The sequence below is a fragment of the Labrus mixtus genome, chromosome 4 (genome assembly GCF_963584025.1).
Source record: "Labrus mixtus chromosome 4, fLabMix1.1, whole genome shotgun sequence".
In the NCBI taxonomy this organism is placed as follows: domain Eukaryota; kingdom Metazoa; phylum Chordata; class Actinopteri; order Labriformes; family Labridae; genus Labrus; species Labrus mixtus.
Window position 1 is genome coordinate 9274000 of NC_083615.1, and position 253497 is coordinate 9527496.

At 41.5% G+C, this 253497-nt stretch overlaps 14 protein-coding genes and 1 non-coding gene across 28 annotated transcripts; 4 read left to right on the forward strand and 11 right to left on the reverse strand.

The window, feature by feature from the left end:
- Positions 1-21725: 21725 nt before the first annotated feature.
- Positions 21726-43680, reverse strand: LOC132972687 (filamin-C-like). 2 transcript variants are annotated; one of them, XM_061035702.1, is made up of 47 exons: positions 42963-43680; positions 40523-40771; positions 38838-38935; positions 37620-37770; positions 37404-37522; positions 37210-37287; positions 36957-37119; positions 36664-36864; positions 36380-36496; positions 35618-35755; positions 35323-35449; positions 35097-35233; positions 34814-35007; positions 34594-34707; positions 34349-34492; positions 34072-34195; positions 33667-33827; positions 33477-33567; positions 33144-33313; positions 32915-33032; positions 32560-32822; positions 31841-32438; positions 31274-31447; positions 30329-30491; positions 29910-30238; positions 29693-29816; positions 29361-29517; positions 29086-29275; positions 28974-28997; positions 28626-28867; positions 28429-28528; positions 28193-28333; positions 27943-28071; positions 27634-27807; positions 27360-27524; positions 27017-27220; positions 26764-26916; positions 26549-26671; positions 26185-26433; positions 25798-26067; positions 25549-25686; positions 25296-25411; positions 24395-24527; positions 24109-24285; positions 23751-23969; positions 23052-23273; positions 21726-22431 (listed from the first exon to the last, which is right to left on the reverse strand). In XM_061035702.1, exons 1-47 carry the CDS (start codon positions 43336-43338, stop codon positions 22244-22246), a joined length of 8235 nt encoding a protein of 2744 aa, XP_060891685.1. In that variant the 5' UTR covers positions 43339-43680; the 3' UTR covers positions 21726-22243. The 2 variants fall into 2 exon arrangements, with proteins under 2 accessions (XP_060891685.1, XP_060891686.1); XM_061035703.1 differs by lacking the exon at positions 36380-36496.
- Positions 43681-46523: 2843 nt separating this feature from the next.
- Positions 46524-68575, reverse strand: LOC132972689 (coiled-coil domain-containing protein 136-like). Of its 6 annotated transcripts, none has more exons than XM_061035704.1 (10): positions 68368-68575; positions 68052-68116; positions 60513-60830; positions 57466-57540; positions 56144-56446; positions 54541-54658; positions 52638-52914; positions 52363-52494; positions 50410-50522; positions 46524-49214 (listed from the first exon to the last, which is right to left on the reverse strand). In XM_061035704.1, the coding sequence occupies exons 1-10, from the start codon at positions 68508-68510 to the stop codon at positions 49202-49204; spliced, it is 1557 nt and encodes a 518-aa protein (XP_060891687.1). In that variant the 5' UTR covers positions 68511-68575; the 3' UTR covers positions 46524-49201. The 6 variants fall into 6 exon arrangements, 5 of the variants coding, with proteins under 5 accessions (XP_060891687.1, XP_060891689.1, XP_060891688.1 ...); XM_061035706.1 differs by having other exon boundaries at positions 68052-68190; positions 68368-68495; XR_009672930.1 differs by having other exon boundaries at positions 49140-49214; positions 50410-50473; positions 68368-68574.
- Positions 68576-75328: 6753 nt separating this feature from the next.
- LOC132972690 (transmembrane and coiled-coil domain protein 3-like) lies at positions 75329-88383 on the reverse strand. Of its 3 annotated transcripts, none has more exons than XM_061035710.1 (4): positions 88144-88383; positions 78386-79389; positions 78009-78144; positions 75329-77247 (listed from the first exon to the last, which is right to left on the reverse strand). In XM_061035710.1, the coding sequence occupies exons 1-4, from the start codon at positions 88207-88209 to the stop codon at positions 76942-76944; spliced, it is 1512 nt and encodes a 503-aa protein (XP_060891693.1). In that variant the 5' UTR covers positions 88210-88383; the 3' UTR covers positions 75329-76941. The 3 variants fall into 3 exon arrangements, with proteins under 3 accessions (XP_060891693.1, XP_060891694.1, XP_060891692.1); XM_061035711.1 differs by lacking the exon at positions 88144-88383 and adding an exon at positions 86373-86588; XM_061035709.1 differs by lacking the exon at positions 88144-88383 and adding an exon at positions 82176-82325.
- A 2609-nt stretch (positions 88384-90992) lies between these two features.
- On the reverse strand, positions 90993-99247 carry nr2c1 (nuclear receptor subfamily 2, group C, member 1). Of its 4 annotated transcripts, none has more exons than XM_061035715.1 (14): positions 99106-99247; positions 96963-97083; positions 96349-96582; positions 96121-96199; positions 95844-96023; positions 95601-95751; positions 95101-95197; positions 94679-94866; positions 94183-94336; positions 93922-94043; positions 92614-92756; positions 92304-92441; positions 92031-92136; positions 90993-91880 (listed from the first exon to the last, which is right to left on the reverse strand). In XM_061035715.1, the coding sequence occupies exons 2-14, from the start codon at positions 97032-97034 to the stop codon at positions 91709-91711; spliced, it is 1836 nt and encodes a 611-aa protein (XP_060891698.1). In that variant the 5' UTR covers positions 97035-97083; positions 99106-99247; the 3' UTR covers positions 90993-91708. The 4 variants fall into 4 exon arrangements, with proteins under 4 accessions (XP_060891698.1, XP_060891699.1, XP_060891697.1 ...); XM_061035716.1 differs by having other exon boundaries at positions 94679-94863; positions 98908-99238; XM_061035714.1 differs by having other exon boundaries at positions 98908-99236.
- A 450-nt stretch (positions 99248-99697) lies between these two features.
- On the reverse strand, positions 99698-117308 carry LOC132972691 (FYVE, RhoGEF and PH domain-containing protein 6-like). Of its 2 annotated transcripts, none has more exons than XM_061035713.1 (21): positions 116931-117308; positions 114144-116025; positions 112010-112151; positions 111753-111814; positions 110682-110712; positions 107055-107206; positions 105464-105620; positions 105261-105348; positions 104676-104726; positions 104507-104565; positions 104340-104411; positions 103048-103116; positions 102666-102749; positions 102482-102561; positions 102255-102357; positions 101986-102132; positions 101755-101860; positions 101098-101192; positions 100878-101006; positions 100624-100763; positions 99698-100531 (listed from the first exon to the last, which is right to left on the reverse strand). In XM_061035713.1, the coding sequence occupies exons 1-21, from the start codon at positions 116938-116940 to the stop codon at positions 100495-100497; spliced, it is 3696 nt and encodes a 1231-aa protein (XP_060891696.1). In that variant the 5' UTR covers positions 116941-117308; the 3' UTR covers positions 99698-100494. The 2 variants fall into 2 exon arrangements, with proteins under 2 accessions (XP_060891696.1, XP_060891695.1); XM_061035712.1 differs by having other exon boundaries at positions 112010-112154; positions 116931-117307.
- A 531-nt stretch (positions 117309-117839) lies between these two features.
- Positions 117840-124445, reverse strand: LOC132973483 (uncharacterized protein C3orf20-like). The gene is made up of 11 exons (XM_061036974.1): positions 123968-124445; positions 123573-123693; positions 122942-123067; positions 122745-122858; positions 122065-122245; positions 121608-121827; positions 120062-120422; positions 119338-119454; positions 118644-118786; positions 118267-118383; positions 117840-118160 (listed from the first exon to the last, which is right to left on the reverse strand). The coding sequence occupies exons 1-11, from the start codon at positions 124099-124101 to the stop codon at positions 118055-118057; spliced, it is 1740 nt and encodes a 579-aa protein (XP_060892957.1). The 5' UTR covers positions 124102-124445; the 3' UTR covers positions 117840-118054.
- A 3857-nt stretch (positions 124446-128302) lies between these two features.
- On the forward strand, positions 128303-135730 carry LOC132972696 (methionine aminopeptidase 2-like). Its single transcript, XM_061035721.1, has 11 exons — positions 128303-128597; positions 129394-129507; positions 129742-129804; positions 131220-131322; positions 131628-131789; positions 132017-132198; positions 132560-132654; positions 133303-133399; positions 133497-133600; positions 134693-134808; positions 134988-135730. The coding sequence occupies exons 1-11, from the start codon at positions 128423-128425 to the stop codon at positions 135238-135240; spliced, it is 1464 nt and encodes a 487-aa protein (XP_060891704.1). The 5' UTR covers positions 128303-128422; the 3' UTR covers positions 135241-135730.
- On the reverse strand, positions 135686-146644 carry LOC132972695 (netrin-4-like). The gene is made up of 10 exons (XM_061035720.1): positions 145755-146644; positions 145032-145588; positions 142310-142582; positions 140935-141061; positions 140476-140664; positions 139509-139716; positions 139278-139390; positions 139065-139133; positions 137887-138060; positions 135686-137506 (listed from the first exon to the last, which is right to left on the reverse strand). Exons 1-10 carry the CDS (start codon positions 145816-145818, stop codon positions 137364-137366), a joined length of 1917 nt encoding a protein of 638 aa, XP_060891703.1. The 5' UTR covers positions 145819-146644; the 3' UTR covers positions 135686-137363.
- A 6416-nt stretch (positions 146645-153060) lies between these two features.
- Positions 153061-153148, forward strand: trnay-gua (transfer RNA tyrosine (anticodon GUA)). The gene is given in 2 exon segments: positions 153061-153097; positions 153113-153148. It is a non-coding gene; the product is annotated as a tRNA-Tyr (tRNA).
- A 1710-nt stretch (positions 153149-154858) lies between these two features.
- Positions 154859-160480, reverse strand: hal (histidine ammonia-lyase). The gene is made up of 20 exons (XM_061035718.1): positions 160202-160480; positions 159984-160044; positions 159748-159775; positions 159596-159670; positions 159443-159515; positions 159253-159319; positions 159102-159139; positions 158849-158974; positions 158564-158703; positions 158365-158412; positions 157984-158131; positions 157767-157862; positions 157568-157626; positions 157337-157417; positions 157131-157196; positions 156870-157035; positions 156592-156726; positions 155743-155851; positions 155548-155617; positions 154859-155424 (listed from the first exon to the last, which is right to left on the reverse strand). The coding sequence occupies exons 1-20, from the start codon at positions 160446-160448 to the stop codon at positions 155293-155295; spliced, it is 1965 nt and encodes a 654-aa protein (XP_060891701.1). The 5' UTR covers positions 160449-160480; the 3' UTR covers positions 154859-155292.
- Positions 160481-163054: 2574 nt separating this feature from the next.
- Positions 163055-170766, forward strand: LOC132972714 (ETS domain-containing protein Elk-3-like). Its single transcript, XM_061035748.1, has 5 exons — positions 163055-163388; positions 166010-166218; positions 166522-167316; positions 169037-169159; positions 169970-170766. The coding sequence occupies exons 2-5, from the start codon at positions 166012-166014 to the stop codon at positions 170066-170068; spliced, it is 1224 nt and encodes a 407-aa protein (XP_060891731.1). The 5' UTR covers positions 163055-163388; positions 166010-166011; the 3' UTR covers positions 170069-170766.
- An 81-nt stretch (positions 170767-170847) lies between these two features.
- Positions 170848-202508, reverse strand: LOC132972711 (cyclin-dependent kinase 17-like). Its single transcript, XM_061035746.1, has 17 exons — positions 202137-202508; positions 191619-191767; positions 187196-187360; positions 186333-186466; positions 180606-180731; positions 177865-177921; positions 177594-177708; positions 176641-176735; positions 176325-176387; positions 175270-175393; positions 174875-174995; positions 174323-174420; positions 174054-174159; positions 173600-173642; positions 173311-173401; positions 173046-173123; positions 170848-172406 (listed from the first exon to the last, which is right to left on the reverse strand). The coding sequence occupies exons 2-17, from the start codon at positions 191743-191745 to the stop codon at positions 172369-172371; spliced, it is 1581 nt and encodes a 526-aa protein (XP_060891729.1). The 5' UTR covers positions 191746-191767; positions 202137-202508; the 3' UTR covers positions 170848-172368.
- Positions 202509-205646: 3138 nt separating this feature from the next.
- On the forward strand, positions 205647-212165 carry ucmab (upper zone of growth plate and cartilage matrix associated b). Its single transcript, XM_061035736.1, has 5 exons — positions 205647-205789; positions 205926-205988; positions 206070-206165; positions 210936-211034; positions 211192-212165. The coding sequence occupies exons 1-5, from the start codon at positions 205732-205734 to the stop codon at positions 211287-211289; spliced, it is 414 nt and encodes a 137-aa protein (XP_060891719.1). The 5' UTR covers positions 205647-205731; the 3' UTR covers positions 211290-212165.
- A 658-nt stretch (positions 212166-212823) lies between these two features.
- Positions 212824-238230, reverse strand: camk1db (calcium/calmodulin-dependent protein kinase 1Db). 2 transcript variants are annotated; one of them, XM_061035733.1, is made up of 11 exons: positions 237712-238230; positions 225246-225377; positions 223254-223328; positions 220297-220435; positions 219101-219227; positions 218755-218830; positions 217255-217367; positions 216239-216317; positions 215468-215555; positions 215153-215315; positions 212824-213977 (listed from the first exon to the last, which is right to left on the reverse strand). In XM_061035733.1, exons 1-11 carry the CDS (start codon positions 237795-237797, stop codon positions 213826-213828), a joined length of 1230 nt encoding a protein of 409 aa, XP_060891716.1. In that variant the 5' UTR covers positions 237798-238230; the 3' UTR covers positions 212824-213825. The 2 variants fall into 2 exon arrangements, with proteins under 2 accessions (XP_060891716.1, XP_060891717.1); XM_061035734.1 differs by lacking the exon at positions 237712-238230 and adding an exon at positions 227074-227149.
- A 1903-nt stretch (positions 238231-240133) lies between these two features.
- Positions 240134-251517, reverse strand: dhtkd1 (dehydrogenase E1 and transketolase domain containing 1). Its single transcript, XM_061035722.1, has 17 exons — positions 251268-251517; positions 250890-251042; positions 250053-250264; positions 249756-249950; positions 249332-249601; positions 248332-248503; positions 247965-248163; positions 246619-246931; positions 246438-246522; positions 246212-246351; positions 245952-246102; positions 245737-245843; positions 244042-244206; positions 243385-243467; positions 242956-243122; positions 241313-241398; positions 240134-241216 (listed from the first exon to the last, which is right to left on the reverse strand). Exons 1-17 carry the CDS (start codon positions 251437-251439, stop codon positions 241115-241117), a joined length of 2772 nt encoding a protein of 923 aa, XP_060891705.1. The 5' UTR covers positions 251440-251517; the 3' UTR covers positions 240134-241114.
- Between the last annotated feature and the right edge of the window lie 1980 nt (positions 251518-253497).

Consider the following 253497-nt stretch of genomic DNA (forward strand, 5'->3'; position numbering starts at 1 on the left):
GTTTCCAGGCGACAACATCTATTGATCGTAATATTTAGGCTTAAATGGGTTTCATGAGAAGCAAATATGAGATTTGAGATCCGCAACAAATCGGGATCAATAATGTTTCCTGGATTGCGTCGCCCTGTGATGCCGTTCAGCGAAGTTACACAGCTTAAAAGGTCAACATCATTGAGCTTCACGGCCGTACTGACATTTTCCAAAATAACCATAATCAATGAAATGTCTCTTGTGCTCTAACACAACACTGACATCTCAGAGGGGGACTGAGGCAGCTGCGTCCACTGTGAGGCATGTGATACAGCGTGGACCATATTTGGCTTTAGTTTTACGCAATAGGACATACAGAGCACATTCCCACTTAGCCTCGAGCATGCTTCACCCCCGTTTTCACGTCCTTGTTTCGTTTTTTTGTTTTTTTTTTTTGTTTCCAGCACCATGGACAGCACCAGAGCTTTCAACATGCCTGCAGACGTCACTAACTTGTGCCTCTGTGTGTGCGTGTCTGTTACCGGTTCCCTCCTTGTTTTACACTGTTGCCAGTCTACTGTAAACATCTCCCAGCTTCAGTTAAGCAAACAGGAGGTTCAGAGTCACGCTGAAGTTCACTCAGCTGCTGAGCTTCGAGGAAATTGACCGTCTCTTTGACCTTTAACGTAGAGTCATCTGTCTGTTTTGACATATCACCCCAGCTGTTGCTCTCATTTCCAACACTTTACTGTGATTAAAACAATTTAGAGGAAATTGTTTCTTAAGCAAAGTTCGAGGTTAGAAGCTAAAGTTATACTGATGCCAATACCAGAGTCAGAATCAGCCACCAGTAGAGTCTAAAATGCAGCACAACAGCTGCTATGCCAGTCAATGCACCATCATTAACAACTAAGATATTTTCCTACCAATATTATGTATATATTTGTATTGTACTAGCAGCACTCTGTAACATCTGATACTCATGTCTTAATATTTGGAAGGAAAATAGTGTTGAACATCTCTAGTAAAAATGGCAGCTGCTGTACACATTCAAAGAGACACCAGTCAGACCTGTTGTGCCTTTTTGCACTCCTGATCTTCAGCCAGTGCTCTTCATCCACACCCTCCCCCTGGTCCCCTCTGGCACGATGCAGAGCTTTTGTAAGATGAATGTACGGGACTGTCAGAAGTCCCATTAGTGTATGCTGAGCATGTCAGAAGCACACTCAGTTTGAGCAGTCAGGCCCAGGGGCTATGTATTCATCGGGGCATTTAAATATTCCAGCGGTTGCCAAATGGCACCAAACGCAGGCCTCCCAGCTGAGCGGGATGCCAGTCTTGCTGCAAAGCTTGTCACAGCACAGATAGCCACTGTGTTTTCACTTTAAAGGTAGTCAAAGTGGTTATTTAGCATTCACATTTCCTGTAATTTAGGCGAAGCACAGCAATTTGTCAAAAAAAATAAAATAAATGCATTCCTAACAAAACATGGTGATATTAGCTTTAGAAAAGGAGATTGGGTGCGTGAAAGAACATGGCACTTTTTTTCTTTCATTCCCTCATATATCAATTAGCCTTTGGTTTGCAAATTGTTGAAGTTTTTCCAACAAGTAAAAAAAACTGTTTTATCTTGAGCTATCCTCAAAAAAGCAGCAGAAAAACGACAAAAGGAACGACGCTTTTACACTGTGGTGGTTTGTGTTGTATAAGTGAGGTCAGGATGACATCATGCAAGGTGCTGACATACTTAATGAACACGCTCTATTTCAAGAAGTTCCAAGGTCATTCAGATGATTGATGTTGACACAAGGCCGTGGAGATGATTTAATTGCGTCGTCTGTGTGTTTATGGATTTACTCTTTGGATCCAGTAATTAGCATGCGTCCTTAACAAGGTTGAACGACTCATCCGGTGATTTTGTGATATTTGGCATGGACATCAGTTCGAAAAAAAATGGAAACAATTAGTGCATGAGCATTTAAAACAAAGGAAAATTATGATGTTTCTCCTGGCTTCTGGAGATTCACATTCAGATTCACATTCAGGCTCCTGTCCTGTCCAGGGTGCTGGCTGACTTTTGAACTTGTACCACTCAAGTGATGCTGTAGCATTTGGGATTAGGTTGTGTAACAGGATACATTTTGTAAACAGGTCCTTAAGTATGCTTAGTGTACCAACGCAAAGACATGCACCCAAAACAAATACACACACACAAACCCACACACACACACACACACACACAGACTGTCCTTCACTAATGAAGGATCAAAAACACACAAACACAGACAGCCTGTTTTTTTGTTCTCTCTAGATCCATTAACAGTTACAGTCTCTCACTGTAGTACGCTGCTGTGGCCCACACACATCTGTTTCCTGTTTTCTATATTTAGTCAGGTCCAGCTGACTGATTAAACAGATGAGTCCCCTTCAATGGAGACGTGCCAGGGTTTGTTAAAGAAGAAGCAAAGGGACAGACACCATTTGATCCGGGTCATCAATGCAGAATCTGAAACTATGTGAAATTACTGAAGCGAGTTTGTAAGTTCAAGCCAGAGATATTATGAGCAGAATGAATCAACTACTTTGCCAATGTTTGCTTCAATGCCTTTACAGAAAACCATATAGGCCAATGCTCTTGTCTGTTTGCACTGGGATGGTAGTGGGACGGAGTTTAACCCTGTAATAAACTAGATTTTTATGGAGCATTTCGATGAGATGCAAAGTTCATGACAAGCAATAAAAGGGTAATAAATTAAAAGCCAAGCTGTAAAAATCCTAGAAAGGGGAAGAAAAAAAAAAGGTTAGAGACAAATTAAACAGGCAAATTACACGTGGTAGCCTATTTCAGGACTGGAAACACCCTGGTATGTTTTATGACATGCCGCTAATGAAGTCATGAATCGTCTTCATGACCTCTGGGCACAATGACAAGCTGATATCCTCAGGTGAACAGCCACACCGCAACACAGCACCAGCCACGTCATCCGCCTCAGCTGCCTCCGGCTCTCCTCCCCTCTAATGAGTTATTGACCCCCCGCGGATGTGTAAAATAGAGTAGGTCTTCTTGTTTCTTTATAGCACATAGCAGCTGGTGTGTTTGTGTCTGCATATCTCTGTGTCTGTGTGTGTAAGCGTGCTTGCGCTCATGTGTGAAGCTATTTATATGCGTGTGTTCAGGGAAAGGGAGTCGCCCGGAGAGGGATTCTGATGTTTGTGCTCGAGGACTGTATGACTCGTTTTATCCCTGTCAGGATTGCTGGGATAATCTGTAATTTAACAACTGTCGGTTGTCAAAAAAGCTACAAATAGGCTGTATTGGTATGAGTGGTTCACAGCACTTATAATGCTACCTTTTTTTTTAAGCATTAAAAGTATATTATGTTTTTTTCCACTCTGACAATCTAGTAATTTACGCCATTAGAGGCTGCCAAAAGCTACTGTTAATGCATGTTCTGTAGTTTATATACGGTACATTCTGTACATGAAAAGATGAAATGTCGTTCCACCCACCGGCGCGGTTTTAATTGTTTTTCACCTCGCTCCTTCACACTGTGTCTATAGGGAAAGTAGCTCTTGTCGTGTGGTGGAGAGGTGCAGAAGGGATTAGAAGAGAACGGGAGGTGTCTGTCACTGTGAGTGTCTGTGCCTATAGCTACAGCACACACACTTCAGCATGTGTGTGGGGCTTCGAGAACTCCTCAAGTACAGTACATCACTGCATGATCAGCCGCTAGTGCCTTAACTTCCACTGCACGCCGTCATGTGGGCTGGGGAATGTTAAGTTTGGCCGTGAAGTTAAACTGAACCACACATTGCCTCTCCTTGGCTTGTCAGTTAAACCTTGGAGTATTTCTTTTTTTTCTTTTTGTTGCACTGTAGAGAAAGTGCAGATCTGCGTGCATCTCATTCGGTGTAATTAAAACTAAAAGACAGCATGGCGCCCCACTTTCAAACCCTCATTGAAATAGTGATTCTTTTTTTTTTTTTTTTTTCCAAGGACATCGCATTGTTTAGCTGCCTCATCTGTTGAACACAAGCGCAGAGGTGTTGAGCAGATGCTCTGTGAACATCGAAGCTTTTAACAGGCTCACGCTGTGTGTGCAGCAACAGCCCAAATTGAAATTAAACTGCAGCAAGTGTTTGAAAGCGTTTCATTCCAGATGCTTCTGTGCACTGAGGTGATGGCTAAAAGAGCCAGAAACTAGCTGCGAAGTTCAGCTTTGGATGAAATCAGACATTAACCAGCACATTCAGAGTTCATTGTCTATCATTGATGCTCATAAATTTGTCTGACGGTTATGTAGGAGCTCATGGGATTGCATCCAGGATAGAACAAAATAATTACCTGATCTACTCCTGCATTGAAGGGGTACATGTTTGGCAGATGTGAGGTACTGTTTTGTTGGATTGTGTTCAGACTTTCATTGCCATTTCAGCTGATTGATACTCGACTGTTGCAGGCTTTAATAGTTTGGCTCAGACGTTAATGTTCAATCTATTTTCCTGGATCTGCTTCCTGTTGTCTTCTTAGACGAGGGTGACAGTCTATAAATATCAACTTGCTTTTCCTCCACACTCTCTAAACTCCTCTCTAATCCCTTAAGATACATTAAACTTGTTTTAGACATTCAGCTTTTTTTTTTTTTTCCACCAGACCGTCTGGGATAAGCTTTAATTCCTAGATCCCCCTCACCTTCATCAGATGCCCGACAGAGAGTTAAAGGGTCAGGAGGGGAAGCGACTTGGTGGCAGGATTGTTTGTTTAGGCGCCGACGGTGTGGGCTTCTCCTGACGTCATTTGTCCGTACTTGGCATAGGCCGGCCTGGCCAGTGACATTTGCTTTCCCACCATGTGGCCCCTGTTCTTTGAGGCCAGATGGCAGATGATGCCTCCAAAGCAGACGACACACAAACACTCATGCTAGTGTATCCGTAAACGCACACACACTTTCACAGACACATTTACATAAGCACACACACACACACACACACACACACACACACATCCTGCTCACAATCAAGTTTCCCTTCACTCAGCAAAGAGAGGGGCAAAGCAACAGATCGATTTGTCACCCAAAATAATTTATAAAGTCCTGATGGAATGCCAGAAAGTAAACTTGGGGAAAAGTGGATGTATTATGATTGGAGGCTGGGAGATCGATGCTCTCCTCTCTCTGTGAGGCTCAGCTTGTTTGTTCAGGGTGAAATATCATCATGAAGGCACAGCACAAAGCTCCTCCACCTCCTTTTTATCCTGACTGCAAAATTTGTTTTTCTTCTGCTCTTTGTCTCATGTCCCCTCCTTTTTGTTTTCTGCTTGTATCCATGCCCGAGACCCATCGGAAGGAGTCATCAGTCATCCATGAAAAGTAGTGGGAAAACAAGTGAGCTTAGATTTGTCATTGGGCCAGATATCTTGTGATGTTGTCCACTGGCCAGGGGAGAAAAGGGTTGACAAGCAACAAAAAAAAAACTCTTTGTGGGGTAAATGTAAGTGTGAACTATTAACCCTGCTGGGAGGAGGCAAATCAATTTCCTCCCTTTGAAGCTTTTATCAATCATAAGCATCGCAGCTTGAAGGAAGAGTAAATGAGGGAGGGCTTTCTCTAAATACATCATATCGGTAAACTCTGATAAGCATCCACACTTTAATCTAAAGCTTCTATCTGCCGCTGTTGTAAAATCATCTCTGCTGTTCTAAGAGGCACACAGACCACAGAGACACAGGATATTATTATATGGACAAAGAGAGTCACGATGACAGGGAATGCACATGGTGATCAATCCATTAGAGAGCCCAGTGCAAGCTGCTTCTCTGAGCATATTTCATTATTTCCACATTCGCTTCCCACTGATTTTGTTGTGTAACTCACCAGACTATAAATGAACAATTATTTTCTATGGGGAATTGTGCCCGAGCAATTCCAAATTTGACCAAATGCGTGCACGCTGCATCACATATGGGGCTTGTCTTTAACAACAGTTAAAGGGAAGAGGTGTATTTTGATGAATGTGTTTGCCTCTTAAAAAGTGCATTTTATGAGAATATTCATCTCTATTTACAGATTCTACATAGAAATAGAATCTGTACACAGGGGGTCATGATTTTCAGAAAGCAAACTGTTCTGTTTCTGTTTGCACACCAAGCTGCAGTGACCAATTACGTATCAGCTGGCCTTGGCGTATACGTATACAGGTAGAACAGTCCATGTGGATAACAATAAACAGGCAATAGTCAACGCACTTATGACATACCAGATCCCATGGCAGTTTTCTCGTAATGCTTTATCTCTCTCTGTAAACCGAATACCTGCATACAATTTAGGCAAACATTAAAGATCAAGCATTTAAATTTGAGCTACATATCTGTATGTGGAAATGCAGTCAACGTTTAAATTCCCAGAGTACCTGAAACGCTGATTAGAAACGGTTAAACCGGCGACCATTCAACAAGCAAACATTTTAAAAGTTGTTTTCTTCTCCTTCCTCTCCCGGACCAACTTGAGGTAGCTGGACTTTTTACTTTTTACAAATCCTCATCATGATGTTGTTATTTCGGCAAACCTTTCCCCCCCTGAATGGTAAGTAAATCACGTTGAAATGGGTTTCTTTTTCAGGCTCCGACCGCTTAAGTGAGCCAGAGTGAAGCCCCAGCATAGCTTACATTCTACCGTTGAACTGAGACTCCACAGGTAAACGGGCACTACTCCAGGATGCTATGGTGACAGCGTTTGCATTGCAGATCTGCTGTACAGAAAAGGAAGTCTTGCCTGGAAGTCATGCCACGCTAACCTCTGGATTCATTAAATTTTTGAGAAATTAATATCTGACTAGCTTAGCTTAGCATAAAGATTGAAAAGGGAAATAAACCGTAAGAAGGGCTAAGCAGCTGAAGAGTGAAACAACGTTTTTATAGTAGTTCTGTACTCTACAAAGGAAGATTAGTTCCTGGCTCAGATTAATAACTTCCCATAGTCTCCTGGTTGCCAAGAATTCACAAAAAATCTGCTTGCAGGCTGATTTCGTTACCATTTTAAAAAGCCATATTATCGTTGTCCTCTGTTTTTAGTCTTTGTGCTAAAATAAGCTAAGCTAGCAGGCTGCTGGCCGTAGCTTCACATTTCAAGAAAAGCTATTAATATGGTTTTAATCTTGATTTAAGACTCTCAGGGATTTCAAAAGATGTCAAAGGATTCCTATAAGGTTTAGATGAGAAAAATCTGCCGCTATTTTCGAAGTCCTATATTAATATAGAACTGGTATAATCAGCATTGATGGTGTTGAGCAGTGAATATGAAAAAACCAGTATAGATAGGATTTGTGTCATGAACTCAATAGAAATTCCATTGAGCACACGATTGTGTAACCCTTTAAAGAAAATCTTTACATGGAACAGCTTGATACAAAGATAATGATGTATTTCAGTGTTGCAGAGAGAGCAATAAAGCAAATGTATGGCTGAGCTGCAATGACGAACGAGATAACCTGCCTATTAAAGATAAAGGGGAGGTGTCGAGGTCATCGGCTCCAGAGCAGCTGCTATTGGATGGCCCTTACAATTTAAGCGCGTCCTTTGAGGGTTTTGTAATTAATCAAAGTCCCTCATTTTAAACTCAACTATTCCACGTTCAATTTTATCCGCTGGTCTCCCACGTGCAAGGCCCTTGTGTGATGTGAGCCCATATCTTAATTACTCTCAGATCACTGATACCCCCCGCACACACGCGCGCTCTCCCAGTATCTCTTAAGGAGACAGAAAATCATTTTACAGCTGAGCGGCTAAGTCCCCGTGCTCCCTTTAACAGCCCTAAAGCCAAAGCACGTCTGACAGACAACATTGTAATGACAGACAGACAGCGAAGTGGCCTTGTTCAGATAATTCCTCAGCTACATACTCGTAATGAGACCCCCACACCAATGATGGATTTCAGATTGAGCCTCTGCAAAAATATTATAATTCCAAAGCAGACATACATCGTTAATATGTTATTAATGGCAAAGGCTGCTGGAGCTGGTCTGCTGGTGTATAACTTTTTCACTTTGAGTGAAGGATCATTATCGAGTGTGTTTGGGCATTGGTATGCGCTTTTGTGAGCATTTACTGAAGATGTTTTCTGCTTTATTACTGACCTATACTAAAGCTACTCATCACAGAGTCTAATCTCTTTTCCACTTAATGCACCGTTTGATCATATTCGGATGCCTGCAACCCGACAAAACAATCCAGTGGTTCCCTCGTTGTTGAGTTCAGATCAGTCACCCGAGGCGTTCAAGATGTCATGTCGCCGATTTTCTCGTCCTCTTTTCTCTTTTGGTTCTGCTGCAGTAATGAACTCAACTCCCTTTTAAAATGATCAGAGGAGTGCTGTTAAAAGTTAATCCATCAAAGTTTTAATGTATGTTTGATGGCTAATTAAAGATTTGTGCACCCACAGGAGCCGCTGCAGTAGCTGTAAAAGTGATTGCAAAGGTATAGTGTTTAAACTCATGAATATCTAAATGGGGCAAAAAAAAAAAAAGAAGTTTGGACAGGGATTATAATTGAAATCCCACGAAAACACTGACAGAATTGGACTCGCACTCTACACTCACAGAGAAGCGCCTGGAGCTGCTTGTCAGATTTTATGATGGTGAGTGGAATATACAAGCTGTAAAATGACACAATCCAGCTTGTCTTTTGATGCTATAAATAATTGTTAATGCTACTTTCTATAAATAAACCTGCCATATTAAAGTACAATATTTTGATATGCTAAGCCAGGGGTTTCTTTATCTCGGAGGGGAAAAAAACACCAGAGGGCAATACTGGGGCTTTGAGCATAGTTCAGGGCCCACACTGACAACACAAGCCTGTGGTTAAATTAAACAAGAGACTGAAATAAACACAAGGTGAATGACCCAGACTGAACTGCTGATAGTCAATAGATTTCGACTTTCTGAGCTGCCACAGCAGGCACTGCAGCATTTCCATTTCCCCTTGCCTTGGTGTGCCTTCTGTCTAAATGAGAGTAGTAAAAACCACATTTTATTACAATGTAAGGTTCTCATTATGGTTGAGCTTACCACAATGAGTTTAAACATCGTTAAAGCAAATATTACTGCATAAAGCAACACATATATTCACCTGCAGTGGATTGTTTTGTTTTTTTCCCCCACTGGCGAATGAATCGGCACGCAGTTGTCTAATCACCTCCTTTCACTCTTTCAGCTTGTTACCGGCTAATCATGCTCATTTAAATGGCTCACATGTAATTACTGCCGGCAAGCAGTCCCAGGCCTAACAGGTCAGCTAGCTTAGAGGGCCAAGCCCATTACAGGGATGTTAAGTTATGATCACAGCTGTAGGCCAGCTGTAGTAATACAACCCCAGGGAACAAACGCCAGCCCTTCTCGTCGGGAAAATAAAGTGTTTGTTTAACATAGAACGAGGTATGTGGAGAGTGTAGCTTCGATTACCATAAATGACCATAAGTCATTTAAGGCTCATCAGTGGCTGCTGTTTCCCAATGAGACCATTTCAGTGAGACTCTGCAGGACCTAATGATGAACGCAGTGACTTATGTTTTTCTACAAACAACATAAAAAGCCTAATAGTGATGGTGAAAGCTAATGATGGTCTTGATGAACGAAAGCTCAATGCAGTTGATTGTTAATGTTTTTTATCGTTTTTTTTTTGTTCAAGGTTCCATGAGCAACAGACGAGGGGGATTGTGGGGGACAGGGAGAGGCAGTCACATCTTTGGAAGAGTCTGTACTTACCGCAAAAAAAACAGGTTCTTATTTAGGATGCGGAGAGTGAAGTGACACTCAGAGGATTAGCCGCAGCGTTTTCCATAAAGCGAAAGCGCTCTCAGGACACCTTCAAGTCTTTCTCACTTTCCCTTTAACTCCCCGTTTCTTCCTCTTGCTTTTATTTTACTTCATCGCCCTGCACACTCCCAGGAGGTGAGAGAAATACGCCCAGAACTGTTGGAAAAAGAGAGAAAGAAGAGGAAGTGTGAACAGGGTGAACATTAATTCACTAGGTGTTTCGCTACGATGTGTGTGTGCTTGCTGCATCAGTTTGGGAATACACAGACAGACATCTGGGGATGTCATGGTTCCTGCAGGCTATAAAGCAATGGTAAAAAAAAAAAAAAAGAAAAAGCAGTGCAGATCCGCAGCTGGGTTGAACCAGTGTTATGGCTGCTTTATGGACTGTGCCCATCCAATCAGCGCTCCAATTAACAAGAGCAGTGTGGGAATGTAAGAGCATCGCACCTCACAGCCCTGCAGAGATTATTTTCTTGTTTACTGAAGCCAAAAGCTTCTGCACTGTGTGACTGCAGCAGCGCCATGTTGACACGGCTGTTTTATTATGAGCAAATACAGTTTTTTCCGGCGCCTTCTCTGCTTAAAAGAGGCTCAGCAAGGCGGGCCCAGGAGGCTGTAGATTCTATTTCATTTCCATTTGAAAAACAGTGCAGTGGAAATGACAAATGTGTGTGGCCCATTGAGGAGCCTTCAGGGCAGTAATGTAAATAACAGAAATTAATCATCTTCTCCAAACAGGGAGAAACACGCCTCACAGTCACAACAAAGGTCACAAATACGGCCCACGCCTTCACATCTTCCAAACAAGAGATGACAGACTTCTGACACGCCACTAATGTTTGACTGTGTGTGTTTTGCCGTGCGCGTGTGTGTGTGTCTTTTGCGTACGAGTGTGTGCAAGCGTCTCACAGTGAGTGCTTTCTGTGTGTATTTCTGAACCTGCCTTTGAATTTCTGTTTATGAGCGCGAGATTGTGCATGTGCATTTGCATGCTCGTGCACACGCCCCTCTATTGTCTGTGTGAGTGAGTGTTTGGTCGCAGATTCACAGGATACCTTTTTCTCTGAGGCTGAACCATCTACTTTTAGCTGACAGCAAATAGTTGAGCAGAACCAATTTAATCTTGTTTTGCAGCCCAGGATGACATACGGAAGAATAAAGCAGTGAAGCTTGCCCTAACTCTCCTGGTGGAGGCAGCCACCATGGGCAGCTGTACACTAAGGAATAGATGGTAATTGCAATGTGTTGATTTGAACTTTAAAGGCATCATGGGAAGCTAAGGTAACACAATGTGGTATTAAAATACACCAGGCAGAGACATACTGCAACCCTCTTGTAGCTAAGTCTAACAGCTTCCAGGGAAACTAATTTGCAGCTCGGGAAAATACTACCTGACAGATCGATTCACCAGTTGTAGCCACAATTAATGGACGATTCACTTTCATGGGAAAAAAAGAATCCTCGGGGTAGCTTTGGCACAGGAGAAAGGGAGCACAAATGTTGCTCTCCCACATCTCATAAATGTCACAATTAAAACCAACCACAAGCTCTGTGAACATTACAATGCCTCTTGGGGGACAGCTTGACATTTGGACAATCATGTTGAGTTTCTCATCACGAAAGAAGTTGGATTTTATGTACCCTGAAGAGCTTGCGCATTGCAGCATTATTGGACTCATTTAGAGAGAAAAGAGGTAATTGCACTGGAAATAAAGCACAGCAGAATGTTGCACATATATTCATAGCAGCAAGAGGCACTGAAATAGACCTTTCAATGATGGTGATCTATACATAGAGCTGGTCTAAGCTGAAGTGTTGCTGGTGGAGAGCACACACCAGCTGTCAGTGTGGGGAGAGAGAAGAAAATAGCTTTCATCACTGAGGGGAGAGGACTGTCGGCCACAGGGAGCCGGAGACTGAATCAGTCATACATTTTCAAATAAATTCACATGGGTAAACTAGAATTTGACTGCAGGAATCCAGAGTGGTGCGTAATGTAACCGAACTGCTCATCCTCCCCAGAGAAATCCTCAGATGAACAGAGTAAAGCTACAAACAACAAATCCTTTCAGCTCCCAGAATTCTGCAGAGTCCAAACCAGATTAACTTAGCTTTGCACCAAGAAGTCGATTAAAATTTAAAGGAAAGGCCTCCCGATTGTTTTACATAACACCAGGGTTGATGTTAAACTAGTGCTGACTCTGTCTACACTTCCTCCATGTTGAACGGCTGAAACTGGGTAGCTTAATCGTTGCCCTGTTGCTTATGTTTTTGTTGATGGACAAAATTATGGGATTTGACTAAGAGGATTAAAATGACAGCAGTTAATGAGACACAGCTGGGACTGGATCACAACAGGCAAAATTGTATTCCCCCCCTCGCCTCATTCAAGCAACAAATCCATAAACACATAAACAGATAACACACGCACACATGGGCATACACATCAGCACACAAGCACATATGTTCCCCCTCTCCATCTCTCTTGCTTTTTCTCTCCAACACACACCTGGGCCAAGAGACAAGCTGCCACTCACTACTATGTAATGCTTATTACACAAGGTTTATTTTCCCATTCAAGTAAACCTGATTAATTCATGTCTTTTCGGCAGGATTTTAAGTATTTAGTCCAGAGGGACACACTGGCAATAAAAGCATAATTGTAAGCTCTCCCTGCCCCTCCTCTTTTGAGTATTATTTACAAGGAGAGGGTCAAAAATATGCACATGATAATGAGGCTTCTGATGTACTGAAATTTAAGGATGATCCACATCTTAAACAACTTGATGCATGATATTAAAAGTCTTATAAAGTCGTGAAATGTTGCAGGATAAATAGAAGTAGCTGGGAAGACAAAATATGACAACACATCTTAGTGACTAAAAGGATTTAAAAAATATATAAATATATTGTTTTTTCATACAAGTAGCGGAACAAGGTGTAATCAAACACAATCACAATATTTTTTATAAATTACCATGCCTTGGAAGATTTGTGTTTATTTCACCAGAAGGCAAAAGTCCGCCAGGCCAGCAGTTAGTCATACTATACGGTGCACGCGCTCCCGGGTCATTGTTTACAGTCCGCAACATGAGAAGCGAGAATCGAACACAAGTTGAGAATTGACGTCTATGATGACTGCTAGCTACACTTTTCAGATGTGTGTTTATAGAGATTGTTAATCGTTCAATCGTCGTTAGATGAGGTAACAAGTGGCAACAGGAAGTGGCCGAGAAGTAGCAAACAATCAGGTGAATGGGCGGCCTGACCTGCGCACCTGTAGGCCCAAACAAACCCAGAAATGACAAAAAAATGTATTATTTTTTACAAAAACAGAAGATTCTCCGAAGGCTACTTGAGGCCTGCTCATGGATGCAATATAGAAGGCCTTGCTAAGACAATTAACACTAGAAATACATAGGCCTACAGGTGGCCCATGTCACCTCTTAAGGCACCATCTCATACCACACCTTAGCTTCGCCTATTTAGGTCACAAAACACTAATTATTGGCGTGCAGAAGGCCTATTCAGTGTTTGAGTTGGAGAAATTGCATGACTTTCGTGCAGTTCAGTGTGCTAACAAACTATCCAAGAAGGCTGTGCTCGTGTTGCTCGGGTGAGTTCAATTCTACTATTTTTAAACGTAAACTTTATAATCGCAGTAATTTGAAGTTAGGCCTATCTGTTTTTGTCCAAATCTTACTAGCTTGTTAGTTTGACTTGTTAGTTTGACTAATTTTCCAGTGAATAAATCTGCCTCGGGAATCCTTTAGCCTACTGTATAAGAGAGAGACATTGCATTTGTTAAATGACCAAAAGATTGATTTCCTGTGATGATGTCACCATCCTTTTATATCACCATTTTGTCATTCAGCCTTCACATTAAGTCAAACTTTCCATCCTTCCACCTTTATCTTTCAAATCTTGAGTAATGGCATGCTTCCCGTATGTATCTAATGGTGATCTGGGATGTATGATGTCCATTAAATGTTAATGACATTCCAGGACATCATGTCCTCATGCAACAACCCCCACACACACTAAAGATAACATGCTTGATGAAATTCATGGGGGCCAAGATGGGCCTACATGACACTAATGTGGCCTGAGCCTACATGATAATGTAATATGCATGTTAATAAAGAAGCATCAAGTTTAAAGATTCTAAATAATGTAAGCAACACATTATTAATCATGACTTCGAGCGCGTCTGGAAGACAGAGTGCCTGCAACGCATGCACTCTGGAGCAACCCTGATGATGTGTGTGTGTGTATGTGGGTTTGTCCATTTGTGTGGGCGTTTTAATATATGTACACCTTGCGACATGGTGATGATGCATTACATTACACTTTCTCATACACTAGTCAAAAATGACATTCCCAGCATCAATTTGCTGCGGCACATTTATTGTGATTTGTCTCATTTTTCAATGCTACAGACAGAAAGGTATTCAGTTGCTACATTCAGAAAGGACTGACTGAAAAATAATCAAAAACTTTGATAAAACTAGCAGCGGCTCTCTCAGGGACGCATGCATTAAATGGAGCACTGCTAGTCAGTCGGACACAAAGGAGAAAAAAATGCAGAGAAGGATTGAGAAAAAGAGGGAGATTGCAGCAACAAGGCTGTGGCTGTGAATTTCACCAGAACATGGTGCGCTGTGGGCTGAGAAGAAAACTAGCAAGATCAGAGAGATAACCCATCTGTCTGCAGCTTTCCCATGGTCAAACTGCATAACAGACATGTCATCCCAGCATGCAGGGCTGTCTGCTTGTATTAAGATTCAACAATTAAGTCCAGCACTTGTTTAGGCTGTAAACAGTCAGTCTGCTCTAATATTTGGAAACACGTCCCTCTTTGAAAGCTCAAAGGGCCATAGTATTATTTAGCCTGGCCTGATGCTGTGATGAATTAGTGAATTCTGTGTGTGTGCTCTGAATTCCATTATGCTAATAATAACAGACGGCCCATCTGCAAAGGAGCATCAAATAGGATGTATTTCTGTTCAACCAAGCTTTTTCTACCCAGTGGAACATAAATTTAACCACCTGTGCATATTCTAATACAAGATGATTTTCCTTGAAGCACCGTGGCCATGACTGAGGAAATATTCTGTAACAGGAATTGGCATACTCACTGAAATGTGAAAAGCAGTGCAGGTGGTGCCCAATGACCCACAGGCACCCGTCATCTCTGGGTTAAAAGCTGATAGAGACCAATGACTTTGACTCTTACAGTAAGAGGGAACAAAAAGTTATGCCTCCATTTCAAATCAGCCTGAGTTTCAGCCCACACAGGACATGCTTCATTGATCTGAGAAATTACAGGATACCACCCCTTCCAATTTCACCATCACTGGACCAGACTGTTGCAGGCTTTTGAAACAATTACCCCAAGGGGACCAGAGTAACCTTGTTTATAGCTCATTGAGCATCCACAGTTCCAATTTAGCCCGGTAATTACAACATCGTTATCTTCTCCTAAATCTTCACCAAAGGTGTTATCCCCAAAAGCTACCTCTGACTCAGTCGCTTGGCTTTTGGACATTGATCGAAACAAACACAGCGTCAGTTTGCCCAAGCATTTCTTGGACAGGCTTATGTTGGTTCTCCAGGTGTTGTTGACCCAGTGCAGCCCGCTCACCCAGAACACATCAGTCACACTAACACACATCTGTCGCACCGGTCTAACCCACTCCGTCACTGCCGTGGCCCCTCTCTCTCCTTGAATGTCCCACCCTGCTCAAAGAGGACAAACAAATCTTGTGATTTGCCTCTAATCTGCAGTCTACCCTTCAGCGTAGGCTACCGTACTCCCAGCACATCAAGGACAAGCACTCTGCAGGGGGGGCCATCCATTAGCACAGCATCCTGCTTCCACCGTAGTGTGAGAGAGACAGGGCAGAGGGATATGCTCCAATTAGAGATGGAGACATGGGGACTTTGCCCCTGACATGTCCCTGCTGCTCCACAAAAGAAGCGTGAGCACACCTTTCTCATACAGGAATAAGGCTTTTCTTCCTGTCATTTCTCCTGCCTCAGGTAGTTGCTGTTCAATCTTCTCCCGGAGTCAAACCAGTTTGCTTCATGCTGTTTCTTTTCTGAGTGTGGTACTGCCTTGTGTGTAGTACAAATGGTTGGTCAAGCTTCTGAGCATGTACATGTACCAAAGAAGGAAATGTGTGTGATCTTGTGTATGTGTGCTTGGGGCGGTCTTTAGCATGCGTCTCTCGTTCAAGGCCTGCATCAACACAAATCCATCCCACTTTATAGTGCAGCATGTTGAGCTTTCCTCTACTTGGTTACATAGGTTGGAGCAGCTTCCTGCTCTATGCATTTGCATGCTGTGTGAACACAATCTGCTGATGCCCAATGGGAACTTCTTCCATCCATTTGCATTGTTTTTTATCCCGCCATGTGAAGGGAACCAATCTGCGACCATAGTCCATTCGATTTTTAATCAGGATTTGTGTACATGAGCGGTAGGGAACACAGGAGCAAGCATAGCAACAACTCTGTTATGAATATTTCATCTTTGTTCTATATGAATAAAACACAACATGGTCCTGATTGAACCATAGGACAGCATACCTTTCACTGCTCCCGTGTGTTTCTGTCCATTCAAAAGGAGAGAGATGAGCACTCAGATATGAATTAGCTTTCCTATTATAAGATGCCTCCCATTGAATCTAAAATTCACCAATAGCCTGCAAACGCAATAGCAGCCTTCCCCATAAACAAAGAAAAATCTAGTATATTTGCTTGATTATGCAGTGTATCAACTATGCATGAAGCAATTACATAGCAGGGCCTTGGGGCTCGGATGGAAACCAAATGGATGAATTCCTACAACGATCCCTCCCTCCTCTCTTTTCTTCATGTCCATTCATTAATCCAACCTGGCTGTCATTTGTCAAACATTCGTTTAGCTGTGGGTTTGCCTCTCTGCTCAGCCATAGAAGTTGTTTTTATCTGCTTCAAGAAACGCTAGTGTCTCGTGACCCAATCTATTGGGATTTCCATCAGAGCTGAGGAGATAGGCTGCATTGATAAAGAAAAGGTCAGAGATAGAAGAAGTAGGCCCGGGGACAAAGCTTGTGGCGAGAGTAGAAGTGAAACGAGAAATAAAGCAGTGGATCTGCAGAGGCTTAGACTGATTGGAATTTAGAAAGAGGGAGGAAAAATTAAATGTGGGGGAAAGGAAGGGAGGGGGAGGCTGGATGAGAGTAGATTGGGAGGGAGAGAGAGAGAGAGAGAGAGAGAGAGAAAAAAGAGAGCAGAAGTCAGCATGACAGGGGCCAGGCAGAGAATGAGATTTTTGCCCTGAGAGCACCAACTTCAAAAGCCTTTACACAATTTTTACTCTTAGCATAATCCAGATTTCTGAGAGAGAGAGTGTGCAAGTAAGAGGGAGGATGGGGATGAGGAAGATTTAAGAAAGACAGAAGATCACCCTGTCACACCCTCTCCCCATTGATCCCCCCTGAGAAGGATATTAATAAGCCATCACCCATTTCCCTAAGTCCAACATGTCTGATGGCTTTTAGTAGAGGAACTTGGCCCCCTAAAAGTTGAGATACCCCTACCCGAGGTAGAACAAAGCACAACCATATTTTTTCATAACTTGAACATGTCTAGTTTATGAAATGGATGGTTGTATAAAAATATTTTACTGCAAAATAACTTTTTTTGGATGTTTCATGCATCTTACCAAAAAACGAAAATAGGTCAAATTAGGGCTTCTCCAAAAGGGACAGCTCTAGCCTTATCACATTTATCTCTGGGAATCAGAATCAGAATTTCACCAAATTTGGACAGGATGTTCACAGATAGTTATTAGTTACAATTATGCAAAGTTTTTATCAATACCATTTTCATTTTTTGAATTTTTCACACTTAAACACACATGTAGTTTAGGCGGAAATTGAAAAATGACTGTGAACCTGAGAGCTTAACACCTTGCAACTAAAAACCTTTGTGTCACACTAACCACCCCCTGGGGACAAAGTTTGACCTCTTACCTCACAGGAGCTTTAAGAAAACAATTGCTGTAGAAAATAACCATCAACAAAGTCAACAAACCAAACATCACAAACAAATCAAGGCATCACAACCAAATCAAGACACAACAACTAAATCAAGACACAATCACTAAATCAAGTCATAACAACCAAATCAAGACACCACAACCAAATCAAGACACCACAACCAAATCAAGACACCACAACCAAATCAAGACACCACAACCAAATCAAGACACCATAACTAAATCATCAATAGAAAAGATTGCAGATGGCAAAACCTTATGCAGGCATCAAAATCAATTGTACACCCACTGGCTTTAGTCTGATGAGCATTTAGCGTCTGATCAACATTGCCCTGCCTCCAAAGAAATTAGCCCCCTTCGGATTCTCCATTCATATAATCTATTCTAAGACAAATGACAACATATAACCAAACACACAACTTTTTTGTTTAAATATACATTTAGCTATGTTCTGTTGTCTGTGGCTGGATTGCCTGTAGATGATAATGCCTTTTCCTTGCATTTTGTTGTATTGGCTGCATGTGGTTATTGTGTCAGTATTGTCTACTTTTTGGTTGTGTTGTCTTGATTTGGTTGTGTTGTCTTGATTTGGTTATGTTGTCTTTGGTTGTGTTGTCTTTGGTTGTGTTGTCTTGATTTGGTTATGTTGTCTTTGGTTATGTTGTCTTTGGTTGTGTTGTCTTGATTTGGTTATGTTGTCTTTGGTTGTGTTGTCTTGATTTGGTTATGTTGTCTTTGGTTATGTTGTCTTTGGTTGTGTTGTCTTGATTTGGTTGTGTTGTCTTTGGTTGTGGTGTCTTGATTTGGTTATGTTGTCTTGATTTGGTTATGTTGTCTTGATTTGGTTATGTTGTCTTGATTTGGTTATGTTGTCTTGATTTGGTTATGTTGTCTTGATTTGGTTATGTTGTCTTGATTTGGTTGTGTTGTCTTTGGTTGTGTTGTCTTTGGTTGTGGTGTCTTGATTTGGTTGTGTTGTCTTGATTTGGTTATGTTGTCTTGATTTGGTTATGTTGTCTTTGGTTATGGTGTCTTGATTTGGTTATGTTGTCTTGATTTGGTTGTGGTGTCTTAATTTAGTTATGGTGTCTTGATTTAGTTATGTTGTCTTAATTTAGTTATGGTGTGTTGATTTGGTTATGTTGTATTGATTTGGTTGTGTTATCTTTGTTTGGTTGGTTGACCTTGTTGATGGTTTTTTTCTGCAGCAGTTGTTTTCTTAAAGCTCTTGGGAGGATTGTTTTGGTTGGTTATGGAGCTCACTTAAACTTATACTGATATCGTGAAATGGTTTACAAAAGCAAACAAGACCTTAAGATAGAAGATATTTTCTTCTGTGAAGTTCTTCTTATGCGTTACTGCTTTCAGCAGGTTGGTGTCATTTTCTACAGCCAAGATTCAGAGTTAGGGATACATTTGACGGTTCAAACTTGGCAGAAGGAGATTTTTCATCAGTAAACACAACTTACACAAGCACAGGACAAGATCAGCGAAGAGATAAGAGGTCAAACTTTGTCCCCAGGGGATGCTTAGTGTGACACAAAGGTTTTTAGTTGTACGGTGTTAAGCTCTCAGGTTCACAGCCATATTGTCTTAAGTGGAAATCATCCTTTGTAATTAGCATTTAAAATCAAATGTCATTATATATAATGAGGTAAAATAAGTGTATAAAGAAGTTTCTTATAAACATGTTTGCATGATTGTTATCCTAATTCACCTCACACACATTTACGCCATCATAAGAATTGTTTTGTATCCCAGCTCCATTGGTTGCCTGATAAATCATTCAACAAAAATAGCTATTGTAGCTTTTTTTAACACTTTATCATACTTATGGTATTATAAAAACTATCCCTTCATCCAGTGTATCCTCTGGAGTAACTAGGGTTCTTCTTAAAAGCAAGAGATATGGTGACTACACACCATCTTTATATGACTGAAATACATTTAAAAAAAAATACAACAGGCTGTATAGCTGATATACAAATAGACTTTAATGTTTGGTGTCCTTACTTAAAAAATGACAGACTTTGATATACATACCTTTTGAATTTTTGTTTCAATTTTCAATTTCCGCCTAAACTACATGTGTGTTTAAGTGTGAAAAAATCAAAAATTGAAAATGGTATTAATAAAATTTGCATTTTTTTTTTTTTGCATAATTGTAACTAATAACTATCTGTGAACATCCTGTCCAAATTTGGTGAAATTCTGATTCTGATTCCCAGAGATAAATGTGATAAGGCTAGAGCTGTCCCTTTTGGAGAAGCCCTAATTTGACCTATTTTAGTTTTTTGGTAAGATGCATGAAACATCCCAAAAAAGTTATTTTGCAGTAAAATATTTTTATTCAACTATCCGTTTCATAAACTAGACATGTTCAAGTTATGAAAAAATATGGTTGTGCTTTGTTCTACCTCGGGTAGGGGTATCTTCTTCTACTATTTGGGGGTTAAGCTGTGTGAATCTGGAGCACTGATTGACTCTTGTTTTTTTTCATTGTTTTAAATGCACTTTTGCTTGTTTGCCTTCTTTGTGAGTGTCTGTGTGCTCGTCTTCCTCCCATTCTTCCTTCTGTATTCTTTTAATCCCATTCTCTTCCTCTAATCCATCTTTCTCCCTCTCTTCCTCCCACAATCTCTTACCCACTCTACCCTATCCTCCTCCCTCTTTTTCCTATGTTCCCCTCTCTCTCTGTGGTTCTTGCTTGATCGCTGGTGTCTGCAAAGCAAGGAACTGCATCTTTCACACGGCTGTGATTCACTTGGCAGTCGCTCCAGATAAACATGTTGTGGTGGACAGACGACTGGGTCCCGGTCCAGAGGACCAGGACGGGGGAGGACAGACTGACGTGGGTGGGCCCCAGCCCTGGTCCCAGCGTCATCACGGGCAACAGTGGGCAGCGCCAGCCACTTGGCCAGATGGTCCTGTAGTTGAGCTCTTGCCACTGTTCATCAAACACACCCGCTCGCTCTGTCTTGCCTCACCATGGCCCCCAGCATCATGTCACCGTGGAACCAGAGAAAATTAGCACCTAATTATAGGCCCCTCTCTGTGAAGGATGGTGCTGGTGCAGTGTGTCAGCTTGCGGAGGCTGGGTGTTTGACTCACTGTGGGGACCCAGGCCTACAGACCACGCAGAGGACATACCGAACACACACGCAGGCCATGGAGGTGGCACAAGTGGTTACACACACATATGCAGAGGAGCACACAACAGTGAAAGGCTAAGGCTCCCTTCTTTCTGGATGATTTGTGCCTCAGTTGGGTCTGACCCCTCCCCCGCCTGTGAGGATGCCACAACAGAAACCACTTGTGTTCCATTGCTGATCCAACAGGATTAATTACACGCACAATGGAAGCTGATGCCTTTGGTTTCTTTGCTCCACGGGCTCCCTTGTGTAAAGGATGTGTAGTTAATCTTCACTGGGAACAATGGAGATTTGGTTTTGGTGTGTTTGGTTAAGTTGTAGATACAGTGGAGCTTGACTTTGCTGCCATCTTGTGATTGCATCTGGACAAGTACAGGATGTAAATGGGAGTACTAAAGGAACAACCAGGGCTGTTGCTTTGTCTGTACAATACTCAACAGTAATGTTGGATCATTGTTTCCCTTAAATAAAGGACTATAGAGGATTCATCATTGGACCAATCATAAGTATCCTTTATGCAAAATAAAAGCCATTTGATCTATTAAGTACCGGTCAGATACCCAACTGAGAGCCTGGAAGAAAATATCCTGACCACAGCTCAGTTAAGAAAGCAGCGGTGATCTGAAAATATCTGGAAATGAAACTATGATAATCTGAAGAACAGGAAATGTTCTGTTGAACTACCGATGAGTCTACAAACACTGTGAGAAGTCAAATAAATTCAATCATTTTTGTCTGAAAAGTTAGCAATTAAATCTTTATTAGGGCTGCAAAGACTTAACAAAAATAGGTTAATATAACAAAAAAAAAGTCAATTTATCATCCTTAAACCATACAAAAACCACATTGCATCACACTTTAACACTGCTGATGTCTCCAGAAACTTTCAACATTCATATATTATGCCATTCCTTTACAAAACCAGAACAGATATAGGAAGTTTTATGGACCGGGCAAAACATTAAATCAACGTTACTCAAAGGCGTGTAGACCACACTTTTGCCTTAACAACAATCTGAATGTGGATGCAATCTTGCAAAATGTAATTTCTGGAGTTAATACAAAACTTTGGCACATCAGGTATTCTGTCATCTAGAAAACTGTAAGCAGATGTCCTTGCAGGTTTTAGTGCGTGTTGAGTATACTATGATTCGCTGAAGAGCAGCGCCTGAAGAGAACTAGTGGGCAGTTTGATTGACATGATGAGACAAGGGTGACGGGTCAGTGTTGGAGAAGGGCTGGCACATTGGTCGAGTTTATTTTAAGGAGCAACCACTTTGTAAGGGCTCCCGGGGATGTTGTCGTCACCCCATTTGACGATGACGGTGTAGCTGCCCTTGTCCTTGATGGTGTAGGTGACGTTGTAGAGCTTGTTGCCCATGTGCTTGACATACACATCCTCACAGGGAGCATGGGGTCCATGCACCCCAACCATCAGCATATTGGTACCTGGACAGAATAGTAACAGAGGGGATTTAATGATGGAAATGTACAAAAGTTTTATAGATGTGTTTATGTTGGCTTAAAGCTGCACTTATCAAAAAGTTTTATACAGCCAACAGATTGAAGGAGTGCTGATAATAAAATAAATATCAGTCAAAGTTAAAAACCCACAGAGCATTATCTCCCAATTCCACAGTGCACTCAGCTCTAACTCTTTGTTTTGGTGTATTTTTATCTTTCATTTACTCCTGCTTGTTTACTCTGTTTTCAGCATCAGTAGGCAGCTCTTTTCAGTAAAACCAGTTTGATAAAATATATTCAACCTGCCAAGCACTAAAAGTTAGCCAAACAAAGTTAGCCATCACCTCAAAAGCCAGTTATTTCTCTCAGAGTTTGGTGGAGACAAACAATAACTAATATAAAAGTGAATGCGGGTCTTCAAATGACTAGAATGCTTTTTAAAATGTTCAGCTCTACTAGGCTTTAATGTTCTTCTGTTTAGCGCTTGTTAAGCTTCAGGCAAGAGTCCAAAAATCCATATTACTTTAATCTGTTGTGGCTGTATTTTGTTTCACTATGTAGATCTCATTTCTATTGGTGTCTGTCTGGTATGGTAATAATCTCACCTGCTTTGCTGCAGTCAACTGTAAAGTTGTTTTTTTGTCCGACCAAAGCCTTAGAAAGTCCTGCTCCACGACAAACCACTTTGCTGGCATCAGATGCCAGTATTGATGAGGTGGTTGAAGATGAGGAGCTGTAGGCTCCGCCCACTTTGGAGGTCTTGGTAACGGTTTCAACCAGAACAGAGGAGGTCTCGTGGAGGCTGTGTCCCCCTGATAGGCGGGCACCTGTCCGTCACAGAGAAAGAGAGAGGGAGAGAGCCAGAGGTTATCTAATGTCATCATTGCTCAGTCCAGACTTTATATAACACATCGAAAAGGATAAGAGGGAAGCAATCATGCCGCTGCCTTTGGGAGGGTTCTGCATTGCAGAACATTTCAAAGAAGCAAACTAGTGCCTGAGAAACAGTTCACACCAGTTATAGATAAAGTGAACTTCCAAGATTACCTTTTTCTTCAAAGTAATTTCATGTCACATTTATTTAAAAAAGCTACATTTGTATGCACCAAGTAGTGAAAGACAGTATCTGTGTAGTGCCAAAGAAACACAGCTTTTATGTAAGATGTGCTCTAAGTAGAAGGAAGAATGATGACATAACGTTTCCCTGACTTCACCCTGTTTTCAGAGGAATCACTTGTTTCATAATCAAGGCACTTGTCGTCTGAGAACGACAGATCAGATGGGAGAATGACTGTTAAGCAGACCTGTGATTTTAGCTTTGAAAGGGCTGCCCACGATGTGCTGTGGCCCTCCATATTTAATCGTGATGAGATAGTTGCCAGGTGCCATCGGTGTGTAGGTGATCTTGTAACCTTCGGGACACTCGCGGCAGTCCATCTTGACTTTAGATGGCCCGTCTATGTTTACAGACAGGGTGCCAGAGCCTGCATTACAGGTGTTGACCACAAACTCTAAGGATACACCTGTGGGGGAAAAAGAGGGGGTGAATGAAAGGACAGCTTATTAACTACTTGTTTAATGAATTAGCTGAACATGATACTCAAGGAAACCATGCAAAATGATAATGCGGTACATGTTCATAGCAGTGGCGGCTATTTCTACCTGTGGTTCCTCCCTGCAGTCCAGGGCCATGTGCTGTCACCATGCCCGGGTCTGCAATCAGACCTGGGTCTCCCACTCGCACATTAAAGGGACTTCCAGGAATGTGGCATCCATTGAACTTGACGTCTATGGAGTGAACGCCGTTCTCCCGTGGAATGAAGCGGATGGCATTCTTGTCTGAACACAACACAAGCAGGGGTGTTAATGATGTGCTCCTCATATATGATGTTTGTATGATCTTTCCTCTAAAGGCAACTTTGTCCAACATAGAAAGGTTTATGTTTACCACTGTCAAGGTCAGTGACATAGCATTCCTCAGAAGAGCCAGACGGTGTGTGGACTTTGGCGTCAACCACACCTCGAGCCCCGTTGCGCTGGACCATGAAGGATGCCTCTTGGTTTACCTTCAAGTCCTTTTCCTATAAAATGCAGGGCAGAATATGTTTAGAATATATATTTGTTCAGTGTGTGTGCCCGAGGGACAGAGTGTGTCTGGCAAGTGTGTGACTCACGTCTGAACAGAAATAGATTGAGCACTCTGGTGTGAGAGGCACAGAGGTCAGAGGTTACGACGAGGCGTTTAGTGTTTTTGCCCCACAGGTGGACAAGCGGTCCTACCAGACATAAGAGCTAGCGTGACATTTTGAGCGTTTGTCTGATATTAGCACTTGAGCCGGCTTTTCACAGTGGGAAAGCACTCTGAAGTGGCATTTAAGTTGGCTAAAAATAAACGTTTTTAGCATTGTTGACAGCTGTAATGGAAACTGTGAAAGCAAATGAAACAAGCGTCCATGAAGTAAGGAGCTGTCACAGGTTTCTTTAAAGGAGTTTTCAACTCCAGCTCACTCCTTTCTCCTTTTCTTTCCTCTCAGACAGAAACACAATCTGACTGCTCACACATAGCACAGCTTGTGTTGCCCCACATACGCGAGGGACAGTTAATCCAGCCCTTCATCACTGGCCAGTATCACAGTATTATAGTTGTGGATACTGCTCCAACACTGGCATTCAATTACACGTCAAGGGCAAAGTGCTTTGAGACAGAAATATCTACCATCATTCATACATTATGTTGCATGCAATCTGTTATTCATCTCTGCTATATTCTGTGCATGGCTTGTGTCTTTGATTCTTTTCAGCGACAAACGAGTGTGGATTTTTCTCCTACTCTGTATGTGTGATCTTACCTGAAGGCTTGTGACCGTGAGCCTGCGGGCCTCGTCTGACAGTGTCGCAATCGGAACAATGAAGGGGCTGTCAGGGATTTGCTCATTGTTGAACTTGATTGACACTTCGTAGTCACCTGGGGAGCAGATGGGTTATTCTCTTTAATTGAACTGGTGGCTGTGATGGAAAACTACTTGAAAGTTCAGCAGTTAAGGGACAAAAATACTCGTACATCATAAAAAAAGAATATTCTACACTTGGGAAATATTCTACCTGGTTCTTTGACTATGTAGGAGACTCCACAGGAACCATCTTTCCTGTCTTCAAAGGAGATTTCAGCCTTGCTGGGGCCCTCTACAGCAATAGACAAACCACCAGCACCGGCTTCTCTGGTCCAGATACTAAACTCAGCTGGAGAGGATGAAACAAAGCTTATTAAGATGAATGTATCTTAAGTATCCAAATAACATGAAACATTTAAAACCATGTATTGAATCGCATTTCACAGCACAGCAAACTCACAGGGTGCTCCAGCCACGCCTCTCTCGAGTCCAGGTCCTCCTGCGCGGACCTTGTGTGATCCTCCCTCCCCCATAGGTCCTACAGTAAACTGGAAGGGGCTCCCTGGGACGTGTTGGCCTCCATACTTGACGTTGACAGTGTGGGGTCCAGTTTCCTGGGGGATAAAGCGCACGCTGTAGGTGCTGCTCCCTCCGTCCACAATGTCAGCGTCCGCTGTTTTCCCACTGGGGCTAGTCACTTGAGCTGTCATAGCCTGAGAGCCCCTATCAACTGGATAGCACAGAGCAGCACAACATTTATTTAGATACAATCAAGACTTGGCGAAATGATTTGTCGTCTTCCTTTTTTGTCATGTTTTGAAAATTGGATTGCATAACGGACTCTTACCCTCAGGTCTGGCGGTGATGCCCGCGAAGCTGCTGAGGCTCTCTCTGCCCAGAAAATCTCCAAACACATCTCTGAAGGGGCTTCCTCCTCCGCCCACCTGGGTGCTCTCCTCCATTCGTACCTCCCTCTTGGTCTCCCCGCCACGTATTTTGCTGATCTCCGTGCGCTCAGTGCGGGTGTAGGTGTGGCTGCTGCGGGTGAACGTCCTCGTCAGCCTCTCCTGAGCGGAAACCATCTGGAACCAATTTCCTACAGTGTGGAGAAAGCAGTGGTATCATAAATGTGAGTGTTCAGCAGGTTCATTTATTTGAGGATGGTTGAACACTGCCCTTTAAGTACTTCTGTCTCTGGCTTACGGACTTACCGGGGATCTTGAGGTTAAGGCCACATGTGCTGCCCACTGAGGCAATAGAAGAGGCTTGTCTCTTTCTGGTAATACTCTCCTTCATTCTTCCTTCTCCGCTCACCTTCACTGTGAAAGGACTTCCTGGAGGGCAGCAACACAAAATACGTATATATATATATTTTGTTTTTCAACAGTTACTTATTTATATATTTAAGTATGTAGAAGATTTTAACCTGGGATGTGCTTTTCAGCAAACTTGATGTTGACAGTGTAACTCCCAGGTTCTGTTGGACAGTAGGTCACTCTGCATGTCCCGTCCTCCATGTCTTCACAGTTGATATCCACTTTGCTTGGACCCTCAACTGACAATGCTAGACCTCCATAACCTAAAGAAAAAAAAAAAAGAAGAATGAAACAACTGCTGCCTTTTTATGTTTTCTGACTGTGCTTGCCCTAACAAGTGAATAGTGTGTCTCTAAGACTTACCGGCATTCCTTGTATCCACAAAGAACTCAGCCATCTCAAAGGTGTGTGCCTCCACCAGGCCTTTGCCGAAAGCCTTTACTCTGCTGGCCTCCCCGATCTCTGACTGACCGACCATGATTTTAAAAGGGCTGTTGGCCACGTGCATACCATTCTTCCTTACGCTTACTTCATGCTCACCGACCTCTTTAGGGGTGAAAGAGATACCTAGGAATTTAAGAAAGACAAGAAGAAAAAAATAAGGTATAAAACTGAAAATTGAAATGTAATATATATTGCATCCGACAGCATCTTATCTGTTTTGCTCTTCCTGTTTTTTTGTGTGTCTGGGAAGTAAATATCTCACCGAGGTGTCTGTTGGGCAGTCTCTTGAGCAGGCAGGGCTCCTCATTGCCTGATGGAGCTCTGATACTGGCAGAGAGGGAGCTCAGATCAGTCTCTGTGATCTTTAGGGATACGTCAGCCGCTGTGCCAACATTCAGCTGGGATGTTCTCGTTATGGCGTCATCCCCTATACAAATAAAAAATGCAATTCAGATATTTGTCAACCCCTAAAAATTGGTTTAATATAGATAACCCCTATAAATACCAACAAAGACAGAATTTATTTATTTCCTAACCTGTGATCTTAGCAGTAAAGGGACTGCCAGAAATGTGCTTGTTGTCAAACTTGACAATGATGTTGTAGTCTCCAGGAGCCCTGGGCAGGTAGGACACAGTGCAGGTACCATCTTTGTTATCCTTACAGGTGATCTCAGCCTTAGAGGGACCTTCAACTGCCAGGGACAGACCACCTGGGGGGGGTGGGAGCGGCACAGAATATCAGTTTTCTGCAGTTTTGTGTACACAGCAGCTTTGCGTCGAATAACTGTATTATCACATATCCACTATGTGACGGAAAATGTTGCTATAAAAGTCAGGCTCGCTACCTTCCCCTGCATTCTTGGTGACCACGGTGAAAATGGCAGCTCGGTTGACCATTCCATAACTCAGACCTGGACCAAAAGCAGTCACCACTCCTGCGTTTACAGCATCCACAAAGAACTGCAGAGGGCTTCCTATGGGGACAAAGGAAAAAAAAGTGTAAGGACTCAGAACTTAGATAAATAATATAGAAAACAACTCCTGTGATATACTTAGAGAAAATAATCCCATCCTTCTACACTGTTTGTTTCTGACCTGGAATGTGGTTGCTGTCATATTTGATGTCCATCTCGTGCAGGCCTCTCTCTGTGGGCTGGTACTTGATTGTGATGGTGCCGTCCTTATTGTCTGTGATATGTGGACGAGCTGTCTTGCCTGAAGGCATCCTCACCTCACCTGGAAATGACAGGGGTTCAGTGAAACGTAAGTGACATGAAGAAGATATTTGTGGGTGTGAGTGTTTTTTTCTGTTTGAGCAGTGTTTGTAACACCTGTGATTTCCCCTTGCTGTGGCGTGAAGGGGACAAGGAAGTTAACAGGACGGAAGAGAGGATCCACAGTATCGCTGGGGACAACCGGCTCATTTGTGGCCTGTCAATACAGAGAGAAATTGTTGGTTTCATGTGACTAAATGTCAGAACAAGAGTGCACCTAACACTGACTGCAGAACTCTTCCTCCGTTACTCACCACCACATGGAAGGGGCTTTTAGGGATGTTCTGTCCCCCAAAGCGGATGGTGATGACATATTTCCCAGGTTCAGGGGCGGTGTAGTAAATGTCAAAGGTCCCATCATGATTCTCCACCACATCCATGTCGACCTCCATCCCCTGAGGGGTGAGCACCTTACAGGTCACCTTGCCTTTCCCAGCAGCCTTTGCATCCACCGTGATGACTGTGTCCTCTGAGGTCTGCAGCTTCTGAAGACTCGCTGTCAAGAAATGAGAATAAGGTGTGATAAGTACTGCATAGATGCATGGATTTAAGATTTGTTTTTAGAAAAGTATAACAAGTCAAACAAAGCCTTGATTACTTACACACGCCATGTCCTCCAATAGACACTGGAAAAGAAAAATGAGAATTTTTATATAACTATGATAAATGATTCTATTCGTCCTATCATTTATGTATCCGTACTGGTTTTCTTACCTGTGACACGACATTTGCTGGCGTCTCCTGTGGGAAGGGACTGGATGCGGTATGGAGAGTAAGGGATCTCATCTCCCCCATATTTAATGGTGATGGTATAGGGGCCAGTAGAGTCAGGCACATAGGAGACGGTGTAGGTCCCATCCCTGTTGTCTTGGATTGTCGCATTCTTTGGCTTCCCCTCAGGGTCCTGTCAACAAACAACATGTTATTTTACAATTAGTTATTTCTCGATGGTAGTGTAAGCGTCAGAAATGATTGAAAGCTGAGCCCACCAGAATCTGCACAGTGAGCAGTCCCTCTCCAGCATCGCGAGCGTCGATGGTGAACTCGACTGGCAGGCTTGCAGGCACACCTTTTTTGTCTAGACCAGGGCCACTTGCGCGTACTTTACTGGCGTCATGCCCGGGCTGAGACATTACCTTGAAAGGACTGTTGAAGAAGGAGAGAATGTCAAGTATAATTACTAAATCCAGTCCTACAAAAGAGAGAAGTGGGAACAGTAAATTGGCTTCGGTGCGTATTTCTTTATAAATGAAGTCAGAAGGAGCAGAACTTTAATTAAGACATGTCTGCACACACTGCCTGGTTTGAATTCACACTGTACCTGTGTGGGACCTCCTGATCTGCATATTTGACAGCAACAGTGTAGGGGCCATCCTGGGCTGGGGTGTAGTGAACTGTGTGTGTGCCATCACCGTTATTCTTCACACCAACAGGCTCCACAGTACCTGAAGATTAAACAACATGGATATGATATTTTTTTTTGGTAAAAGTAGGAGAGCTGTTTAAGTTTGTTTGTAAGTTGTGTCAGCATGGTCTACCTGATGGGCCATAGAGTTTGACTTCCAGTGGAGCCTGTCCAGCCTGGGTACAGTCCACTTTGAAAGTCTGAGGAACATGGGCTCTCACTCCAGCACCCAGACCTGGACCTGAGCACTTCACCTTAGTGGGATCCACAGGGTCCTTGACAAGTACACGGAATGGACTGCCTGGGATCGCCTGACCTCCGTAATTAATGTTGACATCATAGTCGCCAGGAGTGTAGGGGATGTACTCCACACTGCAGCTGCCATCTTTGTTGTCCTTGCAGGATATTTTTGACTCTGAGGCCCCCTCGATGGTCAGGCCCAGGCCTCCTGTACCAGCACCCCTGAGATAGAAGCCAACACCTTTATTCAACTGCAAGTGTTTAAGTTCAGTCCCCCCAAGTTTCTCCTCCAAATGTGAAAAAAAACAGTACCTGGTCTCAACTGTAAAGCAGTTGGGCTTGTTGGTAATTCCTCCCTCCAGACCTGGTCCATAGGCACGGACCCTGGTTGGATCACATCCTTCCACCACATTCACTCTAAAGGGACTCTTTGGGGCAGGAGCATCGTCATACAGCACTTCAATAAGATGCATTCCTGCACACATAGAGATGCGTCAGTTTAATACATGATGCCAAACCTTTCAAAGCGAGCCAATAAATTCGAATTCATTTTTATCATGGACTAGACAAATTCCCTTTTAGGAAGATAAACACGTGTTTATTTATAAAAGAAGCGCAGAACTCTGGTGAACTTACAAGCTGTTACATCTGTTCCCTATTCATTATTCTGTAACAACATTTTTCTGACAGAGCCCTCTCAGTAGGCCTATATGCCAGATTCCCAGTCGCACTGCTGTGATATTGGAGCATGTCTGGTGGTGGAGAAGTGCTCTGTGATCTCTTTGCTTTGTGTTATAGGTCTCTATTAATATCCCCTGTCACTCCCCTGCTGTATAGCTGTGTGCAGGCAGCCTTCAGCACACATACCTGCCTGGCTAAGAGCTTCTGTTCCAGAGCACCCTATTTATAAAACAGAGCCAGTCTGCCTCCCTGCTCTCTGCCCTCCACATCATTGCTCCAATGCATCATTCTGTATTTATACCCCTCTCTCATTCTTTCTTTTCTATCTATCCTACTTTTTTCCAAATAACCCCCAACTCCATCACCTGTTAGTGAGTTCTCCTTCAGTCTTGTTAAGAAAGCCTTCCTTTGTAAAATTCCTCTTTCTATTTGAAGATAGTTAATGTTACATTTTTGTTGCACAGTAGATCTTACATGTATCATTGTCATCTAATGCCTCTTCACTGATTGACTTTTTAAAAGTATGAATTCTTATTCTCAGTGAAATGAAAGTATTAAAAAGTGCTTCTTTCCTACCGTCCTCAAACGCTGTATATTCCACTCTGTAGGTGCCGTCTCCCTTGTCGGTGACGTAGGTGTCTGTGTTGGAGCCGGAGGGGTTGATAACATGAACCTTCACATGAGTTCCTCCAACCTTGTTGAGGGTGCGGGCATCAACGATGAAGTGGGTTGTGACTTCTCTGAGGACCCCTACAAACAAAAAAAGCCCCTTCTGGTTATTTGGTTACTAAGATAAACAAGACCGAGAAGGCTCTTTTATAATATAACCTGACATATACATTTTTAAAGCAGCTGCTATGAAACCTGAAAAAATATAACTATTGACTGGCAATTCAATATTTCCAATATCAGTTCATCGATTCAGTATTTATTTTTGTGTAAACAATGAATTTTTTAGCCCATTATACCTACAAAAATACTGAAAAATATTAATTAAAACAAGACAAAGTTTACACCTCTGAGAAGCTGCAATCTGCAAAAAAAAGCAGCTCAATTGATAGATTAGTTACTTGTAAGAGAAGCAATTTAAAAATGCTAACACTTGTACATTTTTATTCAAACTTGGCTTCTTGGTCTAGTTACCTCTAGGCTCCACTCCCGGTCCATAAACGTGCACCCCGCTGGTGTCAACAGAGGGCTCCACATGCAGGACTTTGGGAAATTGGGGAATCATATGACCACCATACTTGATGGTGATGGTGTGTGTGCCATGGAAGGAGGGGATGTATGTGACGGAGAAGGTCCCCTCTGCAGTTTTCTGGATGTGCACTTCAGCCTTAACCCCGGTCTCTGACACAATCTCGATGGTGAGCTCAGCGTCTCCTGCCCTGGTGCAGTCCACAGTGAAGGTCGCTGGTTCTCCTGCCTTGGCCCGCTCCAGACCTGGCCCACTTGCCGTTACCTTGCTCGGGTCGAGAGCTGCGCGCACTGGGGCTTTGAACGGAGAGCCGGGAATGTGCTTCTCGGCAAACAAGATGTTGATGGCGTACTCCCCGGCCTCAGTGGGCAGGTAGTTCACTGAACACGTTCCGTCACCATTGTCCTGGCACTCAATCTTTGCCTCGCAGGGACCCTCCACAGTCAGGCCCAGTCCGCCTGCACCAGCTCCCTTTGTGTCAATAGTGAACGGAGCTGGTTTACCCACAATGCCTCCTTTCAGGCCTGGGCCATAGGCTCGCACCTGTGATGCAAAACCCAAGTGAGATTTTTATTCGTGATAACAACCAACTTGTGTTCAGAAACCTTAAATGTGATATGGGCTTCAAAGAGTAGAACTACATTTAGCTTGAATGAACTTTTACCTTTGAGGGATCTGCAGGCATGACTGCTTCAACCTCAAAGGGACTTCCCATCACTGGGTTGCCATCATAGCTGACATCAACCTTGTACTGTCCCTCCTCTGGGGGAATATACTTGACACTGTGAGTGCCTTTGGCTTTGTCTGATTCCAGCTTGCAAGGGATTGGTCGGCCAGAGGGCGAGGTCATCTTCACACCTACATTTCCCTGCCCACCAGCACCCTTTGTGTTAACTGTGAACTCCTGATCCTTTCCAACCTCCACTTCTGCAGGAAAGATCAACATCAAACAATTAAAAGTGTTTGCAATTTGACAAAGTGAATGTAAAACGGAAAAGCATTAGGGGTGTGAAACTTACTGTTTTCTAGTCCCTCAACTTTCACCTGTCCGATATCGAGAGGCGGGGCCACTGTGATGTTGAAAGGGCTCTTGGGAATGGGATCCCCTCCATGAGTGACGGAAATTGCCATGTTGCCCTAAAGAAGCACAAAAGGAAGGATGAATATGGATTCAGTTGGAGGTGTTTCATGAAAAATCTCTGTGTCATGTTGTGATGTTAATGGGCTTCAAACAGAGGCGTGCTGTACCTGTTGAAGAGCGGTGTACTTGACAGTGTAGGAGTAATCATGGTTATCGATGATCTCAAAGTCACGAACCGCCTCTCCTGAGCCTGATGCTGCGAAATGCACCTCAGGCTTGGCCTTGCCAGCTCCCTTTGTGTAGATAGTGAAGTGGGTTGGAGTGCCCACCTCCACACCTGAAACACATGTGTTTTGTTAGTGCTATCAATTCTAGTCAGTTCAAAGCATTTGTATGACACCAATGTACTGTTGTGGGTGTTTGTTTCAAATGCAAATGCCTAAAACTTCAGTGTGTGTAGTGATTATACTACCTCTGGTTCCTGAGTCAGTGGATCTCACCTGTTTTGTTGATTCCAGGGCCCTCTGCTCTCACCTTGCCTGCATCATGGGAGGGATCCACTTTGACTTTGAAAGGACTGACGGAAATCTCCTGATAAAGTCAATAACAAAAGACAGTCATGAAATAAACTCAAAAGTAATAAAACGTTAAAAAAATTATCATACAAAACTCTGTTAGTTGTTTTCCTACCTGCTCAGCAAAGAGCACCATGATGGTATATTTTCCGGCAGCCGGGGGAGTGTACTTGACAGTGAAGGTGTCATTGTCATTCTTGATGATGTCAAAGTCAATGTCTGCCTCAGCAGGGCCAACCACCCCTGGGGCACACTTGATTCCAATGCTGATGTCCCCTAATGGCGCATAGAAATGAGCACAGTTCACAGAGGTCAGTAAAAGCAGATGATATGAATAAATAGAAGCTGTCACTCCAATGCCTAAAGCTTTATTCCAAGTACATCTAAAAAACTTTCCTCTACTTTGGTAGCTGAACTGTACATATTAACTTTTCTCTTCATCCCCTGCTTTATATTCTTCAGCACTCGAATGATACAACAATTATTTCTTTAAAAGTCAACTAAGTCCACAAATGTTCACCTTGACCGGCCTCACTGCAGTCCACAGTGAAGTATGTCGGCTCATTAGCCTTAAGCCCAGTCTTCTCCACTCCAGGCCCATAGACTTTGACTTTGTCAGGATGAGAACCCTCTCCAACCAGCACCTAATGAATTCACAGGCAACTTGAGCAAGAAGCAATTGGTTCAAGTAGAACTACTGCAACTCCTATTACTTTTCTGGAGTATCATTATATTAAGTTGGCTTAATTTTATGTGCAGCGCAGTAATGTGTGAGTGTACATCACACTGGGTCGTACTCTGAAGGGACTGTTGGGCACGTTGACCTCCCCCCAGGTGATGATGATGGTGTGTTTGATGGGCTTGACAGGAGTGTACACGCACAGAAAGGTGCCATCTCCCTTGTCAGTGATCTTGATGTTGATGGCGCAGCCTTCGGCATCCTGAGTGGATACAAAAGCATGTCAGATCCCATCTGTAGGCCACATGCCGCATTCAATATAAATGATGGGATCCTATAAATTAACATTAAAGGTCTCCATACCTGTGCGTAGATCCTGAGCTGACCCTTCCCTGCCATGCGGACATCAATGGTGAATTCAGTTGGTTTGTTCACGATGACGCCAGTCGGCTTCAGTCCTGGACCAAAGGCTTTCACCTGCAGCGTATTCCTTTTTATTAGTCTTTCTTTACAAAAATATTTTACCATGATAATTTAATGTATGCTTATAAGAATGGTATACAATTGAGTGAAAGGAAAATACCTTCTCAGGAAAGATATCATTTTCTGCAGGGAGGATGTGGGCCATGAAGGGACTGTCCTTGATATCCTCGTCGTCACAGATGACGTGGACGGCATAGTCACCAGCTTCAGTGGGCCAATAGCGCACATCACAGGAGCCATCGCCCTTATCATCACACTCAATTTTAGCCTGTGATGGGCCTTCGATGGAGAAGCCTGAACATCACAAGAATTTTAATACTCAGGTATCACATTTAGAATACATTGAGAATTCACCCGTCTTGTATCACTTGCACATGGCTCACCCAATGTTCCAACTTCGGTTCCGATGGCCTCTACTACAAAGTCAGCCGATTTTCCCACCATGCCCGTTTTAAGACCAGGACCCCAGGCCCTCACCTTCTGAAAACCTGCCTCTGCTCCAACCTCCACCTCGAATGGACTGTAGCATAGAAGAAAACACAATATTACCCAGTGTGAGAGTGAATGTACTTTGTTCGTGATTATCTTAGGGCAGCAATAGGAGTGTACCTGCGTGGGATAGGCTGGCCTCCCCAGGTGATGCTGACTGTGTATTTACCAGGCTTAAGGGGCAAATATTCACACTCATACACACCATTTCCTGCATCTTGCACTTTCACCTTCTCCTCTGCTCCAGCTGAAGATGAAAAACACAGACAATATGTATTATTTTTAGGCAAGAGAAACCATTTTTATATTATTTTTTATCATATTTAAAGCTTCCGTAAGAATAAACCCCAAAGAGGAAATAGTTCAAAAAATGTAGGAGGAAGTGGTGCAGAGAAGAGAGGGCTGTCTGACTCACTTGGTCCTTTGACTGAGACATTCAGCGTTCCGCTGCCAGCTCCCTTGGTGAAGACTTTGAAGTCTGCAACCTCCTTTACTCTCACGCCTTTAGGCTGAAGGCCTCTGCCTGTAGCTCTGCAGGCGTTTGGGTTTATAGCTGAAACGAATGACAACAAGTGTGAAAGAGAAATATTTAGCAGAGCAGAAGGCAACTGAGTGTAGCCAGCAGTTGACAGCAATGTTAGTAGAAAAGACGAGAAAATATCCAATTCATGTGGGTTTCTTAAAGGTTGACTGGCAAAACCTGTAAATGAGAATGATGCTTTTTTGCAGCACATACAGCACAAAGTGCAGAATGTTGAAAAGGATATTGACAAATATGAGAGCACCAAGGGAGCATCTGACAACATTTCAGTCACTCTGAAATGTTGACTGCAGGCTTAAACTGAATTCTGGCTGATGCAAATTTAGACAGCGATAAAAACAAACATGTGAACAGCACAAGCTAAGATATTTAACAGAACAAAGTATGCAGAAATGCAGGGCGGGACAATACACAAAATAACTGACAACAACGCATATAAACTCTATCTGAACAAAACTAAACCATCAAGCTGCAAGATGCAAAAAGATGGAGCAGGCGACCAAGCACGGCACTCAACCGCAGCACCCTAATCTTAAAGAGCAGAGAGATTGCATCTGCAGGGTGCAGCATAAGGAAAGGTTTTGGGGGATCTGGCTGAGCATTGGGCACAGGCTCCTCCCAGCAGGCCATACTAACTTGGGCGACCAGGTTTTGTAGGGGGTACCCCCTTCCCCCCCTTCGCTCCAGGAGGGGCAACCACTGACTGAGGGACTATCTGCAGTGGAGCTCCCACAGGAGGAGCAATTTGTGGAGCTAGAAATGACACATAGGAAGGGTTATGGTCTAAACTTGGAGGCTGTTCCCAGGGAAAATAAAGATGACTTGTAACGATTGTGACGAATAGATCACTCTGACGCTAACAGCAGGCTAAGAAATCAGATTTGTCTGACAGTAATTTACAGCACAGACAGATTGCTTACCCTCTGCAATATTGACAGTAAAAGGGCTCTTGGGGATCTCCTGGCCTGCAAACAGGACATGGATCTGGTGAGGACCTTCCAGCACTGGACGATAAGTACAACGGAAAACGCTGTCGCCCTTATTCTCCAGGATGAGCTCCACTGTGTCCTTTTTGCCCTGAGGGTCGACGATGACCACACTTACATCACCATTGCCCGCACCTTAGTGTGAGGAGAACATTAGTCATTTATCACAGGTGAAAGGAGATTTTGTAGCTTTGTTCATCAGAAGTGGCTGAGTGTTCCATACATACCAGCTGTAAAGATGTCAAAGTAGATGGGCTTGTTAGCCACATTGCCTGTGGGATCCAAACCTGGTCCCCTGGCATGGACTTTGCTGGGGTCACCAATATCCTTTGCTACATTCACTGTGTAGGGGCTCTTATCAATGTCCTGACCAGCAAACAGCACTTTCACCTAAAAGGGAAATGTACAAAATGTTAAGGGCACCTTGTACTCTTATTCTATGTACAGAATAAATGTGCATCTGGAAAAAATGATGCGTACCTTGTGGACACCTTCAACTTTAGGAACATAGGTGACCGTGTAGGTTCCGTTCTTGTCTCTGCTGGGCTTAACTTTAGCCTATAGAATGAGAAGATACAGAGTTGATGATGAAATTAATATGTTAAACTTTGAAGTTGAGCACGATTATCTGAGTTAGCGCTCCATGAGCCCTCAGTCTATCAAAAGAAACATGCCTCCTCTTTGTGTCCCTCGGGATCCTCTACATAGACCAGGACCTCACCACTGCCGGCCTCCTGAGTTTCCACAGTGAACACAGCTGGTTTCAGAACCTTGTTGCCATTAGGCTCGATGCCTGTGATGTAAAGACAAAGAAACATTCATAGATTATTCATGGGATTATGATGCTTTGTGAGCTGCTGGGAATTCAAGGCTACTGTTTGGCTACGCACCAGGTCCATAGGCTTTGGCCTTGTCCGGGAAAAGTTGTTTGGGCTTGAGAGTAGCTCCAGGCTTTAGCTTTGCCTTGGGAAACTGGGACAGGTAAGTCATCACTGAGTGCTCATCCACATCTGGGTCCACAATCTCCTCAGGAGCGATCACCTACAGCACAGAAAGAAAACCAAAAGGAAAAGGATGATCAACATAAACTTCAACTTCCTGCAACAACCATGACCGCAAGCATGATAGCCCGATGAATTTCTTAAATGTAGGTATTTTCATTTCTAAGAAGTGTTTCATAAATCATAATACTAATTTCCCTTAATAAGGAGTGTGCAATGGGATTAAACGAGGAATTAACTTAAATTACTCCCCCAATCTCTGACTCCTCTCTCCCTTTCAGTACTTGTCTGCCTATCACACAGTGGCACAAAGCATTGCTCCACGCTGGTTATATTTAACCCCAGGACGGCAGGGTTAAGGATTGTTGCCTTCAATAAGCCAGGCGGGGGGGGGGGGGGGATTTATCCTGAGCCAGACCTCTCCCACATCTCCTTAACACCACCACACAAGAATCTAGCCTCCCAGCCCTGCAGAGCCATGACATAAACCCCACGGCTATCTCACCAATGCTAAGCCTCATGGAGAATAGCTAACCCTGTGTCTTAGACAAACAAGTAAACAAGCGACATAGAGTACATAACATGACGGAGACTCAGAGTCGCACAAACAGGACTGGAAATATCACACTCTGGCTCTGGCTCTGTTCACATTGTTATTCTGAGCAGCATGTGCACATTTACACCTCTGTTTCATTGGCTGGTTCCGAAGGTCTTAAGAAATTTCTCACATCCACAAATTCCCAAGTCTACCAAATACTGCTCTACAAACTCACTTACTAGAAAGCTACACTACAGTAAATGGAAATATCAGAATTAAGCTGAAAAATTAATATTTCATGGCACCCCTCCGGCATGTTTTTTGTGGAAAAACACTGGTCTACATATCATGCACAGTGCTAGCTATTTTCTGTTCAGTGTTGCCTCAAAGGCATATGTACATGTGGTGAGGCATGTTTGTATTCACAAATGCATATTGGTAATTGTGTTAAACTGCTTGGAACTGAGTTTTACGACCTCATTTGCCAATCAGAAAACAGACAGTTTTTTTGTTTTAGCTGAGCTTGAGCAGACTAACAATTTGTGACTGATTTCTCTCGTGCATCTTACCTGAGGCACGCCCAACCAGTCGTCAGCCTGCTGCATGGCCTCTCTGGCATTCTGCACAGGCTTGTTTGGGTCCCAGTCTGTCCAATCAGGACACAGACCTAACAGAACAAACAACAGGGTTATAATTCTGCAGACATAAATGCAGTCAGTGTTACGCTGAAGTTTCTATAATAAGGCCACTTGGGCTATCACTACTATCTGTCGAACACCTCCAACTACAACATTGCTTGACCTTACCCACACTGCTTTGCTCCTGTGAATTGAAGAAAATGAAGGTCACTTGCCCGTTTAAAATCAACCACCTCCAGCACGCTTACACTTACACTTTCACTGAAGCTAATGCTAACCTCCTGCAGGCTGCTAATACCTAAATTGGATTAGTGTTGGCGACAAAGTGGCCACTCACTTAAAAGACTCATACAGGCACCCCATAGAAGACTATTATCCGATTATTATAGACACAGGACAACAGTATTAACAGGGTGGAGTTTACATGCACCTCAGTGTGCAATAACATTACAGGGAAGAAAATCAGAAAACTATCAATTTGGAGGCACCAGGTTGGGCCTGCCATCGAGTTACTATGGGGGATTATTCGTTTCATTGCAAAGACAGTAGCAGATGTACGCAGTTTTTTTTAGGAACAGAAGGGATGCACTGCAGATTTTGGTGTTACAGGTTTAAACTAGAATTATTGCTAACTGATGTATCAACATGATTTTTATTTTTATTAACATGCAAAACATTGTGGCTATTTACCTGTTAAATACATTGTAATTCAAATCCATATGAAGCCACTTAGCTTGTTTTGTACAGAGCACTTGTGTTTCTGTGTTTCAGTAGTTTCGTCAGTCGACCTGCTGTTTGGTGTAAGCTGATGAAACAGCAGATCCTTGTATGGTCAGTGTTGCAGCATTGTGTTTGAAAGATGCGTCTGCTCAGATCGATGGCTCACACGAACACAGTTAAACACATTGCTCTTCCCTCCTCTTGCTTCTCCTACACCTTTTACTCTTTCAAGCTCAGCTGGGGAAAAAAACCCCACTGATGTTCATTGTGATAGCAGAAGCCAAAACTGGCAGTAACTCAAACTATGGCCTTGTGGTCCTCGGATCTGTGGCTTAGGCACCTCCCTGTGACAGATCACTCTGCATATTGATGTGAGGCCAAGCATCCCCCTTGACAGAAGAGGAGGAATGGTGCCCAAATTTGGGGGTGTTGTGTAGCAGCAGGGCTATAAACACTAAAGTCGGACTTGGGCCTTCGGGCTCCAAACAGTGAGATTGAAAGCTTCAGTCATTGTGGGACAGCTGGCAGGGACGTCCTACGGCCATCAGCAACCCCTCTGCAACCTACCAACACTACCTAGTCTCCAGAGACAGATAACTCTGACATATGAATCTGAGTCTGGGTGTGTGTTTGAACTAGTGTGTGATCAAAACTGTGTGCGACATACAGTACACCTCTCGCATTTCTAAATGAAGACCAAAGGAGACAAATTCTCCTGAGGAGGTGATAGAGTTTCTGACTAACTGACTGGCACATGCCTGACCCCTGCCTCCATAGCAACCAAGGAAAACGGCTACACACAAGAAGCCTTTTTACTTTCACTGGGTGCATTCTGACTCAGCACTCAGAACCTCCCCCTCCCATGGACTCAGCCAGACCGTGTGCAAACTTCTTACCGGGGGCACAGTTGTCTACCAGAGCTCCCAGGGCTTTTCCATCCCGCCAGTCACGGTTGAAGTTGTTGATGGGCAGCTGAGGCACCTTGTTCTGTATCCAGCCCAACAAGCGCTGTTTGGGGGTCAACTTCTTAGTCTCCTCTTCATCCTCGTCGTCCCACATGGGCATGGAGATAGAGTAGTGGAGGATAAGGGTCCAGATAAGACCCAGAATCAGCTTTAGATTTCCATCCACAATGGCTTTGCTATCTGTATTTGGACAGTAGAAATAATAGGAATCATGAGGATTTACAACTTCCAAAAGTTCACATAACATGTCGGTTAACTATCGTATCTTGAACTGTACTTTCATTTATTGTTGTTTATGTGCACTGCAAAACCATTCTGTACACTGGTTAAGCTAAACCATAAGAATTGAAAACCTAAGAATAAAAGTGTGTTACAAATGATGAATTATTCTTTCCTTGCTGTTCTGTAGAGATGACCAGGCTATTCTGAGTGGAAATATAAACAATATAATGATTGACTGCTGAGGAGACAAGAATCTAATGCTCCTCGCTGCTTCCCCAGAGCCCCCTCTCTCAGACAGCTGTCTGGCTGAGGACCCCTGACAATCTGTCATCCAGTCACAATGCAACTCTGCATACAGTGACAGCTGAGGATATGTGGAAGTGGATCCCTCTCTGCATAAATACCACTCGGATTTCAATTACCTCCCAAACTTGTAGCACTGGAGTGTGATAAATCACATAGAAGCAGATTAGATCCTTTGACAGCACGCATGCGACTCTTTTCCTGACTTTCTCCGAGGAAAAGTCGTTAAATAATCCATTATAAATCCACTTTAATTTGGACATTTTAGCCATTCAAGCCAAAGAACCTCTGAGGAGACTTTAATGTTTCATCGACTAATCTGCCGTGATACACTCTGGTAAATATAGTAAGACTTTAATAACAAAGGGACTGTGGTGCAAGTTGTTTATCACAGGCCAGTTTTATTGGGCCTGTTTCTCTTTTCATAGATCAGAGCTCCGTTTAAGAGCGTGACATGTGATGTGTCACGGTGTGACTGGCACAAGCAGGTGGGACAATGTGGCACAGTGTGGTTTTGATCCTGTGGCACATGTACAGCTAAGCCTTTGGTGATGTTTTCTTTTTTAGTGTCTCTGTAAGGAGAAATTATGTTAAGAGAGCTACATTGACCCACTTGTGCTGAATGGAGGAAAATGTGTTAGGAAGTAAAACCAGGACTTCTGTTATCACGCCCTGTTTCTGTCAAAACAGTCTGACCTAGTGTGTGTGTGTGTGTGTGTGTGTGTACATCTGGGACAACAGATCTAGACACACACAAACATTAAATCCTAAACACCCGCCCGCGGCCAAACACTTGGAGGTGATAGCTGTGGTTTTGACCTTAACGCCCCTGAGATTTGAGCTTGCCATTGAGAGGCCACATCAACACAGATTTAAACTAAAGCACACACTCTGTATCAAGGTAGACACACTTTGGCTATTCACAGTCCAGCGGCCAAAGCCTCAGCCACGCTGGGAATTTCACTCAAGTGTGTGTTAGGATCATTAGTCACCAAAACAGAAAAATACTTTGTCAAAATGTTAATAACGTGTCTCGTGTATGAGTTGTGGGGTTGTCTACAGGTGTATAATGAAGCCATAACTCATCTTACAATATGTGTGCTTTCCATAATAGGTTTCTACTTTCTCCTTGAGTATTTCTAAGAGGTGGCATTCTGGCGGAGTAAAGTGTGCCTCTGGTGACTTTGTCGATGTGACAGATATCCGCAACAATTTATTGTAACTTCAGCTTTCTGTTCCACAGTCTGAGCCCCCAAAATCCCACCGGAGTTAATCCGCACCTCGCAGGAGTTTCTGCTGGCTCTGTGAGGACAGCAATAGGCTGTCAACACAGAGCCCCATGTGAGTTGTTCAGACCTCTGACTTTAGAGGGAAGAATGTGTGTGTGTGTGCCTGTCCGCTTGTGTTTGTGTGCGTGGCAAAATGGTCTACATTTATTTATTGCCTCATTCTCATTAGCAAAGAACTTGTGAATTTCCAGCCCACGTTGCTGCAGCAGCAGGGGAAGCATAAGCACACTATGAAGCCACCAGGCATGGCCCTGGCACAAGTTAATGACATCAGTGGCACCTCTGCAGTAACTTTCCAATAAGCTGTTGACCTCGACTCAATGCAGCTTTCCAGAGGCCTGTGAAAGCCTTGTCTGACAGGCACTGCTGACTGATAACATACCAACAGAGCAGCAACAGAATGCTGTATGTGTTTGTGGAGGTATAACAGCTCTGCCTCTCATTAATCTGCCAATTATTTTATTACTACTTCCTATCTAATGATGAGTATATATCTGTGTTTGTCTGTATTTTACTGCTGTTTTGATTCCAGTTATTAGATCTCAAGTGTTACTCACCTATTGAGACTAGTTTGATGTGTTCTCTCTCCAGGAACTCCAGCGCCACAGAAACATTTTCCAGTTTCATCTGCCTAAAGTTGGGTCTGGTGTGGTGCTTTCTGTACATTTTCTTCTGACTCAAAACTTCCAAGAGCGAAATTAGCTTCAGCCCATCAGTGAACTCCCTCTGCAGGTCGCTGATGGTCTTGTTGACGCACTTCAGGTGCTCGTTGCACCACCTGGTGAAGGTGTTCTGCTGGATCTTCTTCCATGGCGCGTCCTCGGCCAGGTCCTTCTCCGTGGCTGGCATTTCGTCGTCCTCCTCTTCCCCGAACTCGGTGCCCTGGTAGTACTGTGGAGGCAGCTGGTCCTCGCCGTAGTTATTGCTCATCATGGTGGTTCTTTCCTCGTCCACTTTTATACCTCGGTGACACTCGCTCGGCAAGCGCAGAAAACTTTTAGCAGGTCGATGGCAAGCGCGCGCTCGCGGAGGAAAGTTCAAACTTGGAGGAGTTGAAGAAGCAGTCCGGAGATTTTTCGGAGGTACTTGCGAAAAAACCGCGTGTGACAGGACAATGATGGATTAAATTATCCGGTTTTACAATGAGCAGGGCTGCTGGTCGTCCGCTTTTTTTAATTGGCACCCTCTTGGCAAGTCGTTCCTTTCTTTGTGGCCTCAAGAATAAGACTTGAAGAAGTTCAGTTTTGAGCTGGAGCAGCAGTAGTGTTAGACTCTAGCGTGTGTAACTTGACTGTTGAGAGTGGAAAGAGTTTGGTTTATAAAGGAGCCAGGGCCGCGTCACGCAGCCTCTGTGATCATAGTCTATTTGCTCATCCATAAGGACAACGGGGGTCGGGTCGGTTTACGCGGAGGAGGGGGCAGGGATCGGACGGACCCCGGACAACGTATCCTTATTTTTAGGCGCTCCTATTTGGGAGTCTGGGGGCTGAACGATTATTGAGAATGTGTGTCACGCTCAGGGTCTAAGTGGCTGAACAATTGAGCTAAGAAAAGAAGGTGAGATGAGAAGGCCAGCGACTGAGCCGTTCTGTCTCAATAATGTTTTCTAATGAAGGATTATTGTCACAAAGTACAAGGTTTATTAGCACATAAAGTTCTATCAGGGGCCTTAGAGAGGGACATTTTAAGGATGAGGTCACCCTGATAGATGAAGCAACTGTATTACGTGTGTTTCACAGATATCTGCCACCCATGGGTGAAATGCAATTCTATGCAGTGCAGCAAAGGTCAAAACCAGTTGTGGAGATGTTATGGGAGGATAGTTGGCTGAAATCAGTTTTTTTTTTTTTTTTTCTGATCAACATGATGTCATATTTCTGGAAAAAACATCCCATCATGTTTGTTCAAATATTTTAAAGCTCATGTCATGAGTTTTTAGCCGCTTATGAAAAAGATGGAGATTTATAGTGATGTGAAAATTGACTCAAACCAAAAGTGTCTCACAAGAACTTTAAGAAAAGAAACTGAGGGCCTGTCAGCTAACTAAATGTCAATAATAAAGCCAAAATTACACACTCAAACTGCTCTCTTTTTAATATCAATACAACTCTTTAGTCCAGAACTCGAAAGAACAACACCTTGAAATGACTGGAAACAAGTTAGTGTCACCTCTAACTCTGTTCAGTGACAGCATGACAGCACCCGTTGATTGGAGATGAGGCTGTGTGTGGGACCGTTGTCAGTGTGTTTATAGCGAAATCAATCATCTTACTATATCCAAAAACGAGTCACTTCTGAGAAACAATGTGTTTGCTGCAGGTTCAGGGATGGAGGTGGTGTTGTGACTCAGCAGTCAGTGACATGGCAGTGACACCAGATGCCAGCGCCGTCGTCGATGAAGTAGTGGGAGTTAAGAATAACTGTGACACACGCAGCAGGCATTCTTAAAATACTCAGTCTGCTGCCAGGGGTCCCAATGTTTACCTGCCACAATATAATGAGATCCTCAAGAGGTTTTGTTCATCTAGCTAATGCTTTTACAAATCTGAAAAAAAGTACCTCACAGTTGTAGCAGAAGAATTAAGATACTTTTATTTTGTATTCATTTTATTTCTAGTTAAATCACAAGTATGAAAAGTATCTCTATAATAAAACCAGGGACTCAATGCTGGTATTTGTCAGTCATGCTTTTATTATATGATGTAGATAGCAACATGAATTCACATTTATTCCTGAATTTAAAGTAGAAATATCTCAAGTATCTCAAGTCCTGATTAACAAACTTAACGTAGACAAATGTATCAAAAAAAAGAAATGCAGAAATCAATAACAAAACAAGTTCTTTATTTCGATAATTGTGAAGATGTCAGTTGGATTGTAAAAAGTGATGAATCAATGTGTGTTCAGCATTACTTCGATATAGTTTGGCAAACTTTCTGAAAAGGTTTACTGCTTTAGAATAATCTCAAAAATAAATACACAACTGTGCATGAATTAGCGATTAAAAAAAAAGTTCATTTGCACCTAAATCTGTGAGAACTTGAGAACTACATGAAAAAAAAGTCTAGATGATAAGAGTATTTCATCCATCCATCCGTCCCCAGACTTCCCTCTCCCCAGCTACGTTTTCCAGCTCCTCCTGGGGGATTCTGAGGCCTTACGGGGCTAGACATGATATATACTGAAATCCCTCCAGCGAACCTTTTGTCTGCCCCGGGGTCTCTTCCCATTTGGTCGTGCCCAGAAAACCTCTAAAGGGAGGCGTCCAGGAGTATTTCATATTAAAACAAAAAAAAATCAAGACATGTAGCACAACCTCAACATTTTATTACGTCATTTTGATGATATTCGGATGTAGTTTTTCATTTGATATTGAAATGTGTCACAGCCCTATTAGGAAGTTTAAATATACGTACACAAATAACCAAATCCCAGTGCTACATGTGTAGACCTGGACTGTTAACCTGACTTTCTATTCCCTGGTTTGCCCTGCTCTAACAGTCAGATTTCCTCCTCATTTAATTAGCTTTCCCCTGTTCGTGTGCCAGTTGAATAGATTAAATATTTAAGAAGGGATTCGGGGTGAAGTTGGTGGACAGACCGGCCCGAGGCTGATCTGGAATGTGACAGCTTGATCGTTAAGACACTTTTCATTTCTTCTGTAATAACTCTGGTATAAAATGAGACAGAGAGTTGATTCAGAATCTGCCTGGAATATTTGCAGACTGAGGAATCGAATTTGCCTGAAATTTTCAAGTGACAGAAGGTAGCTCGCTGAATGTACCTAATGATGAGGTCAGCTCAGCTCGACCCCCCTTTTAAACAATTACACACGTTCAAACTCAGTAGCATGAGTTGTGCCAGTGTGGTAATGAGTGTAGTTTAGAGGCCTTCCTTTTGAACTTTGACACACCAGTTCCTGTAAAGAATACATGTCTGTGAGCTTATGTCACGTCTCTGGAGTGAGGGTTATTAATACCCATGGAACCCGTGTAATGTGACGCCACTCAGGACCCACTGCTGGTGATTTCATGAATGGGACTTCTCGATACCCTAAACCCGGAGACTATGATTGCCTGTGAGGCCACCTGCCAAGAAAAGAAGGCTCTTAGACGTCATGTGGTGTGAGTATATTTATTTTCTCGAGTCATTTACAGTACAAAATAGACCTCCAGGTAACAAAATAGCCACAACTATATTGAAAACGACAATGCTCTCAATATGCAAAGCAACAAGCAGAGGAACACTGCAGTATAGAAGCTTGTGAAGGTATGACACATTTAATATTCATGAAATAAGCTCAGAAATAATAGAAAAGAATGCTCTGTTCAGACAACATATGTGTACCATTGCAGTCAAAGGGAGTTTGATTTTCATATCACACTGATCATGTTTTAAAGGTGCACTATGGAGTTTTGGTCGACCAATTTGAAAGTTGGAGAAATGTACAGATTCTGTGGTATATGTCCATAACTCTATACACAAACTGTCCTCAGAGGAAAATTTGGTCCTTAGAAAACTGTTTGAAGATAAAATGCTACACGAGAAGTTATGGTGGGGGGCCCGTAACAGTGAAACAGTAACTCTCCTGGTAGCTTTTAAACTATAAAAATTGTTCCAGGGACCCATTTTTTCTTTTTGATTAAGTTTGTGTATTTAGATCAGAAATATAGCATAGAATTGTTTCACTTCTCCAACTTTCAAATTTCACTACCAAAATCTACATAGTGCACCTTTAAAGAGACAGTGACAACATTTGCAGTCAAGTGGCACCCAACTTCCTTAGTGTATGTTCATATGCAGAAATAACATTAGTCAGGCATTGCTTATCAACATTTAGTTTAATGACAAACGTTTCAGAAAAGATTTCAAGACACTTCTGAATTAAACAGACTGAAAAACACAGGAGTTGTATTGCTCTGTCAGGCAACTAAGGTCAAATGCAATCAAAGTGGCATGCAATGACTTCTCGACCTTTGAACAAAGAGGTACATAAAATGATCAACAATGCGAGCAGCAGCTCCTCTAATGAACGTCACCATAAATAAACATTTACACAGCTTATAAGTTGGCTATCAAATATACGATGCTCTTTCAAAATAGAATCAACTTTCTACAAAGCTAGTACAAATGGATTTAAGAAATCTCTCTACCATAGTACTGTATGTCACACCTATTTACATGAAATACAAAGGAACAGAACCGACATGAGTTGTCTTTTGTGCTTCTATATGTTTCTTAGCATGCTGTTTGCAGTTTTAAATTACTCGGAACACAAAAAAAAAAACATTGCACAAATTGAAACAATAATCAGTCATTTAGTACAAGTACATATCATTTGTGTATTTGATGCTTAAATAAACTACATTTTTCAAACACGTTTGTGTTTATTCTGTATGTTTGGAACCATATCCATTTGTGAAGTTCCCACACAAGAAAACTAACCTCCATTTGTGACATCAGTCTGTGGTTTATCCCGGTGTGTCAGTAGATCAAACAGCCTGTTATCACCATGAATCAAATTAACACAAAATAATCATTAAGGAAGAAGAAGCCACTTCAATCCTGCTGGAGAGAAAAAAATAAAATCAATATTGATTAGATTTTTATAAAACATGTTAGCAGAGCCCAACCATGCTCAAGTGTGCTCCCAAAGTTGCTGAGGTCTATTTACTATCACATTAAAAAACTATAGCAAACCATTTATAACCATTAAAATAAAATCATTTTAGGGATTTTCAAAGTGACTGTGAGCTCAAAAGATGAACCAGAAACACTGAGATGCCTCTCTGGCATCTTAGTTGAAGAAATAATTAAAGGGGACGCTGGGAGTTGTCTTATTTCAGAGTCAGAGACAAGACAAGAGTCGAAGTGGCAGAGCTCGGAGCAAAGCACAGAACCCCCCAAAAAAACAAAAAAAAACATTGAAGAAGAGCTGCTCGAGCCTTAAGCATCAGCTTAATACACCGAGCTTAGACTGACAGGAGATCAGTTATCCTTTCCTGTTCACCTTGTGAAGTAAGTCATTGGTGGTTAAAAGTCAATCAGATAGTTATAAATGAGTTATGTAGGGCAGGATTGTTACCATAATGTTGTTAAATTAAACAGTAGTTTGAGGGCAGGAGCAAGTATTTAAACACAGACTCTTTTTGAGTAACCTTATTCTAAAAAAAATAACATCCCTTCATGTTAATAATTTAGGAGCATTTTTCTACCATCTATTTTTCAGTGCAATAAAGACCAGACTCCTTGTTTTTCTATCAACATAAACTGTAAAACAATATTTCAACAAACAAATAAATATATAATGGTTTAATAACATGGAAACCATTTGGTGCACATTACAAATAAAACCCTTCTTTTATCACATTTAGAGCTGAAAGAAAGAAACCTATTCACAGATACAGAAGGGAATGACACAGCTAGCATACATTTAGTGGAGTGAGATTAGTCCTCATGTGGGCTCTCTGCAGGTCGACTCATCATCACAGCCGTCTTCAGTCTCAAATCCAACTGGCCGCATCATTCTCTGTCTGCGTGTGCTTGTAGTACCTTCTCGTTGGAGACAATAATTGTCCATACATTTTCTACTATGCAGTTGTCAGTCTGTCACATATAGAGTATTCCACTTCAGTCTAAGACGTGGCCGGAGACAATAAGGGCTGAGTCTGAAGCAGACGTCTGTCCCTGTGCAGTTGTTGCCCATCCAGTCAACATCGGACGAACGCTCTCAACAAGCTAGTCATCATTAGCAGCACTGCTGTGGCTGCAGTGATAGTCAAAATGGAGTTCCAACCTACCTCACTCCCCTGAGGGAAGACAGGAAAACAGTGGTGTTAAGCGCATGTAGAGGCCGTGCATCAGCCAGAGATATACAATAATGGGCTTTGTATAGAACAGTTTGACATTTTAGGAAATAGTTTATTTAACCTCTCACAAAGAGCTAGAAGAGAAGATCGTTTCACTCCCTCTTGTCTGTACACAATCCGTTTAGCCAATAGCAAGCTTGTAAATGCTCATGAAGATTCCCACATAAACTGCAAATTGCACTTTTACATTTTAGATATATTATATAAACATAATAGTGTTCATTTCTCAACTTCAAATGTTCTTGTTTAAGTATTTTTACATTTTGAACAAAACAAGGCTTTGCCGATTCCCCCATGCGTTATTTTATTCTACACTTCGCTAAGTAAGCCTTGTCCTGGCTCGAGCTTCACAGTTAATGCAAACATGGAAGGTTGCTATCAGTCTTCTCTTTTAACTATTTGTAAGAAAGCTCAAAGTACATTGACCAGAATGTTAAATTATTCCTATTAATTAGCTACTTATTCTGTGCCATTGAATGACATTTTAGTCATAATTTGCCAAACTGCCCACCCGCCCAATGTCCACCTTTTTAAAAATGCTTTATTTTGTGTTCTTCTTTCTTTTACTAAAGATTTTTCCATGCAAAATTTTGCAGTTCTTCAGTTAAGACCCTCCCATCATACCTAGAACTTTAAATACATACTGCCTATTGACTTTCATTTAAGGGTAAGTTCACCCAAATAACATGAAAAACATATTTTTCCCACTTGCCCCTTGCAGTACCGTTCCATACACAGGAAGATATTTCAGGCTAAATCCAAACACTATAACTATAAAAAAAAATAATCCTGTAACATCTTTGCAGAAACAGTGTCCTAATTGAACCTGGTAATCCACAGAATACTGTGTCTACAGTTTTTATTGAACTACGTATGAAATCCATATAAACAGTCTCTCTGAATTATCCAGAGCAAACATGAGATACATTCATTCTACAGTTGAACTGAGGTTGAATTCGCAGAAATAATTGTTCTAAAAACCTTACTTATTCAATTGTGAACTATCTACAGGGTGGGATAAGAATGGGAGAAATGGCAGAGTGTTTTTTTTTACGTCATTTGGGTGAATTGATTCTTTGATCTGTGTGTAAGAAGCGTACATCACACATCAGATAGAGATAAGCTCCTCTCATACCTTGCCCTCTGGGACGCCAGCTCCGACAACCAGCACCAGACCACAGCCACTATTACAATCATTCCTATGAAGGGGATGGAGAGAACAGGGTGCTCAGACGAATGGATGAATCTCTGAGGAGGAAATAAAAAACAAAGACAAGGACAATGGAAATGAAGGGAATGAGTGAACGGATGGATTGAGGTCTGCAAATAATAAAACCGTAGCTAAAAAAAATGACGTTATAGCAGCACGAATGAACCAGCACAACAAATCACTAAATGAAAGTGACATGGCTGTGATATAAAGGGGGGGGGGGGTCATGATGGAGTGATTTACACTTCCCATTAAACAAACAATGCATAACTTTATGGTGACATGCACATTAACTCAATGTGAGTTTGTGTGAGCAGTGCTGTGCGGCATTTACTGCCTGCATGTGATGTTACGGTGACAAGAAAAGACATACGGCATGAGTGCTGTGACAAGCACGAGCATAGGGTGGTATTTTTGTCTCTCTATCCTCACTTTATAGTTCACTTCTTTTAATGTTTGGCTAAGCTTGTTGTGTTACAGGCTGACAGGTCATGGACATTCATAGAACAAGGACAGCATCAGAGACAGGCACGGGCAGACAGTTTGACACAATGCTGTTACATCTGTTGTAGACAAAACACAGAGTTCTGACTCCATAAAACAAAGGACCAAACATAAAGCACTAAATGATACTTCAAGCAGTTTCCAAAAGGTTTTAATTTATTGTATTGCATTTAAGGTTTTTAATGAATATTCATTTTTCCTTACAGGAGGCCATTGGGATTGGCAAGTGGAAGCCACTGCAAAGTACTGAGAGGGTAAGAGTAAGCTTGTTTTTTCCTTCTTAGTTAGAATCCTCTTGAAGTCAAACTATTTTTTTTATACATGCATATCCGTTGTAGTAGTTTTATAACCTTACTTCAGTTTTTCACCTCGGTCATTTACATGGCACTTAAATAGAACTCATGTTCATTAGTGAAGATAATCTTGCTGAACAAAACCTGAAAGTGTCATAAAATCTAATTTTATGGGCCAGATTGGCTTTTGATCGAGGGAAACGGCACGAGTCTAAGTTTTGGGATGGTCTACAAAAACACATCATCCCTGCACAACATTATTCGAGACCACATCTGTCCTCGGCTACTGTTGGTGCATTTAAGTGCCACGGACATCCGATAAGCAATTATCGTCATCATTGAGGGTGAAATGAGTTTGCTACTGTAGCTTACAATCTTTCAATATCGCAGCTGAACTTTCAAATTCAAACACTGCTGGATTTTTTCTTTCCCATTCATTTAAACGGTTGTCATGATGCTTTTTATTTTTAGTCAGAACAAAATCAAAGGACAGAAAATCTTAAAGTGGGAAAAATGCACACAAAGAAAGAAAGGTCCTTGAGATACCTTTCATCTGAAATCTGCATGGATTCATTGGCAGAGTAGTTTGTTTTTTGCTTCATGCCTTTTGCAAATGTTTTGAGTCTACTTAAAGTATTAAAGCTTTTGCTCTCATCGAGCTGTTAAAACACAGACACAGAAGGGTGGGGGGGGGGAGAAAAGTTCCCCAGCCTAAAGTACACAATAGTGATATGTGCTGACAGGCCATATCAGTTCATATCCAAACATACACAGCTACAGTATGACACACATAAATAGTGGGCTCCACAGACACAGGATACAGTAGGTGTGATGTGAGGTGTTTTATGTGTTAGTCGACAGTATGTTAGCGGAGGAATAAAACACTGTAGGTCTTTAATCATGAGAAAGCATCGCTGGATACTAGAATAAGCACAGACTCATCATTAAAAAGGAAATAAATTATAATGCAGAGCTTTCTAAATTAAATTAATTATCTTTGTGTATTTTTAAGTAATTCATCAGTATTACATTTGTTTCCCTACTTATGAATACGGCCATGCTATTTATGTTTGTCCCTTACCTGAGCCCCCTCTGACAGCTTCTCCAGCTCTGCCTTGCAGCGCTGCAGCTCCTCCTCCAGCTCGGCCCTCTCCCTCTGGCTGCTGTCGTAAAGTACCTGCAGCTCCTTCAGCTCCATCTTCAGACCGTCACACTATAAAAGAAAAACGGGTCACCTTTTCAGTCTTTGCATTGAGTGTTTTATCTGAAAACCAAAGTGACTGAAACAAAAAAAAAACATATTAAGAATGCCTGACCCACATCTGTCCATCTTTTATTCATATTAATGCATCATACCTCTCTCTGAACCTGTGAGGCCTTCTCCTCAGCTTGCTTGAGCTGGTCTCTCAAGGAGAAGACCTCCCCGATGCCTCCGTTCCAGCCGGTCGGTGTCATAGGCTTCCCATCGAATGAAATATTCTTTTGGATGGAAGCGTCCACCAGGCGACAGTTCTCAGACTGGGCCATGGTCATGTAGCTCTCTGTCATGACCTCATCGGAGCCGGTCTCTGTCTCCTTGCCCTCTGTGCCATCCCCTGCATCTTCCTCCTTCAGTGACAGGTACACACTGGAGCTGGACAGAAGGAGTAACAGGCATGAGTATCACACACTTTGAGTTTCAGCTAAAATAAGCCCTGAAAGTTAAAAGATTGGTTCTGAATAGGATTGTCATTCCTGTGATCAAACGCTAGAAATGGTTTCCAGCTATTTCATGTGATAAAAGGAAAACTGGTAGCATTTTATTTTTCCTTTTTGTCTCATACAGTATGCAGAGATTTCATTATGCAAGCACAAAAAACTGACAACTCATGGAATGATTTCTTTTCTTTTCTTTATACCAATTGTAGTCCATAAAATTAGAAAAGCCTGTAGCAATTTCTCTTGCTAGTTTTCTTTTTCAAGATTTATTTTTGGGTTTTTAGCCTTAATTTAGATAGGACGGTGGATAAAGTAGGAAATCTGGGAAAAGAGTGTTTGGATTGACGCGAGGGAAAGGAGCCATAAATTGGACTTGAACCTGGGCCCCATCGTACATGATGCCCGACCCAATGCTTGTTTTTTTTCTGACAAATAATCCAATTTTAGATTCCATTAGACTAATGATTCATTTTGATTGTCAAATCCCTGGAAGAGATCCTTTTAGTAGCAGCTGATTATTTACTTCTGATCTCTGAAACTGTCTCAGAGAAGAAAAATAAGAGCAGAATCTTAAAAGCATCTTAAAACTTTCTTTGGACTTTTCTTGATTTTAAAGCTTTGAATTTGTGGATTAATTTCCTGAATTTATGAATTTATTATCTTCTCTGTCTCTTCTATTTCCATTTGTATGCCTCTGTGTCAGAAAATTTATTTGAAAAGGATGGAACATATTCAAATGTGGCCATGGTCCACTTAGACTCAAAAATGAAAGGATTAGATTTTGGTGGTTGACTTTCTAGATCATTTTGACCTCACAATAAAAAAACCTTTGGCAATATGTCGACAATACTTCACACATGTGTCATGTTAGGGAAATAATGACTGATGAGATTTTCTACCCAAAAGATCAAAGTTCCATTTCACCTAGTCATTTGTTTATTTAAATCCCCGTGAGCTACTTTGTTGTAACAGTAGCTACTCTCCTGTGGTCGTCCTGTACCTCTTCCTGGCTTCAGTTACTCCGTCACTCTGTGGGAGACACTTGAGAAATGTAAACTGTGACTAGACTAATCAGGGAGGTGGTAATTCTAGTCGTCCTTTTCTTCTTCCCATGAAGAACTGTGTAAATTCTTCTTAAAACTGTGCTATAAATAAAGTTTGTCTTGCTTCCGATGCATCACAAGATCTTCCTCAACAGATGGAGTATGCCCAGCTCCCCATCTGCTGAGGAGGAGCGTGCGGTGTGTTCAAATCAGCTCCTCAACAGATCATGTGGGAAGATTGTTTTCAAATTGAAGGGTGAAATTTCAACCCTAAAATTGTTGTCGATTAATTACTCTGTCAATCTACTCATCAATTAGGAAACTTATATTATCACCACTTATTTGTGATCCATTAGTCTGATATTAGACTTTGGCTGCAGTTGAGTGAACAGGTGGCCAGTCTGTTGTAAACGAGACATGACGTTCATGGCTATGACGAGGTGTGATACCGCTAAGGGTGTCCCCTCCAGCTGATCCAGTAAGCCCATCTGATGAGTGAGCTGTCATTGACCTCTCACCATGTCCTCTGTCTCTGCAGCAGCTGCAGCCTCTCAGAGATGCGTCTGTTGTCCTCCTTCAGGGTCTGACACTCCTCCTTTAGCATACGGCACTCCTCCTTCAGCAGGTCCACGTCACCTGGTGGAACAAAAAAAGAAAAAAACACAGTGAAGGTGTAGCTCAGGGTAGCTCCTTTTGTCTTATGGCTAACTTAGTCAGCATCATGTCAACATGCTTAGCATTTTGTGACAGTAATAATAGTAAATTATTAAAGCAAAGGTCTGACAGGTAACTACACTATGCTGGTTAATTGCAGAGTTAATTGATCCTGTTGTATCTGAAAGAAAGTTACAGCCACCAGTCAACAACATTGACTGTATATTCAAATGGAAAGCACCTCTCTGTGTCCTTCTGTTGTTCTGAATTGAAGCCAAAATATCAGCAAAGGGTGCTGACATATTACACTTGTGACATAATTTGGAGCCAAGCCGTGCACAGTAGTGATTCTAGCATCTGTAGGGGCCCTAGGAAAACATAAATTGAGGGGCCCTCCAACTAACGCTTACTCCTCTTCCTCTTTTTTTCCTGTTTCTTTTTTCTCTCCTATAGATGGATAATTCCTCTTCAATATACGGTCTATGGTTGGTAGGGTTACTCTAGCTTTAATTAGCTTAAAGGTCAACTGTAGCCTAAACATAAAAAAGAGCTAATCTGGCTGCGTCCAAGAATAACAAAGTCCAGCTTTTCAATCCATGAAAGCTAAATAAATCAAACGTATCACTTTTTTTCAATTGTTCAAAAAAACAAAGGATAAGAAAGACTGATTAGCATTTTTACTTTTGTGGCTGGTTGCCAGGCAACCAGTGGAATTAACTGGTCGACAAAAGAGCGTGTTAGCAGTTTTCCCAAATTGTCAAATTACAGTAAACACTCAAAATGAATGCAGAAGTTGCACTTCCATTTAATTTAAATTTTGTGTGATGTTGAAGAGAAAAGAAGAAGAATGATGAAGAGCACAAAGATGAGATAATTCAGCCTCCCCTCCCTCAGTCCCAGCCCAGGCTCAGCTGCAGAGCCCAGCGATGACATCATGTGATGGAAGTGCACATCCCCCCTCCTCTTCATGACCTCATCTCCTGGGTATCCTAAATTCCCACATACACACACACACACACACACACACACACACACACACCCCACTCCCCCTCTGCAAGCATATGTGTAATCTGTAATATTTATTAAACCAAACAAATGATTTATGTGCTTGACTGCGAGACGCTAACATGATGTGAGCATGGAAAAAGACATCCATAACAGCCTGCTGAGTTTTCATAACATCAGCCACAAAGACTGATCGTGGCCTTGTGTTTATAGTACGAGCATGGTCAATAGGTGTTTGTTGTTTTGTATTTCTCACTGAGGACTGTTTACAAAGGTGTGTGAATATGAGGTGTAAAACTGAGACTTGTTGTATTTGAACTTTGATGCACTGAGAGAGAAGAGACAGAAGATATGCGTGCAAGACACCAAACAACCTCCTCCCTGTCTTCTTATCTTGCACACACCAATACCTGTCTCATACATGTTCATGTATTCTCCTCTCTCCTTCTCCTCTTCCCTCACCCTCTCTCCTCTCAGCCTCCCTGCGCTGGCTCTTCATGCTGATCTCTGCCCTCAGCGTGGTGATCTCCAGCTCGTACTCCTGCGTCTCCTCGCTGAGGCGCTGCAGCTCGGCACGGCGGCGACAGAGCTCCTCCTGCAGCGAGGCGATGTCGTTCTCCCTCTCTGCAGCTGCCTCCTCCGCCGCCTGTTGCAGCAGAAGCACCTCCTCCTGCGCTATACGCAGCTCGTCCTGGGACTCGGCCAGCTCGCTCTCCTTCTCCTCTTCCAGGCTGTCCATCTCCTCCTGCACTGAGCGAAGCTGGGCTGTAGGAAGACAAAGAGGAGGAGGTTACATTTTTCTTTACGGGGTATGTGTGGGTTGGTCTGCAGCATCTGTGCTTTTGTGTGTGTGTGTGTGTGTGTGTGTGTTAATGATATACCTGAGGTGTAGCACTAGTGGGCATACATTTGTTTAGGTGTGTGGGTGATGTGCTCTTGCGTGTGTGTGTGGTACATGCTGTATGTGTGGGAACTGTTTGTAAGATGAGCTGATGTAACCGTTTGTTTATTTAGGTGCAGATCTCATTAATAGTTAAGTGTATACACAGGACTCGAGGAAACTGAATTCTTCTCACTCTTTAATAAAAGAAAAACTTAAATTGTGAGTCTAAAAGTTATAAAAGAAAAGATAAATAGCAAATGTATTCTTAAGTCTAGCACAAACAATGATGCATCAAGTGAGAGAAAAGCTTTCCTAACACTGTCCAGAAAATGTATATATGGACACCTATAACTTCAAAATCCTCAACTGTTATGTACAGAGTTTTCCTTTTCTACTTTCTTCTACTTTATTCTTCTTTCTTCTTCCTTCTTTTGAATGTATAAAAATACCTCTCGGTTCTTAAAGCCATTGTTCTTAAGAGTTTTATTCCCCCCATGACTGAGTCCATATTTGAACAGTAGTTGCATAGTATCTGTTTCTGTTTTGACAGAAATGAAAACTAAAGTCACCAGAAAGATAATGCCTCTGAATCAATACGGCAAATGATTGCATGCATTCAAATGTTGCAGTCAAATACTACCACTTCCTTATACTGTAGCGATGTCTGTGTGTGACTACTCAGGAGACAACAAGTGGAACAAAAGAAATCCTTAAAGCCATATACAAGAAAATCCTGCATGGACAAACATGCCAAAGGTAATGCGCAATATCTGATTTTTTTTTTTTTTTACAAATTTTTTTTTTTTACATTCTGTTTTATTGATCAAATTAAATAGATATTTCTTTTTTCTTCCTTTTTTTATTTTACTTATCCAAGTTTTTATTGTATTTATGCTGATACCTTGTAGATTCTGAATCTGGCGAGTGAAGGCTTCAGCCTGATGTGCACTGGCCAGACGCTCGTCCTCCAACAGTCCTGATCGAGAGGAGAGAGGAGAGGTGAGGGGCGGGGAATGGGCAGAGAGATAAGAGGGAGAAAATGTCACTTCAGCAGGCCGTTAGAAAGATGACAACCCGATAAGCTGTTCAACCTTGAGACATGACAGAATAGATAGAAGTAGTTTGTTTAATGTGTGAGCAGGATGAGCTGTTGATTTGTTAATGACATTAGTCTGCTTCATCCTTGTGCTCAGAACTTTTAATTGCACTGGAGCAAAAATAAATTGGGCCATTTTTGTTGCTGTTTTCTTTTATGTTTTTGGGGGGTGGTTCATTTATTTGGAGATAGGACAATGGATAGAGTTAAATATCTGGGTGAGAGAGAGAGTGGGGATCAGCATACGGGAAAGGAGCCACAGGTGGAGTTTAAATCAGGGCCGCCCTCCAGGCCTCTGCACATGGGGCGTGCACACTTACCACTAGGCTACCGAGGCCCTTGTTGCTATTTCAAGCATTTTGTTTAACTTTCTGTTTTTGATTTCCCTGTTGTTGTTGTTTTGATTTTTAAATGAAAGTCTAATTTATTTTTAGTGTTGGTAATGTTGGTTGGTCATTCTAATTCTTCTAGTGCCACCATCAGGTCAAAACTGAAAGTAGTCCAATACTTTATCACCAGACACCTGAAAAACTGTCAACATTCACATCAGCCTCAGCTGTATTTTGTGTTCATGCTAAATTGAACAAGGTCAAACTTGCCTATTATCTGACCGTCATTATTGTCACTGTGTATGTTCCCCAGCTAAACATCCTCTATATATGACACATTAGGAAGACCTTTCAGAAGGATTTTTATGTTCTCTGCAGAGTTGTGTCACTTGTTAAAATATCAAAATAGTTTATATAAATAACCTACAAAAAACATATCTTTAGAAAATAGAAGTCAAGTTGCAAATGAATTCCTGCACAATGTTAGGGGTTCGCGCTAAATCCCCATCAGAAAGGGCCTCCCAGTGTGGAGTTTGCGTGATCTCCCTGTGCACTCCCACACTCCAAAGACACGGCCGTTAGTTTAATTAGTGACTCTAAATTGCCCGTAGGTGTGAAAGTGAGTGTGGCTGGTTGTCTGACTCTATATGTCAGCCCTGTGATGACTGGTGAACATTAGAGGGTCTACTCCGTTTCTCTCCCATTGGCAGCTGGGATCGATTCCAGCCCCCCCCACCCACACCCAACCCTTTGATCAGCAGCAACCTCGTTCGGAATCTTCTTCAGCTGTTAATGTCCTGATCCTACTGAATATTTTTAACTTCCTGTCCCCAAAAATGTTTCAAACTTTCCCAACTGCTACAGAACAGTAAGTCACACACACCCATCATTTCCTGTGTTAACTTATTATCTGTGGTCATGGCTTTTCTAGAATTTTACTTACAACTCATCTTACGATATTCTCAGAGCATGTACACTCAGGACCCCCACCCTCCCCCCAACAGCTGCAAGCAGCCTGAACAGCTGACTCTTCCCAGGGGGAGTTTTACCAGTAGTGATTCCTAGTTGTGCTCTATAGGGCACCCGGTCTAGAAGCTTCCCTCAGCATGTGCGCAGTTGTCTGAGGAATGCCCCTGTTGCTGCCAGACAAACAACTGAGCTCACCCCGCCATGTCTGTAAGTATGACACTCAGTCATACACACACACACACACACACACACACACACACACACACACACACACACAATGAGCTCACTGAGGCCTCATACTCAAGGCCTTACTCACTGCCACCGTCCCTGAACGTTAAGCTCATCATTTCTAAGGTATGATGTGATGCTCCATTTAGCGGCTACGAGGACCTGACCGTGTCAGTGACCGCGCATAAACATTTATACTTCTACAATTTGACTAGATTGTGATGAACAGAGACGCCTCAGGTGGAGAGTTAGGCTGTAGGGCGTTTTCTCCTGTAGTTTTGTTTCAAATAAACCTACATTCCAACTTTTATTATCTTGGACTTTAAAGCTAGGGCTCAGATCTTCTTAGTTATCCATAACATGACATCTTACATAAATACAGTTAATACACCTAGAGGGTGGACTCCAGGCCAATAATCCAATTGTCTGCTTTGGGGCTATTTTAAACTTGATTTTCTCATCATACTGTAACTTCACTTTTCTTTGTCAGTCTGGATCTAAATCTCATATTTGTTTTAGTTTCTATATTGGTCAAGAAAACATTTACCCAGGGAGAGTGGTCGTTGCAGATAAATATACGGGTGAGGCTCTGCCATGCACATTCCTGGGTTTAAAAAATATTAGTTAAATATACAAATTGAAAATGAGTGAATCTCATGTTTCAAACGTTCAACTTTCATGGTGCATAACAGGCTACCCCAACTTTTTGGTTTGCAAACTAGTTTTCTTACATTTGGAGTGATGGAATGGCTCGCTTTCTATTTTGCTTATATTTTTATTCAAGGCAGCAAGCCTAAGAATACGGTCTGCACACTTGTTATTTGCTGTAAAGTACAGCTAAAAAATACAATCTACACATTGTGCAGATGGTCATGAATTCCCCTGTCTGCCGCTGTACAATCAAAGAAGATTAGAGTTATGGCTGATGCGGATGCTTCCAGTTCTCCGAAAAAGAGCTTCAGGGATTTTCCAGAGGTTCAATCATAATCAGACTCAAAAATACAGTGGAGAGTTTTATGAAAAAGTTTTGGCTTATTTAGTTCAGCGCCGTGCCCAAACTGATGTGAATTTAGACGGTGAGGGAAAAAAAACAATCAGGTTGACAAATCACTCTTTGACATGCCAGGAAGAATAGGCCGGGATGGCAGGATCCAGGGTGTTTGGAAGATGTTTGCCTTCAGTTACACAGATTATAATTTCAGGTCAGACGGCTGTGACCAAATAATGAATAAAATATTGTGATAGAGGAAGATTAATGATTCAACACATTAAATCCTGAATAATAGTGCAGTGGTGAGAGTATAATCCAGGGCTGTGGGGTTTCACCTTGCAGCTCATGAAACGCCTCCTGGTGTTTATTGGAGGTGTCTCTGGCATCGTCCAGCTCCAGCAGCAGCTGCAGCACCTGGGCCCTCAGCTCCTCCAGCTCCTGCTCCTCGGTCAGCGGCTCCTGCTCCTTCCTCCTCTTCTCCTCCCCTTCGCCTTCCTCCTCCTTAAGCTTCCTCTCCTCCCCTTCCTCCTCCTGAGCTCCCTCCTGGTCCATCTCCTCCTTCTCGTTGTTCTCCTCCAGGACGCCTCTCTCCTTTGCTGTGATCTCGTTGTCCATGGTGGGGCTGCACTCTGCTTTCAGATCGCACGGGTCATCTGATGGAGAGAGGATGGCAATGTTAGTGAAGCAAGGCCTGATGGGAGAAGTGAGTGAGAGCGAAAGAAGGATTTACAGGTAATAAACCCCCTCTCTGTCATCACCCAAACTCAGCCGTGCTTTCAATACGACACAGATGGAGTTTTCTTTTGAATCAACAGCACCATCTTGTGATTAAAGTGGCACGAAGTCCTCTGTACAAGAACTTTTATTACACTCATGTACTCCAATTCAACACTTGTTTTCAAAGTACAAATTCACTCACAACCCTCTTCATTTATTGTAATTAGAGATTTTGATAGAAAAATGACCTAGAAATATATTCCCTTTGGGTAGAACACAGCCGAATGATTTACCTAAAATGTCAAACTGTCTTTGTGTCAATGTTTTGATAGTTGGCAGGTGAGACACAACTGAAGTAAGACACTTGTGATTTTACTTAATTTTGGTTTCTAAAGAAGAAGATACATGTTTACGTTCCTCCATCTGCAACGTGAATTCAAATTTCTGACCAGTAGATGGAGTCAGTTAGCCGACATAATGCGGAAACTCATTGGAGTAGTTGGGCCGTTATGCTGAAGCCATCACAATGACTCACCACTCAGCAATGCAAGGTTCACAAAAACACAAGCTACCACTCATAGTAAGACAAGTGTGACAAACACACGCCCCTGACATTGCACACTACATGGTTTTGTTTTGGTTTTCCTAGACAGCTGCTGTTAATGTGGGCCTGTAAAGCCAAATCAGACATTGTATACAATGAATAACTACACGAATACACACTTGATTTAACATGGTTACAGTAGCTGCTTGACAGAGTGGCAAAGACAAATGCAGAGCGGGTCGAAAAACTGAAGGGAGGGTGTTATTTACAGCAAAACAAGTTAGGTTAATTGACAAGATTGTGTCAAGACATGACGATTATATCACAGTATAAGTTTGTTTCCAGGTAAAATATTCCTCATGCCCCAGTTGCTGCATGTTACCCGTTCTGCCGACATTGCTCACTCTGCCATCATTTCTCTCCTTTTTCTCAAAGAAGTCATGCCCTCCAGGGTCAAGTCAGTCTCAGAAAAAGAATTGATACATTGCATCACACATTCATGTCGGAGTGGTCTCTTGAGTGCCCGGAGATCGCTGTTTGGACTCAGAGAGCAGTTGTGAAGATGAGAGAGAGGGGGGAATAGTGTTTGCCAGAAAGAGACAGAAAACCCAAGTGATGTGACGAGAAACGAGGTGCAGCAGGGGACAGAGCCAAGCATTAACTAAAGATCTACCTAATTAAGAGTGATGCTCACCGGAGCAATCTTGGCTCTGGGGAGGCTTCCATTTCTTGTGGTAATTATTTCTCAGCCTTGTTGTTCCCATCACTGCAAGCGACTATTTCCATCACAGCCAAGCACAGCAACATATTTTTTTTTATTGAAACTGTGTGACATTAAGCATCCTTAATGCTTGTCGCGTCGCAGTAATGTAAATGTGAACAATGCAGCCCCCAAGAGGAGAGTGAGAAGTTTCATGCAGGCTATTTTGTCATAAAACTTTGACGCCGCTGTAATGAGAAAGTCATAAAGAAGAGAGATAGCACTGTGTGGCAGGGAGAGCAGGAGCTGCTTGTATAGCCGGCGGCAGCTAAAGGCCAGTTAGAGACTGAAAGACTTCCCACTGAATATCACTCACATGCAAAATTCTTCGTTCTGTCTAGCTCAGAGTGATAACTCAGAAAGCTTTGGCTCATGTGGCATGCGTGAAAATTCAGTTCTGTTGTTTTGTAGATGTAGCACTAGACTGTCCTCAGATAGATATGTGATACTCAGTATACAGTAACAAATAAAGAATGTAGTATAAAACTAATTTCTGACAAGGCATCCACAGATTTCACCTCTTCTGTCCTGCTACATTTACCTTGGCGTTGGGTATTGACCATTACAAAGAACTGATCTGACACCAGTGGTAAATGATGAGCTGCGTAAAACAGGTTAGTTCTTTGACATGAAACGCAACATGAGGCTTGACTTTAACACTGTTTACCTCGCCTTGTGAACCTAAATGTAGCAGCTGTGTAGGTACTGCAAGTAGTTGTCGAGCTTGTTTGCGTATCAGGGTCTGAGAAACCTCAGAACACCTGCCACCTGAGTTTCTCCTGCACAGACGGAAAAGCTCCCTCCTTATTTACTCAGTCATTTTCTATGTTGACATCAGGATGTTGTGTTTTACCTGCTTGTGAAGCTTCGGCTGTTTAAAGTCGACCATCCCCTCTGCAATCAAATGTCTTTATTCTCCGTAGGTTTTAAATGTCTTGGAAAACTTTCTTTTTTTTTTACCTTTCATCAATACTGATCCACTTGTAATTTTTGCCAAGACAGACCCTATTAATTTTGGATCTTATTCCATTATTTAGCCATAATGTATTATACATTTGTTGTGTGTATTCTTCTGCTGCTCTAAACAAATTGCTCCGAGTGGGATTTATCCAGTTGTTCAATTGACTGCTTAAAGAAAATGGCCACCATCTATTCTGTGAATGCAAGTTGTAAAACACAAAACATTGCGTAGAGAAAAGAGTAGATCCACCCAGAATTGGCTCCATTGACACCAATGTCAGATCACACTATTTGAGTGTATATCAGACTGGTATCAGCTAATGGTACTGTTTCTCCACTTACTGGACAGTTGCTGGGCATAGAAATAGTTATTGACAGACCTGATGAGCAATGAAACCCTTAAACTGCCTTTTGACAGCATCATTGCACTAGAGTTAGCCCCTACCTGAATATATTAACATATTTTTCTTTGCATCCGTAAATGTGCCTTGTGCCCACAGGTCTGCCTACTTAGCATTGCTTGTTAGTCATTCCATTCGGTAAAGAAGCTTTATCACCTCACCTTGGTGAGTGAATGTCAAACTCGTCTGCAGCAGAATCAGCTGCAGTGACACCTGTGATCACTCTTCTGCATACTTGGCACGGTGTGGTTTTTTTTTAGTCAAGCGGGGATTGCATTAGACATGGACACTCAGTGCATACAAGAGAAGGGACGAGCAGGAGACTCATCTCAGGAGCCGCTGTTACAGCTGCAGGGAAAGGACGCCTTTATCTAGCCCAACACATTCCCTCCTAATCATATTGCAGCAAAACACATTGAGTATGTCACTGCAAACATGGTGCCACTTGAGAAACAAGACTACAAGAAGGCTGAGTGGTTCTTTCTCAGTGTCTCGGGAAAGGCTGTCTGAGATTAAATTTAAACATTAATGTGGCGACACATAGCTCTTTGTTTCACTCCTGGATTTGATTTTGGTGCTCAGTGATGGAGGGGGGGGGGGGGGTATAATGAAATTTGCACTTTGCAAAATTGAGGAGCAGAGTGCTGATTTTTGCAAACTGCAAAACAAATTGCATGCTGAGATGTGGGACATACAGTAGAACCGCTTTAACTCGCAACACAAGAAAGCCTTCCTCTGTGAAACCATCATTGTGATTCTGCAGTTCTATATCTCGAATATGCAGCTAAAACTATAATTCAATCTTACAGTGTGATAGAGTAGATAGCAAAAACTCCAAGGTATGGCTTGCAAGAAGTACTTTTGACATCAGCACATTTTACAATAGTAAATTCAATTAATCCTTATAGTAATCTTTATTTCTGCAAGTGCTACAATTTACAGTATATTGATGTACAAAGCACTTTTTTCAGGAAAACTTCTTATTTTGGAAATGATTCCTCTCTATTCTGTCACTCTGCCTGTTGGTTGAAGTTTCACTCTTACGAGATTGAAAGGCAACATCTGGAGTTGAATAAGCTGCAAAAAGAAAAAAGAAAAAAGACGGCTCACTGAAGCAGGAGCTGGAGGCTGCCTACAGGTGTAGTGTGACGGATGCATGTGCTGACTCAAGCTTGAAAATTGGATTAAGAGGACAGGTGGGGATGCTGGTGGTGCTGGCGGTGTTAGTGGTTTGTGTGTGTAGCATTAATGTGTTTTGAATGCACAGTGCATGAACAGCTATGTGTGCTCTTGATGTTTACCTGTGTATGCCTGCAGCATGTGGGCATGCAAAGTGAAGTATCACTGTGTCATATGGCCACTTAGCTCCACTTCCACTGAGTTATGTACACATATGTGATCACAGCAGTCTGCCATGTTTAAGCTTTTAAGTGTTAGGTATCGGTATGTTTAGAAAGGATCTCTGCGGCTGTGTAGGAGGCCATGCATAATGCACACCACCCCCTCCTACCCCAGCTTTGAAGCCAGCCCAGCACTGATGTTGTAGCTTTTCCCCTGCACTGGCACACTTCCTCAGCATCACATAACACCAAGCAGAGAGGGAGGGGGGACTTGAAAAAAGCGGAGAGACTGTACGAGAGCACAGAAAGAGATGCAAGGATGGCGAGGGTTCTGATCTGGCCTGGGGCAACTCAAGCTGCTCCCCTCGTTAATTGAGCAGGAGTCAGGTGGAACTATACACTGGTTCATCTCCATGGTGACCCCTGCACACCACATGGAAAGTCACTGTGGTGATTAAGTTGTGTATTTCTCCACAGCTTACTATGGAAGTGCTCTTGTGATGCAGTTTGAGTGTGTGCATGTGTTTGTTGTGTAGCCATTACATTAAGGGATAGTGACACATAAGGCATGAAAACAGCTGATGCAGTAATAATCCATTTGATCACAAATCAGTGATTTCCACCTGAAAGCAATCTCTGTGGAAGGTTTGACATCACTTAAATGGGATACTACTGCTCAGCATGTTGCTGCCAAATTAAAAAAAAAAAAAAGGATAAAGACCTAGAGGGAGAGAGAGAGAGAGAGAGAGCTAATGATAGGTTGACAATGCCAAGCATTTTTGTGAGGGGGGAATAGTTTAAAAAGATCCATAGAATAGGCTGCAAGAAGGAGCCCCATGACTTCAATAACACACAAAATTTGAAGGATTTTTCCATTAGGCAACCAGAAGAGAATAAAAAAAAGATGTGCTACACTCAGTTTTTTGAGTGCCTTGAAAGCCTGTTTTTAAAATGAAGCACAATAAGGCTGATGGTGGGAAATGGGAAAAGGGCGACGCAAGAATACATGTTACATTTGAGGGGCTTTGAGCAGAGAGAGAAATAGCTGGAATGCCAGAGTGTGGAAAAGCATGTCGAATTTGTTTTCACTCAGCCCCATGACGGGCCATGTTAAACACTGACGTGAGATTCTCACGTTCTTGTTTTTCTCATAGCTCTCTAAAGCTCCAACATCGACAAAGTTTGTCTGAGGCAGCAACTTCGCTGTTTATTATAGTTTCAGAGAGCAGAGAGAAATCCTGTTTGTGCACCCTGTAGACGTATCACTGCTGATGTGAGTTTCACAATGTGAGGGCAAAACGCTGGAGGGGAGGGAAAGCAGGAAAGGACAGGGGAGAGAAACACTGTGTGGGCTGAGGCTCTGGCAGGTGCAAAAGGTTTGTGAGTCTATACAGGCGCATGCATATGTGCACGCGCGTGCGTTGGAGGGTGTGTGGGTGCTGAAGAGAGCAGAGGATTGGGATTCAGAGAGGGGGAAGAGATATTGAGTGGGAAAGCAGAGAGAAGGACAGAGAGAGATATGGCCTGCAACGCGTGCTAGTGGGAGGAACAATATGGTTGCGCTGATGGCTGTGAGAAACACAGACGGCTTTAAAATGTCAGATCAGCCTCTGATGCTGTTTTTCTGCTCACGTGTTTGTGTTCAAGCATCTGCATGTGGTAGATTTTGCACGAGATTTCAGCAGCATCTCTTGCAGTGAAGCGTGAAATTGAGCATTGTAAATAAAAGACTTTTCAGACAGTTCAGAACAAAGCCACTGTTTGTACCGCGGAACAAAAGGCAGCTTAGTTTGAAGAACCCAGACTGGTGTCTGACTCGAATTGACCTCAGCCAGGACAGAATAAATGCACTTTAATCCATTTAGATCCCAGAGTCTGTGTAATTCAAAGTTAATACCATCTATTGCTCCATCCACTTTTCTTTTGCTCTGTGTCAGTCCTTATTATGGTCAATCAGTCAGGATTCACGCTACATTAAACCAGCCATCACTAGACACTGAATTTCCAGCTTTAAAAGCATGCCTCAGGCTGTGATGGAAGGAAGAGGTCCCCAGAGTAAAAACAACAGGAACAAGCTTGTTATGGAAGAGGAATTTCTCCTGAGACAGCATCCATGTTGGTCAATACGCAGGCTCCAACATAATATGTGTAATAAAGGGAAATTACTCACTGATCAAAGTGGTTTAAAAATGCTGCAGTTGGCTGCAGGTCAGGGAGGAATTAAGAATTAATCCTCTGAATACATGTTATCAAAAGTTCAATTTTAGGACAGTGCTACACAGGAAAAGGAAGCCAGATTCTCGCAGCATGGCGGCCGGTCAGAAGGGCCTCTGACCTGTGTGTCTCTCTGAGCCCCTGAGCACCAATAAACATCCTCCAAGCCGAGTTCTACACAGAGCTGCTCAGTCTGCACGCCCATTCAAAACATGCTCAAAACACACGCTTCTTCTGTGACAGACACCAAAAAAACATTCCACACATTCTTCCCTCAACTGTTGCACACAGTCACACAGCACAGATTCAGTATGATAAAGTGTAATGAAGTTAAGAGTCAAGCCCGACCGCAGCTGCTCCACACAACCACTGGCCTGTATGCGAAACAGATTTTCCACAAGAATTCATTTGTGAGCTGAAAACAATCTAAGCATTAAAGATTTAGGAGGCAAGCTATAATAAAAATCCAACACTGCATGACTCCACATTGCATCAAGTGAATAACATATGCAACACATCTAACACAGCCCGCACTAATGACTGCATTACTTCCTGCCCCTTGCTGCCAGACATCCATTACCTGGCAGCTCGTAGCCTCCATCAAACGTCCACAGATGCCATAGCTGACAGTAATACCCACTCAGTCAGCCAGTCTGTCAGCTCGACCACAACTCCTAATAAAGACAGGCTTCCACAATAGTCTCACCACTTTCATACCACCTGACCAACTCTCTCTTTATCTCCTCCGCCTCTTCAGTTCACCATCCCACCCCTCACGCTGCGAGTAAACACTCTTATTTAGCAGAGATAACCATCAACCCTCCTCTACCTTGTTTTTTTTGCCTGATCACATCTGATCTGTAGTGCAGGGCTAAAAATAGCCTCACTGCATCCAACTGCATATAAACACACAGCAACAAAAGCACAGCAGCACAGACCTGTAGAGTCCAGAGCCTCCTCGATGAGTGGAGGTAAACGCAGTCCATCCATAGCCCCCCTGTAACTGCAGAAAAGAGGGAGAGACAAGAGGAAGAGAGTGGGCGAGAGAGGGTCAGAGGCTCCACACGCCCACCTCAGCTGCAGGGAGAGAGAGAGGGGGAGAGAGAGAGAGAGAGAGAGAGCGAGAGAGAGAGAAACACACGAAAGTGCTCAGCGCACTGTCAAGTACTCACTCACTCTCACACACACACACACACACACACACACACAGAGGCTTCAAATGCACATTAACAGTGGCACACAAACAAGCTCTACCTCCGGAGAGTTTGGGAGGATCCGGGGAGCTGAAGGCTGAGCTCCGGAGCGTGGGAGAGATGCCGAGAGGGAAGAGGGGAGGAGCAGAGTGGAGGGAAAGATGCTGTTTTCCAGACGAAGAAAATCCGTCTCCCTGCACACATAGACCTCTCTCTCTCTCTCTCTCTCCCTCTCTCTCTCACACACACAAACACTCTCTCTCCTTGCCTGGTATACTCTCTTATAACTATTTTTTGCACTCTTCTTTTAACTTCTTCCCTCTTGTCAGTGCCTCTTCTTCCTCTTTCCCCACCTCGTTTGGAAATAACACAGATATAGAAACAAGCACCAAGATTGCACTAATGGTCTAAGCAAGGGAACTCATTAATAGGCACAAACAAGAGCAACACACATACACCAAAATGGAGAAACAGTTTCTATTTCATGATGTGTTTGACCCCTTTACCCGATAAATAGTTTCATAAGCTCAATCCACAAGTGTGAAATTGTTGGCAAAAATATTACATCTCTAGTGGACATCGATGCAGTTAGCGGCCAAATGCTGAATCTTTTTATTTATTTATTATTCTGTCCAACTGGCTCTCTAGTTTACTCGTAAACAAAGCTGATGAATAAAATATATGTTACGAGGAATGTAAACAACGGATGAAAGTATGACAACAAACAGATTTCCAGGACGTAGGAAAACTCCATCTTTTCTCCTTACAGCGTTCACTTTTAATCCTTGATTTCCTGTACACACACGCATACACTCACACATACATTCTTCCTTAAACACTCAGCCATGGGCCCCCAAGCAAAAACGGATTTACCTATAATGAGATCCAGACAGGCTATTGCAGTGGATGCTGACAGCTACCTCTGCAGATATGTGATCATTTCCCCTCTATTGTTCATTTCCTCACCTCCTCTTAGCCTCTATCTCCTCTCTCTCTTTCTCTCTCTCTCTCTCTCTGTGTTCACTGCTAACGAACCATTGCTCTTGAGCTTTGAACATCATCTGAAACAAGCCTCCCCTCCCACCCTTACTTCATGTTCATCACTCCCTTTCATACAAACATCTCTATCTGTTTTTGTATCTGACCTTTCTTACTGTCTCTCTCTCTCTCTCTCTCTCTCTCCCTCTCTCTCTCTCTCTCTCTCTCTCTCTCTCGCTCTCTCTCGCTCTCTCAGTTTCAGCCACTATCACATCTAGCCACTTGTATGCATTACTCAAGGAGCCAGAAATGTGAGGTGTGTCGTGAAACAGGCTTAAAATATGTCAGCATACAGTGATACAGAGGAAGAAGGAGGGCCAGGCTTACCGGTTTGCTGGCCAAAGCAGGAGGATATTCATATCGCAGCGCTGTCAAAGAGCAGGAAGTTCTCTGCAGAAGTACATACTCAAAACAATATAGACACACACATTCTAATATGGTGGCTGCTGCAATCTGATAGAGGAAATGTTTAAAAAAGCAGAAGTTTGTCCGCCAGAAATAGAAACAAGCACAAGGTCTGAGTCTCCTCGTGTGCTTGTATGTACCTGTGATAAACTGCAAGTGATTTCTTACAGGCGCAAACAACAGCAGCAAGATTGAAAAAAAAAAAAGGTTTCCTGTTTATAAACACTTTATGCACTTCATTTTCACAGCTTTTCTCATGCAGCTGTTGTCCTTACACTTTAGGTCACTGAGGATGGAGGCATATGTATACTTTAAGTCTTCCCACAGTCTCCAAAATAATAACTTGCCACCACACACACAGTTACGCACACACACACACACACACACACACACACAAAAACACACACAGACACACACAGGAATTGAGAGCTGCAGAGTGGAGAAAGTTGGCTGACAAGATGCTGATAATGAGCTGACAATGTCTGGCTTCAATCCACCCGTGTCACTCCAGTGTGGCAGGGTTGCAGAGCAGAACGAGCACAGAAGGAATGCAGTCAGATACAATAACACCACAGTCAAGCATTCAAAAAAATCTAGTTGTTGGTATAAAAGTATTTACTGAACCAGATGGGTAGAATATCTGCATTTGTTTAGCTCACATGGACTCAATTCACCATATTTACATAGCAGCCATTTTCCTGACATTATGTTCAAAGTGGGAAGCTCTAATGCTGTTTATGTATAAAGCACATTTAAGCAAAGAGGCAATTCAAAGTGCTTTACTTTAGAAATCAAAAGTATCATGATGACAAAGTGAACAAAGAAACATATTGTAAGAGAGCGAGCTATAAGCTAAAGCTAAGAGTAAATTAAACAGTGCAGTGCATTAGCATTTTATTGATAAAATTGTACCTGAACATTTTTATATTCAGGTACACAGATGTAAACAGGCGAGTCTTTAGCCGCATACAACCGTGTAAATATTTAGCTAACATTAAACAGGAGCTAAAGTTAGCATTCATCCACTAACATTACCACTTGTTAATGTGGCTTCACATCAGAAGAGCTACATTGCTTCTGAATGGCAATGTTTGCAAGATTAACATAGCTCATATTAAGCTTTTGGCTCACTTACATGTTAGCATAGCCTACCTACTCAGAAGGCTAACATGCTAAAACTGTCTCATTAGCTAGGAATTAATACCTTTCATTATGTATTGGGTACTTTAGAATGGTTATGCTAGCTGCTAGCTAAGTGGTTAAATAATAACGTTAGCTCTTGTCTAATGGTATATATCCTACTGAGTCATTAAATTAGTTGTTTTAACTTGAAATATTAAAAATCAAGACCCGTCTGATTTTTAATATCCATTGACTTTCAGTTGCCATGATGGAGTGAAATGATGATAGCCTACATTGTAAGGTGTCATATTCAAATTTCAATTTTGAAACACAGCAGTGCTATATGACAGCGTTTGAGCATCCCACCCTGAGCATGACATCAGAGGAAAAGTGCTGCAGCATAAATAGCGTAAAGACTGCCAATATAGTCAAATGCTTTGCAGTTGGAAAATCCCCACCCAGTCTTAGGCTGTCTTCAATACATAACTCTAAAAAAAAAAAGTTGAAATCGAGCTACGAAAATCATTCAAGTGCAGTGGTTAGTTGTATTACAGAGAGCCGTCGCACAGAGTATGAGGTCATATGAAGGGAATCTATCTGCTTCACTCATACTGTGGCCTCTGTTTTTGTCATTCACAACGCGCCCACAGTTCAGACCTTAGGAATGTGAGCCTGTAATTGACACGTAACACAAAGGTTCAGCAGTTTCTTCAAGTATTAGCAGTGCATTTCTGTGGATTAACAGTCTCCATTCTTGTGACCATAAATGGAAAGACTTTTTTTTTTTTTTTTAAATGCTTGTTCATTATTTGGTCCGCCCCTTTGAACTGAATTGAAATATCTCAACAAATCCCATGCTGTGATATTTTGTTCTAAACAATAAGGGCCCCAAGTTGACGAATACTGCTGAAATGGGTGATCCTCTGACATTTCCTTAAGAGCCAGGAAATTCAGGGCGGATATCCATGGGGGGAAAAGGAAGAAGAACTTTGTTAACTTCTGTTTTTATCTGGCAACATCAGCTCTTGTTTAGTGTTTGGTTTATGACCAACTGATAACCAACTGACCAGCCCATCAGCCTTGACATTTTTTTTCAGTACTAAATAACTAATAGGCTTTAAGCATTTTAAAAGCAGCAATCAGCTTAAAACATTTATTAAACCTTAGTGCCTACTCACAAAGGTGCTAGCATGACTGTAAACTCTTGTGTATTTGTTTGATTGTTTGACTTTGAGTATCCCTGTGACCCTGACACATTGATGTTAACAATTAGAAGCAAAAACAACCAAGACAAATAAAATCAATGCTAACATATGTACATGTAAAGTGAAAATTGGATTGGCAAATGGGCTAAAAGTCGAACAACCTCAAACAATTCAATGACATAGACAATGTTACTAAAGATTGATTGATTAAAAAAATAATCCACTATGTCCGCTGTTGACTAACTTTGATTGTCTGCTGTTAGACATTTGTTTTATTGCAAGCTGCTTCTCCTATATGAGGCTGATGACAGCAAGTAGAAGGAACCAAAACAGTAAAATTAAAGGCAACAAAACCAGGATAATAACCAAAGCTCAACTCTCTGCAGGATGAAGTTTATGTTAAACGGTGAAATGTAATGTTGTCTTGTGCAGCCTGCAGTGTGCTTTTAATAGAATTTCTGAGGTGACGGATCACATGCACACAGGGAGAACAGATGGTCAAAAGGGCTCCAAAAGCTCATTTTGTACCACGGCAAAAAAGTGGTTTAATCTAGCTCTTTTTAAAGTATGTCTTAAACCAGTGGAACCTTTATCACATACAAATCAGACATCACAGATGGCACACAGACTTTTAAAAAGAGACGAATGGATGCAGCAAAATCGATAGATTATAATGTAAGTAGTGTTGTGAATCAAATAATAATCATTTTAAGGCTTAAGCGAAAGTGCCATATGATGTCATATCTCTCAAATTAGTTCAAATGGTTATGACAGCTAACTGCTTGCCCAGCTGCATTGGTCAAAGAGCACAATATTTGCTACAACCATTCAGCTGATATAATTTGCTTGTGGATCCTCCAGAGAGGAATAAACAGGCTGTGTAATTACTCTGCAGTGACAGTGTATCATTGTCACCGTCAGCTGGCTGTGTAATGGAACCTCAGAGCTATAAAACACACTGATTCATCCGACAGTTCACTGTACATCACTGGGCTTCCAGCCTTTAACTCCCAGCATCACTGGGGCGCTCTGCAGTTGCCTAGCAACCAACGGAAATTGGAGGTGCTTTAAATTAGGGATTTTTAAGAGGTGATTTATATGAGGGCCTTGATGATAAATGTATCCATAAATCTGGAACCTTCCACCAGACATTTCTTAGGTATGCGTCATAGGAAGTTCTAATTCTGGTCACAGACGCAGCAGCCACAGAGCTGCAGATCTTTTGCCTTCTGAGGTAAGATATTTGGCTCTTTGCTGGATGCAGGGTACATTTTAATGTTATAGTGCAAATAACAGAGGAAAGGGAGCATGGCCTGTTTCCATGACACCATAAACAGGAAATGGGAAGGGTCCAGTGCTGCCAGAGTATTCTAAATCAGCGTGGAAGTTGTCAGAAAGGTCAGGACTTTCCCATAGTATGAGTTCATGCTTTCAGAGTGACATAAACACACAATTATTTTAAAAACAATGAAACACTAAAATAACAAAATGTAAAACTGCCATCCTTAAATCTAATTCAATCTACACACTTCCCACTCCCTCCTTTGTCTCCCTGGCAATAAAAAAGAAGTGTCCCTCTCCTCCTCAAAGGCAGAGAGGAGTGAAGCTGGCAGTTCTTTTGGTGGCCTCTTCCATGCAGGTCCCATCTCCTCCATCGCAGTCACCATGCCAACCTGTGTGAGGAGGAGGCTTTTCTGCAGGGCCCAAAGAGACTTGATGAGGTCCTGGGATAATTAGCAGCTCATTATGGGGCCCAGTGAATAGGCCGACGAGCTGAAGGAGCCACGAGGGAGAGCACAATGGAAAACACACAGGATCTGAGCACACATCAAAGGGAAGTGCTCACTTTTTAGATCACATAATAAAGAGGAGAGAGGGATTGAGAAAAAAGGACATAATGCCCTCCATTCACACCTACAAATACAGCTCATAATCCCCATCTTTAAGCCTCTGTGTGTGTGTGGGTGGTTGTGTGCATGTGTGTCAGTCATCATTTCTGCGTCACCCCAATCTGAGTGTTTTTCACTCAACCAGAGGCCTTAGTTTCAGCACATGCATGAAACACACTTAGTCCTCCCCCACACAAACACACACATAGACACACAAGCACAGAGGCATATGTGCGCACAACTCGATTACGATTACAATTTTAAAAGTTAAGCTCTTGTCAAGTACGGGCACACTGTGTGAGCACCAGAGATCCCCAGTTAAGCTATCTGTCGATCATCCCCGGTTCTGTTCCTGTATCTCTGTGCGCTGTGTGCCTGTGCCTCCGTTTTGCATGCAGGCAGGCTCCAGTCATGCAGACTAAACCATGCACACCGCTGTGCCAGGTGACCCATATTGCAGTGCGGCTGAGGTTAACTGTGCACAAGCTTCATTTTGTGTGTATATGGATACTGATATGCAGCAGTAATGTGGATGCAGTTGTGTAAATGTGACACAATGTTTGTTCCCTGTATTTCACATGTAGCTTATGGTATTTCATTATTCATAGCTGTATGATGTTGTGAAAGTGCCTAAATGTAATCTGTCTCTCTCTTTTTAGCATCCTGGGCACCAAATCTGGCCTGATATGAAGCAAAGCGGTCCACAGAAAGCATTCCTGATCACAGCGTGAAAAAGAGTGTGGCCTAGATTTCAATCGTAATGGAAATACTCAGAAACATGCAGCGATGAAGCCATGCAAAAAAGGGGATAAAGAAATGTGATTTTACTCTTCATCGGCTACAACAGCAGAGGGCGCTACTCTTCCACATTGCTTGTAATAGAACTTGCCACAGAAAAGTTGTCTGTCTACTGTGACGTTTTTGTATGATCAAGAATCTGTGGTGGTGACAGAATGTAAATGAGTCATTTCAATATAAAAGGCTCTGTAAGAGCAGCTGTCCTTCAGTTGTGTTTTTAATCATGGTTTCTGTTTTTTTTTTTCTAACAGTGTAACACCTACACCCTCTAGTGGTGATAAAGGTGTAGTGTGCAGTAAGGGAAGTAACAGTGTTTGTTGTTTTCATATTTATGTAGTGTGACTGTATACTTATGAAGTTTCTCTAAGGGTTTACTGTGCCACTGGAAATATCCAGAAGGGAAACAGATTGCAGTTTAAATAAGGTTAACAGGCTTTTTTTTTAGGTAGTTTTCCACACCAATGTCACATGGTGTTTTACTACTAGACTTTAATACTGAAATATGTCAAAGAAAAAACTATCACCACATGAAAAGTATGAAAAATGTAAAGCACCAGTCACAAGCTGATTAAAAAGGGTTGTTTAATTTAACAGAAATTGTCAGACAAAGGCACATAATGCATTAAAATACATCTGATTGATCACATAGTGCACCAGAGAGAAGAAGAGAATGTAAACCAGATCTGTAGATCTGCAAGTTCCTCAAGTCCAAACGGGAACAAAAATCATACATCATACACCAGAGAGACGACATAAACATGTTATTATGGCAGACAAACATTAAAAAGTAATCTGTAGCTTCATGTGAGATCCACAAAGACAAAACAAAATAAAATATTAGTCAGTCCAAAGTAAGGCTCGTAGTTCATCACTTAGAGCCTGTGTTGTGCTCCTCTTTCATCATCGGAGCACTCAAGGCGGTTTGTTGCTCCTTTAAAAAAAGGGAATTGCATTTTTCCTTATATAAAGGCCTTTTATCACAGTATACCATCACTTCTTAATCACATTATTAGTAAAAAAAACAAACAAACATAAGACATTAAAGAGACTCTGTTTTTTTGTGTTATTCTGGGTCTGTGCGCACATGCGTCTGCACTGGAGATCTGGTGTGTGTCGATATTAGCATGCTAACCACACGCTAATGCAGTGGGAATGATTTTTGGCCCTTAAGAAGAGGAGACAGCTGGTCTTATCAGAGCCCAGCAGTGGCTTCAGTGGTTATGGATATCTCATGCCAACATTACTGACACAGCCCCCCCCCCCCCCCCCTCCCCCCGTCCTCTCCTCCAGCACCACATTGACGTACAAGGCTCACTAAACACAACTTCTTCTAAACAGTGCTCTTACAAATCAAATATATTGCACTTAAAAACATTAAGAACAGTAAACAGAAAAAAAAAATAAAGAGATGACTGACCACACTTGGAATGACAGCGCAAAAAAAAGAAAAGAGAGAATCAACACATAAAATAGCACGATGACTATTGTCTCTGTGTAGAAGGAATAGTTCAACATTCGGGGAGTTTGTCTTCTTTTGCTGAGTGTTGCACAAGAAGTTTGACACCACTTTGTGTGTGTATGCTCAATACACAGCTGCAACCAAGTTGGCTTAGCTTAACGTAAAGGCCACAAACAAAAGGAAAACAGTGAGCCTGTCTCTGTGCAAAGGTAACAATATCCACCTCCAGCACCTTTACAGCTTTAGCTTTACACAGCTGTGGCAAACAAGACACCAAGCTTGAAGTCCTGTCGGTGTGCACGTGCAGGAATACTTTTGAGAAATATAATGAGAAAGAATGTTAGTTCACCAAATGTTCGTGTGTTGAGCTCCATTTGTGCTGCATTGTAGTGATAAGGCAATCTTTGAGATCAAAATGTTGAGATGATTTCATAGCAATCAATGAAGAAGTAAGAACATTTACCGTTATATAAATATTATTCTAAAGGTTAAAGGAATTTTTTTTAGCAACTCACATTCAAGTTCTAGACAAGAAAGAAAATCAGCGAAAAGTAATTTCAGTCTGACTTTTTTTTTTTTTTTTTTAAAACAGTGACCTCTGTAAATGCATGGTGATCGTGTCTTCTGACGATTGTACAACCAATCCTCTCAGACAGTCCTATCCCGACACCTGGCAGGGCCCATGTTTCAGCCGTGGGGTTTGTGCACTCTTCACTCTATCAAGCGGGCATCAGCAGCCTGTCCAAGGCATAAAGTAAACGGTCCCAGTTCTTCCAGAACATGGTCAAAAAACACACTCCAAGGACGGTGGCGACCACGTGGTGCCGGCTCTTCATCAGCGGAGCAGCAAACTTGGCAGCGGTGGAGACGCACACCAGGATGACGGTGATAATGGCCAGCATGATGTTGATGCTCTTCCCCAGCAGGACTCGGGCGTCGCGGCTCTCGAGCTGCACCGTCTGCTGCTGCTGCTGCTGCTGGAGCTCCAGCTTGGACACTCGTGTCTGACATGACTCCAGAGCCTCCTGTGGATTAAGAAGACGAGAGAGAAAATGTGTGAGTCTGGATGTTATCCACGTAGCTAAAGAGCAAACTGAGCCATCCACTTCTATAAGATACTAAACCGGAGGGGAACCTTTTAATACATTTTTACACTTAAGAAATGCAGATACTTTTGTAAAAGATTCTAGTAAAAGCACTGATTTACTGTCTGTAATGAATTCATGAAGAAGTAAAGGCTCACAGTATTAAAGTAAGAAGTTCAGATGGATGTTTCTACGCCTGCCTAACTGAATCTCATCTCACATCAAACGTTAATCTTTTCTAACTTCTTACCAAATAAAAAAAGTGAAGTGTTAATTTACTGTAGTGTGTAAATCAGCTGGATGGGGACTGAATCTGCTTAGGCTCAAGGACTCTTCTTCATGAGTGACTCACTAATCCATTCAGGTTGAAATCAGTCTTTTTGTTAGAATGACAACAACCAATGACGCAAAGTGAAATCATCAATTACTTCCATAAAAGTGTATTAAAGCTAAAGTTACAAGCCTGCTTTGAAATGTAATAAGTACAGCATACAGATATTATTGTTAAATTAAAGGGAATAAAAGTCAAAGGTTGCCAGAAACATAAATACTCAAGTAAAGTACAAATACTTGATTCATATTTGAGTACAGTATTCAAGTAATGCTCCTTCTTTTCTACTTACCTCTGATATGTTTATTGACAATAGCTTTACATCTAAATATTTGAAATTCCTAACTTTTCCTCCTTCACTGTTAAATACCTGTATGTCCCGGGCCCTTTCTTGAGCCTGGTAGGCCACCCTCTCCTCGATGCTGGCCAGTTCCTGCTTCAAGTTAGTCATCTCATGTTGGTGGAGCTCCGTCAGGTCGTTCAGCTGGTCTTCCAAACGCTCAAACCTGTCACAAAAATTTTTAAAAAAGTAGTTAAGACTTAACCTTTTAATGCAGTTTGTCAGCTGCGTCTGCTGGTGTTAATGATGATTGACATCCACTATTTATTAAATGTTTGACTCCACATCATGCTGTGTAGGTTTTCACATGAATATTTACGTTTATTCTTAACCTGAGAGCTGACCCGTCTTTATCAGTGGGCCTGTTTTATGTAAGGTCCATGATATATGCTGGAAGACAAACATACCTGAATCTCTCCTCCTGCAATGATTGGCTCACAACGCCAAACTCTCTCTTGAACTGTGTCTTCAGCTCCTCCATGTCCTCCTCCAGCTGGCTCTGGGCCTCTTTGATCTCCCTCACCTCCTCCAGGCTCAGGGCCAGTCTGCTCTGGCTGTCTACCTCGGGCTGCTGCTGGCCCTGGCCCTGGCCCTGGTCCTGCGCCTGCGTCTGCGCCAGGGCCTGCGCCTGCCCCACCGGGTTCCCGTTACTGTCTGCCGAAATGGATGCACTCCCCGAGGAGCACTCGTCGTCGCTGGGGTACTTGGGCTTGCCCACCATGGAGGTGCTGCTGCTCAGCCCCTTTCCGGCACCCTCAGTGGGCAGCTGTGAGGCGGCATCCATGCTGGTCTTCAGGTGGGCGATGTTGTCTGCGCTACCAAACTTGTTCCTGATGAGGTTGGCGAACTCTCTCGGTTTGCTGAAGAAGAATGGAGGGGAGAGGGAAACACCCGGTCCGATGGTCTTGATCTTGTCCATGGTTGGGTGTCGGCCTGAGCCCGTCATATCCCTCAGCAGCTCTCGGGGAGACTCCCTGGGGATGGTGCTGTGTTTGACAGTGGACGTATGATGGGAGGGGCTGTGGTGGACCTCGTTGTCCTTCATTTTTCGATGATACTGCTCCAGCTTCTTCTGCATCTGTGCGATGTTTTGAGCCGACTTCTGGTTCTTCTTTTCAAACACCTGCTTGATGCGTCCCACCTGCTGCTTGTCCGCGCTGTTCACGAGCTTCAAGTACTCGGCCACGTTCTCCTCTTTCGCCGTCTGCTCGATCTTCAGCTGCTCGGTGACTTTCAGGATCTTCTGCTGGAGGCTGTCCAAGCAAGACCGACTACGCTGGACCTCGCAGCCCAGAGGAGGACCAGGACTTCTCTCTGATCCATCGTGAAGATCGAGTTCCAGATTGTTCTCTGAAGAACCTCGACGCATCGACCCAGAGAGGCTCAGAAAACTGCCCTCGGTACTCCGGTCCTGTAGGGAGCAGAAAACACAGAGATCAGATTCTGTTTCAGAAATGGAGCGTGAAGGGATGATCTTTTTTTTCGTGGAATTTTCAATTGAATTTAAGAGAAAACAAGTCATGTGGAAAAAATTTAATATGGCATACAGTTCTGTTTTTATGCATTACAAAGTAGAGCCTAAAGGAATCTTTTCATTTCAGATTGGAATCTGTTTTCCTCCTGAGTCCAAAAACTAAACATCTCCTGCTTGATACTTTTATTTGACTTTTGTGCATTTTCTAACCATATACCGAGTTGGACATAGAGAGGGGTTTTTTTTCTGCTGTGTACAGCTTTTCTGTTATTGCCGCTGTGAGACCATCTGGGTGTGTATATAATGCTCTTATTTGGCACGTCTGTTTGCGGGGTGGGAGCCAGAATGTAATCCTGTTTGTTTATAGTATAGCACATTGATGGCACAGATGACACAGATTACAAAATTCAGATAACAGCTATTAATGTGTGAGGAAGAATTGGAGCGTGCTCATCAAATGTAGGTCAGTGAAAATGTCACAAAAGGCGCAGGAAATCCCTTTTCCAGACATTGTCCTGTAATAAAACAGAGAATTACAGGTTTTTTTTCCTCGGATGGAGACGCATTAGAGTCAGTTTCTTGCCGTGGGCCAAAAGTTCACTGTCAGGTTTTCTTGAGGAAGTGACGCAGAATAAATATGGTTTATGTAAGCAAGTTTAACTTCAGCCGTTTCCTCCATAAAAGGGGAAACTGTGGACAGAATGAGGTTGCAGGGCAGCATTTTTAGAACTGAGGTGTAACTTAAAGTGTTACAGAAGAACTGTAACAGCGCCCTCACAAGAAACTGAATCTTGAAAGCTGATCACAGTACAACACCAGTGTACTGTTAGGAAGTGTAAGCTGATAATACAATCGTTATACAACAAGCAGGACGTGCTGAACAAAGCTGTACTAATCCTTCACAAATGTAACACTGCTAGTTTCAAACAAATAAACAGATCACAGCTAATGCAGGCAAACTTAAGACTCAATCCTGCTTAGCATTTCCACAAAACCCTTACATATTACAAAACAGTGTAGGAGTAACATAAAGCAGACGTTTAAAACAAAAACACATGCAACAGGATTATTCCTGTTTGAGACTGGCTTGTTTTAAGATATCCAGTCACGTGTACATTCCTTAATGCTGCTGTAACTGTGACCTCATACTTAATGAACAAGTCAAACTCGTTTTTTGAGGGCGACGGTTATCAAGCGTTTCAAACAAATGCCATTGTGTGCAACACAACAACAGATTTTCACTTGTGTTAGATAGCTCATGACATTGCATTGATCCATGTCTGATCCATCCTAAAATATCTGTAACAACTATTGTACAGACTTGAACGACCTTGGCCATGTAGGTCATGTTTTTAGTGGTTTTTTTCTGTGCCTCAGTTTTATTTATTTGTAAACACAGGATCACAGAAATCTACTGACACAATTCTCATGAAACTTGGTAGACAGGTGTAGATGGGCCGGGTAAGAACCACTTTAATTTCGGACAAAAATAGATCCAACTCACACATTAGTCACTTTTTATTTGATTCAGATCCGACACAAAAATAAAGAATAACAATGACCAAGTTGTAAAACTACCTTTGAAATAAAGGGGGTTCAAATCAAGAAAAATAAAAAAAGTCTTCCTTTTGAAATCAGTTTTTTAGAAGACTTAATTATTACTTTAGCCTCATCACTTGATAATTGCACATATTTTATGTAACTGATAAAGTTTTCTCTTATTTTAAATGTCGGTAAACTAAGTGAATATATTTAGTGAAATATTCCACAGTTGAAATGATGATGATACAGCTAGGACAGAAGTATTTTGACATCATTTTTTTGTTTAGAAAATGTATCGAAGTACACGTAATAATTCTAATTATAAAGTTGGAAGCTAACTGTCATGCTCCTGAAGAGACATTTTAGTTCTGGAGCAAAGGAAATGAATTAATGACATTTCTGTTACCCAGGGGATGAATCCTGATGATGCCATGACTTTTCATGTAACCCAAACATGGTGGTCACGTTTGCCCCCTCGACATTAACTGCTTGTGTTATACAGTGTAACACTGGCTGCAAAACAAAGTGGTGAACATGATAAAGAATAGAAGCGTTAACGATGGCATGTTAGCATGCTAGTGTAAGTATCTACCTGCAAGCTCCTGTGAGGAACTTTCAGCCAGGTTGTGTACATTTTGGCGCCCCCTGCTGACAAAGCATTTCTTCTTATCTCTTGTTCTGGACATGTGTGTATGTAAAGTTAAATGACAAAGAAATATCATCCTGCTTTCTTTTTACTGTCGATTGTATCACTGGATGTGAGTATTTGCGGTTGAACATTTTTAAAAAAAGATTCCGTTTTGCCCGACACCTACCCTGTAGGTTTCAGGCATTAAAAACGTACTGTATAGAAATGCTCAAAGTCACTGATAGTCTTTTTTTGCCTTTGTAGTTCATACAGAACCATCACTATTCATTTCAGGCTACTTAAAAACTCCTAACAGGGGCTTGAAATTGAAGTTTCATCATTACTATGCCCATTATTATACTGCACATCCGCTAATATAAACTGATTTATGTATCTTGTTTAACCAGAGAATACCACGCTTCTTTCTACCAGCATGCCTGGGGTGTTTCAGCCTCTGTCCTCATCCCAATGTCTCCCCCTCTCTGGCATCTGTCCGTCTTCCACACAGGACTCTTTGTTCGCAGAGAAAAAAGCACACTTTGTCGTGTCCTACCTCTGCTCTGTGCGGCAGTCTGATGAGCGAGCTGCTGCATATGGATTCACTGGCATGACGTAGAGCCCGAGGAGACCTGTGTCCACTCCCAAGGCTTCCAGCAATATCGCATGTCAAACTGTCAGGCTCGCACATGAGCTTTCCTTTAAGTCAAACCGGTTCCACATAAGAAAGGAAGAGAAGCCTAACATCCTCCTCCTCTCAAAAGAACTGGTAGGCAGACTTGTGTGTAGGTCGCTCGCATTACCCAGACTTTTTAGTTTTCAAACGACAAACACAAAGAGACGCCTGTTCGACCAGACAGCTTAGCCTGCGTGCTGCTGCTTACTGCTTGCACTGGAACTAAGCTAGCTCCCCCAGCACTTTCTCACCACACGCCTTCACCTCTGAAACGTTCAATAACCTCTTCTGCAGCACAAGACGCCAAAAAAACAGATCACAGAAGTGTAAGATTATTGCTTCAAGGTGCTGTGATATTACATATACAGGATGAGAGTGTGACATAGATCAAACAGAGACCTGGCAACCGCTGATGGATCACTACTGAAGGCCTGCAGGACGAGCAGGCCCTGGCAGGGAGTGGGGGATGTTTTAGAAAGAGTATTGATTCTGCTTCTATATTCACACTCGGGCACCTGGAGTAGTGAACCTCAAGCCAAAAATGTATTACACAGCTGTACTGACGGGTGGAAGATTTTTCTTTCAAAAACAAGACAGCCTTTGGCAGGACGAGGCCCGATTCATGAGAGCAGATCACGTAACCCGAATAACACGGCCCAGATGTTGCACACATGCTTGAACCCCAAAACAAGCATGACATCTGACTACTCCCTGATAAGACGTTCAATGCAGATTTCAAATTTAATCAGCCTTTTTCCACCGCTGCTGCTGCTGCTGCTGCTGCTCTAGATCTCTACCCACGCTGACTAACTACTGGAGCAATCTGAGGGTCTCTCTGGATGAGTGGCTCCGCTAAATGAATTAGCCTCATGCTGATGAAAATGTCCTCCTAAATCTGCTGAGGAGCTGGCCTACTTTTCACTCCGTCTCTCCCGAACACTTAAGCGGCCGTTCTCCAGGGGTTGTCGAGGTAGGAGGGTAAAACAGGGCGAGGATTTAAAGTATTTGAGGGGGGGGGGGGGGGGGGGGGGGGGGGGGGGGGGTCAAAGCCCAGTAACAGGGGGGGGGGGAAAGCTGCTAGAAACACAGCAGATGGCCGCAGTAGAGACTGTTAGTTAAGATCTGTGAACTGTCCTTAACCAAGAGTTCAAATTACTGTCAGACTTTTTTTTTTAAGTAGTTTATCTGCCATGGGTGCTCGTGCTTGAGTGTGTTCATCCACGGTAACATACCGTAGAATTACACCTGAACTGATGTTTTAGAAAAATCAATCCTACCATCAGCGTACCCTTTGTATCATTCATTATTTATCATTATGTACTAAAGATCGATATTAAATCCCTGCATACGTTTTACACCTATGCTGACAGATGTAATAATAACAAATGAAATGTTTAAGTTTCCTTTCATCACATATGTATTCACATGTTTATGCCAGCATCTCGCTCAACCATGGAAAAAAAAAGTCATTTTGTGTGTATTTGTATTGATATTTTGGAGAGCTGTGCAGAAGAGCTTGACTATCTCGTGTTTCAAATTTAAGCAACAGGACACCTTCTTCTCTTACAGACTGTTTTGGATTTCAAAGGCTGTGCTGTTTTTGAGTTCCATCTGTTTGTTCAATATGCTTGAAATCTGCTTCATCACTATCGGTGTAAGAAAATTGTGTCTTGAGAAATTAGCGAGCCAGGCGTACACCCACTTGTGTTTGACTCATCGTTATAAGTGTGTCAGTAGAGCAGAAGAAGAAATACAGTAACAAGAGGCGGAGAGGCCTAGAGACACAAAAACAGGAGAGATACGAGCGGGAAAAGAATGAAATGCAGTTGAACATCACTCTAATCATCACCATGGATCTACAGGACTCCTCTGTTCCTCCCTCACACCTCACGCCCTGTATGAACCCCCTGCCCCCCCCCCACCCCGCCAACGCTGTCCCACATAGCAAGCAGCGTCTGTCCAACATCATGACCCATTTAATAAGCCCTGACCTCGCTCGACAGCATAACATAAAGATCCCCCTGCATTAGCCTCAATCTTAACCAAACAAGGGAGAGCTGTGTGCAGCTCTGCAGGAGAAATCCAAATCCCAAATCTTCGAGCTGCATTTCAGGGGGAGGAGGTGGGTGCACATAGGAACTGCAGATGCTGCTTATCTTGCACTGCAGTGTGCTCTCTCTTGGATCAATGGTCCTCTAGTTAGTGATTCCATTTTTCATGCAAAAACAGACCTCATGCTCATCTGCCCACTGCAGCACCAGCAGAAGCAAGCAAGGCAGCGGATTAAGTCCAGAACTTGAGTGAGGAAAAATAGCACGCAAAATTATTTAGATGGATAACAGGAATAAATATTAGTCAGCAGATTGTGCAAATACCGACCTTATTTCTTACCAAACTCAATGTCCCTCACTGCTAGCGGAGCATTAAAATAGATATGCAAACAGGAAGGCATTGTCCTCGCGTCGAGGAAGTAATGTTTGTAAGTACTCACAACAGCAGCTGTGATCTCAGCTGAAACCAGCAGTTCACAATGCAGGGTCAGGTCATGCAGCTACATTCAGCTACAAGCACAGGTGTTAGAAGAGACGTGGAGGAGTCTGATCAGAATAAAGTGGATCTGGTGTGTGTGGTACATAGGGTGGTGCTTATTTAGCCTTCTTTCTGTCATGGCACCCCAAATAAAAACACTCTCTCACTCACACACACACACACACACACACACACACACACACACACACACACACAAACACACAGGGGGCAATCGAGCTGGCGTCCTCATTGAGATGGAACAAAACCGTCCCTTGAGCAGAGAACAGAGCCACAGAGGGGAAGAAGCCTGCGGTGCTTATTGGTATTCCCTCCAGCTGATCCTCATGGATACAGACACTCTCCCACTCAGAGCTCACACAGGGAAACGGGAAGAAAACCAGAGGGCGAGGGGTGGAAGCATGGAGGGGACATATCTTTGATTGTAGTCAGAAAGCTGACCCAACATCTCCTCCTTCTCATCTGCATCGCACAGCTGCCCCGTGGTCACATTTGAGTTGCGTAGTCATTTTTTTTAGAGTCAGAATGACTTGTCAAAGCAAAAGAGGCGTAAAAAAAAAAGTTTGAAGTCTTGAGTTTCCTGAATGACTGATCCCCAGGAGTGCAGTGGAATGAATTGCTTAAGACCATTTCTCTATTATCTCATAGACGTGACGGTCCAAGACTAAATCAATAGCCCATTAACACTCCCAGCATCTGCTCGCCCCTGTGGACTGGGACAGTATTGAATAGAATTCAGTTTAGGATAAACATGCAGCTATATTCAATGTGATGATTCAAATTGTAAAAATAATAGAGGCTAAAAGAGAGGGGGGAAAAAAGGGGAAGTAGTTGCCATTTAATGATAAACTTTGTGCAGAGCAAACATTTTAAAAGGTTGCTGATTCTTAATGTTGTGACGGCTCAGGGGTTTGACTTTTGTCTGGTGACACGAGATGCGCTACAGGTAAAAGGAAAGGTTCAAGTGAGGACAGATGTGTCACCGCGGCTCTTGACTCTCCACAGACGTCAACCGGCGAGGGTTAAAGACAGACTTTGTGGAAGTCGAGCCGCTCAAGCGGAGGTGTTGCATCATCTCTGGCCTCTAACCCACTATATCTGCTGCACAATGGCTTTTTTCAGAAACAAAACGGGCATGTCATTCACAGCCAACGACGGGAGGAGGAAAAGCACAATTACACAGCCCAGTGGTGACAACCCGGCCAAATGGTCCGATATGTGGCTCCATTTTTGTGAGTCGGCGGTTACACTAGCACAAGCGCATAATTGCTTACTTGAGAAACAGACTCAAATCTTTTGAGCTCTACTCCAGAGGAAAAACCCTTTGATTCATTACATTCATTCATAAGACTTACATTTTGATGTGAAGTATCTGTAAAACACTCATTGGGCAGAGGGGAATTTAATTAAAAGTTAAACTGGTCTTAAATGCCGGATCGTATTTATGAGTAGATCAATATCTCATGCTGACTGCAGGTGATAAGAGAGAATGGCCTGAAGGCTATTACATTCACAAGGAAGCGAACCAACCTGCTGCACCAAACCTGACAGACTTTCTGGTTGCACAAGAGTTGACGGGTGACCGGCGAGCATTCCTTTTCTCGGTGTCAATGTAGCTGAGAGCAACCTGGATTAAAGCGCGTACTGAGCTTCAATTGCAACACCACTTCGGGGATTTTTCTCAACATGAAGATGAGTAAATGGTCGGATGGTTTCCCTCGAAACTGGAACATGTAAGGTCAGAGAGTTTCTGGCGGGGGTCGACTTTCCTTGTCCTATAGTCGGCGTCTGAAGACGGAGAAATGGGTGTGTGGTGCATTGTAAACACATTCAGGCTAATTAGTCGTTCTGGATGAATAAATACAATACGGAGGCCTGTTTGACTCGGTGGTTGCCACATAGCCATCTTAAGACATCGCACAACACACACTGACAGTACTCAGGACACTTCTCTGGAGATTTAAATCCCTTCTTCGCTGCAGACTTCGTTATTACTGTTCACAAAACAGCAGCACTTGCAGATATTCAAGTGTTACATGTACGGTGTTGTAAATATCCGTTTAGTGGTGAAGGAAATCGTGTGATCAATAAGGGTAAATGACCGTGAAGCAGAAAGGAACATTTTATCACAGAGAAGCCCCATTTATACATCTGCTATTATCCGATAAAACCTGAATATCAGTGTCGCTGGTTAAACCCCGCGGTACATGCAAGTTGAGAATTTGTTGGGTGTTAACTCCTGAAAAAGCTTTCTATGACTCATTTAGTGACCACAAAAACAAAAACAAAGGCAAAACCACAACACAAAGGCTCACAGGTAAACTGCTTGGGCGCTTACTTTAGTTGTTTTTTCATATTGGCTGATTTATTCTGGTTCAGCTCTGGCTACATGTTGCTTTACTTGGATATTGGATATTACTATGGTATTGTTTTGTTTGGCTGATTGGTTGAAGGGGGAAAGACATTAGAAACTCTTGCAATCGAATACAATCTCCACAAACAATATATAAATAAATGACCATATGGATTAACTGGTTAACATCCATTAGAATCAACAGATTGGAAGCACAAAAAACAGGAATACATATTGGAAAGCGTACTGGCCAGCATTACCGTGTGAATTCAGTTTTATTTGGAGTATTTTTTTTAATCATCATTTAAAATATTCACGTTAACTCAGTCAATGTAAACCTGATAACTATTTCACTACTGCTCAGCAATGTGTTAAATACGGTTAAAGCCAAAATATTAGTCAAGAGAACAACAGAATTACTTGAGTTAAATTTTAATCTTGATCCCCCCCAAAAGACTGGATCAAAATCCGCCTGGGAATATTGTGTTTGTTTCTTCAACTTTAGATTTGGGGGGGGGTTTAACCATTTACTTTGGATCCGGGGACTTGTGATGCACAATTTGTCATTGATGTTATACACTTAACATATTAAGCAATCGATTAAAATATACATTCAGGTGTCACATGGTGAATAATTGTTAGTTCTGATACACAACGCGAGTATATGTACCGACCATGATTTGGTTTGTGGCACACAGGACTCAGTTTACAGTAACACAGTTGAAATGTATGATAAATAAAACTACAACATGCTGAGTCCACAGAGACTTGCTATTTGCCTTACAGGCTCTTTGTTAAGGAGAAATAATGCAGCTGTTTGGTTTCAAATGACGTGGACATCAACACAGCAATGTGTCGCTGGTGCAATCCGGACCTGCTGTTTTGGTTTTTTTTTGACACAGCGATGCAGCAAACGAAACACACTCAACATGAGAGCAGGCTACTCACCATCCGGCTGCCGAGGTATTTCTCTACTTCAGATAAACTTCGCACGGACACGGTGGCGCTGGGCATAATAATCCCGGGTTTAAGAGGTCTGTTAGCAGCCGGGACTTCTTCAGTGTAGGACCGGGACTTGTTTAAAACTCACGCCTAATCTCGTTTCCATGTTTCTCTCTCTCTCTCTCTCTCTCTTCCCCTCTGTCTTTGTGTCCCTCACACTCAGACGTTCACGCACTCATGCACTGTCTATCCTCTTCAACATACAAAAACTGTGTGTGAACTCAAACTCCGCCTCTTTCGCTCTGCTGAGCAGGGAGGGGTTAACTCTTTCAACACACGTGCCTGTCAGAGGAAGATAAAAAAAACAACTGTCTCTCTAATTAGTTTGGGATCCTCAATTAATCATATAACCACGGATATGTTTTCAAGTTTCATTTGTGGTGGTTGGTGGTCAAAAACAAAGACTTTAGATTATAGCTCGTAAATAATGCGTCAACCCACATGTAGCCTATTTATCAAAACAAAAATGCCAAAAACAGCCTGTTGTATGTGTTTCAGAATCAGGCCAAACAGATCACACTGTTAACTCAGCAGTGATCTAAGAAGTGATCAGATCCTTTACTGTAGCTTAAGTACGATTTGAATGGAAACATGCTCTGTTAGCTATAAATGTGTACTTTGTTTTGGAGTTCATTCGATTAATGCATGATTTATTACAACTCTTAACAACTATTTTCCATCTGTTCTGAGATGTTCTGCATAAAACCATAGGTCCTCACTGCAGGATCACTGCAGTGGAAGAAAAAGTGCAAGATTTCAGTCTGAAATGCCCCAGAGGTTATATAAATAACTGTCATAACGTAGATAAATCTTTAAAAACTATTCCATTTAAAGTTTATTTAAGTACATCTTTTAAGTGAATGTACCGGTACCTATATTTCCACAGTCACTACACATTTCTTATTTTTAGTAAGAGAGGGGAAATGCGTGTTAAACTGAAAAATATGCAAGTATTGACCACAACACAATGTATCAAGAGCAGTCAAACCCCAATCAGTAAAATAATGGATAATGTAATAAAAAAAAAAAAAAGGTAAGGAATAAATTAATTGTACTTTTTGTCACATCATCTTTATTACACATTTGTGTAAATTGTAGTAAGCTACTTTTTAGTCTGTTGATTTCCTCTACGTTGTGTTATTTGTGTGGCATATATTCAGGGTTCTTTACATGAATGTAGCCTATATATGATAACCTTCTATAATATCACTGGACACAGCTGAGCTTGTTTTTATCTGATCTCTTGAAATACATATTTTGTATTATGAAATACGTTATCATTTACAGTCTATGATCTGTAAGCATTAATGAAAGCTAGTTGAGGAGAATTCCTCATATTTGTCCAGCAGCCCCCCTTGCCATTTTCTGCTCAAGCCCTCTAAACTAAATCCAAGAGAGAGCCCATGGGAGCAGTCCAACTGGCCCTTACACTCACATTCATTCAGCTTGGAATGAGCTAATCCACCTAGCTGTGAACACAATAGCCAAGGTTGCATCACAAATCGCTTAACATTTACAGTTGCGGACAAAAAGAGAATTGTTCTGACTTGTGTGCCGTGGAGAGAGCCCTCTATTGTTCATACCGTACACTGACCGTACACTGTCAGAGCCATACATTGGCGTGACATAAACCTCTGCGGTTCAAAGAGGGCAAGTCAAGAGACGCGAGAAGCTGCTGGATTCACTGGACGACGGACTTCTAAAAACAGCAGCAAGACAATATCATTCATGTGGTCCTCAAGTTTTAATGTTCCCATCAGTGCCCCTCATTATCCGGACACACTCACTGAGTCACTACAGAGAAGGAAGCTCTCTGTCCTCTGTTCACCCATATCTGCATTTGCTTAATGAAATATTGATTGGCCAGTAAAACACTGTAAGTCTTGTCACAATATCCCCCGCCCACGTCTTCCACCTTCATTTCCCCTGAAACAAAACGCGACAGTTAAGGCACAGGAGTAGGATACAGATTTTCATCATTAATTCAGAAGTGACATGTAAACAAGGGAGGGGTTTACTTTGCCATGTTGTTCAGGTAAGTCAGAACACCTGGGCTAATCTTAAAATCCAATGTGAACACTCTACAGATTCAGTTCTCTCTTTGACAGGGGGGGGCTTCAACTGGACTAAATTCAAAGGTTGATCAGTTGCCTCAAGATTTTTAACATTTTGAATATCCCATTGTTGTCTCTGTCTGAATTACCTTGAACAGAAATGTGTGCTATATTTTCACAATTATGTCTTATTTTTCTAGTTTTTGTTTTTTTAAGAGGGGCAGTTCCCCAGACCTGAAACAAAAATGTTCACTAAACAGAAAAACTTCCCCTTTTTCTTAATGTATTGCAACATTTAAGGCTCCACAGCCTCTAATATCACAAAAAAAAAGGTTTAACTTACAGTTAAGAATGTCTGTTTGTGACGTGAAATATCAATGTCAAACAAGGGGGTCAGCTTCCCTGCTGCCGGGTTACTTCAAGTGAGTCAGCAAACACTAAAGATTGAGTTCTCTTTGTGAAGGGGAGGGGGCTTTACAGGACAAAGATCAAAGGTTGATTAGCTTGCTGTGTCTCCTGTAATTCTACTTATTCACCTCGTTTTGAAAACACAATATTGGTCTCTATTCAAAGAACTTCTCAAACAGATTATCGTGCTCACAATGAATTATTTATTTCCCCATTTTCCTTTTTTTTATCTTTCCCTGTTCTTAAACTACTTAAGTGATGTGGAGGAATCCATTACAGCTGTTCTGATAATGAATCATAATTCAAGCTTCATTGTGTAAGTAAGGGAGGATCTTTTTTTAAACAAGTTTTTTTTATTTTTAAATGACTTGACCATCATTTTTCAGCTGCATTACTTCATCCAAAACATGGAATTCATAAATTACAGAGTGCTGCCCATTGTAGCATTCCTGGTTCATTCTATATACACAATATCTATATACATGATTACTTCAGATCTGCATGTCAAATATTTAACGCGTTGATGCTGCCCGATCCTTTGGATTGGCAAACACATAAGGAATAAAGGTTAGAACCTTTTTGCAATAACATCTCACATATCATTTCACGTTGACAAGTTTTCTCATAATATTAAGAAAATAAAAAAAGGCATGACCATGTAGTAAAGCAGTGAAAACCAAATAATCCTGTTTCTTACGATCCGCAGAAAAAGGAAAGGCTTGGAGGCGATGAAGGATAAAACACTATGTACAATAGAAAGCGCAATCTACTATGCAGGCTTCAAAGGTTCATTCCTGAATGGGCATGTATTGTCCGGCTCGTTGGCCACTGGAGGAGGTTTTATTTGTCCTGTTTGTGAGTTTTTCACTGACTGGTTACTAAGGAGTCAGAAGTGGGAGCAAGAGAAGAGTGACAACAGGTTTCCCAAGGGATGCTGTATCATAAATAAAAAAGGTTATGACCACTTGGTGATCTTGCTGTGGAGCACTCGGGTTGGTTGGCTTTCGAGTTTTTCGCAGTCCAAAGTTGCGATAAGAAATAGCACAGTGTCAGACCCCGGGGACTGCCTGGCTGTTATAATCTGTCGACTCCATTTTGAGGATGTAAGGGATGATGCTGTCGATCTGCACGTTTCCAATGAGACCAGCGAAAAACAGCTCCTCTGTGACGGCTGCGCTTATAAGCCTGAGGGCGGGAAGACGCAGGAGCAGCTTGGACAACCTGAGAGCAATAAGGAGATGACAAATTTAAAATGTGTACACCACCGACATGATATCAAGACTGATCTTGATCTTGCTTAATGTGAAGCAGGTTAATGTGTACATCATTGCCTTGCTGATATTATGTAGAACTAAAATAAAGCCTACTTACCGATAAGAGTCTTCTGGGTAGGTCCTGGTTACATAGTCCTGCAGCTCCATGTAGGCCTTCTCCTGAAACCGCTCTATCTGTGGAGTATTATCTATGCCCGGGTGATCTGGTACACAAACAAAACAACAACACATGAGCAGACAGAAATTAGCAGATGCACATTTGGACCTCTGGGAAACTTTAAACTTTTCGTCTGCCCGAACGAAAAAAATAAAATAATCAGTAGCAGAAATCATAGTTCTGTTTTTGCAAAGTGGACAGTTGTCTACACACCCGGACTAAAGAGAACAACGGCTTTGAGGTAGGCATATTCATAAGAGTCTGGGGACAGCTTGATCATGCTGTTACAGAACTCCTGCATCCTCCAGATGTGCTCCATCACAAGTTTTACTCGATCCGGAGACAGCTTCTCTGTAGGGCACATAAAAAAACACATTTAGAATCAGTGACGTTAGGAGCATCAATTTAACATTACAGTTCTCAGAAATTCTTTTTTTTCCCCTTAACATCAAACTGGAAGTACTGTTTTGGTTTCTGAAATTCTATTCATGTGTTACATGATGCAGACAAAAAGCCCTCCTACCTTCCTGTAAGCTGGTCTGCAGATGGCTGATAATGGCACTTAGGATGGTACCAACATTCATTACGTTGGAGCACTGTGCAAGACCGAGGGCAAACAGTTCATTCCAGCAGGCTTTCATCAAGTTAATGTCATTGTCCTGACCACTGTAAAAAATAAAATGACATCAAAGGTTAATTTACGACATACAGAGAACCGTACACAGCTGAAACCTTATTTAACTAACTACAGGGGGAGGTTGTGCTTCACCAAAGAGGATTCTCTGTAGGGTGCTTAGCCTAAGTAGCAAAAAATGTTTTAAAAATATTAAAGCAGCACATCTCAAGTTCTAAGGGCGCACTCACACTAGGGCTGGCAATCTTAGGGTGGCTCACAATTCGATTCAACTTCGATTCTTGGGAGTCACGTTTCGATTCAGAATTTATTTTTGATTCAAAACGATTCTGGATTCATGGATCCATGGATTCAAAGTAAAAAAAATGTATTTATACATACTTCAGGATCTACTCCAGTCATCTGTGAGACTGGCTGAATTTCTTGCTGCTCCAAATCCTTTATTCTACTGAATTAAAGAGCTAGCCTTAGCACTTAGCAGGGAGTGACCGATTAGTCAAAAAATAATAATAATTGGAAGTTATGAATCTATTTGAAATCTCAGAAGATAAGACTCACACTAGGCCCAGTTGTCCCGTACCGTACTGAAGCACGATTGTTCCCCCTCTCCACTCCTGGCTGACCCGTACTCAAATTGCACAAGCCCCAACCGGGCCTGAGCATGGTTACCTCTTGCATACATCATCATCATACGTGTAATGCTGAGGGAGCGCAGCACAACACGTATGATGAAAATCCTCCAAATGAGGAAATAAAATATTTGCAGTTGAAATTCATAATCACTTTTTTAAGCACTTCAAGATCCAGTTATCATCACTGAAGTGTATATGTCATGCAAGAGAGCCGATCAAACAAATATAATGGTCAGTTATGGTTTCAGCATTTAAGATGGCTTGATTGATTTATGACATCAACTCATGCACTGAGTAGCATTCTAGAAAACATTCCACCTTAAAATGTCCAATAGCTGTGAAATAGGGATCATAGACTGATGACTGCAGCTTTACTGACTTTTTGTGGCTTATGTTGAGTCGTTTAGGTCAGATAAAGCCCTTTTGAGCCTTGAAATATGAGATGTGCTGCCTTGATATACTTTTTGGTCATTTAACTAGCATTGTACAACTGACATGACATGTTATGACACCGTCCAAAAGCCACTATTTAAAAACATGTTTTCATGAAACAACAAAATCTTACCTTAGGGTTTGAAAGGCAGGGATGGAGCGAGCCCAGTGCATAGAGAGAAAAAGGAGCCGGGAAGCTGACTCACAGATATAGTTGACATTGAGGTACTCTGGCACAGGCAAAGGCATCATTAGCTGGAGGTACATATTGTAGAGTGAGGGGAGAAAACATGAAGGCCGTGTTAATGAAATGTGTGAAAATGTGTAACTAAGTAAAACATCAGCAGCAATCTCAGTTAGATTTAGTCCTGACGCTCAGCGTTTCTGCTTTTACCTTGAAAGGGATATGGCTGTCAGAGAGCAGAGGCCCCTCTAGCTCCACCACAGGACCTGACTGGTCTCCTGACATCAGCTGCATTGTGGCCTCCAAGGAATCTACTGCTGAGCCCTCACCTGGATGAAGGACTTTGGCCAGGTTGTCAAAAGCTCTACAGATACACAAACATGAACAAAATGTTACGTTTCAACATAAACATTGTTTTAATTCCATAATTAAATATCAAGGCTTAGACAAAACAGGAAACACTGGACACAACCTAAAACCCTGCAGTGCATCCTTGTCATAGGAACAATTTTGATGTCTATGGATAAATCTAATTAAGTCCTAAAGAGACGAGTCAAAAAGCACATGGCCCGAAAGGAAATTTCATTAAAGCTTTGAGACAAACACAAAATAAGAGCCCCTGGGTCTCTGTCCAGTGCTCCTGTAAATCTCCAGCACGTGTATTAAAAAAGAAAAAACTACCGCTCAGTATCAAAGCCTCACTCACCGAGTGATATCACTTGCAGTTTGCTCGTCTCCTTGGATGTCTGCTATCGAGCCGTCCCCGTTGCTCAGAGTTTCAACTCCCATCATGTCGTTGCCACTGTCACTTGCCTCCCTGGCCTGCTTGAGGTGGCCGAGGGACGTCACCACATTGGCCAGCGTGCTAAGATCGCCTTGAGATGGGTCATCCTGCTGGATGGATCGCAGTGATAATTTAGACCGTTTTATTTACAAGGAAATTTGACTTTATTTAAACTTCCGTGTCGCAGGTTAACATATTGTTTGTGCCCATTACTGTGCGACTCCCAGAAAGAATAACAAGGACATGTCACATGTATGGATTAGGGATTTGCGCGATTTGACTTGATATGTATCGACATATCGACTCAATTGTATTTAAGAGTCGCTTCACTGCATCTGTGTTACCTTGTCAGGAGATGCTGGTATTAAGATGGTGTTTTCCAGCTTGGTGAAGGGTTGCTGGATGTTGAGCAACATGCTTGACTCGAGCAAACTGGTAGACCTGAAGGTAGAGAGTTAACATGTCAGATTATATTATGTAGTCGGCTGTCATGTAATACAACAAAGTGCTTACTCAAACTGTAATAAGCTTATGAGTTACACTTGTAAAATCTCATTTAGCTCAGTCCAATCCAATCCCTCTTAAGCTTACATCAATCAGATGAAGACGAAGTGAAAGACAGGTGCTAATTCAAGTCTACTGTCTTTTAAAGCTGTAGTGAGTAGCTGTATCTGCCATGCATAGTTTCCATTCCATTGTGAATATGTTATGTTACAGTCTAAAAGAATATTTTACATTTATTGCACAGATACTGTTTATAGTTAGGGTAATAATGGTGTTGCTGTACAGTTCTTTCTAATAAGTGAGTAAATTAGTGTATTACATTCTGTAAGGTGGCTTTTACCTAGCTGTTTCCTTGTCCGACACAAAAGTGGGCGTGGCAGCCAGAGGACTACACAGGTTCTTGCGGATGTAGATCTTTTCAGTGGAGGCTGCACAGTTGACAGATTTCTCTCTGGTGGTCACTTCAACGGGCTTCCTCTCACACTGTACAGCTGAAGATTAAACAAACACACCAGACCTTTAAAAGCGAGTCCGACATAGATTACCCACAACTGTATATAGACTACATTTTACAGCGTCTTACAATCCTGTTTCATGCCCAGAGCAATGCAGCGCTGCAGTCGACAGTATTGGCAGCGGTTTCGGTGGAGCTTGTTGATGGCACACTCCCCGGAGCCCCTGCAAGTGTACACTAGGTTCTTCCTAATGCTTCGTTTGAAGAAGCCCTTACAGCCCTCACAGCTGACGGCCCCGTAATGACGTCCTAGTAGAGAGACAGGAGAAAAAAAAGGGTTGAATTGTTTGCTCATTAGTCGTACTGAAGAATAATGATGTTACAGAAAATTATACTGAATTCCTACCTGAGGCCTTATCACCACAGACAACGCAGTACTCCACAACCTGCTTCACCATAGACTGGTCCGACCCTTCAGTCACGAACTGACAAACAACCCAAGACAATGAAGTAATTTAATACACTATAATATGAATAGACTGACTAAACATGTGCACGCTTGGGTCATAAGACCCTTGAGTTACTTGTTTTTCCAAATAGCCAGAAATGAGTCACTGACATCCTTTTATGATACCTGAATCTGCTGCCCAGCGAGTTCAGGCGAAGCAAACAACAGCTGGTTAACTCCAGAGCCGTCTGGAGTAGTGAGGATGACCTTGTTGGGAGAGCCTTCCTGCTTGGCCAGGATCACTTTTCCACCGGAGGAGTAGTCAGCGTTTGTGAGGATGAACTGCTGCTTTCCAGGCGAAGGGGGCTCAAGTGATGTGACAATCTGGATCTTCTGGCCAGTCTGCTGATCGGTTACAATCTATTTGAAACAGAAAATCCAAACGTGAGAGGGTGCTTAATGTATACAATGAAACCTGGGTGGGAGAAGTTGGTGTAATGATATGAAAAGTGAAATAAGTACAGAAACATCGCTTTTAGGGCTAAATGATATATTGTTATACCATCGCAATTTCGATTTGTGCATGCGCAGAAGTCATACTGCAGGTCATGCGAGGTGGGTCCAATGTGCCAATTTGCAGAGTCTGTGCATCGAGGCAGACGCTCAATCACAGGTTTTAAATGAGTACAAGTTATTTCTAGGTGCCAGAAGTTAAATCAAAGGCACTAAGGCTCCAATATAAGCATATCCACACACAAATAAAAAAAAAGGCTTCTATAGTGAATGCTCTGTCACATCACCTGAATTCTGTGTCCTAGCGCCATGCTGTTGTCTGCTGACACAAGTTGAATCCTTTGAGTTTGTCCATCCATTCTGATGCTGCACACCTCTTCACATCAGTGCCCCATAAGACATGCACACCTGTAACAAGAGCATGTGTTTTACTTTACAATTTTTTTTTTTAAAGCAAACGTTGGGACATGTGAGGGAGTACCTCTTAGTTTAAAATTAGGATAGGATAGTACTTTATTGATCCCCAGAGGGGAAATTTGGGCGTTACAGCAGCACAGACAAGAAAGCTCAAAAATACACATTAAACAGAATAGATAAGATAAATAAAAATAAAAATAGGGGGGTATATACAGTACAAAATGAATGATGAAGTTAACTGGGGGGAGAATTGAGACAGTATTTGCAGAGAATGACAAGATAAAGTGACAAGTGATTAAAGTGTAATTAAATTATTATTTTTTTCCACTTTCTGTCTTGTAATTAAATAAAATGTATGCTCCTTCCTATTCTTTCCCATTAAATCATTGAAACCCATTAAAAACTTTACAAACTAGCCGACCATTGTAGTTTTTAAAAACAACTTTCAGGAGACGTGTGTCCCAGTTTAGCACTTTTTTCCCCCCAGCTTTTGTAGACATACAGGCTATAAGATAAGATAATCCTTTATTTTTTCCCACAATGGGGAAATGTACATTGTTACAGCAGCTAAGAGCAAAGATTGCAGACAAAAAAGTGAACACAGTACAGTTTAAATAAAAAAAAAAGAAAATTAAGAATGTACAAAAAAATAGATACTATACTATACAGACTGTTACACAGTGTATGTGGGTTTCACTTCAGCTACCATCCCCAAGACTTTACACTGATGATTCATGTGTTTTCATGGGGATTCTAGGATATGTAAAAAAATATCATATCTCTTGATTCTGTGCTTTACTAAAATCCCATAAGACTTATCCCATACTTCTTTCAATGTCATTTTAAATTATCTTACTTTCTAAATACTGAAATGTTTGATGCTCGGGAGGCAAATGTTCCCAATATACTTGTGTTACACACTCAGAAGCTGTTGTTGACAAATAAAAGCAATTAAGTCTTAAACAATGTGAAAAAAAAAAAAGCAGATCCCTCCTGTTTAGTCCTGCAGCTGTCTCTTTAGCTACACAATATGTCTGGTCATGTTTTATCGATTTTACGAGCAAACCAAGGGAAAGCTTGTTTAAAAAATATACATAAATGGCCAACAGGTAGGATGCAAATGTCTGATTTATGACTGTGTGCGGCTCTTTCGATTACGAGCTAAAGCAAAGCGGCGTTAGCCGGCGTTAGCTCGACACAGTAACACTCGGTGGCCTTCTTATAACGTTAAAATATGATTAACAGTAAAGTGGGGACGAATGAGCCGGAAAAGCCAACAAGCGAGTGACACAAACAGGCTCTTGACAGGCAGCGCTTTAAAATCGATACGGAAGATAAAGGTATTTCTTTTCCTGTGGGTGAAAGGTCAACATTGAAGGGTTAAAGCACAGCTAGGGTTCAGGGCCCGGGACGCAGAAACGCAGAGTCAATGGCGGGACGTCGGTGCAGAAAAACAGGACATAATTCTCACATCTTCTTTTAACAGGACTTCAACGTGGTTGTGGATATTCAACGCGGCAGCTTGACGGCTCATCGCCACTTCACTGTTATATTCTGAGTTAATTGTAAGACGTGGCTGAGAAGTTTCCGGTGACTAGTTTAGCTTCGTTAGCACCAGCGGCTACCACGAGCTAACAGTGTTATGTTCGGCTAACGACGGGGGGAAGCTATGTGGCTAACTAGCGTGTCGTGTTTGCAGAATTTCTGTTTTGCCATTCTAGTGTCGACAGCTTAATTTAAATATATTACGGTTGTCGACTGACGAGTTGTGTCGCATACGCACACTCAAACAACAACAACAACATTGATGCATACCCACTTAATTGATTTCGATGTTCTGCGCTGCCGACGACTGTGCTAACCGGCTAGATTAGCTGTTTGCTAACTGGAGGCTAATGGCTGCTTCCCTGCTGTAGAGCCGCCGAACACTCCCTCTCTTCCTGTGTTACTGGCCACCTTGTGTCTGCCTTTCATTTGCAGCTCATGGGTTGCTCGATAGTAGATGTTTCTTACCTGTCAATGAGACGTATGTTTGGGATGATGTATATCCTTCAATTAATAAATATAACTGTTTGGTGCAGTAAGTGGGAGGGTCAGAGTTCGTGACCTTTTTTTTTCCATAGTACAAGACTTGTGCACATGCGCAGTTGTGTCGCGTCGATTCATAGCCACCCCGCTGTCAAAATGTAATTTACTTGGCTTGTGGTTTTTTGTGACTGGAGTTATGAATTGTTGAAATCAGAAAAGACAGAACACTTCAGTTGACACGTTTTTAAATATATGATCTGATGTACAACGCTGAGTCAACTAGTCCCATCCATAGACTGTAAATATTATATATATATATATATATATATCCCATCTCAATGATCACCACTGTGCAATTGCTGTTCTTTTACAGTTATCACATTTTACAGTTATCACATATGTCAAACTCAAAATTCTACACATAAAATCTGCTTAAAAAACTGTGAAGTTTCAGTAAAGTTAGTTAAGTATTAATGTAAATTATTCCCCCGGTTGCTGACTTAAAAACAATGTTCTTCCAGCCTTCTAATGCACAGCCAAATTACTTTCTAAAGTTGAAAAAATAAAAAATAAATAGCACAGTATAACAAACATTTATTTCAGTGACCGGAGTTAAAGAGTAAAACTGACATTCACCACATTTACTTTACAGTACTCTATATTTACAGATGTTGTTTGTATAAACTATCTACAGCAATTTGAGTTATTAAGTGCAACAACAAAAAAAAGTATGGTACAGTTTTGTCCACAAAGTGAAAATTCCCCTGAAACACCATGAGAACTGTTTTAGTCTTGCAGTCAAATAAAAGTCAGAAAATATGAGATGACAGTTGCCTAAACAAACAAACATGAGGATGCATTGTGTGGCCTACAGCATGTAATAAACAAACTGGTATATTGGTCACACCTGTTAATAAGACTCAGCCAACTTTTAAGATGAAAAAGTAGGTATTAAAAGTGCATCATATACACCGGATTTTACGGTATTCCCAAACAAGAAGAAACACCTATATGATAGCCTTTGACCTTATATATTACAAGTCTATTGACAACAGGCTTTTAACCCATCTGCTAAAAAGATTAAAGAAGGTTTCTAGTCAATTAAAATCTGACATAAATCAAAACCTAAAATGGCTACAGAGAATTCTAAAGGATTAGCAATAAATGCATATTTGAAAAGATTCATGTAAACATTCAAAACAACACAGGTTATTCTATCTCAATGAGTACTCATAGTATGAGTATACCATATACCAGTGCAACTAATATGCTGTCTCCCAATGCTTTGTACAAAATTCAGAGAGCACTGAGGTAAAACATTTTCTGGAAAGGGCAGAAGAGTGTGTAAAAAAAGCTGCACACACTATGTTGACATTAGAGCACGGTGGCTTCTTTAAATCTGTCGATCCATCTGTAAAGAAAAAGAAGAGAATTGTTAATGTGGTTAGAATTGCGATACATTTGTGTTCAAGTGCAATCAATGTCTCTCGTTAAATACCATACCTCTGAGCTGTTTGGACGTCATCAGCTTTAAAAATGTAGTGAAGCGTGTTTTTGTGGTAGAGCTTAAACTGAAACTTCTGTGATGGATCAACCTTCAACATAAATCCCAACAAGGGCTGACTTTCTAAGGCTGCAACATCCTGTATGAAGACGGAATAAAAAGACAGCTGTTGCAAGGGCATGAAATAACGTCCTTTCTGTCCCATTATGACTCAACACTAAACTTTTACACTTGTACAAACAGGAAGCCTTACCTCACTAGCAGCGTATGTGTACAGGACCTTGTCTTTGATGACAAACCACAGCCTCTTCCCCTGCTTCTTATTGCCCTTGGACCTCTGCAGATACCCACTCATCGAGGAGTTGTCGGTGTTTGCAGAAACCTGAAACAAGTAACACCCTGTCTGATTAGATAAAGATGTCATCATTACAATACCCACAGTGCATCTCTGATGAGGACAAAGCATCTGTCACCTCTTTGAGGGCCGCAGGTATCTTCTTCTGCCTTCTGTTGAAGGCAAAGGTTGCTCTGCTTCCAGGAGAAACAGCTGCCGATAGAGCTTGTTCATCTGAATGAGAGAATGTGTCACATGCATTTTAATACATAGAATACAAGATGTGTCTGTGTCAAATGCAAACTTGTTGTCAGACATCCACAATTTTGAAATTACAAGGGGGATGGGGACTTATGACCAGTTGAAAATCTGGAGAGCCACATTTCAAGTTAAAGGTGGAGATTAACCCAATAAACATAAATACCTCTAGTGCGTTTACCTCAGGCTTATATAAACGTATTCTATAGTATATGTTGTTCTTAAATGTAAAAGTTAGCAAAGAAATGGCTGAATGTGAATGTTTCCTGTTCTGATGGTAGCTAATGGGTTCTCAAATATGATTTTTAACTTCAAATGTGCCCTGAGGATTCTCTGGATTTTCACATCCTGTTGTATTTGTAGTTGCTTATCATGAGGTCATCCATTGTTCAGATTCTCTAAATTCATATGACTCACAAACTGGAACAAAGCAGTGCGACGTGATAACAGTAATTTCGCTTCCCACCCCGAGCGTGACGTCACAGAAACATTGTTGCTATGGTAATGTGGTCTAATGTAGGAGGGCAGTCAGACTTACTTTTCTGCTGTTGAAGTTCAAGGAAACATTGGTCACACACTCGTGCCAACTGGTTCTTCAGGTATTCAAGACAGTGTTTGTTGGAGGAACAGGACTGGCACACCACCTGGTGGGATAATAAAGAATTTTGTTTTAATGTTTTCCCTTTATAAGTACTTTTTTAACATATTCTTGTACAGTTTCATCAGTCATCTCATTTTTAACAGAGCGACTTTTTCTAGCAAACCTTACCTTTCCACATGCTCTGCAGTGGTGCCGCCTCCATGTTAGCGTAAACTCACAGATGCAGATCATACACATGGTGGTCCGGGGATCAGGGATCCATATGGGGGCTTTGGAACCCAAAGGAGCACCATCAGCACCATCACTCAGCTCTACCTGGAGAAAGTAAAGGAACAGGATATAACCTCTGGGGTTCCTCTATGCCCTTAAGTAAAAATGTTCTTGTACTTTTCATTACAAGCGAGGCTCATACTGCAAACAACGTGAGGTTATTTTACCTCTTCTGGAGGTTTGCCAGATATAAAACTGATCTTCTTCTTGGTGTATTCACTGATGGCGGTTGAAATAGCCTCAAGCCAATCATCTCGCTCTGTGGCCGAACTACAAAGAGAAAACAAAGCGTTACTACAGTGATCACAGACCTCTACATCACAAGGAAACAGCATGGCTTATTTGAAATAAATGATAGCAGAACTTATGTTCTCAACCATCTTTTGATTATTACCTTGCTGAGAGGATGAAGGAGCGCTCCACACTCTCGATGTTCAGCTCATTCTGATTGGCTTCCTGGTTGGGTTTGCTCACCTGTAATTATTATTGTGAGCAGTGATGCCAGGGGGTATGCACATCATGTCTTGTGATAATAGATTTTTAAGATGAGGAGTGTAAAAATAAAAAAAGTTTCTGACCTTCATCCCAGCCAGAGACAACATTTTGTTGAACTTGTACTGTCCCGACTGAACTGGAGTGGTGTACAGCAAGGTGTCGTTAAACTGGAGGGGAAATGACAAAGACACTTAATTTCTTCCCTTTACATTTTGTGTTGTCTTAGACTAAACAAAAGAGCGCAGAGTCAGATTTTCAAAAACTTGTAAAACAAAATGCTGTCCTAAAATATCAATATGCAGTCAGAATTAATAAAGAAAATAATAAAATGTAGCCAAAATGATTTCTAGGGAAGTGCCTATCATCACAAACAAACACAAAAGATATCTGGATAAAAAAAAGTTGGAGCGTGTTGTATAAGAATGAGAGTGAGATAAGAGAAGGAAGAGAGAGGTTTGTCAGTACCAGGAAGAACATCCTGGGCTGCATGACCTTCCTGGACAGTTTCTTCAAGACGCCCTCTTTCAGGAAGATCTTGAATAAAAAAAGAAAAACCATAAATCACATTAAATCATGCATGTTGTTCCACTTGTTCAATGCAACAACCCTAGTGGCAACTACTTTTTTATTTTGAAAAAAAGTATTTAAATAATACACTACTTAACAAGTGTTCACGTAAAACCACATTTGAATGTTAATGATTTCTGCCAATAAAGTTCTGCTAATTTGAATTCTTGTTTATTTTAATTACACTATGCACTATTGGATTTTATTACAATAACATTCATCCATTCATTATCTATACCGCTTTTTGGAGACGATCCCAGCTGTCATTGGCTAGAGGTGGGTTACAGCCAATCACAGGGCTTACATACTGTATAGACACAGACAACCAGCCACACTCACATTCACACCTACGGGCGATTCAGAGTCACCTATTAACCTAATGAGCATGTCTTTGGACTCCGGGTGGAAGCGCGAGTACCCGGAGAGAACCCACACATGCACTGGGAGAACATGCAAACTCCACACAGAGAGGCTCCTGTCCGACGGGGATTCGAACCAGTGAAGCAACAGCGCTAACCACTGAACCACCATGCAGCCATTATAGTACCATGTAGTTTTATTTATTAACATTATATATTATAATGTATAATTAGTCAACATTCAATGCACAACTGTCATTCATTCATAATCAATTGTATTGATCAGGGAAACAAGATCATTTTAACGTGAAAAAAGAAGCTTTAGAACCGTGGGGGAGGTTTGTTTCATTAACTACTTTAAGGTCAAGCCTGAACTCAGAAACTGAACTTTTTACACCACACTAGAAGTCATTCAAGTAGAAAGAAAATGTATTTTCTAACATCTATTTTGACATGACACGCCAGCAAAAGCTGTCTGCAGAGGAGGATAAGTTGATATAAAGGAAAGTTCAAGAGCAGCTACTAAATAAACCTTAAAGTGAGATCTTGTTCTACATTTTTTAAAATTGAGCATTATCTGAAAATCAATGTTAATTTGTATAGCGCTAATTCACATCAAATGTTATCTCAAGACACTTGACAAAAAGAGCAGGTCTAGACTGTACTCTTTATTTATTTGATTATTATTGCTTGTGGGAAACGACTTCAGTGCTCAAGGTAAAGTTAACGAATTTAACTTGATTTCATGTAGGTACACACACAATAAAGTTTCCTTTCAAAAGCATAATTGTAAAAAAAAAAAAAACACGAGCAAAATCTGTATAGCCTTACCCGCCCAGGCTGCACTATCTCATGGTGTCCATTCAGACTGCACTGCACCTGGATCAGCTTCTGGAAGTTATCCTGATACATAAAGAAGTGTGCATCAGCAACATGAAGCCCTTTATGTAAACGTCAACAGAAACCAAACCATTGACTGATTTCATGATGTCTCTCACCCCTTGTTTCATGATGTCGTTGGCATGATTGGCCACCTCTTTCACAATCCCAAGAGCAGCTGAGGGGATTAAGAAGTGAGAAGTGCATCACAAACATGACATAGTTCATGCACTGACGCCCTCAGGGGACTCAGGTGAGATTACAGCGTGCAGATGTTAAAGGGTTTACCTTGTGTGTCCTTGTAATCTGCAGAGTCTTCAGACAGATTTTTCAGATAATCTGGAACACAAAAACAAACGAGTCAGAAGCCCATGCAAACAAGTGGAGACTCCTTTGCATGCTGGGATACAAAAGCTCAGTGTTCTGCAGTGAATTCCATGAATGTAATCTAAAAATGTAAAATCCTGGATAACATGGTCTGCAGGTGCTTACATAATACAATTACACAAGCGTGACGCAAGGAACATTCTTCACATTCATGAGGGATTGACTCTGATGCATTAGACTCATGAAACACTAAGCTCCTTCATGTTAAAGCTCCAGTTATGTCACCAAATCTGATGTGGGCTGCACTTAAAAAAAAACACTTGTTATATGAAAATTGAAGAGGCAAGACAGAAAAATGATTTTCTCAAACACCAGATGGCAGCATGGTGCCTAAAATGGGACATCACAGGTCGGACCAAACAAACCAAGCTTTAGAGCCCATAATAACAAGGAAGCTTCATTTTGAATTACAGAAAATGAAATAAACGGAGTGTGACAGTGATGATGAGAATATAATGCTGAAAAAAAAAAAAGACTTTGCAGTACCTGTAAGCAGCAGCTGATACTGGGGAATCCTCTGAACAGGCTTCAGTAGGTAATGCTTCAAAGCTAAGTTAGCACAGCGTGGACTAGCCTAGGGGAGGGGAAATGACATTACAAATGACCCAATTTTAGAAACAAACATACATAAACAACCTTTTAGACCCGCCTAGGAAGACTTTGAAAACAGGTAAAGCAAGCCTTGTCACCTCAAATTCCCGCACCACCGCGCCAAACGCTTGGTTCTTCTTAGTCTGCTCGACCAGTAAAGCGACATTCTTGTCAAACTCGCGGATGTATGTGGAGTACATTTTCAGATATGGCCCCTTCTTCAGGAAAATGTCTGCCAGCTGGGCACTGTCATCCCTGTACACAGAATAAAGTAGAATGAGATACACTTGACATTAAGAGTGAGGACTGGTTCAGAATGAAAGTTTTGTTACAATTACTGGATGATTTATTTTTAAACCATCATTTTCTGTCATCATCATCGCTTTGACTGATTCGACTGATCATTCTAGTGTTTTTATTTTTTATTCAGTCTGGCTGACCCCTAATCAGTCTATCTAACATTAGTATCTCCTTTTGGTCTTATTTATATTTTAATTACTTGTGTAATCTGCTCCACACCAGTAGCCCAAACAGGGATTAATAAAGTTGTTTGAATTGAATTGAATTGAACTGAATTAACTCGTATCACTAACAACGTTACACATTTAAGTTCTTTATGATTGTTACTTATCCTCAGAGCCTCTGTCTTTTGTTTAATACAGGACAGTAGACAGTAATAGATATGATAGCACCATGTGGAGTCAGGACAGAGTGGAGGAATCCCAGTGACAGATTAGTGGTTGTGTGGAGGTGTAGTAGCTTTTACAGTTCAGACTGTGTGTTATAAGTCAGCCCTTTTACAAAGAAGTCAAACATCCACTAATAAACACATTAAGGCAGTAAAATACCAAACGTCTCCCTCTGGATTAACATTGTACTCTGGTGTGAAGTGTGCTATACGGCTTAGTCACGCAACATAAATGATTAAGGTAGACTGGTACAATATCTTCAGGAATGTGGTTTTCATCAGGTACATACTGCAGGGCTAAAAGAATGCAGACACCAGCGCGTGCTAACAGCTGGAAAGTAAATATCTGTGTGATTGTTTGACAAGTAACAGGAAATGTTGTTAGAGAGAGGGTGGTGACAGACATCAAATGTTGCTGATCGGGAGTTGCAACGGGTGCGACGAAGACTGCAGCATGTGGACACGTGCTCTACAAACAGAATTGAACCAGCGCACGAAAGCCTCAACTATTAAACGAGATTCTCCACAAGAGTGTCTCCACTTCAGCAACAAGAGTATTAGTGAAGAAGGACACTGATGTTTGGTGATAAAAGCCTGGGTCACATATTTTGGTGCAGTTTAACATCCATTTGTAACGAGGACAGTGAGTGTATAGGGGGGGGGGGGGGGGGGGGGGGATTTGAGGCCAGAGCTCTTATCAGGTTTGGCCACTTCAAGCTTGAAAGAAAACAACTTTATGGACCTTATTTTATCATGCTGGAAGCTACAGAAATTGCTACAGGATTGGAGGCACACTGTAAGCTGAACTACCTTTAATACAACTTTTAAGATTAGTTTATATGACACTAAGGCGCCTTGCAATAACCATGAAAAAGACAGCTCCGGAGAGAAAGTAGTCCAGAAAGATAATGCCGGAGGGAGTCTTAATCATAACTGGCCATCATATAGTGAAGATGCATCGCTGCTCTCTGAGTAAATACACACAAGTTTGAAAACTCTACCATTTGGCGACTCGCTCCTTGAGCTCTCTGAGCAGATCGTGGTTGAGTTCATAGAGCTGTGGGAGGTAGTACAGGATCTGGTTGAGAAGCCGCTCCTCAATCACAGCCTTCCCACTCTGATGAGACGCTCTAGATACTGCGTCACGGAAGTCCTGTGGGTCAGATATTAAAGATAAAATCAGACGGACACATACAGGAGCACAAGAAGCCGTATGTGTGTCAACTCCACTGTGATGTTTTCTCAACAGTTTTTAGTACAATAGGTTTTATTGCAGAGCAGGGTAGACTCGTATAATAACATCCCAATAGTAAGCCAGTACAGCATCTCAATGAACTCTGAGGCTTTTTAATATTTTCCACTCTGCAGAATGTGTGAAAAACTATGAATGAGAACGGCGCCGAGAGGCTTGAGGGGGGAAAAAAAGATAAGGACCAAAATACTGCTGACACATATCTGACTCACATTAGGCTTTCTTACATTTCCAGTATTCTGTGAATCACGACTAAAACAGCACATTGGAGAGCTAAACGGAGGCCGCTCTGCTTCACTTTTTTTTTGATGATGTGGATTTTTTTTGGGGTTGGTTTATTGGGACACATGGCAAATAAAAATGCTGTCAGACTCAGCACCTTGTAGAGAGCTCCCCGTGGTTAACATGTGTGATCTCCTCCTACGACAACAGCCGACTGGTGAAGGAGGAATAGGATTCAAAATGTCCTGCACACTTTAGTTTGGTCGTTTACTTTAGACAATTATTTTTATTTAACCGTGTTGGTCCCATTGCGATTAAGAACCCCTTTTCAAGGCAGACAAAATACTCTTATACAGGTGGAGAATATTCTCTGAACTCTAATAAGATGCGTTCTCCTTCTGTTTCTGGACAGTTGATATTTTGTAAACAATAGGTTTTCACCTGATAGAAACAGTGCAAAGGGGATACAAGCCTTACTAAAAATATGGCTGATCTGAAAAATCTGATGAAGACAACATGCCTGTTGTTTTATCAATGATCTCTCTGTAAAAAGCAGTCTGAAGGCCTGGGTGAAACGTAAAAACAACAAATACTAAGTAGGTCACCTTAACATTCTTCATGGTAAGACTTTTCCTCCTTATGTGACTCCTCTGAAGTCTTCAGAGACTCGAGCACTTGGTTTCTGTGCTGCACAGAGAGGAGTCATTGTTGATGACTCAGTCCTACAATAATCTTTTGTTTATGACCTTTTCTCTCTAAACATCTGCGCATATTAGCATATTTATCATTTTGTTTGTGGTAAATAAAGAATCAGAAAACTAGAGTTAATTAAAAAAAGAGCTTAACTTTGATATAAAGGACTTATCCCAGCGCTGTAAACAGAGGTTCACATAGGAGCACACGGGCTGTTATGTAAAGATAATCAGGGGAGTTATGCCCTCTATTAGCACTATAGAGAGGAGTTGTTTAGAGTCTGTGCTTGTTTTTTTGTTCGTCTCAAGCGTTTATAAGAGGACAAGTGTGTCTCTTTCAGTACACACTCCTGCCTTTGGCTACATGAATGTTTGAGAAGGAACTTTATAAATACATTTAACAGGATTGCCTCAGAGATGAAACATTTTAGTGAGTTACACTTAACAACGTTAAGAATGTAAGACTGGGTAGAGTAATCTGCAGAATTTGAATATTATATAGCGTGGTATGTTTTCACCTTACAATGAGCCATTGAGATCTAAATGGGGAGCGTGCCAGAGCCACGGAGTCCACTGTGTTTGTACAGTAGCCCTGAAGGGACAAACATAAGCCTAAGAGGGCTTTTCACATTTTTAACAAGCTATGTAGCCACTGTAGGTGCTTCCTTTACGTTGGAAAGGGTGGTTGAGCGGCGCCAGTAGAGTGGTGGTTAGTGTGTGCGTCCCATGTACGGAGGCTTTAGTCCTCCAAGCAAGCGACCAGGGTTCAAATCCGACCTATGACTCCTTTCCCTTAAGTCATTCCCCACCCTCTCTCTGGAGCTGGACCTATAGCTATGTAACTATAGCTTGTTTATTTACAAGAAATCTCCAAAGGAGGTAACTTTAACTTTCACAAACTATCGTCTGAGCACATCTCACTTCATCTAAATATCGGCACAAGTTGAGGAGGTCAGACACGAGGTTCATCTTTAGACTGTCTCGCACCAAATTTTTTTGCACTTTTCATCCATAACACCAAGTTCAACACTAAGAAAGCTCCTTATAACTGTTTTAATGTGCTGATACATCCCTATTCAAACTATTATTGCTTCTCTTCCCTTTCTAGTGATGACCAGGATTTTACTGCTTTAAGTATCAGCCGTTCAGATCAACTGGACACTCTTTTTCCTTCAATAGTTATCAAATCTTTGTCTCTCTTTGTATTAAACAGTACAAGTCCAATTACATTTCAACTTGTGAGTCCTGTTCCTCTAACAGCATTCCTCTTTTTGATATTCAGTGTTTTGTCATATATTCAATCATGAAGCTGTTTGTTGTTGTGATTGAATCCAAGTTGCTCTTAGGGCACGGTCACACTGGCCATCCGTACCGTGCCCAAGCACGCTTCAACCCTAAAATCCAGTTCGTTTGACCAGTGTGACCGCTCCGTATCGTGCTCAGGCACAGTACACTTCCTTGGCTTTGGCACACTTGGGAGAGGTGTGCTTCGGCACGGTACACTTCATGCACGAGCACAGGCACGCGGGTAAACAACGCTGACAGCCTTCATTATGGAGAAATCCAGAGTTTCATGGCTGTGTCTGACTAAAATGACACAATGTAAGTCACAAAGTAGCTGTCATGTTCTCTGTGTTTTTCTCTGATGTGCAGACGCGGACTCGACTGCGCGTCTCTCTCTCTCTCTTTCTCTCTCTCTCTCTCTAACATAAACATAAAGCGTGCATGTGTTGTATTAAGTATGTTGCATACTTTGCAGAATGACTGCGGGCCGCGCCGGCCAGCGGGGGAATGGCGCTGCGGGGGGGCAATCGTGCTAGGGTACAGCACTGTACAGATGGCCAGTGTGACCGCGCCCTTAAAGACAGTTCTTTTCTTAACGTTGTCAACTTTTACATGGGATAGAGGTCCTTTCTATTCATTTTGTGAACTTTTCATATCTTAATAAGAGAATCCAAAAGTACATAGTTTCACTTAGAAGACAATAAGGATGAAAATATATAGAACAGAGTTACACTGGTTTGATAATAGATAGAAACACATCTGTTACCCACTCAGGGTGTGTTTTCTGGTGTTATGTGTCAAACCTAATATGAGGGAAGTGCAGCACGAAAATGAAACGTGTCTCTGTGTTTCTGTTTCAGTAACAATTTAAGAGGTGAAAAAACAACACAAGGAGACAACATGACAAGTCGCTGTTGCCTTCAGCGTACTCCACTACAGTGTCGGTTCGGGGGAAACTGTGAGGAATGTGAGACTGAGGGGAGTTCAGTCTACACTCAGCGTTGTGCTGCGGTGGCTTCTGAGCATAATGAAACACATATGGAGAATGTGGGCTCAGACAGAAGACAAGCAGCAGATAAAATAAAATACACAGAATAACAACAGCTTCTGCTCCTTTCACAGCAAACATGGAGCGTGTTTTTGTGTGAAGCCAAGGAGCGGTGTGTGCGGGTACTTACAACATGAAGCAACTTCAGGACATCAACAAACCTGAAAAACAAACATGGAGTTACAAACGTTAAAGATGCTGTAATGGTTGAATAAGTTATAGAGACATTAGAAGGGTTTATTCTTAACCAAAAAGAGCCAAAAAGCAAAACCTATTTTCTCACTAGCCAGGTGAGAAACTTTACTTGTGAAGGTTTTTGGATATCTGCCTCCGACTAATGAAGTTATTGAATGAAATGTTATCTGTAAGATTTTTTACAAAAACAAAAGTAGAATTAATAAACAACAGAAGCCTAGCATTTATCCTAACTGACGCTAACTAGGCTCTTCTCCTCTGTTGCCCCCGGATGGTGGATCTGCAGAGTCCCTTTGCACCTTTAAGAAAAAGCTAAAGACACAGCTCTTACAGTAACACCTACGACCTTAATGATGATGATGATGAGGATGGTCTAAAAAATTATGGATGATGATGATGTAATGACGATGGTTTTGTTTGATAACGACGACTTATAATATGGTTTCTATACTGATTAGAGCTCTCAAGAACTGCCGTCAATGTTGTGCTTTGCCTCTGGTCACTTCCTGTCAGCACCTGTGTGTCCAATCAGACTCAAAGCTGATCGTTTGCTCTTACTGACATTGTTTCCTCTTTTCTAGATCCTCGCTTGTTTTGTACTTACTGTACTTCGCTTTGGCTAAAAGCGTCTGCTAAATGAATTGTAGAATCTATGCAGAAGCATTTCCCCTTAATGTTCAATAATGAATGTAACCTTCATTTAAAAAAAATCTTGTTAAACTTGTTGTTAGCCATGTATGGGGATTAGCCAGAGTAATAGGAAAATTTATTTTTATATATTTATAATTCTGTAGAAGGAGAAACTTCTGCTTCATTATGTAAAATATATTTTTAATACTGCGTGCATAAATAATGCCCTCCTACTAGAGCACATTGGGATGAAAGCAGTAACCTCAGCGACAGATACTGTATGTAAAAATATGAGTTTATAAAAGCAAACATTGTCTGGGGCCAGACACCTCTAGGTGTGAGCTATAAAAAAAAAAGCATGAATCAAGACTCTTACACACTCTCAGAGCTCATTATTTCTGTAGCGATGTGCTGAATCTTGCTCTTCTTCTGTCCAGTCTGTGTCGAACAAAGGTGGGGGGGAAAACAACACAGACTTAGATTTACAGTGCACCATAATAAATCACTGGGAAGGTCACAATAGAAGTACACACAGAAGATACCTGCTGTGCATCGTAATACATCCAGAGAGAACTCATAAAGGTGTCAAAAGGACACAAAGTTCGTTCAGATAACTGAGTGTTATCTCCTCACCATGCTCTCCTCCACCTGCTCTGGGTCGCCTTTACTTGAGACGGAGCTGCTGTCTCCCTCGTCCTCTTCATCTGAGGTGTTGGCCAGGATGTCATCATCTGACGGACCTTCATCCAGGGGTGCCACCTCCTCATCAACAGAGCTTCTGTCCAAAAGAAACAGATGTTAAGGGTCAGAGGAGATAGAAGGTTGCCAGAGCAAGAACACAATGTGCAGGTGTTTTGGGTGAACAGAGGCAGCTGCAGGCACATGCCACATGGTGTGTATCCAAAGTGAGAGTGTTATTTAGAAAGAACGGTTTTGAAGAGACGAGGTTAAAAACGAAAACACCTGTGTCAGCACATCATTTGAGGGAGAGTTTCTTTTTGAGAAATAAAACATCAGACCAGGAGTACTCGAACATTTCCTCTCTGATCAAGCTGGAGTCATAAAAAATCAAAACAGGAAAGGGATGACATGAAACAACCGGAAAAAAAACATTACATGATAATCATCAACACAGTCACATAACTCCTTTGGTTTTCAGGCCAGCTGCCTGCCGCAGGTCACAGAGGAGTAGTTTGGCTGAAAGCTGGCATGTCCAACAGTATCAGAACCAGTACCTGTGACACACTATGGTAGTTTAACCACGCAGCTCTAGAGTGGCTAGATATAACCAACCTTAAGGGAAATGTATCAAAGAGAAACTAACTACATCGTTCAAATGCCACAGTTCCCAGAGGGAGCTCTACATGTGAAACAACAGTCCCTCCCTGGACAAAACCGCAGAGGAAAAAAAAAAGGGCCAACATTCAGAGAGAAGCCTAATAATCCAGCGTCTGTGACTGTAACACACTGTGACATGTACCTGTTGCTTTCAACTGCGACTGGCGTCCGATTGTGAGCCGCTCAGCGTGTTTTCAACATGTGATTGTTGCACAGTTTGAAGTAAAGAAGGGTGACACACTAAGCTGAGCGGGTATGCACAACACAAACATGTAATCCCATTTGATGATTTCTGCTTCCTGGCCATTGAACACAACACAAGGTTTTAGCATGAATCAGAACCGGTAAACATTACTTGTTAGGATTAAAGGAAAAAAGGTTTAATTGAGCTAAATAGGCCGCACGCTGGCTTGTTCTGGCCAAACATTAAAGGAACTGTTCCGACACCACTGCCCCGATAAAACACGAGCTTTCAAGTTAAGTGAACCTGTTGACAGCAGGTGGGCTCCTGGATTATTCAGAGTAGAGTTCAAGGTTGTATGACTAATCAAACACTATTCATGGCAGATTTAACAAGAGAATACATTCCCTGAAGAATATGTGACATTATGATACAAAGTCAGCAAATTCTTCTGTGGAAAAAATTGCTCTGCTTCTCTGCACTCTGCTACATGTGCTGCAGACAGAGCGGAGAATATTGTTGACTTTGGAGTCTGTGATTGGTGGGCAGGACAAACTAAACTGTGTGATGGAACAATCACTGTAGGCATGGACACAATCTAACCCACATATATAGGTCTGGCTCTCATTCAGAACAAAAGAGACATGAGGCATTTTTAAACGCACACTGCTTCCTTAAAAATAGTTGTTTTTTCCCCTTGAGCAGCAAAAAAAAAAAAAAAAAATCTTTGCTCTAAACAGAACTCAAGTTTGGGAGAAAGACTTGGAGACAGGCTTCCTTAAAACCTGAGAAAAGTGAACAAAACCGTCAGTGTGGCTAATAACAACATATATCAATGAGAAAATGTGTTGTTTTTTTTTGCCATTCTGGACAAACTGATACTTTAACAGTTTTAAAGAACTGGAAGTTTCTTCAAAAACCGCCACCTGCTATCTCGCCTTCACACTCGTCTACCACACCAAAGGCTGTCTAGGGTTGTGTAATAACTTGAGTCTGTGAAGTATAGATTGATGTCAACCATCGACACCTACTTAGCAAGCATGCGAGCCACCACACTCGTCAAACTCCCCCGACAAGAGACAAAAGACACATTGTGTAGGCGTCTCTGTGATCTCAGCCACTCTCTGTAATCAACAAGATCTTTGTAAACAAGAGCAGTCTCCTGATGTGCCATATATTCTTAGATAAGTGAAGTACGAAAGAAAGAACAGGACACAGAAGCAAAAATGAAAAGTCATCATAAACTACCTCTCATCATAGTCTGTTGGTATGGGACTCTGTTGTTGTCCTGGGTTTTTCTCAAAGGACATGTACGGCTCCTGCTCCTCATAAATGCCCTCGTCATTGTACATTGAGTTCTGCCAGTCTGCTTCTGTAGCCTGTGAGAAAGAGGCCTGCGGAGATGTCTGTGCTGTTCCTACATTCATGTAGTCGGATATCTCCTCATAGTGCGGCATGTTCTCATAGTAAACGTCTTGTTCTGCTCCAGGAGAAAACTCATCTCCATCCACACTCTGCTCCAGTCCGATCAGCGGGCAGGAGAACTTGCGTTGAGCTCTGCGCTGCTGGTGGAAGCTTGGACACGCGTCCTCTTCAGTGTCTACGCTTTGTTCTTTTTCATTTGCGGCGCAGTCCGGGTTCTGGCCTCCTTTTACGATCAGCTTCTTCACAGAGAGCTTCAAGTCCAGCAGTTTCCTGAAAGAGTTCCTCTTCTGTCCGTCCGGGCGGACGAGGTCGGCAGCAGAGAATGACTTGGCTTTATGTTTTCCCAGGCTGGACCGAGAAGGTTTAATGGTTTGAGCTGCGAGGAGGTTTCTGCTCATTTTCTCATTTGGAGGGAGAGGCAGCTCCCTCTTTACCCTCTCCTTCAAAACAGAATATTGCAAAGGTGGTATCTGCCTTTTCTCCCGTTCTTTCTCCTCAGTGGATTCCTTCTTGTGCATCCATGCCATAGGGCTGCTGTGTCTTTTAGGCTTCTTTGGGGCTACTTTGGCCGTCACATCCTCTGCTGAAACACTGATGGAAGGAGGCCGGCTGAGCTCCGTGTTGTCTGCCACCTGGTCGTACATTCCTTCCCTCTCCTTCTCCACCTCGTCATCCTCCTTGTCGACAGATATCTCCATCTCCTGGACGCTGCTGTCCCAACCCAGGTCTTCCTCCTCCACATCCTCAGGCGGCGTATGAGGAGCAGGGGTCGGTGCTTTGTCGGGTGCGGAGAGAAAGGGTTTTTTCCTGGGCGGAGGAGCTGGGGCGGCGCAGGTTTGTCTCGCGGACAGAAAAATTGTCTGCTTGTTATCAACAGGTTCACCGACCGACGGTGATGACACCTTCATATCCCTCCCTTCCTGGCTCTCAATCTCTTCACTCTCCTCATCCTCCACCTTTTCCTGACCGGTCAGGACAGCCAGCCGGGGTTTCCGTGGTACAGGGACAGGGACTGGCTTCCTAGAGGCTGCTGGAATTGATTTAGACTTCTGCTCCGAGCCAAGAGCATCTTCCTCTGGTACTGACCCAGGTGGGCTCTGAGATATCACATTACCATTTGCCTCATCACTCCAGGTTCTATGAGGAAAGGACGGCCTGAGGGTCACTGCGTTAATGTGTGTGTTGTGATTTTTGTCCAAAGTAAATGTTTCTTTAAGCAGCTTATGGTTGTCCGTTCGTTCTCCTTTCTTATCTACAAAAACTCCAGGTTTAGGGAGAGGCTTCCTTTTATCTTCAGGTTGACCCTTTTGCAAAATGTTCAAGTCTTTCTCCACGTTGTTAACGGATGTTTTTTGGATGCACAAGCAGTTTCCATTGCTGCACAGACAAATAGGAATAATATAATCCCAATCTGTTTTTCTGTTCTCTAGCTGTATTCCATTTTGGGAGTTGAGAAGACCCTCAGTCCTCAGTGGGGTTTCTTTCACAGATATTTGGGGATGGCTCTTTGTCACAAGCGGCTTGGACTCCACAGCAGGGGTGAGTTTGGAGAGGCTGGGTTTGGGGGCCAGTACTGGTTTAACCCTCTTCTGGGCGCCAGGAGACGGGAGCGAGAGGCCATCTTTCCTGGGCGTTGCCGGAGAGTGGCCTGGCCTCTGGGTCGAGGTCAGCTTTGGTTTTGGGGCCAGAGGTGGCTTTATCATGCCTGAGGAGAGGAAGCGCAAAAGACACTTAAAAGTTATCCCCTTTTAATCAGAGCCTCTTGTGCAGGCTCATAATGATCTCCCAAATCTGTTACAATGGTAAAAAAAAAAAAGATGATCTTGAATATCCAGATGGTACAAATGACACTTTTTCAGTAGTGTGGCAGATGTTGCTTTAATAAGAGTTCACTCTTTAACTCACTTACTGATCCTAATGTAGCTTAGTGTAAAACTGCTGTAAAGCACTAAACCCCCTCTTTGGGGGGGAGGGGGGGGTCAATATCACTAGGCATTTGTTTTACCACTCAACAGAACAGCATCATAATCTGGCTAATGGTCCAGGTCACCAGGCAGGGGGTGGGAGAGCAGATGGGGGATGAAAAGTAGGAGACAAAAAGAGGAGGACAGGAAAAGAGTCACGCAAACTGGTACATCTGACTGAACTAAAGTCCTGAAATATTCTGTGCTGTGAAGTAAAGCATTCAATCCCTTGTTAAATAACATATTTGACTATTCAGCAAGTAACAGTTTAAAAGACAGGAGATATTCCACTTCAATGACCATAATATCATAATTATTAAGGCTAGGCCTACTATAATATACTTCTGTTATTTACCTACACATAGGCTACAGGGACACTATTTTTTTTTTTTAATCATTTTATCTAGGCTACATCTAAATGCACATCTACCTGCATATTATCTTAAACTACATCTGTTGCTTAACCCTGTGTAATATTTTGTTTTCGTTTACCCTATAGGCTACTAACAAATCATGAAATGCTGCTCTTGTATGTTCAATTGCTCTGTTTTAAACTTTATTTGGTTCGTAGTCAAGAGGCGCAGTCGCTAGAAAACTTTGAGCGAAACCAATTCAAGAGTAGGCTAGAGAGTTTTCACACACTTACCTGAGTTCATCTTCGCGTCCTCACCTCGCTCCTTTCTTGTCAGTGTTTACAATTCAGCGCAGCAGGTCATACCTCGTTTTCTGTGTCCACATACATTGCAAGGAGTCGATTCAAAAGTAGTTTAAAAATTGGACATTTTCTCCGCTTTGGTAAGAGCAGCACACTTCATTGTGAGCCTCGGTGGCTGGCTGCCAGCGATATGAACCATTCAGGTTCCTTTGCGAGTCCACAAACAGCCGCTAGGGGTCCTCGTGAGTCGTGAGCGGTGGTCGTGAGGCTCCACGTTTCTAGAATAAATTAGAAACTGACAACTTTGAAGCGTAGTAGCCTACCATATATCCAAAGTGTGTGAGAGGAAATCCAGTCTATCTACTTCAGCTCTAATCAACATTTCTACACAACTGCATTCCTGTTCAGTGATTAGTCATCATTACACTGAAATGTTCCAGATCATCATCATCACACACACACACACACACACACACACACACACACACACACACACAAACCCACACATACAGATATTTCCACGTACATCATCATTGCTAATATTAAAACCACTGCATGACTGAAACGAAATATGACTTTGAGCCAGCTGATGCTTTGTAAGCTGTATTCAATATAAAGTTGAGGAAGTGAAAACTCTAAAAACGTCATTTGTAAGTTTTCATTATGATCTGACTCAGTAACCAACTGGATAGATGAGTCTTTGTTACAGCAAACAGGCCAGGCTGTCTGGAAAGAATATCAAGATCCCAAAACATTAAAAAAAAATAAAGATACCTCAGCACTGCATAGTTTGCTGTTTTTATTAGATCTTCTAATACTGGAAAAATTGTACAATCTAGACAGCTGAAACATCAGCAGTCACAGATGATCACTGATGATAGATCTTTAGCCGAGAGAAGTTGCCAGGGTAAAACAGGATACTGCCAAAAGTTGAGAGACATTTTGTAGTTCAGTTACAGATTAGAGTAATCAGTGCTGCCAACATGCAGAGCAGGCGAAATGAGGCGTTTGCAGTTTGATTGCACATTAACCTTAAGTACACAGTTTGAAGACTTTGGTTCGATTTAAAGACTACAAATGACACACACAGATTTGAACTCATCCCTGGAGCACAATCAGTGTGTATTAACAGGAATATGAGGAAGTGTCTGAGTCTTTTTTGGTTTGATACAAAAGTCCCTTTGTTGTTGCTGTGATTCCTGAACGACTCGACTGTTTTTTCTGTTAAGGATAGAAGACAATTAGACCAGTAATTTAATTACAAGTTGTTAATCATTAAGTCAAGGACACAGTAGGAATCATTTTGAAGGTAATACTTCTCACAAACCTCTCCCTGACCTTTTCCTTTTCCACTGAAGTGGTCAGTATGACGTCTGTCCTTTCTTTTAGTGTTTCATCCTGTGAGTTGTGTTCATATTTTTCTGCAGAGGCGTTCACTGTATCACTGCAAGGACAGGACAGAAGACTAAGAACATATTCGTTGCACTAAACTTCATAAATCAACCTTTTTATGGTATAAAGTATTTAACTACATAATCTAAATTGTGTTTTAAAAATACTTGTTTTATTGACCTCATCTGTGGTTAAATAGATGACTTAACTCTGTTTTAAGTTCTGTCCCCTTACATTCACTCTATTGACAGTGAATTACACTGATGATTCTCTCAGTACATCATGTTCACACCGGGTATGGTGCAGCAGTACCTGAACTTGTAGTCTGAAGGGAGGCTCAGACTTAATCTGTAGTCTCCCCTGGTTCTGGAGATTTGATTTTCAAGGTCCCTGACAGAGCAGCTGTGATCACTGAACACGTAGCCCACAAACAGCAGCTTCCCTCTGATGTACATCTGCAACATTAACATGTATTACATTACATTTACACAAAGTTGCCCTTTAAGAATGATCTTAAAAGAATAACAGTCTGTGTGTTTTTATTAAGACAAAGAAGTGGTCTGGTGATCTTTTTTATAATAATAGTCATTTGCGTCATCTGGTTATTTTTAGATTTCACCACAGAGGAACTTATATTGTGTTTATGCAACACATCCCGTCAATTAAAACAGCTGATCTGTCATTTCATGAGATTCACCCCTTGGCCTTAAGTATTTATGTAACACAATGATGTCACCGTGATTCTATTTATTTCTGGTCGATGGTCCTTCAGAGGGATTTGTCATCTTACAGAAAAAGAGATAACTTCGGTAACAAGGAAGTTTTATCCCTCACTGAGAAGTTTTACAAAAATATCTTCTTGGAAAGTTGGAAAGGGCAGCACCTCGCTAGAGTCTTCAGCACCCCCCCACTTGATTTAATTCTCCTTCAGGAGAGCACTGCTGCTGCCCCCCAGTGGGTGCCATGAAAGCCTGCACTGAGCAGAGCATGCAGTGGGTTTACTGACCAGGACCATGCCAGGAGCTACGTTGTGTCGCTGCTGCAGCAGGAGCCTCTCCTCTTCACAGCTGGGCTTCCTTGTTGACATCTCATACCTCAGCAGGCGAAATGAATCCATCTGGCACTAGATTAAAAAAAAAAACTGGTTACTGAGTTTCTAAACATAATAGATGCGCAAAACTCTTCTGATTTTCTTACACTGACCTTTTTCCCTTTCTGTCCATTAGAACCTGTGTTCTTGTACAAGAAAACAAATTCTGGACATTAAGTGTAATTTACCACTGGCCACTTATATTAGCTATAAGGCGGCTGAATGCTAGTAGTTTTCAATTATATTTAATGGGGTATCAAATATGTGGCTTATCTAACAAATAGACCACATTTCCATACAGGTTTTCACTGTTAATAATCTTTTCAGTTGGATTAAATGATTTTGTGAGATACCCTTAATATAAATGACTTTTAATCTGAAATACTGCAGTTTGACATTATAGCAGCCCTTTAGCTTATACCCTGAAGGTGATGTCATAAGTTAATCGCCTCTGTGTGAATATGGAGTCCTGCTGATTATGCACAGTAGTTTGGACTATGTTGCAACAAAAAAAATGATTGTTAATCAGACACTGTAATTATGCTTAGCTATGTACACACACTGTATAGAAGAGGTTACCACAATAAGATGACATTGTTGTGTTCTCTTATTGTTTTTGCATGTAGGACAACATTCACACCTGAGTACATGGCATGTTTCTGTGCTTGTTCCTCGTCCTGTAAAGCTGCTCCAGCACAACCTGCTCTTGCTGTCGATGTGTGTTGACTGGTTGGCGCGGCGGAGTCACACAAACCACCAGGATCTGTTGACTGTGCAGAGGCTGGCCCATAATGAAGGCATCATACTCCAGGTCCGTCAAAGCTGGCATCAGTGTAGCGCTGCAGCAGCAGCACCGCCTGCGGCCCCCCTCCCCCAGCAGCTCATCTCTCAGCAGCATAGGGCACACTGTGAGGGGGATGGAGGGGGTGAATGGTGGTTGGGCTGGATGGAGGGGGACAGCAGAGGGCTGCAGATCTGGACTGTTTGGAATAACCACTGACCTGACAGGGAGGGGGTGACAGTGAAGCTGTCATTTTAAAAAGAGTTTGTAAAATGTTGTTCGCTACAACACCAGTCATGTAAAAAGAAATGTATGACCTTGCCTCTCTTTCATCTGTCATTGGGTTTTTCTGAAGTTTGACATTGACAAGAATTTTCAGGGGTCATATGTGTGACTAGTCCTCCTTTGTTCCCTTGTTGTCTGAGCTTCAATAAGTCAAAACAGTGAAACTTCCCTTTGTGGGGGATGTCATCATGCTATATACAGTACACCTGCTCTAGCAGGGATCGAGGCTCTTGAAAAAGATCAATAAACAGTGTGTTTCCGTTGCTAATACAAAATCAATTGGGATACTGTTTAAGGACATACCGACATACTGACTTACAGACAGACTGCTCGATCCATCGATAGACAGGAAAGCAGTTACTTTAGATGCATTGACTTTAAATATGGCTCATTTCATTTTTTACATCCATTAAAAACTTATCAACAGTGATTTTTTTTGTTGCTATGAACCTTTCTGCCTGGTTCAACTCATGAAGAGCTGATTGATTTGAGCAGAATATTTAAAATTGCAAATATTAATTTCGGAAGAGTGTTTTAAATTGCAGTTATTCATGACAACAAGCTTGCAAAAATTTAACAGCAAAAACATGCTGTGGACACAGCTTCAACTTACAATCAGCTGATCATCAAGTGCATGCTAAATGTTCCACTATATATACTAAGTGCTTACTAAGTCTGTCTGTTGTTTTGACCTATTATAGAATTTGCAGTGAGATTTAGACCTTCTTAGCAAGGGTTTGGGTTAGTTACTACAGCCTATTTATTGTATACCGTATATGTTTTATACATAAAGTAATTGCTGCTTTACATCCAAATTTCAATTAAAAAACAATATTGACTACGCAGCCTACAATAGCTTCTTTATAATTTATTCCCTAAGTTTGTCACACTTTCTTTTGGTTTTATTCTTGCCAAGCCCAAACTGAGAAAACCTAGATGACATTACATGAGTAATTTTCTCAGCCTTGCCAAAGCTCCTCCATATCCCTTGTAGACATAACACTATTTTAATAGTACCTCTTATGATATATAGATTTCATTTGACATGTAAAATATTTGGACTAGCCCACTGGACTTTGGTCAAACATTGTGGCTCTCTGTGTCGCTGTTGAGTGTGCACCTTGGCAGCTTGACGCAGGAGTCCGGAGCTCTTTCTGCTTGCGCTGACAGATGTCTTTGCAGCTTCTGTAACTCATTCCTGCCATCCTCAGGCTGCACTAGTTTAACATCTGCCCACTCGGATGGTTTCAGAGAGGGCAGAACAGCTGACTGTATCTCCCTCCTCAGCCTATTCTTCAGCGGGGCATCTGGCATCCGCTCCACGCCAGGACACCTGATCCCTGAAGGAGAGGAGGAGGTCACTTGGGAACACACACAGACACCAAGTGACACGAGTGACCGTGAACAAGATCCTGATGGAACTATTCAATAATGTTGACGTGGCAAGATTGGGTGATACTGTAACAATTTGCTTCATTGGGTCAGATTGGGTCAACTTAAGTTTGGACTTTTCGTTACTTATAATGCATAGTGCATCACTCCCACTGGTTGCAGTTTGTGTGTTCACAGTTTCATACCAATGGCTAAACGATAATAATCCAGCCAGTCTTCCACGATGTTGCATACTCTCAGCTGAAGCCTCTTCAGCTCACTGCCAACATGTCCTCCTCTTTTCCACTTTGTTGATGGCTCCTCCACCACCTCCTCTTCCTTCTCCACCCCCTCCACCTCATCCAGCTCCTCCGACTCCCTGACCATCTGGAAGGGACAGCAGAGAAACTTGCCCTATATCATTACCCATAATTACATCATTAGATCATACGATGTAAAACAACTAACAGTAATTGGCCAGCCGCTGTATACAAAGTTACTCTGTGATCTAGCATCTAAAGACTGTCATACGTTAATGTAATGCTGCCACTTAGCAAAAAAAACATCATTAATTAACAATGTTAAAAGTGTACTGTTCTGCCAAAGGGTTATTTCTGCTTTATAACATTAATCAGTTGCCTGATCTTTACAGCTGCAGCGATGAAAAAGAAGTGAGATGTCCATCATCAGATTCTTTTTTTAACGACTTTGACGATGAGTATATGTAGTACTGTCCGCATAATACTCATACTACCCAATAATTCAACTCTGCAAAACTCTCACAATTGACATTTTTACAGATCTTATTCTTAAAATTCAACTCATATGTTTATACTATAATTATCAATATCATGCTTTATCGTAGGGTGATGAAAAAGAATCTTACAGATGTTTGCAGATGTGTCAGGTTTGTCTCGCTCTCCACAATCACAAGAGGGGATTTTGTCTTTGTGGTCAGCAGGAGGTCTTGCGCAAAGTCAGACTGAAACTTGCCTTTCGTCTGTAAACACAGCTGTCAATGTCATCGTTGCTCATCATAAATCTAACATGGTTTTGTCCTCTGCTGGTTTACTCAAATCTCACCGTTTTCTTAGATTGGTTATTGCTAGGCAGGGCAGAAAGAGGAAGACGAACACTTTCACAGTCACTCCTGAAGCGGAGCATGGCAGAGGTACCACTGATCAGCCTCACAGTGATGAGAGCTGACACCTGAAGGAGATAAAAAAAGACATGAACAGGCTTCCTTGTAACGGTAACGACCCGAAAAAGTACCGTGATCACAGATGAATTTATGTACTCTGCCCGCTAAAGACCTATTGTAAAACCTCTGTTGGTCTTGTCAGAGAGGGTTAGTGTTTGTTGATCAGCAGGTCATGCGTCATACCTCCCATGACCTTGTTTCCCCTAAATGTGGCAACATCCATATGCACAAGTGTCTCAACAGTCAATTTCCTAGCACTATGGCTGAATATAACCCGATTTAATTTAATTTAATTTAATTTAATTTTGACTCTGGTAAGAAAGGGATTATTGGCCATTGTAAAAGTAAACACTAATGAGGGCTGCTGCTTGCTGCTAAGTAAAAGCTATTTATACTTGAATCAACATTTATGTCTATTTTTGTGTGTTCAACCACCTCTTATATTGGTTTGGGGATTTCACATCAATCTCACAATCATCAGTTCAAGTGTCAGACCATCTTTTTGTGCTGCACCTTTATAACAATCTTCTCCCTTGGTGTGCGGTACTCGTGCCAGCTCCACTCCTTAGTTACATTTCCATGCTGGTCAGACATGAATCCTCCATCCTGGTCCCACACGGCTGAAACAGCAGAACTTGACGAACAGAAGAGGAATAGTTATATTTCAGATATCATTAAAGGTGTTTACATAACTAATTACAGATTGCTTCAAAGCATTATACAATTCTTGGAGGAGAACATATCTTTATTTTCTTTCTTTTTTTACATTTGCATCAACCTCACGATTCCAGCCTCGAAACACAGCATCCCCGCATTTACCACAATGATGGGATTTGTGTTGTTTTGTTTTCTAACTTTTAGAGGCTTTCCATTATTCAGCCTTCCTCCTGTGTGAGTTCTCAGCTCACCTTAGAGGGTGGGTAACCGTGCCGTGACCAAACGCTGTGATGGTGGCCAGAATAACAGGACACTCACTGTCACTGAAGACATTGGTGTAGAAGCCTCCACAGGGCAGACCGGAATGGCTCTGACATACAGCCATAGCACCTGAAGGGTAGCTGAGGAGACAGGGGTCAAAGGGTCAGCTCCAGTGACACATATCCCATAAGCCTTCCGCTGCATTTGCTTCTTGGTCAGCAGAAGAGGAATTAAAATATTAATGAATAAACATGAGAAGAAGGATACTATATGAATGATGAGCTGTTGTTGATCTTGTATAGAAGCTTCTGACGAGCTGGATCCTGCTGTCTCACTTCTGGTATCTGAACCATCCCGTCGTCCAGAGTGGTGGGTTGGACTTTTCTCCTCGCCTTCCTGTCCTGACCTTTCTCATCATCATAGTGACGGAAAAACACAAGCGGGTTCAGGTCCTGTTCAGCTGTTTGCAGTTTTCTGTGTAAAGATAAAGTAACATTTTATGCTCAAATACCTGGTCTGAAAAGCCAGTGAATTTCAGTACGCATTTGAAGAGTTACAAGGCAAGGTTTTGTTTTTGTTTTTTTTAAAAAAGAAGACCAAATGTAAAACTCGGAAATAATCTTTTGCCCTCTGATGAAGGTGAACAACCATCCAGCCCATGACACAACTTAGAGATTTACTGTTAAAATGACTCAGAATGTACAGCATCACTTTAGCATAAATAGCGCAAATGTTTACAATGTTAATCACCTTAGTTCAGAGTTTTGGCATGCTAAGTTGTGTTAATTAGCCCTACATCATAAACTGTATTAAAAAATGGTGTGAGAAAAGAGGCCAAAAAAGAAGTGACTTAAACCTGCATTCTCTTCGATGGCAAATGGGGACAAACTAATGAGGTTTTTCCTCGAGAGTTTAGGATCTCAATTGTACATTTTCAAGAGTTCTGAAATGAAGTATGATGCTTTTTTTTTTTTTATTATTGTCCCATTTAGACTAAATTAGACGATAAGCAGGGTAAGCTTTGGGGAGTGTCTACCTTGTGTTTGTCAAGCTGCTATACGCATTCTTTCAATTAGGATAAAGCAAATCATTGCGTATGATCCCAAGCCCCAACCTTACTTCCAAAAATGGCCAACTTTGACGTGGTCTGCGTAAAAAGAAAAAAAGCGTAAAATGCCAAACTTATGGATTCTTGCAGTACACGAACGGGTGTCCACTTTTTCAGTATTTGCCTTAAATGTAATGTATATTAAGGGCCTTAATGTTATTTGCTCAGGAAGAATTGGAATTAGTTATATGTTATAATTGGGATAGTAACATGTATATCAAATATCATGGCAAATACAATTGATTAAAAATGCAAATCAAGCCAAATTGCGTAGGCTTGATTGGAGATGATCGACTGATATCTGTACAAAATGTTGTGCAAATCCATGTAGTAATTGTAGAGATTTGGCTTTGGGTCAGTGAAAACTTTTACTGGCTGGTGGTGATAAATGAAAAGTCAGGGGATCACCGCAGTCGTTAGGATTCACCCTCTGGGCACCATGAAAATATGACATAAAGTTCTTAACCTACCAATTAACAGAAATTTCCATCTACAGACTAAACTGCTTATCAGATAGGACACTTGAAATGTAGCACCTCATTTGACACACATTTTCTGAAGGTTAAATACAGCAGCAAATGTTAACAACCCACTCAGGATCTCTTGTCTCCTGGAGCCGCTCCGCCGTCCACTGACACAAACTGATCCGCTGAGGATCATCACAGGAGGTTTGCTTTGGCTGGATGATCCAACCTGGACACAAATAACATCCAGCTGAGGCAGCTGCAGTAGACCAGTGGCCTTCATAAATACAAAGATTCAGGTCCATGTCTTACCTGGGTATTTGCTGCTGTCTGAGGGGAAGGAGAAACTGAGGGTTGTGGAGTTGTGAACTGTTTGAGAATATAGAACGTCAACTGTACATTCACCTTTAAACTGACTCTGTATGAACAAAACAGACTTAAACATATAACTGAATGGCTCTGTCCACTGGTAAACATTCATTAAAACATCATCCCCAGCTACAAGCTGACTTGTCATATATGATAAAGCATCCTCTCACTTCCACAAGCCCACGAGACCATAGCTGTCATCAAAGTCAGTCTTTAAAGGTCATGAACATTTTTAATGACTTTTCCCTCTCATTACTCTCAAATGTATTGCTCCTATGACATCTAGATAAAAAGTGGAACTGGAAATGGATCCTTAAGGCTCTATCTATCCTGCAATATGATTTTTTTGTATACCTTTACCAAAACATGCCAATTATTTTTGAATGATGTCTATTCTATAATGGGTTTCTTGTGTCAGTAAGGCCTTTATCATTTGTTATTTATTCATTGATTAATACTTTACAAGGTAAAACCTACTTTGAATGCCAGGTTGTAAAAAAGGCATTTGGCTGACTTCAATAGTTTAATAACTTGCATTATTTTTGCATACAGCATTTTTAAAAAGTGATTTATCAAGACATTCTTGTCCTGAAGGATCACATCATAAAAAAATAAAACGTGATGACTTCCACACTAAGAGCACATGTCCATTGTCCATAATGATTCAGGGTTATTATTGGTTTTTAACAACACAAGATTACAGTATGGAGCCCCTGTAAAATTAGCAAAATCAACAAACTCTCTGAAATTCACCAGTTTCATGATCTGTAATGGTCTGTAATGGTAATCTTGTTAAAATTGCCTTTTTTGACTAAATCAAATTAATTCAAAAATCAATGATAGTGTAGAGCAAACATGTCAGAACATATTGTCCTTAATGTTATCCTGGAAAACATCATTAGGCATTCTGGCATTATTATTTTTTTTCTTATTTCTAAGATCAGACATCTTCAACAATCCGGTTGTAGAAGTTTTCTCTCAAACTCCATTCTTTCTTCTTGTGTTCTATAATTTAGGCCTACCTGTATTGGTGATTTGTTTTCGCTTTTTCTTGCGTGGATTTGAGCCAGCTTGTGGGTTTCTTGCAGAAGCAGTAATACTTCCAGCAACAGAGGTGTTTCTCATCTCGTTCCCCCCACTGTCATGGCTGGATTTAGCTCCATCCAGCTCTGGGGAACTTTTGAAATGTCCTCGCTTTTCCGTCTGCTCTGGACTATTCAAGTGCACAGCCCCTACAATCAGATCCTGCCAGGAATAATTCAGAATATTGACAATCCCGTCAGGAATCCGGCCACTCTTGGTCCAGTTACGCCGTGACAGCAGGAGAGCCAGTTCATCTAACAATTGAGGGGCTGCTCGTTTGTAAGAGTGAATCGGATCTTGATGGTCTATTATTTCAAAGGATGTCTCAAGTGTATCATCATCGTACGTTTCTGTTGACAGCATCTGAGGGATCTTATCACTTTCAAGTTTCTTTTTGTCACTTTCTTGACCACTAAGAGACAAAATAGAACATGTATTAGACAGATACGGAAAAAAAAAAGAATTTATTGCCATATTAAAATGGAATTACCTTCCTATTGCATCGTCCATTAAAGCGTCTTTATTTGTCACATTAGAATACAGAATATTGCTTCTTGATTCTTTAATCCGGCTTCGTTTTGTTGGCTGCAGAGATGTAAAAGACATTATTAGTGAACGTCTTCTTTCTTTTTTTAAACTGCAGTAAGCATGATAAATAATGAGGCCTACCTGATCAAAGAAATACAAAGGAGCGATCCTAGATCTAGAAGAGGTCATGTTTGTCTTTAAATGGAACCCACTTGCATTTCTTCTTTAGACTTCGACAAATGCAGATACAACGCAGCAGGCGTCCTTGGAAAAAATATCAACAAAAGCAAACTTGAAAAGCTTTTAAATCCACCTTTCACTTGTGTAGACATTACCTATGTCTGCCCATTGTGCTGGGCTTGTTGCTAGGTTACACAATTCTATACCGCCTGTTTATGCCTGCTGCAGATCACCGTTGCAGAGCTCCAATCTCATAATACACACAACATAAAATAACACACCAGAAGGTAGTGTTTCTGTATTGACACACAGGTGTAGTGACACACACGTTTTTTTTGTTTGTTTTTTCCAGTGAGGAGCTGCAGTCGTTCACAGGTGTGCGACAGGTAACCTGAAACTCAGTGTCTGGATGTTCAGAGAAAGTGATGATTCCAGCAGGCAGTGCAGCTTTTACAGGCCATGTGTCAGGACATGATGGTAACATAACCAAGCAGAGAGAGATTCAAGTGGGATTTTGCTGCTCTACTATTACAATGTGTCCCCAAATAGAGGGGGGAAAAAGAGATGAAAGTTTTGTGCTTCTCGGGACGAGGATCGTCTTCCTCTCCTCGGGTCAAGTCGTTGCGCACCGATCGTCTAATAGCTCATTATTGGCTCAGCTTCCTCCTCCAGCACACTTTTCTGCTGTGACCACTGGAGGCTCTCAGCAGCTTATGCGTCACTTCACCTCTCAGTCGCTGATCATGGCGGAGCTACAGCTCCAGCATGAAGTGCAGCCTCAACTTCTTAATGGGGACGTTTTAAACGAGGAGAGAGAGGGTGCAGACGCGACAGAATCAGTGAAGAAGAAGAGAAGAAAGAAGAAGAGGAATAAGACCACCGCACCAGGTAAGAAGAGGCATCACTTTGTGTTTAGAGAATCGATTAGGGGGGTGGGGGGGTGGGAGAGAGAGAGACAAATAGCGCAAAATTATCTCCTCAAGTGGCACTACGAGATAGAGCATGAGCGCCAAATATGCGGGACGGGAGACTTTTCAACCTGTCAGAGGATAGTCGTGTCCGGCTGTACCTGTCCCAACTCTTCTGTACCTGAGGGGGATTATCTGGAAACGGGACAATCTCCTTAAAAAAAAAAAAAAAAAAACAGAATGTGACTTTCAAACTGATTGAAAGCTGTCATTTGAAACCGTGAGTTGAGTGAAAATGTAGTTTTACTAAAGATTAGATATGTTCTGGTCTAGAAATCTTCCCTAAGCTGCATGGAATTATGTAATGGAAGTATCCACAGTTTTAGAGCAATAGGATGACAGGCACTGTACAAAGAACACCATGATAATTGCAGCCTTACTGCATCAAACTGTGGGAAAATAAAAGCCTGAAAAAGACTCCTTAAGTTAAGTCTTGTCCACACAGCTGTGTCTTTGAAGGGCTAAATGTCATAATGCTGCATGCTACATATGCCCTTGAGGATATCGACTCCTTAGGTATAGAAAGAAATTATGCACACACTCTGCCAAGTTGAGTCCATAGTGGATGGTGCGCTTTCTTGAAATGACTTTCTCAACCTCAGATAATTTACTCACTCTGCCTGTGTGTATGTGTGTGTCTCTGTGTGTGTGTGTGTGTGTGTGTGTGTGTGTGTGTTCACCTGCACATGCATGCACGAGGGTGTGTGACTTTGCAGCAGGGACAAATGAGGCTGAGGGGGATGGAGAACCTGGAGGTGTTGGTGATGTGACAAAACAGTTGGAGCAGCAAACCCTGGAGGACAAAGAGAGGGAGGAGGATGGAGAAGAAGGTAACTCCTCACCGGTATCATCATCATCATCATCATCATCATCAGCATCATCATCACCTGAAGTGGTTGTGGGAAAAACTTTTAAGCAAGCTGAGAAAAGTGCAACGATTAAATCCAGCTGGTCATATCTGCAATGTGATATCTGATTTTCAGTGGGACACGCTGGGAAGCCTCCCATCCTGTTGATATCTCTCACTTTGAAAACTGTATTGAAACTAACGATGCTTTCAACAGATGGTGAAGAGGGTGAGAACTCGGCTGGAAAAAAGAAGAAGAAGAAGAAAAAGAAGAAAGGATGTAAGACAACCATTTTCTTAGTGCAGTGAAACAAAATCACAAGTATTGTATTTCTCCGAGAGGAAAATTAGAACGTTACATTTGTTCAAAATAAGAACAAGAGTGACAGAACAGATGTAGAAAAAGTTATTCAGATAAATACAATAAAATACAAAAAGTATACCTCAGCTGAAGTAGTAAGAATAAAAATAGTAATAACATAATAAAGAAAAATGCTTTATGTTACGGAATAAAAATGATGTGATATGTAAGTAGCAGCGAAGAACAAATAGTTGTTGCAGATTGCAAACATATTGAATCTATTGCACATGAATGCAACATTAATGTAATTGGTAACGGTGTTGTCATTGGTGTACTACAAGTGAGAGATAAAAATCAACAAAGATTATGTGGCATTTTTATCTTGCACATGACACATATGTAGTAAACTGTAGTTATTTTCTGTTGGTCCTGTATTGCATAGCATTAGTTAGAGTTAAAGCAGTTAGAGGCATACAACAGATTTCTCTTTGCATCCATATAGGATAGGATAGGTTAATACTTTATTGATCCCCAGAGGGGAAATTTGGGCATTGCAGCAGAAAGACAGAGAAAGAAGTAATACAAAATTCACAGGATAGATAAGATAAATACAGATAGAAACAACAATAGGATGTATACAAAAAAAATATGAGTAGTTGAGCAAGACAGGACAATTACGAATTATGTGTAGTGGATGGCAAATTAAAGTGACCAGTGACGATATAAAGTGACATGTGTGATCAAAAAAAAAAATATATATATATATGTATATATATATATATATATATGTATATATATATATATATACATATATATATATATATATATATATATATATATATATATATATATATATATGTATATATAAAGATAGTATATATCAAAGCTTTGTAGATATAAGAAGTAGCAATGTGCACTGCAAAGGCTTATTTGATCTTAATCCTGAATGGAATGCATCAGAATCACTATAAATCATCTTGTTGATAGAAAAGGTGCATGAGAGGAGTTTGACTCAGTTAATTAGTGTCATGTTTGTTACAGAATGCAGCGCTGACACTGCAGGTGTAGGACAAAATGCACCAGGACCTTTTATGTCAAGTACAAAGTGAATGACATCATACTTCACATAAAGACATCAGAGTGATGCTGTGAAATACTCCGATAACTGTGCTACCTTGATAGAACTTTAGTCCACTTAATGATACTATAAGTGCTTTTATACTTTAATTCAACGGGTTTCTTTTACTCAAGGGTGTCTAACTTAATTAGCGCTGAAGTCAGGAACTGCACTGTATTCTGCAGCTAAGCTAAAACATGAATGTCATGTACATCAGGAGGATAACTTGTGTGTTCTTTCCTCTGCTTCTCCTTCTCTCCTTCTATCTGGGCCACAGTGAGGGGACAGACTGACCCTCCCTCAATCCCTATTTGCGAGCTCTATCCCAGTGGAGACTTTCCAAAGGGAGAGGAGTGTGAATATCCACCATCGAAAGACGGGTGTGTGACCTCCACATCGTCCCTCACACTCAGCAGTAGTCTTCCACTGTTTGACATGCTCAGTTTTTTTTTTTTATTCAGGTCTCTCTTTAGGCTGGACAAAGTCATCAGGTTTTTAATGTTTAGTATGGGCTTAAAATAAACCAGTTTTGTCAGATTTGGCTTCATGCTGGAGAGGATCAACAGCACTTTCACCTGTGCAGAGCTCCTACAAGAGCATGTCATATCCTCACAGCAAACATTTGCATAATGAGAAAATAATGAGAGCCTCTCTCTCTGCGGTGTGCCTGTCTACCTCCTACCAGGCGCAGTGCAGCGTGGCGGACCACCAGCGAAGAGAAGCGGGCGCTGGACAGGGCCAACGAGGAAATGTGGAGCGATTTCAGGCAGGCTGCCGAGGCACACCGGCAGGTCCGCTCCTACGTCAGGAGCTGGATCCAACCGGGGATGACCATGATTGACATCTGGTGAGAAATGCAGTGAGATGTCCTTGAGACTTCAGTCTTGGCTGCTGAAACCTACCTGGACTCATTTAAATATGAAACTGATATGGCTTTAGGGAAGAGGCTGTTTTGCAATGCATGAGAGCTGCTTTGTGGTTTCATCCTCTTTCTGGATGCAGAAATGTGCCCTGAAAACACTCTCATTGTTCCTTTCATCCATTGTCCCTGGTGCTGCTCTCTGCTTCTGGCAGTGAGAGACTGGAGGACTGCTCCAGGAGGCTCATCAAAGAAAACGGGCTAAAGGCAGGCTTGGCCTTCCCCACCGGATGCTCCATCAACCACTGTGCAGCCCACTACACCCCCAACGCAGGAGACCCCACTGTGCTGCGCTATGACGACATCTGCAAAATCGACTTTGGAACGCACATCAACGGTCAGAGCTCGCTAATAAGTATCAAAATGCTTTTGTGCCAACACTGTGCCATTTCACTTCTGGCATTTATCAAGACACAGAAAAAAAAAATGTATGATGGCATTGTAAGTCGTAAAGTCTGGGATAAACTGGTATTGAAAGCTAATGAACTTTGACTTTTTCAAGATGAATTCTTGCTGAATATTTCTGCATGATTACCTCACAGGAAGTGTGATAATGACACCAAAAAAAAAAGTGGGTGGGGGGCTTTACTCATAGCCTCCGATCTTCCCTGGAGAATACAGAAGCAAAAAAAAAAAAAAGAGTAAGCGGGTTAGTTGAGATAATGTTTTTCTTCATGAAACTTTGTTTGGTCTTTCAGGTCGAATCATAGACTGTGCCTTCACCGTCACCTTCAATCCAAAGTTTGACCGGCTGCTGGAGGCTGTGAATGATGCAACCAACACCGGCATTAAGGTGACACACATTAAGTGTCAGTTCTGTTTGGCTCTTATCTTTGAGCCAAGATAAATGTTGTGGTGAAATGTGACTTGATGTCACAAAAAATGGGAAGGCGTGGGTAAAGTATCGATGAAATCCTGCTAACAAGAAATACATTTTTATCACAAATAAATAATGACAATTATGTACATAGCAAGCAAATAATAAATAACACAAGATACGTAAAGTTTTTTTTTTCAAGCAGCAAAAGAAATACAAAAACTTGTTAAAAAATAAAGCAGCCATCAAGTGCCAAAAAGTAGAATTATGTTTTGTTTCTTATATCCAGAATCCATTATTACCTCTGGTGGACAATAAAGATTTATTCTATTCTATCCAAGTGCATTGTTAGTGTAAGTACATGTCAAGTAAACTTCCATGAGATTCATATTGTCCCTGATTCAGAGTAATTCATGAATAACTATTCATTATTTTGCCACTCGTTCCTGTTTTGTTCCTTACCTGTTCATTAGAGTTTGTGTACTTTACTTTAAAGCTCATCACCTAAACACATCACACATAAACCAAGAGGACACATATCCCTTACAGGCCAGACTGTCTCTCATGTGAGGAATGTGATCCCGTTGTCTCTGATGCCGGTTTTAAACATTTTCTCTGCCACAGTTTGCAGGGATTGATGTGCGTCTGTGCGACGTCGGTGAGACCATTCAGGAGGTCATGGAGTCGTATGAAGTCGAGATAGATGGGAAAACGTATCAAGGTAATGTCAGCTCATTTATCAGCTTTTTTTCTTCGTGCACATGCTCTGTGCCGCTCTCTGTTCACGAAACCTCTGTGTGGTACTGCTGTCTTTGCAGTGAAGCCAATCAGGAATCTCAATGGCCACTCCATTGGACAGTACAGGATACACTCAGGGAAGACGGTCCCTATCGTGAAAGGCGGAGAGGCCACGAGGATGGAGGTGTGTGAAGCTTTGTTGATGCAACTCCAAATCGTTCTTTAAACTTAATGTGGATGTGGCCATTCTCATCTTAGAGCAGAAAGCAACACTCCAGCTTCTTTTTGAACCAGAGAGTCTGAAATTAAACCTTTATTAGCTGCTCAAGCTTGCTTATAAATAAACCCTTTTTAATTCTTGAGTGTAATTGGAAGAACACGCGGCTGGTTAGGGTTACGACGGGGTGTGCAGAAGTGTTCCAATTCAGTGCTCTAACAGCATCTTAGTCACCCTCGTCAGCACTTTAATTACACCTTTTAATGGAATTACCAGCCGCATAGAGGAGCAACACGTGTTCACACTCATCAGCTCCTCATTTCCCAGAAAAAAGCACTGAATCGTGAGCATCCAGAGCTCATTAACGTGCAGATTCTTCATCAAATTGGAACATGGTTTCCTTATACAGAGAGTACAAATAGACCCATGCCTGCCTCACAGCTGCACAGCTGCAGTATATGAATGTATTTGGACAGAACTGAGCGTTTTAATTGGCAAGTTGCTGTGTCAAGCTTTTTACCTGTGTGTGTGTAGGGGGGGTGCTGCTGCTGCTGCTGATGAGGCAGATTTATGTGCTGTATTTTTAGCTGAAGTGTGTTGGTGTAACAGGCCCATTACCCTCTTTGTGATCAGAGAGCGCACGGCTGGAGTGGCAGCTGGGCGTGCGACGGGGCTGCTAGCACTTTGACTGATTATCGGTGCAGCGAGAGAGGGTGTCGCAGTGTTATCAGCTAATACCACAGGGACTCCGACAACAGCCGCGCGCTGATAGAGACACAGGAAGCCAATGAGACCCGGCCAATCAACTCGCACAAGGCGCTGCTGCAGAAAGGACCCCGCTGTCCTTAATAGACTACACACGAATGTATCAGCCGCTGGCATCTTGAGCTTTTTGTTAAATTTACTCCCAGTCCCCCTGGAGTGCTCTTGTCCTTTCAGTAACATCAAACCCGCTCGGCTTGTGTGAATGTGCATGAAAGGCTGCATCCCTTTATCTTGCCTTTAACTCCACGTTTAACTTCAAAAATAAAACCCTTGTCTTCTCTTGGTGCCTCTCAGGAAGGTGAAGCTTACGCCATTGAGACATTTGGCAGCACAGGAAGAGGTGCAGTCCACGATGACATGGAGTGCTCACATTACATGAAAAACTTCAATGTTGGACACGTACCAATAAGGTTAGCTCTTCCTTTTTTTTCATCTAATCCCTGCTCTGAAAAAAGAATAAGGAGTTTATTTAGAGGTTGATTCTTCATCTTCTGTTAGCCAATTGATAATTCTAACTTAGCGACGCATGTCTACATACTTTGAAGCATCTCTCCACTTTGTCTCACTCTCTGTTATCACTGTGCTACAGACTTCCAAGGGCTAAACATCTGCTGAATGTGATCAATGAGAACTTTGGCACTCTGGCATTCTGCCGCCGCTGGCTGGACCGGCTCGGAGAGAGCAAGTACCTGATGGCGTTGAAGAATCTGTGCGACCTCGGCATCATAGACCCGTACCCACCTCTCTGCGACATCAAGGGCAGCTACACCGCCCAGTACGAGCACACCATCCTACTCAGGCCCACCTGCAAGGAGGTGGTGAGCCGGGGGGACGACTACTGAGCATGTGCCAAAACTTGAGGCGAAACTGGGAGGAGCATGACAGCTCTGAGACAACAGACCTCTGCAGACTGACAGCAACTTATGCAATATTTCTCTGACCTATGTACATTTCCACTGCTTCTGTACCTTTAGGCCATTAAATAAGCAAGAGCAAAAGACTTGTGTCATGGCAGTAGCTTCATAGTGTGGTTTTTTTTTTAATCAAAGGATTAAGCCAATAGACAAAGGGACATTTCTTTAAATAATGTAGAGCTACCATTATAGTCAAATATTGATGTGCTGCTTTTAGGAAATATGCAAAAGGAAATATATGCAAAAAGAATCATGCAAAAAAGATTTATGGGAACTCCTTGGCTAACAATGCTGAGCTTTATTGCCTTGTTAAGATCTGATGGTGAAAAAACTGCTACGAAATATTTATATTTCTATATTCATTTGCTCTATTTTAATTTGAGGCAGTTTTATAAGAAATAAATTGTTATAAATCTTGCTTTGATTGCTGTGAATTTCTTTTTTTTTCTACAAAGGTTTCACATACTAAATTGTTAGTTAGAATACCAAAAACCGATGACGCAAAAGTGTTGTTCTCTCTTTTTGCCAATGGAGGGCGGCACTAAAACATGGGTCATACATCAGTCAGCCTCCTCGACATGCCAAGATGTTACAGTAAGACACATCGGGCTATTTATAGCCCTCCGCCTCAGCACAAAGGTACCATGGAATGTTATAGACTCTTCCCATCAGCATTAAGAGTGAGCACACTGACGTTTAGTTAAAGTGGTTTAGATTTAAAAAAAAAAGAACATACATGACTCACAGGAATGGCATTACATATCACAGAGACAGCATCATGCATCAGCTCCCTTAATCACCCACTTTGTCCTTTCAAAGATCAAATTCCAGCCCATTCTCTCTTCTTTTAGTAAAGTCTTTGGGACAAGGACATGGCCGGTGATGTCACAGTTGAGGAATGCATCATGTCTCCTCGCAGAGTTTCTCCTTGTCCTTGGAGACAGTGGACTCGGACTATTCTTAACTGGACCCGTGCTCAAAATTTGGCCTGCGGTTGCTGTATCTGATCTATGATGTCAATGAGTATCCGGGCTTTTAATACATATTTATTTCGGGGCATCAGGAGTCACTGGCCAGAGAGAGAAGCCTATGTTCAGAGTGTATGTTCTTTTCCCACAAGGGTTTCCGAGAGGCCGTGTCTTCTGAATCCTTGAAGTAGGTCAAATGAGGACGGCGGAAAATCCTCACAAAACAAGTCTGACAACGCTGACAATGATCCACTCTTGTAACTGCCCAAGCCCTAAGAGAACAGTCAATCCTGAGTGTTTAAGCTGCTCGTGTGTACTTCAGACACTCCAGAAAGTGTGTTTTACTCTCGTCAGACAGCAGGCGTTCCAGGGTCCTGGAGCAGAGCGGAGCAGCTCAGATTATTTCTCCTGATTCCTTTAATGTTTTTCTTTTTTTTTTCATCCTCTACTCTCATCCAGGGCTTTCTTGTTCTGACCTGCACAGTCCCACACTCTCTGCCAAGGACATGAAGCACACACACACACACACACACACACACTTGCCCACATTCTGACTTTGTGTCATTCATGATTTATCTTCGATATCTGTGAAACGACTAGAATGATTTGCAGGATTCCAGAGTAAACAACCTTCAGTGAAATAGATACAGTAGGCCTTGGCTGTACTCCGGCTCATCAACTCTGACGGCTAGCAAATAAAACATAATTGAGTGTTTAATATGCATTCCTTACTGTTTCATAAATAACCTGGAATCATGAGCTGCAGCAGACAGCAACAGGAATAAGATAGTTACAAGATAAAGTTTGTTTTTTGTCCTGATTAAAGTTCTGTAACTTGTTTTCATTGATCCTTAAGTTACTAGTCGTTCTTTAGAGGTTTCTGCTAACTGTTTGTGCTCATTTCTACCACATATCAACAACCACTGCTTTGCAGCGCTGTCTCTTTGGAGTGTAAAGTTCACTTTGTAGAGTTCCCGCAGCAGGCACCTGATTTATCTTTCATGTTAGCGTCCAACAATATTCAAACAGTCCCTCTGTTCGTTCTGTTTCTCTGGCTCTTCGCCTAATTTTTCTTTGCACTTCTTAGCGCTGGCCACAGTCTGCTCTGAGGATGTGGAGGATTTTGGGTCCCAGACTGGACTTCCAGGCTTTAACCAGACTCTTTGTGTTGACCATCAGCTGGCTGCTCCTCCAGTCCCCGTGACCAGCCACCAGGTACTCAGATCCTGGAGACAAAGCAGCAGAGCCTGATTCAATTTCTACTCAGAATGATACTAAGATACACAGAACTGAAAGAACACACATCTTTATATAACCAGAATAAACCAGTTAAATACTGTGCTGCTCTGAATGTTGCCAGAAATGATTATTAGGAAAGCGTTGGATGTGAAATAGTCCCATAAACCAGAGGTTGCTTTAATCTCTAAGCTGTGAATGTTCGTTTTAAATGAGTGATGCCAGGACGTTGGCACACACTCAAAGCCTCAGTGAGCGGCGACAAAGATCCTCTATTCAGCACAAAGCTGGCAGTTTGTCCACTCCAGAGCTGACTAATTATAAGCTTCTGCATCGTGAGTGATAAAAAAGTTTCTCATTTGGAGCTGACCTGGGTTGAGGATGGGGCAGGTACAGCCCTGTGCGGTCCAGGACTCTGGGTAGAGAGTGACAGTTCCTCTCTGGATCTTTAACTGTGGGTTCTGGAAAAATACTTTTTTGACCTTGACCTCCACCTCTGCATGGGAGCCTTTATCGTGAGCTGACATCACCCTCACCAGCAGCACTGCCAAGGAAAGAGAGTCAACAAACAAGAGCAAAATACAATCATCCGTCCTGCCACTCAAACAGGAAACCTTATGCACCAAAGAACCTTTTTTAAACGTGTTACTCAAAGTAGAAAGGTACATTCCTCAGATTTGATACATCCACATCCAGTTTACTGGTCATAAGGAGAAGAACAGAGTCTCTGAAAACAATGGGATAATGTCCTCTGTGACCCCAGAGAAGCTTTTTAAAGCTTAGGAAAATAACCAGTTATCTCATCAGGATTAACTCTACTTGGGATTTTGAGACTTGACCAACAGCCATCATTATAAGCTTGAACAGAGAGTTTGAAAGATGCTGACCTTGAATAAGCAGGGAGTGTCTAATAAAAGGTTGTTTTTGAATTGAAACATGGAAATTGTAGGACGCAATTCTATGTGTGCTACAGACTGACGTCAGATATCTTTTTCAGCTGCTGAATCATTAGACCACTAGAATGGCTGTGTTAGGAAAGGCTGTACTGAGTTATTTTTTGTCTTTTATTATTGTTTTTGTTTTGAAGACAAGCCACACATCAGTGCCAAAATATCCCAGCATTCAACTGATGTACATGCTGAAGTAAATATGCCAACACATGTAGTCATATGCCAGCAGATGCACATGGCTCAAGAGTTCAGGGAAAAAAGGAGACCGCAGTCAAGAAAAGAAATGGGTGTAAACGTTTCAGTGTTCAGAAGTTTACAACAATTTCCTTTGTAAATGTTTTGCAAAGGAAAACACTGGATGTAACGTGTTTGGCCTCAGTGAAACACAAACACGTGTTGTGGCTGGCAGCTTCCAAAAAAATGTAAACAGAAACATTGTTTTGGAGGGACTGCAGAAAGCACCTTTAAGGAGTCACCAGATAAGACATCTAAACAACAGTGGGAAAACCACTGGCTTTTTTTTCAACATTTAGAATTGTATTCTGAGCAAATCTGACGGATTTTTAACACGAGACAAAATGTAACTCTCAGCTCTTACCGTAGTCGTACTCTGCAGCACAGAAGAGTTTAGGGCTGCCAAGAGCAACCTCCACACACTCACATTTCTCTGGAAGATAATGAATATCGTTAATAAGATTCATTCAAATCATGATGATGTATGATTTTTTATCAGGATCAGCAAAGCAGCATTTTCATGTCAGTGGGCTGATGTGAGTGCAGTGTGTTAAGTGTGATATGACCTGTGACTCACCAGAGTGGTGCAGTGCAGAGAAAAGCTCCTCTACCCTAAAGGGTGCCGTCTCACTATTATTGCTGCTGTGTCCCATGTGGCCAATGGCTGTATAGAAGACCTCCTCAACCGAGCTGTGCCGCAGAGGTAAAAGCAGTCAGGGGCTCAGGGTTAATAACCCAGAATGCACTCTACCTCCACACCATGCATCACTTTAAGTACACATACATATGGATAAGTCCTGGCACTCACCCAGATATACAGTCGCCGGTGTAAGGGTCACACTCCCCTGTGCAGTCACATGGACGGCAGCCGTATTCATGAAGCCCCCAGTATCCCAGCATGCAGCTGTCACAACGGGGGCCTCCTACACCTGGCTTACAAGTGCACTCCCCGCTGCTGGGGTTACAGAGAGGGCGACCACCTGAGAGGACTGAGCCTACAAGGTGGCAGGAACAGGCTGCAGAGACAGACAGAATAGGAGCAGTGCATGTTAACATCTCTGTTTGTAAGTCAAAAGACGTGTAACCTTTTCTGGCAAAAGCGCTCTGAGTACATGAAGAGCCTGGACAGGACAAACACACTTGTTTTACTTTCATATTGCCATGGGATTTCAGTGTGCGAAAATATGTTTGCTTGTGCTTCTGCGTGTTTTATCATCCGCCTGTAACGAGGGACAAGCTGGGAGTGTGTACTCGACATGCTCTGAGCAGCTGCAGCAAAAACAAACAGTAAATCACTCTCTCTCGCTCTCTCTCTGCTCTGTCAGACCTGCTGCCTGATGCTACGCTGTGATGACAGATTTATTTTTTTGTTACAGACTTGTTTCCAGAAAACGGCATGTTTGGTCTTAAAAACGCTGCAGCGTGCCTGGGAGGGGGAGAATGAGAAAAATGCGCTTGCACGGTCCATGGGAAATTCCTCCATTGTTCGTAATCACAGTCACATTCCAAAATAGTGCAGTCTCCGTCATTCCTGCTAAGGAGCGATCTAAAGGCGTCTCACTTTCTCATCACTGGCAGGGCAGATGCATAGAAAGGACGCTTCGGGAAAACTTCCTTATCAAAGAGATCATTTTGAGGGTCAAATAAATCTTTCGCTCAATTGCCACCCTCTGTGTTTCAAAGGCTTCCCTTCCTTAATTGGAATTCCCTGCTGGCACTCGTCCACACAGAGTTATAGTTTCAGTCTGAAGAAAAACAGTTTTTAAGGGCCTTACATGTGCAGGAGTCAGGGGCAGTTTTGGGTCGGCTAGGGTCTCTGAAGAAGCCTTTCTCGCAGTACTGACAGTGACGGCCCTCTGTGTTGTGGCGGCAGTCATCACACACGCCTCCACTCCGCCGTCCAGATGCGAGCCACGGTCCACGACTGAAGTGGCAGCTCTTGGCGTGACCGTTACATTTGCACTCTAGGTTGAGACGGACAGACAAACAGACTGCGAGGTTATTTCTTGCCTTGAAGATCTTTCAATTTGGAAGCCCTCAGCGATAGCAGTGACAACTCATGCAGCTCGGCAGCTGACATAAAAAAAAATTTAAAAAAAGAGGAAGTGCTCTGTGATTCATCAGGCGTGAGCGTCTAAAGGTTACTTGTGATATATGAGGCTAAATTCATTCTGGAGATAAGTCTACATGCTGTGTGTCCTACTCTGCATTTGACTCTGTGCCCCATCACTCACTCTGGCACTCATGCGGCGTCCCTGTGATGCCGTTGGCAGACTGCCAGGGTCGGTCATTGTAGAAAGGAGCACAGCGCTCGCAGTGGTCACCGGCCGTGTTATGTCTGCAGACACACTTACCATGAACCTGCCAGGCAAAAGAAACAGACAGGAAAATTAGTTTGAACTTTGTGGAATCTTCATTAATCTTATCATTTTTTTCTGAATATAGTCTCTTGTAAGTTTTGGGAGTCTTTCATTTTTCTTTAAAGGGATATTATTTTGTGTATTTATTTTGTATGATTTCTCATTTAAAGATTATTTTTGAATTATTTACAACACCTACAGTCCTTACCACCTTAAAATCCTAAACCATGATTGCCTTATCAGAGGCGGGACCTATGTTCAAATAATTAGGGCTTTGTTGTGTAACAGGGTGGTATTAGCTTTTTGTTTTAACGTTTACTGTTAATACTTTAATTTTGGACCTAAACATACATCTTCTATTGAGTCCTTGAAGAATTAAGGTCTTAAGCAAGCGGCAAACTCTGGTGTTGAAAAATGAAACCAATGCAGACGTGCAAAAACCTGCAGTACCTCAAGTGTCCACTTGATAATGGCTACAGAAGCCCCGGAAGTCACATACACACCCATTCAAAAATCTCAGTTTTTACAACAGAAACATATTTACAGCCTGGTTAGAAATAATAATTCAGTCTGAATATCTCAAGGCTTTATGGGCACACACTATAAGGGGGGTAAATTGTTTTATAATTTATCCATTTTGATTTTATGAAGGATAAGAGTTATTCATAATAAGGCGCATGGCTGACCTGTCTGACTGTTTGTATTCTTGTACACATTCACTTTAACTTTAACTGATGCTGATTTTTAGCACCAAAGCCACCACATGTGGCATCTGTTATACTATGTAATTATTGCAACACACCAACATCTACATACACAATCAAACTGCCTGTGTAACAATTGGCTCTGTTCTCCATTTACAGTCAAGGCAATAACATGACCAAGACAAAGGATTTTGAAGGCATTATGCTGAATACTATAATGAAGGTTTCCACATGGTTAAATCCCTGTAATGGTAGGTAAAGCTGTTGCCTAATATCCAGCCTTCACCGCAGTGTTTAGCTTCAGCAGCACATACCAACACACAGCTAAGTAATGAGGGAGTGGTGGGAATCAAACCACAAACAGTATAGTCCCAAACTTACCAAACAGAACAAAGGCAATATGAAGCGGCTTTCAGACCTCAGATTGACACAACATCTCCGTGCAATTTCACAACAGATACAACGGCGCAAGAGCTTTTCCTCGATTGGTTAGTTGTGCACCTGGAAGCTGTATGTGTGCAATAAACCAGTCGAAAATCACTCACCATGTTGTTTGTTTTCTGTAGACCGGGTTTGTAGCCACTGGCTGGCACACAGTGCTCAGCATGTCCATTACAAAGGCAGCTGCCTTTCACAATAAAATCATATATGGCAAAATGTTGTGTGGGGAGGGCGGCAGCGTCAGGATGTTTCGCCTGGCAGGGACACGGCTGCTGCTGCAGCAGACGCACTCTCAGGTTGGTGATCATGAGCTGCTCCTGGGCTGCTGGTCCATATGGATCCACTGAGTGCCAGGGTGACAACGCTCGATAGATCACCTGGACATCAAAGAAAAGAGGACATACAAAAAAAAATCTTAGAAATGTGCTGTTTGACTTTTTAGTCTTTTAAGCGAATGATCAAATTGATATAGAGCCAATGATTAAGATGGAAACAAATGATGTACGTTTATCAAAGAAAAAAACAGGCATCAATCTTGTTTGTCTGCCATGCTCCTTTTGTAGCTGCTGTGCTAGAAAAGTCAGACGAGCTCCAATGTAAACATGGAGCTCTCATCTCTCATTAGATGTGTTACAACGTTTGTTTTTCAGATACAACATCTCTTCCCCATTTACAATTTACACAGGTTATTAATCCTCATCTTAGGTCAAGTATGAAAACTGTTCAACAGGCAATCAGGAAATACGATTAAAAATATGAAGCATTGGTGAAAGAGCAAGTGGACAAACATAAAATAATGTCCTCACAGTTAAGTCTCACTTGAATAACAACTTATCTCAAACACGTCCTTTTTTAAAGAACTGATGTTATTATTTGACTTTAACTTGTTCAGTGTTTTAAAGTCCATACCGCCATCAACCCACATGTTAAATTGTTAACTTAACGTCGTTACATTTTATAGTCCAACAATCTTTACCTCATACATTTTGCAGTGTAAACAAGAGAGGTGCTGATGAGGGACATTTTTTGTTATGTGACATAAATAGTAAATGATAGAGTTCACTTTAGCTAAGCATGTTTTATTGAATCAAATGCTAAATCTTGTTCCCTGCAAGCAGAGTTCAATTAAAAATTAAATTATGAATGTGTTATTTAATAGCCGAAACACACCAAACAACTTTTAGGGTATGTCTTGCATGTTTAGCAAAAGAGACACCATTTATGTTAAGGGTAAGGGGCTTACAAAGAGAGGGCTGACATACTGTAACAAGACACATATTTGTTGCAGATAAACTGTAATTATGAGATCAGTCAAAGCCATATATTTATTGAAACATTCAGCCAGAACCTCCCAACATGGTCTGAGCCTCTTTGTCCCTGTGAGAGTCTCTTTGACCTGATCTGTGTGAATAAAAGGTCTGCTCATGAATTAACCATAGCTGATTGTCTGGCTCAGCACCGGCCCGTGATGATGCAGCAGGTCAGAAAAGCGCTTTGAGGAAACATCAGAGGTAAGAGTGAACATTGATATTCGGCCTGTGCATGTCAAAGCAGTTTGCGGCTCAGAAAGCTGGCCTGACTAAAAAGGTCTCCCACAGCTGATCAGAGGAGATCAGTTTACAAAGCCCGGTCAACTGTTTGTTCAGTGGGTTGTGTGATATCGGCTTATAGTGCGCTCTGGTGCCAATCCACAGACAACAAGAGCAGAGCAGATGGTGAGTGTTACCGCTGTGAAGCCCCTGACGGTGTGTTTTCATGTGGTCTCCCTCGGATGTCAGAAATATTTTATTTTACTTTATTTAAATATAAAGAAACTTTTTCTTTGTCCTTTATCTTCATTAAATGTTAAATTAGGACTGCCCTGCATGTTAGGGGCGGCTGTGGTTCACTTGGTAGAGTCGTCGCCTCTTAACTGGAAGGTCAAGGGTTCGATCCCCAGCTGGGTCCGATGTGTCCTTGGGCAAGATATAACCCTGAATTGCTCCCACTGCTTCGGTGGCGGTGTATGAATGGGATTAGTTACTTCTGATGGATGATACTACATAGCGATCACTACCATCAGTGTGTGTAAGAGTGTGACATGCAGTGTAAAAGCACTTTGAGTAGTCGGAAGACTAGAAAAGCGCTATATAAGCTCAAGTCCATTTACCATGTTGCTCGAAAACCTACAATTAAATCATAGTATGACAATATGATAATGTCATTGATTTTCAGAATATATTTTTTTAAATAAAGGATTTAATTCATGTATTATGTAAACTAAACGAACACAATGTAACCCAGCTGTAAAAAAAAAAAAAAATGACAAAAGTTTAGTCTGATGTAATTCACAAAGGTGCATTGAATACTGTGCAGTTAAGATTTTTTTTAAATTTGATGGGTTATAAGGCCTGCGTTCTTTTCTTTTCTGTGTTGTATTTTTCAGCCATTTTTAGCTTTATTAGATAGGACAGCTGAAGAGAGGCATGAAATGTTGAGAGGAGAAAGAGGGGAGGGGGAGGGGGGGATGCCATGCAGCAAAGGGCCAAGATCGCATTGGAACCCTCAGCCGCTGTGATGAGGACTACAGCCTCTGTACATGTGGCTTGAAAGGTGTTACATGGAAGGAGCTAAATGAATCCCCACTGCATTACAGTCATCCACAGTTGGATCTACAAAGGGCATGAGGACCTTCTACAGGTGTTTTTGTTCTCTTTACCTCAGTTCTTGTAAAGTAAAACACCTGTAATGTTGGTTATTTACCTGCAGAGTTATGTCCCCCATTCCACACTGTCAAACACACCTCTTGTATCTTTAACACACCATGTTAACACTTTGTGCACTCACCTCTCCTCTGGTACAAGGGGAAGCTCCTGAATACTTTGAGGTGCAGGTTGCTCCACTCTCCAAAGCAGGCGAGCCCTCAGCCAGCCCAAACACCTCCACACAGTCCCTGGCGAAATACCTGAGGGTCTTCCATGTGTGCCCATAGTCCTGGGAACGCTCCAACACCATGGCAGCAGGGCGCGGGGAGCGGAACACCAGGATTAGGTGGGTGAGGAGGAACTCCGTCTCCAGGTCGAGCTGGAGCGTCTCCACCTTCACCGCCTCTGCAGACTGCCACCAAGAGTCAGGGTTTCGGAAGGGGGAGTCATTCATGGCGGAGGGAGGGTGCGCCTGGCCGGGGACAGCAGAGTTGCACTGACCACACTTTGCAGCCCGGCAGGACCCCCTGCTGCGGGGGGCGGACGTCTCTTTGTAGAAGCAGAAGGGCTCCGAGGAGTTGGATCCGCAAACCGACAGGGTGCTCAGTAGTCTACCCTGGGCCAGGTTGCCCATGCGGGGGTTACAAGCTCGTCTGGAGCAGCGGCTCATGGCAGCTGGACTTTTGTGTTTAGACATTTCTGGAAAGAAAAGATGAGTTTATCTTACAGTGAGAGAGAAAAAATGCAATAAACAACACATTTTCTTATTAAGAGAGCGTGTCTCTCGGGCACCACAGGATTTTTGTTATTATAACTCTTATAAAGTGCCCGGCTTAAACGTAAGTCACCACAGGTTCAAACTCACCGGTTGGATGAGGAAAGGGTGCGCTCACCGGGATGAAGAAAAGTAAAGTCCACAGTATCATCATGATAAGTAGTCGTGCCGCTATTTCTGCATAAAAGTCAACTGTTGTTTATTCCACGAAAGAAGAAACGCGCCCTCAACCCCTGGATCCAATAACATCGAGTCCTGAATAGTGCAACATGTTGCTTTTAGAACTACCACAAACGCTCACGACGCAGTTAAACAAAATACAACACGCAGTAACAGGAGATCATTTTGGTCCTTCATGGTGTAGAGACCTGTGGTATTAAGTCATATTATCTGACAGCGTTAAAGTCATTATCTGTCAATAAGTCCATCCCAAGCGCTTCAGGGTTCAACGTGTTGTGGTGCGTTCATTGACATTTTGGAATATGAAGACGTTAGCCCCGCCCACTCCTTGTTCCTTCGCAGACCCCTCCCACCCTGATTCCTGAAAACAGATTTTTCGGTGGAAAACCATCTTTGGCAGACATCTCAGTATATCATATATATCCATCTTTTTTTTTTTAATGCTTTTTTTCCTCATGATTTTGTTTGTATGAATGACACTTAATTTATTTTCCCAATCAATTAACATTTATTTACCTCACATATCTATATCCCTTAAACTTTTACCCACATTTACCCTCAAGCAGCATCATTTTTTCTCTACATTCCTCATTTAACACCTTAGTTAGTTGTCATGTATTTAGATCATCATTAGTCTAACACAATCAATTGATCACTTCAAACATCCGTCCAGGTGCTGTCCAATTGTGTTACATTCTGGCCACATATCTGCACTTACTTCTAAGTGCCACTCATTTACCGGGCTTTACCGGCCTCGTCAGACAGACAACAGCCCTGCACCTGAGGCGTCGCACAACCCTTGACACCAGCAAGAGAGGCATGCCTTTTTTTCCTTTACTTTAACAATGACATCACCTCATGGAGACATGTCGTTGGAGAAAAAAAAGAGTGTAATATTACAGGCAAGTTTTGCCATTGGCTAAGATATATCAAAATCACTGGGTAGCATGTGAAAAGTTTTTCAATTGTGGAAAGTCTGTGAAAAAAATGGATTAGAGGGGACAAAGACAGGAGAGGGTGTTGAGTGAAGATGAAAGAGAACAGTGTCAGTGTGAATATACATCATACCTGTGAGTACATGAGGTCAGGAGTAATCTGTTCTCACTTTGAATACGGCCTGTCGTATGAATCATCCTCTCGCATGCGTGCAAGTATATGTAAAAGAAAAGTGGGTATGGGGTATTTTCAGTCCCTTCCCTTAGGCATCTTGGCCCTGACAGATCAGGACATTCCAGGAATACTGCGATTCTCGTCACAGTGACAGCCTCCTCTGTTTGAAGAGGAATGGGTTCATGTCTGTGTGTTTTTAAATTTGCATGGGTTATTTCGGTTGTCTCCTGATGATATGCAGGGGTCAAGGGGCGATGCACCGTGAGCTGTTCCCTTTGTACATCACTTGCGTGTTCTTCGATCCTTAAATCCCAAGAGTCACCATGAAAAATGCTGCAGGAAGGATGTCTAATCTTGGCCAGTCTACGTGTATTCCCTTGGCTGGATGAAAGCAACGCTCATTACAGACAAATTCCTTTGTTCCCCTTTAACTCCAGCTGTTTGTTGTTTTTCTCAGTTCCACAACTAGATATGTACTGAGCCATATCAAAAAAGGAATAGTCTGAAATTCTGGGGGGAAAAGGCATAATTGCTCTCTTTGTAAACAGGGGGAAAATGAACTGGCTGAGTCAGAGGGAAGGAAAATCAATTTTATATCTTCAGAAAGCCCGATTGCGACTTTTTCTTGAATGGTTGAAGACATCTCCAACGGTTGTGTCCTCACCCTTAAGTTGTCAGGCAACCAGGTGAGACTCACAGGAGGTCAACCTAGAAGCCGGTGCAAATACCCAAAAGTGTAATCTTTATTGTTGCTGCATGTGTCCCATGTCAAAACAAAAGTTGCATCGAGGAATGGGGTCAACACTGATGCATGATTTTAGTCCAAAATATCTTTTATGATTCATGAATCTATTGCAAATTCTGGGTGCTTAAACGTCACCAAGTTACATCATAAAGGCACATAAACAATAATCCTGAAATGTTTGGTGTAAGAAAATGAGTTGGACAAAGTTGCATAATACGGTCTGCTTATTTCCGCAGCTTGGAATATGAAAAACTGTAGACTGAAAAAAAGGCATATGAGATCACTTTATTCAACTTTTGTCAAGTACGAAGGGATAAAAAAAATATATCAGTTTGTGTTCATAAAGTTTGTACAGTTTACTGCATGATGCTTTGTAAAACCATTAAGGCTGGCCATCTATTGATGGATTATAAAGTATTGAAATTAGACCCCCTCCCTGTCTGAGCATAACATAGTTTTATGCTTGGCCATAAGCACGTCCTCAGTAGTTGTAGTTAGCACTATGTGGTTGCATATATTGTCCTGTGTAATGTTTTGACGGCCAATTTGACAATCAGTGAAGGTTTTTTTAGAGCACATTTGAAATCTACAGCAGAGTGTAGTTGGCAGCTAAGAAGCATTAGCAGTATAAGGAGAAAAAATATAGTTAATCAATGATCACAAAAAAAAACCCTTTTCAAAAATAGTAATTTCTCTATAATATAATTTCTCTACAGGGTTTAATCTTGGTCTGTTGTAAACATTTGGTTGAAAAACAACTATTTTTGGTCTTGTTTGGATCTCAAAACTGACACGAGAGCCCATCAGGCAAACAGGAACTCTGTGGGACGCAGGACATAAGGTCCAGAACAAAAGTCAAATACTTTGATTCAAGTGAATCCCTGATGGACAGGGCCAGGCACGCTGTTTTCTCTTCTTAAGCTAATCTAATGGGCTGCTATATGAAGATTCATATTTGCAGTACAGACTTGAGAGTGGCATTGAATTTCTCATCTAACTCTGATAAAAAGCTAGAAATCCTATCAATGTATCCCAAAGTATCAAACTATAAGAGGTTAACTGTTCTTCTATACCATTAACAAGCTCAAACCTCTGAGCAGCAATGACCCAAGGTTTCTTAAACAATTCAACAATGACAGGCAAGGACAGTGGCATCTATCAGCTATGAAAGTAATGTCAAACTACTGTACAGCACTGTAAAAGGGTCAGTTTACTCTTTACCCCCTCCTCAACTGAAAGTGCTCCTGCTGTGGCCTCGTCATGTTATGACCCAATAAGATGACAGACGTGGGGCCATTCCACCGGCGCTGGCCCGCTTTATTTCCAGACTGTAAAAGGATATGGTCCCCCCCCCCCCCCCCCCCCCAATGCTGCCATGTCACCTAGTACCTTCAGCTCACTGACCCGTCTCAACCCTTGCAAGTAATCTGTCTACTCTCCTGTAAAAGCCAGACGAAAAGCCAGACATGCTCCAGGCGAGGAGGGAAGGTGCTGTGCCCACAGGCCAAGCATCAAACAGTTGGCTCCAAACACCCTCTGCTACAGGTTTCCATTCTCTTTTCTTTCATTTTTATGACGTTTATAACGGCTATCTCTGCTCGTTCCTAGCCATAACACTGCCCTCATTCACATTTCATCAGATGGTTTCATCTCAAGTGAAAAAGGAAACAGGGTCTGTGTTATGTAAATATTAGTCTTAAAATACAACTCTCCCCATGATGTAACTCGTTTGGCATTCATGCTCATGTTGTCATATAAAACTATGATAGCAACTCATGAAAGCATTATGACAGACTAAACAAATGAGTGAGCACAGGCCTGATCTAAAGAGTGGACAGAGAGACCAGAGGAACTGTTGGAGTTAAACCTTCATAAAAGCCAGACGGACAGAATGTGTCCCATTTTTAGGTTTATGGGAGAGGGAACAGAACACTCAGGGGGCTACAGTGAACCTGTGTCATGTCATTTAAACACCATACAGTATCTTTACATACAGTATATTACAAAAGAAGAGTGGAAAAAATCTAAGCATGTGGTTCCCAACTTGTATAGCGTCAGGACCCACTAACAACTCCTTCATGAAAAAATCAAACCAAATTTATGATATTTTTCAACCAATCCGTTTTTTTTAGATATATTTTTGGGGGCAATTTTTGCCTGTATAGGATAGGACAGCTGAAGAGAGGACGGAAATGTTGGGAGGAGAGAGAGCGGAGGGATGACATGCAGCAAAGGGCCGAGGTCGGATTCTAACCCATGGTCACTGCGACGAGGACGATGACCACTGTACATGGGGCGCCATTAATGTTTACTGTCAATTTGTGCCAGCTAGGCTGTCCAGCACCCCAACCAATCAGATTGATTTAATTAACAATTGTGCAGTGTGTTTATATAGGACACCTAAGCAGATAATGTTAATTATATTATATAGAGACCTACAGTATGTCAAGTGATGGCATTCCCTGCATGGTATGTACACAGACCATTTTTGAAGATGTCAGGAAAACTTCACTGAACACAACAGGATTAGCTTGTGGGATCAAGAATAACGTGCAATGATTATTTTAGTATAAAGAAAAGGTCATGTAATATTAAAAAAGTACTTGAATGCATCTCCTTTTTTATAAACCATATATTTTGGTTTGTTGGTTTAACAGAAAAAACATACAATTTTGTCACACAGTAACACACACAGAAATGTAATTTTTGCAATATCATAGACAAAACTTTTCTATTATATCCCGTTTTCCTCTTCATTTCATAATTCCTTCCAAGTGCAAAAGGAATTTTGAACATAAAATGTAAAGTTTTTTGTCGCTAGTGCTTATATTGTCACTCAAAAACTGATGGAGAGAACCCACATGTCTTAAATCATGAATATTTGTAGGCTTTTTTTCGCCATGTGATTGTCCCCTTTCTGTTTTGAGATTATTCCTAACATGGAGTCTTAACCATTGGATAACAGCATACTGCGGGGTGCACCTCTTTCAAAACATCACATCAGATGATCCATGAAGATTTGACCCACAGGTGACCTTGGGAAGCATTCGAGGACCTGAGGCGGCTGTTAATCATGAAGATGTCTTATGGCCCTTTAAAAGCTGAACATTTTCAGACAGAAAATAGCTTCATGTTTTAGGTGTAATCATATTTCCTGCGCCTTCAAGTTGTAATATAATACACTTTAATGAAGATAATAGCCTAATTTAAAAAGCTGTCAAACTTTTGTGTTGTAATTGAGGATAACCATTCCATTTGGGTACTGAGGCCTCCTATCCTCAGTTATGATGAATGGTAACATGTCTTGAAGTTCTACCCTTTAAACTCTATGATCTATTATAAGAGGAGTGTCTGCTGCTGCGTGACCCCCCCCCCCCCCCCCCCCCCCCCAATAGGCTCCATGTCTGATCCCATGTTTTGTAATGTACTGAAAGTTGGAGCAGCTAAACATGTGAAGTACTATCACGTTGTCTAAAAGGTCACAAGAAGACTAATATATCTTCATTTTGGATGAGCGAGGATGGACAGTATGTCCCATTCATCATTACAGGGCTCTAATAAAAGTCATTGAAGCAATTATTGTCATTATTTTTCTGCTCAACAGACTCTGGTTCATAATGACCCCTTGCAAGTGCTGAAAGAAAAAATACGTACCCTATACTTTTATCACAGTAATGTAAAGTACTATGCAATAAGGTTGAGTAGAAGTAAATGTATTTTTGAGAACTGGGGTTTTACGTCACTGATACCAACAACATCTTCTCATGGTGTACTATCACTTGTTTGTAAATGTAGAATGGGATTGGTGAGCCTCTGGTAGGGGGCAAATTCTGGCAATATGTGCAGCTGCAATTTGCTTCAGTTTATGAACACAGGAAATCATGACTTAACTAACAAGGTTAATACATTCAGGTTACAGCGGCTGATCCATCATTGTAACCGACAACCCAAGAGGATTGTAATACAACACCTGCACAATTTGATTACACAGAATCAGATGTAAAAGACCTGATATTCAGATCCCCAAATGTATTCAAAATGTGTCTTAATTAATGTAAACTCTTACTTCACCATAATTGTAGAACGCCAAGTATCTGCATTACGGGTTACAGTTAAATGGGAGTTTAGTTGTATTTGTATGTTCCACCTTTTTCTAGTGTGCAAACAGAAAAAAAAATGACATGGACCGAAATGTCAAATGATCACAAGAATAAATTGTTCAATATATATATAATTTTTTTTTTTTACCTCAAATTAGTTGTGATCATTTATGAGACCTTTTTATTTTCCTTGAATGAAGAAATGTTGCCACCCAGTGGTCAAAATGTAAATCTACAAGGTTTGTAAAGAACAAATCCTTACAAAAAAGGAAAACACATTTACTTCAAAATGTCCATCTAATAATCTTAAACAGCGTTTTCTGCACTTCTGAGATGAAACAAACTGTACTAGTAACATCAACAGTAGTATTTAATGTTTTCTAAAGCAAGAGGTGGTAGTGATGATAAGATTAACTAACTGCATATTGTTCAGTTGCTGAAGTAATATTTAGATGTGTTCAGGATTTCATTGATTCCCAATGGCAAAATATCTTTACAGACAAACTAATAAGGTTGGATAATTAACCTGCTGGTTTTTAACACAACATGGACCTGCTGTCGGTGTGTTGAATGTAACTTCAGCAACAGGTAAACAGAAACTCCAGGGGGAACCTGACCTACGCAGTGGCTCTTCTTTTCTAGTAGAGATTCAGGTAAATTACTAAAAACCCAAACAGAAGTGATATTGATTTTAATGAAACAGATCAAACTATTAGGGGACAAATTGTCTATTTTATTTTATTTTTTGTCGATTATCAGAAACGTTTAATTTTGCAGAGTATTTGTTACTTTATTTGAATCCGCACTGGATGAGGTTGTTGTTAGATTTTTAATACAACTTCATCCTCTACTAGTTCATGTCTTACGTCTTAAAGAAAGTGTACAGGTAACCCCGGGTTAGCACTTTCGTTACCCAGGTAAGACATATTTTAGGGCGCTTTTACGAATATGTATTGAATGTTTGTTTGAAAAAAAACAAACTCAAACTTAAACGGACATTTGACTTTTTGTCCAGGTTTCAAAGAGTTTCTTCGTTTTATTCACATTGAATGTCTTGAATGGTAGCAGCTAGCTAGCTAGCCAGCTAACGACACGTGGCACATGTTAGCTAAACAACATTAGCTAGCAAACAGCGGCACACTAACGACCAAACTATCTCTGAACTACTAGATTTATAATGACAACATAAAAGTTAAAATCACCTGTCGAATACTTTTGTATTATGTATTAATTGAACGGAGTGCTATATATAGGTATCGTCCCTTCGATAGCTCAGTTGGTAGAGCGGAGGACTGTAGTGGCTCAGTGCTGATATCCTTAGGTCGCTGGTTCGAATCCGGCTCGAAGGAGACACGTTTTTTTAATCATTGTGCCACCGGCTCCAAACTATCCGGCAACGATTGTATTGTCACTTTTTATCTACAGATAGCTGCCCTTACTTCTAATCCTGTGTTCTGTTACATATTTATTATCATCTAATTTCTGCACTATTGTCTTATTAAGCCTTGAATATATTAGTGTTTTTGCTTTTATTATGTTTATATTTAATGTCATAACCTTTGTACATTGAGAGAACAGTTACTCCTTGTGTGTGTAATATAATATAATATAATATAAGCATACATGGTCAATAAAGCTGATTCTGATTCTTGCCTTTACTCTTTCGGTCTCCTATCTGAAGAATAGTTTTTTTATGGAGGGCTGGACTTGATTTTGAACAAGCTTTCAGATCATCAACTAAAAAAACTTGTTGACACTGAAATGTTTTATGTAGTCTGCCTTACATTTACAATCATATAATATTTGTTTGTTTTAATTGATTACCGAGATAAATAGAAAAGTTAGAACATTCACAGGCTTTGCATTACTCTGTATGTACAAAAGTGATTTTAGTATTTGTTTATACACACATCTAATATGAGCCTGAACTTTAGAAAGTTATGTTGGCAATGTATTTAATCTGTTACCCCCATGAGATCTCCATGTTCATTTAGGAAGCATGACACCATGCTTGATTGTTTGTTTAGTTTTAAAACAGTCATAAAGTCAATACAGAAAACATGATTTATCGGTTGTTCAGTTTGAGGTGTAGGAAGAGTCTGAAAACTGCAACTACACACAACTGAACCTGTGGCCATTTGTTGTTGTTATAAGGTTAGACTATTTCTGCGATCAACAGACTTCTGCCCCTTGTGCTACAATCTGTCATGAGTTGTTTGGTTAACCTTTGTATTTGTTGACAAAAGATGCCGTTGCCGGTCTGTGACATTTACCATTTATCTTCCTCAGGTTTTTTTTCCTCAAAGCACCTCGGGGTGGCAGAGTGGCTTCTGAGCCTAGACAGGTAGGTGCTTTTTTCAACGTGGAAATGTGAGCCAAGGAAGTTGCTTCTTCTTCTTTTTTTAAATACTGAGCGTGTGTGTGAGCATTTGTGTTGAATTTACTGTATTTAAACTGTATCATACTGTATTTGAAGTAAAAATGCTTATGATGAATGAATTTTCTCTTAAAAATAAAATACTGATTGATATTACCGGTTTGTAATGTTGAATTTTTTTTTTCTTCTTTTTCTTACATTGCAGACATTTGCAGCCAAAATACATTTCATTAATTTACAAAGCAAACATTTGTTGGTCTTAAATGCAAAGATTGAATTCCTTTCAATGACATAAATGATGGTTTACACTATTCCATAAAGTCATAATTTAAGCACTTTATCATTTTATTTATAAATTAAAGTTAGTCTTGACCTTATTGAGTAAATACTTTCCAATGGATTCATTGTAATGAGTGACAGTTTAACCTTTCCACACACATTAAAGGTCAAGATGGATAAAGATTCATTAAATCAGTGGTTGTGCTCTTTATTCTTTTATTGTATTTTGCCAACAGTTGCCCTGTTGTGTTGTTTCTTCACAGTATTATACATTCTACTTTACTGTGAAATTCATACAGTTTAGCAAAACATTTCCCAAAGTTTAAAATGAAACCAACAACACATCCCCTAACTTTACAACAACCCAAGAAAGGAGCTAAAGAATGCCACTTAAAAACATGTATTATGAATAGATGATCATTTTAGATTTTATTTGCACACCAAAGGAAAGAACATTTAAGCATTTAAGTGTTTGATATGCATCATTAAAAATATTAGATATCCTTCTGGTACAGTGGCTGAGGTAGTCATGTGGCAATAAAAACTCAATTAGGCACACAAAGGAGAAAGAAGGGTTAGATATATACAACTCTTTAGTACAAGTTCCATACCCAATAATTAGTGGAGAAATACATATAAAGTACACTCATTTCTTAAATTACCACCATGTCTCCAAGGATTAGTAAACACATCAGAAATCAAAGCATTGATTTAGTCCCTGAAAAAAGAATCTTTGATCTTCAGCGAGATTTAGGATCGTTTTTAGTCAAAGTCACAAAAGTCTTAATAAAACATCGTTTTCATTTTAGTCATTGCAACAACAAAAAGGACATTCTTTCACTCGTGACGAACTCGTTTCCGGGGTGATGCTGGAGGGTCCAGAGAGAAGGCAGTGGGAGAGATGGGACGGGACTCAGGGATGTACTCTGTCTGATACTTGTCAATATAAGGCTTGGCCACAGCCCACACCTTAAGGGGAAATATGAACATGTCAATTTAACACATTGTGTACCTTTACATTTCGATGCATGAGCGGACACGCTCTAAAGCCACAGTAACTTTGACTGTGCATCTGTCACGGGGTTTACTTGCCTTCTGGTCGATTAGAAGACGATGAACAGCTTCGATGTCTGGAGACATGAACCTGTCTTTTATCCACGGCCTGTTGGCAGAACAGTTAAGATTCAGAGACAGTCCGAGGTTGAACAAAAGATAAATATTAACCTCTCTGCACATCAATTCGGCAGGCGGAAAGTTTTGTACCTTGGTCACATCTGTTTGACTTACTTGACCAAACTGCGCACGAGTTCATAGACCTTCTCCAGCGGAGTGGTGGTACGGAGTGGGCGGAGGAACTCAATGCCCTGACAGGCGGCTAACAGCTCTATAGCAAGAACTGATCACAGAAATCATCAATTAGATATGATATATATTTTTTCCAGTTCATTTGCTGTGAAGCACATGGCTTTTTATGAGACATGTCCTCTTTATTGGAATATTTCAGGAAAAACTGTCAACATAACACAACAGCTGATGACCCTTCATCATGTTCAATTGATTTAATCTAAGGTTTACTTCACATTGAACATTGTTGGATAATATCACAAGTAGATGACAGATCATGATGAATGATTTGAGCCTTTTTTCAAATGTTACAGCTTATGGAAGGAGGACATTTTTTAACTAGAGAGGAGCTCACAATAATTTCTTTGCAAATCTTAGTTTAACCACTGTTAGTTTACTCTGGAATCACTTTTGAACACTTACCTATGCTGTTGTTTTTTTTGGCAGCAGCAACTGAACATTGCTTTGAAAGCTGACTTAAATGTCGGTGGTGGTTAAAAAAAAAAACATTTTGAATTGTAAAGCTGCTGGTGCTAATGACGTTTGCAATAACGTCACGCAGTTGTGTAGCTACACATCTGTTATCCCACTCTCATATGTTTCAGTCATTGAGGCCGTTTATTTCATATCAGTTTTAAAGAATTTCACTGAAGTGCAACCTGCACGAGAAGACCTTAGTTGTTTAAATGATGTGTTGTTTGTGTGTTCACTGCTCCAGAGTTGTACAGCCAGTATCTGACCTGTAAGTAAGTGTCATGGACTTTTTCAATGAATAGAATAAAAAGGTCTTACCTTGTTCCACATGCTCAATGACTCTCAGTGCCTTCCTAGCAGCCCAGCCTCCCATGGACACGTGGTCCTCCGTGGCAGCACTGGTGGACAACGAGTCCACCGAGGACGGATGACACAAAACTTTATTCTCTGAAACTACAGACATGGGAAGTTAGAGTCTAATTATAGAAAGAAAAAAAAGTCAACCTGAAATGTATCATTCAGTTTTAATTATTTAATTCTACTGATGGATTCTCCCAATCCCCTTTTATTCTATTGATTTTTCTTTGCACACTAACCCAAGGCGGCAGCGGTGCAATGAGCAATCATGAAGCCGGAGTTGAGTCCTCCCTCGTTGACGAGGAAGGCCGGCAGCTCGCTGAGAGAGGGGTTACACAACCTCTCGATCCTCCTCTCGCTGATCGAGGCCAGCTCGTGGACGGCAATGGCTAAAAAATCCAGAGCCTGAGAAGAAAAAAAAAAAAGAAGCAGGGTAATGAAAGGAAGGAGAATCAAAATCCAACACTAAAGAGTAGTTGTATGAGTAACAACACGCATACCTTAGCTGGGTATTCACCGTGGAAATTCCCACCAGAAATGGTCTCACCTCTCTCAGCGAACACCATCTTGTTTGGCGGTTAAGAAAAAAAAATCTCAAATCAAGTGTGGAATTTGTAGCTGATCTTAGGACTTTTGGATTTACTCATTTATAATCTACGTTAACAAAACACATTCCTTATCTTATCTTTGTTCCCGGGAAGGATACGGGATTATCTGTGGCACTGTTGATTTCTGTATTGATGATGTTCTTGACAAACTTTATTGTGTCGTTTGTGACTCCATGAACCTGTGGAGGAAATACAAAGAAAGAAGTCAAAAAAAATACGAAACCACTCCAGTAAGAAAAACAGTGTGAGTGTCTTAACAACTGATAGTGTAGAGTCCTGAAAAATCTACTTTTCATTTTGTGATCAAACTAACTCAAACTTCAGGTTACCTGGGGACAGCATCGCATGGTGTAGGCATCCTGGACTCTGTCACAGAACCGGTGGCTCTCTGGAAAACCAAAACCATATGATGCTCATTAAGTACTACCTGTGTAATGGTGCACAACATTACAAACAGCTATGCTTTATTTTGTGGGATTACTATGCGTAACAAGTTTTATTTTTTTTTTTAGGATCTGGTCTTCTGACCTCCAATCTGGGAGGGATGGTGATCAGAGTCCAGCAGCGAGCGGAAGCGTTGGGCTACTTCTATCTGCCCTGGGTGGGGACGCAGCATGTGAATGTCTGCGGGAGGAGACCAGAAGATGAGGAAGGATGGAAGAGATGCAGATGCATGGAGTTTAAGGTAAATCTGGGGGGGGGGGGGGGGGGTTTCCCCCCGTTTACAAGCACTGCTACTGCTCACCACTGTCAAAGGCCTTGGTGGTTCCCTTTAGCACCTCCAGAGTCAGAGCAGCAATGATGTCCGCCTGCTGAGCTATCGCCTGGGCTCGCTCAACGGCCTCTGCCCCCAGAGAGGTGATCATCTGGGTCCCGTTGATCAGAGCGAGACCCTGTAAGGGATACACACTGAGAATGTGATGGGTGTGTCCTTCTCTTCTAAAGCTATCACTACAACATGTCGTGTGCACTGTTTTGTGATGTATTATTGTAAATGTCAACACTCCTCCTCTTCTCTCGATTCATGCAGCTGAGAGGGCACCATGCGTTCCCAGTGAACCCTCGGTCAGGTTTTTTAGTGCAGGTCAATCAAACATGAGAGAGTGGGCTTGTTTTTAAACATTACCTCTTTGGGTCTTAGTGATACCGGCTTCAGGCCATGGGCCTCCAGGACCTGGGCACAGATGAAAGCAGAAAAAACATGTCAACGGTCAAGGTTCATCAAAAAGCAAACATGGATTGTCCTATTGGACCTTTTTTTTTTACTCTTTTTTCACTCTTGCAAGTTGTTCAACCAATGAAGAGTTGTATCTGTAAGATCTTACATATTTGGCGTCTGCCCATCCACTCTTTGGAGACCACATTTTACCCTCTCCCATCAGCCCCAGGGCCAGGTGAGAGAGGGGTGCCAGGTCTCCACTGGCACCCACTGTTCCCTTCTCTGGGACAAAGGAGAGGCAGGAAGCTGCAGGGGCAGAGTGAGTTAGTGACAAAGATTTTTTTTTTTATGACAGCTTTCACTTGATCCCTAAAGGTTATCAGAAGTTATCCACGGCCGACTGAAGCTGATATCCCAGGTCAGCCCGGGTGAAGTGAGGCTGGTGATTTACCGTTGAAGGCTTCGACCATGGCATGGAGAGTTTCCAGAGAAATGCCACTGTACCCTTTGGCCAGAACATTGATCCTGAGAGCGAGCAGCATGCGAGTCCTCTCTGGGCTCAGCGGGTTTCCCACACCTAAACACCAAAAGATAACAGTGATCATTCTGATAGAAATGCAGCAAAGTTATGAGAAGAAAAAAAAAAAGGTTGTCAATCCCACAGTGTTCTTTTTTTTTTTTCAAGCTTTGCAGAGTTTTATTACCGGCTGAGTGTGAGCGCACCAAGTTCTCCTGTAGCTCCCTGTGGAACAAAAAGTGCATGGCCATCAATCAGAGCATTCATACCGCACACTCTTCAGCAGATCACCGAACTTTGGCAAAGAAAACTAAATATAAAAGGTCGTTTTTTTTTACTTGAGCTTGCTGACAGGAATGACTGTTCGAGCAAATTTGCCAAAGCCTGTCGTGATCCCATAGACAACTGGAGGAGCAGAGAGAGAGAGATAAAGAGAAATGAAACCAGGATATGGTTGTTGTTTTTTTAAATACTGATTATTTTAAGTAGCTGATTATTGAGGTCTTAATTCATTAAATGTATCCTAACCTTTGTTTTCTTTGACAATGGTGTCCAAAAGCTCTCTGGATTTCACAACTTTTTTTTCTGCCTCCATAGTCAGCTGAAAATGTTGTGAATGATTAGGTAAAGGCAAAGATTACCACACACTAGCAATGATAAAATTGAAATGTGGATCATTACCTTTATCTTGTAGAGTCCTCTTCCTAAGTTGACCAGATCTGTGGATGTCAGGCTGTTGCCGTCCAGGCAGATATACTGCACATGGAGACTTTAGTTACACACATGCAGTCAGTGAAGAATGATTAAAACAGAGAGAATAGATGAACACTTACTTCTCCGGGTTCTTTGTATGCTGCTGTACTGTTTCACATTGTTGAATTAAGGAGAACCGTGTTCAGAATGAAATGTTGCCCTTCGTGGTACTATTTAATCATTTAAATCTTCACCCTTTCACAGGTTACGCAATTCAAAACAATGTAACATTATGAAAAACTGTTTTGGTACCAACTACGACAAGTGCCCCAAAAATCCTAATTTAGGAACAAACAGTTGAGAAGTTTAAGGATACAGATGAGAAACTCCAGGCTCATATGGGATGAAGTCCGGAGACATGGTGTCGCCTTCAATAGCTGTAAGTACAGGACAATAATAAGAGTTGAACACATTTCTTCTTGTTCCATGTGGTCGGTATACAACTCACTATTCGCATTTACGCACAGCTTTCGGCCTTCTTTCCCTAAATCTGGAGTTTGTATGTTTTCTATTTTAAATTCAATCGGTCATTACCCAGCTCAACAAAGTCATTATCCTCCAGTACATCATCGATGGTATCATCCGAGTCCAGCAAACCCAAACCCTGGCACCTGCGCACCGCAAAGTGGGTGACCTTAACATCCGTGAGGCCGCCGTTGTCCGGTTTGTTTTTCACGTAACGTTTGAGGGCTTCTTGTCCGAGCCACCGGATGGTGTTGGTGGTGTCCCGGCAGGGCACTGCTAGCCACTCATCTCGGATATGGACGGTAAAACGAGGCATTGTGCTTCAGCGGGAGTCTGCAGCAGTGAGCGCTGATCACCGCTCTCCAAGGTACCACCTTCAGCCGCTTAAACTGCAGCCGCCAATCAGACGCAGCGCTCAGGGGCCACGCCTTCCGGTTAAACACCTCTCAGGACCTCTGACCCCAACAGGCCGCTCACACAGATGAATGTTAGGACGGTCAACCCAAATGTATTCACGCTTCACTTTTACCTTTGTCTTTATTTAAATAGTCGACAAATGGACCTTTATTCTACTTAGAGTTTAAAAACATAACAAAGTTCAAATATCAACAACTAAACACAGCGAATTTAGGTTACAAAAAAAAAAATCACATTTCATTAAAAGTCAATTAAAAAAAGAAACTGTAGAGAACGTGTATCAAAATCAAATCGGTAGTGATACGTTCACTTGCAGTCAGTCATTTTGAGAGAAGGTAAATGCTGTAGGAGCTTGGCTCAGTAATATGAACATTTGCATCTCACATTGTTGAATCCACATAATATTGAATTTACACCCACCTCTCAACAATTTCAAAGTGTCTCTACAAAGCTTTTGTCAGTCATCAAACTCAATTAAAAGATCATTCTTCCTTTTGTTGAACTTGTACAAAATTGTACATAAAACAACTTAACTATTCCAAGTAGCATTTATTGAAGAGCCCACTGACTTCATTAGCAGAAAGTTTCCCTCCAACAATGTTACCCTGACCTTAACCATGTACCAAATCTTTAACTGATCATGGATTACTATGTTCAAACAGATTTATCTGCACGTCTTCTTTCATCAAAGAGCAAACACTATTCTATAACAACAAACAAACATTCTTAACTAATCAGATCCACAAGCTTGACTTGCAGATGTTCTGTGGCTCCTAATGTGAGCTGTGGGGAAGGCCTGACAAAGATTTCAAAACCTTTTCAGTGTGAACTGTTGACTGATATTTTTTTAAGTAGAAAATGTGGACGTACCACATTAAACACAGGGAAAATCGGGATCAGGAAATATGACCACCTCTTGGTGTGCCATTTGGGCAACGGTCTAAGGCAGTAGTTTCAGAAGGTCGTGAGATGCCTTTAAAAAAATATGTACAAATTTAAAATATTTTACTTGTTATTGTATAAATGAATAACAAAAGTAGTTAAATTTCAAATAAAACCATATAAAGTGAAATTAAAATGAAATGAATGTGTATTGTGTTATGACAGCAACAATGTGTCTGCTGCTCTTTACACAAAGAGATAAACACACCTGTGTGTCTATTTATTAAGTTGGGTTTGTCCAATAAGTCTTTATATGGGAATCACTTGTTTTCTGTTTCTACCCTTTATAACAATAAATGACTTTATAAATATTGTTGTGGTTTTTAGGCTGTTGTATTCTACCACTGTTTGGATAGGCCTGTTCGTCTTAACCCCACTGTCCAGGGACTGTGTGGAATTTTTCTCATCAAATAATTTGTAAATAAAACGTTTTTTTCTAAGCCTTGGTGTTGTTTCACATTGCATCTTTTGTTCAATTAAAGTTCAAACCCTTAAAATATTAAATTGTAAAGAAACAAAACTGACAAAGGCAGCAACATTTTCTCATTTCTGGTGCGGCAAATTGTGCTGTTTGCTACTTATGCTAATGACTAACAATTTATAATACATTTTTTTTCCTTTTTGTTTTCTATCTTAATTTTTTCCAGTTTAGTGTTTGTCATTCGTCTAAACCAATCATTCCCCTCATCACTCAGCCCCCCCCCGACACACACACACACACACACACACACACACACACACACACTGAATATGTTGCGCCTCTGAGGCAGACTCCCAGGCTGCACATTCCTCTATTAAAGGACTAACCCACCCTGGGGGATTATTCTGGGCTGATTGGGACTGTTGTTGCTAGTCTTTATTTCTCCTCAAATTTATTCCATAAAACACTAAATTAAGGCAAAATAAACTAAAATAAGGATATAAAATAACATTTCAAAGCTCATGTTTAAACAGAATGACACATTGTGTTCTTGTCTGTATATAACATAGCTCTTATATCCTGATAGTAACAATGAATAATCAACAAGTAGACATACTAATCCTTAACATACCAATATTCACTAAATTACTTTATGTATTTTAACGGTATTCATGTAACTTTTATATTTAATGTCTCTCTTTTTTAATTCAAACAGTGTCCTGGTGGTTTTCTTCCCAGGCTGTAAGCCAGTATTTATAAATGCATTACATCTCTCGTAGGTTTCCATGAACCTTAAACCTTCATGTTTATTCAATAATAAACATGAAGTTGATATTTATAATAATTTGAACAGCCACACTTTATTCTAATTTTAAAGAAATCCAAGGAGTATAATATCATGATATATATTAAGATTTAATGTACACCTTAATGAAAATGTCCTCACCAACATAAGATAAAACAAGGAAAGAAACAGTTTTTACAGAATGAACCAAATTAATGAATTTTCTTCTTTGAAATTCGTGGTCATCTGTCGCTAAAACTTTTTCCCAATTCACAGCTCTGCAGCTGCCAAAACAACTTCCCAACTAAAAGCGAAATTAGCGAGGCGAGCCTGAAGGCACCACGGTAGGCTGTGTGGCTGATGATGTCAGTTCACGGGCTGTAGGAGTTTCTGTATCTCCCTGTGTGAGTTGGCCTACTGCTGGCCGTCCGCGGGCAGGCAGAGGAGAAGAGGAGGGGAGGAAAAGTGTGTTTACACAGACGGCAAACTGCCTGGGGAATCGTAGGGGAGAGGAAGTCAGCCGGCTCTGTGTCTGCCTGCTCCAACTTCCTGCTCAGAAAAAGAAAAAGCCCAGGATCCTATTTCAGACCAGCACAACTGTGTCGGGCAGAAGTAAGCATGGAAAAACAAGGAATCACACAAGCTTCACCGTAAAGTTTCGAGGAGTTAAACCACCGAGGCAGAAATCGCAGGTAACGTAAAATGAATATCTATGAACCAAGTTTTGTTGGCCTGTAGAGGCAATGGACGCATGTTTAGTTGTATTAGCGACTGTTTATCAACACTGAATATGAATTGGGTTTTTTTTTGCTGTTGTAAAGCGTTTGTCTTGTGTTAAACCTCTTCGATCCAGTGGATTTTCAACTTTTACGCAACAATAGTTACGGACTTAGACACAGTTGTGCCGTCTTCCGGTCCGGGCAACATCTTGAAAATGAGTCAGTAGGGCAGAATAAGGATCCAGACCTCTGTGCGCAACAGTTAGTGCTGCAGCTTTCAAAGTCTCGGATACAAGTGAAGCTTCCCCGTCAGAAGAGAGGCGAACAAAAGACAGACTCTTGAGTCCACGGCCGCCGCTTCAGAGATGCGTTTCTTATGGGCCCATTTGTTGAATTTTCCACCGTCTGCGAACAGGAAGAGAGCAGATTTAGTCATGGCTAAGTAATGTCTGCGCACACACTCCATCTAATCTCATTAAGAGTTTCCGTTCAGCCAACACACTGGATGGCTTTGTGCGCACGGCGAGACCGAGCATCCGCAACAGGGCTCCTGATCCCGGCCCAAAACCACTAACTACAATGTCCCGGAATATTCCTAGAAAGAGGGGAAGCCTACTATACCTGTACGACTCATGAGATTCATGTTACCTCTGTAAGGCAGGCCTAAAACTCTTATTGCATGTAAGGAATCAACAGTGAGGCTATTATCACTTTATTATACTTTAAATATTGGAATTAGATGTCAAAAGAAGCAGCTCTATGCTTTAGTAGAGCTTTGTGCAGCATCTTGCAAAGGTGAATGTTTATGAGCCACAGTAGACCTGTCTGCTCAAAAGCTATTTATTGGCGGGGTTTCCTTTTGCCTCAAAGTGTTTAAAAGCTAAACCAAGGTCTGGGTTCAGAGTGGGTTACAGGGTGGAGCTGGGAAAAAAGGGGGGCAATATTTTCATTTTGTGACCCCCCCCCCCTTCTCCCTTCTCCCTTTGGGATTATGATGGGAAGAGTGGCACGACCAGGGAAACGCTCCCCTGCTGTGGGATCCCCTCTCCTCAACATTCGTCCTTGGAAGTAGAATAGGAGGAAGTCCTGACTCTGACAGGTTTTTTTTTTTGGTTTCACATGGCAGATAGAAAACTCAGGGGAGAGCAAGTGTCGGAAATGAGTTCAGCCCTCCCTCTGTCTCTCCTCTTCGGGCCAGTCTGCAATCACTGTTATGTAGCATCAGGCAATAATTACTCCACACATCCAAGATGAGATGACACAGTCAGGTGTGTTGTTGATGTAGGACACTTTGTTGTGTAAATCATTCCATTCTGTTGCTCCTACTTTTATAAACATAATTTTTTTTCCTATTTTTAAATATCCAATTACAGTATTGTTAATGCTACTGATCAACTATGAGCATCATCTGGCGTTTTAATCCCAACTCTATTTTGCATGAAACTATTTTCACATTCAAATGTTCAGTACTTCATTTGTGAGATTTGTCACAGCAAAAAAAAAAATAGAGTTTGAGCCTGACCAAAAATCTTATTGTCCGCTACTTATTGGAATTTTTCTCATCAAGTAATCTGTAAATAAAACGTTTTTTTTTTCTAAGCCTTGGTGTTGTTTCACATTGCATGTTTTGGTCAATTAAAGTTCAAACCCTTAAAATATAAAATTGCAAAGAAACAAAACTGACAAAGGCAGCAACATTTTCTCATTTGCGGAGCTGGAAATTGTGCTGATTTTGTGACTTATGCTAATGAATAACAATTTATAATACATTTTTTTCCTTTTTGTTTTTTATCAATTTTTTTTCTCCAGTTTAGTGTTTGTCATTCGTCTAACCAATTATTCCCCTCATCACTCAGCCCCCGACACACACACACACACACACACACACACACACACACACACACACACACACACACACACACACACACACACACACACACACACACACACACACACACACACACACACTCTCTGAATATGTGCGCTCCTCTGAGGCAGACAGGAGCTCCTAGGCTGCACATTCCTCTATTAAAGGAATAACCCACCCTGGGCCCGTCATACTTCCTGTGGAGAGAGGGCCAGGTTGGACCGCAGCATATTTCTGGCTTGAGCTGTTGTTCCTCCGTATACTTTTTTTTTTTTTTTCTCTGCTGCTGCTACATTACACTTCTCTCTTTAACACTGTTCTATTCATCACCAGTCTACTCTTCCTCACACCACACGTTACAGCTCCGACAGGCTGGGCCTTCTGCAGACGCTAAATTACTTTTGTTTCATTGCAGACCGACAGAAATAACCTTCAATTCTTATTTTTTGTTCTTCTAAACACTCACCTTGAATACAATCAAATATAGAAAGTTAAGAAGGATCAACTTGTAGCGTCTTGCAGGTCGTATATGTGTTTGTAGAGTGGGGAATATACAGCGTGGGTTTAAAATAGACAGTGTGGGTTTGTTCCACTTTTGTCTCATAGAGAAAAAGACCACAGGAAGAAGCCCTCAGACATCACCATATGACGTTTTTAGATAAATAACGTTGAAGGGCTTTGAAATCATATTTCACAGTGAAATGTTTTTGCCCCCTCCCCTCTGCAGGTATGGACAGTGCCATCACGCTGTGGCAGTTCCTGCTGCAGCTGCTGCTGGACCAGAGTCACAAACACCTGATCTGTTGGACGTCCACGGACGGAGAGTTCAAGCTGCTGAAGTCAGAGGAAGTGGCCAAGCTGTGGGGGCTACGCAAGAACAAGACCAACATGAACTACGACAAGCTGAGCAGAGCGCTGCGATACTACTATGACAAGGTGAGATAAAAAAAAACAGAACGAATGTTTAGGAGGCAAAGGAGAGTAGCTACACGACAGAATGTTTGCTGTTCTTCTCTTTAAAGCCTCAACCTCCCTGGATAGATACTTTCACTTCCCCTTCCTCATCAAACATACAGATCTCTAACTCTAGTACAGATATTTCAGCACAGCATTTGACATATACTGGACTGAAATGCTGTCCCTGTAATGTTATTAAAATGTTTGTTTTTGAGTCTGATATCAGTAAAGGTCAATGTGTAAAGCATTGTCATCAATATTGCTGTTTTTACACTTTTACAGAACATCATCAAGAAGGTTATTGGCCAGAAGTTTGTCTACAAGTTTGTGTCTTTCCCTGAGATCCTGAAGATGGACCCTCAGGCGGTGGAGATGGGCCTGGCCTCTGGAAGGTTTCCCCTGCAGGAAGGAGAGGCCTCTGAGCTTGAGGTGGAGGAGGAGGAGGAAGAGGAAGGGGAAGGGGAGGAGGAGGCCCAGAGGAGAACCCTGGCACTGGCGCAGCAGTGTCGGAACGACTACCTCCGCTCGGGTCTCTACTCCTCCTTCAGCATCAGCTCCCTGCAGAACCAGCCCGAGCTGCTCCGCGCCCTGCGGGAGCGCCAGGAGGAGCCGCGCTCTGTCATCCGCTTTGGCACCAACGGCAACGAAAGGAGCCCACCTCCCTCTGCAAAATCCGAGTCATATGTCTCCCCTCGCCTGTCCAAACTCCACTCCCCGCCCTCTCCCCTCACCAAACCCTCTCAGTCCAGAGGAATCTGGAGCACCGCGGCTGAGGAGGAAGAGGAGGAGGACTCTGACCAGAGTGCTCAGCCCCTCAATCTGTCCTCCGGGCACAGGGAGCGAGCCCTGCAGCCCGAGAAGAGGAGCAGCAGCAGCAGCAGCAGCAGCAGCAGCGTCAGAAGTAGCTCTACTAGTAGTAGTAACCAAGGAGATGGACTCCCACCAAAAAGCAAAAAGCCCAAAGCTCTGGAGATCTCTCCGTCCATGCTGCTCTCAGGGAGCGACATCGGCTCCATCGCCCTTAACAGCCCCGCGCTGCCGTCTGGCTCCCTCACTCCAGCCTTCTTCACTGCACAGGTGATTAACCTGAATATGAACAACTGTCCTTATCTCTGAGCAGCACAGTGTGGATGAAAGTCCTTCTGTGTAGAGTGAGCCATGTTCAAAGGTTTCCTCTTTACAGCGTTTAAATTAGGATTAAGGCACTTTCGGGGACTTGTGACCCATTTAAGTTGTTCCTCAGTGTTTGTTTAAGAAGGATGAATTCTCTTATTGCTCATAAGTGCGACCAACACTTCAAACTTCTTTATAGCCTGCATCAACTCTCTCTAGTAGAGACTTGTCCACACACCCCAAAGCTCCTCTTTTGACCTATTTTTAACAAGTTGTTACTTCTGTCTCCATAATTTAAAGTCGACTTTAAGTGACTCTGCCGCTCTGTGCCAGCTGAAGTACTCTGAGCCCAATAATAATGATATCTTAGAAAGAAACACAATAACACTGTGATGCTATCTGTTTCCGTGACCTCTATGTGGTTGCCTGGCCGGCCACAGGGAGATGATGGGATTTAACCAGGGTCTGATGTCAGTGTCCTTAAAGAGACATGCGGCACAGCCTGGCACGTGCTGGTGGAAAGACCGGCACGCCTTAGTTATTCAATTAGCAACTTCAACACACATTTTCTCAAGAAACAGAGTAAAGATAGAAAGAAAAAAAAAAACATTGCGTAAATGTGCACATTCGCTCATGTCGTGAAGGGATTCTAAATAGTTTGAAGAACTTTCAGTTTAGACTCATTTGGTGAGTCATTGTCTGCGATTAGTACAACTTGACCTCACATATAATGTCAATAAGCAGTTCTGTGGGGTGAAGACAATAGTTACTGTCACAGTGTTTGCGACCAATAAAAAGCTTTGTTGAACTATCTCTATTCACATTTAACTTGAGGGGAGAAACGACCCTTTCTTAATGGATGTTTACAAAATAGGTTTTAGATTTTTGTCCGTCACAAACTTAAGAGCCGAGTCGTGACATGGTGATTTGTTCTCATCTTTATGTGCCAAGCATCCACTGGTATTTAATAATCTATTTGAGTTAATAATGTGTTGACATTAGAGTTGTTACAAAGGGGGAGGACTCCACCACATCACAGACGAACTGGTATGGGTAAGGTTTAAGTGGAACACACACACTGTCTGTTTGTGAGGGTGCAAAAAGAGAGATCAGAGGAAAACAAGCGATTTACAGAAATCTTCAAGTCCAGCCTAGGGGAGGAGGAGAGGGGAGGGGAGGGGGGGGGGTTAAGTGATGCCATATGCTCCAATAATTCCATTAATAATGGGAGCGAGGCCGGGTCCCTGTGCAACACTGGCTCACTTCTCTGAGGTGACACACGGGAAAGACGGGGAGAGAGAGAGAGAGAGAGAGACGGGGAGAGAGAGAGAGAGAGAGAGGATCATGGGGGAAAGCAGAAATTGATTTCATATGTTTTTCCTCCCCGACCTTTTTTTTCTCCCCCCCAATCAACAACATCCCCCACCGTCCTCCTCCACTCTCCTCGGCACGTCACCCCTGTATTCTCGGGGAGAAACCACAGACTTCCTTCCTGCTCCGTCAGTTTGTTTTTCCAAACGCCAATACACGTCCATTTACCATTCAACATGTTTCACATTACCAAAACCCTCAGAGCAACGCTCTCCAACCAGTGTTTTCGTTTTTGAAAAACTGTTGTCCTCACTGTTTTCCTCTTATTTACACTAAGTCTCCCCCACTCTGTGTTTTTTTCCCCCCCTCGCAGACTCCCTCCGGTCTGCTGCTGGCTCACAGTCCGCTGTTGTCAGGCATCCACTTCTGGAGCAGCCTGAGCCCCGTCGCTCCGCTCAGCCCCGCCCGGCTGCAGGGCCACGGCTCCCTCTTTCAGGTGAGAAACACACAAGACACAGGTGCGCAGAAAAGACAAATGAAAGCAGGACGTGAGCGCACAGGGCGTGCACTGAGGGTTATTGTTTACTGCAGGAGTTTAAAATTATAGGAGGAAGTTGTGCAGGTGAAATGCAACACTGATGCAAAATCCCCGTTCTTCCCATTATTTTAAAGACGATGACAGGGATGTTATTTAAGAGATCAAGACAAACCAGTTTCTAATAATTTACAATCACTCAATTGTTTTTTAACCCAGTATGACTTTAAAACACTCTAAACCAACTATGGTCTTGATTAGTTGGATTTTGCATGACAGAAATATAATTTAAGACTGAATGACGAGATGTTTTTGAGATGTGCTTAAGTAGCAGACAGCAGTGGTTGTGAAACTGGTTGAAACTTAGTAAGCAGAGGTGTCCTGTTTCAGCGCTTGTGAGAGGGAGAGGAAATCCTGTGAATACTTCCTGTTTGAGCCCAGGGGAGCCAGCCTGAACAGGGTGGACTGGTTTGAGAGCTGCTCCTCATTTGTGAAAAAAAATACACACCCACAGCACAGACGCACACACACACACACACACACACACACAAAACCAGATTCTTTGTGCACACATACTGTTGACTTCTCCTTCTGTGGTGGAGGTACAGGGGACAGAGACGAAAAGGAAGAGGCACAATGCATACAAAAAAAAAAAAAAAAAAACAGGAAACCAGAGCAGTGACAATGCTGCAGTTCCTCACCGGAAAGCAGCTTTCAGAGCGCCTCCGTCCGCTTCTCGCTAACTTTCAGCCCCTCTCTCTTCCTCCACAGTTCCCCAGCCTAATCAACGGACACATGCCCATCCACATGCCAAATCTGGAAGGAACACCCTCCTCTCTGCTCCTGTCCCCAACCACCCACAAATCCTGATCCAGGTTCAGAGAAAAAAAAAAAAAGACATCTTCAACCATCTCATGTGAAAGTTTCTCTTCTTAGTCATCATCTACAGAAGCAATCTCTTGTCTGTATTTTTTTTTTTTTTTAAACATTTTGCTTCAGAAAAGTCCTTCAAGACGGTATGTGACCTCACTTTTTTTGCACTTGAGTTGCTTCAGATTCCAGTGATTGAAAGCACTTGGTTAAAGCCATACAATGAGCCATGATGTCTGGGAGACGCCTGAGGCTCTTTGTGATAAAGTACAGCACATTTCCACATGACCCTGTCTTCCGTGGACAGTAGTGACGTGTAGCTAGCCGCTTAAGACTACCCAGGAGCCAACTCTGCATAGAGAGCTTGATTAATCTTGTAAAAAAAAAAAAAAAAAAAAAAGTTGTTTTTCTCTGAAATGTTCATCACAAGGTGAAACTTGTCGTTTCTCTTGTGCTGTATTATATGTATTGTATGCACTATGCTTCTCAGATAGTACCGGCTGTGCCTTTTTTTTTTTTTTGTCTTTTCTTTCAAATTATTTTAATGAAGACGAGATTGCAAATCAATGAAAAATCTTTGTAACACTTGTATGTTCTCTTTTTTTATACTGGACTTGGTATACAGTTTGTATTCTGTATAATTTTGTATTGTGAAGAATGTCTGTCATTTTCAATAAACAAAGCATTGAATGCTTGAATGCTGTTTCCCCTATATAAACATGTTACCTTAGCTAAGCAAAAAAAAGTACAAGAAGAAGAAAGAAAAACAGTTCATGTGATTTCTGTTTAAACTTTAAATTTTATTTTCTTTGCTCTGGAAAAAAAAAAACTCAAATATGGGAGGGTATCTGCAATGAAATCCCACACCAATAACAATAATCCACAAATAAAGTTAAAGAAATCATACAAAACATCTGTGGTAACACTGTTAAATAGACTTTGACTCAGTATCATATTCACCAGGGGCAGGACTATAGCTAGTGCTCCCTGACTCAGGAGTTCAGTGGCTGTGTGCTTCCTCATACAACAGAGCAGGCATGCAACACGATGACGGAGGCAATCCAGAAAATGAAAAAGGGATCTGTTTTTTTTTTTACAGTTGGTGGGAGATGGGAATGACAGCGGGGGGGGGAACACATCTGTAATGTACGAAGGCAGAGTAGCAGATTCCAACACTTCAGGCCTCTTCTTTGTAACAGATTGCAGCAGATGTAGGTGTCAGATTGAGGTGGAAAAGGATAAGAAGGTTGTTCACGGCAGTTTAATCTCTTCTGAAGAATTTAGGAGGCGTCACTAATCCTGTAATGCCCTTGTTAATAATCCTACATCGCCTCTTTTCTACTCCTTGCATTTTGTTCATTGGTCACAAGAAGAGACCAAAGCGTCCTGGAATGATAATGCAGATATCCGACAAGAACGCACGGCTCTCCTAACCGCCTCCAGTTAGGATCAAATCATCAGTTATATCAAAACTGGCCTTAAAAAAACCTTCAGAGTGATGGTCGGGTATGATGCAGCTGTGATCAGCGCCGTGGCAGCGGGGTGAGAGACACACACAGGTGTACAGAAAAGACAGAAAATCAAACTCTTTTGAGTTGCTACAGAAACATCCATCTGCACGTCACACACACACACACACACACACACACACACACACACACACACACACACACACACACACACACACACACACACACACACACACACACACACACACACACACACACACACACACACACACACACACACACACACACACACACACACACACACACACACACACACACACACACACACACACACACACACACACACACACACACACACACACACACACACACACACACACACACACACACACACACACACACACACACACACACACACACACCAAGGAGCTTTGAGGTGCACTTTTGTTTGTATGAAAATGGAAATTATGACAAAAAATATCACTAAAAATACCACACTTCAAAAACAAAAATCTATACACATTGCATGTACTCATTAAAGTGACTGAGCCAGTTAGGATTCTAGACAGTAGTTGTATTTAGCAGCAAATTCTCTTCTCAATAAATACAGATGTACAGTATATAAATGTCTCTTTTGGGGCCAACATCAGGCCAAACCTGGAGAGGAGGGGGTCGGCCGCACTGTCGACCTGTTTCCCCCCCCCCAGTAGATTTCTGAGGAGTGACGATGATGATGATGATGATGATGCTCAGTGCCAACATCAATCTCAGGTTACTGTACAGCGAGGAGATCCTTCCCAAAAAAAAAAAAAAAGGGACAGTCCAGAGAATCTAAAACAGCATGCTTTGTCTTCTGATCTTTCCGTTGCCTGAAGGTAGACAAAGACAAAAATGAACTTATTCCGTTGAATTGACATTAAGAGATGTCGTGTAACAGAAGATACTGGATCATTTGGTCGTGGATTTGGTGAGATACACTTAGGGGGTACAACTTGGGCCCAATTTTTCGGGCCTTTATTTGTTCAAATTTTAGTACACAGGTACGATTCAAGTATGCCAGATTAGCAAATAGCACCTCCTGGTTGCCACGCTGACAAGTATCAGTGGATAACTTTGATGCTGCTGAAAACTTAAACAATGTGATTCTTTAGCAAGTTCTGTTCATATAGAATCATCTTTTTTATTCCTGAGTAGTACTGCGGATATTTAGCTTGAAAGGACTATTTAAATGTGTCGAAAATTATGATTTTTTTAAGGTGATCCTAGGATGGCAAAGAAAAACAACTTAGTTAATTCAGTGTCAGTTAACAGTCATAGCTAGCTTCCTGTTGTTTTTTGTTTTTTTTAAACTGGCATTTATATCTGTCCCTTTCACCAACTGCATTACTTTCCCTCCATCCCCAAACTTTCCTGCAGCACCTTGGGAGACATGTTCCAGTTTGAAAACCTCTTGTCCCCACTTCAGAATAAAAAGTAATCAAAGGATTCAGTGCTGCGTTATTCCTCACCTGACTCAGGGTACGACGAGTTCCGGTAGCCGGGATCTCTCTGCAGCTGGACCTCCTTCAGTGTGAATATGGATATGTCTGCCAGACAGAGAGAGAGAGAGAGAGAGTCAGTCAGTCAGTGCAGCAGACATCACATCTTGCAAGGGGAACAGTGTCTTTGTTATGAAGCTGAAACTGATCCTCACTGTACACTGCAATATCCTTCAAGCTGTACCTAGAGGAGCTTGCCAAGTCTGCAGTACAGCGCTGCCATTTCATTACTCACTCTCTGGCAGTGTGTGCACGCGTGGCCCCAGGCTCCTGAAGTACGGCTGTCTCATTGCTTCATCGGCAGAGGTCCTCTTTTTCGACTCGTACTGAAATACGAGGAAGTAAGAGAAAGAAAGGCATTAATGGACGACTAAAGAATTAGGTCAGCAATGTGTGATTGTGTGTGAATGTCCTGCCGCGCCTCGATGCACTTCTTTCTATAAATACAGTCCTAACATAGCAGCGAAATGTGTCGCGCTGCTTTCAACATCCCGATCATGCCTGGCAGATTTACTGACACTCACTTTTAGGAATGACATCAGCAGGTCGATGCCATCAGTGTCCAACCTGGAGAGAGAGAGAGGGAGGAGGGGAGTGGGGGGGGGGAAGAGAGAGAGAGAACGGGAGAGAGGGAGGTCAGCAGAGGTGGGGTCGACACACAGATGCTGGTGAGTTTAAGGAAGGAAACTCAGTCAACTATTCCACAGGATTTCCTTACAGGAAGTGACACAGAGCACACACTCACACACTAACTAAACAAACCTAAAACACTGAAGTCAGACTCTGGAAAACCTAAAAAACTCTACATGCAGTCTCTTCTTTTATACCTGGGTCTGTTATGAAACAATTGCTCATTTCCATCTCCAATGATAAGAGGGCTACCAAGAGAGGTGAGGGGGAGTTTTAGAAACTAGAAAGGTGTTTACTTCAAACATCTGAAATTACCTCTTAAAACGAAGCAGATGTTTTGTGTCTTACCTTGGAGCGTGGTTAATGAGGGGCTGGGCCTTGTACTTGGGAAACTTGTAGGACTTGAACTCGTCGATGGAGGAGATGCCAGGCCAGTTGTCCTCTGTGGGAGTGCCTGTGGAGGGGACATTCAATCGGTCCTGTTACAGTAAGGCTAAACAGGGCAGCTGGAGGGGCTTTTCACGCTGCGGCAGGGGGGCTAAATGCCAGGGCTAATACGATTAGAGGATCATATTGAAACGTTTTTGTGGTGCCTGACAGCAGAGGGCAGCACTGACCTAGTAGCCTGAAGATGAGGTGCAGCTCGTCCTCCACTGTGGAGCCTGGGAACAGGGGTCTGCCGGCAGCCATCTCGTAGAATATACAGCCCACACCCCTGAGAGGAGAGAGAGACAAGGAGGGATCAGGTGTGATGATTCTACCCAACATGTCACCTGTTCTTATCTACAACCAACTTCTGGAATCAAACTCCAAAAATGGAACCTTAAACGTCCAAAATTGAATGAAGTATTAAAAGAAGAGGAAGGTATTTGAAATCGCAACCACCAAACAAATCAAAGTCTCTTTACTGTACTGCGTCTGTCAGCTCCTTATTTAGAGAACCCACTCAACAAAAGAAGATCCAATCATCTGGGATTACTCCACAAATCACTGACGACGCTCAAAATAATTTCACAAAAATGAATGACAGAAATTCTTTCTAGTGGAGGATTTTAATTGCTCCTACATCTCCACTCCGCTACAGGAACCGAAAACAAAGAGAGGTGCCAGGAGTCCGCTCGGTGTTTTCCAACTGTTGTAATCACCCCTGTAGAGCCAGGCCCACTCACCACATGTCTATCTGTGTGGAGTACTCAGAGGAGCCCAGCAGTACGTCGGGAGGCCGATACCACAGCGTTACCACCTCGTTAGAGTATGTTTTAGTGGGCACAGACTTGGCCCTCGCCAGTCCTGTGGAGAAGAAACATGAAATGAAAACAAATCCAACAGACACATTTGGCAGAAAATCATTCAAATCTGACTGAAGGATTATATTCTAAAATGCACACTATGTAGTTTCAGTTGAAAACACCTTCATGTATCACTGAGTGTTTGAACAACTTAGATGAATGCAGCTTCAACAAGGTGTCACTTCTAAGAAGTTGATTTATTATTTGAAGAAAAAACAAGCTTAATCAAACACAGATTAATAATTGATACACATTTGGGTTTCAGTTGTTTTTACCAAAGTCAGCTAGTTTGAGTTCTCCCCTGTCGTTGATTAAAAGATTCTGGGGCTTCAGGTCTCGGTGGAGAACTTTCCGCCTGTGACAGTACGCCAAGCCTCTCAAGATCTGGTACAGAAAGATCTGAGAAAAAAGAAACATCTGAGATCAGCAACTATCATCATATTGGTAAAAATCTGTTTCAAATAGAGGGGCTGGTAACAAAAACAGATGACATTCTCAAGAATAGAAATGATATAGTAGTGCTCTCAGCATTAACTAGTTAATCACAATTAACTAAGGTCTGAAATTAATGCATTTTTTTCTTTTTAATCTTATTGAATCACACCATTTTGTTCCTTTAGGAGCACCGTGGATTAGCCTCCGCAGTGTCTCCATGTAGTCACACTCACAGTGATGGAAAGACACTGCTGCATCTTTGAATGTCTCATTTCACTCTCTGTTTTTCATTTAACTTCCAAAGGAATATCCACCTTCATTTAGTTTTTGATCTGTGACAAGTTTATCTTTCTGTGCTGATGTTGCTAAACTCTACCAGCAGGTTCTTATTTCAAAATAAAAGCAGGGTTGAATTCAAACAGCATGTGAAGTTCTCTCAGATTTAGTATAAACCTCAAAATAAAAGCCTACTTTAAATGAGAAAATGGAATGTCAAACATGCGATTAAAACTGTGATTTATCATGATTGACTATTGAAAGTTTGAATCAATCACGATTAAAAGTTTTAATAGTTTGACAGCCCTATGATATTATTAACACACTGAATTCTGCTTCCATAAAAAAAAATCTATGCTCTTTAAAAAATGCCAAGTTAAATTTCAAAATGTAGTTTTTATGTCCATCCAAAGACATGTTAACCAACTATCAAAAATAATTAAACAAAGTACACAAGACAGTTTCAAGTTTAAGAATTCAATTCCTGTTTTCCCCACGATGTCTCCATTCCACCACCAGAGGGCACACTGACAGTGCTTCTACTGTGGACCCCAGCAGCCACAAAGCCCTGACAGTTGATGAAGTTGGCTGGGCCAGCAGGCCGCCTGTGGAGGCTCACCTTGACATTTTGCATGCTAAGGATGTTCCCACAGTCGTCCATGTACTGCTTCAGGTCTTTGTCCTGGACGAGAGAGAGAGAGAGAGCGGGAGAGAGAGGGAGAGAGAGGGAGAGAGAGGGGAAAATGAGAAGAGTAAAAAGGCTCACAGGCATACTAACTGCAACAAGTTGAGCTGTTGTGCTCCTGTGTTGTCATCTCATCTCTGCAGATGCTCATGAATAACAATGAGGTGAAATAAATATTTATTTGAGCATCTGTGCACAGAACAACATGTGAGTCACGCAGGATGAAGGGGAAAGGTTCTGTTGCTCTCACCAGGTACTCGAAGACCAGTGTGAGCGACTTCTCTGTGTGGATGATGTCGTGCAGCGTCACAATGTTGGCGTGTTTCAGGTCCTTCAGTAAAGACACTAAAGAAAAGAACGACAACTCAGCTGAAAACACAGACCATGTGATTACACTCAAACCATGACGTTTACTTTGTTCAAATAGAGATGAATGTCACTGTACACTTCTCAAGACAGCTGAGGTTTGTTTATAATAATACATTGTATTTATAAAGTACTCAAAGACGCTGTACTGTACAGTTCAACAAACTAAACAACTGTCAGCTTCACACATTTAGGTAAAGAAACAACAAATCAACTTCTCAAACAGCAATCTAAAGAACTCTAAAGAGAGCTCAAGATGAGTCATGGTGCAAACTTCACCGTCTTTATTAAACTTTATTAAACACTGAGTTCCATCTGGAAAGCAGCAACATGAAGTCAAGACAAGCCATGTAAATTGCACATAATGAATCACTGTAACACTCGATTACATATCTTAACTCGAGTTCTCATACAGTAAAGAATTAAAACACGATAATTGCTAAATCTGGTCCGTGCTTCCATGGAAACTACTTGTGTTTTGAGCTCATTTTCTATTAACTGGATCAAAATGTTACCTGCTGCAGTTTTGTTTTTTTCACGAGTGAAGAATAAAGTGAAGAAGATGACCCTAACAACTATTCAAGAGCAAAAATCAGGATGAATCGGCTACATGTAACACATTTAACTCTCTGAAAAGCATTACAACAATTGTAAATGTAATTTAGAATTTAATTAAGTAAACCTTCTTCATGCTGTAAGATTGTAAAATGTCCTGGAAATGCCTGACTGTACTGCTGCCTCATCAAATACCAGATTCCACATTACATCTGTTTGCTAGTTAACAGGAAGTTTTGGGTTGTGTGTTTTCATTCATGGGGCAACATTTAGCCGTCATACCTTCTCTGATAGCTGTGCATGGCGCCCCCTCTTCATGCTCCAGTCTGATCTCCTTCAGCGCCACCAGGTTGTCCGTCAGTTTGCTCCTCCCTTTGAACACTGTGGCGTACGTTCCCTGCAGGAGAGAGCAGAGGAGAGGGGGTCAGAAGCTGCAGCTGGTCACTAGAGAGTTAAAAGTAAACTGTGCATTTGTTTTATCACTATGAGAAGAGTAGCACCTGTAAGACAGTGAAGGTCGACAGTGAACACATTCCCACACACTCTTACATACCTCCCCCAGTTTGTCCAGTTTGATGTAGGTCTCCAGCTTTCCAAATCCAATCTCTGACTGGAGGAGAGGAAAGGACAAACAGCATTAATGAAGGCGCCCTCATTATTACTACTGACAGGCTTACAGACACTACGGTAAACCCTTATGACGGCCTGGCAGCAGAGGAGGTGGGTGTAAAGAGGTCACACCCCCCCCCAAACCAACATCCAAATTAATCTGTTGTGACAACGGACCGCTGGCTTTTGGCTTTAACCGTGTTTGTTTACTTTATTTCAAAATCGGATTAATTACACAACTCAAACTCATTTTCAGACAAGTAGTCATGTCAAATTTTCTAAATGTTAGGATCGTAAGGTTTAGTGCAGAAAATGTAAACTAAGTTTAGCCATACTGTGCTAAATTATTGAACCAAAAAAGAACCAAAGTTTTGTTTCAAGCAGCACAAACAGTAACTTCTTAATGACTGTGATGCATCGTTCAGTATGAGAGGCAGGGTTTAGAAAAAGTCAAAGTCTGAGGTCAGGCTGAGTCCCGAGGAAAGCTTCAGCAGTAACTAGGGCGAGGGTTGACAGGAACAGCTGCCAGTGGCAAACATTTCAAGGAATTATGAGGGCCCGACCGATATGGGATTTTTGGGGCCGATACCGATGTAGATATTAAGAGAAAAAAATCAGATACCGATAAATCAGCCGATATCTTTCTTTGATCTATGTTCGATCTTTAGAGATAGATATTCACATTTATTGCGTTTATCCCTAAAATGCAGTCAGACACTTGTGGAAAAGATAAATAATGAAGACAAAACAGTCACTCAAAAGTAACAAGCAACTGCTTTGTTGTAATCCATATAGCACCCTCTGCTGGTGAAAGACAAATGCTAGTGTAATACAATGAAACTCAAATTAAATGCTATTTGATTGGTCAATAAACCTAGTAATATCAGAGCCGATAACGATAGCATAGCCGGACTCTAGAAATGATCGACCAGTTCTTAGCTTTTAGTTGCTACAACTTTTTGAGGTATAAAAAAGGGACAGCTAACAAAGAAATATGCATCCCAAAATAAAGAAATATTGATTATGTCTGCATCGGTCTGTATGATTAGATAAACAACAACATATTATTTGACATGTCCGATAAATAAACTGCCAAGAAGGTTGTTGGATTACTGTATCAAAGCTCTAACACATTCTTTTACAGTATGTCACATGTTCATTGTTGAGATCAAGTTTAACTGCCCAGCATTGTAATCACTCAGTGTGAACCACATTTTCATGTTTGACAACAAACTCCTGCAGCCTGGTTTCCCTGATTAAAGGAAGTGGTGAGTCCTGTGGGAGCATTAAAACTAAAGGGCAGCACAGCTCCTCTGTGATGGAGTGTGAGTACGGATGCAGAGGACAGGATGAGGGAGCACAGTGTTCAGACTTTTCCTCTGTTCTGCTTTCGACAGATGCACTTTCACAGTTAAATCACAAGACAATTATTGGGGCTGCTGACGGAGTGAACGCATGACAGGCTGACAGGATGAGATTAAACTGTTGAAGGCCAGGTGTGAGCTCTCTCACTCTCTCACTTCTGCTTCTTGCTGCCTCTTAAATAAAACATCATCCTCACTGCTGTTTTTCTATTATGTAGCTTCTTCCTGACAGCCTTACCATGTCCCTTTCACTCTGACTGTCAAATCATATCTGCTCACTCCAACCTGGGCAAGTAGTACTGTACATTTACAAATGCCATTTTGGTTTTAACGGTGATATGCCATGAAATGATAAATGAGTTGAATATAAGAGTAGCTGAATTATTCTATTTACCAACAAGGTCAGCATTAGCAGGATCAACAGAGCCGGTTGAATACAACCCTTAATTGGTGCATTTAGGTGAAGTTGCAGAGGCTGGAAGTCTGCCTCCAAAAAAACACTTGTGAGTCATAACGTCACCAAATCTAATGTTCATGGCACATAAACCATTTCCCTGGAAATCATGTGTATCAACAATCATGACCTATTTTCACACACGGGTTCCTGAACATTTCTAGAAATTTTAAGGACTGTCTGCCAAGATTTTCCAAAGTTGTTATTCACACATGTCACAGCTGTTGGATGGGAGGAGGAGGGGTCTCAGGAGGGGGTCTCAGGAGGCAGAATATGACATTTAAACACTCCAAACAAGCGCTCCTCTTCAGCGACATCGTCACTCACACATCAGTTATCAATTAGCTGACTTGGGGGAAGGGATTGTATATACTAGGGATTTATTTTTCTCTCAGTTGAGAATTTTCAGTCTTGTGAATAAATGAACGTAAAAATCATTCCAGACTCGGTCTTCATTGAAAGAAGGAAAAACTCTGTGGACCTAAAGGGAACCACGGTTGGTCACTACAAGGGAGGCCGTTCATGTTACAGGAAGTATTTTCCTTAAAAAAAAAAAAAAAAAAAAACAAACAAACTCACCACTAATGAAGCTGTATGTTAAGGTTGTCAACATCATTTACATTTTATAATATAGTAAGGATGTTTCTTCTCTTTCCATTAAATAAATTGATGCCATGTCCCAGTAGAACTAGCAGGGAGTCAGTGTATCGCTCAGAAACACTTCAGCAGGTACAATGGCTGTGCACTTTGTATTCACTACCATTTAGTCTACTCTAATTTTTGTCCTCCTGACTTTTCATCACATTCTCCCCCTTCCTGTTTTGACCTCTAACTAGCCTCTCTCCTCCTCCTGCTCCTCCGTCTCACCAGTGATGCTCTGCGGGAGCGTCGGCTCAGAGGCTGGTCGAAGGGCGGGCTGCTCAGCTGCAGCTTCTCCAGGTAACCGTCAGGTATCCGGATGTCGGCTGGCAGGGAGAGACGTTTGTTCAGGTCCTGCAAAAACACACAGAACACACAAAATAGTCAAAAAAAAAAAAAACAACAGGGACCCCTCATTCAAACACAGCGTCAACATAGTGCCACACTCTGAAAGAAACAGGAGTGAACCCTCAGCAAACAGCGTAAGCTATGAATAAATACCAATGATTGTCAACTAAATGGCAGAAACCCAGAGTACACAAGTAGCATATAGAAGAAGGAGCCGGCTTCAGGTCTCAGTGGTCAACAGAGAGGGCAGTGTGTGTATATATGTGTGTGTGTGTGTGTGTGTGTGTGTGTGTGTGTATGAACACACGCATAGCAGCATGAAGTTCAATGTAGCAGGCAGGTGTGTGTACATAATAAAGTGTGGAGATCTTTAAGAGTTAAAGTCTGTCCCAGAGGATTAAAGCATGATCCTAATGATCGTTACATAAAATAAACACACGCTCCCAGAACAACATGGGGATTCTTCCAAGTATTCATGTCCTATATTTGTTAGATTACTGTTAATCTGGCCTCTCTCCCCCCCCCCCCCCCCCCTCTCTTTCTCTCTCCTCTTCCTCTCTCTCTTCGTTATATCTACTTCCACTCCCTCAGAGATAACACTGGACACTCAGTCACACCCCATCACTCCTTCTGACAACAAACAAACAACAATATGCAACTTTCAACGTTTCCACATTTCAACAACAAGCTTACAGATGAACAAGTAACCGGAGGTGACTGACATGTGGACGGCCGAACCGGCCCTTCAGCTCTTTAGTCTAACCACAACAATGACTCAGCTTTTTTGACTATGCGCTCGCCTACAGCTGGGAGATTTAAATATACGACCACATTAAGAGGAAGTGGTGCATGTCATTACATCTTGAGAAAGTCACACATGCTTAAGAGTGCATGAGCTGCTGATAAACGTGTCTACATAAGGATGTTTGTTACTAAGTAACAGAACCTTTGATGCAGAAACAAGACAGACTTTGCTGCTGTGACGATTTGTCGTTGTCAAGCGAGCATTTTGAAATATATTTTAGTTGTAGTTTTCTATTGTTTTTAAAGGAGTCATTATTTACAAACTTTGCTCTTTTTATGGTATAACAGCTGAAGAGAGACAGGAAATATGAGAAAGAGAGAATAGGGATGGCACGCAGCAATGGGTGAAGGGTAGAAGGTACAACCTCAGGCCACTGCAACAAGGACGAAAAGCCTCTGACAAGGAAGCGTCCGCATTCAAGCAGATTCTTATACATTCCTTATTTACAAATCAGTGTGTCCTTCTGTAGAGCTGAAACAAAAACTAGATTATTTTTACAGTCTGTTATGACTATTATCATGATGATCTAGAAATGGTCTTTGAGGTCAGAAAGTAGGCAACATTTTCCGTGAGAATTTTTGTCAAAGCAGCAATCCAAAATAAAGTTAACGATCATGAAAGACAATTAAATCAAAAGTGCATTAACTCGGTCTATTAGGGCTGCATCATACTGGAAAAAACAAACATATTGTCACTATTCTGACTGATACTAAGAATGTGAGATTATGAAAAGAAAGGAGGGAAGATCCTTCATTGGGTTTTATTTCACACTTTTAAACTCATGCTGATTTTATAATTACAACATTTATTGGAGTTTGTAGAACTACTGAACTTCATTGTAAAAACGCAGTTTGGTCGCTCATTTAACCTTTGTCAAAAGGAATGAAAGGTTTTAGTATTTCATAAATTACATACCCACTTTTCCCCTGGACATTTTTTTGATTAAATTCATGAGATCACTTTTATTGTCTCATTTCGAAGTTTAATTCTGTGTTAAGTATTCTTAGTTTTTGAGCCTATGTGTGGCAGTGGGCCGAGAGTTCTGTGTGACACAGCGGCTGAGAGGAAGAGGACGGTGATGGATGAAGCTAAAAAGGAAAACCTCTGGTAATATTACTGTACCTTGTCAGTTGTTATGGTTGTTTAGCTTGTCTCAACACATGTCTTTGCTGGCTTTGCACCCTCTGCTTGTAAACAAATTGAGTTGTCTAAGAGGGGTAGGAGTAGTGTCTTACGACAATACAGTTGCACTCCAAGACCTTCCTACATATTGTTGCTTTAATGTGAAGCCCTGCTGTTGTTTGACTGATTTGTTTTGTTCTTTTTGAACTTATTTTTTATTTAGTACACAGATAAAACATACAACTTCAGGAGATGCTTTTCAGTTACACTTGTCCATTTTCTCATGAAATCCTAACATGTCATTTTACCAAACAACTACACATCCATATCCATACATGTATACACACACCCTTTCCTTCATACTTACATTAGATAGACATAAACTTACATACACGCATATAACCACACATGGCAGCCTTCACATCTTATTTCAATCCTTTTTCAACAACTTCCGCAAAAATATTGGTAATTTGCTATACAATAGACAAGTGCATTTAAAGTAAAATTAATAAATAAATTAAATGAAATTTAAAATAAAAATATTAAGAGGTTACTAGATTGTTTTGTTCTTTTAAATCAATGAATGGTACAAACATAACAAACCGCCAGGCTGATTATGTAACTTTTTTTTTGAATAACCGGATTATATCCATATCTGTCTGCTCTGTCAGGATTGGTGGTCAGTCACCAGAGCAAGTGAAGTCTTCCATCACCTGACTTTTGCCCCTCCCCCCCTCCCCTCCTGGTCTCCAATCAACCCGTCCTAATCTGTTACAACAGAGGCCCATCTGGACCGTATTACAGTAATCCTTGTGATGTAATCCCAAAACAGCACTGCCTCCTCTCCTGTAGAGAGACACACAATCCACTACCTGACTGCAGACTGAGGGATTTCCTCACTCTTCCTCCCACACTTCCTCCTCTCCTGGTCTCCTTTTTCTACTGTCCTTTCCTCTGAGTGTCCCCTCAGTACAAAGATGAAGGAAAGAGTTTCAAAGTTTCAGTACCTCAACAAAAAACATGTTGTCGTTAAAACTTCTCAACAATACACTGGATGTTTGTTAGTAAGTGTTTGTGTGCAATTTCTATTCTGGAGGTGAAACAGTGAGACGTTTTTTTGTGTGTACGTGTCGCCTTGAATAGTTGTTTTGTCTGTGTAGCTACTGGTATGTGCTCTTAAACCCCAGGAGGTCCTGCAATCAAACAAACCCATAAACACTGTCAGAGGGAGGGAAGTTTGTGTTTCTCAATCACAAAACCTTCCGATTGCATGATCGCCCTGTAGGTACTGTGCAACATTTTGTTCACTGACAAGATGACAACATCGGCCGCACATCAAACACACATAAGCAGAATTTAACACAACATGTCTGCTGTAGAAATGTTTTAAGACTTTTTTTTAACAACAAAGAACTTTTACAAAAAAAATACTTTTATATTCATCAGACTTCAATCAACCACTTCACTTAAACTGTATTTTTAGAGACATTCGACATCCAGATTCTAGAGGTGCCGTGGATCACAAATCTCACTGTTTTGGGATTGAATCACAGGTTTTTAATCACAGACTGGATTGTTTTTTGGTTCGGCCTACTCCTCAGCTGGCCATGACTCAAACTGTGCATTTTAACAGCACTACAAATCTAACTGGATCTCCATGCATCTTAATAATGTATCCCATCCTCAAGTTTCTTCAACCATATACACATTCACACATTCCAGCAACAATACCAAAAACACACACACACCGTTCATTTAATGGATGTGTGTGTATCTGTGAACAGGCTGTTTCTGCAGCGTGTGAAGTGTGAGGAAGACAAAACAAGAAAGGAGAAGCCCGTGTTTAGAGGCTATGTCTTCAGTTCTTAGACAGAACACAGAACTCTGTGACATTTGTTTGGCTACAGTAGAAGATAGAGAGTGAGAGGAGAAAAGTCCAAGCATCATTTGATGAAAAACAACCTTACAAAATGAAATGTTAACACTTTACCACCCAAAAGTCTGCAAAACACTCGAGTTGAAATATTTTTAAAAGACGCACAACTAAAACGCTGCCTTCCTTTCACTGAGACTGTAAATGTATTTAAAACACTGATGGTTATCTTCCCATGGATCTGTATGTGTGTGTGTGTGTGTGTGTGTGTGTGTGTGTGTGTGTGTGTGTGTATGTGTGTGTGTGTGTGTGTGTGTGTGTGTGTGTGATATAAACGGATCAAGGAACAACTGCGATCAGTTGCTGTGTTGAAATTCTTCTTCCAAAAATGTAGATTCTGAATTACAAGAAGGGCTTAAAAAAAACAAAGTCCTTGTTCAAACAAATCTTTAATATGATCTGAAGAAAACAAGACCAAATATAAAACTAGAAGTGTTCACTGTGATTGTTCACTTTCACTGGAAACCTGGAAATTCATTTGTACTGACTCGCGGCAGTTTAAAATCCTCAAATCCCATTAGTGTCCATTAAGGTGGATTAAAGGCACCAAGTCTTGGGGAGACATCGTTTAACACCGTTTCTGGTATTTTTAAAATCCCCACAATGATTAGAAATTATAAAATGAACTCAGAGGCATCACAAATTTATCATTTTGTCCATCTGATTCTTTTTCATCACCACTAGTACTCATAATCCAATTTAAGATATTGTCAGAAATCTGCAGAGCTAAAGAAAACCTATGAAGCAATCTTTATCTGTCACTTGCAGATAAAGCAGCAGGATCCCTTCTCACGTTGTGCTGCCTCTCATGTGTCCCTATCAATCAGCTGGATGTGTGTGTACTCCAGTCTTTCCGTATGCTGTTTGTTTCATCTTTACAGTGACTTTCTACTGTCCTTCAAGTTGAAGTTAACGAGATGGAGATTATAACGGCACACTTTATTTAATATGTGCAAAATCGCACACCCAGGATTCAATCAATGCTTGTGGTGAATTTTAATCCTACTTTAAAACCAACTGAAAAACAATAATAATCACAGCGAGGAATCTTTCCATAATGTGTTGACTTTATATAACCACAAGAGGAATGTCAAAATCTGACCCTCACTGACACTGCGTTTGTGTGCTTGTGTGTTTGTGAGTGTGAGTGTGAGTGTGTGTGTGAGTGTGTGTGTGTGTGTGTGTGTGTATATGAGCAAAGAGAGAAGTATGTAAGTAAGGGGTTTGGGTGGGTGGCGCTGGTGGCAACTGTGAAGCCTTTGTGAAACAGATTTCCAAAGTATGTGCAGCAAGTAAGTCGAGTCACTGTGCGCCACATATGTGTGTGTGTGTGTGTGTGTGTGTGTGTGTGTGTGTGTCCTGCTCAGATTATGTGGGCAGCTGAGGACTATTTTGTGTTCATATCACACTACAAGAACGCATCTGAGGTTTTAACACAGCACTAATTTGCACTTTTTGCAGTATAAAAAATGGGCCTTTTGTCAAATGATTCGCTTCCTCTGCTTTACATCAAATAAATGTAAAAAAAAAACCAAAAAAAAAAAAAAACCTTGAACTTAAAAGTAGAGGCTATACCACGAAGAGCCAGGTACAACCTCCAGCTGGATAAATGCGCCATGATTCATAACGTCAGAACCTGTTACAGTAGCCAGTGAGTCATATCCAGAAACATGTCCTTCCATTTAAAAAAGCAGAAAGGATATGCAAGGGCAATGGAAGTTTAAAAACAAAGAGAAACAACTCCCACCTCTGCAGAGATGCGTCTGTTCCCTCTGTTCCTCAGACAAACACCCGTGGGCGACTGCACCTCATCGGAGGAAGTCCCGGACGCCTGGTCGCTCTCCCCGTCCGACCCCATCTTCAGGTTCTCATGGACGATATCTGGAATCCAGGCAGAAAGAAAAACAGGGAGAGAAAAGGAGGATGAGGGGATTGTGTTTGACAGATGGAGAAGGTCTGTGGAAAAACAGGGCAGGGCTCGACAGCGCCTGATGACTTCAGCAGGAAAGACAAACACTCTCTCTGACTCTTTTACAGGCCTCTCTGTTTCTTATCCAACTCGTGGTCGTGTCAAACAGATATTACACACAAGAAGTGAATAAGGTTTAATGAGTGTGACCGATAGGACTTATTTGTTTCATTACAAGGCAAAATCAAACATCACACTGTACCCGTTTCATGGCTAATCAAACTAATCAATCTCAGGTTTCAGGCATGAAGGACTTTGCCTTTTTCTCCCAGGTTCAATTTGATATATGCAGGGCAGAAAAGAAAATGAATAAGCAGAAACATAGAATATATTTTACATTATATGGGTTAAGAATCCAAGTGGCACATTTGCTGTTAATTAAAAAAATATATACATAGTTTAGTTTCTTTTCTTTCTTTTTTACAACTGTGGCTAATTGCATGACTAAACTATTTGTGTTGATACTTTTGTGTCTGCCCTGATATTTGCCACATACTTTTTAAATAAAACATATCCACTGGATAAAAAACTAATTTCAAGTGAAAACAAACAAAAGCACTATTTAAAGTCAAAGAGAACATATCATACAGTATCATCGCCTGTGTATGCTTTTGGAAGTGATCGGTGCGTGCGTATCTCACCGAGGCGACTACCGTTGCGAGGCATGACCATGAGCGAACCCAGGCCTCCCCCGATGGCGCTCTGAGGCCGCCTCAGTGGCGGCTTCTTAAAGGAGCCTGTGTACTGGTGGAGGAAGGAGTGGACACTGTGGGCTGACGGAGGACGGCCATTCCTCACTATGGGCTCTGTGGAATGAAAACGACTTCATGTTTAGATGATAGCGCACATACACACACAAAAAGAGTTACATATATTTCCCTTTTGATGGCTGACTCATAAGAATAACCATTATTGTGAATGAAACAGCTACCAGAAACACTAACTCTTATTATAACACTGACACAGAAAGGGTTTTATTGGTAAGGCTGTGTATAAGCCAAATCTGGCAATACCATACATCTTTTAATAAAGGGGTGAACATTCAATTTATGTTTTACAACATAAGATAATAAATTACATTTTAAGACCTGGCCTGTTTCATAGGCCTGTATTCTCTTTCTTTACCACTGGAAGTTTTTGTCACTGCTGCCTGTCTGTTTTTTTTTTTTTAAGTGTAAGAGTAAACTAAAATTAAGAAAAGATTGAAATTCTGCAAACAAAAAGTTATGAGATTCAAATTCAAGCAAGGCCACAAATCTGTTCAGGTAATGCATTCATCAAAAAGCATTACTGGGTTTATTCAGAAATGATAGAGTGTTATAAAAGATAACATGGCAACACTAAGCTGTATACACTAAACTGATATTTACTTACATCCTTATGTAATGGGAGTTTGTGGTCATGTAGTGAGCAGAGTTGTTTATTATGATAGCGCGCCCCCTTGAAAGTACTTTAAACACACTGGATATTAATGACAGCATGTCTTGTAAACCAGTTATTTGTAACACAAACTTATCCTTAATCATCCACTAAACCATTTAATGACTCTCACGATCTCATGTAATGTGGTGGTTTGAATCTCTTGAGTGTGTTTATGACAAATAGTGTTAACATAACAGAAAGTCCTCGAAGAAGAGAAAACAATCGATTGCTGGTGTTCTTTTAAAAATTCTTTCTCAACATATTCTTAATATTCTTAAGTTTGAGATTATATGTGTTTTTGTTATTGAAATTTGAGCTTCATTTTTTTTAAACAGATCTGAAATCATTCTCAAATTGTATGAATAAGTATAAACCAAAATGAATTTCCATTGTCCTCTTAAAGTCTATTATTTATAATTATTTGCAGGCATGAGTACTTTAGGTACCTAGCTGCTCATTGACTAAAAGCTTTGCGCTGCACTAACTATCCTTTAGTGGTTACATATCATGACACAAGAGTGTATCAAATAATCATTGTTACATAAGAGGTTTTAACTCCTAATCTACTGGTGCACAGATTTGCATCATGTAACATGAGTAAACTGCTGCTATGCAGTATAAGAGGCCAATGCATGCTAAAGAAACACTAACGCACAGAAAGCAAGTTTGCGGAAATATGCTCGAACCAGAAAAGTGAATCTTCTTTGACAAATATGAAACAGAATATAAGTGATTGAGATAAGATCTGTGCCAACATCAATGCCCAAAGAGAGAAACTGAGATAACTGTGAAGTGACTGATGATGGAAACAGATACATCGTATAACTACAGATTATACTTTAAACAGTTTGTGTTATTCTAATGTGTTAAATCTACAGAAAAACAATAAGACTGTTTTTGGATATGATCCTATTTTTAGCACAACTCGAATAAACAGTTCTACTTATCCTGGCTGGAAAGAAAGCTTTATAAAAACCAATGTGATTAGCTTGCGTCTAATCTTAATGGGCTTTGGTTTTTCCAGAAAAATCACATTCTGAAACAACAAGGGTTACCTATTTGTAAACAGAGCTCTGCAAGTTACACTGTGATCTGCTCTCTTATCCGGTGTAACCCTTAAACTGTCAATAGCCTAGAGCAGAAAAGTGAGACAGTCTTGTGTGTAAGCATAATGTCTTGTAGTCTCAGTTGTGTATTTTTGGCGTGAGAAAAGCTGCTCGGCAGAGGAGCATTTGTCCAAAGGCGAGAATGGGGTTGACAGAGGTAAAAGATTTATTATGTGAGGAGTCGCGCCAACTAACAAACAACTGTGAAAAAGTGTCGAGAAAATGGAGCCCCAGAGAAGCAGGTTCTTGTAGCAGGAATTGATATCAGACGGAGTGAAAATACAGCACAGTGTGTGTTTGAAAAAGACAGAGATGATAGGGAGGTCAAATACAACAGTTAAAGAGTTAACATACATCTTAAAATACACAAAAACAGGGTCAAAGAGATCCTGTTTTTAAGAGTTTATGACCTGTAAGGTGTATGATCAATATTGGATTTAATAGAATTTGGCTTCAGGAGGGTTTAACACTCCAGCAGAGGTTAGTGCATAGAGACTCAATCGATATCATAGGTATGACACCGTACTGCAGTGGAAAACAAGTAGGGGTGGTAGCCAGGATAGGGGGTCCCTTTAGGAACTCTAGTTTTATCAGGAATAGTCAGCAGTGTTGCAAATCAACAAGCAGGATTGATTAACGGATAAGGTTGGAAAACTGGTTACAAGTTAAACATTTGTTGTGTTTATAATAGAATCTGCTACAATGTTAAAAGTGTTTGATAGTTGTAATAGGAAAAAGGCATAGGCAGCTCCAGGGTGTAATTTAAAGTTTCATTCTATTCTTTGTATATATATATATATATATTTTTTTTTTTTTACTTATTTTGCATTTCCTCGATTTTGTATGAAAACAGAAAATCAGCCCCAAGTCACCATCCAGGTCCTTCTGTCATGTGTCCCTTATCTCTGTGCAGCTGCTGCTGCTGCTGCCACTGGACCCAGTTATAACTGTTATATAATCAGATCAGGCCCAGAACGCTTTCCCCAATCACTGGGGTCAGATCACATCTCATGTGGCTACTCCATTCTGTCTCCTCGCTACCCTACTTACTGATACACAGGCTGCTGAAATCCCCTCACTCATGCAGGCTCGCACACAAACGCACACAAACACAACACGATTCTGTGTCCCCACTCAGAAAGCACAGAACACTCTAGCCAAACCTTGTGTTAATCACTGCACAAAAAGCTCTTTACAAAGCCCAGTTAGTTCTCAGAGGGCAGGGGGAGGGGGGAGTGGACTTGGACGATCTGATTGATTGACGAAGGGGGGGGAACTTCTCGTTTGGACAAAAGACAAGAGAGGAGAACTGAGGACAGGCCTGAAAGAGGCTTGTGGGTAAGGGTTGGGGCGCCCAAAGAAATTAAGAAGAAGAAGAGCTGAAACATGGAAATAAAGAGGGGGAAATGGTTTCACCAAATCATCCATGTTGCTGTGGCAATGTCATGGAAACTCTAGAATGCTTCCAGAAACTGAGCACCATGGAAACGAAGCTGTTGCACACCAAGGCATGATCCCTCTCTCCCCGGCTTGCCCTCTTGCTGCAGATTTTGTGAATCTCGGCAGAGATAAGCTGCTGTGTGACTGTGCTTTTATTTTGACGCCTCAAGGTCTCAACCCTTCTCCAAACCAATGATGTAACATGGGGACAGTGTGTAGGAGCATGGTGTGTTGACTATCATGTAAATAAAAAGAGCCACGTCAAACAGAATATATCAAACATTAAGCTATAAAAGTATACCAAGGCTCCCATGGTGCATTTCAGTCGGAAATATTCAATCATAGTCTGTTGAACTTCAGCAAACAGCCCACCACAGCTTCTGGGTCAGTGTTAGATAAAAATTTGGATTTGGATAAAAGTGTTGTGTAAATCCATTCAAATCCAAGCACTAAGTCCCAATCTAGCACTTTATGACGTAAACATGCTGGAAATGTTACACATTAGTCATGTGTTTGATTAAACCAATGAGTCACTTTTTCATGTTGTGATTGCAATGGTGGTTGCTAACGGCGATGGTAAAGACTTCAGTGTCCCTGGTTCACTTACTGATGGAGATAAAAGACTTGAGTGTAAGTTTGAGGCACAATGATGAAAATTCTCTCAGAACATTTTGCTACATTTTCTCAATGTACCCGGTTATTGATATGGAGAGATCAAGAGAGACAGGAAATGTACAGAAGAAAAAGGAAACAGCTAGAAGGGAACGTCGATAGCCTGGCTGCTGCAGGTACTAGAGTTAACGTACCTGCTAGTTTACCTGGAAAGCTATTAAAGCTAAGGTTAGTTGGTCTGAAATACTAATAAAAGAAGGCCCAATGTGTCGTATTTGAAGCTGTTTGGAAAATGAATCCAAGATAATAAAAAATAATTTGAAATAAGTTTCAATAATTCAGTGTTATGGCAATTACGTAATGACCTACACTTACAACATGATGTTGTAGATCTTTTTTGTATTGTGTTAAATATCACCAACACTTAGAACCTTAAACTGAGTGTTAAGCAGCTCCTTCTTTAGCGTCAACTTTCTAAACTCACCGCTGTCCTTCAGGCCGTTCTCCTCGATGGTCATCTGTTCAGCCAGCTCTGACAGCGACTCGTCGATGGTGTGGCTACCTCGCAGCGTCTGAGAGAGGCGCCGCTTGAACCGCTTCATTTTCTCCATGGAGCTCTCAGGAAGGGGAGGCCTAAAGACGACAGAGTAAACATTACAGACTTAAACTGTGGTTGTGAACTGTGAAAGGTGATAAGAACAAAAAATAAATAAATAAATACAGTCTGTATTAAATTCCACCTGAATACTTCCTCTATCTGTCAGCTGTCTTGTTGATGCAGGCCTTCACATTTCCCTGATAGTATCTGTACTGTAAAGTGCTTTTCATTCAAAGAATACGACTCACTCGCCTGCAGCCATGTTTCACAATCAGGAAGCTGCAATCAAAGACCTTGTAAGATCATCAGGTGTGTGACTGTGTGAACAAAGAACGCTCCAATCAGCACTCTGACGTTAATTATGACTCAGCTCGTTCAGGCACATTACTTTAAATTCCTCCCGCTGGGGTAACATGATGAGTTGGTGAGAGATTCTTACGGCGAGTTTAGAGTACGGTCGCTGGCACACGGGACTATAAAAGCAAATCCTAAACCAGGGGGATTTGCTGCAGAATGGAGCAGGACTAGCCTGGGCCACATTGAGTCCACATCACACATTCCAGTCGCATTTACTGTGTGCGCGAGAGCAACTGACTGTGAGAGCTGGAGGCTGTGTGTGTGTGTGTGTGTGTGAGAGAGAGAGAATTTGTTTGACGGGAGGAAGAGATGTCAAATCAAGACAGAAGATGTTTGGGAACGAGAAGGATTACAAGCAGCTTCTCTCTGTGACCTAAATGTAGAGATGACTCCTCAACTGCTGCAGATCTGGACAAGAGTCTGTCTGCATGGATGATGAGTAAAGTCAGCCAGACATGAAAACATGAGTAGTGAATCTCCTCAGGGCTCACAGCCTGTCAACACTACACTACTGACGGCCTTTGTCTTCCACATATCACTCATAACCTCAATTCTGTCCCCAGACACGAACATCTAACTCACTCCGACACGACACGACTCAGTTCACAGTTCACACAGAACGTTAGCGTGTTTCAGTAGTCAGTGTGTGTGGCTGCCGGCAAACTAAGGCTGCTCTTTAAGGGATGAAGATTAGAAACATAAATGAGAAGGACAGTTTCTTTGAAACTATTTGCCTGTAGCTATATGTTCCCTTTAACAGATTTTGGTTGCTGTATTGCTTCTTGTCAATTCTGCCTAAGCATTTCTTGAAGTTCTTTAAATGATAGACACAAAGCCTGATTCTTAGTCAAAATAATAATAATTCAAGGTTGCATCTGCTACCCTTGGAATTTGTTTGCGAGCTCACAGTTACAGAAACAACAAACGGGAAAATTAGAACAATCTATGCATTCTTAAATCAACAGGATTACACACATCTCTACAGTTTCATATTTTATTTTGAAACTAAATGTTTGATTACTTCATAAAAAGGCAAACACCACTCTGCGCTGCAGCTCAAGCTTTGCCTTGATTTAAAACTTAATCACAGAAAAAAAGCCAACACCGATACAGTATCTGGGGTGAGAAATAGGCCATGCAGCTGTTGAATAACGTTAGTCCTGGTTAAAAAAAAAGTTTCTACACAGAGTTTGGAGAGTCAGCGAGCCTGGCCCCATTCCCTCGACACAGCGGACAGCAGCCACCGTCTGTCTGGACTGGGCTGAAGGCCAAAGCAAACTGGGACGGTGCAAGATGAAATATTAAACAGAAGATCATGAGTTCTATAACTGCACAAGAACAGTCTTTATGCATTCACAGATTCAGGCAGCAGGGTAAATAGATGTAAAGATACTGTTTCCTATTATGGCAAGCATACGCTTATCTCCTTTAAAATAACTGCAACAACTACATCTCTTGACATAGAGGGATAATCTATTCAGGAACAGATTACTATAGCCTACAGACGTTCATGCTGTGCTTTAAGTCAAGCAGCAATCTACCTAATTATTACAGAAGCTGAGATGAGGCAGAACATCAAGTCGACTGTCACAGCAGCTTCACATCAGTCCGCTTGGTGACACATCCGCTCCTGCAGGACCAAGAAGTCTGTCACTTCCTGACTGCAGCCTCACACACAGCCTGCAACATGTGCCCTCGATAAGAAGTACACTCATAACTCTTTGGTAAAACTACTCAATCTCTACTTCTGACAGCTGGCCTGAAGGAGACAAGCTACCCATGAAAACACTAGTGAGTTAATCGTCTCTGCATTAAATTAGGAGCTGAATCCCCGCAGAATGAAAGAAACTTGTTTTTATCTTAAGTGTCAAGCATGTTTTTATAGTCCATGTGAATTAAAAATCCAGATTATATCACTAGGGCAATGTTTAAACTGGAAATTCATAACCAACTATTTTTTAACACCAATTCCTGGTTTAAGTTTTTTCAACTTCATTATTTAACATCAGCTATATTTATATATACTGTACATACATATGCACAGACACATACATATATATTTAAACATGTATAGCGTTAACACTTAATTGAAAAGAAAAGGAAGTTCAATCAAAATGCAGTTGTAATTTGTAGTTCTAATTCTTCTATTACAGAAATTATTGTGTTTACAATCGCTGGAATAGGCACTCATGATTATTTTGCTTTTAACCAAAAGACCATACACTTCAGTCATGCAGTCAGTATCTGTTCAGTTACCATGGTAATGTCAAAAATCCCCTCTTAATTCATGAGTGTACGTATGAAGGGGACATGAGGTGGGCACATTAACATCTAATAAAACAAAAATTGAGATATGACCTATTATCCAGCTGACTCTGGGTACAAATCACTTCTGAATGTTCCACGCAAATTTGATGGCAGCATTAGAGTGGGGGTGGGGGGGTGGGGGGGGTCTGTCTGCTGTGCACAGTATCCGCTGGCCAACGCTCCTGCTCTGGGATCGAGTGCGAAGCTTTTGGACATGATCCCTGCACAGAGCCTTATCCTGCTCCCATAAGTAGGCCGGTATGAGGTCTGAACTCCAGAGCCGCTGGGAGGTGGCCATGGGGGGGAGGAGGGAGAGACAGAGAGAGGGAAGAGAGGGAAATGTCGGGTTGCACTGGAAGGGTCCGAGACCCGCACTGATTCAGGATTTGTCTCCATGGCAACACTGCTACTTTTTCCACGCTGTAAATGCAGAGCACGGCGGGAGACTGCATGCATGCTGATTTCCCGTCTCACTCTATCTCACAACCTATAGCAACCCCAGCCCCCACTCTCCTCAATACGTCTACATTTTATCCCGACAACCAGCCGACAATACCCATCTTAACATGTCTCTCACCACACAGACACTCTCATGTCTCCAGCTGCAAGCTAAATTACATTTTCAACCTCTGTTTTCCTGCAGGAGCTTGTTGTATGGATGCAGTGGAAACAGCAGAGGGGAGGGGGAGGGGGAGGGGGAGGTGGAGGTGGAGGCATTATGGATGCTGCAGTAGTGACACAAGACGTATGCTTCAAATGGATTCTGTCCTTCCCCTGCTGCAGCCTTGAGGAAACAGCAGCTCTCATGACGAAGAACAGAGGGCTGCTAAAAGAGTGAGGCCAGAGTTCCTGCTGTGAAGTGCCACAAGCCCCCGCGGCAGCCCCTGCAACGCTAGACTAGAGCTCCACAAGCTGCCATCGCTGCAGGAGTCTGTGCAACTGTCCCACTGCTAGGCGGACCAGTCGCACCACAGCCACCATCACGGCCACATGGAGACTGCTGTCTGGGCCACCCACAGAAACAGGAAGGCAAGGTCGCAACCTCTCTGTTACCCCTGCAGGGTTCAGTTAACCACCTAAAGTCACAACAGCTAGGCAAAAAAGGAGGTCCTAGAAAACGTCTATCCCTCCTCCCCCTCCCCTGGCTTACAGAAGAAGACAGAGAACAAGCGTGACTGTTGGCATGATTCACGAGTGAGCTCAGCCTCGCTCTTTCTAAAGAGCAGCCTTTTCTCATCCTGGCCAAGACAATGAGGACATGAGTGAAGGAGCTGGCTCCATTATGGAGGCCTTATATAAAGGCTGCATTGTGCACAGGAAAAAGGAGGCTGTTTCAAGAGACACAGGAGGTTGTGGTGTGCTGCGTAGTGCTGAGCTGAGCATAACAACCACGCAGGCATTCTTCCCCCGCACTCTGCAGCAGGTGAGGCTTTGCTTCAAGAGGAAAATCTGTTTGAACACTTTCAGGTTAGACGCGCAGAAAACCTCTCATCATTTTTGCCTCTTTTCCCTTTTCGCCGACACGCACACCGGTACTTTCCTCACCCTACTCTCACACTTGTCACATCATGTGTCATCCGTGTCAGCAGGGCTGAGCGCTGCCGACAGACAGGTCAGTGCCTGTTTGTGCGTGGGCTTGTATGTGTGAGTGTTTGTGAATTACGACAGACACCTCAGCCAGAGCCAGTGGCAGAAGAAGGCCCAGCCAGACCAGTGACGCACAGTTAGCCACAGATCTCACAGGCAGTAAGATTCAACACTAGCTGATTAACACCGCTGCCATGGTGACGGCAGCTTGACTGACAGGTCTGCTCCTCTTCTCGCTCTCTCTGTGGCCTAAACGTCAGATAAAGGAGGAGCAAGCGGAATATTTCAGGTTTGCAGCTGCAGTTCAGACAAACCGAGGGTTTGAATGTGAGAAGTGTCACTGTGGAATAAAATAATCTTTGTTGTGAAGGATGTTTTCCCATAATTAAGTTTTTTTGGTCTTGGAAAGTTGGATTGGAAAAAGGAAGAAGTAATGGTAGGAATTTTACTTTTGATATTCACTTCAGACGCAGGTCAAAACGAAACTTTCATGTCCCTTGAGGGAAATTTGCATTGCAGCCATGTTCATAAAGCACACAGAGAAACGGGCAAAAGGGACTTCAGGAAACGACAAACAAGAAAATACATGAATACGTTACAATGGACATGAGAAAACCTGGAGTATGTTAAGCCATCGCTGAAACCAGAAGCCACCACAAGATGTTAGATCTGACCTTTGGTAGTCTAAATCTCTGTAATGTAACATGCCTAGTTTACAGACAGGAGGAGGTGGGGATCAAACTGAAACCCCTGTGGTCAGTGGAGTCGGTTTTCTGGCACAACTTCACCAACTACCAAAGGTGCGTGGAGAGTGAAAGGCTGGAAGAGGTCAAGAAGCTCCAGCAACACTTGTAGTATGAAGATCAACTTTATTAACTTCATTAGACCGAGGAGTTTTGGCTTGTGGCCCTCATTAGGGTCATGCAAACCTGTGATCAGTGACCACCCCACTGTACCTCCTGAGCCAAATTCTCCTCGGCACACAGTGTGGGACCTTAATGAGATTTGCTGTAACTTAAAAAGGAAATAATCTATCTTTAGAAACAAAAAGTCACAGCATTAAAGTTATTCAGATAAGTTTCTCTGCAACAAAAAAGTTAAACCACGACTCTGAAAACAAGCACTGGATTTAAATGAAAACGATACATCTTAAGCACCACTTACACTTCACATGATAACACTGTTTATGAATGGGATGAAAGGCCTGCATGAATAGTGACAGATAAGCCTTGTGGACCCAGCTGGGTGCAGAGCAGGGCGCTGAGATCAACAGATATGCTTTGATCTTATCAGACAGGCAGCCGACTAGTGTCAGTCCTGCAGTCCTTTTTTTTTTTTTTCTTCTTCCTGATCCTTTTTGAGGGAAATCATCCAAGCTTTGTGGTTAAGAATCTTTTCTGGGAACAACAGGGATCAAATAGAATCAAATCCAGACAGGACCCTTCAGAATCAGCAACTACTAAATCTGTTTTTCACAATTAACTAACATACATGTTGATGGCTTTTGTATAATCTAAATTAAAGGTAAAACTATGATCAAAAACTGCTCTTTGGCTCACTTCAGAGATAATCACCCAGACATGGACTCGTCTGATCTGACCCTGAGTCAAGTCACCTGGCGGCCGTTTGTGAGCAGAGCATTAGCATCAGAGAGAGCGACAATTAGCCGACCCCTCCCAGCACGTCTGAGCAACCAGCGGGTCCTGTAGGCCTTTCATGGCTGTTTAAAGGAAACAACAGGCCACACTGCTATCTAACTGAGCGCAGACGGCAGGAGGGGGGGGGGGGGGGGGGGGGGGTTATCAGAATATCAGTTTCCATATCAAACTGCAAACACAAACAACTCGCCTCTTTTGTAGCCGTTTCAGACGGCAAACCCTGCAGGGAGATATTGTGTTTGTACCCGACTTATTTTAGTTACACTGCATGAAAAAAGTGATAATTTCTTAACCATTACTTAAATAAATCACTTTCGTCAATTATTTTTCTAAAAGTCCAAGAGATATGGGTCATTGTATTTTTTTATACCATGAAGAAGAGTACATTTTCAAAAAAAACAAAAAACACAAAAAATAATGGGACTTGAGCTTGTTGAATGATTGATAATAAAAACTGCTGTTTTAAAGGCTTGCCACTGAACAGCAGGTTATTTCCTCAATGATAAGTAACTTGGTGAGCTGAGGTTCACTGAGTTCAGTTGGTTTCTTAGTTCAGCTAATTTTAAAAAAAATAGAGCTAACATGTATTTTTATAGCACCAGAGAGAACTTAATAATGAACACCTCAGCACCTCTAAATTATGCGTAGCTATGCTGGCTGTAATAATGTTGGTCTGGATGAAGGTATGTGTCTGCTTCCAAAAAAAGACCAGACAAGTGTTAAGACAGCTTCTGAAAATCCTGCCAAGAGTGACGGGAAAGGGGCAATATAGGTCCATCACCTGTTTCAGACATTAATAATGCAGATGACAGCCCAGATATGTGGTGTGAGTTATTACTGTAATCAAACAGGTTCTCCTCCAGCTGGCTCCGCGGCTGCAGCGGGGTCTTAACCACCAGCAGGCTCTCCCAGATCCAGACTCAAGATAGAGAATCTGGGAGTAGACTCAAGTCAAACCTTCAAGCAGCATTTGTCTTGCAGGGCGAGTGCATGCGAGAGGCCTGAGCTGCATGCCGGTGGTCGAGCTCTTGTCTTAATGCAGCAGAGAAAAGAGGAAGAGTTTGTATTCATGGCTATCTATAGACAGGAGTGGTGCCTGTGACATAGCAGCTGCTCCCAAGAGCTGTGACACATTAACCTTCAGCCAGCTGTCTTGGCCTACCGCTTTAACATGAGCTCACTGACACACACTCAGACTCACTTATATTAGCATTTAACCTTAGAGAGGGAATTAAAAATCGCTAAAAAAAAAAAGTCAATGAAGTTTGGTTTGATGATAACACGTTTTGACTGTCAATGAAAAAGGGAGAGACTTCATTCTTGTCAAAAATGTTTGAACACAAACTTGCTGGGCATGAAATCATTTTGTGTATGACTGAATGTATTAATACACACATGTTCACTAACACATACACACAACCCTCATACACATAGTGAACCATCATCTGATCTGCACTGGGACTTGGAGGATCAGCACCCGGTGGCTACAGCTGTTTCACAGCGGGGTCAGGTTACCATCTGACCAAGGCCCCAAGGCCTTCACCAAGGCAACAGCCCCACCTTAACTACCACACGCGGGCAACACTGTCCTCACAACACTCCTGGCTGAACTGCAGGTAACAGGCTCAACACAAGGGATGTTCAGCGTGCTTCTGCGCCTGATGCTCAGACACACACACACACACACACACACATCTTGCCAGGGAGTTCACCCAGTTGTGCCTGTCAAACTGAAAGCTTCTCACAGGAAATGATTGAGAGAAAATGCTTTGACAGCGCTTTGATTCAGCCATCAGCAAAAGAACAAAATCTGTAAAATGTTGAACCGGGGATAAAAAAAAACGCAGTACGTTTTCTGGTCCTGACCGAAATGTTTGCCTGACCACAATGCTCGTTTCTTTCTTTTGATAAAACAGTATCTGGATCATAATTTGAGATTTTATTAAAAACAAACTTTTTGTTCAGCTGCTTAATAACCTTTAAGAGATGTGTGGATACTGGCAGGTTGGAGGCCCGATTGAATCTATGTGTAGAAATCATTTTAATGAAATATATTCATCAGTACCCTACAGGGACTTGATGTGTTTACAATGGACCGTGGTCCATTGTAAACACATAAATTAACCTGTTTTTAATTAACCTGCTTCTAATCTGAGCTTGTTAGGTCTCAAAGAGACCAGGAACAGGTCAGAATCAGGAGCAATAACAAGTACAGGAGAGAAAGGACCACTGGAGAACAGGGCAGGTGTCACGGTGAGTGACCAGTTTTAGCTTATAGGGTTTACTAAAACTGTGTTCACAAAACATTTTTTGTAAAGTTTGTTTACACATAGCAGCTATAAGAAGCCTCATTTTTAAAGAGTAAGAGTAAACACAGCCTCTTACTGAAATAATACGGATACTGTATATCCCGTATGTATGTGCACTTACACATCTCAGCCATGTGATGTGATATCACACTTTTTTTAAAGTTTCAGCAGCTTTACTGAAAATAGTCACTTTTTCCACTAGATTTGTGCCCTTATGTCTTCTAGATGGAGGAAAAAAAATGTTTAGCCTTGTCATCTTATGTATCTTATGATACAATACAGTTACAATTATAATGACAAATCGATTAGTCATTCAGCAGAAAACAAATCCAAAACTGTGTAAACAATTTGAAGCTTGAGACAAAACTGGACTTGGCTGAAGATCTTGTAAAAAACGTTCTGCATTTCGGAGGAGAGGTGAAAAGACTTCAAGATCTTAAACCGAGTCCAGTTGCCCTTGGATCAATCTTTGAATTGACCTTAACCTGGATGACTGAGAACCTACACAGATAACGAATAAACATTTGTAAGGTAATGTTTTCAAAGAAACACTCACAGTTTTTTCTGTTTCCTGTGTGTCAAGTCTTAAAATGTGTTAGCTTCCAAGTCCCATGTGATATTAAACTGAGTTATTGTGAATAAAAAAGAAAAAATATTGATGTCTTCTCTGGCTTTAGGAAACTGTTTTGGTTATTATTGAGTAATTACAGACAATTTGGAGACGTTCTAGTAAATCACTTCTCAGGGAAGAAAATCATATGAAATAATCATAACTGGAACCCTGATTCTGTTTTGTTTTTCAAACTTTCTGTTTCTGAGCAAGATACAGTTTTGAGGTCTCTTTACCATTTTTATTCCTGAAGCCCTCATTACAAGGGGATCAATACATTCGTAGTGTTGAAAAGATTGTTGATATTTACACGAATGATTGTGTTGTTGCAACCCTAAATAATGTTGAAAATCAAAGTGATTATTCTTATTCAAGCATTAGAAAACATTATGCTTAAAATTAAGGTTTTTTTTTTTAAACCTTTGAGACTGAGTTCTAACCATGTGCATGTAAAAACACAGAAAATAAATGTAATGTATTATAAAGGCTATGTTTTACACATATAAAGAGTCCAGTCTCATTAAACAGGAGTTGAACATTAGTATGGATGAATGACGTTTTGAATACATTTCAAAAATCACACAATCTGATGAGTGACTCAGCAGACTAAGAAAAAGGCGGTCAGTATCAAAAAAAAAAATTAAATATGGCAATAAATATGTAAACACATTGTGTCCTGGGTGATTTCACATCAAATGTACTTCCTCATCAGTTTGCCATGAGGATCCCTCCCCCTCTCCAGAACAATGATGTCTTCCTTTTTGGACATCCTGCCAACTTCACACTCATCTCAGTCCCCCCCCCCCCCCCACACACACACACACACACACACACACACACACACACACACACACCACCACCACCACAGGTTAACTCCCCACTGGAAGGAGGACAGAGGTACAGGAATTCATTGTGTTGAAATTCCTAAAAGCTGCAGGAGTCTTTCATAAAGTGTGTCCCATGAAAGTCTGATGTCCTGTCCTGTGCTGTGCTGTGCTGCCCCGGCTTACAGATCGAGAGTATAAGGGTGTGTGTGTGTGTGTGTGTGTGTGTGTGTGTGTGTGTGTGTGTGTGTGTGTGTGTGTGTGTGTTCACGGGCTGGTACAGTTTGCTCACAAGTAGTTTGAATAAACGACTTGAATAGGACATCTGTGAAATGTGGGTCAGTGAGTAGTAGCAGCTATGCAAGACGATACATGCATAGCAGAGCAAGTAAGCCCTCCCTTCCTACAGCCAAACCCCACACAGTTTACTGACAAGAAAAATAGCCGATTGTTTGTGTTGCTCTTACAACAAACCTGACACACATGTTTAACTCAAGAGGGCATGAATTGACACCACTTCCACAACTCCCTGCTTTCGGTTTAATGCTGTCTGTAGTTAACCTGTTTGTTTTAGTGATTTAGTTACCTAAACGGAGCATTCACACACACACAGGGGGGTTCTGTGAAGTAAACATTGCTGCATTGTTTAGCCTGTTTTGTGTCAACGCGGGGTGGTAGAAATGTTATGAAGCTGCTGTTCCCCGAGGTTAATTCACGTAAAGTTACGCAGTAAAATGTAAGCTCTCTCTCACCAGAAACGATGAGCGTTACTCCGACCGGAGTCCCCGACCTCGGAGCTTCTTCTCAGGCCGGATGCCGTCTTTCCCTCCGAGCGTGAAAAAAAAAAAAAAAAAAAACACCGACGGCTCCTTCTTCTTCTTCTTCTTCTTCTTCTTTGTGGTTTCCGTACGGTGGTGGCTACTTTCTGGTCTCCGGTGTAGCTTACACCCGAGGGGCTTTAACCTTCGGCCGCATGGCTTCGTTAGACGGCGTCAAAGTTTCACCCCCGGGTAGAAAATGAGAAGCTTTGTTGGTGGTTTTGCGTGTCGGAGAGACCATGGCAGTGTGTGTGTGTGTGTGAGAGACGATGGTGATTACTGGTTGATCTCTCTCTCTCTCTCTCTCTCTCTCTCTCTCTCTCTCTCTCTCTCTCTCGCTCTCTGCCTGCTGACGCTGCCACCAACACCGCACGGCCGTGTCATCAGTCTGTCAGCGGGGAAACAGGGCCACCCATCGGCTGCCGAGTGAACAAGCAGTGGCGCAGACTGTGTGGCCCCACAGAGACCCCTAGTGGACAACATGCAGCACTGCTACAAATATGCGAACACATTTCACAACTTAATTTATTACTCAGTGGTGGAGAATACCTTGAATGCATTTTACCAAGTACTCTACTGAACTTTCATTGTAAGATAGAAAGTTACTGTTGCAAATTGTCCCTTAGGGCCCTTTTATACAAATAACCAGCTGACTATTTTATTTATAATTCCTTGGTTATCTGTACACACATTCTGAAAAAATTCAATTCAATTCAATTAAAAAAACTTTATTTGTCCCTGGGGGGGGGGGGGGGAGGCAATTCAAAGGCAAACAGAGCAGTAAATTAACAACAGTGCAAGTAAACGATTTTTTTTAAACCTAAATATAAAGTGTCAATTTAAATACAACTTAAAGCTTAAACTTAACTTAAAGAGTAGATATAAGTGGACAGTGATCGGACTAACAGATGTAAACAGATGTAAACAGAACTATGTGCAGTAAACAAGAAATAAATATATATATATACAGAGCTATGTGCAAGTAGGCAAATACTAAATGATAAGTTATTAAGGTGTATGGTGAATAATGGAACAACAGAACTAATATATACAATATAACTGTAAAGGTAAAAATGAGATAAATATAAGTGACCGTAGTGCAATGATGGATAAGAACAACAGGAATAAATTAACCAGAACTGGATGAATACTGATATAAAAGGTGAGAAATGCTAATTAACCAGAGCCACACATTACCCTTTTTCCAATTCCTTTTTTCATCCAAACACAGCAAACAGAAGTCTGCATACTTTCCGGGTGGATTTTATGCAGAAGCACGGAGAGAAAGCGGCCTTGTTGAGGGTCCTGCTTCAACTGTACCTAAGAGCAAAAAAAAATCAGCTCCAGCACTGGGCCCGCACTTCTTTCCCCCAGTCTGTCATCCATGTTTAAGTGGGAGATTGATACTTAACCAACTTTTGGAGGTTTTATTAACCAAGGTAATGGAGCTGATTCAGCCTGACGATGAGCCCTAAAGTCGAATAAGTGATTAGTTGTCAGCTACTCAACTAGACGTATCAGCTAATAAACTTGCAAGGTTTTTAAATCACAGATAGAAATATCAAATGGGCCAGAAAACAGCTTATCCACTTTAAACTTAAAAGAAAATATGGAGGATGAATACTGCCACTTAATAAAACTGATTAGATTGGCTGAAGTACAAAGTATATTGCACACCCAATTTGTCAAATACTAAATATTAAAAAAAAACATCTTTCCACAGCTTTGGAAGGAATCAAAAAGTTATCCCACTGCCTAAAAATAGGAAAGCTACATTTAATGGTCCTAGTAGTCGTCCCATAAACGTGTTACCAGCACTAAGAATGAGGGAAGACAGTATTTGATCGAGTAAAAGAATACGTCTCAGAAAATAATCTGATCACAAAACTCCAACATATGTCTACATGCAAAGATGTCATGGAAACAGATGACACAACGATCTGGATAACAGATCGTTGTGTCATATCAGAGCACTCCTATTAGATTTTACAGCAGCATTCGATGTCATCAACCCACGCAAGCTGGAGGGTTACAGATTTAGACCATCAGCAGCTGCCTGGATGGAAAGCTATCTAGCAAATAAATATCAGAGGGTCTTCTTTAACGGAAGTCACTCAGATAGTGTGTCTGTGGAATGTGGTCTTCCTCAAGGGAGCGGCCTTAGCCCACCCTCCATCTATACCAGTGATTTACCCTTGTATCCCCAATGCTAAATGAACCATGTACACAGAAGATACTGTAGTATATGCATCAGCAACAACACCTGCTGATTTGACTGTCGTCTCAAACAAGAAGCTAGTTATTTTTTTTTTTGATTATTATTATTTTTTTTTTTATTAGGTGATGTAGAACAATACAAGACAAGTGAGGGACATGACAAGAGCAAAAGTATGTAGGAGACAGGGGAGACACGACGATACAATGCACAGCATAGACAAAGACAAGACAGGCAAGCAGGGAGTAATAATAACGTTTAGCAATTTTGTCTGTTGAGGGTGTTGAAGGGCCCTGCTTGTGTGTGTGTGTGAGTGTGTGTGTGTGTGTGTGTGTGTGTGTGTGTGTGTGTGTGTGTGTGTGTGTGTGTGTGTGTGTGTAATTTGAGTGTATGCTTTAATTTTTTTTTCCCTTCCTCTATACCCCTATTCCTATGTTTGTCCTTCTTCTTTCCTTCATTCCATTTTTCTTTTCTTTTCTTTATTTTTGTTTTATTTTTTCCTTCTCCTCCTTTTTCTTCTTTCCCCTTTCCTCCCCCTCTTTCTTTCTATATATATTATCTTTTTTTTTCTTTTTTTTTTACTTCAGTCATTGTGTGATGCAGGGGTGCCCCTGTCTCAGCTGCCCCCAGACCCTGCGGAGGGGGCCAGCTGATAGGGTCTAAGGAGCTAGTTATTATAGGAAAATGGAAAACAAGCTGAATACATCCAAAACAAAAGGCATGAGCCAAAGCTCAGACTTTTTATAAATAACATATCTGTTGGGCAAGTAAAGAAACTAAACTATTGGGAATCACCCTATGCCCAATAAATTGTCCTGGTCAAAAACATATACACTATTGACAATAAAATAGGAAGTTCAATAGTAAGGCGATGCAGAAAATGCATTACTCCTGACTTAACTAAGCATGCTCTGGTTTTTAAAAAATCTTTTAGATTATTCAAGACAACCAGTGTTTGCTTCTGGGGAGCACAAATTCATAAAATTCTACATGAAATGTAGGTTGCAGCCCTAAGAGCCCTTTATGTTTCCTCGAGAAACAGACCCTGAGAGGCCCTTGATACTCAAAAAAGCGTTCCTACTGGATCGTGTGTGCACTAGAGGAAACTAACATTTACTGCAGCACAATAGATTCATAAATGAATGCGTAAAGGAGCATCAAATCCTGCGCATCCTGTGCTTTTTTTCAGTCTGTTATCACATCTGCATGCAATATTTCCCCAGGGTTCCACTCCACCTCTCACGTATTTCTTCTTCACCTCTCCCTCCAGGTCTGCCTCACTTTGTCTCAGTTTTTCACACAGAGCGATTGAAGATGTCCCGGACGTCTGCGACCCTCCTGGCTCTCCTGGCAGTGCTTCTGGCACTTTCCTGTGAGTTTCATGCAGGACATTTTTAATCTTTGAAGGGTATAGAGGGACGATAGCGTAGTGTCTATTTTTTGTATTTCATGGAGAGGTTAGCATCAGATTCTGTTTTTTTTTTTAATGTGTTTATCCTTTCACCAAGTGTCCCAAGAGGCAGACTCTGCAGCTGTGCCCAGCAGCAAGGGCAGCGCTAAAGACCCACAAGGTGAGGAGCTGCAGCAGCTGCACCTCTTCCTTGTCCTCTTTCTTTGTTCTTGAGCTGATCCTTCTCCTGCTTCCACTGCAGGTCCGATGAAGAGGATCTTCATGAAAGAGGCAGATGCCTCAAACTTCTTCAGGAAACGCAGCAGACGGGGGGCCAAGTCTCAGGATGAGATCAACGGTGAGTCCACTCTGGGTTTGTTTGAAGCAGTTTGGACAGTGTATGTTTGTTTATATCTGTGTCTTATAATAAGCTTTAAGTCAACATTGTCACAGTGTTTTACCCTCAAGCATGAAAGGAATTCTGCTTAAGAGACCAGATAGATCCAGCAGAGGTTTGCATGCTTCGGGAATATCCTAGAAATCAAAGCTATAGTCTCAGAAACATAACAACAGGATAGGGTAGACTGCAGCAGACAGCATTATTATCAACAAAAGTACATCTGAATATAGCATATGAGTATTTTACACCTCTGATAGAAGTGATCTGAATGAAATGTTTTGAGAAAAGTGTCTTGCACAAAACGCCCGTGGAAAATACCAGCACAAATGCTTATATCCTGGACATAGCCAGAATATTGATCATGTAAAAAAAGTACAAATGCCAAGCAAGCTTCTGTTCAATTTAGATAGTATGATGTGATAGTGATCGAACCTTTTTTTTGGTCCCTGGGCATAAAGAGACACTATGGGGATGGAATAGTTAACATTGTCAGTATATCCGCACTTACAGTCTTAGGTCAGGATGTTGAGCACAAAGACACAGCACCTTTATTTGTCTGAGGACACTGGCTTAGTTTGGTGCCTGATGACTTTGTTTTGAGTTTGAGATACTTCTCTCAATATCAAACAGAAAAATGCATTGGCAAAGATGATCAAAGTCTGCAGCAGCATCACAGGTACTCAACAAGGTCTGTGGGATTCATATAACAAATAGATGTTAAAGAAAACAGAATCCATTCTATCTGACTCAAACATCCAGCACAGACAGCTTCAGACCTTATGCATAAAGATTACTGCGTCAAACACCAACAACAGATACAAATACTCGTTCAGTGCTTACTTCCTAAAACATGGTAAAATAAACTCTTGATTTTAATCTTTATAATACTTTAACCTAGAGTACTATTAAATATGTATTTTTTATTTGTGTAGCAGGTTATTTCTTATTGATTTATGTGTTTTGCATTATGTGCTATAACTGGTATAACTGCAGCGCAACCAATTGCCCTTTGGTGGAATATTAAATGCGACCTGACTATTACTATTTAAGTTATGGGCACAGTTGAAGATTACATTTATTTTCAGGTAAATATTTGAGGTTTTTCACTTTGTCAGTAAGTAAACATGTAAGCGACAGGCTGAATGTTTTGCGACGGTGGCAGCTGTTGACTGTTTTCTGAACCTGATCTGAACAGAGGTCACCTCAGACCTGCTCACCACAGCTCTCTGCTGGAGGCTGCAGCAGGAGCCACAGGGCAGCATGGAGCACACACGCACCCACACACACACACACACACACACACACACACACACACACACACACACACACACACACACACACACACACACACACACACGAGCACGCGCCTCAGAGGATTTCAGTGAATATCTTCTTCTAAAGTGTTGTGAAAATTCCCATACTGTACCATGTTTGACATTCCCCACTGATTGAACAGTCCTGTTATGTACAGTTCTGGCAGCAGGAAGGTGAGAGCACACAGTGAGAAGGTCGCTGTGTGAGTCTGAGTTGTGTAACAGGCTGAGGTTCTTTCTGTGTGTAACAACAACTAGACACTTTGTGCAGGTAAAGCAGAGATAAAATTAACACAAAGCAGTAAACAGAGTGAAAAGACTTAGGTGCAGTGAGTGGGTGAGCGGCTGGGAGATGAATGAGGAATGTGCCGACACACAGCAGAGAGGTCAGATAGAAGCCAAGTAAAAAAATGGAGACGAATAAACACTTTGAAGAGCTGCTCATGCTGTATGTCGACAGAAAAGCACAGCTCACTCCCAGATGGAGGAATTTAGTAAAACAATCATTATTAGATCATTTTTGGATGGATGAGTTCATGCTTATTTTGTATACTTTTTTATGTTTTGACATCCAATCAGACTCTGTAAGCAAATGATGCTGCTTTTTTAAATGGGAGATTGTAAACTGTAAGAAGTAGGTTTGTTTATTTGTTTGTTTGCATTCCTTCTTCTGTGCAATATTTCAGAGCATAACACAAAAAAATAGTAGACAGTTTCCCTGGAAAGCCACTCTTTTAAAAATGTTAGCATCATGAATACGTACAGTGTCTGCAGTTTATCTGTTAATCTAAGTGGCTTGAATTCCTGACCTGAGCTCTTCACTGCATGCACTGACTCGTGCAGGGGATCCCATTAAAAGGTCTAAGGTCGAGACCTCACATTGGAAAGGTTAACACGGCTATCCCAAACCTTTCCTACATCAGCCAACGTCTCTTTCTAACGTTGCTGTAGTCAGTCGGTGTGTGTTTCACTGAGACTCACTTGCACAGCCAAGTTCTGTTCTCGTCTTCTTCATACATCCAAAAGCTGCACGAGTCAGACGTCACACGCAGGCTCTGTAACATCCTTGGCTTCATTTTTTCTGTATCAACACTACTCAGAAAAAATAAGAAGAGCAAACATGATGAAAATAATGTTTTTTCATTATCAAAATGGTAGGGCTAAAATAACTATTTAACGCTTTAAGACAGGAGGGATTAAGTAATTAAAATCCATCTTCTTTTCAATATTAAACAAAGAGACTATGAGGAGTTTCTGACTGGTTATGAAACAGTCTCATCTAAATAAAAATACCTCTAAATGCCTTTAAAAAACAAAGCAGACTATTAGCTGGAAGATAAATATGATCTATTTGTTATTTAAATGCCTGTCTGAGCAGTCACTTTGTCAGATTCTACAGAAGCAATCATATGCAGATGAAACAAGCCTAGGTTTTCATTTTTATTAAACTGTAGATTTTTTGGAAGATTTAAAGATATACACACTCATGTAGAGGACTGGGTCATCAAAGAGATAAGAAAGCTTTGTCCACAGGCCCTGTAAAAATGAAAATTACTCACGGCTGCTTTAACTAATAAAAGTTTCATGAATTCCATTCCTTATATAGCCTAGGGTTTTCTTCACACATCCGCTCCTATAGGAATGAAGTCGTTTGTAGCCAAATAAGCACTTTATCACGCAAACATGGCACACTTTACTTAGGCTACTTTTATAGGCTATAAGTAGCAACTTAAAAAGTGTTAAAAGATAATACCAGATGAGTTCAAACAGCACCAGAAACACGTGCAGTATGAAGATCAGCTTTATTAACTTAAATATGAAGTTGGTGAAGTTGTGGCAGAAAATCCTACTCTGCTTTAAAAGATAATACCAGCAAACAGAAACCATGCCTACAAGTGACATTGTTATATTGTAAGACATCCCTTAATTGTTTAACTCAAGAATATGTCTTTTGAAAGAAGTAGGATTGTGAATTTCTCCTCCTTATTCATTTAAAATAGGCATATTCTAAAGTCTCTTTCATGTCATGTTCCCTTCACCTGATAGGCCTACTTAACTAGAGCCTACACTACATGCTTGCTAGCATTAAGATGACTGAATTTAGAAGGTTATTGGATGTTGCAGAAGGACCTGCAGTGGCGAAACATATCCTGACCAGGTAAAAAGATATCTTTATCTCATTTCCAAAACCAAAATTATGAAACACTGCAAATAAAAAGAGAAGCATGTTAAGATATTCGATGATAAAACCTTTATTTAAGAGCCACAACATGTTAACACGTCTCTATGGGTAGCACTTTTCGACAGAACAGACAGAACATTAGGCTAGCACCTGAATAAATGTAAACACTGTGGCCATGTTTCTTTTTTCAAGCTGGTTGGCAACAGTAACTAAGGGGGCGGGGCTTTAAATTGGTTATTTGCATTATAGGCTACGAAAGGATGAATTCACATCTGTAATATTTACAGTCTGTGATTCACATGGACAGGAAGATGAATTAGAAGCAACTCAGAATTCAGTACCTTTCACGTGAAACATCTTTTTGGAGGAAAAACGTATAGAAGTTTTCTTTTTACCCACATGTATCTCTCTGGATGAGTAAAAACAGCAAGACATGACTCATTATAGCCTACTTCTTTGAATTCCTTGGTTGTCCTGGGTTTGATTTGAATCTGCTTCTTCGTCCTGTCTTCTTTGTGGACGAAAAAAACAGCTTTTGTTCATCCACAGTATGACTCAGTTTTGTGGTTTTCTTGAAGGCTGCAGTCATTGTGCTGCGTTTGTGTGAGTGTGTCTTCATGTGAAGGTGAGCTTGCAGTAAAACCTTATTTCCTTTTTTGTCAATGCAATTTATTTCTTGACTGTTCTCTCCATTTTAACCATCTTCTTAACAGAAGAAGTGTGTTCCACCCCAAATCATAACTTTTTAAGCACCAGAGGTTGATCCGTTCAGGAAGTTCATTGCAATAACAATCTTCCTTGTAGCCTGAAGACTTTGATTATATTTTGTTTTGTGAGCACAATGATTAAAACGTGTACCCCACAAAAAGTAGTTTGTCCTGCTTGCTCAGTTGAGTCCGTTAATGTAAGGGTATAAAAGATAATCTTACAAAAATGTTAGACACTAAAAGTTAACATGATTTAAAAAAAAAAGGTTTTCTGATGCTACACTGCACTCTAATAAAAAAATTGACTTTGAAATTAAATGAACATTAGTAGAATGTTTAATTTTGTTTTTTATTATATGTTTTATTTTTATTTATTTTAAACATGGTTTTATAGATAAAAAAGATGGGTTGTCCCTGTAAACTATTTTTTATTTAATGGAGAAAACGTATGCAGATTTGTTAAAAATATCCGGGGCTCCATTGAAATTATCCATTTTTTTCAGAGATGTGTCTCCTTGTTTTTCAGCTGAGCAGAGGCAGATCTTAGCTGCAGATGAGCGAAAAAGAGAGTTTCACGAGGAGAAGAGAAATGAGTTTGAGAACTATGCAGAAGAGGAGAACGATGGTATGCAACCCCCCCCCCCCCCCAAGATATCTATAGTTAATAGTTATAGTTATAGTTATATATATATATCTATATATATAGATATATAGATATATATATGTTATAGTTCATTTACTCGACCAGCTTCTTCATTCACTAAACTTCTACAATCTTTCAGAACAAGACGAGAGGACCAGAGAGAGCACGGAGCAGTGGAGGGAGTTCCACTACGATGGGATGCATCCTCCTCAGGAGTACAACCGTCACTCCACCTGAGACGGGGAGGAGAGGGTGATACTGAGGAGATGATCGTTTTCATTAAAGGCATTAAACCTAATATGAGGGGAAGGCATCTTTTCATGTTTTCCACTTACATTTTATGAATGCAAAAAGCACCGAAGTGCAAAACTTTATTACATGACAGAACATATTTGTTTATATTAAGTACTATGGATAAACAAATGTCTTCAATAGTGACTATTTCATAACATGCATGATGACTTCATCATCACAGCAAAGGAAGAAATACAATGGATCTGTAACATATTTAGTTTAAAAAGAACCCAATAAATAATTTTTTCAGTTATACCGAATGGTGAAGTTCCTGATGATTGGGGCGATTTTTTGCAGAAAGATTTGCAAAACTTCAATAACCCAAATCCAAAATGACTTGGGGTTGAGTACTGTATAAAAGGGCTGTCAACACCAATCACTGATCTAGGCGTTACGATAGACAGTAAGTGATATAAGTATTGAGATGATTTAAGTGTTTTTTTAAGCTGTTATGTGCAAAGACTTAACAGAATTAAGTGTGAATATATAGGCCTACTGTATTTACCCATATTAACTATAGCCTGTATTTACTCACCTTTCACGCTAACAGTATTATCTTTTAGCGTAATAAAAACCATGTATGCAAACATATTTTTGATGTGAAAGTGTACAAACTTGTACTTATGACATATTGATTTACAGACAAAGAAGCAGCGACACATGCAAACAAGCCTCTTTTTTTAATACATAAATCTCTACAAATCCAAAGCACATTTCTTCAACAATATGTAATACATGCATACTGAGGGGCCTTCAAAGCTTCATATTTTGCGTTCTGTTATTTTTTGCGGGGAAAAACAGGGAAGACAAAAATAAACACTTAAGACCCAAGCTAAGCTGTGTTGTTGAGATTCGTATTTACACCGAAAGCCAAGGCTCGAATTCAGTATTAACCACAGCGTTTGTATATCATTTCATTCATGTTATGGTGCAGTCTTTCCCTCCTGTTCATGTTAAGCGATTTAAATTCAAAGAGAGGAACCACAGAATCAAATACAAAGACAGATACCTTCTCTCTGCTGCGCGAGTCTCGAGTGAGAGAAGGAGAAAGAGTCATCCTGCTAAATTCAACAGGCTGGTATGAAAGCACAGTGTTTAAACACAGAGAGAGAGAGAGCTGTTCTCAGACCAGCCACTTCAGGAGCAGAAGCAGAGCATGAAATCACAACCAATGAACTACACACTACTGATTTGACAATGCTGCAACGGGAGTTTTCTGAGATACGCATTCATGTCATTTTTATACTTTTTATTTCTTAAGGACTTGAATGCACACTTCACTGATAAACATTTCCTTTAAATCCACAACATAATTCAATCAATTTAGTGTGAGTTAAATTACATTCACACTGTCCACAATGATGATTTTAAAGAAAGAAAGCATCTGTCAAACTCCTCACATGGCACATTAGAGCAATTTGCAGTTTTTTTTGGAGTTTTTTTTTTTTTTTCTTCTATTTCCACATTTCCACCGTCCTCCATCCATCAGCAGTGACTGATCACTCTGAGAAGAGGTTTGGTAAGCTTCATGTTCAAGCACATCCCTGAGAACTGGTCACATAACAACAACAACACGTGGTTGCCCTCCTGTGGTCAAGGAGGACTTCAGAGTAAAGTCAAAACTATTGAGTGAAATTGAACAGCGGTTATAATGTAAAAATTAGTAGATTATCATATCTTTATCAATGCAGTAACTTTTCAGTCCAGTCTAATAACACATGTACATGTTTTTGCAAGTGGTATTCTTACAAAAGTCGTAATATATTGTAAGAAAATAAATAATCCAATGGGTGCCAAGCCCTCTCAGCCTTCACAGCTGTGATTAAAACACATTGTCCCGCTCGTGTTCCACGTCCGCACACTTTAAAGCAAAGAGATAACGCACACTGTCACTGCTGGGAGTTAAGACCCTGTGGAACCATCGGAGCAAACACGACCGCAAATTAACAAGAGCTGTCAAAACGAGTGCAGATGATATCACAATTATTCACCACAGCTTGAAGCTCACTGTATATTTCACTCGCATAACATGACTCCACTCAACAGTTCCAAGCAGGATATTTACACAAGGCAAACAGTGGAGCGTCATGTCTTAAGACGCTCACAGTCAAAAAATGATAGCAGCTTCAATTATGAGTTCCTTTAAGTGTGGTACTTCCGAGACCAGCTGCAGGTTTATCTTCCAAGACAACCAGGATCCAGACTGAACATGGCTTCCACAACAACAACATCTCCTGGTTAGCATCCTCCCCTCTGCACCTCCACGTCTCTGTGACAAAGAAGGCAGCAGGGGGCTGCTGTGCTGAGCCAACATAAATGGAGCTGAACCAATGCTCCTCAAATTCCTCCCGTTGGTTGGCAGAAACAGGTGGGAGGTTGCGGGATGAGCAAACTGGGCGACGGCTTTGAATCACAAGACCTGGGATGGTTTCATTCAAAGCTCCGTGGTCTCCCAGCTCACCTCCCGCGGAACCTGGCGTCATTTAGTCCCCGTGTGGATGACAGTGACCGTGGAGGGTCGTGCTCTCGACGCCTCGGCCACCGCTGATGGCTCCTCTTGTATAGAAGAGGCGGCGTCAGAGTCCTGATTGTAAACTTTACCAGCAGACGGCAGAGGAGCTATCGAAGAACCTGTGGAAGAAAAAAACAGATTTAGCAAACTGCGGCCTAAGTAATGAACGAGTGTTATTTGAAGACGTCATTTTAGACTTTTCTTTCCCAATGTCATTTTATGGAGAAAAGTCTTTTTGGGTCCATTTTAGTTTGTGATGCTGCAAATCAAGTTCGGCCACCGTGTTAAACTTCCTGGGGCTTGGCTAACACCAATGTTAGCTAGCTTACTTAATCATCAGCTAGGTATTAACGCCTATGCTATTGTACGATGTAACACTAAAAACGTTTGTGGAAGTTAAATGCTAACAATATCTAACCAACGCTAAGCTAGCTTAAAGTAATACTGTATAATGCTTAATATGAATATATGTAGCTAATTGAAGAATATTACAATTGATAAATACAAAATAAGTTGAAGAATATATCAGAGATTTTGTGTTTTAAGGATCTAGTGTAACAAGATCTTACGTTAAAAGTTCCATATTATGCTTTTTCTGGTTTTATATGCTCTTTAGTGTGTTTTCCAAGTCTCCTGTGCATGTTTAGACACATCTATGTGTCTGAAACGCGGCTTCTCCTACGTCCTCCTGTTAGCTGTAGCATTAGCTGCATGTAACGCTCGGTTCTAGCCCCCCTCGGTAAAAATGTGTCAGTCCGACATCATTGTCAGTGTGAGATCACTGATCTAAGCCCATTGGCTCGTTGTGGCAAGCCCTGCAGCTCATGTTGAAATTTCCGAGAAGCGTGCTGAGCAACTGACCAATAACGACAGAGCGGATCGGCAGACCAATCAGAGCGGACTTGGCCCACGTGGGGTCTAACAGTGGGGGCTCAACAGAGCGTAGCTGACGGACTCAGAGCGTAGAGGGAGCAAGGAGGAGCAGTTCATGAAAACAGACACTTTTTTTGGACTTTATCTATTGTGAACGTACAAAAGTAGATCCATAGATTAAATATACAAACCCCAAAAAGGGCATAATATGGGCTCTTTTAATCAAATGGTATCAGAGTTTGACACCAGGTCATGACCACACGGCTTGGTGTCAAACTCAATAGTCTGTTTAATAGAAAGATCACTGTTTGAGGGATTTTAAAGCGTTAGCTGGAGGCCTCAGCAGAGTCACAACAAAGTGCTGCGTGACTAAAGCTTGGACATGTTTGTGTCTACAGAGGGCATCCAAAGTGTCACTCACAATCGTTCAGAGAGAGCGGGGCACAGTCCACAGACTGGCTCTTGGCTGGAGCGCGGCTCTGAGGGTTGGACACGGTGCTGTTGCCTTGAATGCTGCTGCCAAAGCTGGTGCCAAGCTGCAGGCGCCTCATGTGGCGAATCACAGCTGTAGCATTAAATGCTTGCTGTGAAGAGAGGTTGCAAACAGACAAAATGTAAATACAAAGACAGATCCCTGGAGGGGGAAACATCACTGTATGCTGAAGCTCTTAAAAAGATACAGAATATTGTGGCTGTGTTTTCATTAACTTTCATAAATAGAGTCTCGTGTGCTCACCCTCCATTTGCTTTTGGCAAAGTTTTTCCGCATCTGTCGACTGACTGACTCGTGTATGTTCTTGCAGAGAGCAGTGTCTCCAGCAATCCTGAAAAATCAAAGTCAAGTCTTATTAGAACATGCAAAAAATAACAAATACAAACACAGCATTTGTTATATTTGTTTGTGTTCATACTTTCAACTGTCCTCATGCTGTTATTCATCTGTGATTTATGGGGTGATTCTTTTTGCTTTCTCACCTTCTGTCGTCTTCATCATAATTTATCAGCATGAAATCTTGTCAATGAAAGCCATTTCTCTGTGTTATAATACCTGTTACCTGTGTCACAAATACACATTTCTATTAAAAAACGACCACCTGCCAAGGACCCAAAAGGCCCATTACTGACTAACAGACCTATTCAGATTGGACACCAAAGCCAGAGACAGCAGCCACATGCCAGCTTGCTCTCGTTAGCTCCAGCTCAGGCCTGGGAAGACATCCTAATTGTTCATTAAAGCTTCCACATTCTTCAAGCATCCTTCAGGAGACCGGCCACTAATTGGCAGCCATGTATTCAGCAGATTTATCTCTGAGGGGCCTGCGACGCCAAGCAGAGGTGGGTTTGGAGCTTGGAGCCATGGAGACAGATGACAGTGGGAGGACAAGCTCTATATGACAAATGTGTAAGCCTGGCAATTTGCGTCATACCGCTGTTTCGCACTAAGATGTGTGATTCCCTGTGACTGTCTGGCTGCGAAGAAGTGTAACGGACGGTTAATGTTTCTCACCAAGGATGCTCGAGAGCCTGGTCACATGTGAATCTCTTCTCAGGGTCCTTCTCCATGAGGCAGCTGATGAAGTCTTTGGCTGTGGGGGAAAATGGAAGAGGTCAAAAACACATCCTTTACACATTGGTTTTTATTTTTTTTATTTTTACTCTACCACAGAAAAGTAATTCATGGAAAAGTGTATTATTTACCTTAGAAATATAATTTGACAGGAACTACCAGGAAAAAAAGACAACATTTTCTGAGGTGGTCCACAGTCATTTTGATTGTAGGAGCAACCAGGGAAAGTTGTTTAAAGGTCATAAGTAGTGGATGATTTCCATAAGAACAACTAAAACTTTAAGACTTGAAAAACCTACTGGGATGCATATAAACTCAATGAAATACTCATAATACAGGGAATTTGTTTGATTTATTTATTTATACAACAAATGACTATTAGAAGTCTCTGGAGTCTGTTCAAACTCATACAAAAAAACGAATACACAAAAAAAGAAGAGCACTATATTACTTTTATTGGGGGAGGGGGCTTTAGGCCTTTACTCAGATAAGGACAGTGTATGGAGCTGAGAGAGAGGGAGATGGCATGCAGAGGCCACCTGTTTCAAGGACAGCAGAGGGGGGGTGGGACGAGCACAGGCGTCACCCCAGGAGGACTACATTTCTTGCTTAGAGACTTTCAGTGTGACCTGATTAGCATGAGCTTGCTAACTTTGTCAGCTTTAACCTGCTCACTGCTGTTTGAAGGTATCACAGAAACACAAGAGCAAGAACATGATCTGAACTGACCGCTCACTTTATAGTCCAATATAAGAAGATTCATGTCCTAATTTCCAAAATGTATACATAAGGAGCATTTTAAGCATGTTGAGTAAAATATCGTATATTGACTTTGGAGGACAAGGATTAGAAAACAGTTTCAATGTGTGGCCAAGGACCAAGAACTTGAAAAAGCAAGTGCATATAGAAAAATAGAGGCAAGACACAAAGAAACAAACTGATGTGTCATAGCTCACCAGAGTCTGATATGTCGTCCCAGTACGGTGCGTCAAACTCGTAGTCTGCCTTGAGAATTTGTTCAAAGAGCTTGGAGTCATTCTCGTCGTAGAAAGGAGGATAACCGCACAGCCTGAGGAGATGAAGACGGGTGATTACACAACAACAACCCGTGTGAGCGCACTCATCCAGCTGCTGTTGGAAATTTCAACCCAAATCTAAAAGGATTTGCTGTGGTTTAATCTCATTCACAGGCAGTTTGATTTTTCATACAGCGGGCAACAGGAGACGGGTCACAGGGATTATATACAGAATACATGGACGATAAGAGGGGAAAAATGGGGACAAAACATTCTATTTTTATATGATATGGAAGAAAGTTAAAATAACAACCACAGACATAACATCCACCGAGATGGTCTGTAAGTCTTTATGTGAGGGAATCAGAAACTCTTTCACTTAATTACACGTAAATCCATCACACCTAACGAATGGATTATAACACCTGGGATTTTCTGTTTGCTAACGAGTTACAAAACTGAATCAGTTTGGAAGCTTCATGTATCATTTTACATTTAATAATAACAGCAGCTGTGGGAATCCTAAGAACCACAATCTGTGTCCCTCAAACAATAGTTCAGAAAAGATGTTCATTTCAATCTGGGTTTGTTTAATTAATGAAGTTCTCATGGTTAAATACTGATTTTATGTTGTCTGAGACGCAGCTTTGATTTCTTTAAATGTCATCATGTTTTTGATCATTTCAGTCACTCCAGGGAGCGGCCCTAAGATAACAACTGGATGATGATCTTTAGGACTTTCTCTCACTTTTCTCCAAACTGAATTATCCCAATATCTTAATGGTCCCATAAAGGTGAATCCTTGTTAATTTGGTGATCATTTGACTTATCAACATTCATTATATTTCACTTTTTTTTTAGAGACTTTTCAGCGCTAACATGTGAGCTAACATGTGAGCTAACATGTGAGCCACATGTTTCAAGATTTAAATCCAATTAACTGCAAAAAGGCGCCGACATTCAAATCAACCAAAATTTGTGTTTAGTGGCAATTAGCTAACCCACTAAACCTAAGCTGTGTTCTGAATCTATACAACATATTTATATTTATGCACATATATCCAACCTTTCAGTCATAATATACCATTTATGATGAGTAAATATATCACATTAAGACATTTTAGACCAACAGGAAATGATACAAATGTCTTTTAATGTCTTTTAAACCAAAACTTTGAAAGGTCAATGTTCTAGGTTTGCTTTAGAGTCTTGTTTGTTAATCAATTATAATACTGTTATAGGTTATTACTCAGTTTATATTTGTATTTATTTATATATTAACAACTGATGAATATTCTCTTTTATCTCTTTCTAAAGTTTCATTGGTGGTCTCTGATTCAAATTTGGGCTTTTTGTGTAAATAAAAAAAGAAAATCCAGCAGTCATCACAACAAAGAGCTTCAGTTAATAACCAAATTTAGATTTAAAGTGAGCACTTACAGTATATAAGCGATGACCCCAATAGACCAGCAGTCCACAGCTTTACTGTAGGGCTTCTGAGCTAAAACCTCAGGAGCTAGGACAATAAAATATACATAATTAATGATGAGAAAACTATCATTAATCCACTAATACAAAGCAAGCATTTTTTTTTCCAAACAGTTCATTACAAACAAGGCAGGAGACAAATGTGAATGTTTGTGTGGTTAGCCTGCAGCAGATGGCTTAAGTCATCCTGTGGCTAATGGCAGATTAAATTAGATCATCTTGTTTAGCCAACTAGTGGATTGAATTATCTCAGAGTAAGTTTCCACAAAGCTGGGAAGAGCTCCGAGGGCATCCTTACCCACATATCCTGGAGTCCCACAGGCGGTGGCCATCACGTCACCTGTGCCCTCCATCTTTGACAAGCCGAAGTCGCTGATCATAATCTTCGATTCATCATGTGGACTGAAGTATAGCAGGTTCTCAGGCTGGAAAGGAGAGCAAGAGAGTCAGAAAAAGGAATTGAGTTTGTCTTGGAGTGTTCATGTGATGTTTTGTCTGAGATTTCAGACTGTATATGTATTTATCTCTCAAGAATCAGGGGGAGTGTTAACAGCTCACCAAAGAGGCTTCATAAGTTTTACAGAGAAGGAAAGTCCCCAACATGTCACCTCTGTGGGCGATCCTCAAACAAGCTCTCAGTGATTTCCCTCGCACAGGTTAAATAGCAGGGATTTCCCCCCTCAATACGATTTAAGAGCTCTACAAATCCAATTACAACCAATTTAAATGTCAGGGGTAATGCAGGAAGTTAAAAAAAGATTGACAGAACTAGAACAACAAGCAAAGGCTGCCGAAACACTGTTTGTGTAACAATTGTTTTTATTTTACCATGAGTAATAAAATAATAAAGAATAAGAATACAGAGACTGAAACTGAGTGCAAAAGGCCTCAAGGTCTAAAAGGGCAAACCAATTTAAGAAAAACACAAAAACTAGAACATTAATACATTTTTAGTCTACAGTATTGAATAAGAAAATATCACGTTTAGCTAAAGAGAAAAATCCCTGAAATTCCTGTTCCTTATCATTAAGACCGAAAAGCTCTCCTAAAATGTCTCGTCTCCTTTTTTTATTGCACTTTATCTTTGGAATACCGGTTGCTGTATTTTGTGTCACTTCTTAATGTTTCAGTATGAAACAGTACATTTTGCTCCTGTTATTTCCATCTATATTAAAAAAGAAATAATCTTAAGAAAAGGTAAAGGGGTAATAATGTCTAAAAATGTAAATTCTGGTTGGCGTTTTTTGTTTTGGATTTTGAAATTTAAAAAAATTGTCAAAAAATGACCAAGTACTTTGAGTTTTCTGTTGTTTCTTTCATAAGTACACTGATTTACACAAGTTGTTTTATTCATGATGAATAAAATCTTATGTCATTGTGGTAACAAAGCTAACTTTTTTTGCAAACGTCATTCTAACCCTCAACAAATGCATCGGATTGTGAGACACTGTTTGTGACCACTATTCAAACCATGAATGAAATATCCTGTTATACCTTTAGGTCTCTGTGCACGATGCCCATAGAGTGCAGATAGTTGACTGCATCCAGGACCTGTTTAATGAGCCGACTGGCATCCATCTCTGTGTAGAAACCTTTCTCTACGATACGATCAAACAGCTCACCTCCAGACACCCTGTAGGCAACACAGAACATAATACAGCGATGATTATTTTATGGGGCTTTTTCAATGCCTGGATAGAGTTAAAAACTGGGATGAGAGAGAGAGAGAGTGGGGAATGACATGCGGCAAAGTACCTATGGTCGGAGTCGAACCCGAGCCGCCCGCTTCGAGGACTATAGCCTCTATAGCGTGCAACATAACTGCTAGGCTATCCAGCACCCCATCACTGATTTAGTTCTTGATCATATATGTTTCAGTAGTAGAACATTTCCTTTTTTGATTTCTAAAATTATATTTTCTAACTCAATAGCTCCGAGTCAAAAAGTGAAAAAATAAATATGAAGAAGCACATGCTGCTCTGTTTACCTTTGTCTTAAGGACCTGATGTCCCGGATGTTTGAGCTTTTTAAGCTTTACTTTTATGCATTATTTACCTAAAGACACTAAAGCTCAAGTTAGTTGTCAATTACTCTGAGAGCAGACTTACTCTGAAACTGCCAACTTGTTGAAATCAAACTCACTGACTTTGTCTCTTGAAAATGTAACTCATGACTTTGTTTCTTTTGTCAGAGGACTTTTTATTTGCAACAAAATTATTACAAATATTTTAATTATGGCATGTGTTTACTTATTCATTCTTCTTATTTGACCGAACTCAAATGCTTCCTAAAAAAAGGGTTGAAAAGTAACTGGTACATACACATATTCAGTATATTTAATACAAACTGTTAAATATAGTGCAGTAGCCCAACAGGGTGCAGTGATACTGTGGAGCTCTGAATTTGAAATGACATTTGAGGCTGTTGTTAAATCAGTTTGTGCTTCATACTTACTTTGTTTTTTAAATGCAGGTTTTAGTATTTATCAGGAGAGGAACACCGATTTTACTTTAAGGCCCCACCTGTTTTCACCTCGTGTACAACTTTAAACTGTGCTGACAAAACCTCAAAGACAGACCAGTATTCAGTTCAGCATCAATAAAAAGAAGGTTTCTGCCTTCACAGACAAAATAGCACTCAGCTTTTTACTGAGGTGAGACTTCCAGACAACACTAAGCACCTTGTAGAGGTACGATGAGGTCACATAATCGCTGGCTTAATTGTTGTTGCATTAGACACGAATACTGAAAATGTTGTTGTGAGGGGAGAGGTCTCTGTTGTCATGGTGATGCATGTCACACAGGAAAGGCCATTGTCACACAGGAACGGTTATCACATGTTCACCACAAACGCTGACTGAACTTCTACTGTGAACACAGCCGCACAAATGTGCTACTGAAAAGACTTCCTGGAAAACCAGCATAAGTATTAACGTTTTAATGGAGTTAACAGGTGTCACAGCTTCAACCTAAGATGAAGATTAAACTGTGATTAAGCTGATTCATTTTTCTTTCTTAGAACTAGATCAGAAGATTGATGTAGTTAGCTTAGCTTGGCTACAATGACCGGGAACAGCTGGTTCAAAACCTCAGCATGGCAGCCCCTCGGATGTTCACAAATTAATACATTAAATCATTTCAGCTACAAAAACAACAAACTGTGAAACAGCACATCTGGTTTTATGGAGTGAGTTTTACAAATTAAGATGAGTGCATTTAGTTGTCCATGTGCAGAGATCTTTGAGTCTCTCTGCAAGTTAAGGTGATGAAAAGGCAGTTACTTCTAGTATTAAGTGGCCGCAGTAAATTCAATAGACATGGACGGAAATTTGAGTTATACGTTTTTATTTTATAACATCACATAAGATCCACTGTAAAAAATAATCAGTAACTGTTAGTACGTATTTTCATGGATTCATTCATCTTGATAATTTTGTGGACATATCTTTAAATTGTGTCAACCATCTCACAGTAATTCTACCTTTGGGTCTGTGAAGCTGTCACCTTATACGGGTGAAGCACCTAAGTAGTAGCAGATCTATATATGGATAGGAGCCAACTATATGTTGTCAACATCTGTTTGCTAGACAAAGAGTCTACATCTGATACGTGTACAAATCAGTGTCATGACATCTTTATTGTTTTATAGTGATGTACCCAAATGGAAAGGAATTTGTGGGCTGTGCCTTCTAGCAGAATATAAGCCACACTGTGTGATGAAGACTTTGCCATTTTGCCACTTTGCCAATGATTGTGAGATCTTGGTCAGCATGGGTCAGCGATGGTCTGCACTTTGTCAGCCATGTGTGTGTTGTGTTTCTGTGTTGTCTGACCATGGCTGAATAAATCTAAGATGATCCACAGTCTGTTTCACGATTTCATAATTGTCCATCTACTACAGAAATAACCCCCACCTAACAGTAGCCGTTGGAGGGGGTAATATCGATACAAAATGTGTTCCTGGTTTGAAAAAAAAAAAGCTCTGTGACTCAGAAATAAGACACCCCAGAGGGACAAACCGGGGTTAATCCTCCACATGAAACAGTTTCTTCAACACTTCAGTATTTGTATGTGTCCAAAAAAAAACACAACAACATTTCTTTGAACAGAGCCAGCCAAGTTATTTACGCTTGTTTCCAGTCTCTGTGCTAAGCTGAGCTAACCTGCTGCTGGCGCTAGCTGAAGATTTCACAGACAGATATGAGGCCGTATGAATCTACGATCCAACTCTTTGATAAGCATTCTTCCCAAGTCTCTCATCTGAATTCCAGCTTCACGAGGCTCGTCTTAATCCCATTTATCTTTAAAGCATCACTGTTTTCACTCAGATACTCATCTGAGTGAAAATAACTGCCCTAAAGGAAACTAGATGCTTATTCAAGCAATAAAAAAAAAAAGAAACACACATTATCAAAACAACTGGCCGAGCAATGTGGTTGTTGATGTACTTACAGTTGCATTATGAGGTACAGGTGGTTTGAGCTCTCGTAGATGTCCTCCAGAGCCACAATATTCTCGTGTTTTATCCTGGAGGGGGAGAACAAAGAATTCATTTTATTTGCCGTCAGCCTCAGTGTAGTTTGGCACAGCCCACTAATGAGGCGTTTTTAGCTTTTATTCTTCAAAGAAAATGATGCCCTGCTAACTGAAAACAAATCATTTCTAGCTCTCCATTACTGCATATCACCTGTATTACTGTGCGTGTGTGTTTCTCACAGTCATTCCGTTGTACATGTGTGTGTGTGTGTGTCTGTGTGGGAGGGTCTTAGGAGATGGCAATGAGTCATGAAGCGGCAACCCCCTTCAGCAGGGGCACCTGAAGAAAATAATATACAACAGACCAAGATGTTCGGAGAGTCTGTGTCCAGGCAACCAGCCGTCAAGGTTGTATTATGAAAGAAAAGAAGCCTCTGCTTGGAGATATGCAGATGACAGAGCGTGTTCACAAGTGCAGGTGGCTAAAAAAGAAAAAAAGTGGGGGTGGAAGAGGAGGACGCATCTCGAAGGACCAAACAACCCTCACAAACTCGCCATCTATGTCCAGAACGAGAACGAGGCTGCAGGCTGAGGGCTGTTAGACAAACGGATTGAGGAGAAAGAAAAAGGAGGAAAAAAAAAAAGGACGAGGAACCAAGACGGCAAGAAAAAAGAAGAAGGAGGAAGTCAAAGGTAGCAACTGTAACCAGGCAACTACACCCAACAGCTGGCATGCTCACTTCAAGAGTGACTGATACCTGAGCTTCTCGGGGGAATTACCCATCAGACCACGGAGGAGGATGGAGTGTCACCTGGTGTCAAAGCAATTCCTATCATACTTTTTGTAGCGGAGTGTGATTGTGTGTACACTGCCCAGGATGGAGGATAGATGGGATTTGACAAGGGAGTCACTTAAGACCGACAATGGCTGTTTAATAGACTGACTGGCGTTGCCATCTAAACTGTGAGCCGTATTCACACTGTGGATGTTTTCCTCTGACACATCGCTCAAATGCTGCTACAATGACACAGGCTATGTCCCAAAGTTAGTGGCTGCACCCTTCGGAGTGCGCGTTTCGGGACCGATTGCATCACAACGGTCACGTCAGAGGCTGTCAGTCAAACACATGATCCTTCTTTACATCTTAAGATCCATCTGGAGCATCCTTCAAGGCCCAACATTTTCATTGCACGCCAATTAAAAACGAGCTTGCGGACTCTGACGCAAACCAAATATAGCTTTTAAAATGTAAGTAATTGGTATCAACTCAATCGAAGAGCTACAAATAATAATGTAAGAAAAAAGGGGGTTGAAACTTCAAATAAACTTTAAAATAATAGGATCGGTTAAGTGACATTAGTGATGTCAGCTAGTTCCAGTGCAGCTCTTGAGGTTGCTAAGCAGCTGGTCACAATGTTACAATTCACTTAGCAGACGCTTTTATCCAAAGCGACGTACATCAGAGAGTAAGTGCAACACTAAACCATTCATACACCACCACCAAAGCAGAGGGAGCAATGCGGGGGTTAAATGTCTTGCCCAAGGACAAATCGAACATGTTGCTCAGCTGGGGATTGAACACTCGACCTTCCGATTGAGAGGCGACGATTCATGCACGGATAATGCAAACAGGTGATCCCCCCCCCATAGACCAGATTCCCTCATTTAATGTTCAACCTGAAGGATCATTGCAGGCCATGGAGGCAAGGACGTTCAAATGATATTACCCCCCGAAATGAGACACGGCTATCATAGTGTACACCGCATGTCACACCCATTCACACGCGGATTGCAGTCAGTCTTGCCCAAGGACACACCGAACCTGTTGCTGCAGGAGTTGGGGATTGAACCCTCAACCTTCCCGAATGGGCGCGATAACGACTCTCCAAGTGAAGAGATGAGTGGCCCGTAGAGAAAGGTCTGTGATGTGCCTTTCATATGGTTTTGACTTAACTTGCGGTACCTACTTCCTAAGCACAGCGATTTCATTCTCGATGCTCGTCTCCTTCCCCTTCAGCGCCTTCTTTGGGATGCACTTGATTGCGACCATCTTTCCTGTGGTCTTCTCCCGAGCCATCACCACCTCAGAAAATGCACCGCTGCGAGAGAGAAAGGAAAAACATGTTAGCCCTGCTTTACATGCACTTAGGCAATATTGACACTGAAAACCTATGGTGTGTGTGTGTGTGTGTGTGTGTGTAGATACAGGGCACTCAGGCCACAGCACACAAACAGCATATTGTGAATATTTACTGAGAACTGGTTAGTCCCTGACTATGGCCAATAGCTTCATACTAGGTGCCCGTGTGAGGCCAGAAAGCATGGCAAACACTTTTAGAACCACTAAAAACACCCATTTAGGATAACAGATAGCGTGTCTTCTTCGACCATCTGTCTCCATACATGAGAGCTTTTAAAAACAAATACAGAATTAAGGGAATATTTGCTCAAGCAATCTGTATCTGTTGCTATGATACCACATTCGGTCCACCTTAATAAATCTTGCTGAACAGGCAGCATGATTGCTTTTTTCCCTTCCCCCCCCCTCCCCCCCGTGGTCTTGTTTTCACTGAGCACCTTCACAGGAACCTTTTCCCTACATGCTCCCTTAAGCACAGCTTCATGTGAAGATTAAACAAAAGGATTGATGGTTTGGAATTCCCTGGGCCATGTTTCCCGGGACCAAAACAACAAATGTGATCTAAATAATCCTTGATCCACTGATGACCTCATGCCTCTGATAAACTTAATGCAAGAAATAAAATAGTAAACTGAGCCTGAGGTCATAATACTGAGATGTTTTGGAGTGCCGTCTACAAACCCAATTCATCTTCAAAGAGAATATTCAGCCTTAAAAGCCACGAGTAGATCTCTGCATATTTTACACTACAGCTATGTGGTTTCTTTTACATTTGTCCTAATTGCATGTTTTTTTTTAATGTATTATTATTTTAAGTTTTTAACGGCTCGTGTAAAAGTCCATATTTTTTCCAGCTAAACTATTAGGTGGATGTGGGTGACACCTTGTCAATCATGGGGTCTTTCAGTTACATATGGTATGTTATGTGTACTGTCTTATAGACACAAATCCATCTTTTTTTTTCAAAATGTGTACATGTTGTTTGCTTTGTAGTCATAGCCAAAAGGTCTGTTTTCATAAATGACAACTCTAGTCCCTGACTCTCGCTGTAATCAAATGTACCTACGGGTGCAAATAAAGTAACCTGAACCTGAGTCCAGCTGTTATTTGACAGAAGCCATGTCTTTCTTTCCTCCAATTTAAAAAAAAAAAAAGACAGACATTTTTAACCTCATAGATGTATCTAGAATTTGCCAATTCATTATGTACAAAAAAGCAATTACTTTTCAACCACACTATTTTTTTTTTTTAATCATCATAGCCATTCTTGAAAGACATTGAAGGACAGGCCTGGAGAATATGGAAATGGCAGCAATCTTTTGAAACGATTCTGCTTCCTGCACTTGCCCATCCTTTCCTTTCAAAAACAGGTTCAGGGTTATCTTCAAAACTGAAAGTGAAACAGAGAAATACACCTCAAGTGAGCCACCGCCTCAAAGAAAGCAAGGCAGCTACCAATCGAAAGGTCCATTATGTTCTCAAAGTGTAATCGGTTCCTCCCAACAGGCTCTAAACTGAGTTCCACTCACTGCACTAAGTCCCACTGAGGCCACCAAATCCATGCTAATCCCTCACTCCACTATCACACAGCAGGGGGGGAGGGGTCGGTCAGAGCCGCAACACATTAACACACAGACTGTGCATAAACACATTACCTTATGGTCACACATTCTGCCCCAGGTGTGATGGGTTGGAACACACAGCATGCTAACAAAAAGAACAGAGAGGGCCTGGAGGAAACGCTCCTCTGACTTTGACCTTGTTTAGACACATGTTATGGGACAGTATGTAAATACAAGTGAGGGAGCTGTTGCTCTACTCGCTGGCCTGTTACAGCAATCACTTCCTCCTACAGCTGTTGCCGTGAGACATCATTTCTATTCAACACATGCAACCCATTCTCACAGCTGGATGGATTAAGAAGTAGAAAAAATGATTTCACAAGCAGGATGAGCCTGCCATGCATTCTTTTGCACATTTATTTTTTCAGTGCACGCTACATTTTGCTCTCTGCAGCAGAAGACACACGATGACATAAAACCACAGAAAACCTGTGAATGTACTGAGTGGGTAGGAGGTATGAGCGTATATAGCATCTTTTCTGTCCCCCTGCTCACCACATTGACAGGCAGGAGCATCACTTCCTGAGAATGACAACATGACAGAATTGAAGCCTGTGACTATCCTCACTTTGTGATTTCATGAAGCATGACAAACTGCTGAAACAATCTATTAATGCTTCATTCACAGGAAAGAAAAGGTGTGATATCTGCTTGAGACATGCATATGGTGATGCTACTGCTCACCTGCTGTATCTGCACATACAAACACTTCATACATACATACATGGATGTATACATACAAAGCTACAGTAGCATATGCACAACAACCACACATGATTCTACAGCTTAAAGCTGTACGTGCAAAGAAAATTCATGAAAGTCTGTTTTGGTAATAGGTAAGTGTGAGATTCCAGCAAAAGTGTCAGATACTCACAAGTCCTATCTTTCTACAACTAGGTGTTTTTAGTCGTCATTTATGAAATCTTTGGACTGCGGGTCTAATTAACAGAGCGAGTGAAAGATCCCCCTTCCTGGAAAGTTTCAAAAAGCATCCTCACAATTAATTTTAAGTTTTAATAGACTGAATGATTAATCGAGAAAGTAACATTTTAAGCAATTATAAAAACAACGCTTAGTTGAAATGCCTCTTGGCTCAACAACCCAGCACACCAAATTAATTTCTGGAACAATCCGATATGATCTGCAGATACATTAAAAGGGATACTTCACCCATTTGCATTAAGCTTAGTATCATTAGAAACCTGGCAGTATTTTTGAATGGTCGTGCATCCCGCCCTAATTTTCCTGAGATGTGAAATCTTTGTATTTTTAAATCTGAAAAGGAGCTTCCGATGACGCAAAAATCGTCATTTTGCATCATCGGAAGCTGTTGCGGTTAGCGGGGTGAAACTACAACGCTAGTTCCTCATATTTTCAACCACTGAAGCTACAGACCAATCACAGATCAGTGGGTGGGAACTCACTCACCAGAATCGAAACTTAACGACCGCCATATTGCTTGGAAGCTATGCTAACTGGCGTTATGGAGAAAGCTGATAATGGCAAAAAAATATAAATATGGTGGTGAGATGGCTGCTGCCGACACGCCGGTCTTGTGTCTGTCGTCAGCAACCGTCTCATGGCTTTATTGCTGGATGCCGCCGGCCACTGCCAGCTCAGCAGCTGAGACATAAGGCCTGCCTGTTGGCGGCGGTGAGGACGAGGAGCCGGGGCCGGCTCGAGCTGGGGTGGACTGGTTGTGTCGGTGCTCTCACTGTTTCCCTATGAACACAGACATAGAGTCTGTTTTCTGCCAGGAATTTCCAAGATACCAATTCCTTCTGGAAGAAATCTCAGAATCAGTTGAGGAAACGGCCTTATGTGTTGAAGTAAATATGTTTGTAAACCTGACCTTAGTGGGAGTGACCTGCGGTGCTATGCATTCTGGGATTTGGCGTCTTTCATCCACATGAGCCAAAAAGACACTTTCTGCCTTTTCCCGGCCAAGAAGGCACCAACTTCAAAATGTATTTCACATTTCTACTACATATATGACCCAATGTCAATACAGATTCACGTTTCAACGGGTGAAGTATCCCTTTAAGTAATAAGAGAAAGCTCCATGTAAATAAGGCCATTACTGAAGCTCATCTCAATCTATTACGCAAGATAAATATGATCGTATGGCTGCAAAATGTTCCTCACCCAGTATCACAAACTGTACAATCAAGCCCGCACACAGACTCTCTGGTGGAATAATAATAGTTGCATTTTAAGTTCTTCCCAGAGACAAAGAGCTCCCTCCTTCACGTCTCTTGGATGACAGTATGAGCTGTGTGTGTGTGTGTGTGTGTGTGTGTGTGTGTGTTCCACAGTTTGTAGTCACCAAACACCAGTACACATGCAGGACAGTGAAGCCAAACAGGCTGACTAATGTGAGATGTGAATGTGGGCTGCTCTCTGTGTAAAAGCTGCGGCTGATGCTGCAGATGCAGAGCAAAGCCCAGTATCAATCAGAGAAAAAAAAAAATGTTCAGCCTTCGACCTCGGCCGGTTGTTCAGGGCAATTATAAAATTCAGGGCGCTTAATGGAAGCTTTTTTTCTTCTTGGTGGAGAAAGCGGAGGTGGGGGTCTCACGACTGATGTTGGCTTTATGACATTCACAGGTGGTGTGTGTAGCAAAGTTTGATGAGTAATCACCATGAGTCATGTTGAGTAAAACGCATTTCAGCAGGAGGTTATGCAACATACTGCGCTTGAAGAGTAGGGACTTGATAATCCAGGAAGAGCTACCGCCAAGGTAACCTGCTGCGGTCAAAGTCACCTTTATAAAGGGACAACGACAGCTTTAGGCAGACACACGGGACAGATGGCGAGATTATTATTCACAGGAAATAAAATATGCACACAGTTTGTGAAGGAATTATAATAGAAAGAAAAGTAATCGAATGGCTTTCAATAAGCATACACTTGGAATGCAATTGAAGCAAAGTCATTGTTATGATCATCTGGAAAGAACTGGGCGGTGACTTTCTGAGACAAAAAGAAAAGCCAGTGTAGAATTCCCAAACTGCAGTTCCTCGAATTGCCTCTTGAGGCTCTCTCCAAATGTGTACAATAATCTCCCATATCAAATTGCAAAACTTTAAACAAGATTTAACACATTAACAGTCTGCTAAAAAAATACTATCTAAATACTTTCATACTAAGCTCAAATGTATATAAGAGATAACTGCATGTAGGATCAATTGAATGTTCCATAGCCACTTAAAACAGATCAGGACAGGGCTTGGCTTTGACCTCTGCGGGACCTCTTGGATTCTTGGAAGTGTTTGGGGTTTAATTGTATTTTGGAGTATTTTTAATTGAATCTTGACAAGTTAACATCACTTGCAATGCATTAAAAGTACCATAAAAGAAGTGTGTGCAAAAGTACTTAGCAGGTATTACATCTTGGCTCACCATGCCTGGCTTATTAACTTATTAGCATGATAATGTGTCAATTAGTCAGCTAGCAGCAAACCAAGGACCAAGACTGTATAACTGTGTAACTTAAATAACTAAGCATCTGCTAACACCTCTCTCTCTCTCTCTTCAGGCTCTAAAAGAACAAGATAACGAAGATGCAAAACTCAAGACCTCAAACCGGAGACAACAAAAGAATCGATGACATTAACATTGGAGAAGGTTAATTAAAAAAAATAAGACATGTAGTGATGTACAGCTGTGTTTGTTCTTACCTAAATGTATTTAAAGATTACAAGTTTGTGAACACAGGCAGGTTGGCTCCTGTAAGTGTTCTAAAATTTGACTTTTCAAACAGCTGATGGGACATCTCACAGTTCAAAAGGGTTAACTGGCAACAGGTTGGTCACATCATTGGGTATTTAAAAATAGCATCTCAGAGAGGCTGAGTGTATCTGAAGTAAGGATGGGGAGGGATTCACCTCTGTGTGAAAGACGACACACAGAGACGTAACAAATAGTGCAACACTTTAGGAATAATGATAATTAATATATATGATTGCAAAGAATCTAGGAATTTTATTGTTTATAGTACATAATATAATTAGATGATGCAGAGACTTTGAAGACATCTCTGTACAAGGCCAAAACCAATATTGGGCGGCCATGATCTTCAGGCTCTGCACTGCATTGAAACAGACACGACTCTTTAGTGCTTTTGGATCAACGTGTGCTGCCAAATAGATAAAGCCTTGCTTATTTCAGCAGGACATTGCCAAACCTAATTCTGAACGTACTCGTGACTCCGTAATAAAAGAGCCCAGGTGATCTACTGGCCCTCCTGCGGTCCCGACAGCCATTGAGAATGTTTGGAGCATTATGAAGTTTAAAATAAGACAAAGGAAAACCTGAACTGTTGAACAGCTGAAATCCTCCATTCAGCAAGAATGGTGAAAACATTCCACTTTCCAAATAACAGAAACTGGTCTCCTCAGTTCCCAAAAGCTTACAGTCATGTAAAGAGAAAAAGTGATGCTAAAGAGCGACCCTATCCAAACTTTATTTAAACATGTTGCTGGCTTCAAATTCAAAATGGGCAATTATTTAAAAAAAAAAAAAAAAAAAAAACCAACAACAATTACATCACATTTTGTTTTACACAAGGTCCCACCTTTATAGGTCTTGGTGTTGTTTTATTTTACATACATACATTGTACTGCATTTTACGTGTTACATTGGTAGCTTATTCTAGATCTCATTTAATTTTCTATTTCTGTATTTTCTATTTTCGATCAAGTGATATTCATTTTTAGAATGTTTAAAGCATAAAGCTGAATCAGTCAAATAAGCTTTTGTCAGAGAACAAATAAGCCATTACTTCGATAATCATTGATCAATTAAGACCTTTTTAAAGGAATAATACTAACATTAGCTGCTTGCCTTTGACTTATTTGACAGTAAAATTGGTATTTTTGGTTTGGGTATTGATGAAACAAATCGTATTGTTCAAAGACAGAGAGTCACTCACACTTCTATTCACACCAAAAGGCAATCAAGAGTCACCAATTAACCTAATGAGCATGTCTCTGGACTTTGGGAGGAAGCCGAAGAAACCAAGAGAGAAACCACACAAAGCAGCCCCTGAAGGCTGGAAGGCTGGAAGGCTCGAATTCAGATCCACATTGCTTTGATGCAACAGTACTAAGGGGTACCATAATTAATGCAAATGTTTTTCAAGAGTCCAAATGTCTTGGTTTTACCTCAACTAATACCTATCTGGTTGCTTTGTATAACCATACCTTATAATAAGTAATCTAATTGACAGACTATTCAGCTGTAAGCGGTAAAGATAGAATCTGAGTTGTGGTTTGCCGTCTTGCCAACAATGGGCTTTCTGTCTTTTCAGGTAGAAAACAGCTCTGATCTTGGGCTGCAGCTTTATTTATTTATTTATTTTAAATAATGAAAAAATGTAATCGAACAGTTTTCTCAGTGCCAGTGACCAGCACTGGAAACCATTACCCAACAGCACACTGGACATGAGGCTACTTTCCAGGAATGTGCACTTTGCTATCACCAGACGGCTGATCAAACACGTAAAAAAAGATAGCCAGTTTACATGACGATAACAGCTAACACCATTGATACATGAGCTAGAATGGCAAAATATGCAACTGTGGAGGGAAGAGGTTGGCAGAAACCTGTCCGACTCCACAAAGCAGCCCGTCAGAAAGAAGCTGAATTATTTTAATGAGGGTGATTACCGCCTCCTGTGCTCTGATACAAGGCAGACTGCTGCACTTCAGCTCTGTGAATGCAGCGAGGACAGTACACTACGGCTCTGCAGGCATTCACTGCAGTGAGGGGGACAAGAATACAGATGGACGCGGGGGAAAATGACTACACCGAATACATACTTTGCCTCATTTTAGAGAATTATGAAAAATTTCCATCGCGACGGTCAATGACAGAGTATATCACCGCAGGACGACAGTGGTATACTGGTTTGGTCTCCTTAGAGGGAGCAACTAAGGACTCTCATCATCCTAGTTGCCTAGCTGCCATTTCTACTGCATCAATGACCCAACTCGTCAATACACACACAAACTGTGTAAATGATCAATGCAGGGAGGCAACAACATGCAGTTTAAAGCATCACGGAGGAGTCAGAGCCACAGCCAGTTTCGTATCTGTGGAAGAGGCCTGCTGCTTATTCAGAAATTATATCACAATTTATTTCTTTGTCAGGAAAAAAAATGGGAGGCTTTGTCTGACCAAAATTGACCTGAATTAGTCAGCCACAGCTAAGCTTTGCATGGGCTGGAGTGGGGACTAATGGAGGACAACTTTAGTTTAGCACATTGAAATCAGAAAGTAATACCTGACAAAGCACTTTACTGGGGATGCAGATTGAAAGCATTATCCCTGGTGGAAAAAAAAAAAACCCTCTAAAAACTACCCACTGAGCATCACACAGAAGACAGACACACAGTTAGCAACTAGCTGGTGAACATTGTGGCGCATTTAGCAATTGCATTTAGCAGCTAAGGAGACAGATGTTATTTTAGAACCACCAAAAACAGAGCAAACACTGTCCCGATATACAACTCATATTCAGAGAGAGAGAGAGAGAAAGGGATAGAGATAGAGATAGATAGATGCTGTGTTACCACTTTAGGAAGTTATGAAGACATCTATCAATGTTCTCAGGCATGTCATTTCTTTAGAGCAAATAAATGTGTTTTCCACTGTATGTTACTTAAAAATCAAATAGGCCTACCCACAGCTCACAGATTAGACATTGATACCTCCACGATGGCTGAACACATTTTAACTATTCAAACTACATTTCAAACATCCATCTCCCTGTTTTTTTTATCCCAGCGTGACTTAGCAAATAGCCTACGGCCCTGACAAATCTCTCTCAGTGTTACTCCTCGTACAGTCAGACTTTGGCTACATAAAAATAATTCACCAATTTTTAGAATCAACAGCAATGCTGACATTTTAAACAGACGGAGTTTTGACTCGCGTACATAATGTACAATTTGACACTTTAATTTCACAGACACTTTTGTCCAAAGCGACGGAGCCTACATCTGAGAGTAAACAACACAAGCAAGGATCTTAGACAGAACTGGAAACAACATCAGTAGGTGCCAACAAACAGCTTTAAATCCGATAGGACACAGGTGCTGACAAATGGTGAACAGGGGCGATAGGGTAGTTTTTTCTTTGTTTTTTTTTTTATATCACCATCAACAGCATCATCATCATCATTTGAGTAGCATCAATATTATCAAGAGCGTAGGTGTTCATCAATTAATCAATCAACCTTTATTCGTATAGCGCCAATGCATAACAAATGTTATCGCATGATACTTTTCAAAAAGAGCCGGGGCTAGATCATACTGTTTGTTATAATATTTACAAAGACCCAACATTAATCCACCATGAGCACAGGACTACAATATATATATCTATATATAATATACAGAAATATACAACAGTCATCATGACACAAACATTCTGTTTCCTATATTTCTAAGTCATGATGTGCATCATCTTGCACCACATGCTACCCTAATGAGGCAGTAACCCTACCACTGGGAGAGTTGTATTGTTACATCTTATTTACCAGTCAGGCTCTTATGTTTAACCCTTCGTGGGGGTGTTTAGGTGTTTGTGAACCAGAAACTATGTCCAACAAAACACTTGAAACGCCCCCACTGTGAGTCCCAACCCTCCTTGTCTTTCAACGCTCACAACACATTCTCCACTGGGATCTGTGAAGGTGCTCGTGTGGTCAGGTTGCTTAATTTGCTTCCACAGACTATCAGCGGCTTAAGGGTCTGAAATTAGCTGCAAGACGAGGGACGGCGAGGCAGCAAGAACCCAGGCTTCAGTGGGGAAGATCTCATTAGCTCACAGCAGCTAACTCAAGGAAACACAAGAAGGAAGCGTGGCTAAAGCGTTACTGCCACATGCTGCAGGCTTCTTCCTACAAAACTTTTGTCACTATCCAATCAGTCATCAGTCACACACACACAATCTGTCCTCCAGCTGTTGTGGATATAATTGCTGTTTGTAAATCGAGCTTTATGTGCACTTTATTTTCAGAATAACACATCTGAATGTTTTAAGTATTTAAATACAAGAAGTGTTTATATAAAGAATAAAATGTAATTTAAAAACAAGTCTGAAGTTGTGTTATATGAATTCAAGCCAGCTACTTAATAGAAGCAACAATACAGAAATACTATTTTACAGTTGACAGTCCTTCTGTCAGCAAAATGACAACAACGCTCACAGTTACACCTGGACTATCAACATCAGCGTTTAACCACGATGTTGATCTTTAACAATATCATCGATCTGTAGGTGTGGACATAGCTGGTCATTTTGTCATTTTCATTCATTCTCTGTTTGCGGTTTACAGTTGCTCAGACACACTTCAGGCACTCAGTTTAGTCTTTGTGTATGTGTCGGTGTTTCCTCAGTTGGTTTCTGTGTACTCCCATGTGTCTGTGTGGTTAAACGTAGCTGCGTGGTCTTGGAGGAATTGATTCACCTCACTGTGTCCTACCTGTTTGAAATGACAATAACAACATGGTACAGTCTAAATATGTCACAGCGCCACAAAAGGCCCATGTCTCTTTATTATTTGATTATCATTATTAGTAATTGTAAAGTAACTGGTGGAGACAAAGCTTTTTTTAACCACCTTGGACTGCTTTTATATTCATAAAATAATGCCTCATCTTGTCTTATGAGGTCTAGTGTGTCAAATACGTATCTGCAGAGTGAGATACCGATGTAAATGTACTTCCACTGCTAACGTGAGTTACTTCTGCTTGGTAGAAGATCCCTGCTGAGGGATGATCCCGAATTGGGAACCCAGACAAAAGAGCTACAGTTGAAAGGTGGAGCAGGAGGGAGAGGAAAAGGAGGATAATCTACGTCTCTTGCTAACCAACCGTCCTTCCACGTCCATCTTTAATCCTCCAGCAAAGCTGCAGGGCTGCTGGGCTTTTCTGTCGCAGGTGGCCTGTTTTGAACCCTGCTGTGGAGCAACAAGGCACTCCCTGAATAACACACGCAGCAAACTTGTAAACGGGACTCACTCAAAGTCAATCAGGACAAAGCGCACGCCGTACAGCGAGTAACAGAAGGGCCCGGCGGTGACACACTGGGCCCCGAGATGTGGTGGGCGAGGGATGCGTTTCGTGTTCCTCCAACCTGGCCATTGTGTGGACAGTAAGTCACGATGATTCACTGGTTGTATTCAGAGGCTCTTCGCACATAAATGAAAGCCTTGGGGAAATCAGAGCTGCCTCCAGGTAGGAGCGTCTGACTGTTTAGAGCAACAGCTGAAGTGTTGAGTGAGCTTTATGAATCACCAATCTGCAAGACAGTTTTATGATGCCTGTTCCTCAGGAATCACGCAGCCACGCCGAGCCGCAATGTTCCGCCGTTTAAAGACGGTGAAGACAACCAAGAACACAAAGATTCAGTTCAAACAAAATGAGGTGAAATATATTAATCCAGCAGACCTCAATACGTTTATTTCACGCCACAACCGCAGAGACTCAAAGCCCATTTTCTGCTCAGCCTGACACTACTTCTCTCCGGAAAATAAAATAACCCACAGAGAAATATTTCCCCAAGGGACAATCCTTCCTGGACATTTCCCAGAATCTCAAACAATACAAACATCACCACATTAGATTCCTCGCAGTCAGGGGAGGACGGGCATGTCCTTGGGGACAAAGAGCAGCAGGAAAATTAGAAATATGCTCCATTAAATGTGTGCACTCTAGTAGTGGATCAGAAGATTGACTGCTTGTTTCTGTCATAAAAAGCTTGACCTCGCTGTGACCAGGCCTCATTCATCAGGGGAACTCTGGGGCTCTTTTTTTTTTTTTTTTTTTTCCTCTTTCTCTGCAACGCAACTTATTCAAAGAAAAGACATGAAGTCAAGCAGCACTAACAGCAGGACCAAAATAAGCTCTGGAATTTGTCTGCCCTGTGATCCAAGGGCAGAAGAATAACTTAAACCAAAGTGGTCCCGAAACTGCAAATAACAAAACACATGAAAGCAGGCTGCAGACGGGCTCTCATAAAAGAGGGTTTACTGTACACAAGCAGCCTGTAAACCCAGACATCATGTTTCTCAGCTCAAATCTGTTTCACCCTGTTTGCAGAAGAAAAGGAAGAGGAGAATACAAAGTCAGATCTCAGACTGCGTGCCTTCATTTGGGAGCTCATTTGAATCTTTTTGTGTATGAAAACAGGCCCCAAAATGCTGTGTTTGTCAGAGTTGTTCCGGTGAACAAAACGAGCACTAATAAACGAAGGCTATGTCTGCACAAAGCTGTTTAGACTACATGATCTGATCTGTGGGAAGATAAAAAAAAAAAAAACACGCTGTAGCTGCAGTAGTTTCTGAATGAACTGATAAAACGACGCGTGTCAGATTTCACACATTATTGTATCTCATTAAATATTTGTTCACACTCTCTGAATAGCCTATTTCACTGATAGACCCGAATTATTGTTTTGTTTTTGTTTTTTGTTAATGACTCTTTCTTAAGGCCCAGTCTGTTTCTCTTGTCACCGTCGAGCATGTCTCAGTTCATTCAGTGAATATTCAACAGCTGTCAGTCTGCTTTTCATTCCCCTTAATTCGCCACAATGTGTCATTGTTCTCTGTCTGCACACAAAGTTTGTGATCGCCTGCACGGCTGCGTTTTCTCGTTACTCACGTCCCAAGGACTTCCTTGAAGTCAAATATTATCTTGATGTCATCGACATGCTTTTTCCAAGATCCATCGCCGTTTTCTTTCGCCATTTCGCACCAGGAGGTGGCGGGGGGTTGGGGGGGGGGGGAGGAAAAGAGGAGGCTACCAGAGGATCTTCCCCAAGACAAAAAAAAACAAAAACAAAATAAAGAGAAGGAAAAAGTAGCCTGGTGCACTTCTCTATTTCGTCAAGGGCTTCCTGGCTCTTTGTCAGCGCACACTATCTTGCGTCCTCAGCCCCATGTATGCAGCCAGGAGGGGAGGTATATCTCTGTCCTACCCCCGAGAGGTTATTTCACTAATCTGTTTGACGTAGCGGATCCCGAGTCTGAGCTTCCCCTCTGTTCTGATCACTGTGGCGAGGGGGAAACACGGCTCTCCCTCCCTCCCTCACTCACTCACTCACTCACTCCCCCCCCCCACCACCTCTATGTTACCAGGCGGGTTTCGGTCACAGTCAAACGGCGCAGCGATGAGCTCAGGGCGGGCTTTACTCGCTGGAGGAGGATGGCACCTGGCAGTCGCATCTGAGACCGTGCTGCTGTGGCATCGAGTCACACCGACCGCCCTGTGGTTGTTATAGCAATAGGGGGAGTGGGAGGTTGCTGCTCCCGCCTTTCTAACTGACAGCGTGCACGATGAACGATTGAAGTGTTCGCATTGCACCAAAATTACCGACCCGGTGCAAACTCCACCACCGGACCGATCGCTGGCAAAGTCTGCTTCTGCTTGCTTGTCCTTTCAACCACGTCTCATTATGTGTTCTGGTTGCCACGCGAATAATTATCTGAATGCAATGACATTTAAAGGCAGGGGCGTAGAAAGGAGAAAAGGGGGCCCCATGCTCAGCAGGTGACCCTTGCCCCCCCCCCCCCCCTTCAACTTTCCTCCACTTTCTGTTTATAGGCTTGTAGTTGTCATACCGCTTCATAATAACGTGTGAGAAATATTTTCTGGATCTAAACCTGGCCAGGCGACCACCTACAGTCATTATTTGTATTTGAAAAAGTCAAATCACAATGTTGAATCAAAAAATGCAAAATATGTATTAATAAACAATCTAGCCTACTTATTTTTAAATGCCACTTTGGTACAAACAAATGGACACAAGTCACACTTTAGAGCCCCTCTTTTTATTTTTTATTTTTTATCATTTTTGTCTAAATTGTACTGCCCTCCTCAAATCAGCTCCCCTTGTTTCACTCCAGTCCAGCTGGTGGCAGTAATGTATCTGTGAGCGGGTTTGTCAACAGCTCAAACATGACAAAGAGAGAAAAGCCTCCTCTTACACTGACTTCTTCAAATAGAAAACTTAATGATGGTCTTGATATTATTGATGATGATGATGGTGGTTGTGACGTTGGTTTTTGTTTGATAACGACGACTTATAAGATGGTTTCTATACTGATTAGAGCTCTCAAGAACTGCCGTCAATGTTGTGCTTTGCCTCTGGTCACTTCCTGTCAGCACCTGTGTGTCCAATTGGACTCAAAGCTGATTGTTTGCTCTTACTGACGTTGTTCCCTTTTTTCTAGATCCTTGCTTGTGTTGTTCTTACTCTCTGATGTACGTCGCTTTGGATAAAAGCGTCTGCTAAGTGAATTGTAGAATTGTAGAAAAGACAGATGTGTTTAGGGAAAATATCCTTACACCAAGATTCAGCTGAAAATTAGCTTAGATAATTAAATAGAGGTGATAATTGGGCAATACAAGTTCCCACACATCACAGGTGGGTTTAGGCACTATATGAAAATGTGTACCATCAAGACAAAAACACTTTTATTATCTGCATAAGAAACAAACGGAAAAAATTAAGATACTTCCAGGGCCGAGCAGAAACATCTTTCTGTAGAGGTCTTCCTGAAACCATTTTGTAAAATGCTTCTATTTCAGTCAGTAGATTTCCTGATAGCTGCGGTAATTCAACCCCCCAAAAAATGGTTTGTTTTGATTCTGGCGCTGGCAGAGTGAGATACCAGTCCCAGTCTTATCTACAGTCCGTGAGTAATGATCGGCTGTGTAGTTTAGGAAGCAGAAACCAGCCACTTATGAGAGAGGGCTAAACCAACGGGAGGGAACCTGGGGGCAGAATCCTGAAGCCTGGAACTAAACTAAGAAAATCCTATTAAAATAAAGGTGCCGTTAGTGGACTCAATACTCAGTGAGGTTATTTATGTTAAGGCTAGTTCACCACATAAACAAATGAGGATTTAAGTAACTCATAAGGGGAAATGAGGCCCGGTGAAACTGATTTAAAAAACACAATGTAGAGCTAGTGGAGAGTGGACAAAAAACTGTCTGTATGAAGAGACACCTTTTCTTTGATATAGCATGTAGGTCTGCTCTTCAACACACATCAGGAGAAAGAACTGAAAGAAACATGATGTTTAACATTGAAAATAAATTTATTTGAAAATATGTATTTTTGAATGATTTGGTTTATGTACATTAGCCCTTTAATGCCACTAGTTATCAATTCAAGTCTTGTTTAAACGGTGATTTCATGTAATGATGAAAAACTTCTTGTTCTAAATTTACTCAATGAAACGTCCAAATTCATCAAACTCGAGCTTTGATTAACATTTAACAAAATAGTAACAAATCCCTTTGTAAGCTCAGAAATACAGATCCCATTCTTTTTTTAAATGATTTTTTTTGGGGTTATCAAACCCGGGCTGCTGCGGAAAGGACTCATCCATAGGACATTGTAGGGGAGCTGCTGGTGACCTCTGTGCTCTCATTCCTACATAAATATTTAAAGGACGGTGATTAGGGTTCTCTATCAGCTTAGAGCAGATATGATCTGTTCGGATCAGTACACCAATGAGCATGAACTCATGCAGACTGAATGAACGAGATGACTTAACAGTGTTTAGCTCAAACTTGAGATCTTACAGGCAGATAAATTGCAGTCCAGAGTGCAACAAACATGACGGTCAACTAAAAGTGCTTCCTCACCACAATCACATTGTAAACGTTGTCTCTAAGGCCTTGATTTAGATTCAAACCAAATTAGAAGTCATTAGTTCTCATCGTAGTTCCTGTAAGTGAACACATGAAGGATACCAGCAGAGTAAAAGAGAACGGGGCAGACAGGAAATCTGGCCGTGCCTAAAAACTATAACACGATGAAAACCATTTTTCAGCCTGTGAATATAAATAAAAATGATCCAAACAGAACCTTACCACTTCAATTTCCTTCTTTATATTATTGATCAATCTAATTTAAAAAACGGCAGATCCATTCCATCGAAAGGTCCCACTTATTTGCCATGCACCATCCCCATGTGGTGGGAAGACCACTGTAGATACGTTATGTAGTAATGACTGATGTAGTGTCGTTCTGATGCTTGTGTCCTGTTCGGTGTTAGGAGAAGGTAGAGGTGAGGATGGCCTCTTGCTGCTGTTGATGGAGCGTTCCAATGCCGACAGCAGGGGCGGGAAGAGCAGGTCGGCTCACCAACCGCAGCTAAACAGGAGAGAGGAGTATGAAGTATGACTCATGTCAAAGTTTGATTTCAGAGCCAAACATTTTTCACAGTATATTTTGTGGAACAGTGCTCACCTTGCAGGCCAGCTGCTTCTCAAACCTGGGAGCTACAAACGACCAGGGACCCATGTTCTCAGGCTCCTCCTGACTCCAAACAAACTCTGTGGAGGAATAAATATAATTAGATGACAAATAAAAAACCTGATTCACTGTTTTCTGTCCACATCACACAATGGGGAAATTTGTTCATACATATTTTTCAAGATTTATTTTTGGGCTTTTTGTGCCTTTATTGTAGATATAGGACATAATAGGAAACCAGGGAGAGAGTGTGGGGAATGAAATGTGGGAAAGGAGCCCCAGGTCAGACCAGAACCTGAGCTGCCCGCCTGCAGGACCATGGCATCTGCACATGGGGCGCTCACACCAACCACCAGGCTCTGGCAGCCCAAGAATAGTTTCTTCTTTAAGTTACTTTCTTGCCCTTTCACCACAGAGAGAATATACATTCAAAATCAAACGAGAACTGGATTTACTTCAGTGAGTTTGTGCCGGGGAGAGTAATGAAACACAAGAAGGTGAAGTGAAACTTGAAGTGAGGAAATGTCTTTCAGCACAATGGGCCTCATTCAACAACATCTGCTAGGAAGAAATTACTTCTTAAAATCCACTACAGCAGTTTTAAAGATTCAAAACTTCAGCTTCAACATCAAATCTGATACAAACCTCGGAGGGATTTCAGAATTCAAGCTCTTTATAATAGCTGTCATCAATCCTCTCTTTCTGATGTCGAAATAATTGAGTTTTTAGATCGTTAGAAAAACCAAAGTCATGTTCATACACTTATTTTGAACGCTACAAACACAAAGCATTCCTAGGTGAAGACAAGGATGTTAACACTGTAGCCAGTAGTTCCTCATTCTTGAAAAGTTTTGCAAAACAAAATGAAGCAATCACAGATTAAGTGTGGATTGACAGACACTCATTTTGTTCACACTCCGTGGCTGAATAACAAAAACACCTCTGCAGTCACCCTGCAGTGAATTCAATTAGCTGAGACTTCAGATTGCTGTGTGTCAGAAAAAAACGAACGCATTAGCGTCGACTGCTTTCTTTACAAGATGTCTACTGTTGTCCTGAAGACTCGCAAACCAAAGAGCCGACTGTCGGGTCTCTATTGAAGTTTGCTGCACGCAGCTGAAAAGCTTTCAACTCACTATGACTCACATCGGCTTCTGCAATTATTTTGTTTCCTGTGTGACACTCAAAGTGAGAATGATGTATCTCTGAGGTAGTGTGGTATAATGTATTTTTAAAAAGAAAGGTCAAAAGCCACGACTCACTGCGGATCCCTGTCACTGAAGACCAAAACCAAACACGATGTGTCCAAAGAAGCGACCAAAAAAAATCATGACTGTCAGACAGACTAAATGTTCTAAAGATGCCTCTTGATCTAAATCTTGATCTTTTTTGTGTGAAAACGATCTCACATTATATTAGCCTTTGTATTTACTGTGGGGTTATTGTTGTCCTCTGAAGTGATATGATGATCTGATTGGTAATTTATGGTGAGGAAAACAGTCATTCACAAGGAAAAGTGACTAAATCCAAGTGTTAAATAGATTTAGTGAAAGTTTAAATGTGCTCATAAACAAGCCCTGGTTTGTCCTGGTAAGCAGTCAGTGTGTCTAAAACAGTGAAGGGAGTCCCATGTGTACCTTTGGCGTTTGTGTATTTGGTGAGCTCCTGCCGCAGAGCCTCCAAAGGGAACGGACACAGCTCCTCCACGCGGAGGAGTGCAGTGTTCTGATTGGCTGCTGAAGCCTCCCTCTGTTTCAGCAGGGCATAATAATGCTTCCCAGAGCACAGCACCACCTTCTGGACACTGTGTGAAATGACAAAACAATAAAGGGCTTGGTTAAGGTTTGGGTTCCAGACAGGACACGTTGAAGGTGTTTTACTGTAGTAGGCTTTATTAAGAGTTATTAAAGAAATCTCTTAAAAATGTTAACTTTAGAAAACTAGACCAGGAACAGTGCACAGACATCATCACTACACAATACATCCTTACAGAAGTTTCTACACTTGAAACATCACAGATATTGTAATAATTGTGTTTAAAATGTGTCACATTAAGACTTCTGTACCTCTGTGCTGAAACTGAAGAATCACCTATTACAGGTCTGAAAGATGTTCCTGGTGCCAGTTCAGTCAGACTGGACACTGCCCCCTGCAGAGAAAGAGAGAGTTCAAAGATTTTACTATCAATATGTTACACTTCTACATTGTTTTCAGGTTTTAATTTGTATTTTAAACACTGATACTGAATACATTTGATTGCACACTTTCTTTGCTAGAATTCATTTTAAAATGAAAATATTACAAAATCCTTATTCAATGTATTTATGGTCTGTATTATTTGCTAGATGATTTGGATGAAATCAATAATGCAGACATAACAAAATGAACAATTACAGTAAGAAAAATGGCAAGAGGAGAATTAAACAGCATATTACATTTGGATACCCTGGGTTAATCTTCATGAATGAGAAAAATGTTCTGATTCATTTTCTGTTCTTTATCTATCTCGTATCTCGATCCAGCATGACCATGATGTTTATGTGAAAATACACTTGCTAAGCTATTCTCTGTTGTCTTGAAATGTGTCTCCCCTTCGGAGGTGTGCAGATCGGCAGGAGTGGAAATGGATCCTTCTTTACATTTATATTTTCAAAATTGAAAGTTCATTTAATGTTTTGATTTAGAAGAGAAATCCCGACACCCCTAATATTCACTGTGCTTACGGAAAATCGAAGCAGCATCTTGGGTCCAGCCACGATGAGAGGTTTGCGGAAGTTTCGGATCATTTGTCTCCTCAGCAGGTGGAAGTACTGAGCAGGAGTGGTGGGGTTGACCACGGCCATGTTCACACTGTCACTGTCCACACCGTCCACTTTACTGTCACACATCTACGAGACAGACGAGAACAAAACAGAGATCGATTACAGTTCAGATCATGTGTAAGACAACAGAGAGCACGCTTCAGTAAAGACACATACTCACTTAAATGTCCTTCTAACAGAACATAGATGGATATTCAACTTGTTAACAATGAAAAAAAGAGATATAACTATGTTTGAATTCAACGTTCCTCTCAACTCAGATCTGCTGCTCCATGTGACAAGTTCAAATTCAGTGAATAGAGATGCAATGCTAAGCATTTTAAAAAGGCCCATATACTTGTTTTGGTGATTACATGATGTGTGTGTGTGTGTGTGTGCATTATTCAACACTACTTTCTTATGTGGCAATGTGGAGTCATAGGAGTCCTCAATACAGGTTATAGCAAAGCTCACAGCAGATTCAGGTATTTAAAATGTAAATACACTTTATAGGGGATGTTGAACAGTCAACATTATAAACGTTATCTTTGATCACACATGTTTTATATTTCCCCTCCATCATTCTGTTTAACTGTATTCAGTTGTGAGTGAAACATTTATGCTCTTCACGTCGTCCTCAGAACTTTCAATGAAGAAAAGCCTCCCCATGTTTCAATGAGTCACATTGAAGTCACAAAAAAACATTGAAGTCACAAAAAAAGTACATCGGTTTGACACTTAAGAAAATGACAATTCTTCTTCAGTGTCTGAAATCTCCATTTGCTGCTCACCAAAGTCAAAACTACAGAGCGTCTATAAAAAGGAATCGTAAATAAGGAGGTGATTTCACACATCGACTTCATCTGATCTCTTTTGTTTTGTGACTGCTGCTGAAATGTCACCTTTTATTTTAGAACACATTGTAGCTGTCTATGGTGTGTTAATGTTCTCTGTGATGTATGTGTCTCTTTGTAGAGGTGATATAAACTAACATGTCTGAAGAATGACACTTTTTGCTCTATTTTTACACACATGGGCTGTACATTGGAAATCCACTAGAAAGTCATTTAATATGACTCCTACGTTATTTTTCTTGATTTTCCAGCATTTGTGGGCCATTATGATTATTTAATTTTAGAGCTTTGCCTCGGCACATTAAAACCATCGAGGGGTCAAAGAGCATCAGCGTATTTCAGCAGACTGAAAGCTGTGAAACGTAACCTCTGCACTTGCTGAGGTAAAACATTAATCCTCTATGAAAACTTCCAAGGTGGTTTTGGTGCATCATTGAGCAACAGCCTATAACCTTACAAGACTTAAATATGTCACTTTGTGGCATTCACATCACTCAGGGTGCATGTGTGACCTGTGTTCGCTCTTATCGACTACTCATGGCAGTTGTTTAAGACATCCAGCTGTCTGACAGATAGCTGGAAGTCTTAACACTTGCACTACATATCAATCATATTTAACATGGCCACCATGTTTGTCTTGTTTTCAGACAGTCACACAAATTACACATTACAGAAGCTGAGGTATTGACACGTTCACTATTCAAATCCAATCTGAAGTGGGTTTTTTGGTCTGACATGGATGTGACATTACAGTCCCACAGACCTGCAGGAAGCGCTCCATACGACAGGAAGAGTGTTCCGGTCCAGCTCCATCGTAGCCGTGAGGCAGCAGGATCACCATACCACACTGCAGCAGCCATTTGGCTTCACCTGCAGACAGGACACTTTCATTCTGATGTTCCAAAAAACGTTTACATAAAGTGTAATGTAACAAGCGTTATTAAGATAGCAGCGGAGTCAAAGGGAGCAGAGCTTTACCTCCAGAGATGAACGTATCAAAGATGATCTGTGCACCGTTGAAGAAATCTCCAAACTGAGCCTCCCAGATGGGAAGCAGCTTTGGCTGTGCGATGCTCATACCATATTCAAATCCAAGCACAGCTTCCTCCGACAGCGGGCTGTTGCACACCTAAACACATAAAACTACATTAATATGACATGGCGCATGACATGTCTTCAAATGCCAGGGTTTAGATTATGTTAACAATGAGATATGCTCTGATTAATAGGGATTTCACCTCGAGGAATCCTGTCTGCTGAGGGCTGATGTTGTTCAGAGGGATGTACGTGTCGTTAGTTTCTTGACACACCACCATGGCGTGTCGCTGACTGAACGTGCCTCTTCCAACATCCTGTCCGCTGATTCGGATGTTAAAGCCTGCAACAACAATCCATTTATTAAAAGGAACAACATTCAATGATTCTTAAATCATATCAGATATATTTTCGTATCAGAACTCTGACCTTGTGAAAGGAGAGAGCCAAAAGCCAAGGCCTCTGCTGTGGACCAGTCAAGTTTGGTCCCATCTTCTAACTTCTGCAATCGAGACTGAGTGCATACAAGAGAAGAAAAACATCCTGATGTAGCTGCTGCCTTGTCAACACATGATTATATAATAGAAATAGGCAGGGAGGATGGCTGTACCTGCACATGCGTCTTCCCCAGGTGGCTGTGCATCTGGATTTCCTCGGGGATGTCCACAGATTTCGCTCCCACAAACTGCAGCAGAGGCACAGGGACACCTGTGTCCCAGGTGGTGACTCTGGCCTGGGGTTCCACCAGGTCCCCCCAGCGGCCCTGCAGGTTGGTGGGTGGAGGGCTGTACAGGGTCATGTTGGACAGCTTATCGTTGAGCGTGCTGTAGTATTCGGACTTGATCTTGTCTCGCTCTTCACCGGTCATCAGCCCCTCAGAGATCAGCTGGTCTGAGTAGGAGTCGGGGACGCTCTTACGAGATCTGTGAGGATGCATCAGTTTGACAAAGTATGACTAAACGGCTTCAGATGGCACTTTTAAAGACACTTTTTAGGTTTGACTTCAGGCTGGGAAAAAAAAAATCTCAAAATGGATACATTAAAAGAGATTCTGCACAATAAGCTCGGCCACTTAAGTTACAACTTGATTAGAACAGTTCCTACCAGCTTCACCTGCGAGCCAAACATGAGATGATCTCAGTAGTTGCACAAAGAGTATGAAAGGCTTTTCAGGCCGACTGTTAATCCCTGCTTCTCTTCATCACGTATCTGTAAACATACTTTAATGGTTTGTATTTTAAGTTTTGAATTTGTTTGCTAAAAATACATTTTCCTGACAACCAGAACCAGAACCCCTCTAGAAGCCGGTCTTTAGTGAGAACACAAACATGTGACTTTAGCATATTAAAACAAGTTAAAAACAGCAGCAGATGTTGAGCAATCAAAATGAGCGAAAACCTTTTTTTGAGGACATGTTTCTTTGATCTGCAGTAACATATAAAAGTTGGAATCTGATTTTTTTTTTTTCTTGCTGATTTGAGAAATTATTGTTCAGTAGTCAAAGTGGAGTCTTTAAACAGTGGGTGAACGGTGAGACAAACACTCCCACAACAACAAATGTTATGCCTCCTGCTCTAGAATTTGAAGCGTACGCAAATATCCATTATTGTCCCACTCAGTTAATACTGTACTTTATATGCCCACTGTAAGAGATCAAACTTTACAAACATGCCCATCACACAGTATTTTTTCCTGTGTAATTATAAGTGTCTGTTACGTCATATTTCTAGAAGGCAAAAAAAAAGATCCTAAAAAAGCTAAATTAACCTTGAAAGGAGCTGACATAAACCATCGTATCTTTTTAAACAAATATGTGCGGATACCTCATGGAATGACTGTTTCCTGGTACACAATAAGGAAAGAAGGAAATTCAGTTTCATCACTTGTGTAGGAAACCTAAGAAACATGCTGCACCTTCAGTTCAGACGGAACACAGAGTGAAAAAGAAAAACTGACCGGATGATCTTGTACATGGCTGGGTTGGTGAAAAAAGGCTCATCCAGCTCGTTGTGGCCCCACTGACGGTAGCAGATCAGATCCAGGATGACGTCTTTCCTGAAGAGCCGCTGGTACTCCACAGCCAGCCGAGTGGCCCGCAGCACCTCCTCTGCATCATCGCCGTTTACATGGATCACAGCACAGTTCACCATCTTACCTGGGACACAAAGGTCAGTTTTTGATTAAAGCATGATACCTGTGTCAAGGTAGATTAAGTGCATTACTTGTTGTGTATACAGATTTACATTACTAGACAGTTTTATTCTTGATTAGAAAGACAATAATGTTTATTGTGAGACTGAAGCTGTTTACATGTTTCACTGACCGACATCACTGCAGTACAGAGAGGATCTCGCTCTCTCAGACGGAGTGGTGTAACCAACTTGGTTGTTCACAATAAGGTGGATACTCCCTCCTACTCTGTAGTGAGGCAGGTTTGAAATAGTCAAGGTTTCTGGAACAATCCCTTGGCCTGTAAAAGAGCCGTCACCGTGGACCTGAGGAGAAGAAGAAAAGAAGAAACGTGTTTGATATGAACTGGTGAACTAACGCCTGTATACCATGAAGGTCTAGAGGGGTTTAGCTTCTTTACCTCATGTAGAGTTCGAGCCTTGGATCAAGAGTGGCTTCACCTGACTGATGGTAGAGGACTACAGCTTTAAGGCTACAGTGTCCATGGACACATTTATAAATCTCTGAGCCACTTTTGGCAGCAAATATATTCAGTACCTTTAAAATGTGATTGTTTAAAGACAAGAAGATTTGCTTGTTTGTAAGTCAGGATCATTAATAAACTGTAAATAAATCATTGAGACTGTACACTGACTTGAAGGTGGCTGAATGGAGCATCCTTCATCCCCTCTCTGTGCTCTGAACACTTGTTCTTTCTTGCACTGTGTTACTTGGCGTGTGTGTCTAATTTCCATGGAGAGGTGTCTAACACCTTGAGGCACTTCTCTCTGGCAGAAATCCTGGAGAACACTTCAAGTTACCAAGCTTAGCTTATATTCTCTGTGTGTACATTGTGGCAGAGGCAAAGAGACTTAAGAGGACTTCGACAGTGAGAGGAGAGAGAGGAACAGAGAAAATGACTGGCCAGAGTAAATCTCTGACTCGCTGTAAGTCGTTGATGAGACGGTGAATTTAAATCTAAAGTGCCCAGTCGTAAACTATATCAGAATACATTTATTCTAGTAAAATAAAAATGTAATTACAACAAATAAGGAAAGAAAGTGTGGTATGACATCATTTTCTGTCACTCTTCTTATTGCCACTTTTAAATAAAGGCGAGAATTTTGAGTGAGGTACTTGCTTTGAATGTATACCTGCAGACAGACCACTTGGTCCCCTGGCTGTGCTTTGTCTTCTGGTGAATAGTCTCCCTCCTTCCTGAGCTGCTGCCTTGCCCGGGCTTTTCCCTGAGCCACAGGGTTGATTGCCTCCAGGTGAGACGGGTTTGGCAGCATGGTCACGTGAATAGGGCGTGCGGCTCCGAACTCTAACTCCACCGAGGAGGTGAGGTGGGAGAGGACGTCGCCGATGGAAGGCGAGGTGTCAGGGAACTCGCTGAGGCCGCGCATCTTTCGGAACATGAGCTAAAGAGAAGGAGTATCAAATAACGGCACTGTTAGATTTTCTGACCCTTTGTTTGAGCTTCTATTAACCCATGCTGCTAATTACAGGAGTGACAAATAAACGGTCATCTTTTCTTGTCGTGCATAATAAAAAATGTCTCATCTGCTGATTAACCTCGGGCGGGAACTTCAGCAGGCCTGTCAGGAGGTTGAGTCTGCCTCTGTGCGGCATGCCGATGACAATGTCAGTGACGCCGCTGTGAGCAAACTGGTAGAAAAGCTCATAAAAGAATCCCATCATGCTCTCTGCTCCTTCTCCTCCGTAACGTTTCACAGTAGCAAACTTGGTGGCCAGAAAGTGGTCAAATTCCTACAACATGTGAGACAAAAATAATCGGATTTATGACATTTGAAAAAAAAAAAAAGTGACAACACGCGTTGATTACGTTACCCTCTTCGTTCGCCGACTGACCTGAGACTCCAGCATGATCTTTGCCAGCTGCCTCTTCTCCTCTCCGGAGAAACTATTCTTCTTGAGTTCCTCAAAGCGGTCGGCGAACCACTCCCGCTCCTCCAGGCTGCTGAGCTGACTGGTCTCCACTGACAGGTGGCCACAGTACGCTCCTTTCAGATAGGCCTCGACCTCCTCAACCGAAGCCTCCGCTTTGCCAAAGTGTCGTAGACCTGCAGGAGAATGACGGCACAGACACTTGATGCCTTGTCTCTTTTGGATGCCCTAATCTTTAGTGATTTTGATGGTAATTTTATTGGGGTGATTATTATTCTATTGAATAGTATAACTGCATTAAAATTACTCATGTATGGGGCGCTGGTGGCGCACAGTGGTTAGTGCGCGCGCCCCGTGTATGGAGGCTGTCGTCTCAAGCGGGCGGCCCGGGATCACATCCCACCCGTGGCTTCTTTCCTGCATGTCATTCCCCTCTCTCTCTCTCTCCCTGATTTCCGACTCTATCCACTGTCCTATCTCTCCATTAAAAGGCATAAAAAGCCCAAAAATAAATCTTAAAAAAAAAAAAAAAAATTACCCATGTATTTACTGTTAAGTAATACATTTATATATTTTTTAAATCAGATGTAATGACAGTCTTTTAATATATAAAATCATAAATATTACATTTTTTAAGTAAAGCAAAAAACAGTGTTTCCCAGAAGGCATGAAAGAAAACTACCTCACATGTGATGTGTACTTCAGTAAATGTTCATCATAACAAACAAACATGATTAGTATCAGTATGCATTGTTTATTATGTGATATGCACAGCAGGGTCCTTCCACAGCGGTCACCTACCTGAGGTGTTAAGTTGTCCTCTGATGGTGGTAGTCAGCATGTCTATCTCCGGGACACTGTCAGCAACAGGGTTTTCAGGTAGTAACGGGTTAATTTTAGCAGCCTTGTGTCCATGTGCTCTGTATGCCTCCACCAGACGGGCAAGGCCATGATCTGATCACAAAGCCAAACAAGAAACCTCCGTCAGGATGAGCCGTCCTAAAACCACAGCCTGCAACTTCATGCAACTTTAGGCTCAACCAAACATGTGAATCAACAATGAACCACCAGGAGACAACTTTTTACTAAACTTAACAAATACTTGTCAGAAAGTCACAAAAACTCCACGCACACAGTCTCATCATGTGTTGTTAAATCATCCGTACCCCCCATACTGACCTTGGTTCAGCGCTGCGATGCACTCGCTCTGCAACTTGTGCAGGACCTCGGTCTGTTTGGGTCGGTATCCGTAAACACCTTTCTCCGTGTGATAGCAGCACCTGACAACCTGCCGAGCGACACTCGGTGGCAGTCTGCATAGTGACTTTTTCAACAATAACACGGCCGACATGTTTTTGAAAGCGTGCGGCTTTACGAATCTTAAAAAAAAAACTGCTACCAACAACCACTACAGGACGTCGGCCATACTGTCGAAAGAGGGACGTAATGGGAGGAGACGCCGCGACGGAAGCCAATTGGCCGGGACTTTTCTGCTAGTTGCACAACACGAGGAATAATTTATCTTATTTTTTATTTAATTTTTTTTGTAATTTTGCCTTGTACATGTTAGTAAAGTAATTTCTTGTATTATAAATGAATACATTGCAAAAAGTTTTGAAATGTAGTTGCACTCGTGACGTAGCGCAACAAGTGTCAAGCGACGAGATTTGTGCTGCGTTCACGGGGTCCTTGTAAATGACAAACTTTCAATTTGAAAGTATCATAGCAAGATTTCAAGTGGTTTTGATCAGAATTGTAGGCTGGTTTAATGTTTTTATATGTTGATTCTTGTCATTGATCGCGCTGAATTCCCACCTACCTTTGTTTAGCATGTGTACAGATGGTTACAACCCAATGTACTATCCACCTCTTTCAACAAATCATTCACAATGAAAGTTGTACCGTTCTCTTGAAATATACTTAAACTGATATCAAAGAAAAAAAAAGGTTGATTTAAACCAGGTGTGAACCCACAACACACCTTTTAATGCTTCCCCATTATGCAAAGATTAACGCAGCATTAAATATTATATATATAATATAGCCTAGGCTACTACATGAACTTCACCACTGGGTGGAGGCATTTTTAGTTTTTCACAGTAGGAGTCAGTTGTAAAGCATATGAAATAAAAAAGTAGCCTATTCGTTTTATGTAATTCATAAGTAACTGGATGCTGCTTTTATGACATCTTGTATATTATCCTGGGGAAAAAATGATTTTGATTGTGTTGTTAGGAGTAGTGACAAGCATTTGGTTTTACCTTTTGAAGTAAACTTTAATTGTAGATGGTTAAAATAAATTCTTGCATGATGATTTTGAGTTGATCTCCTCAAACTTGTGTCACCCCAATGACTTCCAAATATTTCTCATCTTTTGATAATTTAAAACATTAATACTTATCATTGTTTTGGTTAATCTTAGAGGCCAAATCAACCAAAAAAAAATAGGATAATACATTATTTCATTAGCCATTCTTACCAGCTCCTGTATATGGACTTGTATTACTGGGGCACTTGTTGAAACTAGAATACATTTTAATCCTCTCCTAAGCATTGGTAAACATTAGGTTTTGGATAGTTGAATCACATTATGATGCATTTGGAGAAAGGTTAACCTTTCATAGAAATACAACAAACAGTGTAGAGGAAGAATCAGCGAAGTCAGTGTCATCAGACCTCGATGTAATACTACACAGCATTTTTGTCTTGTTCAAAGGCGAGGCGTTGATCAGATTTGCTGTATTTCAAAGGTGAAAAAGGAAAAGGGAGTCTTTTCTGCACTGTAGACCCTGTGAGTGCTTAAACAAGGTGTGTTTGGTAATTACTGACCCCGGTATGCGTGAAGCTCTTCAATAATATAGAAAAGTGAGTCATTCAGGAAGTCTGATCAGCTCCTCCTGATGTATGAAGTTACTGATTATTAGCAGAATATGTAGCTTCATAGAGCTTCTGTGGATGCATGTTATTGTTGTTGAACTATCAATTAATCATGTAATTTTTTAAAATTTGTCCAAAAAGATATAAAAACACACCACAAGCCTTTGCAAGGCTCCACGTCACCAAAGGTCTGATTTGATGTGAACAGCCTAAAGTCCTAATTTATGAATGACTGTACTTTGATGTTAAACATGGAAAAGAAGCACATGCTGATAAACTGGAGGAGCCAGGGTGCAGAAAATGTTTAGCATATTTGTTTGATGAATATTTCATTATTGGTTTATGGTTTAATCTGTCTGCATATTTCACAAAATCCTTTTATAACAGTCCCAGTCGACCTTAACGCCCTTAAATAACAGTTCTCCAAAACACCCGGTGCGGATTATCCTTTTTAAAATACTTATGGTTCTTAATATCACACCAATAAAGATCAATACGTGTTCTTGATATTGAATATCCTGTGATCACAGTA

What these genes read in the sequence shown, in the direction of transcription:
- LOC132972714 (XM_061035748.1), top strand. Translation starts at nt 166,012, where the DNA reads ATGGACAGTGCCATCACGCTGTGGCAGTTCCTGCTGCAGCTGCTGCTG. An exon ending in CAGCCTTCTTCACTGCACAG is followed by an intron (nt 167,317 to 169,036) that starts GTGATTAACCTG and finishes CCCCCCTCGCAG; the next exon opens with ACTCCCTCCGGTCTGCTGCT. An exon ending in GCCACGGCTCCCTCTTTCAG is followed by an intron (nt 169,160 to 169,969) that starts GTGAGAAACACA and finishes CTTCCTCCACAG; the next exon opens with TTCCCCAGCCTAATCAACGG.
- nr2c1 (XM_061035715.1), bottom strand. Translation starts at nt 97,034, where the DNA reads ATGGATGGACAAACTCAAAGGATTCAACTTGTGTCAGCAGACAACAGC. An exon ending in ACAGCCATATCCCTTTCAAG is followed by an intron (nt 94,044 to 94,182) that starts GTAAAAGCAGAA and finishes ATGTACCTCCAG; the next exon opens with CTAATGATGCCTTTGCCTGT. An exon ending in GCAGACCAGCTTACAGGAAG is followed by an intron (nt 92,442 to 92,613) that starts GTAGGAGGGCTT and finishes TGTGCCCTACAG; the next exon opens with AGAAGCTGTCTCCGGATCGA.
- LOC132972711 (XM_061035746.1), bottom strand. Translation starts at nt 191,745, where the DNA reads ATGGAGAAAATGAAGCGGTTCAAGCGGCGCCTCTCTCAGACGCTGCGA. An exon ending in TCCACACAGATAGACATGTG is followed by an intron (nt 174,421 to 174,874) that starts GTGAGTGGGCCT and finishes CTCTCCTCTCAG; the next exon opens with GGGTGTGGGCTGTATATTCT. An exon ending in CGTGCACACACTGCCAGAGA is followed by an intron (nt 173,124 to 173,310) that starts GTGAGTAATGAA and finishes TCTGTCTGGCAG; the next exon opens with ACATATCCATATTCACACTG.
- hal (XM_061035718.1), bottom strand. Translation starts at nt 160,448, where the DNA reads ATGCCTCGTTTTACCGTCCATATCCGAGATGAGTGGCTAGCAGTGCCC. An exon ending in CATTGTCAAAGAAAACAAAG is followed by an intron (nt 159,320 to 159,442) that starts GTTAGGATACAT and finishes CTGCTCCTCCAG; the next exon opens with TTGTCTATGGGATCACGACA. An exon ending in CACCAAGGCCTTTGACAGTG is followed by an intron (nt 157,863 to 157,983) that starts GTGAGCAGTAGC and finishes CTCCTCCCGCAG; the next exon opens with ACATTCACATGCTGCGTCCC.
- LOC132972689 (XM_061035704.1), bottom strand. Translation starts at nt 68,510, where the DNA reads ATGTGTGCAGGGAGACGGATTTTCTTCGTCTGGAAAACAGCATCTTTC. An exon ending in GGCGTTTCATGAGCTGCAAG is followed by an intron (nt 57,541 to 60,512) that starts GTGAAACCCCAC and finishes CCTCTCGATCAG; the next exon opens with GACTGTTGGAGGACGAGCGT. An exon ending in GGAGGCTGAGAGGAGAGAGG is followed by an intron (nt 54,659 to 56,143) that starts GTGAGGGAAGAG and finishes TTGTTCCACCAG; the next exon opens with GTGACGTGGACCTGCTGAAG.
- dhtkd1 (XM_061035722.1), bottom strand. Translation starts at nt 251,439, where the DNA reads ATGTCGGCCGTGTTATTGTTGAAAAAGTCACTATGCAGACTGCCACCG. An exon ending in TGGGGAAGACGCATGTGCAG is followed by an intron (nt 246,523 to 246,618) that starts GTACAGCCATCC and finishes GTATGCACTCAG; the next exon opens with TCTCGATTGCAGAAGTTAGA. An exon ending in TGATACGTTCATCTCTGGAG is followed by an intron (nt 245,844 to 245,951) that starts GTAAAGCTCTGC and finishes TCCTGTCTGCAG; the next exon opens with GTGAAGCCAAATGGCTGCTG.
- LOC132973483 (XM_061036974.1), bottom strand. Translation starts at nt 124,101, where the DNA reads ATGGCTGTATGTCAGAGCCATTCCGGTCTGCCCTGTGGAGGCTTCTAC. An exon ending in GGGAGAAGATTGTTATAAAG is followed by an intron (nt 123,068 to 123,572) that starts GTGCAGCACAAA and finishes TATCTCCTTCAG; the next exon opens with GTGTCAGCTCTCATCACTGT. An exon ending in CCTTCAGACTACAAGTTCAG is followed by an intron (nt 118,384 to 118,643) that starts GTACTGCTGCAC and finishes CTGTCCTTGCAG; the next exon opens with TGATACAGTGAACGCCTCTG.
- ucmab (XM_061035736.1), top strand. Translation starts at nt 205,732, where the DNA reads ATGTCCCGGACGTCTGCGACCCTCCTGGCTCTCCTGGCAGTGCTTCTG. An exon ending in AGTGCTTCTGGCACTTTCCT is followed by an intron (nt 205,790 to 205,925) that starts GTGAGTTTCATG and finishes CCTTTCACCAAG; the next exon opens with TGTCCCAAGAGGCAGACTCT. An exon ending in CAGCGCTAAAGACCCACAAG is followed by an intron (nt 205,989 to 206,069) that starts GTGAGGAGCTGC and finishes CTTCCACTGCAG; the next exon opens with GTCCGATGAAGAGGATCTTC.
- LOC132972687 (XM_061035702.1), bottom strand. Translation starts at nt 43,338, where the DNA reads ATGATGAGCAATAACTACGGCGAGGACCAGCTGCCTCCACAGTACTAC. An exon ending in TGACAGCAACCACATTCCAG is followed by an intron (nt 28,072 to 28,192) that starts GTCAGAAACAAA and finishes TTGTCCCCATAG; the next exon opens with GAAGCCCTCTGCAGTTCTTT. An exon ending in CCTTAACCTCAAGATCCCCG is followed by an intron (nt 26,434 to 26,548) that starts GTAAGTCCGTAA and finishes TCCACACTGTAG; the next exon opens with GAAATTGGTTCCAGATGGTT.
- LOC132972691 (XM_061035712.1), bottom strand. An exon ending in ATAATGAGCTCTGAGAGTGT is followed by an intron (nt 110,713 to 111,752) that starts GTAAGAGTCTTG and finishes TTTGTTTTTCAG; the next exon opens with GTTTGTTGATGTCCTGAAGT. An exon ending in AAGGAGCGAGTCGCCAAATG is followed by an intron (nt 105,621 to 107,054) that starts GTAGAGTTTTCA and finishes TTCTGTGTACAG; the next exon opens with GGATGACAGTGCCCAGCTGG.
- camk1db (XM_061035733.1), bottom strand. Translation starts at nt 237,797, where the DNA reads ATGGCGAAAGAAAACGGCGATGGATCTTGGAAAAAGCATGTCGATGAC. An exon ending in TGGGACTCCAGGATATGTGG is followed by an intron (nt 218,831 to 219,100) that starts GTAAGGATGCCC and finishes TTATTGTCCTAG; the next exon opens with CTCCTGAGGTTTTAGCTCAG. An exon ending in GGGGTCATCGCTTATATACT is followed by an intron (nt 217,368 to 218,754) that starts GTAAGTGCTCAC and finishes TCATCTCCTCAG; the next exon opens with GCTGTGCGGTTATCCTCCTT.
- LOC132972695 (XM_061035720.1), bottom strand. Translation starts at nt 145,818, where the DNA reads ATGATGATACTGTGGACTTTACTTTTCTTCATCCCGGTGAGCGCACCC. An exon ending in CCCCTTGTACCAGAGGAGAG is followed by an intron (nt 142,583 to 145,031) that starts GTGAGTGCACAA and finishes TTTGATGTCCAG; the next exon opens with GTGATCTATCGAGCGTTGTC. An exon ending in ACCGGCGACTGTATATCTGG is followed by an intron (nt 139,391 to 139,508) that starts GTGAGTGCCAGG and finishes TCTGCGGCACAG; the next exon opens with CTCGGTTGAGGAGGTCTTCT.
- LOC132972696 (XM_061035721.1), top strand. Translation starts at nt 128,423, where the DNA reads ATGCGTCACTTCACCTCTCAGTCGCTGATCATGGCGGAGCTACAGCTC. An exon ending in CTTTGGAACGCACATCAACG is followed by an intron (nt 132,199 to 132,559) that starts GTCAGAGCTCGC and finishes TTGGTCTTTCAG; the next exon opens with GTCGAATCATAGACTGTGCC. An exon ending in CAACCAACACCGGCATTAAG is followed by an intron (nt 132,655 to 133,302) that starts GTGACACACATT and finishes TCTCTGCCACAG; the next exon opens with TTTGCAGGGATTGATGTGCG.
- LOC132972690 (XM_061035709.1), bottom strand. Translation starts at nt 82,310, where the DNA reads ATGTGCGAGCCTGACAGTTTGACATGCGATATTGCTGGAAGCCTTGGG. An exon ending in GACTGCCGCACAGAGCAGAG is followed by an intron (nt 79,390 to 82,175) that starts GTAGGACACGAC and finishes TGCTCCCTACAG; the next exon opens with GACCGGAGTACCGAGGGCAG. An exon ending in AAAGGGCCCGGGACATACAG is followed by an intron (nt 77,248 to 78,008) that starts GTATTTAACAGT and finishes CTTAATCCACAG; the next exon opens with GAGGCTCTGGAGTCATGTCA.